Raw genomic sequence first — 251,675 nt, 5'->3', positions numbered from 1 at the left:
ACACACACACACACACACACACACACACACACACACACACACACACACACACGGGAGTGGGGGGGATAGAGAAGAAGTAGAACATCAGTGGATTTGGAATCAGTAATAATAATTGGTAATGCTTATATAGTGTATATGCCAGGCACTGTGTTTTATGTATATGAACTAATCCAATGCTTACAATAACAATAAAATAAAATAATATTATGAGGTAGATACTACAATGATCCCTATCTTACAGATGAGGAAACTGAGACAGTGATTTAACCAAGGTCATACGGCTAGTGTGGGGCAGAGCTGGGATTTTTGTGCACGTAGTCTGGATCCAGAATTCTGCTTTTTAAAATCACCATATCTTTCTGCCTCTTTAATCAAATGACTGGAGTGCATGTCCTGACTCTCTTACTTACCAACTAATGATTAGGAAAGACACCAAACATCTCAGAGCCTGTGTTTCCTACTGTGAAATGGGTATATAGTAATACCGACTGCACCGAAGTGTTGTGATGATGAAGTTAGATGATGTATGTGAAGTTCCTGACGTGATAATCATTCAAATACTTAATGGCATTATTATTATTCATACGTTAGAATTCCATGTAAGTTTGTACATTGGCTTTGTCATAATATGTAACTACCTTCTAAACATGAATAGCAAAGGTAAAGTTGTACCCTCCTGAAACATTTTTGAGTCCAGTTTCTCATTTGGTGGTTATTCAGCTCACCAAAGCGTTCTGATCACTGCTTCTTCAACAAGTTGTCCAGATGTCTGTATCATCTAGACACCTGAATGACTCTAGGCCAGGGCTCTGCCGGTTGTGGGGTCCACAAAGTGAGTTTGACAAAGACTGTTTGCAGGTCCCTATTGTGTGGTGGAGCAGCAGCCAAGGTTGGGGACAAAGGAACTCACCATCACGCTCCAATACAGAACACTGTCGGTCTCTGGATGTGGAATTTCCAAGTGGGCTTATTGGATCCTGTGACCTCGCATCTAAGGAATGGCTGTGCTACAGAATTTTATGCCAATCACAAGAATGCAGTTAGAAGCACAGTTTCTCACTTATGTGGTCACTGTGTAGTGATTTTGATCCTGCAGAGTAAGGGTTCTAAGAAAAGGAGAAAAATAGATTTCTCCTGTAACCCCAGAGTAGAAGTGGAAATGGAAACATTTTTCTTGGGTAACTCTATCTGTACAGTGTTTAACAAGTTTCTGTGTTTATTCATGCAAAATATACCTCTGCTGTTTTTTTCTATCGCCCCTCTTTTTAAAAAAAATATGAGTTAATTTTATTCTTAACTCTTTCCCTGATCTCCCACTTCTTGTGTTTTAGAGCTGTATAGATCTGAGTACATCTGGACCCGGCTGCACATCTGGCTCTACTGTTGGCTGTGATATTTTGAACCAGTTACCTATCTCTATGATCTTAGATTTTCTTATCTGTAAATTGAAAATGATAATGTGTAGCTCATGGGATAGGTAAGAGGATTATATGGGATAATGTGTGTAATGCATCTTGCAAAATGGCTAATTTATCGTAGGTAAGTTATAGGGGTAGGGAGCATAGCATATACAAGAAGAAACATATGTAGGCATGAAAAACAAGAGACTAGAACAAAGGTAAAGAGCAAAAAGTACAAGAAATAACTAAATGACATATAGATAAAAGAGAAACAGATTTTGTTGTGGAATAAAGAAACAGGTTCAGAATTCAAAATAAGATTTTTGTCATTTCCCAAGAACTGCATAGTCAGAACAGAAGCTGAACTGCAACCACACCTAAGTTCCTTAGCAGATTAAAATCACAGGCTTTCTTTTATATGTATCTCAGACATCTCAGATATCAGCTCCCTCCAGGAATTTTGCCTTGATGTCATCATGGGAGGAAGACCCTCAAGAAAGTCAGGTAGGAGAGCAGAGACTTTTGATACTCATCAGGGTGAGGAGAAGGTAGACATAATAGCCAGTTTTGAAGGACTGTTTGAATGGAGTATTGATAGTAAGCTTTTGAAAGGGGTTGCAGTGTTTGTTTAGTAAAGATCTATTTTTGTTGAAAAGGAATTTTCTTTCTCTAAATACTGTTGTACAGTGTTATACTATTATGAAGGGGCAAATTTTCCCATCATAGTGGAATAGATGGGTAGGTATTGCTTTAAGAAAGTATTGCAAGAAAGGAGACAATATCCACTGTTTATCCAGCGTGTATTCATTGGGTACCTATCCAGGTATCCAGGATATACAGGTGAATGAAATATGAATCTCGACATAGGAAGCTGTTTAAGTTAATAATTATTCTAACCAACCATTCCCAAATTTGTTGGCTTAAACAATAGCAACCATTTCTCATTTCTCATAATTCTGTTGGTGACCTGGTTGTTCTACTGCTGGTCTTGGTTTATGTCTCTCATGTGATTGCAGTGAAATGGTGTCTGTGGCTGGAGTCATCTGGAGGCTACTTTGGGATGCTGGGATGACTGGGCTCTTCTCCTTTTCCATATAATCTCAAGTCTTCTTCCTTTCCACATGGCCTATTCAGTGTCCTCCTATCAGGTAACTGATCTCTCTACGTGATGGCAAAAATCAGCATTCAAGAGAAGGGACATGGAATTTGCCAGTCCCCTTAGAAGCTAATCTCAGAATTGACACAGCATCATTTCCATTGCATTCTCTTTGTTTCTGTGAATCACAAACCGAGGTGTGCTGGGAAATCAGCTCTCTAAACGAATAAAAAACTCCCACTAATTTGTAGTGTTTACTGATTTTCCTAGTGTAAATCTTCCCACCTTGGCTGATTTCAAGCCACCAGTGTGACATCACTGAACACAAAGTTGGGAAGAGATGTGCACAGCTGGCTCTCAAGAACTGATATGAGCTGGCTACAGCATATCACTGGCCAACCAAGGTTCATCATGGGAGAGGACTACAGGCAAGACCACCAGAAGACGTGGTTCATTGAAGACCATCTTTGGAGACCACCACAGAAGCAAGTGGTTGAATGGCAAAGACAAATTCATAAATATATCATTATATTATTAGCATTCAGCAAGATATGATAAAATATCATATTAAATGTATGATCAGAGAGCTATAGGAGCATAGAGAAAATGACTCATTCTGCCAGGGGACATCAGTGAAGATTCACAGTAGAGGCAGTGATTAAGCTGAGTGTTGAAGAGTTCAGCAGGTAGAAAATGGGAAGAAGACATCTGGTTAAAGGAGACAATATGTACAAGTACAGGAATTGTTACAATAAGATGACTTGGAAAATGGCAAAATATTTCCTTTCTCACCTGATTGTAGTGGATACATCTTGGCTATTCAGGATTTCTGTCCATTGTTCACATCAACCAAATCAGACCATGTGGCTCACGTTTTGAAAAGAAATCTGGTCCTTATAAGTTGAGAGTCCCTAGAGGGCAGACATAGAATAGGAGGCTAAAAATGTCTCCAGTGGTTAGATTATGAAAATTCTTGAATGCAGTTTAAGATGTCTGGAATTTATCCTGTAGGCAATGAGACCCCATCTGATAATTTCAAGAAAAGAAGTGGCATGAATTTATGTTTCCTACAGCTGCTGTAAAAGATTACCATATGCTTAATGGCTTAAGACAAAAGAAATTTGTTATCTTACAGTTGTGGAGATCATAAGTCCAAAATCAGCCTTACTGGGCTAACTCAAAGTGTCAATAGGGCTGTGTTCTTTCTGGAGTTTCTAGGAAAGAATCTGTTTCCTTGCCTTATTCAGCTTCTGGAATCCACCTGCATTCCTTGGTTCTTGACCACTTCTTCGCATCACTCTACCCTCTTGCTTCTGTTATCACATCTCCTACTATACACTTTGACCCTTTACCTCCCTCTTTTAGGGATCTTTGTGATTACATTGGACTCTTGCAGATACTACAGGATAATCTCCCCATCTCAAGATTAACTCAGTCACATCTGCAAAGTCCCTTTTTCCTCGTAAAGTAACATAATCACCAGGTTTCAGGGACTAGGATATGGACATCTTTGGGGGAGCCATTTTTCAGCTTACCACACATGATCAGATTTGTGTTTTAGAAATACCATTTTGGCAATTACATGCAGAATTGCTTTAAGAAGCATGACACAGAAGTTTAGGAAAATAATTATAGGCTGTTGCAGCAGTCCAGGTTCAGCCTTGAATTAAGGTGTAACAATGAAGAGAGAAAAGGGTTTATGAATTCCAAAGTTATCTGGGAACTGGGATTAACATAGTTTTCATGACCAGTAGGAGCTAAGGAGTAAAGCAGAGGAAAGAATCAAGATTGACTCCAGTTTTTGGCTTCACTTAAGTGATTGGACATAGTTAAACCATAGGGAATCCTTGAAAATTCAGGGTGGGAGGACAGTTAGTTCCATTTGGGCCATATTGTTTGAGTATCTTTTGGAACATTGTGGTGGTGAGGCCAGTGGCCATTGGAAATTCAGACCTAGAAATGCCATAAGAAAGAGATAAAATTCAAGGAAAACACAATGAGTAGGAAAAGAAATTCAAGAATAGAAACTAGAGGCTCCAGTGTTTGAGAAGAATGGCCAGCTAAGTGGGCAGAGAAGGGAAGAAAGAGAGGTGGCATTGAAGGGAAGAGGTGAGAGGATATCAAGAAGGAAGGAATTGGCAGTGATATCAAATATCTTAGTAAAGTGAAATAAGTCCTGAAGTCCATTGGACTATGCAGGCAGGTAGAAGGTTTTTGTTAGATTTTATTAGGAGCAATTTTAGAGGGCCTGTGAATGCTGAAGCAAGATGAAGGGTTGAGGGTCAGTAGATAGTGAGATAGAGAAAATAACTGCAGGATATTGTTTCATGGTGTTTGGTTATAAATAGAAGTCAAGAGATTGTATAGTCTATATACAGAGAAGCCAGTTTTCTCCAGTGATGGCAGTGGCTTTCACATTTTGTAATTTAAGGGAAAGTCATTGGAGAGGAAGACAGAGAAGATAAAGGTACAAGAGATTATAGAAAGATGCCAAGTAGAGGAAGAGATGGGTCAAGAACACATGTTTAACGGTTAGCTCTATGGACGGAAGTGGAGGAGGAGGTGCATATATGATAAATGAGCACATGTAGAGATACATTAAAGGGCAATATGGCAAAGATGAGGAAGCTTACGCTTCACACCCTCCATGTCTTCTATGATGTGGATGGCATGAACACCTCTCCAACCCAGGAATCCAAGCCTGAGCTCACAAGCTCTGTCTGGGATAACTATGCACAGGTTTGGATCCCAGTCCCATGTATTCCCAGCTGAATGACTTCAGATGAGTTTCTTAATTTATCTCAGTCTCAGTTTCCTTATCTGCACATTGTGGATGCTGAGATTATTAACCCCAACATAGACTTACTATAAGATCAAAATAGATAATCTATGTAATATGCTTAAACAAATGTTAGGCATTATAATTATTGGTACAAATGAGTTGAGTCTCTTCTGTCCTTTCTTTTACCTTCTATAATCATTTAAAAATGCTTATTTGCTTCATTTATTTAGCATTTTAAGATTTCTTCCAGCAAAGTTTTTTTAAGTTTTAACATTTATCAGTGTGCCCTTTGAATATATCTGATCTTCAGCTACAACATAATTTAATTCAGCAGAACAATCCCTCAGAGATATCAGAGAGGCTGTATCCTGAGCTTAAGTTCTCAGTAATGCCCCAAATGAAACATAATTCTCAAAAAAGGAATTTAATCCATAAGTATTATTTTAGCTCAACACACAGGATTAACAAAATCCTGTCTTAAATCCATATCTGGGAGAACATTTGATATAATATTTATACCTGGAGCAAGGAAGTTTTACAGATTTCCTTGTATGAGATTTTCATCCAGTTACTTCTAATTTGGGGTAGCCCCAAGGCTATCTGTGACTTTATTGGAGGAAGCTCAGGGTCTTAACTGAAATACATCTATAAATCACTTAAGCAGGTTGTCTAGCCTCAGATGCATACTAAGTTTCCACCAATCCTAGATCAAGTTGAGTCTAGGCATCACATATGGCTTAATTTATCTAGAAATAATTTTACCCCCGCAAGGCACCTTGAAAAATGACACATGTATATTGCCTAGGATAGTGCGTGTGTAAGAGAGACAGAGAGAAAGAAAGAGACAGAGAAAGGGAGAGAGACAGACAGAATGAGATAGACAGCAAGAAGCAAGAAGAAATGAGGAAGATGCAAGGAGAGGGAATAAGAAAAGGAGGACTTAATGAATTGTTTTCTAGCGTTATGGTAAAAATATCTATACTCTTCTTTTTCTCAGTCCAGAAAGTCCCAAGCTAATATGGAAGCTCTTATGTTTTAATCAACTAAGTTTGAATACTGGGTGAGCAAAAGTCGCTGAGAGTTACTAAAAGTATAACACTCATGGAAGGGAGAAAGGACGTGTATCAGGAGATTAGGTAGAAGGTATGTTGTGGACATAATATGCCTAAGGTTGCACAGGTAATGGTGGTGGAGCCAGGATTTGACCCCAGTCAGTCTCTGAATCCTGAGCGATGCTCTTAGCCATTCCACTACAGGACTTCCCATCTGGAAGTTTTGTTATTAATTAATATTAGGTTGAAGATAGACACAATAATGATGCAACAACTTCTCTCACTGAGATTGAACCATAGTGGAGTGACCACAGTTTGATCCCACCATCAGTGTGCACTCACAATGCATATGTGGAGTTGTGGAGTAGAACCATTCTTTCCTAGAGCCAAAGATGTTTAGAACTTTAGAGTTATTATTATAATAATGATAACCACTTTTTTGTGGTATATACTCTTAATATGCTGCCAAATAGTTTCCAGTGTTCACTATTTTTGGATTTTTGGATATTTTTGCATAACAATCATAAGTGACATTGTCTCTAGTTTTTTTTTTTGTAGCATTTTTGTTATATTTGGTTTCACTCTTTTGCTGATTTTACAGAAATAATTTGGAAGTTTTTTTTTTCCTTCTCTATGTTCTGGAGCAGTTTAAGTATTCTAATCAGCTATCATTTAAAATTATTATAGAATTTACCCATAAAGCTTTATGTTCCCAGTGACTTTTAAAGAGTACACTTTGGCAGTTTCAGTACTTTGCTACAGTAATTGACTTATTTGATTTTATATCTCTTCTGGGGTCAATTTGGGAACTTTTTAGTTATTTAGAAACCATCCAATTCTTTGTGATTGAACTTATACACATAAAGTTGACCAAATTATCTTATGATTCTAACCTGTGACTGTGGCTATTTTTCAGTTTTCTTTTCTCCCTCTCTAATTGTTTAGGGAATGCATGGTTTATATATTTTAATTCATTTTTCAAAGAACCAGTTTTTAAATGTATTTATTAGCTCAAATACTTTCCTGTTTTCTGATTCATTAATTTTGGATTTTATTTTTGGTATTTATTTTCTTCTGTTTACCTGAGGACTATTTTGAGGTTCCTTTCTAGATTCTTTTTTTTTGTTGTTCTTGTCTAGTAATTTTTTGTATTTTAGGCTATGAATTTTCCTCTGACTTATGGATACATTAAACTTTCATTTATTATTTTTAGATATTCTCGAATGTTGGATTTAATTTCCATTAACTTTTCATTTGAGTTCCTCATGAGCTGAGAGATATTCTAAAATTTTCATGTGACAAAGATTAAAAAAATATTTTTGGTTATTGGTTTCTAATTTTCCTGAATTATGATCAAAGAATATGATCTAAACTATTTCTACTTTTGGTACTGAGGCTTCCTGTCTGGACCGTTGTAGGTTGAATTATGTCCTTTGAAAAGATATGTTGACATTCTAACCGCCAGTATCTGTTAATGTGACCTTATTTGGAAATAAGGTCTTTGAAAATGTAATCAAGTTGAAATGAGGTCATTCTAGATTAAGGTTGGCCTAATCCAATGACTGGTGTCCTTCTTTTAAAAAAATTTTTTTTTTTTTATTTACTTGGCTGCACTGGGTCTTAGTTGCACGTGGGATCTTTGTTGTGGTGTACGGGATCTTTCAGTTGCAGCATGTGGGATCTTTAGTTGAGGCATGCAGGATCTAGTTCCCTGACCAGGGATCAAACCCAGGCCCTCTGCACTGGGAGTGCGGAGTCCCAACCTCTGGACCACCAGGGTCTCCTTTTTTTTTTTTTTTGTCGGGGGGGGTACGTGGGCCTCTCACCGTTGTGGCCTCTCCCGTTGTGGAGCACAGGCTCCGGACGCGCAGGCTTAGCGGCCATGGCTCACGGGCCCAGCCGCTCCGCGGCATGTGGGATCTTCCCGGACCGGGACACGAACCTGTGTCCCCTGCATCGGCAGGCGGTCTCCCAACCACTGCGCCACGAGGGAAGCCCCCAGGATCTTCTTTTAAGAAGAGGAATATTTGGACAGAGAGACACACAGGAAAAATACCATGTGATAATAGAGACAGAGTTTCGAGTGATGCACTCCCAAGGCAAGGAACACTGAGGATTGCTGGCAACCACCAGAAGCTAGAGAGAGGCAAGATAGGATCCTCCTCTAGAGTCTTCAAAGAAAGTATGGTCCTGATGATGCTTTGATTTTGGACTTCTAAACTCCAGAGCTGTGAAAGAATAAGTTTGTGTTTTTTTAAAGCCACGTAGTTTGTAGTACTTTCTTATGACAGCCCTGAGAAACTAATACATGGCCTAATGATATATGGTCAGACTTTCCAAATTATTAAGGGTGCTTGACAGAAACCCATAATCTTTCATATTAAGATCTACCTTCTTAATTGTTATTAAGTACTCCATATCTTTTCTTATTTTTGGTTCATTTGAGTTATCGAAGCCTGAGATAAGTCAATTAAACTCATAAATACTGCATTTCTACGTTTCCTTATATTTTGCAATTTTTGCTTTAGAAATGTTGATTCAGTGCTGTTTATCACAAAAACATTAGGCTCACATTTTCATTGTGGAATGCATTTACCTATTATTACTATAAAGTGTCCATTTCCTGAATTCATTCTTGCCTGACATTAACATTTTTATTCTGCTTTATTGAGATATAATTGACAAATAAAATTATAATATATTTAAAGTGTACTGTGTGATAATTTGATATATATATATATATACACACACACACATATTGTGAAAGGATTTCCACATTGAGTTAATCAATACATCTGTCATCACCTCACATATTTATTTCTCTCTCTTTTTTTTTGTGAGAACACAAGTTCTCTTCTCTTGGCAAATTTCAGTTATACAGTACAATATTATCAACTATGGTCACCATGTTGCACAGTAGATCTTAAGACCTTATTCATCTTATAACTGAAACTGAAAGTTTGTACCTTTTTACCAACCTCACCCCTCCCTGTTCCCCCAGCCCCCAGCCCCTGGCAACTACCATTCTTTTTTTTTTTTTTTTTTAGATTTCACGTGTAGGTGATTTCACACAGTATATTTGTCATTCTCTTCTGGTTTATTTCACTTAGCATAGTACACTCCATTGTATATTCTTGCCTCCTTTGTTGAAGATTAATTGACCATAGGTGTGTGGATTTATTTCTGGGCTCTCTGTTCTGTTCCATTGATCCATATATCTGTTTTTGTGCCAATACCATGCTGTTTTGATTACTGTAGCTTTGTAGTATCATTTGAAGTCTGGAAGGGTTATGCCTCCAGCTTTGTTCTTTTTCCTCAGGATTGCTGTGGCAATTCTGGGTCTTTTATGTTTCCATATAACTTTTAGGATTATTTGTTCTAGTTCTGTGAAAAATGTCATGGGTAATTTGATAGAGATTGAATTAAATCTGTGGGTTGCTTTGGGTAGTATGGCCATTTAAAAAAAGATTAATTCTTCCAATCCAAGAACATGGGATATATTTCCATTTCTTTGAATCATCTTCAGTTTTCTTTATCAGTATAGTTCTTGGCATGTAAGTCTTTCACCTTCTTGGTCAGATTTAGCCCTAAGTATTTTATTTTATTATTTTGATGCAATTTTAAAAGGTTTTTTTGTTTTGTTTTTTTTACTTTCCCTTTCTGATATTTCATCGTTAGTGTAAAGAAATGCGACTGACTTCTGTATGTTAATCTTGTATCCTGCCACCTTGCCTAATTTGTTTATCAATTCTAGTAGTTTTTATGTGGAGTCTTTAGGGTTTTCTATATACAGTATCATGTCATCTGCACGTAATGACAGTTTTACCTCTTTCCTTCCAATTTGGATACCTTTTATTTTTCTTGTCTGATTGCTGTGGCTAGGACTTCCAATACTATGTTGAATAGAAGTGGTGAGAGTGGGCATCCTTGTACTGTTCCACATTTTGGTGGGAAGGCTTTCAGCTTTTTACCATTACTATGTTGGCTGTGGGTTTGTCATAAATAGCTTTCATTATGTTGAGATATGTTCCCTCTACACCCACTTCGGTAAGAGTTTTTATCATGAATGGATGTTGAATTTTATCAAACGCTTTTTCTGCATCTATTGAGATGATTGTGTGGTTTTTGTCTTTTCTTTTCTTAATGTGGTGTGTCACATTGATTGATTTGTGTATGTCGAATCATCCTTGTGACTCTGGGATGAATCCACCTTGATTGTGGCTGTATGATCTTTTTTGTGTGTTGTTGGATTCGGTTTGCTAATATTTTGTTGAGAATTTTTGCATCTATATTCATCAAAGCTATGGCCTGTAATTTTCTTTTTTGGTATTTGTCTGGTTTTGGTATCAGGGTGATGGTGGCTTCATAGAATGACTTTGGTAATGTTCTCTCTTTAGTCTTTTGGAAGAGTTTGAGAAGGATTGGTGTAAGTTCTTTGTATGTTTGGTAGAATTTCTTAGTGAAGTCACATGGTCCTGGACTTTTTTTGTAGGGAGTTTTGTTTTGTTTTTTTTTACAGATTCTATTTCACTTCTAGTGATCAGTCTGTTCAAATTACTTATTTCTTCTTGATTCAGTTTTGGTGGGCTGTATGTTTTAGAAATTTGTGCATTTCTTGTATGTTGTTGCATTTGTTGGCATATAATTATTCATTGTATTTTCTTATGGTTTTTTTGTATATCTTCAGTATTGGTTGTTGTTTGTCATCTTTCAATTCTTATTTTGTTTATTTGGGTCCTCTCTTTTCTTCTTGGTGAGCCTGGCCAGACGTTTGTCAATTTTGTTTACATTTTTAAAGAACAAACTCTTGGTTTTATTGATTTTTTTTTCTATTTTTTTAATCTCTATTTTATTTATTTCCTTTCTGGTCTTTATTGTTTCTTTCCTTCTGCTGACTTTAGGTTTTGTTGTTCTTTTTCTAATTTGTTTAGATGGTGGGTTAGGTTGTTTATTTAAGATTTTTCTTGTTTTTTGAGGAAGGCCTGTATCATTATGAACTTCCCTCTAAGAACTGCTTTTGCTGCATCCCAGAGATTTTGTATGGTTGTGTTTTCATTGTCATTTGTCTCAAGGTATTTTTAAATTTCCTCTTTGATTTTTTTCATTGACCCATTGGTTCTTTAGTAGCATGTTGTTTAGTCTCCATGTTTTTTTTTTTTTCTCATTTCTCAGCATAGTATCCTCTAGGTTCATTTATGTCGTCACAATGGCAGGATTTCCTTCTTTTAAAAGGCATTTATCACATTTTCTTTATCCAGTCATCCATTGATGAACACATTGATCGTTTCCATGTCTAGGTTATTGTGAATTCCATAGGTTGACTTTTCATTTTGTTGATGGTTTCCTTGCTGTGCAGGAGTGTTTTAGTTTGATAGAGTCACACTTGTTTAGTTTTGCTTTTGTTGCCTGTGCTGTTAATGTCAAATCCAAGACTAGTGTCAAGGAGCTTACCCCATGTGTTTTCTTTCAGGCGTTTTATGGTTTCAGGTCTTATTTTCCATTCTTTAATTAATTTTGAGTTGATTTTTGTGTATAATAAAAGGTTTTGTGTCCAGTTTCATTCTTTTACAAGTAGATATCCAATTTTCTCAATACCCATTTATTGAAAAGACTGCCTTTTCCCCATTGTATATTCTTGGTGCTTTTGTCATAAATTAATTGACCATATATGCATGGATTTATTTCTGGGCTCCATATTTTGTTCCATTTATCCATGTGTCTGTTTTTATGGCCAAATGCCATACTATTTGATTACTGTAGTTTTGTAGTATAGTTTGAAACCAGGAAGTGTGATGCTTCAAGCTTTGTTCTTCTTCCAAAAGATTGGTTTGGCTATTTGGTGTCTTTTGTAGTTCCATATGAATCTTAGTTTAGTTTTTTTTCTGTTTCCATGAGAAATGCCATTGGAATTTTGATAGCAATTGCATTGAATCTTTGGGTTGTATGGACAGTTTAACAATATTAATTCTTCCAGTTCATGAACACGTGTCTTTACATTTATTTGTATCTTCTTTAAGTTCTTTTATCAATGTTTTATAGTTTTAGTATACAGATCTTTCATCTCCTTGGTTAAATTTATTCCTAAGTATTTTATTCTTTTTAATGCAGTTGTAAATGGGATTGTTTTCTTAATTTCTCTTTCTGATAGTTTGTTGTTAGTGCATAGGATTGAAACTGATTTTTTTATATTGATTTTTTGTTCTGCAACTTTACTGAATTCATTTATTTTAACAGGTTTTAGTGGAGTTGTTAGAGTTTTCTACATATAATGTCATGTTATCTGAAAATAGAGACACTTTTCCTTTTTCCTTTCTGATTTGGATGCTTTTTTTTCTTTTCCTTTTGGTTTTTAAACTTTTTAATTTTTTTTCTTTTTCTTGCCTTATTTCCCTGGTGAGGTGTTACAGTACCATGTTGAATAAAAGTGGTGAGAATGGGCATCCTTATCTTCTTCCTGCTCTTGGAGGAAAAGCTTTCAGCGTTTTACCATTGAATATGATGTGAGCTGTGGGTCTGTCATATATGATATTTATTTTTGAGGTACATTCTGTCTTGTCTATACCGAATTTGTTGAGAGTTTTTATTAAGAAAAGAAGTTGAATTTTGTGAAGTGCTTCTCTGCATCTAATGAGATAGTCATATGATTTTTAGTCTTAATTTTGTTAATGTGGTGTACCACATTGATTGATTAGCAGATGTTGAACCATCCTTGCATCCCTGGAATAAATCCCACTTGATCATGGTGTATGGTGCTTTTAATATGCTGTTGCACTTGATTTGCTAATATTTTGCTGAAATTTTTGCATCTATGTTTATCAAGGATATTGGCCTGTAATTTTCTTTTCTTGTAATGTTCTTGTCCAGCTTTGGTATTAGCATAATACTGACCTTGTAAAATCAGCATGGAAATATTCTTTCTTCTATTTTTTGGGATAGTTTGAGAAGGATTGGTATTTTTATTTAAATGTTTGGTAGAATTCACCAGCGAAGTCATCTGGTCCTAGACTTTTCTTTGTTAGGAGGTTTTTCTTTAATTGAAGTATAGTTAGTTTACAATATTATATTAGTTTGGGGTGTACAATGTAATGATTCAGTATTTTTATAGATTATACTCCATTTAAAGTTATTACAAAATAATGGCTATATTTCCACAGGCTATATTGTATATCCTTGTTGCTTATTTTATACATAACCTACTGAATGGGAGAAAATATTTGCAAATGATATTACTGATAAAGGGTTAATATCTAAAATTTATAAACAGCTCATACAACTCAGTATCACAAAAACAAAGAAGCCAATTAAAAATGAGCAGAAGACCTGAATAGACATTTTTCCAAAGAAGATATACAGATGGCCAACAGGCATTGGAAAAATGCTCAACATTATCAATTAATAGAGAAATGCAAATCAAAACTACAATGAGATATCAACCTACAGCTGTCAAAATGGCTATTATCAAAAAGTCTACAAATAACAAATATTGGCGAGGATGTGGAGAAAAGGGAGCCCTTGTACACTGTTAGTGGGATTACAAATTGGTGCAGGCACTATGAAAAACAGTTGGAGGCACTATGGAGGTTCCTCAAAAAACCAAAAACAGAACTACCGTATGATCCAGCAATTCCATTTATGGGTATATATCTGAAGAAAATGAAAACGCTAACTAGGAAAGATACATGCATTCCAATGTTCATAGCAGCATTATTTACAATAGCCGAGCTATGGAAGCAACCTACTTGCTTATGAACAGATGAGTGGATAAACAAGATGTGGTATATAATACAATGGTATATTATTCAGCCATAAAAAGAATGAAATTCTTCCATTTGCAACAACATGGTTGGATCAAGACAGTATTTTGCTAAATGAAATTAGTCAGACAGAGAAAGACAAATACTGTTGGGAGGTTTTTTATCACTGATTCAATTTCCTTACTAGTAATTGGTCTGTCCAGATTTTCTATTTCTTAATGTTTCAGTCTTGATAGGTTGTATGTTTCCAGAAATCTATCCATTTCTTCTAGGTTATCTAAGTTGTTGGCATATAATTATTCATAGTACTTTCTTATGATCCATAATATTTCTGTGTTTTCAATTGTAATGTCTCCTCTTTCATTTCTGAATTTATTGAGTCTTCTCTCTTTTTTTCTTAGTCTAGCTAAAGGTTTTTCAATTTTGTTTATCTTTTTAAAAAAAGCAGCTCTTAGTTTTATTTATCTTTTCTATTGTTTCTCTAGTCTTTATTTCCACCCTAGTTTGTTATTTTCTTTCTTCTATTAACTTTGGGCTTAATTTGTTCTTTTAGTTCCTTGAGGTTTAAAGTTAGCTTATTTATTTGAGATCTTTTCTGTTTCTTAAGGTAGGAATTTATCACTACAGATTTCCCTCTTAGAATTGATTTTGCTGCATCCCATATGCTTTGGTCTGTTGTCTTTCCATTTTCATTTGTCTCAAGGTATTTTTTTATTTCTTCTTTGAACCATTGGTTGTTAAGAAGCATGTTGTTTAAACACATTAATCATATGTTTTTGTATTTTTCAGTTTTCCACTTGCAACTGATTTCTAGTTTCATACCTATGTGGTCCAAAAGATGCTTCATATAATTTCAGTCTTTTAAATTTATTAAGACTTGTTTTATGGCCTAGCATATGATCTGTCCTGGAGAATGTTCCATGTGTGCTTGAGAAGAATGTGTGTTCTGCTACTTTTGGATTGAATGTTCTGTAACTGTCTCTTAAGTGCCTCTGGTCTAACATGTCATTTAAGTCCAATGTTTCCTTAATGGTTTTCTATCTGGATGATCTATTCATTGTTGAAAGTGGGGTGTGGAAGTTCCCTACTATTATTTTATTGCTGTGTATATCTCTCTCAGGTCTGTTAATATTTGCTTTATATAGTAAGGTGCTCCTATGTTGGGCACATAAATATTTACAAATGTTGTATCCTCTAGCTGAATTGACCTTGTCATCATTATATAGCAACTTTCATTGTCTCCTATTACAGTATTTGTCTTGAAGTCTATTTTGTCTGAAATAAGTGTAGCTATTCCAGCTTTCTTTTGGTTTCCATTTGCTTGGAATATCTTTTTTCATCCCTTCTCTTTCAGCCTATATGTGTCCTTGAAGTTAAAGTGAGTCTCTTACAGACAGCATATAGTTTGGTATTGTTTTTTTAATCCATATGTCTACTCTGTGTATTTTGATTGGAAAATTTAGTCCATTTACATATAAAGTAATTATTGATAGGTATGGACTTACTATTACCATTTTGTTCATAGTTTCCTGGTCATTTTGTAGTTTCTTTTTTTCTTTCTTCCTCTCTTGCTCTCTTCCTTTGTAATTTAATGACTTTTAGTTGTGATACACTTTGATTCCTTTCTCTTAATCTTTTACTTATCTACTATAGGCTTTTGCTTTTTGGTTACCTATATACTGTAGGTCTTTGCTTTGATTCCTTTCTCTTAATCTTTTATGTATCTACTATAGGTTTTTGCTTTGTGGTTACATAAAACATCTTGTTGTTATAATAGTCTATTTAAAGCTGATAAAATTTAACTTCAGACACATCCAAAAGCTCTGTATTGTACTATCCCTTCCATTTTTTGTTTTTCATGTCATAATTTACATATTTTTATCATGTGCATCATTAGCAAATTATTGTAGTTATAGTTATTTTTAACATTTTTGTCTTTTAACCCCCATGGTAAGTTATAACTGATTTACCCTCTGTCATTTCAGTCTTAGAGTATTCTGAACTTAAACTAATATTTACCTTTACCAGTGAGTTTTGTACCTTAATATGTTTTCATGTTACTAATTAATATTCTTTTGTTTAAGCTTGAAGAACACCTTTAACATTCCTTTGTAAGATTGGTCTAATAATGAATTATTTCAGCTTTTGTTTGTCTGGGAAGTTCTTTATCTCTTTTTCAATTCTGAGGGACAACTTTACTAGATAGAGTATTCTTGACTGTTAATTTTTTTTTTTCTTACCACTTGAATATATCATTTTACTCCCTTCTGGCCTGCAAGGTTTCTACTGAAAATCTTCTGTTAGTCTTATGGGGATCCCTTGTACATAACAAGTTGCTTTTCTCTTGATGCGTTAAGATTCTCTCTTTGTTTTTATCTTTTGACAATTCAGTTATAGTGTGTCTTGGTGTGGATCTCTTTAGATTCTTCTTGTGTGGTACCCTCTGTGCTTCCTGGATTTGGAGGTCTGTTTCTTTCCCTGTGCTTCCTGGGTTTAGATGTCTGTTTCATTTCCCTGTTAGGGAAGTTTTCAGCCATTATTTCTTTGAATAAGCTTCTTTCCCCTTTCTTTCTCTCCTCTTCCTCTGGGGTGTGTAATAGGACATGAGCCTGGAGAGCTAGAGATAGGGCAGATGATGTGAATCTCCTTAGATCTAGGAACCACTGACAGGTTTTGAGTAAGTGCAAGACAAGATCATATCACTGAATGAACACTGGTAGCCATGTGGAGGATGATTGAAGGCACGGTGAGAGGTGTGACTGGAAGCACATCAACAAATTAGAACTCCATTATATTTTCTCAGTCAGAAGTAATGAAGGCTTGTATTAAGCCTATGACAGCACATATTGAGAGAAGAAGTTATTTAACATATGTGAATGATTGTAGGCTGACTATACATGGAGGCTTGGTGGAGAAAGGGACTGTCTGTTGTAATTACAGGTTCATGGCTAGGATACGTAAATGGACTATGGTGCTTTCATTGAGATGCACGGACTAAGAGGAGGAGAAAGTTTGAAGGAAAACGTGATGAGTTCAGTTGTGAACACGTTGAATTATAAGCACCTGTGAGATGCCCAGTTAGTCTAATAGGCAGGTGGAAATCAAGGCTGGAATATAAAGCTGAGAACTCTTTGTATAAAGGTGGTGGCTGAAGTCATGGGGTGGTATGAAGCTACCAAGGGAAAATATATAGCTGCACTATCCTATAAGTAGCCACTGGTCACATGTGATTATTTAAATTTAACCTTGAACTAATTAAAATTAAATAAAGTTAAAAATTCAGTTTCTCAGTTGTACTAGTCACATTTCAATGCTCAAAGGCTGCATGTGACTTATGGCTACCATATTGGATAAGCACAGATCGTAGAACATTTCCATCATCATAGAAAGTCCTGTTGGACAGCAGTGGTATAGAGAGTGAAAAGAGCAGAGGTTTGAAATATATCAGAACCCTGATGACATTAATATCTGGGTGGTCACTGAAAGAGCCCAACAAAAATAGACTGAGAAGGAGCCTCCATCCATTGAGTGCCTTTTGATGGGCTAAGACTAGAGGCTTTCATATGTTATCTCTGATTCTCAAACTGTCCTGTGATTTTGGTAACATTAATTATTTTTAATGACGCTTGTTATGGTTAATTTTCCCAAGACCTTAAACTAGTAAGTGACAGTGCTGGAATTATAACCCAAGTGTATGTGATACTTCAGATCCAATGATTTTTCAATTGCCACAGGCTGCCCATCTTAAGAAAACACAGAGACAAAGGTGCCAAGAAAGAGAGAATTTCCTGAGTGAGTGAGTGATAAATGGCACCAAGAATTCAAGTAAGGTCAGGTCAAAAAAGTGTTCATTGAATTGGAAGTTTGTCACAGACTTTGTTGAGAACATTTTCAGTGTAGTGTTGGGACTGAAAGCCCTATCAAAGTGGATTGAGTATAGCTGTACGGCCATATGGAGCATAGGCCATTTTAGTCTGTCCTTTTAAGAGATTAGATGTAGGTGATTCTTTCTTTACACGAAAGATGGCTCACTGAAAAGACATTTCAGATTTTTACAAATTATATATTAAATGACCTAAGGGCTGCATCTTTCATCTTTGGTATAGTCAGAGAGACTGAGGCCTCTGATCTACTCCTGTTCCTTAATTGCTAGATGTCTGACCTTGGTCTAGTCACTAAACGCTGCAAATTTTTTTTCCAGTCTGTGCAGTGGGGTTGGAAATATGTGCCTTGCTTACCCAATGGGGAGTCTTGAGCAAAAAATAAAATAAAATATTCGATAGTGAACTGTGAATTGATATGTAATATAATATGCTATTCCTGATTGATCAGACGAAAACAATATTGAAACTCCATAATTTACCCACAAAGTTTTATGCCTCTAGTGGACTTTTTGTTTAATGTTATCAGCTCTGTATGTCTGGAGCAGAGTAGAAAAATGTATGAGTGTTTGTTGAATTCCCCAAACCCGCCTTCTAGCTTGACAATTGACTTTTTGAAACCGAGATCCATGGAGTCCGGTGAGTAGTTCTGATTTAAAATGTATTCCTCGGCTGATCCCATCAAAGCTGGAAGAAGGAGAAGAGACAACTTTTCTCCTCTTCAAGATGTTTAAAAGAAGAGAAAAATAATTAAAACTTCCTATCCAAGCAAGAAAACTCAGAGCTTACATGATAGTATTTCTAATTATCTTGTTAACTAGATAAGTACCTATATACAGAACCTGATAAAGTTTTGGAAAAACTTAACATTAGTTCCCGAGGAGGCAAATCCCATTGATTACATTAACTGGAGAACTCATAGAATTATTTGCTTTTGAGCTGTGCAGATGACTGGAGGGCAGAGTGTTGCTAGGAGCCACCATGGTTTACTTAAAGTGAGGATAAGCATGAGAGGACGTGTATTTGTCACCAGACCATAGAAAACCTAAAAGGACTTCTCAGGTGCTTCTCCGGACCTGCAATCATCAGCTGAAAATATTTCCTGTCCTGCAGAAATAGTGCTAAGCTTTTTCACTCCCAGGGTTTGATCACTAAAGTCTTATCACATCTATCCTAGGTATGTCTGAAGCAGCTCCAAGGAAAATCCTTAATATTTTTGGTCAGAATAAATCAGAAGAGGAACATAAATTTTGTCAATAAAGTATTAATATTTCTTAGTATCCTCTGAAATTTTTCTAATTGCCTTAAGGCATATGGAACCCACAACAAGTTTACTGGAAATGTCAGTTATTAAATAGACATCTTACCGTAATTGAATGTTAGTGTCACACAGTTCAGACCACAGGCCCTGGCAGCCCAGAGAAAGGGTTGCTTGTAGCAAACTGTGCACTGACAGGAAGCAGACTTCTCAGTAGGTCCCACCACAGTGCTTTGGCCTTAAGTTACAAGAGGGAAAAATTACAACCAGTGCCCCAGCAAATTGCCACTGAGTTGCTGTCATAGAAACAATATATGAGGGCCAGGTAAAATATGAAGAAAACAAATGTCCTGGTGGGATTTTTTAAAACCCATTACGTGTTTTTTTTTTTTTGCTTGAGGTTTGTCATATTACTGATAAATGGTCACAGTAAGGTGCAGAGGAAAATCCCCAACCTCAGTCATTGGGGGGGCCATTGATTTGGACTGTATTTACTGACATTTTAGCAGAAATGATATGAAATTCCTCCATGTTTTAAATGTGGTTTTAAGTTCCCATCTAAGGACCAAGAATCCATGTAGGTTTCAGTTTTAGTCTCCTGACTCACAGACAAATAGGAGAAATTGTCATTATCTATGCCCGGATAGAATGTCACCATTGTACATATGATGTTGGCTGTAGTCCTTGACCAGCTTCTGCATGTCCCTAAGTCCTAGTGACAAGATTGATTTATGAAGTGATGCTTAACTAGCCTTTGTGACAACAAGGTTTTTGCCTTTCTGTTTAGAGCTTACCTCTTGCCTGTGTGCTTGGCCCCCACCCCTGGCTTCCTTGAGATCATCTGCAGATCATTCCTCTGGCGCTCCAAAGGTACTCCACTCTTCTCCCTCATAAAACAAACAGAGAAAAAGAAATAAATAAATGATTGTCCTACACGTGTTCATTCACCTCTACTAATAGTATCTTAAATGTCAAACCCAGTAACATCATTATCTAAGGAGAATGTTTCTATTTCACTAATCAGACCCTGTATCCACTGTGTTAGTGTATCCCTGTATCAGAGATGAGCCCTGAATGCTTTCATAGTCTTTGAGTCACAGGTTGACTTAACCTCATGTTAAGTAAGCCCAGAGTGTGGACTTAGGCTTCTTCCTTGATCCTAGTCTGTATTACCTTTCTTGTCTGGTGGCTCAGGTCCCTTCTATGACTTGAGGTCCATCATACATCCCAAATCCCCTAGGGACTAGAACTACAGGGCCTTGATTAGTCCTTGAAAGCTCTATTTCTCTAGGTCTGGATTCAACTTTTGCCGCTAGTGGGAATTTCCTGTTACATGTGGACAGATTTCCTGGAACATCATTGTCAACTGACTATCACACATGTCATACATAATGTAATTTCATATGATGTGTCACATCATATAGCATATCATCAAAATAGTAATGACTGTGTGTCTAAGGTTATTACTAAAAAGAAGATAGTATTAGGGCTTCGTGATTTTTTTTCTGAGCCATATGCTAATCAGGGAAATGACGAGTTTTGGTATTCACAGAAGCTACTGTCTTTTATCTGCCCCTGCTAGGATTGCTAGATATGAATGACTGAGCTATTGCCATTTTAAAGAAAAAAATGGTACTCCAGTTTCCTTTTTGGGAACCCTATTCTGAACCCATTCTGGCTTGGAAGGGAGCTTGGCAACCTGCGTAACCATTACCAGCCCTCAACACTGGAGGGAACATTCTTTTAAATCAAGTAGACCCTAAATCAGCAATGTCACCACTCCCTTGGCTCTTAGCATTATGGTGACTCCTGCTTTCTGGTGACCAGTGGGTTACTCTTGGCTTCTCTTTTCATGTTGAAGTCAGTTTGGACTGCTTCTGCATTTGTCATGCATGTCCCTTTATAATTATGATTTGGGGATACTGGCTGCCTGCATATCAGGGGCCATTCATAAGCTGGTTTAGTCTCCACACCTTCTGCCTACCCCTTCCCAGTTTCCTATCTTCATCACCTATCCCGTAGGGGGGACAATCCCATCTAGAGTATGACCATTTCCTCTTCCAGGTTCAGCTCAGCATTAAAAAATATGCAGAAAAAACACTTTAATAAGCAAAACGAGTTAAATGTCGTCATGATGATGGTTATTCACTCAGAGAAGATATGCCATTATCTGTTTGTTTTTAATGTATCGAGAGTAACATTAATATAATAATAGCAATTAATGCTAGTAAATCACAACTGCTACATATGCACTGTCTCATTTACTCTTCACAACATCCTGTGCTATGGTTGTCCATATTTTTCTTGTTTGGAGGAACTCAGGGAACTAAGTCGCATCATCTAAGCCATAAGTCAGTAAGTGATAGAGTCAGGGCTTGGCTCTAATTTTGTTAGATTCTGTTAAGCTAAATGAGCTCTTCACTTCTACGCTGTAATCCCATCCTAAGTAAACAAATGGAAAAGAGCCCTAGCCAGTATGATGTTGGCTGGCTAAACGGAGCCACTTAAATCTCAGCCTGAGAAGTTTGTGTTTGATTCCATAGGCAATAGGTAGTCACCATAGATTTTGAGTCTGTGGTTAGTGTGGTAAATTCATTTTAGGAAGACTGATTGGATATTAATAGACAGAAGAGACAAGCAGGTGAAAGTCAGAGGTACAAAGACCATCTGAAAGTATATTACAATAAAATACATAAAGCCTGTTTGAGAAAGTTATAAAACCTTATACTGAAAGATATTTAAAAGAATTAAACAAATGGAGCAATATACTCTGTTTTTAAACATTTAGAGACAAGAAGACTCACCACTTTAAAGTCAATCCTTCCTGAATTAATCTATAGAATCAATGAAATTCACTCAGTATCTCACATATTTTTGTAAAATGGATCTTGACAGATTCTAAAATGAATATGGCAAATTAAGGCCAAGAAAACCCAAAACACTGCTGAAGAACAGTAACTAGGTAGGTTATAAGACATCATGACTTATGAATATACATCTGAGCCTTGAACAACATAGGGATTAAGGGTGCCGACCCTCCCTGAAGTTGAAAATCCATGTGTAACTTTACAGTTCGCCCTGCATATCCACAATTCTGCATCCTTGGATTTAACCAACCATGGATGGTGTAGTACTATAGTACATGTTTATTGAAAATTCACAGGTAAGTGGATCCGTGCAGTTGAATCCATGTAATTCAAGGATCAACTGTATAATAATTAAGGCAGTGGTATTTGTACATGGTAATACAGACCAACAGCAGAGAATGTCTAGCAACAAACCAAAGTATATGTGGAAACTTGATATATTACAGAGGTGGCATTTCAGATCACTGGGGAAAGGAGGGGATGTTCAAGAAATGGTGCTGGGATAATTGCCTAAATAAGGAATTGGGTACCTAGCACACACTACGCATACAATTCTTTTCCAGGTGAAATTAGGGCTTAAGTGTGAAAAACAATGCTTTAAGCTTTTTATAAGAAAATATAAGAGAAACTTTTATCATTGTGTGGTATGAAAGAATTTCTCAAATCTTAAAATTCTTAAATAAAAGGATTAAATATTAAAAAGGGAATCATATATTTGACTACATTAAAATTAAGAACTTCTATTCATCAAAGAGTCCATAAGAAAGTAAAAGGATAGACTACAACTGGGGAAAAGCTTCTAGCTACAGTATTACCAACAAAGCTTTAGTATCTCAAATACGTAAAGCACCTAAAGTGGTAAGGAAATAACTGCCCATTTAGTGAACGAGTGCAAGAAAAAAGTAGGTATTTTTTAAAAAAATTATTTTTGGCTGCGTTGGGTCTTCGTTGCTGCGCGTGGGCTTTCTCTAGTTTTGGAGAGAGGGGGCCACTCTTCATTGCGGTGCGTGGGCTTCTCACTGCGGCGGCCTCTCCTGTTGCGGAGCATGGGCTCTAGGCGCGCGGGCTTCAGTAGCAGTGGCTCGCGGGCTCTAGAGTGCAGGCTCAGCAGTTGTGGCGCATGGGCCTAGTTGCTCCGCAACATGTGGTATCTTCCCGGACCAAGGAACCAACCCGTGTCCCCTGCGTTGGCAGGCAGATTCCTATCCACTGTGCCACCAGGGAAGCCCCCAAAGTAGGTATTTTACAGAAGGAATGTTTGAGGTAAATACATCTATGCGGGGGGTGGGGACGGGTGCTTAATGTCATCAAGAGTCTGAAAAGGCAAGTTAGAACTGTAGTGAGATATCATTTTACATCTACTAATTTGGAAAATCTTAAGAAGTCTGATGGTACTGTTAGAGGAAATGTGTATTAACATTTTATTGAAGCAAGTAGCATAATCACTTCGAAAAGCAATTCAGCATTATTTTGTAAAGCTATTCATATTCTGTGACCCAGAAATTATACTCATAGGCATACATCTTAGAAAAGTGCTTCTCAGGTTTTAACGTTCATATGAATCATCCAGTGGTCTTGATAAAATACAGATTTGCATTCAGTTATCTGAAAAAGGATTAAGTTTTTAAAATCCATGATTAAAAACATTGTAGAGGAGCTGCAAAACATAATTTATTCATTCATTGAACAAACGCTTATTGAGCTGAACACTTATTATGTGCCAGCTAATTTTATAGCATTAAGAACATAACAATGAAAAGAAAGAAGGAAAGACAAGACAAGACAAACCCCTGACTGCGTGGAGCTTACATTCTAGTGTGCATGTGGTAGGGGAGGGGGTATTAGGAACTAAATAAATACATAAAATATATGGTTTGTCTGATGGTATGTCTAAATGCTATGCAAAATATTTGACTGAGAAGGGAGGTAGGGAATTCTGGAGGGGTAGTAGTTGTAATTTTAAATATAGTTATCAGGGAAAGTCTCCTTGAGAAACTGAAAATTGACTAAGGACCTGGAAGAGGTGAGGGAGTGAGCCATGTGATTATCTGAGGAGCAAAGTCATGTGCAAAGGCCCTGAGGAGAAAACATGCTTTGTGTGATAGACGAATAGCAAGGACATCACTGTGGCTAGATCCTAATGATTAAGGGGAAGAGAAACAAGAGATAAAATCAGAGAAGTAGAAGGGGCCAGATCATGTAAGAGCCTTGTAGATCATTGAAATGATTTTGGCTTTTATTCAGAGTCAAATGAAAAGCCCACCAGAGGCTATTAAGTAGACGAGTGATATTATGTGATTCACAGAAAACAGCATCATTCTGGTTACTATGTTGAAAATATACTAATTGGACAAAGGCCAAGTATAAAAACAGGGAGAACAAGTAGGAAGCTACTGTAATAAGCCAAGCAAAAGATGGTAACGTAAAGCATTGGTGGTGGCAGGACATGGATTTTTTGTACTATTTTGAATGTAGAGCTGGTGGAATTTCTGAAGAACTGAATCTGAGGTCTAAAGAAGATGGTTACCTTTTGTTTTAAGACAATGGAAAAATAGTGTTGCTGTTTACTGAGATAGGGGAGACTGACTGCTGAAGAAACATGTTTGGAAAAAAGTGAAAATCTTGTGACCAGACTTGGGCATGTTATGTTTGAGATGTTTTAAGAGGAGGTGTATTTTTAGACAATTGGTTATGCCAGTCTGGAGCTAAAGAGAGAGGTCTGGGTCGAAGATATAATTTTGGAACTAAAGAGAGAGGTCTGGGTTGAAGATATAATTTTGGAAGTCATTATCATATAAGTGGTATATATAGCCATAAGACTGGCTGAGATATCTAAGAGAAGGAGTGACAAGAGAAGGCGTCTAAAGGCCTGAGCATTCCAGTGTTTAAAGCAAATATCTTAAAGTCAGGTGAAGAGAAAAGACAAATTGCTTACAAATGATCAATACACTTACAGATGATTTTTCAAGAGCAATAGTGGAAGCCGGAAGAAATGGAGTAATATCTTTAAAAATGCTGTAAGAAAGCAAAATTATATTTTTAGAATAAAAGTGAAATAGAGACATTTTCAAGAAAAGCTGAGAGAGTTTACCATCAATAGACCACTCTTTATTAATGTCTAAAAGATACATTTCAGTAAGTAAGGAAATGTTTCTCAGAAAGAACATCTAAAACGAAAGAACAGACTGACTGGGGAATAAAGGAAGACCCTCAGGTTGGCCAGCAGATGTCTCAACAATGATACTTCAGACACCCAGCCATTTGGATGAAATTGGAAATCTTTACCAGATATCAGAATTGTTCATTTCCAAAGACTAAGCTATTGAGAATGTAGATTTCTAATTGATCTTGAATTTACTGCCTGTATTCAGCATGATAAGCAAAATGTTTATGCTGGTTCTAAATGTTATTACTCATTAGCTTTATTAAATAAGTAAATATAGTATGCACAATTTTTTTAACAAGTTGATGGGAAGCTTAAAAATAAAATTTTTAAGTTAAAATGTTAATTAACTTGAGCTCTGTGTTCTAATCACTTGCCTGCTGGGAAAGTATTTCCTATAATAAACTGTGTACCTATTCCAAAAGGGGAATTTGGAAAAGTCCTGCAGGGCAATAAGGAAGAAGGGGTAGGTAATGATTAATACATAAATATCTACATGGATTAGATAATTATTTGCCATTTTGGGAATGCAGTGTTTTGGGTAACCACTTAAATAGACCATAAATGCCATGTTAAGGTCTTGAAAAAAATCACTGATGAATTAATAAATTATATTAACTCTTTTGTCAAAAGAAAAAAATTACTAGTGAAATTCTTTACATTAGATGAAGGGAGGAAACCCCTTTAAATTAATATTGAACAAGTATTTGTTAATCTTCAACATTAATTTAATGTTGGTAAGTCAAAACTTTGTAGCAAACTTAGAAGAAAATTCTTGAAGGGTATACCAGAAACTTACAGTTAGCATTATGCTCCATGATGCCACATTTGAAGCATTTTTATTATAGTTAGAAACAATGTCAAGATGCCTTGTATCACAGCTACTGCTTAATACTGTACTGGAGCCCTGTTCAGTGTAATACCAAAGCAAAAATATACAAGAGATGTAGCTGTCATCAAGAAAGACACAAGACATTGTTATTTACGTAACATGTCTGATAGTCTATGTAAAAACTCCAAGAAACCAATACAAAAGTTATTAGAACTGGGTTTCCCTGGTGGCGCAGTGGTTAAGAATCCGCCTGCCAATGCAGGGGACATGGGTTCGAGCCCTGGTCCGGGAAGATCCCACATGCCGCGGAGCAACTAAGCCCGTGTACCACAACTACTGAGCCTGCGCTCTAGAGCCCGCGAGCCACAACTACTGAGCCCACGTGCCACAACTACTGAAGCCCGTGTGCGTAGAGCCTGTGCTCTGCAACAAGAGAAGCCACCGCAGTGAGAAGCCTGTGCACTGCAACAAAGAGTAGCCCCTGCTTGCCACAACTAGAGAAAGCCCGCACACAGCAGCGAAGACCCAACACAGCCAAAAATAAATAAATAAAATAAATTTATTAAAAAAAAATTATTAGAACTAATTGGAAAGATTAAAAAGGAGTGTGGATCAACACATAAAAATCTCCAGCTTTTAAAAATGCCAGCAATGACCAATTAAAAGTGTATTAGAAAAAAAAAAAAGAGAAAAAAAAATGTATTAGAAAAAATATTTTATTTATAATTGCAGGAAAAATATAAAATATTTAGGAATAAACCCAATAAGGAATATTCAAGATATTTATGGAAAAACTAATAAAAATTTACTGAAGAGTATAAAAGAATACCTGATGTATTAAAAATAAACAACTGTATACAGTATTTGAGCATGGGAAAACTCAGTACAGTTGACCCTTGAATGACGTGGGTTTGAATTGCATGGATCCACTTATACGTGGATATTTTTCAACAAGTGCATACTAAGGTACTACACCATCCATGGTTGGTTGAATCTGTGGATGCAGAACCATGGACATGGAGGGCCGACTGTAAAGTTATATACAGATGTTTTTCAATAAATACAGTACTACATGATTTGTGGTTGGTTGAATCTGAGGAAGCAGAACCATGGATTTGGAGGACCAACTATGGGACTTGATCATGTGCAGATTTTGGTATCTGCAGCAGGTCCTGGATCCAATCCCCAGCAGATACCACGGGACAACAGTACCTGTTTTTCCACTGCACAGGGGTCTAAGCCCCTAACTCCTGGGTTGTTCAAGGATCAACTGTATTTTAAAGCTGTCACTTCTACCCAAATTACATTATAAATTCAATACAATCCCAGTCAAAATCCTAAAAGAAATTACCTAAGCTAATTCTAAAATTAATATGGGAGAATGAATGCACAAAGAATAGCCAAGGAAACTAAAAAAAACAAACAAAATGAACAAAAAAGTTCATACCCCACCAGGAAACAAAATATTTAGCAAACCTATGGTAGTAAAAATAATCTGGTATTCAACTAAGAAAAAAAAAAAAAGATCAATGGGAATGGGATTAAGAGTCCAGGAATGAGGGACTTCCCTGGTGGCACAGTGGTGGAGAATCCACCTGCCAATGCAGGGGACACATGTTCGATCCCTGGTCCAGGAAGATTCCCACATGCCGTTGAGCAATTAAGCCTGTGCACCACAATTGCTGGGCTGGAGAGCCATAACTACTGAGCCTGAGAGCCACAACTACTGAAGCCCGTGTGCCATAGAGCTGGTGCTCTGCAACAAGAGAAGCCATCACAATGAGAAGCCCGCGCACTGAAACGAAGAGTAGCCCCCACTCGCCACAACTAGAGAAAGCCTGGGCACAGCAACGAAGACCCAATGCAGCCAAAAAATAAAAATAAAAAAAATAAAATAAAAATAAAATAAAATAAATTCAATAAAATTATAACACTTAATGCCAGTCATAAAAAAAAATCCAGATGGATTAAATGAATAAGTCTAAAATCTTTAAAATACTAGGAGAAAATATAGGAGGATATGTTTATGACTTTATGGTGATCTTCTTAAAGAAGATCACAGTACCTAATAAGTCCATTAAGAATAAAATATAATTTTTTCAACAAATTACCAAACTCCTGAATAACATGAAAGACTGCATGCACACACACACAAAAAACCCATAAAAGACAGTGATAACTAGGAAAAAGTGTTTGCAACCTATCCAAGACAAATTTGTAAAGAACCAATGCTAATATGTATGGGAAAGACAAACTGTACAATTGAAAAATAGGCAAAGGATATGAAAATGATTCACGGAAGAGGAGCTACAAGTGGACCATAAACATACAAGATGACTCTACTTCTGGTAATCAAGGAAATGTAACCAACAATGATGACATTCATTTATGGCATTGGAACATTTTTTAAGTTTGAGAAATTATCTTTTTCCCTACAATGTAATACTGTATTTCAGTTAAAAACAATGGAATAAGTCTGTGCATATTGATACAACAGCTTTCCAAGAGAATTGTTATTTAAAAAAGCTATATTATGCATATGCACGTTATGTTAACATTTATGTAAAACTTGCTCTCATGTGCATATATGGATATATAGAATACACTGTCTTAGTTGGATCCCATAGAAGCAGAGCCTGAGATAGTGATTCTTCTTAAAGCAGTTTTTTGGGAAAGTACTCCCAGGATAGGGGGAGTGAGAAAAGCAGGGTAGGACAAGGGAAGGAAGTCAAAGCAGGAATGTGGTCTTGGTGGAGACCAGCTCAGTCTGCAGTGGTGCTCTGGAGCACAGATTGCACCAAGGTGGTTCCCACCTTGCAGCTATTTTGTATCCCTGGGTCATTCCATTGTTGACCATATGTGGCCTACCCCCAGACCCTAGGGGTATGGGGGGTAGTCACAACTCTCTTTTGGCCAAGGGCATTTCTCTAGAGAAAAAGGAAACTCTGAGTTACTGTCAGCCAGCTCTGGCAGCAACAGAAGAGGATCTGGGCAGGGCAAAACAGCATCTGTGACACACATGCATACACACATATACACATACACATGCACACACAGGCACAAACACAGACACACAGGCAAAATACTCAAGGAATTAACACAAAACTGGTAAGATGGCTACTTCTAGGGACAGGCCTAAGGTTGAGGGGTTGTCAAGGTGGGCTTTAGTTTTATATTTGCTTTTTTAATAATCACAATGTTATATTTCTTATGTGATTAGAAAATAAGCTTTTAAAAAATATGCATTTTACTTTCTCACATAGGCAGTGATTCCATTATCCCCACCCATCCACTCTTTCTTGGCTTTCTTATATTTATTACAAATAAAATTTATTAAAGGAACCACATTGAGATCCCAATGAGCCTTTTCATTCTTGCATTTCATAGGTCAAGGCAATTACAGAAGACTTTTTTAAGCAGATATCATTTCAATTTTCTGTTTAATAATAATGTGATCATTTATAGTCCAATTTGTGAAATATGAGAAACATGTATTTACTAAGACAGAAATCCAGTGAGTGTTCATTCTTCCAGTACTCAGAGTTTCTTATGCCGAATGTCTTGGTGCAAATAGCAAACCGCCACTTATTAATCAGTGTCCTTTTCTGCTAAAAGGGGGAGGGAATCTGATACTGTTCCCAGTGAATTTAATGTTCTTGCCTCCTTATGGAAAGAATTTGGAGCCGAGGCAGAGAGGTTAAGAAAGTGAAGTGAGGATTTATTTAAGCAAGAATATGCTCTCAGAGGGAGAGTGGACAGACAGGTGAGGAGCTGTTACCCTGGGTTTCTTTGGCAAGCCGGTTATGAGGGGCATACAAATGAAGGGGTGGAATATTCACTGGGGAATGAATATTCCATTCCAGTTTGGGGGGTTATAGTCCCTGATTTTCAACGCAGCTCCATCTTCCTGAGGGGAGGAGGGATTTTTGTCCTTATTTAGCTTAGATCAGAAGTGTCATGGTGTTGGTGCACGATGGGTACTTCTTATCTGCAAGGCTAATTTTATTGTAATGAGAGCATAATGAGCAACAGGCTACATTCCGATGCAGGAGATTCCCACCTTTCCTCACCTTTCTTTGTCTGCTTCCAGGACACTTATCACCCAAAATGTGTGGTTTCCTCTTGGTCTGGAGGTTCCTGCTTTTCTTTGTCCGCCCATGGACCACCCCCACTGTTTACAAGCTGTGTGATTTCCTGCCACCTGGCCCCTGCCCCCATTTCCCGGCTCATATCTGGCTGTCTGCCTGCTGTAACAATACTAATTCTTTTCTTCTTTATTGAGGTATAGTTAATTTACCATGTTGTATTAATTTCAAGTGTACAGCAAAGTGATTCAGTTACATACATATATATACATATAAATACATATATACATATATACACATACACACTTTCTGGAGAGTTTTTAATCATAAATGGATGTTGAATTTTATCAAAAACTTCTGCATCTATTGAGATAATCATATGGTTTTTATTCTTCAATTTGTTAATGTGGTGTATCACATCGATTCATTTGTGGATATTGAAAAATCCTTGCATACCTGGAATGAATTCCACTCGATCATGTTATATGATCGCTTTAATGTATTGTTGGAGTTGGTTTGCTAGTATTTTGTTGAGGATTTTTGCATCTATGTTCATTGGTGATATTGGCCTGTAATTTTCTTTTTTTGTGTGATATCTTTGTCTGGTTTTGGTATCAGAGTGATGGTGGACTCATGGAATGAGTTTGGGGGTGTTCCTTCCTCTGCAATTTTTTGGAATAGTTTCAGAAGGATAGGTGTTAACTCTTTTCTAAATGTTTGGTAGAATTCACCTGTGAAGTCATCTAGTCCTGGACTTCTGCTTGTTGGAAGTTTTTAAATTACTGATTCAATTTCAGTACTGGTAATTAGTCTGTTCATATTTTCTATTTCTTCCTGGTTCAATCTTGGCAGATGGTACCTTTTGAAGAATTTGTCCATTTCTTCTAGGTTGTCCATTTTATTGGCATATAGTTGCTCGTAGTAGTCCCTTATGACCCTTTGTATTTCTGTAGTGTTGGTTGTGACTCCTCCTTTTTCATTTCTGATTTTATTGATTTGGGCCCTCTCCCTTTTTTTTTTCATGAGTTTGGCTAAAGGTTTATCAATTTTGTTTATCTTCTCAAAGAACCAGCTTTTAGTTTCATTGATCTTTTCTACAGTGTTTTTTTAGTCTCTATTTCATTTATTTCTGCTCTAACCTTTATGATTTCTTTCCTTCTACTAACTTTGGGTTTTGTTTATTCTTCTTTGTCTAGTTGCTTGAGGTCTAAGTTTAGGTTGTTTGTTTGAGATTTTTCTCATTTCCTTAGGTAAGCTTTTATCGCTATAAACTTCCCTCAGAACTACTTCTGCTGCATTCCACAGGTTTTGGATCATTGTGTTTTCATTTTCATTTATTACTGGGTATTTTTTGATTTCCTGTTTGATTTCTTCAGTGATCCATTGGTTGTATAATAGCATATTGTTTAGCCTCCATGTGTTTGTGTTTTTTTGCAGTTTTTTCCTTGTAGTTGATTTCTAGCCTTGTGGCATGGTTGGAAAAGATGCTTGACATGACTTCAGTTTTCTTAAATTTATCAAGGCTTATTTTGTGGCCCAGCATTTGATCTGTCCTGGAGGATGTTCCATGTATACTTGAAAAGAAAGTGTATTTTGCTGTTTTCAGATAGAATGCTCTGTAAACATCAATTAAGTCCATCTCATCTAACGTGTCATTTAAGGCCTATGTTTTCTTACTGATTTTCTGTCTGGATGATCTGTTCATTGATGTAAGTGGGGTGCTAAAGTCCCCCACTATTATTGTGTTTTGTCGATTTCTCCTTTTATGTCTGTTAACGTTTGCCTTATATATTGATGTGTCTTCCATATTGGGTGTATATATGTTTACAATTGTTATATCTTCTTTTTGGATTGATCCTTTGATCATTATGTAGTGTCCTTCTTTGTCTCTTGTAACAGTCTTTGTTTTATTTTTTAATTTAAAATTAAAAAATTTAATTACATTATTTTAATTAAAAATTTTAAATTAAAAAAAGTATTTTTATTTTAATTTAATTAATTAATTAATTTATTTTGCACCACTCGGCTTGCAGGATCTCAGTTTCCTGACGAGGGATCAAACCCATGCCCCCTGCAGTGGAAGCATGGAGTCCTAACCACTGGACCACCAGGGAATTCCCAACAGTCTTTATTTTAAAGTCTATTTTGTCTGATATAAGTATTGCAACTCTGGCTTTCTTTTGATTTCCATTTATGTGGAATATCTTTTCCCATCCCCTCACTTTCAGTCTGTATGTGTCTCTAGATCTGAAGTGAGTCTCTCGGAGGCAGCAAATATACGGTTGGAAGGGCTCCCAACCTCTAAGCAGGTCCCTCTTAGCTTCTCTACCTACACTGGGTGTGATCTCACTCAGCCCCATGGTTTAGATACCATGGGTGGGCTTAGGAGTCCCAGATATAGAACCTCTTACCAACCTTTTTCAAGACGTCTATATTCAGCTGCCTGGACCTTTCAACTTGGACATCTTCGATCAGCATTTCAAACTAAAGAGAACTCTTGATTCCCCTTCTGCTCTCACCTGCACACCTGTTCCTCATCCATCCCAGTAAAAATCATCATCATTTATTCATTTACTTAAGCCAAAAATCTGAGTAATCCTTGATTTCTTTCTTTTCATCATTCCTCCAACTCAGTTCATCAGAAAATCCTGTTGAAGATACCCCTAAAATATCTCCTCAATCTATATTTTTCTAGCTCTAATTCCTTCCTCATCCAAGTAACATAATCTTTCTCATGAATTATTATAATAACCTAATTACTCTTTCATTTTTTGCTTTCTATTGCATACAGTAACTAGAACAATCTTTTAAAAATGTAAATTGGGGCTTCCCTGGTGGTGCAGTGGTTGAGAGTCTGCCTGCCGATGCAGGGGACACGGGTTCGTGCCCCGGTCCGGGAGGATCCCACATGCCGCGGAGTGGCTGGGCCCGTGAGCCATGGCCGCTGAGCCTGCGCGTCCGGAGCCTGTGCTCTGCAACGGGAGAGGCCTCAGCAGTGAGAGGCCTGCATACTGAAAAAAAAAAAAAAAAAAGAGTAAATTGGGTCATGTTATTTTCCTGGGTAAAACCCTGCATTTAGAGTAAATGTGGGTTCCACATTATTCTAAATGCCGAACATTTTTTTTTTTTGAACCAGAAGCGTTCATAACTGTGGTTTCCAAAATCATAAACTCTTCCCTGCTTTTCTCCCACCTCATTTCATATCATCCTCCTCCTCTCTCACTGTGCTCTAGCCACACGGGGCCTCTGCTGGTTCCATACTACCTGCCAACCCAGTTCATCATTAGGTCCTTGGTCGTTCAGTGCTCTGTTAGATAGCACCTTCTCAGAGAGGTTGCTGATCCCCCAATTCAATGTAGCTGCTCAGTTTCTCTCTATATGAACCCTATTTTAATTTTCTCTATCATATTTTTCACCTCTGGTATTTTTCTTGTTTGTTTACTGTCCCATCTCATTCAAATTTAAGCCCTAGAAGAGTAGAGATTTTGTACAGTCCATATCCTCAGCATATCTGTAGAATGGATTCTGGCACATATAGTCTCCCAGTATACAGTAGGTGAATGTATGGATGAATGAATGCATGTAAGCATGGCTACTTCTATAAAAGGCATTGTGGGAGACACATGATTAATATAACAGTGGTCCCTGTCACATATGGAGCTTCCGATCTGCTTGGAGACCCAAACAATAGAGGACTGCATGACTAAGCAGTGAGCTATGTGGTATTGACCATAAGTGAGATGGGAGTTCAGAGAAGAGTGTGGGAAACGTAAGAGACCTAAGTTTGGCCTCTGTTCCAGTATTTGTGTACTGCTCCAGTATGCAAATCATTTAACTGAATGTATAGAATTTCCATTCTCATCAGTGTGGTTGCAAGCAGCAGCTAATGGTGCTAAAACTGTCCCGTGATAGTTTATGCCCCAACAGCCCTTCCAGACCATTTTTTCCAATGACTTCTCATGCAAGTATGCTTTCAAGAGAAATATTTTGAGTAAATTTTAAGCCTTATCCAAACTGGGTAGATACTTTAGCAGACGTCTGCCCTTTCTAAACAACATGCAGTTTGGGGATGACCTTAAAGATTTTTTACATTAGTTCTTAGGCAATAAGTAAGGAGACGTAGTGAAAGTGCAAACGTGATGACACCAACATATCAAAGGACATTTGGATATTTCTTTTTTTTTTCACTTACTTGGCTTATTTTTTTAGTCTTAATTGATTATACTACTTTGGCTTTTTGAAGCACAGTCTGATTCTCTTTAGAATCTCTTATTACTCATGTATTTAACAGACTTTTGGAATTAAAGCCTTAGTGGTATGTTAAGCCAATTAATACTCTTGTCGTTCATCCATGTGGAACTTGCATTCACTTCCCAGGGAGTTCTTCCTGTTTTCACCATAGATGTAATAGTAAACATTAATTAAATGAATACCCCTAAAGGTTAACAATGATTATCTTAATTTTATAGTTCCTGTTAAGGAAATAACGTTTCAAGAATCTGCCTGGGAGAAACAAGTGAGCAAGGAAGACACTGGAAGGGGAAGCTTAGTGTTTCTTTATCTTCTCTTTTCTTCCAGAGTAATCCTAACATTGTGAAGCCTTCAAAACAATTACTGCCTTTGCTTTTCAAATAAATAGCTCAGGTGTGAAAAGCAGCACATCCGCCCTGTGGTTGAGCATTTTTTTCTGAGTTGACTTAGCTTTGAACTTCTGTGTAGTGGTGGGCTGGCGGTACTCCCCTGGCCTCTCTTGGAGATTCCTTTTCACTCAGTTACTTTCAGTTTACTGAAAGACCTCAGGATGGCCACAGGAAGACTCCTCATTTCCTGACTTCAGCCTGTAGTGATAACATCTTCAAAAATAGAATTCTGTACTTAGGAAAGTATACCCATGTCCTATTCTATCAGGAAAGTGAGATCCCAGTTTATTGCATTTATGAGTTTGTTCAATGAAACCTCCAATAACCCAACCCAATCCTGAATCTTTAATCAATATTTCCCCTTCTTAAATTCAACTTCTAGGGAAAGTAGAGAATAGGAACTGTTTCAGGAATATATTTATTTACTTTTAAAGTGTTCTGTTATGATATATAACCATAAAATATAATGATTAATTTTTAAAAATAAGATTCCAAACTCAGTTCTTTTATTTATAATAAAATGGTATTACTAGCGGTTTCCTCCCATCCTTCAGTGTTCTAAATAAGGGAAAATACACATGAGGATTATACCTGGATGAAAGTGAAAGTATTACTCTATTAATATTAGTAAAAGCCCTATGGTGCCTAAAATGGATAGCTTCTAGTAAACAAATGAGACCCTTAAAAACCAGTGTTAAATATATATATATATATATATATATATATATATATATATATATATGTATATACTTTTTTTTTTTTTCTTTTTGGCAGGCATGGGGTTAGTGACCAAGGTGGAATTGGGAGTGGGACAAACTTATATTCACACTTTTCTGAACTCTCCAAACCTCCCCATGCTCTTTTCTTTTCTTAACATTTATTTTTTATTTAAGTAACACTGGTTTATAGAATTATATGTTTTATGTATACAGCATTATATTTCTATTTCTGTATATCCTACAGTGCACTCACCACCAAAAATTTAGTTTTCCAACCATCACCCTCTACTGATTTCACCCCACCCCTACCCCTTCCCCTCTGGTAATCACTACTCTGTTCTCTGTATCTACGTGTTTGTTTTTGTTTGGTTTGGTTTGTTCACTGATTTTTTTTTCTTGTTTTTTTTTGTTTTGTTTTATTTTTCATATGAGTGAAATCATATGATATTTGTCTTTCTTTCTCTGACTTATTTCACTTACCATAACATATACTTTTTTCATACAATTGAAGAAAATACACCAGCAGTGCAAACTTTATGACTTTTTCTTCCATTTAGAGGAAGTGAAAAGATGGTAGCCTCTTCCCATTTTTATTCCTAATCAGGGAAGTCCCTGACCAGGTGTGCAGAAACCTGAAGAGGACTTATTGCCCCTGGACAGAAAGAGGGCTTCCAACAAATGGACAGTGCCCTAACTTCTCTAATAAAATATGCAGCGCTGAATATTCGGCTCCAACTGATTAGAACAGGGAAAGATGGATTCCTGGGGGGGCGGAGGTGAGAGGTATTACACACAAAATTTTACGAAGTGTAGAAGGAAGAGTCACGTCGCCATCTATGATGGTATTGGATTGGCCAAAAAGTTCGTTCGGGTTTTTCTGTAAGATGTTATGAAAAACCTCAGTGAACTTTTTGGCCAACCCAATACAAGTCGTGCAGTGCACCACCTTAAGGTATATAAGGGTTTCATTTATATAGAATATGAAGCCAGTATATCCCTGAGGGTTGTTCAGTAACAGGAGAGAGTTTTAAAGATTTCTTAGGACCTATATAAGAAACTAACTAGTTATGTTACCCTGACCAAATAATTTAATCCCAATTAGCCTCAGTTTCCTTGGTTAGAGACCACTATTTTCCTAGTCAATAATCATTCTCCCCTCCTTCCTTAGTAATAGACACCTATTGATAGGGATAGATTTGTGTCCAGATTTTAAAAAAAATTTAAAGGACATTTCTTAGCCTTCCTTGCAGATAGGAGTGGCTAATGGGGAATCTCTAAATGAAAGTAACTCAGTTTGGAGATATACCCTTTCTCCTTTCTTCCTCCTCCTACCCAGAGCAAGATTGTTATGGCTGGAACTCCTGCAACCATAAGGTTACCATGAGGTCACCTTGTGGATGGAAACCACCCACTGAAAATGAGGAAGCAGAAAGAGTCTGGGTCCCTGATGTCAGTGGAGCCACCAGATCAGCCTTGCATTCCTAGGCTTCCTGTTTACTTTAGATAAAAATACAGTCCTATTTTGATTAAATTATTATTGGTTGAGTTTTCTCTTATATGTATTTAAACTAATCATAATTGATAGATACTTCATCTGTAATAATACTTGCGTGGGTGAAGAGGGATGAGAGGAAATATTGGGAAACGCTTTGTTAAGAATAAAATGCCACATTAATGTAACAGCTTTGTAAGAATCTGGGCTTCAGACGTATTGCTTTGGGGCATTGATGACAAAGATTAACAGAGCTGTGTAGTGGGTCATTTTCTTCCTGCCCCCATTTTGCCCCAGACCATAGTGCAGCTTCCCCAGGGCTCACAATAGTCATTCCCTGAGGTCAGCTCTGCCTGACCTGGTGGCGTTCCCTGCACCTGCAGCAGAGTTGGCCATGAGATCCTTGGGAGGAGCTGGAGAGAGAACAAGTACAGGAGTAGAGTGGTCTTGAGATCCAGGGCTTCCTTCCCCTAGATTTCCCAGCAGTAAGAGTCAGAGCTTTAGGAGGTGCAAGAAAGGTTCTGAAGCTCTGCTGATGAGACTAGAGCTGTAAAGACTTCCATACATGAGCCAGAGGACCCTTGGATATTTGGATACAGTGAGTCGTTCATCTGATAGTGATGTGTAAAAATGATCTAAAGTGAGCAAAGGAGAAATATTTATCTCTTCCTGGAGATTCCAGGAAAGCCTCCCTCGTCCTTGGTCCTAGATGCTGGGTCCATCCACTTTCCCTTGAAATAGGGGAAAGAGGGTGTATTGGTGTAGTGTTGTCCCCAAGATACTGCTGAGGACAGGAGGAGATCAGGGAACACTGGAAGCAGTTACATGAATCTCTTCTTTTTTATTGAAGTATAGTTGGTTTACAATATTATATTAGTTTCAGGTATACAGCATAGTGATTCAGTATTTTTACAGATTATACTCCATTAAAAGTTATTATAAGATAATGGCTATAATTCCTTATCCTATATAATATATCCTTGTTGCTTATCTATTTCATATATAATAGTTTGTATCTCTTAATCCCATACCCCTGACTTGCCCATCCTTCCTTCCCTCTCCCCACTGGTAACCACTAGTTTGTTTCCTTTATCTGTGAATCTGTTTCTGTTTTGCTGTATACATTTGTTTGTTTTATTTTTTAGATTCAGCATACTGTATGATAAGTGATATCATACAGTATTTGGCTTTCTCTGTATGACATTTCACTAAGCATAATATTCTCTAGGTCCATTCATATTGCTGCAAATGGCAGAATTTCATTCTTTTTATGGCTGAGCAATATTCCATTGTATATGTATACAACATGTCTGTCCATTCATCTTTTGTGCACACTTGGGTTGCTGCCATATCTAGACTATTGTAAATAGTGCTGCTATGAACATTGGGGTGCACGTATCTTTTTGAATTAGTGTTTTTGCTTTTTCCGTTTATGTACCCGAAGGTAGAGTTGCTGGATCATATGGTAGTTCTATTTTTAGATTTTTGAGGAACCTCCATACTGTTTTCCACAACGGTGGCACCAGTTTACACTTCCACCTAAATGTAAGACCTGAAACCATAAAGCTCCTAGAAGAGAACATAGGCAGAAGACTCTTTGACATAGATTATACGTAAATCTCTTCTACAGTGTCCTCAACAAGCTGCCCACCTAGTTTCTGCATACCGACAGAGGTGAAGAGGTTAGGGAAGTCGTAGGATTTACTACCCCTTTAAAGAAACCAATCTGCTTTTGAGCTTCTTTCCTTTTGGTAAAAAGTTTCTTCTTTATAATAAACCCAAAAGAGCTTCTCTGCAGCTTCTGCTTCTGGGTTACAGATCTGTGTTTGAAGGCAACAAAGAAAGCCTAGTCCCACCCATCTGTGAGCTTACCTTTAAAGCATCTGCAAGCAGCTCTCACATCTTCCTGCAAGTCCTCCCTTAAGGAAGCTTCAAGTTAAAAAAAAGAAAAATACAAAAATACCTGGATATTAAAATCAGTTTGGGGATAAAATACTAGCTTTATTTTCCTAGTGGCTATGTAACTTTATTAATTTATTTAACTTTTCTGAACCTATTGCCTCTTCTATCAATGGAAATAATGATTTACAACTCCTGGAATTGTAGGAATGATGATAATGGAAATAATAGCTAAGCCTGACTGGCTCTTGACTGTGTATCAGGCATGTATATTGTTTCACTTACTCCTAAAAAGAACGTCCTGAAGTAACAATGGTACTCCGAAGTGGGTACCATTGTTAGCCCCATTTTTCAGATGAAGAAATTGAGGCAGAGAGGTTTAGTAACTTGCTGATGGCCACACTGCTACACTTGACCACTAACTCATATAGCCTTCCTGTAAGATTGACTTCCCATCAAGGGCCAGGTAGGACTGATCCTGCTAAGCTTCAGAAATCAGATAAGATGAGCCTTTTTAGGGAGGTCAAGTCATAGAAAATAAATGAGCTAATGCATATCAGTCCCAACTACAGAGCTCAACACATCAGTACATTTGAGTTAGTTTGCCTTTCCTTGCCTCTAGTTTAAGAAGTCACAATTCCTCTGGGTCAGCTTAAAGGCTGAGTACAAACTAATTTCAGTTATCTTAGTGGGGAAAATCAAGGAGATATTTCTGTCCTCAGGCCTCGTGATTACTCCGAAGTAACTCCAGCTAACTTTATGGAACCCCAGTTGTGTGTCAAACTCTGTTCTCAGTGCTGTTTGCATATACTAACTGGCTTGATTGCTACCCCGACCCTATGAGATAGTATCATTATCCTTTCTTGCCACAGGCTCATCAACTTTTCCATCTTTGGTGGAGACCACCATTCCCTGGGCCTCCAGAGGTTCTTCACCTGCCCCTCAGCCTCTTCTCACCATGCTGTGAAAGAGCATAGTTGCTCCAATGAAAATCTCTCTTCATTTTAAGAGTTACCCTGTTCCCAATAGGGAGAAGTTGGAGGATAACAAATATAATATGGGACAACTAAAAAGCTTATGAAGCCTTGTCAGACTTCTCCAGTGTGATGTCCTGGTCTAAAAGGGGCCAAGAGTGTAAGAGAAGCGCTATTAGACCTCTGCTCTTGGATTTGATTCTGGAGGGTACAGGTCTCTAAACTGTGTCTGGCTAAGGCAGCGCCTATGGAATTCTCAGGGGCAACAGAAGCTGAACCTCAGGGGCCCCCCATCTCAAGATGTGACTCTCATTTCTGGAAACCTCCAAATGTTACCCATTTCAGAGAGTAATGGTCCTCTATGGATATTTCCTTATGTTAAGAGAGAGGTTCTTTTGGAACCCAATTAATATTTATATAATACTCTTTTTTTTGAGATCTAAAAATTTTGAGATCTAAAAAGTCAACTTGCAAATGAATGTTTGGAACTCAGGTTTCTAAGTCAGGGCATTTGTATGTATGGAGTCACTGTGGATGTTAAATTTTCTAGGTAGAATAATACCCACTTTCATTTCGTGTATTATGTGAACACCATTATTTTATTTTCTTTATTTTGTTAAAAATACCCAGTACTTTTGGGTAATAAGACTCAATCTTATAAAGATGACAGTTTTCCACCCAGTTAGTTCATAGCTTTAATATCTAGCAAAATTTTAACATCATTCTTTTCAGAACTAGTTTTTGAATTGCATTAGAAATTAAACAAGAAAACGTCAAGGAATATTCCAAAAAAAAAAAAAAGAAAGAAAGAAAGAAAAATAATGGGAGAAGATCACTCCTAACAGATAGTAAAATTTGTAATGACAATTATATTTAAACAGTGTAATAGAAACACTAAAATTATTTGTGTTTAGTGAAGTGTAATAGAGAGCTAATCAATTTAATGTATAGTAGTACATATATGATTGAATTAGACTGTAGAAAAGTTTATTAAATATTATAATAAATAGTAATATGGAGAAAAATTAAGTTAGAACTATGTGCCAAAATAAGACATAGGAGAGTAAAACATTAAGAATTTTTAAAGTAGAAAGATATGTCGAAGAGATGGATGCTTTTGAGAGAATTAAAGCAAAAAAGGAATCATGGAAAAATATGGACAGTTTTGATTATGTAAAATTGTTTATAAAATTAAAACTAACACAAAGAGGATTTGATAGAATAGAAAAATGGAAGCCTATAATGGGAAGGGAGAGGTCCAGGAGTGGTGGTTAAAGCATGAGCTTTGAAGTCAGACAGAAATCCTACCTCTACCACACGTGTGAACATGTTCAAGTTATTTAATTCATTGGACCTCAGTTTCTCCTTTTGTAAAGGGGGACTTGTAGCATTGTTGTAGATATGAGATGTGTGAATATAAATAAAGCACTTAGAACAGTGTCAGATAGGTAGTGACTAGTAATTGATAGCTATTTCTGTTGATTTATAGCAGTGCTTCATGGGGCAATTTTGCCTCCTGGGGACATTTGGCAACTTCTGGAAACACTTTTGGTTGTCACAACTTTTGGGGGGGTGCTACCGGCATCTAGTTGGTAGAGACTTGTTCAACATTCCACAATCACAGGACAGCCCCACAACAGAGAATTATTTAGCCCCAAATATCAATAATGCCAAAGGTGAGAACCTCTGCTCTGTGGTATGTGAAAAGCTCATACAACTTTATAAGAAATCCAACAGTATCCCAATAGATACATGGAAAAAATGACATGGAAAATTAAGTTTGGAAAATAAACAGATATTTGTGAAAGCATTCAAATTTGCCAGTAATTTCTAAAAAGGTGATTAATTGAGACAATGAAGAATTATTTTTAAATTTCAAGAGTTAATTTTAAAATCCAAAGTCAGTGATTTGCCAGGGAAATGGGTGTATTCATACTTTGTTGGTTGCTATGCAAATAGGTATGAGGCCTTGGAAATAATGCAGTATTAAGAGCCAGAAAATATGTAGAACTTCTGACCCTTTGATATCAGTTCTGGAGAGTTATTCTAAGTTAACTATTCAGAATTGTCTCGTGTAGGCTAATATGCTTAATTCATACTATAACACTTCTTACATTAGTAAAAACCTGAGAATAATTTAAATAAACACAAAAGGGAAACAAGCAAATTATACATTATAATGGAATGGACTATTTTATCACCCCTGAATTTATGATAAAATAAAAAGCAGAACTATGTGGAAAATGTAATGTTCAAAGTAATGTTAAATGAAAATGAGTAAAACATTTTTATTCCTTTATACTCTAAAATTACAACTATATAAAATATATACACATAAATAAGTATGAAACACAAAGTGAGCATTCAATGACAGGTTGAATTAATTGAAAACAAAAAGCAATAAGATGTTGTAAGGGTGGTATGTATGCACTTTTCCCATTTAATTTGATATTTTTTAATGTTGTTATAAGGTTGTCTGAAAAAATAGAAAAAGAAAGCAAAAACTTACCAGATATGCTTACATGTTATGAGTTAAAGTTAAGTCAGCAGGATAGAGGCACACATGGATGGTGGTCTCCATATATCCAAAACTCATGTTGCTAGAGACCTTCAGCAGATGGGATTTCCAGGTCCACATGTATCTCAGTTTCTGCTTTGTTGGTGTCCCCCACAAACTTTGCATTCAGCTTGGAGCGGGAACATTTTCATGGTACTTTTTTCCTATTTCAATTGGAATCATAGGAGTCCTGAAAGATGATGTAAAGCCATCTGATCTGTGAGACATATTTTTAAGGATTAAAGTAAAAGAATAATATGTTTATGATTGCATGAAGTTGGTCACGGGGAAAATTCCATTTTCTTAAGGAGTTTTGAATAATGGTCCTTGGAAAAAAATAATTCATAAGTTAATTATTTTTTAAATCACTGACTTAAAAAAACTGAAGTATAGTTGATTAACAGTATTATGTTAGCTTCAAGTGTACAGCAAAGTGATTCAGTTTTGCTTACTTTTTATATATGGAAGATGTCAGAGCTTTTGTTTTTGACAACAGTTTTCTTTTTTAATTGGCTATTTAAATCGGTATTGAAGCTGAGCAGGACCCTGTGGGGCTCCTGGGCATGGAAGCCTTTCTGTTCCCTGTTTCTTGACTCCAGCCTCCATGACCTTCCCTGAGTTCCAAAGGGCAGATTCTTTGAACAGTTACTAATCCAGGAAGGGAAGGGATGCAAAGACAAGGGAGGGGCAGCTAAGAAATAATAGTGCAGCCTTGGGGCAGGGTCCTGGTTCCACCTCAAGGAAGACATATAACAATGTCTTTAAGCTCTTTAAAATGTCAGCATTCTTCATACCAGAGAAAGACCACCTGAGGCTACATTAAAGGAACCTGAGAAGCTCATCAAGAAGATTACCTGAGACCAGATTAGAGCAGTGCAGGTCCTGCACACACCCTAATCTTATCAGCAACCCCACCATTGAACCATTGCTATAAAACTCCTCATCACCTTCTCCTGGGTTGGGACACTGTTTCGAGGGCAGGATCCCGCTGTGGCCCCCTTTGCCTGGCAAAGCAATAAAGCTATTCTTTTCTGCTTTACTCAGAACTCTGTCTCTGAGATTCGGTTTGGCACTGGTGCACAGAGGCTGAGCTTTCGGCATCAGTATCATAGTTTATGTACATATTTACGAATTTCCTAAGGTTTTTACCATTGAAAGAGACTGCTTATAGATAGGAAATACACAGTCACTTTGAAATTGGTTCTGCAAATCTTTATAAGGAAAAATTGCTACTGATACTTTGTTTTGCCTCAAGACTGCCTGCTGATCGAGGCTGCATATCACACCATGTCATCTTCCAATCATTTCTTACTTTAGATTATTTTTAGGTACAACAGGCCAGTGGTTGCCAGAAAGAAACTACAGGAAAAAAATATATTTTTTTAAACCAAAAATCTAGTCCTGGCTCCACCAATGTTTTTGGTAATCTTATATCATTTAATCTTTTGGCCCTTGGTTATCCTAATTATCAAATAGGAATGAAATGTCTCTACCTGTGCTTCCCACCTCACTGATATTTCAAATCACAGAGGAAAGGTTGCTAATTTCCAAAAATGGGCTTATGGCAACTGGAGAGCCATTTATAGGGAAAAAACTGAATTAATCTCAGTCCATATACCAAATAAAGTACAGCTGGATCAACATTTAAATATATGAAATAAAACTATAAATTACCAAAAGATAGGCTATTTTTATAGAGTGGCTGTTGGGTTTTAATATTCATCTTTATTAACTTAAACCTGAATATGCATAGGAGGTGTTCTGGGTAGGAGGGAGATTTCTTATTACCTCACAGTAAATAAGTGAGATAGCTCGCTTAGGCCAGATCTTACCCCTGGGTTGATGAGATGAAAGCCAGGTCAAATGTCCTACAAGAGTAGCTGTAGGCTACCATGGATTTTCTCCATTTATGTACAGGAGAGAGATAGCCGTCCCCCTCCCCTCCTGAAAGGACAGAGAGAGAGAATTAAAAAAAACAACCTTTTGCTCCTTATTGAGGTGTAGAAAGGATCCTAGGTTCTCTAATTCTTTTGGAATGTAATTATGTCTTTCCAAGAGTCAGAGAAACCGTGGGTGTCTCCAGCTTTTATAACTTAGAAATGTGTCCAAAGTCTGGGCTTCATCCCTTTTAAAACATAAATACCTGGAGCTCCCATCTTCCTGACTCCTTGAGGGCTACCCTGGAGGCCTAGACCAGACTGTAATCATTGGCTTAGGACAATTAACTAGACAATTGGTTACAGAATCTAATTCTCCGGGTATGTGCAGAGTGTAATTCTTCTAGGGAAAGTGAAAATAAACATTCCCTATCTTGTGTACATTTCCATGTCTCAGGAGGCTTAGGACTTTTTACAAGGGCACTGAGAAATCCGGGGAAATTTTATTTCTTTATAGTGGAGAATATTTTTCTAAACAGAACACAGAGGCCAGAAATACACCCCAAATAACTGACAAATTTGTCTAGGTAATAATGAAAAGAAAATTGAGAGACTAATGATGAGCTGGAACCCTGCCCCCCCCCCATTTATAGCATATATGCTAGGCACAGAATTAATCTCTTTTAGCTCTTAGAAGAGCAAAGAAAAAAGACCTTCAAATATTTTGCAAAGGGCACAAATTTTCTTTGCAAAAGAAGAATAGAAGTCTATCCATAGGAAAGGTTCTTAGGCTCATTAGTGATCAAATAGGTGCAAATAAAGACCATTTATGATATCATTGTCCACTGACAAATTGACAAAATGAAGAAAAGCAATGCCTAGAACTAGTGAAGTAGTGGTGAATAGTGCCTTTCATACTCTACTGGAGAGAGTGTGATGTTTCTACAGGACACTTGGGCATCATGTATTGTGGGACGCAGAACCAAAAAACCCAAAGATGTCCACATCCTAGTGCCTGGAACTTGTGAGTATATGTTATAGGGCAGAAGAGAGTTACAGTTGCAGGTGGAATTAAGGTCGCTAATCAGCTGACCTTAGTATTCTGGATTGCCCAGGTGGGCCCAATGTGATCACAAAGGGTCCTTAAAAGTGGAAGAGGGAGTCAGAAGAAGAGATCAGAGTAGAACAGTGTTGGGAGGGCCATTTCTTGTTGTTTTGAAGATGGAGGAAGGAGGTGGAAAAGGCAGAAGCTGGAAAAGACAGAGAAACAGATTCTTCCCAAGAGCCTCCAAAAAGGGACATGATGTTGCTTGACAGAGTGATGTCATCCTTGTGAGACCCGTGTCAGACTTCTAGCCTACAGAACTGTAAGGTAATAAATTTATGTTAGTTTAAGCCACTAAATTAGTAGTAATTAGTTACAGCAGTGATAGAAAACTAATATGTTTAGACCTTAAAAAGTTCTCAGTCTTTGAGATATTAAGTCCATAAACCATCATTAAAATCTCTTAGTATCCACATTCAACTCAACTCTCTTGTCTCTATCTTCCTTTGTCATATTCATCTGGGAAAACCCCCTCCCATCAACTACGTGTTTATTCTCTATATCAATGAGTCTGTTTCTGTGTTGTTTGTTCATTTGTTCTTTTAGATTCCACTTATAAGTGAAATCATATGGTACTTGTCTTTGGCTTATTTCACTTAGCATAATACCTTCTAGGTCCATCCATGTTGTCAGAAATGGCAAGATTTCATTCTTTTTCGTGGCTCAGTAGTATTGCATTACATATACATTCCATGTCCTCTTTATCCACTCATCTGTTGTTGGACAATTAGGTTCTTCCACATCTTGGCTATTTTAAATAATGCTGCTGTGAACATTGCAGTGCATATATCTTTTCAAATTAGTGTGTTTTTTTTCCCCCTTTGGAAAAATACCCAGATGTGGAATTGCTGGATCTAATGACAATTCCATTTTTAATCTTTTGAGGAACCTACATACTGTTTTCCCTAGTGGCTGCAACATTTTGCACTCCTACCAGCAGTTCACGAGGGCTCCCTTTTCTTCCCATCCTCGCCAATACTTGCTATTTGTTGTCTTTTTTGGTGATAGCCATATCCCTAATTCTTTGCTCACCTTGAAAGCAAAACTGAGTGAAGAAGTTATCTATGTGCACTGTCACAATTCTGTTCTTCCCATTCCCTCTTGAACCTGTTCTAAACAGGCCTTTGCCCCCCGCTCCCTGCTCCGTGGAAATTGCCAAGTCACTAGTAACTGCCAGTTTCTTCAAATTGATTGGTCATCTCTCCATCCTCATCCTATTTATCTGTCAACAGCATTTAACATAATGGATCACTCCTTGCTTGAGTTTTCTTCACTTCCCTATAAGACATCATTCTCCTGGTTCTCCTCCTGCTTCAGTGGCCACCTCAGACTCCTTTGCTGGAGCCTCTGTATTTACCCAATCTCCAAATATCCATGTAGTTGAATCTCCCATGAATTCAAATTCTACATGGCAGTCTAATTTGTATCTCATTCTACATGTTCAAAACAGAACTCCTCTATTTTGCTCCTCTCCTGTTCTTCTCCATTTGTTCAGGGAAAGGTTTGACTCTCATATACCATGTCCACTGCCTTAACAAATCCTGAAAGGTCTAATATCAGAATACACACAGGATTTGCCCACTTTTCTCTTAGCATCCTGGTCCAACCCACAAAACCTCTCTTACAAAAGATTCTTAGCTATTCTCTTTATGCTTATCCCTGCTTGTTCTCAACAAGGCAAGCCAGAGCAGTGCTTTAAAATGCAAGTTAAGGCAGTACTTCTCAACTATCTGTGATTAAGAACTATTTTAAAATTTTCATTCCATCATAGATTGATGCCTCTGTAAAATACAGTCCAAAATGAACTACTAGAAAAATTAAATTTAAAAAGACATGCAAAACATGTGACTTTTATTATTTGATTCAACAAGTATAAAATTACCTTTCAATGATAAGAAAATTTCTATAACAAGTTCTAAATGCTTATTCTTGATTTCTGTACTTGTTTTGTCACCAACCTGTAACAAACTGCTTACAGATGGCACAGACCCATGGACCCCAATTTGGGTAGCACCAGCTTCGATCATGTTAGTTCCCTGCTCAAGCCTACTAGTGGCTTTCTCACTACCCACAGCAACATCCAAAGACCTTGTGGTGGCCTGAAAGGCTCCTGTGATCTGGCCTCCTATCACCTTTCTACCTTTTTTCTGGTATCTTGCCTCTTGGCTAACCATACTAGCCTCCTGCTCTTTCCAGGACAGGCTGTGCATCTTTTCACCCCAGAGCTTTGTAAATACTTGCAGTTTTCTCTGCCTGGAATGAGTTCTACAGAAAGTCATATGGATCTCTCTCATCTCCTTCAGGTTACTGGTTAAATGTCTCTTTTTAATGCTGTCCTCTCTCACCACTCTATTTTTTTTATGAGTATTTTTTTTATTGGAGTATAATTGCTTTACAATGCTGTGTTAGTTTCTGCTGTACGGTGAAGTGAATTAGCTATATGTATACACATATCCCCTCCCTCTTGGACCTCCCTCCCCTGCATCCCACCCATCTAGGTCAGTACAGAGCACCAAGCTGAGCTCCCTGTGCTATACAGCAGGTTCCAACTAGCTATTTTACACATGGTAGTGTATTTATGTCAAACCTAATCTCCCAGTTCATCCCACCCTCCCCTTACCCCTCCACGTTCACACGTCCGTTATCTATGTCTGCCTTTCTATTCCTACCCTGTAAATAGGTTCATCTGTACCATTTTTCCAGATTCCACATAATATGCATTAATATACAATATTTGTTTTTCTCTTTCTGACTTACTTCACTCTATATGACAGACTCTAGGTCCATCCACATCTCTACAAATGACCCAATTTCATTTCTTTTTATGGCTGAGTAATATTCCATTGTATATATGTGCCACATCTTCTTTATCCATTCATCTGTCGATGGACATTTAGGTTGTTTCCATGTCCTGGCTATTGTAAATAGTGCGGCAGTGAACATTGGGGTACATGTGTCTTTTTGAATTATGGTTTTCTCAGGTTATATGCCCAGTAGTGGGATTGCTGGGTCATATGGTAGTTCTATTTTTAGTTTTTTAAGGAATCTCCATACTGTTCTCCATAGTGGCTGTATCAATTTACATTCCCACCACCCGTGCAAGAGGGTTCCCTTTTCTCCACACCCTCACCAGCACTTACTGTTTGTAGATTTTTTGATGATGGCCATTCTGACTGGTGTGAGGTGATACCTCATTGTAGTTTTGATTTGCATTTCTCTAATAATTACTACTGTTGAGCATCTTTTCATGTGCCTCTTGGCCATCTGTATGTCTTCTTTGCCGAAATGTCCATTTAGGTCTTCTGCCCATTTTTCAATTGGGTTGTTCGTTTTTTTGATACTGAGCTCCATGAGCTGTTTGTATATCTTGGAGATTAATCCTTTGTCTGTTGCTTTGTTTACAAATATTTTCTCCCATTCTGTGGGTTGTCTTGTTTATTGTTTCCTTTGCTGTGCAAAAGCTTTTAAGTTTCACTAGGTCCCATTTGCTTATTTTTGTTTTTATTTTCATTACTCTAGGGGATGGGTCATAAAAGATCTTGCTGTGATTTATGTCAATGAGTGTTTTTCCTGTGTTTTCCTCTAAGAGTTTTATAGTGTCCAGTCTTACATTGAGGTCTTTAATCCATTTTGAGTTTATTTTTGTGTATGGTGTTAGGTAGTGTTCTAATTTCATTCTTTTACATGTAGCTGTCCAGTTTTCCCAGCACCATTTATTGAAGAGGTTTGTCTCCATTGTATATTCTTGCCTCCTTTGTCATAGATTAGGTGACCATAGGTGTGTGGGTTTATCTCTGGGCTTTCTATCCTGGACCATTGATCTATATTTCTGTTTTTGTGCCAGTACCATAGTGTCTTGATTACTGTAGTTTTGTAGTGTAGTCTGAAGTCGGGGAGCCTGACTCCTCCACCTCTGTTTTTCTTTCTCAAGATTGCTTTGGCTATTCGGGGCCTTTTGTGTTTCCATACAAATTGTATAATACTTTGTTCTAATTCTGTGAAAAATGCTATTAGTAATTTGATAAGGATTGCATTGAACCTGTGGAATGCTTTGGGTAGTATAGTCATTTTCACAATTTTGATTCTTCCAATCCAGGAGCATGGTTTATCATTCCATCTCTTTGTGTCATCTGTGATTTCTTTCATCAGTGTTTTATAGCTTTCTGAGTACAGGTCTTTTGCCTCCTTAGGTAGGTTTATTCCTAGGTATTTTCTTCTTTTTGTTGCGATGGTAATTGGGATTGTTTCCTTAATTTCTCTTTCTGATCTTTCATTGTTAGTGTATAGGAATGCAAGAGATTTCTGTGCATTAATTTTGTATCCTGCAACCTTACCAAATTCATTGATTAGTTCTAGTATTTTTCTGGTGGCACCTTTAGGATTTTCTGAGTTTAGTATCATGTCATCTGCAAACAGTGACAGTTTTACTTCTTCTTTTCCAATTTTTATTCCTTTTATTTCTTTTTCTTCTCTGACTGCCGTGGCTAGGACTTGCAATACTATGTTGAATAATAGTGGTGAGAGTGAACATCCTTGTCTTGTTGCTGATCCTAGAGGAAATGCTTTCAGTATTTCACCATTGAGAATGATTTTTGCTGTGGGTTTGTCATATGTGGCCTTTATTATTGTTGAGGTAGTTTCCCTCTATGCCCACTTTCTGGAGAGTTTTTATCATAAATGGGTGTTGAATTTTGTCAAAAGCTTTTTCTGCATTTACTGAGATGACCGTATGGTTTTTATTCTTTAATTTGTTAATATGGTATATCACATTGATTGTTTTGCATACATTGAAGAATCTTTGCATCCCTGGGATAAATCCCACTTGATCATGGTGTATGATCTTTTCAATGTGTTGTCAGATTCTGTTTGCCAGTATTTTGTTGAGGATTTTTGTGTCTATATTCATTAGTGATATTGGTCTGTAATTTTCTTTTTTTGTGATATCTTTGTCTGGTTTTGGTATCCGGGTGATGGTGGCCTTGTAGAATGAGTTTGGGAGTGTTCCTCCCTCTGCAATTTTTTGGAATAGTTTCAGAAGAATAGGTGTTAACTCTTCTCTATATGTTTGATAGAATTCACCTGTTAAGCCATCTGCTCCTGGACTTTTGTTTGTTGGAAGATTTTTAATTACAATTTCAACTTCATTACTTGTGATTGGTCTGTTTATATTTCCTAATTCTTCCTGGTTCAGTCTTGGAAAGTTGTGCCTTTCTAAGAATTTGTCCATTTCTTCCAGGTAGTCCATTTTATTGGCATAGAATTGCTTGTATTAGTCTCTTAAAATCCTTTGTATTTCTGCAGTGTCAGTTGTAATTTCTCCTTTTTAATTTCTGATTTTATTGCTTTGAGTCCTCTCCCTTTTTTTCTTGCTGAGTCTGGCTAAAGGTTTATCAATTTTGTTTATCTTCACAAAGAACCAACTTTTAGTTTTATTGATCTTTGCTGTTGTTTTCTTTGTTTCTATTTCATTTATTTCTGCTCTGATTCTTATGATTTCTTTCCTTCTACTAACTTTGGGTTTTCTTTGCTCTTCTTTTTCTGGTTGTTTTCAGTGTAAGGTTAGTTTGTTTATTTGAGATTTTTCTTGTTTCTTGAGGTGAGCTCGAATTGCTATAAACTTCCCTCTTAGAACTGATTTTGCTGCTTCCCATAGGTTTTGGATTGTCGTGTTCTTGTTGTCATTTGTTTCTAGGTATTTTTAAATTTCATCTTTGATTTCTTCAGTGATCTTTTAGTTATTTAGCAACACACTGTTTAGCCTCCATGTGTTTGTGTTTTTTACAGTTTTTTTCCTGTAATTGATTTCTAATCTCATAGCATTGTGGTCGGAAAAAATGCTTCATACAATTTCAGTTTTCTTAAATTTTCCAAGGCTTGATTTGTAACCTAATATGTGATCTATTCTGGAGAACATTCCTTGTGCACTTGAGAAGTAAGTGTATTCTTCTGCTTTCAGGTGGAATGTCCTATAAATATCAATTAAGTCTATCTGGTCTATTGTGTCATTTAAAGCTTGTATTTCCTTATTTATTTTCTGTCTGGATGATCTGTCTGTTGGTGTAAGTGGGGTGTTAAAGTCCCCCACTATTATTGTGTTACTGTTGATTCCCCCTTTTATGGCTGTTAGCATTTGCCTTATGTATTGAGGTACTCCTATGTTGGGTGCATAAATATTTATAATTGTTATATTTTCTTCTTGGATTGATCCCTTGATCATTATGTAGTGTCCTTCCTTATCTCTTGTAACAGTCTTTATTTTAAAGTCTATTTTATCTCATATGAGTATAGCTACTCCAGCTTTCTTTTGATTTCCATTTGCATGGAATATCTTTTTCCATCGCCTCACTTTCAGTCTGTATGTGTCCCTAGGTCTGAAGTAGGTCTCTTTTAGACAGCATATATACAGGTCTTGTTTTTGTATCCATTCAGCCAGTCTGTGCCTTTTGGTTGGAGCATTTAATCCATTTACATTCAAGGTGATTATCAATATGTATGTTCCTATTACCATTTTCTTTATTGATTTGGGTTTGTTTTTATGGATCTTTTTCTTGTTTCCCACTCAGAGAAGTTCCTTTAGCATTTGTTGTAAAGCTGGTTTGGTGGTGCTGAATTCTCGTAGCTTTTGCTTGTCTGTAAAGCTTTTGATTTCTCAGTCAAATCTGAATGAGATCTTTGCTGGGTAGAGTAATCTTTGTTGTAGGTTTTTCCCTTTCATCACTTTAAATATTTTCTGCCACTCCCTTTTGGCCTGCAGAGTTTCTGCTGAAAAATCAGCTGATAACATTATGGGGATTCCCTTGTATGTTATTTGTTGCTTTTCCCTTGCTACTTTTAATTTTGTTTCTTTGAATTTAATTTTTTGTGATTTGATTGATATGTGCCTTGGTGTGTTTCTCCTAGGGTTTATCCTGTATGGGACTCTCTCTGCTTTCTGGACTTGGATGACTATTTCCTTTCACATGTTAGGGAAGTTTTTGACTATAATCTCTTATTTTCTCAGATCCTTTCTCTTTTGCATTTTCTGGGACCTCTATAATTTGAACGTTGGTGTGTTTAGTGTTGTCCCAGAGGTCTCTGAGACTGTCCTCAATTCTTTTCATTCTTTTTTTTTATTCTGCTTCTCAGCAGTTTTTCCACCATTCTGTCTTCCAGCTCACTTATTCGTTCTTCTGACTCAGTTATTCTACTATTAATTCCTTCTAGTGTATTTTTCATTTCAGTTATTGTGTTGTTCATCCCTGTTTGTTTGTTCTTTAGTTCTTCTATATCTTTGTTAAACATTCCTTGTATTTTCTCAATCCGTGCCTCCATTCTATTTCTGAGATTTTGGATCATCTTTACTATCATTACTCTGAATTCTTTTTCAGGTAGGTTGCCTATTTCCTCTTCATTTATTTGGTCTTGTGGGTTTTTACCTTGCTCCTTCATCCGTTACATATGTTTTTGTCGTCTCATTTTTTTTGATGGGTGGGGCTGTATTCCTGTCTTATTGGTTATTTGGCCAGAGGCATCCGGCACTGGAGTTTGCAGGCAGTTGGGTAGAGCTGGGTCTTGGTGTTGAAATGAGCACCTCTTGGAGACCTCACTCGGATGAATATTCCCTGGGGTCTGAGGTTCTCTGTTAGTCCAGTGGTTTGGATTTGGTGTTCCCACCTCAGGAGCTCAGGCCTGACCCCCGGCCTGAGAACCAAGATCCCACAAGCCGCGTGGCATGGAAAAAGAAAAGGAAAAAAAGGAGCAGTACAATAATACAGAATATAAAATAAAATTAGAAAGATAAAAAATATATTAGGAAAAATAAAAATATAAGTGAAGCAACTACAACAAGGTAGAACAGAACCACAACAGAGGAAAAAAAAAAAAGGGAAAAAGCCAAAAGGAGCAGAACAATAACAAAGTATACGGAATAAAATAAAATTAGAAAAAATAAAAATATAAATGAACCAACAACAACAAGGTAAAACTGAACCACAACCTAAAAGAAAAAAGAAAAAAAAATAGCTAGTGGGAAGCGGCCACATACCACAGGGAGATAGATCAGCTTGGTGCTTTGTGACCACCTGGAGGGGTGGGATAGGGAGGGTGAGAGGGAGATGCAAGAGGGAGGAGATACGGGGATATATGTATATGTATAGCTGATTCGCTTTGCTGTACAGCAGAAACTAACACAACATTGTAAAGCAGCTATACTCCAATAAAAATTTTTTAAAAAATAATATAATCATTATCACCAATAATTAGCAACCTTTTATTGATCATAAAATACATGTGTTAATATCTAGCACACTGAAAAAAAGTTGTAAGCCTCCTCTGTGGCCGTTCATAGGGTATTGATTATGTGAATTATGATGAACATCTATAATTTTGTCTGCTCAGTAGCTCTGTCCTTATAGGACCTGCCTTTGTCCATTCACATGGCTACTATGGGAGTTGCTGTATTCTAATAGCTGATTGGCACAGGGGTGGAAATTAAGTAATTAGCCCCTTCCTTGAGATTTTGAACATTGTGCCCTAAAAATTATAGTCAGTACAGTCAGAGCAATGTTTCCTACTGTGTGGAGAAATCCATACTGCTTTGAAAGAACATGAAATGAACCCAAGAAAGAAAACAGATGAGGAGAAGAGAAGTCAATGTTGTTTGAGTCCCTCCTCCTAATTTTTTCCTGAGGTTCCACTGCATCCTTGCCCTTTCCTCAGTTATTTAGCCTTTCCTTGGATTCCATGATCTGATTAGCCTCCTATTTTGTTAACGTCAATTCATATTTGGGTTCTGTTACTTGAAAATAAATGCATATGCAACATAGTACAATGTAGTAGTAGAGAGGATGAGACATAGCAATATTCATGAATGTAAGGAAATTTCCATAATAGATTCCTGGGTGGAAAAGCAAGTTGTAAGCAAACATGGCCCTATAACGTAAAGGGATATATATTTCAAATACATACATGCATTTAGAAATAAATAAAAGGATATATGCCAAACTATGGTTGTCTTTGGGTGGTGAGATTTCTGAGGACTCCTGCTTGGTTTTTATTCCCTTATCTTTTCTTTTTTTGAATTTTCTATAGTGAACATTATAAAGGTAATAAATATTTGTAAATACAAAAGAGTAGGCATAACTTCTCTTTACCTAATGTATTATCTTGATATTTTCACTAAAAATGCATTACATATAAGAGAGAAAATGGGGAAATTATGCAAAATTTTTCTGGGATTTGACCCATTTACCCTCTTGGTTGCTTTAGTTAATTTGCTATTCACCATACTGCTCCCAACCCCCTCCCACTTTCCTGATGAAAAATTCAATTAAAAATGCAATTAGAACATATATCTTCTGAAATGTTCTTTTTTTACTCATTTCTTTCTTCTCTTTTTAGAGCAGAGGACTACATGGGACTTTCTTATCTTTTTCATGTTTCAGGTTGGGTATTAAGTGCAGGGGGGAAAAAAAAAGAATGTGAGATGGCCATGCTAGTTTTGTAGGGAATCCAAAGAAGTATAGTCCTTCTCTGAAGCAGCTTAAAAACCACATGAATTGTAATACAGAAATACTTGAAAACACAGCTACCCATGCCAGATAGTGAATGCCAAAAACATATAAATAGCAGGTCTTTAGAAGAGGGACACAGCATTTCTGGCAGGAATGGTCAGGGAAACTTCATGGAAGAGGTTGGATTCAAGCAGGACAGAGAAGAAAGAAAGGACATTTCAGGTTGGTGTGTGTGTGTGGGTAGGAGGCTCTTGAGTGAGCACAGATGAGCATGTTAGAATAGTACAGAACATTTTGGGGGGCAGTGAGAACACCACTCGAAATGGAGCCAAAAGAGTTAGAGTAGTGTGTGGCCAGATTGTAAGTCTTCTATGACAGTATAAATAATTTTTATTTTAGCTGTTAGTCCACATTTACAAACAATAGCTTTTAGTTCATGTACCAACCCAATTAATAGTGGCTATCTGGAGTGCTTTGAGAAGGATCCTGAGGCAGTCCCTGGGAAAAAAAATCCCTGATCAATGAATGGTGTATGTGTTGGGCATGAGAAGTGAGAGTGGCATCGTGTGTGCTGGGCTATGTTGAACTCTACTGCAGACAATGGGAAGCTGAGGCTTTGCTTTGTTTTATTCTCACTTTGCCTAATCCTTGAATTCTGATCCATGCTCATGAAGCAAACTTTTAATTCCCGAGCAGGTTTGCCTCTACAGACATGAGGGTGAAACTATCTTTTTTGTATTACTCGTGTTTCTAAGATATATTCATATTGTTCTGTGAAGCTGCAGTTTATTTTCACTGTTGCATGATGTGTTGCTGAAACCAGTAAGCCCACCCTTCTGATCAAGAATTATTGTGAGAAGTCAGTAATGAGGCTTCTGATTATAATTTGGCTTCCTGTGTAGTTTGCCTACAGGGAAAGGATGTGCTAACCATGCTAGATGAGTTTGTCCAGTATGTGAGAGTTGTGCTTCTCATTATAAACATATCCATTGGCATTCTGATGTCTTCCTCTGGCTCATGTTTGTTTTGGTGAGCACGAGTAAATTTCTCATGGCTAGTCAAGAGCAGGTCTTCAACACCTGAAAGTGAAAGACTGGATCCAGGCAGCCTTCCCTAACAGGACACAGAATCTGTGCCATTTCTAGGAGGTTGCCTGTTTTCTACTGATTTTAATTACTGTAGCTTTATTGGTCACCCTTTAAATATTTTTATTATGCAGTATTTGGCACATACAAAAGAATACAGTAACATAATAATAAAATATACACACATGACCCTTCACCCCCGAAACAAGATAACATATTACCAATGCATTACTCGTATCATGTTCTCTCCTTCTCCTGCTCCCCCGCAAGAGGCAACCATTATCCTGTAAGTTATGGGTAACATTCCCTTGCCTGTTTTAATTGATAATTTTAGCACACATACATATATAACCATGTAGTTTTAGTTGTTTTGAGCTTTATTAAAATGGTTTTATACTGTTTGTAGGGTTTTGGAACTCTTTTTTCCCATGTACAAGCATGCCTCAGAGACATGGCAGGTTTGGTTCCAGACCACTTCAATAAAGCAAATATAGCAATAAAGCAAGTCACATGAGTTTTTGGTTTCCCAGTGCATTATAAAAGTTATATTTATACTATACTTTAGTCTCTTAAGTGTGAAATATCATTGTCTAAAAAATAATGTACATACCCTAATCAAAAAATACTTCACTGCTAAAAATGCTGTTAGCCGAGCCTTCAGTATGTTGTAGTCTTTTTGCTGGTGGAGGGTCTTGCTTCGATGTTGATGGCTGCTGACTGATCAGGTGGTGGTTGCTGAAGGGTGGGGAGGTTGTGGCAGTTTCTTAACATAGGACAGCAATGAAGCTTGCTGACCCAGTTGACTCTTCCGTTCACGAACAATTTCTCTGTAGTGGGCAATGATGTTTGATAGCATTTTACCCACAGTAGAACTTCTTTCAAAATTGGAATCAGTTCTCTCAGACCCCACCATTGCTTTCTCAACCAAGTTTATGTAATATTCTAAATCTTTTGTTTTCATTTCAGCAGTCTTCACAGCATCTTTACCAGGAGTGGATTCCATCTCAAGAAACCACTTTCTTTGCTCATTCATAAGAAGCAGCTCCTCAGCTGTTCAAGTTGTATCATGAGATTACAGCAATGCAGTCACATCTTTAGGCTCCACTTCTTTTTTTTTTTATATAAATTTATTTATTTATTTATTTTTGGCTGCCCCCGCAAGGGGCTGCCCTTTGTTGTGGTGCGCGGACTTCTCATTGTGGTGGCTTCTCTGGTTGTGGAGCACCAGGTCTAGGTGTGTGGGCTTAGTAGTTGTGGCACGTGGGCTCAGTAGTTGTGGCTCGTGGGCTCTAGAGCTCAGGCTCAGTAGTTGTGGCGCACAGGCTTAGTTGCTCCATGGCATGTGGGACCTTCCCAAACGAGGGGTCAAACCTGTGTCCCCTGCATTGGCAGGCGGATTCTTAACCACTGCGCCACCAGGGAAGTCCCAGATCCACTTCTAATTCTAGTTCTCTTCATATTTACAACATATCTGCAGTTACTTCCTCCACTGAAGTTGTGAATCCCTCCAAGTCTTCCATGAGGATTGGAATCAGCTTCTTCTAAGTTCCTGTGAATGTTAATGTTTTGACCTCTGCCCATGAATCATGAGTATTCTTAATCACATCTAGGGCTGAATCCTTTTTAGAAAATTTTCAATTTTCTTTGCCCAGATCTATTAGAGGAATCACTATCTCTTGCAGCTATAGCCTTATAAAATGTATTTCATAAATAATAAGACTTGAAAGGTGAAATTACTGCTTGATCCATTGGCTACAGGATGGATGCTGTGTTAGCAGGCATGAAAACAAAATTAATATAATAGTTGTACATTTCTGTCAGAGCCGTTGGGTGACCAGGTGCATTGTCAATGAGCAGTAATATTTTGAAAGAAATATTTTTTTCAGAGCAGTAGGTCTCAACAGTGGGCTGAAAATATTCAGTAAACCATGTTGTAAACAGACTTGCTGTCATCCAGACTTCATTGTTCTATTAATAGAGCACAGGCAGAGTAGATTTAACCTAATTCTTAAGGGCTCTAGGATTTTCAGAATAGTAGATGAGCACTGACTTCAACTTCACATCACCAGCTGCATTAGCCCGTAACAAGAGAGTCAGCCTGTCCTTTGATGCTTTGAAACCAGGCATTGACTTCTCCTCTCTAGCTATGAAAGTCCTAGATGACATTGTCTTCCAATGTAAAGCTGTTTTGTCTACATTGAAAATTTGTTTAGTGTAGCCAGCTTTGTAAGTTATGGAGACAGCTTCTTTCCTTAAACCTCATGAACCAACCTCTGTTAGCTTCAGACTTTTCTTCAGAAGCTTCTTCAACCCTTTCAGCCTTCATAGAATTGAAGAGAGTTACGGCCTTGCTCTGGATTAGGCTTTGGTTTAAGGAAATATTGTGGCCTGGTTTAATCTTCTATCTAGACTGCTAAAACTTTCTCCGTATCAGCAATAAGGCTGTTTTGCTTTCTTGTCATTTGTGTGTTCACTGGAGTAGCACTTTAAATTTCCCTCAAGAACTTTTCCTTTGCATTCACAACTTGGCTAACTGCCACAAAAGGCAGAGCTTTCAGCCTATCTTGGCTTTTGACATGCCTTCCTCATTAGGCTGAATCATGTCTAGCTTTTGATTTAAAGTGAGAGACGTACAACTCTTTCTTTCACTTGAACACTTAGAGGGTGTTGTAGGGTTGTTAATTGGCTTAATTTCAATATTGTTGTGTCTCAGGGAATAGGGAGGCTTGATGAAGGGGAGAGAGATGGGGGAATGGCTGGTTGGTGGAGCAGTCAGAACACACACAACATTTACCGATTAAGTTCACCATCTTATATGGGTGTGGTTCATGGTGCCTCAAAACAGTGACAATAGTAACATCAGAGAGCACTGATTACAGATCACCACAACAAATATAATAATAATGAAAAAATTTGAAATTATGAGAATTACCAAAATGTGACACAGAGACATGAAGTGAGCAAATCTTTTAAGTCTATAGGATCTCCTATCACTTGGTCCTGGCTGTCAGACTGGGCGACCACAGGCAGGGAGAGGGGTCAAAGCTATAATGGTTAAGTGTGGTCCTGAGAAAGTAAGTGCCCTCACAGAAGTGGGTAATGTTTTTGTATAACTTCCAGGTTCAAGACTTCGTACTTGTTACTTTAAGTACCTTATCTCATAACAAGGTTAGTATTATTTTATCTATTCGGATGCTCAGAGAGCTTAAACAACTCTCTGAAAATCTCATTGCTAGTAAGAATTTGAACCCCAAATTTATCCCACACTCACACACATTCCACTGTAATACCCACAGGCATTTGGTTAACAAAGGCAGCTAAGGTGATGTAAGGGGAGCCAATCCAGTGGGCAAAGGTTGGATCAGGAGAGCCTTGTGCTAGGAGATGCCCAGGGCTCTCTGATAAGCGTTTAGAATTCAGAGGTCCACCAGTGGGGTAGGTGAGTGAGTATGGAAAACGCTTGGAGATGCAGGCAGAGAGGCACTTGTGAGCAACTTAAATTGCTCTCCCCCAAAGATGAATTTACAACAGAAATTAATAAACAAATTTACTAAGTTTTAAGGCAAGTTAAGTAATTTGAATATGCATAATGTACCACTGGTAAGATATAGTTGAGTAAACAGGTCTGCAACCAAAATTTCTCCAGGTTTTACTAGATTGTGTTAGAAAAGACATTACATTATGTAATGTTCAAATCCCTCTGGTTAACTGTCCCCACATTCTGAAGCAAGGCCTGGAGTCCCTAAAACAAGGCCCAGTGGCCTCCCCACCAGTCTTATGGGAACCCTTAGGTGATGTCCCCAGAAATAAATCTGCTCACTTGGGACTGCTGCCTTTCTGGCATGCACCTGCCAGGTGTCATCTCAGGTGATTCTCCATGGTCGCCTGGGTGTCACAGACTCTGTGAGCCTCCTGCCCGACACCATCATTGAGTTCTAGAGGTTGATTGCAAAGTGGGCAGAGGGATCTGTAAGCCCCCCACCCCATGGTAGGGATGCCAGGTCCCACCCCGACCAAAGCAGTCCACTTTTATCCAGTTCATAGGGGGTTTGTTTCTGTGTTGGATTTCGTTAAAGAAGAATTAGAACTTCTAAAAGTTGTTTGAAGACTATTTCTCTGGGGTCTCCCTGGTGCCTGGATTCTGCTGTGTTCCAAGGAAAAGTGGGTGCGGGCTCATTTTCCTGCTCAGTGTAGAATTCTGTCACCTGGGGAACAAAGCACTACCGTGCATGCTCCAAGTCTCACAGAATTGCTTATTAAACTAATTTCTGCCATTTTGGTTTCCATCTCCTTTCTCCAGAGGTGTCCGGCCTGGTCCCTGGGTTAGACTGGAAATAAACACCCCACCGGTCCCTGTCAGAGTTCTCAGCTGCAGCTAATTGAGATATAGTGTAAGCAGAAAAGGAATTTATTAGTGAATACAGGATATCCCAAGAGGCCAGAAACCAGGCTGGGAGGCTCCCCGGCCAGGATCAATGCCCAGATCACACTGAAGAATTGCTCTGCTGGAAACTGTTCTGTGGCCTCTGCTGGGCACAGACTCACTGCTGGTGCCTGGTCTTGGCTGGTGTGTGACCTTAGCCACTCCTCCTCTGGAAGCTGGATTTGCCGGCTGCCTGTCTCACCAGAGTGGACCCCAGGGGTCACTTGTTTCTCTGCAGTGATTCAAAACCTTGCTCAGGTGTCTGTGTCAGTGGGGACCCGTGTCTTAGCCCGGTGTCCTAGCTGCCAAGGGGGTGGGAATTCTCCAAGTGTAGGAAGCATGTCCAGTTGTGCTGAGAAGTCCAGAAGAGTGAGGACATGTTCACTTAGGCATCACTACCCTCAGGTTCCCTTCCTGTCCCCACTCCCTACTTGTCTCATTCACCACAGCCACAGCCTCCTTTATCTTCAACTATTCAAAACCAAAAACTTCATTAGAATTCAACTTTCTGAGGCCTGTCACCACCAGCTTGCCAAACAAGCCCAGACATGACTGAACCCCGGCAGTGCAAACAGCCAGGGTCGAGCTGAAACCCCTTTAAGTGTACACGTTGAGACAACCAGCCACCCCTAAACTAGTCTATAGACCCACAGGATCCTGGGAAGGGGTTGCCTATAACTAATAGGGAGCACAAACATTTTCATTATAGTGAAAACAGAGCTTAGTTTATGCCACCTCCAATCAGAAAGGCCATAAAGAGTGTGTTTATATGTTTCCTTTTTTAAAAAAATTCTTCATTCAGTGTTCAACATAGCTATTTATTGAACGTATCTCAGTGCTATTAATAAAAGCCGTGAACAAAATCCAAAGCCCTGTCTATGAAATGCTTACATTCTAGAGGGAGGAGCAGACCGTGAACAAGGAATCAAATATATAAATAACAATTTCAGTGATAAATATGATAAGAAAAGTAAAGCGGGGTTAAGGGATAGGAAGTGCTCATTGACATTCAGTGATCCAGGAGGTGGTATTTGAGCAGAGGTGTGAATAATGGGACAGAGCAGGTATGAAGAGACTTGGGAACAGAAAGCCCTGAGACAGAAACACTCCCAGGTATTGGCATTAGAGGAAGAAGGTCAGTGTGCATGTGGTGGAGAGAAAGCCAAAGGTGATATGAGAGGGTCTTGTAGGCCACCACCAGAGATTCGGCTTTTAGTCTAAGGATGATAGGAAGCAATTGGATGGTTTTAAGATGAGCAGTGTGACATGATCAGGTTTACGTTTTGAAAAGTTTCACTGACTCTGGTATAAATAATATGTGGGGCTAAACTGGAAGTGAGAAAGCCGCTCAGGAGGCTTTGCTGTGATCCAGGGAGAGAAGCATGTCAGCTTGGACTCCGGGGGGAATAGTGGAAGTGAGATCAGATTCGTTTTGGAATGTATTTTGCCCCCGCACCTGTTACGACATACTGATGCTCTGCATGTGAAAACGAGAGACAGAAAGGACCTAGTGTGAATTTCTAGGATCTGCTTTATCTACTTTATGGTTGATTATATATTTTTAAAAATGGATATAAGAATATTTCCCATTCCATATGCTTTTCCAGAACCTTGCCACTCCCCATCAGGAGGTGGCATCTATGTCCTGTCCCCTTGAAAGTGGGTGGGCTTTTGTTACAGCTTTGACTATTAGAATATGGTAGAAGTGACATGTGTGGCTTTTGAGGCTAGGTCATGAAAAGTGACCCCACTCTCCCTGTCCTCTCTGGGATGCTCATCCTGGTACCCAGCTACCATACTGTGAGGAAGCCCAGGCCACAGAGAGAGGTCCACGTGGAGAGAAACCAAGGGCTCTGGCCCTCAGCCAAGCTCCCAGCCAGCAGCCAGCATCAGCTCGCTGGCCATGTGAGTGAGCCATCGTGGAAGTGTGTTCCTGGGTGAACGCCTGGATCCTTCTCATTACTGGAGGCATTGATTTTGACTACCCTTGTGTCTTGAACTGTTATCAAGAACAAAGTAGCAGGCTCTACGTGACCCTGAGCTCAACCTCCATTTTGCATGATTCATAGAAGCCTCCCGGTTTTTTCTTTTTTTCCTCATCAGACAGTACATCTTCTTTGATAACTAACGTGAATCTGGCGTTGTGTACTTCCACCTCTGTTCTTATTTCTCTGCTGCCCTCTTGGGGCCACAAACCACATTGCCCCATTTAGATCCTTTATAGTGCCAGGCAAAAAACAAGTAGCACTTATTGCCTGGTGGGAACTATTCTAAACACGTCACATATACTTAACTCCTGTATTCTTGACGATCCTATGTGGTAGGTACTACTTTTAGCCTCTTTTTAAAGATGAGAGAACGTAGGTACAAGAAACAAGTCATCAAGATGCAAGAATCAAGGTCTTACAATGGCCAAAGCTGGAATTTGAACCAAGAGTCTAGGGCTGCACTATACCCCCTCTCCTTGGGTATGGCAAAGTTGATCCATTAGGCATCCGTGTGAGACTTGCGTACTTCCATAACTTGTAAAAATAATTTTGCTTTGCAACGTGGGGTTTTTACCTCTTGACTGGGGATGGCACTAGTTGCCTAATTAGTCTCCCCATTGCTAGTCTTTCCCAGCCCAGTCTATTTTCTACTAGTAATCAGAGGGGTCTCTTAAAAAATGATGAATGAATGCATGAACTAAAAAATAGCTTATCTTTTCACCTCTTCTCTCTACAGGAAAAATATAAGAACCAGTCTTACCAAAGGGGTAGATTAGTCAGCTAAGCCAGCAGATAGCCCAACACCCTCAAACCACAATCTGAAATGGAGTCTGTTGATGTGTGGTTATAATACTTAATAGGCAGTGTTTATTTCCGAGTAAATTTAGCCTTTATCTTATTCACCATCACACTTATCCTGTAAGGATGAAAGCACATCTTCTCTATTTTATAAGAGAGGAAATTCTACTGTAAAAATAATGCTCTGGCGTAGATCAAGTCACACAAGAAATGTAGCTCAGGGTGGTCACTGTCATGTAGAGCAGAGCTGTGACTCCAGAAGCCTAAATGGTTTTCAGAACCTGAATGAGGTGTATTAGTGGAACCCTTTAAATATAGTCTGAACCAGGAGGTTAATGTTTAAAGCAGATGAAGTTGCTCAAGCCACATAGGGGGCAGTAAATGTAGTGGGCGTGTGCTTGGCTGTCTGTGAAGACTTTGGAAGCATAGCTGAGAAACCTCTTGGGCTCAGCTTCAAAAACATTCCTGGAGAGCATGTGTGGTGAAAAGCCATTACCAGCAGCGGAGATGGGGAGTCCAGAAGTTGCCAGTCCCAAACCCATAGTCAATGTTTATACTTATTTCCAACATCGTTAGTTCCTTTCTTTATCTCTGGGCATTCTAGGCTTCTCTGCACATCAAAGAAAGATAAAAATAAGAAATGTTGAAATTCACACAAAGTTCTCCTTATGACCTCATCTGGAGGAGTGCCAGAACTGCAGTGTCTTCCAGCCACGGCCTCCAGCTTTGTGGCTTTGCTTTTCCACCCATGGTGAGCAGTAAGAGACTCTACTGAAGTTTAAACTCCCTCACCAGAGGGGTGGGAGTGGAGAGAGGAGGCAGCTTATCAAGTGAATGTTCTGGGGGGGGTCTTTTCTGGAATCAGAGCTGTGCCCCTGCTGACTTGTCACCTGATATGTAAACAAAGAGCCAGGAAGACTTAAAAGAGGCAGCAAGGCACTCAATCAGGATTCTTAGATCAAAATATCATTTCCCAAGCTCATGTCTTTCCAGTCCTTTTTGCTGAGCAAAATCACTGTTATAATTTCCGTGTGAATCTAGATCACTGCAGGGGAGATGATTTGAGATGTAGATTTCTTCACGATTAAGTAGATTTTTGTCTGCTTGTTTTTGTTGTGTTAAGAAGCCTCCAGGGTGATTCCCATGCAAGCACGTCTGTTGCAAGCAATGCCGGCATATAGGTTTGCCAGAGAAAGTGGAATTTATTAGATAGTATTAATATTATTTCCTGTGTTCTTTCAGTATCGGTCATTTGGATTCCTGCAGAGTGTTTTGTTTGTTTTTGTTTTGTTTTGTTTTAAACATAGATAGGCTGTAGACCTGTGGGAAAAACAAGTTACTGTGGTCACATTTGGCCCTGAGGACTAAACTATTTCCAGATCCGTCTGTTCTGACAGGCATAAGTGATTATTCTTGTTCTGTTCTGTAATACACCCCAAATGTATTCACCTGCCATGCCATTTCTTCCTCTTCATTTTCTACTGTGAGCTTTAAAAACCTGTAGTTATAAATCTCATATCTCTTAGACTGATGCTAGGGCTCATTCGATCTCTGCCTTCCAGCACTGAAAGAAAAAAGTGGTATCTTTGTGACAATAAAATTACTCCCACCTCTGACATCCCTGCTCCATGGTGACATCTGTAAGGAAATAATTTGGAAGGGGAATAATACACATGTTCTGGGATTAAGGGCATAACAGGCATGTACTGAAAGTCTCAGAAAATTTGACATGTTGAAGCAGCAGAAGACAGGGTCCCTACCTTATAAATGTAGTGCCTTGAGGAATTTTCGAAAGTCTTATGAAGCACTTGTTTTCATTGTCCTGGAATTTGCAGCTCTGTCAGTGGAAGATGTGATGCTCTGCGAGCCAGCTGTGAGGGTGGAGTGGGGGGTAGTGGTGGATTATCTCTACCTTCTGCTCCACTCATAATGTCCTAATCCTCCCAGCTACTACACTTCACTTTATTTTTCTAGACCACTGGGTTCCAAGATACCTTGTCTGATTTAGGGTCAGTCTTTCAAGAGATCGCTGAGGCGTATGAAGTACAAACCGTAGGACTTAATTGGATAGCTTTATAGTGAGAAGCTCTGATTTAGTTATCAACATTAAGAGGTAGATCCTTTCATTAGTACCAGCCATCCAATGGGCTATATAACACACTATAGTCTAAACTCTTGATAATTTCACTCTGTGCTCAATTAAGTTTTCTTTCACCTGGTCAAGTGTGATATAGTGTCCCATTCAGTGCATACTTGCGGTTCTTGTTAGTCATATGAAGGCGTACTTCAAGGCTGGAAAATTGGTCCAGAAAGTTCCAGTCGATTTAGAGTTTAGCGTGAGATTTCCAGGCTTGTATAGTTATGAATCTATGGTTGACCCTGACCCACTCAGTTGGAAGGTGAGGTAGAGGAATGTTATCAGCATTCAAGTCAGAAGGTTCATTGTGGGGAAATGGGTCTAGCTCTAGGGAAGGTACAAATGATGGAGACGTCAAGCCTAGAGAAATGACACTCCTGTTTAGATCCTGCAGTCCTTAGGCATATATTAATTTGAAAAATATTTATTTAGTAAGTTCCACATGCCAGGGATCAGAAATGAGTAAGATTAAGTTTAAAGATAGAGAACAGTGACTTTATAACATGGATTGAAAAGATACCACTTGTGTCATCTTAGGTATGACTTTCCTCTGAAGAGTAAGTTTGTGGAAAGTTAGAATGGATGGCCCTAGAGTGGGATAGCGAAACACCTCCCTTATTAAAGGCAGCCTTTGGCCATTCCTTTTGGAACTATTTAAGCAGTTGACTCCTGTTTTCTCTGGGATCTGCCTCTTTGCTGAATCTGGCTCAGTGGACCAATCTTAATATGCAAATTCATAAAACTGGAATAACAATACCGACTTTGAAGAGTCATTGTGAAGATTAGAAAATGTTAGGTGTGATAAATAGAAATACAGCCAGGACCTCAAGTCCCCTTTGTCTCAGGCTGGGTTGTTTAGACGCAGAACCTGAGATAGATTTAGGCCCAAGTGACTCATTGAGAGAGTGGTGTTCAGGAAAAACCTATAACAGAGACAGGGAGGCAAAACGGGAAAGGGCACATCGTTCATCAAGGATATAGTCACAGGTAAAATCTAGTCTTGACCGCCGGAGGACTCTGGAGCATAAATGGTATGGCAGAGTTATGGTTGGGGCAGACTGGCCTTTTGTATTCCAAATGATTCGGCCATTGACTTTTGGAGACCTGTAGGGGAAAGTGGTTGTTGTGTTAGTGGTAGGGTGACCTCCCAGGCATACTAGGTGAGTGCACTCATGTCAGGCAAAGGCCATTCTCATGTGCCTCTGCTCCTCAAATGAAAGCTTATAACCCTTAGGACTGTGTCCCCGAGGACTCCATTCTGTCCTCAGTACTTCCTCCTTTGGTCTCCAGTTAGAAGGTATCTTCAGGCTCCCCTTAGAATATCAAGTGTTTGTAAAACAGAAACAGTGTGCTTCAAGATTCTAGTGCAGTGCTAGGCAGGTAATAGAGGCTCTATAGACGCTAGCTTCTCTTTTTTAATCTTCAGTCTCTAAAACTGTCTCTCATTTTAGAGAATCACCGGCAAAGTATCCTCCTTCCAGGCCATGCTGAGGTGAAAAAAATAGACGAGACTGTAATCAAAGCACCTGGCACATAGTACATGGTTAATAAGTGTTCATTAGCTTTGTCTCAGGATCATTCATGTGTTTTGAACGTTCCTGCGGTGTAGAACTTATTTCAGTCGGTCAAATATCATTGACATTATTATTAACATTAATCACCATAAATATTAAGATCCAAATAGATGTGGAATCATAATCATTTTGGGGGAATATATTTGCAGAAAATAGTTAAGTTTTACCTTTTAAAAAATCTTTATTTCTGATTCTTTTAAAGCATATACAGTAGACATTATCACCCAATTTGGTACTTAAATATCTGTGTTTTTCTTTACTTTAAAAAAATAAATTTATTTATTTTATTTATTTATTGTTGGCTGTGTTGGGTCTTCGTTGCTGCATGTGGGCTTTCCCTAGTGGCGGCGAGCGGGGGCTACTCTTCATTGTGGAGCGTGGGCTTCTCATTGCGGTGGCTTCTCTTGTTGCGAAGCGCGGGCTCTAGGCGCGCGGGCTTCAGTAGTTGTGGCGCTCAGGCTCTAGAGCACAGACTCCGCAGTTGTGGTGCACGGGCTTAGTTGCTCCGAGGCATGTGGGATCTTCCTGGACCAAGGATCGAACTCATGTCCCCTGCTCTGGCAGGCAGATTCGTAACCACTGCGCCACCAGGAAGTCCCTACTTTTTTATGGGAACCGTCCTAAGGATAAGGACTTTCTATTGTATCCCTTGACCATCTCCATGCCTTCTGCCCCTGTCCTTAGCTCACTGTCAGAAGCAAAGAAAGTGCTCAATTAAAACTTAAGATTTGATCAAGTACAGTAGTGGGCAAATTAAGACATCCATGAACTAACTGAAAATAATCTCTTAAAAAAGAGATCACATGAGGAATTTTTTCTAGAATTTTGTGACAATAATTTAGCCCAAACTAAATATTTTAAATGCTCATATCTTTTTGCCTACTAATTGTGCTTTTATGAAAGTACCCTTAAAAACTTGGAACCAAGACCTATGTCCATAAAAAAAAAATAGTTAAATAAATTGTTACATTCAAAGGTCATTAAACAAGAATAAGATACATGTACTGATGAAAAAAGTCCAAAGTGCAAGTGAGAAAACAAATTGCATATATATATAATTTATATACACTTTCACATATACATATATACTTCATATATATGTGTATATAAATTTTTGTACTTAATTGTGAGATAGAGGTTAAACAAACTTTTTTCCTAGGTGAATCAGCAATCATAACACTGTTTATTAAATAGACTGAATTTTCCCCACTAAATTGAAAATGTTAATTTTGTTATATATCAAGTTACCACAGGTAACTGAATCTTTTTCTGGCTGCTGCTGACTTGTCTCTTTCTTTACTAGCATCACATCTAATCTGATCACAGCACTTTTGTAAGCAGTTTTAACAGCCATATAGCAAGTACCCCACCCTGCCTTGCTCAATTTTCCTTTTTAATAAAAATATACAGGCAGTCTCCTGTATTTATCTTCATATTAATGTACAACTTTTATCTGTAACTTACAGCTTTTCCCTGTAGTTTGAAAAACCAAAAGTATTTTATGTGATTGAAATTGCATTAAATATTAATTAATTTGGGCAGGATTGATAATTTTATAAAAGTGTCTTTCTGTTCACTGTCTCTTAGTATATATAATCTTATAAGTTTTCTACACTCCTACCCCTATTTTGAAGGAATAGGCTATTTCTCTTTTTGTTTTCTAACTGGTTAATGCTGCTTATATAAAGGAAAGGTATTAATTTCATTCATTTATTTTATATGAAGCCACTTAATAAACTCTTATTTGTTTTGATTTTTTTTTTTTTAGTGTTTTGTTGATTCTCCTTCAGCTTTTTTGGAGATTTTTTTGTGTTTCTTTTAATGTTGAGTTAGATACAGGAAGGATACAGTAAATCTATCCTCTTACAATCAAGTTCAAATTAGTTTCACTCTTATTCTTTATTATCACCATCCTGAAGCACCTTTGCAACCTCCGAGGGAAGAAAGGAAAGCAGTATACAAGCACTTGTGTGACCGGGTCCTCCTGTTCTCACTCTGTCAGGGACACCATGATCACCAGACTCCTGAACTGGAAATTCCCCTGGTCAGCAGAGAACAAAAACAGCAGCTGATGCATTAGGACCCACAGCCTTGCGAGTCCTGTATGTACCCTGTCAGGTGGATGGGAGCCGGGGAAGGTAGGTTTATTTCAATTTTATAGGACTGATTTGAGTAGTCAGATCCTAGGTGCCTGAAAACCAGCCTGACCTACCCCCTACTCCTCATTCCCCAGTTACAATCAGGATCATAGTGATCTGATCCCCATGGTCATACATTCTACAAGACATCTTCACAAGACAGTAGTCTCTAAATAGGTTTTGCAAAAAGAGAGATGTAAATTTATTCAGTGTAGCTGGTTCAACAATTTTTGTGAACTAATTTCAAAAGGAGGACCTTGATTTTATTTCTTACATGTTTTATATAAGCTGGAAGGACAAGGAGAAACTCATTAATGGTTTTTAGTCCAAGCAATGAATGAGCACAGCACAAGGAAGCACTGCGACCCTTCATGGAACTTCTCTTCCCCTTAACCCCTGTGCTGAACTCTTGGCCCTTTGTGCCATCAGCATGTGGTATTATATTTACCATTTATCATTCTATCCATCTGTTCGTTCAGATTTCAGTGAACTGTCAAGAGTCACCCCCATAACACACCTCCACTACCATCAAACAACAACAACAAATCGTATAGAGGTGGAGTTATTTTACAAGTATTTAAAACTGTATTAAAATAAACTCAAGTGCCTCCATAAACCTCTTTAAAGAAAAGAGAAATAGATGATAAAAATTTTTGAAGCACTTACACACGTGATACCCGTCTAGGAAAAAGTTCCTAGTAATTTAGTTACACTGTTTCTTTAACCACATTGCCTAGAATTCTGCTGGATATACATGTTTCAGTTATCTGTATATTTTCTATTAAAAAATTTTGGCTTTGACTAATAATGGCCGTATAGCAATATCTATTTTGTTATTAAACATTTCGAGCTGGTAGATAGAAATCACCCTTCTTCACTGGGAGATCCTACTGCTGTCAAGCAGACTTTTCAACAACAGGCAGTGGGAGTGTATACCTGTTGGCCCAGTAATATGCAATTATAAATTTACTCCAATTTGGGGAAGATATTTTTCTTAATTAATACAGATATGTATGGTCACTTTTTTTCAATTATAAAAGTAATGTCACCATTAAAGACATGTGAAAAAAATCAATAAGATAAAAGTAATGACAACTCCATTACCCCAACGCAAAGATTCTCCATTGTACCACCTCTGCATCTGCGTTGAATATTATTAGTTAGAAAAATACTGTTGATATCGGCCAAACAATGATATCTCAGTGTTGTTTTATTTTATTTCTCCTACTAATAATGAATATAAGTTTTATATGTTTATTGATGAGTTGTAATTTATAAATACAATTATTTAAAATTTCCCTTTTGTATTTAGTTAATTTTTAATTTTTTTTGTATTTTAGCCCCCTTTTTTTCCTTTGGAGTTTTTGGTCAAGTAGTATAAGCTCATAATATCGTAAAGACATTAATGTTTTTAGTATTTTTCTGAGATTTGATATTAATCTCATGATTTTCAGAGTTTATGTATGAAGTTTTATATTTTCATATAGTATAATCTTTCATTTTCTCCCTTATGTCTTTTATCATTTTTAAGCTTAGTAAATCATTTTGCCTCTAGACATTTGATAAATATTCATGTTACTTCTTTTTTCCAACTAATTTCTGTTTAATTTTGCATGTTTACTTCCTTAATTTTTCTGAGGTTTATTTTGGTTGCGTGGAATGAAATGAGGTTCTAAATAGATTTTTTCCAAATTGCTAACTGGTCACTCAGCCCTTATTGACTAAACCTTCACTTTCTCATTGATTAATGGTGTTTCCTTTATTGAATATCACGATGCTATATATAATAGCTTCTAATTCTGGGCTGTACATTCTGTTTATTTTTAGTCTAGTAATAAATTGTTTTTATTATAGAGACTAAAGAACATATAATAGGTTGTACATAATAGAATTAGTCCAAACGTAGTTTTTGTACTAATTTTCTTTATTTTATTGTCTCTATTACTTTCCTGATTTATTTTGGAACAGTTTGGTCGTGTGTGTGTGTATCACTGAAATTGTGAGAGGAATTATTTTGAACATAAAAAATTTATTTCAGAAAGATATTTACTATATTATAATAGTGTAAGAATAATAATCTTTCTATACTCTTTCAGGCCCAACAAGTAGCCATGCTATATACTAGTACTTTCTCAGAGTGCACTGAAGGGTTTAGAAATGCAGAATGCAAGCAGGTTGATTATGGTAGCGAATAACTGGTTAGCACAGGCACATGGACACTTTGGTCAAGTTCTGTGGCAAGATCCTATTTTGTCATCATTATAATCATAGTCAAAATTTCATAATAAGCACAAAATTCGCATCACTTTCAACGTCAATCACAAGGTCAACAGGCTAAAATTAATTACTGGTTAGGTGCTAGATGCTGGGGATACCAAAGGCAGAAGGCTTCTTCAATATGGTTTAAGGCTTAACATGCTCTTTTATACCTCCAGGCTTTATTCTCTCTGCCTGAAACGTCACTCTTTCTGCTTCTCCCCTTCGTAAATTCTTTCCAATCCATGAAGATTGAGGTCGTATATAACTTTCTCTGTTGATCTTCAAAGACCCTGGCAGTTGGACACTTCCTTCTCTTTTACCCCAAGTACTTTGTTTATACTTCTCTGATCACCTTGTCTCTTTGAATTGTAGCTACTTGTATATGCTCCTATCCTTCAATAAATTAAAGTCCTTCAGTGCAGGAACCTTGGTTTTTTCACTGTTATAAGCTGAGTGCCTAAGTATTGAGGATAGACTTCAATGCATGTTTACTGAGTGAATATGTAAATGAATAAAAGAAGACATTTTAATTTCCTGAACATTTCTATAGAAAAATTACTGAAACAAAAATTTCTCGGAAGTTTTTGATATGTTTCAAACATTCCGAAGCCATTTAATAGAACTTGGTGAAACTCAAAAATATTAAAAAGTGGTTGTGTGTGTGTGTACATGTGTTTTGTAGGCAGTAATTTCCTCTTAAGATTTCAGTATATGTGTGGGTTAGTTGGCTCATCACTTTTGTTTTCCAAGTAATGTTCAGCCTTAGAAAACATCACTCTGAAGCATAGGTAACTTTGTGAGCTGGACCGAAATGTCATAGCCAAGCTGGACTTTCCCAGGTGTGCTAAATAGAAACTTCAGAGTCTACCTGTGAAAAACAGTTACATGTCAGCAGAACTGACTTTATGTGTGGATAAGGTTGCTAATTCTCTACCTGGTATGTACTTCCTCCAAAAAACTCTTCCTTGTCCAGCTGCAAAGGGACCTAGTAAACTCTCACCATTGTATTGTTCTTTTACAAGTGTTAAAACAAATTAAATCATTATGACCTAGAACACTAAATTAGGCATATGTTGGATTATGTATGTTTTTTAAATGGCCATCCCACCCCTGAGCATATTCCAAACCCTTTGTAAAACTCTCTTTCGTATTCCATATCCACAACCTTGAACACAAATTCTGATTCCAACTCTCCTGGACATGAGCTTGTTACCCACTGGTACTTCCCACCTTGGACTTGATCCTTGGTTCCATTTACCTGGTTATAGCCTTGGCTTTTTTTCCTCAGTCTTTCTGGTTTTTCACTTCCTGGGAGCTTTAAGTTGTCTCTGGTCATTGCAGATAAATATCATTTCCAGTGTCTTTAGGCCTTGGGAACTTAATGTCCTGTTGTGCCCAGTAGTAGATGATGGAGCTTCTTCAGGCTTACTCTGGCACAAGCAGAAGTTAAACCCTGCAAGGGTTCTCTGCTACCATCAGTCAGGAGGACGATGACTACAGGTGGCAGGTCCGGAGGAGACCGACTCTTTGGGAAAATGTTAAATATTGTGTATTTCTGGCATCACAGTCAAGTCAGGACCAAGCACATGACATTAGGAATGTTATATTATTCTAGGGTTGTACCATTTAGCATAATATTTTGTTTCAGACAATAAAACTGATGGATGTGTAATAAAAGGGTTTGATGAACTCCACTGTACTTCAGTGATCACCCCACAACCAAGCAAGGTTCCCACATTCCTCTGAGAGCCCTCCCTACCAAAATATATTTTATCAAAAGGCAGTTCTTTATAAGAAGTATATATAGAGTAGCATGTCAGAAATTGTGCAGTAAGAAATGACTAAGAAAATGACTACGTTATTGCAATATTTGATTTATTAATATCTGACTTATAATTTACAATATACTTTGATTTACATATTATTATTTGGTCTACCTGATTCTAACCTTAGTCTACTAAAATATGTTCTCAACAAAATAGATAGTTAAAACACAGTCAAATGATGATACCTCACTCCTCTGCTCAAAACCCTGTCATGGCTTCTCAGGTATCTCACTCAGATTAAAAGTCTAAGTCCTTACATTGAGGTTTACAGTTCTTTCTGTGGTAGTCACTCTCCCCCCAAATCTTCCCTTTTTGCCTATAAAGAGGTTTCAAATTCTCACCATTAGTATTGCCTATTCAGCTCAGGGCCACTAAAAGCAATTAAGTCAAGTGATCTGGAAAATACACTCTGGCCCTCATGATCTAGTTCCCTTTACTTAGATCTCAGCTCACTTTCCTGGCTCATTCAGTCTAGGCACCTGGGGCTCCTTGCTCTTTTTCCAACACTGTACTCCTGGGATAAGCCCCCACTTGACCCTGGGCTATTACCCTTTTTATATATTGTCACATTCAACTTGATAAAGTTTTGTTAAGAATTTTTACATCTATGCTCACAAGGGATATTGGTACTTAGTTTTCATTACTACCTTTGCCTGGTTTTGGTATCAGAGTAATGCTTGCCACAGAGAATGAATTGGGAAGTATTCCCTCCTGTTCAATTTTGTACAAGAGTTTGTTTAGAATAGGTATTATATCTTGCTTGTTTGGTAGAATTCATCAATGAAATCATCTGGTCCTGGACTTCTCTTTGTGGAAAGGATTTTTATTCAACTTCTTTAATAGATTGCATTTAAAAATAGATTTGATTTCTTAATAGATACAGGGCTATTCACTATCTGTTCCTTCTTGAATGAGCTATGGTAGCTCATACTATTCAAGAAATTTGTACATTTCATTAAGGTTGTTGTGTTTATTGGCATAAAGTTGTTCATAATATTTCTTTATTTTTCTTTTAATATTAGTAGAATTTGTAGTGTCACTTCTCTCATTCTTGGTATTGGTAGTTTGTGTCTTCTCTCTCTTTCTGATCTTGCTTGTGAGAGGTTTATCAGTTTTACTGATTATTCCCAAGAGTAAGTTTTTTATTTAATTGATTTTCTCTGGTTTTTTTTCTATTTTATGTTTCATTATTTTCCACTCTGATCTTTATCATATACTTTCTCCTCCTTCCTCTGGGTTTTATTTGCTCTTATTTTTCTAGTTTCTTTTTTTTTTAATTTTTGAATATTATTTAATTTATTTTTTTATACAGCAGGTTCTTATTAGTCATGTTTGATGTTTGCTGTGGATTTGTCGTATATGGCCTTTACTATGTTGAGGTAGGTTCCCTCTATGCCCACTTTCTGGAGAGTTTTTATCATAAACAGGTCTTGAATTTTGTCAAAAGCTTTTATTGCATCTTTTGAGATGATCATATGGTTTTTCTCCTTCAATTTGTTAATATGGTTTATCACATTGATTGATTTGCATATATTGAAGAATCCTTGCATTCCTGGGATAAACCCCAGTTGGTCATGGTCTATGATCCTTTTAATATGTTGTTGGATTCTGTTTGCTAGTATTTTGTTGAGGATTTTTGCATCTATATTCATCAGTGATATTGGTCTGTAATTTTCTTTTTTTGTAGTATCTTTGTCTGTTTTTGGTATCAGGGTGATGGTGGCCTCATAGAATGTGTTTGGGAGTGTTACTTCCTCTGCAATTTTTTGGAAGAATTTGAGAAGGATGGGTGTTAGCTCTTCTCTAAATGTTTGATAGAGTTCACCTGTGAAGCCATCTGGTCCTGGACTTTTGTTTGTTGGAAGATTTTTAATCACAGTTTCAATTTCATTACTTGTGATTGGTCTGTTCATATTTTCTATTTCTTTCCGGTTCAGTCTTGGAAGGTTATACTCTCTAAGAATTTGTCCATTTCTTCCAGGTTGTCCATTTTATTGGCATAGAGTTGCTTGTAGTAGTGTCTTAGGATGCTTTGTATTTCTTCTGTGTCTGTGGTAACTTCTCCTTTTTCATTTCTAATTTTATTGGTTCGAATCCTCTCCCTCTCTTTCTTGATGAGTCTGGCTAATGGTTTATCAATTTTGTTTATCTTCTCAAAGAGCCAGCTTTTAGTTTTATTGATGTTTGCTATTGTTTTCTTTGTTTCTATTTCATTTGTTTCTGCTCTGATCTTTATGATTTCTTTCCTTCTGCTAACTTTGGGTTTTGTTTGTTCTTCTTTCTCTAGTTCCTTTAAGTGTAAGGTTAGATTGTTTATTTGAGATTTTTCTTGTTTCTTGAGGTAGGCTTGTATAGGTATAAACTTCCTTCTTAGAACTGCTTTTGCTGCATCCCATAGGTTTTGGATCATCGTGTTTTCATTGTCATTTGTCTCTAGGTATTTTTTGATTTCCTCTTTGATTTCTTCAGTGATCTCTTGGTTATTTAGTAACGAAATGTTTAGCCTCCATGTGTTTGTGTTTTTTATGTTTTTTTCCCTGTAATTCATTTCTTATCTCATAGCGCTGTGGTCAGAAAAGATGCTTGGTATGATTTCAATTTTCTTAAATTTACTGAGGCTTGATTTGTGACCCAAGATGTGATCTATGCTGGAGAATGTTCCATGCGCACTTGAGAAGAAAGTGTAATCTGCTGTTTTTGGATGGAATGTCCTATAAATATCAATTAAATCTGTCTAGTCTATTGTGTCATTCAAAGCTTCTGTTTCCTTATTTATTTTCATTTTGGATGATCTGTCCATTGGTGTAAGTGAGGTGTTAAAGTCCCCCACTGTTATTGTGTTACTGTCGATTTCCTCTTTTGTAACTGTTAGCAGTTGCCCTGTGTATTGAGGTGCTCCTATGTTGGGTGCATATATATTTATAATTGTTATGTCTTCTTCTTGGAACGATCCCTTGATCATTATGTAGTGTCCTTCTTTGTCTCTTGTAACATTCTTTATTTTAAAGTCTATTTTATCTGATATGAGTACTGCTACTCCAGCTTTCTTTTGATTTCCATTTGCATGGAATATCTTTTTCCATCCCCTCACTTTCAGTGTGTGTATGTCCCTAGGTCTGAAGTGGGTCTCTTGTAGACAGCATATAGATGGGTCTTGTTTTTGTATCCATTCAGCAAGCCTGTGTCTTTTGGTTGGAGCATTTAATCCCTTCACGTTTAAGGCAATTATCGATATGTATGTTCTTATGACCATTTTCCTAATTGTTTGGGGTTTGTTTTTGTAGGTCCTTTTTTTCTCTTGTGTTTCCCACTTAGAGAAGTTCCTTTAGCATTTGTTGTTGAGCTGGTTTGGTGGTGCTGAATTCTCTTAGCTTTTGCTTGTCTGTAAAGCTTTTGATTTCTCCATCGAATCTGAATGAGATCCTTGCCGGGTAGAGTAATCTTGGTTGTAGGTTCTGCCCTTTCATCACTTTAAGTCTATCATGCCACTCCCTTCTGGGCTGTAGAGTTTCTGCTGAGAAATCAGCTGTTAACCTTATGGGAGTTCCCTTGTATGTTATTTGTTGTTTTTCCCTTGCTGCTTTCAATAATGTTTCTTTGTCTTTAATTTTTGCCCATTTGATTACTATGTGTCTTAGTATGTTTCTCCTTGGGTTTATCCTGTATGGGACTCACTGCGCTTCCTGGACTTGGGTGGCTATTTCCTTTCCCATGTTAGGGAAGTTTTCAGCTACAGTCTCTTCAAATATTTTCTCTGGTCCTTTCTCTCTCTCCTCTCCTTCTCGGACCCCTATAATGCGAATGTTGTTGCGTTTAATGTTGTCCCAGAGGTCTCTTAGGCTGTCTTCATTTCTTTTCATTCTTTTTTCTTGATTCTGTTCCGCAGCAGTGAATTCCACCATCCTGTCTTCCAGGTCACTTATCCGTTCTTCTGCCTCAGTTATTCTGCTATTGATTCCTTCTAGTGTAGTTTTCATTTCAGTTATTGTTCATCTCCATTTGTTTGTTCTTTAATTCTTCTAGGTCTTTGTTAAGCATTTCTTGCATCTTCTCGATCTTTGCCTCCATTCGTTTTCCAAGGTCCTGGGTCATCTTCACTATCATTATTCTGAATTCTTTTTCTGGAAGGTTGCCTATCTCCACTTCATTTAGTTGTTTTTCTGGGGTTTTATCTTGTTCCTTTATCTGGTACATAACCCTTTGCCTTTTCATCTTGTCTATCTTTCTGTGAATGTAGTTTTTGTTTCACAGGCTGCAGGATTGCAGTTCTTCTTGCTTCTGCTGTCTGCCCTCTGGTGGATGAGGCTACCTCTAAGAGGCTTGTGCCAGTTTCCTGATCTTATTTTTCTAGTTTCTTAAGGCAGAAGCCAAAGTCATTAATTTCAAACCTTTGTTGTTTTCTAATATAGGTGTTTTAGTTCTATACATTTCACTGTATGTTACAAATTTTCGTATTTGTGTCTTCAATTTCATTCAGTTTAAAATACTTTCTAATTTCCTCTTTGATTTCTTCTTAGATCCTTCAGTTGGTCAGTAGTGTTATTTAGTTTCCAAATATTGGGGGATTATCCAGAGATGCGTTCTGTTATTTATTAAATTTATTTTAATTTAATTCAGTTGTGGTCCAAGAGCATACTTTGTGTGAGTTGAATCCTTTTATATTTACTGAGACTTATTTTATGATCCTTACTATAGCCTTGAACACTGTAGACGTGCTCTTGTTTCAGGGCCTTTGCCTTTGTTGTGCCCTCCGACTGGAGTGTTCTTCCCCCAGATTGCCACCTGACTTGTTCCCTCAGCCCCTTCGAGTCTCTATTCAAATGTCATCACCTCTGTGAGGACTTCCTTGACCACTGAATGTGAAATGTACATATGCATTGCAACAGATACTCTTCACCCTCCTCTCTTGATTCAGTTCTCTCTATTGCACTTGGTGTGTATGTGTGTGTTTAAATGTTTTCTCTTTACTAGAGCATAAATTCCATGAAAACTGAACTCTTTATCTTCTCTACTCACTAATGTATTCCCAGCACCTGGGACAGTGCCAAGCACATCAATATTATGTGCTTTATAAATGTTAATGCATTTGATTTTTTAAAGAACCAACAAGCCTGTGAGATAAGTAGGGCTAATTTTATTATCTCCATTTTATCAACATAGTAACCAACTAGTTAAATGTAAAATGAAGACACTTTTTGGTCTCTGCTTTATATTGATATAATAATGCCTGCCACTTAATGCCAGCTGCTTTGTAGCCATTTTGTGCCAGGTACTGTGCTAGAGCCCAAACATTCCAAGATGAGTGAACACAACTCTGGCTCAAGCTGTGGGGTGAGGGCAGCTAGGGGTGAAGCTGAAGGGTAGAAGGGACTTATTATACGTCACATAAAATTCTTGGATTTAACCCAGAGAGCAGTCAGTCATTGGAGCGCTTAAGAAAGGAAGTGGCATGATCAAATTTTCTGTTTTGTGCTAAGGTCTCTTCTCAGTACAGCAGAGAGCAAGAAGCCTTCTTGAAGCTTACAGTCTAATAGGAAAGACTAACAGTAAACCACTAATCAAATACAAATCCACTGTAGTTTCAGGCAGTTGTAAATGCTTTGAGGGAAAATAGAGGAGGGTAAAGGAGTGGAGAGTCATGGGGGTGGGGTGTATTGTAAATAAAGAAATCAGGGAAGGTTCTATTAAGGAAGTTATAATTGAATAGGGGTATAAATAAAATGGAAAGGAGGAAGGCAGTTCTACAGAGTTCCAGGCAGAAGGACAAGGACCATCACATGCAATGGTTGTGACACAGAAGTGAGCTTTGCCTACTTTAAGAAAATCAAGGAGGCCAAAGTGACTGGAGTTGAGTGAATGGTGGGGAAGCATTAGGACAGAGAGGTAAGGGGTAGATGATGGTGGGTCATAGACTATACTTGGGTTTTATTCTAAGTGTAATGAGAAACCATTGGAGTGTTCAAATCAGAGAAGCAGTAATATCTGACTTACTTTTTAAGATATCTCTGGTGGATATATGGAAAATAGACTGTGGCAGGGCAAGAAAGGAGGCAGGAAAACCAGTTAGGAGACTATTTCAGTAGATCAGGCATAAGATGATGGTTGAACCTGGAGTTTATAGTGGAGGTGGTAGGATATGGAAATGGTAACTTGCTAATGGGCTGGACATGGGGTATGAGGAAAAGAGGACTCCTAGATGACTCCTAAGGTTTTGGCTTAAGCAACTGGTCAGTGGTAGTGCCATTTCCTGAAATGGGGGCAAGATTGTGAAAGAAGTTGTTAATGGACTGGATTGTGTCTTTCCTCCAGTTGCTGTTTTGAAACCCTAATCTTCAATGTGACTGTACTTGGAGATAGGGCCTTTCAGGAGGAAATTAAGGTTAAATGAGGTCATAAGAGTGGGGCTCTAATCTAAAATGGCTTGTGTCCTTAAAGGAAGAGAAAGATGTCAGGGATACGTGTGCACAGAGAAAAGGCATGTGAGGTCACAGCGAGAAGGTGGCTGTCTGCAAGCCAAGGAGAGGGACCTCAGGAGAAACCAACCCTGCTGGCACCTTGATCTTAGGCTTCCAGCCTCCAGAACTGTGAGAAAATAAATTTCTGTTGTTTAAGCCTCCCAGCCTATGGCATTTTATTATGGCAGCAGTACCCAAGCAAACCTAGCAAACTAACCCAGAAGTGAAGAGGATAGTGAACAAATCAAGGTCTCTGTTAGACATGTTGAGTTTGAAACGCCTATTAGACTTCCAGGCAGAGAGGCTGAGTAGGCAGGTGGACGTATAAGTCTGAACCTCAGAGAACAGGGTGAAGCTGGAAATATAATGGAAAGTCATTAAAATAAATTGGTATTTGTCATAGGGAAAGCATATATAACCTAGTTTCTGTGTTTCTATGAGGAACCTCCATCAGTGTCCCAGTCCTGGCTTTTTACTGTTCTCTCAGTCACTCTTTCCTAGGGAAGGAGGGTTGACATAACATATTGGTCAGTTTGGGAGAAAGAATCCAGTGTTCATTAATTTTCTTGTATCTTTTTGGGATGTCTGCCTTCAGAGAATATACATTTTCTATTCTTCCATGCTGTGAGTTTTTCAAGAGTCAGTTTGCCTTGGGAGAAACCTCTGGTTGTCTAAATGTTCCTATGATTGAATGGATTAGTCAACAAAAGATTAGCAAGCCCAGTTACCCTGTGACTCAACCATATTCTCCAATATAAATATGTTAAAAATCAGTGACAAAGTGACATTTTGATCTCCTCTCTTTGACTTTATCCTATGATTGATTCTGAACTTGAGGGTTCACTAGATAAGGTCACCTATCCAGTGGATACTGAAAGAGAAAATCATGGGGCCAAACATAGAAAATTGGGGCTTTCCAACATGAAGATAGGTGATGAAAGAGGAATCATCAGAGAACATTGAGAAATTAAGGCTAGAGAAAAATCAGGAGAGTGTGAGGGCTGAAAACCAAGTGAAGACTATATTTTAAGGACACGACAGGCATATATTTCAGAAGATGCTGGTAAGTTGATTTAAATGAGGGTATAAGAGATTGATGGTATTACTACCTCTCTTTCTGGTTAATTTTGTGAAAGGAAGAGAGAAGCTATAATATCAACTGGCTTCAGTGGAGGCAGAACATCTGCACAGCCTCCCACACTCAGCCACTTAGTTAAATCCTACACTCAGTCACTCCCTCAAGAAGGCTGACCAGTTGTCCTGGTTTGCCTGGGAGGCAGCAGTTTCCTGGGATGCAGGACTTTCAGTGCTAAAATAGGGAAAGTGTAGGACAAACTGGAAGGAGTTGGTTGCCCTATCCTCAAGCAGCACTTACCTCCTACAAGCATGCGCGCGCGCACACACACACACACACACACACACACACACCCACACACACACCCACCACCACCACCACCACCACCACCACCACCACCACCACCACACACACAGGCTCTAATACTCACAAATAATCATCATCATACCAGTACGGCCAACTATCTTGTACCTGTCAAGGTAAGCTACTCTGGTGACAATGTATATCCTTCTCAGTAGTGATGTAGACAAGGATTGAGGGAAAAGAAAAAGACAGTAAAAAGGAAAAGTGACTCACCCATCCAGTCACAGGTAAGGAGACTAGCAACCAGCCTATTTGCAATTTTTTAAGATGAAAATAATGATATCCTGATGTAAGGCAATGATAGTGAGATGAATGAGAAAGCATATATTCCGTGGGGTGTGGCTCATCGGACATGGGCGAGGTTTCTTCTTTGGGCATGTAAGTAATTGGTTATCATTTATCAAGGTAGGGAATATGAGGTTTCTGAGAGAAAAAGATGAGTTTGGTTTTGTACATATAAAGCTTGGAGTGCCTAGAGGGGGTCACCTAGAGAGTTTGTACAGGCCAGTGTAGATTTTAAAAGCATGGCCTTGCACCTTCCTGCCTGGAGTCAAATCCTAGCTCCATCACCCATTACTGGCTCTGAGACTTTGAGTAGCCTTAATCTACTGTACCTCAGCTTTCTCATATATAAAGGGAGCAGAACAGTGGTGGTCTGCTTGATAAGTTGATGGTGAGAAACCAACAGTTTCTGGTATGTAGTAAGTGATAGCTACTCTTCATAGACAGGAGAAGCTGGGAATATGGGGATGGGGTTAGTTAAAAGGACTGAGCTGGAAATATAGCATTCTGGACATAGAGAAATGAAAAGCCCAAAAGAACATCTGAGTAGAGCAGGCAGGAGATTGAAGAGTGTATGTGTGTGTGTATTGTTGTTTTTGTTGTTGTATTTGTAGCAGTAGCAGCAGTGGTAGTGGAAGGGCATTTAGACACTATGCCAAGCATTAATGGTTTAATGGTAACTGTTAAAGAAGATAGTATGTTGTATCATGGTAATGTAAGAGATACTGAGTTTCTTGTCTCAGTTTTCACTTGGAGTTTTTAGAAGTTAGCTGTTTCTTCATAACAAACCTTGCCAAAATCTACTTAATGTTATCTGCTCATAAATTGCTATGTCTTAGCAGTTTGGGCAGGGAAGGTCTGAGATCTGAGAAGCCAGGGCTCAGCAGGGTGATTCTTTTCCTGGCCTGGCCTGCCTGGGGTCACTGATACAGCTGCAGTCATCTGGCAGCACAGGTGAGGCTAGAAGGCCTCACTCACATTTCTCAAGGTTGGTTCTACCTGTTGGCTGGCAGTGGTCTCTGTCCTCTTGGAGGCTGGCCAGGCTTTCTTTTGTGGTGGTCTCAGGGCAGCAAGAGCATGGAAGCAAAAGCTGAAAGTCCTTTTGAGGCTAGGGCTCTGAAGTCATAAGTTGTTCCTTCTACTGCCTTATTCTGGTTAAGTCAAGTCACAGGGCCAGCTTATATTGAAGGGGAGGGGAAATAGACACTGTGTCTTAATGCGAGGAGTGGCAACGTTGCATTGCAGAGAGGCATGTGCACAGAATTGGAAGGCTTGTTGTAGCCATCTTTGTTGAACAGTGGTTTGATGGCACACTTCTCATGTCATTACCGAAGGCCTGCCTAAAAGACCTCGGACGTATAACAATCTCCCTGCTGCCAGTTATGCCCAGAATAAGCGTTGTACATGACACATGATGGGTATGATAAGGGTAGAAATGACTAAAGGTGCAGGTTAGTCCAGAGTTTGTACTCTGATATGATATTACCTATTGTCAAACCTTTCCTTCGTGGGCTTCCCTGGTGGCGCAGTGGTTGAGAGTCCGCCTGCTGATGCAGGAGACGCGGGTTCATGCCCCGGTCCGGGAGGATCCCACATGCCGCGGAGCGGCTGGGCCCATGAGCCATGGCCACTGAGCCTGCGCGTCCGGAGCCTGTGCTCCGCAACGGGAGAGGCCACAGCAGTGAGAGGCCTGCGTACCGCAAAAAAAAAAAACAACCTTTCATTCATGAGAATATGGGTAGCTGGCCAAGTACCCAAGTGAGCATTGGGACAGAACTAGAGAAGAAAGTATACTGAGACCTGAGAGCCCGAGAGGAAAGTCAAGGCCAAGCTATATATTGGAACAATTGAAGTTGAAACACAATGAGTAGACGACACAGAAACACAAAGCCTCAAAGACCAGGACAGCATGGAGACAATACCTGTAGCATTCACAGCTCAGCTCTGCTTTCCAGTGGGGTGTGCTGTTTTGGCTTACAGGAAGGCAGGTACTTACTGCGGTGGTTGACAGGGGGAACTTGGTGCCAAAGAAGGGTGCCAGACCTGATGATGCCCTGTTCTCTGCTCCGAACTCCTCTGGGGCCATTGAGATCATTCCCCCTCCCTCTTTTCACATGCCAGTCACAGCCATTAGCTAAACAGAAAGTGAGAAGAGTTCACTGTTTCGGTGAGGAGTGGATATGTTTTCTGTTCGGTATACTTCTTCTACTTACTCCCACTGTATCTGCTTTACTCACATTATCTTCAGATCTCAGTAAGTGACAGCACATTAAGATAGAGGGAACACAGTGGAGCAGAGGTCCAGGAAGCCGTGTTTCCCTTGGTGTCCAAGTCAAAGATGACCCTGTGTATGATGGCCCACAAAATCTTGTGGAGGCCACGAAAAGATTGTTTGTCAAATTAAAGCCAAACCTTACTTGATCCCAAATCTTGTCTGCAGTTCCTACCTAGGGCCTCTGATTTTCAAGTCCCTTTTGGAATTTGGATTCAAAGAAAACAATATATTAAATGGTACATTGGAGCACAGCTCTGGTATCAGACTGCCTGAGGTCATATGCTTACAGGCTGTGTGACTGTGTAAAGATGATTAACTCCTATGCCTCAGTTTCCTCAAGTGTAAACAGAGGGCAGTAACAGTATCAACCTCATGTAGTTGTTGTAATGATTAGTTGAGTTAATACATGTACAGCTTTTGAAACAATGCTGAACACATGGCTAGCATTCAAAAAGTCTTAGCCATTGTTACTACTGCTGTGTTGTTTTTGATTTTTATATGCCATAATGAAAATGGTACAGAAATATACCCAAATATTCCCCTTTTTAAATGCTTACGGTTAAATCGGAGAAACAAACCACGTATACATAAAATATTTAAAGAATAGTTAAAAGGCCATATTTGAGAAGAACAAATGCTTAGGCTAATTACCCATACAAGTACGAGGACGACCAATATGGGGAAGGATATTCAACGAGGGGACATGTCACTTAGAAGGAGGGTCTTGGGAGGGACCTTGAAGAAATGGTATTTGGTTTTGGATCCTGTAGAGAATTAATAACCAATGTGGACAACTGCATTAAGTTAGCCAAGTTCCTGTTCCCCCAAGGTCAAATGTGGATGGGGGGAAGTGGTGTGCTATTTTCTATTATTCAAACTTGTTTCTTTTGAAACATTCTCCACTTTTTTGGGTGGGCGGTCAAAAGTTCAGTGACTTGTTGCTTTGACATAATACCAGTTTCCTCTCATGGGGTTGCAGTTTTCGTTGTGATTTCAGTAGTTGAGTTTTCCACAACACTATCAATTTCTTTTCAGGGAAATATGAGAGCCGATTCAAAGAAAACAGTGTTGGCTCTTCTTGGTGAAAAGTGAGGCACTTCTTAAGCTCTGAATAATGTTTACTTCTTTGCTTACTTCACCCACTCCGTCCAGATTCCATTCTCTGGTGGAAATATGTGCGTAATTCTACAGTTACTTTCTTTGTATGTCTAAAATTTTATGTGGCAGTTTTGCTAACAACCACAATTTCTTAGTTTAATCTCCTTAGAGGTGGTAATGATTTATTTCCACTTTTAGAGCAAATAATGTTCGGCCGTTCTCTCTCAAGATTTTAATATAGTGGTGTATTTTGGTGTATATTTTAATATATTGGTGTAAAAGAAAACCAAATGTTCCCTTATACTCTCTACCTCAAAAGTGGTCTCCCTGATACCTATACTCTCCACTTTAATCCATACACAACACTCCACAAATTGTCTTGCTAAAGCACAGGTCTGATGTCCTTTCAAAAACTCTTGGTGGCTCCCTGTCGCACACAGAATGAAATCCACTCTCCATTGTGCGACATTCAGCGCTGGCCAGCTTTCCAGGCCTCCTTCATTCTCACTGTTGTTCAGTGTTCACTCTTCTCTAACCTTGAGATAAGTGAGTTGTCTTTCATGCCTCAGTGCCTTTGATCATGCAGATTTCTCTCCTTACATCAGCCTTCCCTCTTCTCTTCCTGCAAACATTCTGATCATGCTTCAGGAACTTTTCTAACTGGCCCCTCCAGGTCTAAATAATTGTTTTCCCTCTGGCTCTCCCAGCTTTTGACTCATACCTCCAGCTGGTTGTTGCCCTTTGGTGGGCTTCTGTTGGTAACAAAAGCCGGGGTTTATTTAGAAGTATTGAGGTAATTGACTTCATAGACTAAGACTGCTTTCTGGATCAATTAAAGTTTCAGAAAAGTACATTCTAGAGCTTCCAATTTCTCCAGCCCACCCAAACATTTGCTATTCTTGGACACTCTAGATAATTGACTTTCATTAGCATTTTCCTAGAATTCTGATAACACATTATGAGCATACAAGTTGAAAATTAAAGGCACTTGACCTAGTCTGGGTGCTCCTTTGGTACCCAGGGTTCTACCTACATCATCTCCTTCAGGCGTCACTGAGGTTGGCCTCATTATACCCACTTTACAGACTAGGAAACTTAGATTCTGAAAGTCAGACGATGTGCTCCTGAGGCACACGGGGGCAGGGAAATGCAGTGGATGCGAGCATGGTGTCTGAAGTCAGATCCTACACTGCCTGGGTTTGAATCCTGGCTTTGCTGTTAACTAGCGTGTACCATACTCAACCTTTCTAAACCTGTTTCTTTCACAGTAAAGTATGATAGAAGTGTCTTCCTCGTGGGTTTTATTTTTCTTAGGACTAAAATAAGTTAACATATGTAAAGCACTTAGAACAGAGTCTGGCATATGATAAACATATATAAGTGTTAGCTGTTGTTATTATCATTATTATTAGTATTAACTTTAATGAGCACAGGACTAAAAAGTGAATGAGTCAGGATTTGGACACAGGTCTCTTTGGCTCCAAAAACTGTTGGCTTGTACATGTCAAACTGCCTCCTTCTATGCCCATTTGCCTTGAGATTAAAGACTAGAGTGAAAAATCCTTTTCATCTTTTCCCTCAGGGATCCAAACCGTTTATCAAATTATTTCAGTTTCAGATGCATGACCAGCACCTCCTGCATACCTTCTGCAGATTTAAGCCTCCAGAAGCATTAGCATAAAGAGATCGAGTTTTGCTTCCATACAAGGGCCTGGTGAAAACCATGGGTCCTCTTACGAAAGTTGTTCTGGGCTGATTTGCTCTGCCTGTAATATTATCGGTATTTGCCTACTGGTGTTTGGACTGTCTGTACCAAGCCACAGGGTTACAAAGGACTCAAACCAGCCTGACATGCTTATTCCAGCACATGCAGCATCTCTGTCTACCTTCTTTCTTTCATTACGGAGTAAAGGAAGGTTTTGTAAAGTGGTAGGAGTGTGTCTCTTCCTTCCCTACCCCCTTCCCCCTTCTTCTGTTCCTCAGAAAGTCATGGGCCCCACGTTGCCCAGGAAGAACAAAGCAGAGGTGAGAGGCAGATAAGAAAGGTGTTTTGTTTGGCATGACTAGTTCAGGCTTAAGGTTGTGCCTAAATGGCCATTTACGGTGAATTTTTTATATCCCTTGGGCGTAACTTGCTGTGTTTTCATCCATATGATAACATAATTAAACAAGAGACTTAGTTTTTGAGATTTATTCCCTGAGGGTATCATGCTTTTTAATTTAGCTAAATTTAATTCAATCCAACAAATTCATTCTGGGCTTCGATCTATGACATCGGACTAAGTTCTGTGGACATGCATTTGTATAAGATAAGGCCAGCTACTTCTAGGACTTCCAAGGCTTGTTCAGGAGACAAACAAATAAATAATTATAACGTGCTATGTTAAATTCTAAGATCATGCAAGCAGGAGGAGTGGCCTAGATGATTGGCTGGGGTTGGTGGTGATAGGGGGAGTAGTCAAGGAAGGCTGTCTCTGAAGAGAATATAGGAAATCACAACATGGAAGAAGCAAAAGAAAGGGCAAGAGCTTAGAGATGTGAAAGCACCCAGCTTTTTCAACTGACTGATCCGAAAAGGGTAGCTTGGAAATGTTCCACATATTTTATAAGGTTAACAGTTTGCAACAGCCCCATGATGTATATTCTGTTATTTCCATTTTACAAATGAGGAAACCAACTTGCCCAGTGACAAGATTTGAACAAGGCAAGCTACCGCCAAAGAAAGATACAATCATTAGCCATTAAACTTCACTACTTTTCTCTCTACTACCCCTCCAGATTGGCTCTTGTCAACCAGGGCTAGCCATCAGGATCACTGGGGAGCTTTCTAGAAATATACAGGCCCTGGTCCTTTCCCCAGAGAGTGATTTCGTGCCTTTTCTTGGTAAATGGCTCTACTATCCAGCCAGTTGCTCAAACATGAGCTTGGGAGTACTTCATGGCACCTCTTCCTTCTTTATTTTCCACATCCAGTTCATCTCAGATTCTTTCAATCCTCCACCACAAACATATCTCACATGCTTCCACTGTGTGTCCATTTCCATTTTCAGCACCCAAATTCAAACTCTGCAAACCAACTGATCTCTTAGTGTCTCTCCTAGCCCACTTCTAATCCATACTCCAGATCACAACTACAGTGATTATATCGTCTCTGGCCCAGAGTCCTCCAGTGGCCCCAAGTTGCCCTTGGAATTCAGTCTAAACCTTCATCGTGGTTTATCAGGCTCTGTATGGTTAAAACCATGCTTATTTTCCTGGTTCATTTCACACCACCCTTCCTCTTGTCCAACCACATGGATGCTCTTTTATTTCCTTCAATGTGACAAGCTCTTTTCTACCTCAGGGTCTTCCCACTTGCTGCTGTTCCTTCTGTGGGAATGACTCTCTATATCTGGCTTCTCTGGTCCCAGAAGTTCCCTGACACTCCTTGATAAAATATCTCTTCTGTCATTCTCTTTTAAGGCACACTGTTCTTTTCTTTCATTGTACAATTTTTTAATATGCTTATATGCAGTGACTTACTGAAATCAATGTCCCAACACAAGCCTGAAAGCTCCACGAGTGTAGGGATTGCACCTGCTATATTCACCATTGAATACCTTACATGTAGCCCACTGTATGGTCCAGAGCAGATGCACAATACAGTTTTAATGAATAATTGATGGACAAACTAGGTACAGAGCTGAAGGAGATCAAAAAAAGGTCATTGGATTTGACGAGGAGGCCACTTGTGATATGCACTTGGCTGCTTTCAGTTGAGTGATGGGGAAGAAACCAAACATAGTGAATCCTGAAGTTGAATGAAAAAGCAAAGAGGAAATAAAAATAATTACTGTAATGCAGACCAGACTTTGAACTTGGCACTGTGCATCCATTATTTAATCATTGCAGTAACCTTATGAGGTTCTGTTTTGAATAAGGCAGAGAATCTCACAGAGGTTAAGTAATATGCCCAGGATCACATATCTAGAACATAGCAGAACTGGGCCCAGGCCTGACCTCAGAGTCCCTTCTCCTAGCCAGTGAGCTCACGGCTCCTGAGTGTGCAGAGGAATCATGGCAGTGGGCGGTTCATTAAAAACTGCTACCGTCAAGAGATTGAAATTCAACAGGTCTGTGTGAGGGTGCAGGAATCTTCAGTTTTAACAAGCGTTTTGAGTGATTCTGAGGCTGGATGACCCAGGTATCCTGTTCTGTGGAGCATGACTCCATGCTGTGCTGCACAAGAGAGGAGATTTTAGGTCATTTGCAGCTTCTGATCTAAGACTTGGAGGCTCTAAGACTCCATTTCATCTATAAATTGATAAAAATGTTTTCTCACAAGTTTATGGTGATTAACTGAGATCACTTGTAGAGTGCTAACAAATAATAAGTGCACAATAAATGTTGGATTCTCCTCTCTCCTAAACTTTTCTTTCAGGAACTTTCACTGGGTTAGGAATGAAGAAACAGCTAATAATTTGAAGTTGTGTTAATTTGGGGGAAAGTTTTATTTTTTCCCCTATTATCTCCATTCTGAAAATAGAGGAACAGAGACACAGAGCAGTCAAGTAACTGGATCCACGTCCATAGCTCGTAAATGGCATCCCTCTTAACATCCATGCTGTGCTGGTGAGGAAATCAGATTTGGAAAGAAGTCTGTAGTTAATGCTGTTGAATTGAATTTGAAACTTAGCTGTTTTTCTATTGCTTTTCTCTTAAAATATAACCTCTCTTTCCCCTTTATTTGTTGACTTTTTTCTTTGACTTTTAAGAAATCTGTGCCCTTGTGTTTTTCTTGTAAATGTCACATTCTGTTTAGGAGCCCACATAGTATTGAAATCGAGTAAATATAGTTAATGTGTCAGGTAGCGAGTGGACCATAATCCCGGTTAAGCAGAATCGTGGTGTTCGGATACTTAGAAATTGCTAATAGAAGCTTTAAGAAATGTAGAGGTGTCAAAGTAGCATGGATAAAGAGAACGTGAAGTCATCCCATCTCAAGGTATAGGATGGGATGACTTGCTCCTGGTACCGTGTCTTGCGCTGGGTGAAAATATCAGCAAGAGTCCTGGGAATAATCTCAGGACTGTCCCTTCCAAACCTTACACTGACTCTATGTTTTAGAGGTGTTGGTTTCTCCAGTTTTTCTCTTGACTGTGCTTTTATCATGCAGTCGCACATGACTCCGTATCCCTTATGAATCCATATCCCTATCCCCCTTGATAGTTCTTTTCCATTTTGTTTTCACTTCTCTGCCCCATGCCACCTAACCTCCCTCATTTGCCACTTTAAGTTTCTTCTCTATCCCTAAGGGAGCCCTTAGGCTCCCTTAGAATCAAAATGAGTTATACCACAGAAAGAGCAAAGCATTGTTTTTATATAATGCATGCTGTTTTCCTTCTGCACTTGATGGCAAAGGCTCCCTCACTCTGTGCTATGCACTATTTATGTTGTCTTTCCTTAATTAAAGTACCCACTGGCTGGAATTATGTTGTGCATGTGAAGTGATGATAATAGATGTTTTTACTGTTGTAGAAATGTATGCTTGTTGCATTTGTAGAAGATAAACCAGCTGGAGGTTGGTTTTGGGTTGTTTTTCTTGCACTTATTTTCCCTTTAAATACTCCCATTTAGATACGCCCAAATGGTTTAACACTTCAGGCTGTTCTCAGAGGACAACTAATCTTTTACTGTCCCTAATGCCAAAATTTACCAGGATAGGTAAAGAGATAACCATCAAAGACTTGGCAATGCAGACATTAGAACCTCTGCCCTCGTTCCCGCCCCTGGCTAGGAAGGGAGTGTTGGAGGTGGGTGCTGTTTAGAGGACTAAGGGTTATAAAAACCAGAAGCGGGTAAAGTCTCCATTGGCTTTGGGGGTAGAGAAGAGAACCTTTGGGGAGTTGGTTGGGCCAGATCTAGAGCCGGTGCAGGTTGGTACCAGGGCCAAGGCAGAGCAGGAAACCCTGCCCCGAAAGGCTGAGAGTACGCACTGAGGGGAGGAAGCAGGAGACTCTGGGCTCAGGGCTTTAAGGGAGAGCCAGTGGCAAAGTAAGTTTCTTTCTGGGTCATTCTGTGTAATTCACTAGGGTAGAACAAAAGGCAAGGGTTCAAGACTAACGCTTTGCCCTGGAATCAAGAGTGTGCTAACTCTGGAAGATTGCCGTGGGAAGGTGGTTATGGCGTGGACTACAGAGCCAGACGGTCCTGTGTGATTTGGGGCAGAGGCTTTTACCTCTCCTGGCCTCAGTTTCCTCCTTTGTAAAACGGGAATACAAGTAGTAACTAGTAGAGAAGCACTGAAGCTTGTCAAGTGCCATGGCCGCCGTTCGTCTGCATTCTTTCTGTTCTCTTGTGGTGGTGGTGCATCCAGAGCCAGCAGGTGATGAGTACTTGCTAAAGGGGCCCAGCAGTGTTATTTGGTTGAAAGGATGGACATAGACACAGAGAAGTTGTGTTTTGTTTTAACAAACATTGACATGAAGCTTACAACATTTCCAAAATATAAACTTATTTCATACCTTTAATGGTCAGACAAATGGCTTAGGGCCCCAGGTAGAGGTAATCACCAGGGGGACATGGCCAGGGTTCAAAACCTCACATGTCAGGCACTCCTGAGATGCCTAAGGGTCATTACTACAAGGGTCAGAAAAGATGAGTCTGGAAAGACAGACTTTCTCTGAGAGGTAAGTAGGAGGCAGTGGATTTAATCATCTGGGATTGAGGAACTGGTGCCTTGGAGGCAGGAGGAAAACACTATTGAAGTCCACTGTTCCAGGAGCATCAGAAACAGGGCCTCACATGGCACAAAGCAGGAAGGTGGAGCGTTTGCAAACCCATTTGTCCAGCCCTGGCAGGTGGCTAATACCAGCTTCCCTTGTTACTTCAAAAGTATTAGAGCTTTAGTTAATGGGACTTAAGACAGTTGGCATGAAGAGTAAAACCAATGAAGAGAAAGAAAAAGCAAACCAAACTGGAAACCACAGTCTAATGACAGGGGCTAAGGAGGCAGAAGAGAAATGTCAGAGCAGGATGTGCTGCATTTCCACACTGTGCCCCTGAGAGCAGGAGCCTGGCTCCTTGTTTCTTCTGATGAATTGAACACCCCCACGTAAAGGAATATCACACCTTTCCAAACTCAAAAGAGGCTGCTTATTCCAACATCCCAGAGTAGCTGAAGGAGGCCTGCAAAACCCAGTAGGAAACAGGAAGGCAACGGCTTGCTCTTGCATTGGAATCTGGTATATAATCCTTGTCTCTCTCTCTTAGAAACACTTCCTGCCTGGTAGACTGAGCAGAGTGTGGCCAGCAGGGCAGGGAAGGGATGACTGTTAGCTCCGGGAAGATTGTACCATCTGTTTACCTTGTCACTTCAGCTGCATAGTACCAAGTGGTGGAGGGAACCACAGCCAAATGGGTGTCAGTTGTCTGGTCTGACTGTCCTCTTGACACCAGCACTCCTGGGTTCTCTCCACTAGAGCTTGTCTACTCATTAAATGGGAAGTAAATAATATAGACTATCATGGAGCAAAATCAAGGCTTCAGTGCCACTGCCAGTAAACTGTGGACCATAAACGTAACGGGTAACATTGGGCCTTGAATTAGCTGGAACATCATCTCAAGATCCATTCCATCACCCTTCTTTAAATCCACGCCATGTGAAATATGGTGTCTGTAGGAATGTCGCTCTCTCTGCATTTGCAGGTTATTTGGGAGGAGTTACAGTATGTACATGACAGTGAGAAATAGCGATGTTAGTTTCTGAGAGAGACCACAAGAGAAAGATTGCATTTATAGTGGTTGTTAAAAACTGCTGCAATTCTTAGTAATCAATTGCTGAATAATTGAACCACAACCCACATTTTTATTAACTAGGTCAAATTTAAGTTTGTGTTACTTGGCTTTTGGTAAAGTGGGCTGGTGTGGCAAAGAACCACCACAGAAGTGCTGCTAAACAGCAGACAATGGGACTATGGCATTTATGCTAAATGTGCCTCTAGTCATGACAGTTTTCTGTTGTTACTGTACTTTAGGAAGTAAGTAAATCAACTGAGTCAATATCATCTGGAAACTCTGAATCTGCAAGCACTATGCCCAAATTGATTGAGTCACTTAACCTTCCTTTGCCTCAGTTTCCTCATCTAAAAATGGGGGCATGATAATAAGATGTACTTCCTGGGGATGTTTTAAGGATTAAATTAGATAATACATCTAACACTTAACAGAGAACCAGGCACATAGTGAGGACCTAAATAAACAGTGGAGAAACCAAGAAGATGAGGCACACAAGGACATATTTTCCTCTTAGTTATTTTGATTAGGCATGTATTCCTCAAATTGGAATCTGAAAACCAGAAGAGCATGGATATATTCTTGTGGCTTAGTGGAAATTATTGTCAAAAGAGTCTGTATGTAAGTTCAAGAAATGCTAGATAAGGATCCCTGTCTGCTTCTGATAGATAACTGCATTGATTAGTGTCCTCATACTGATCCAAACCTCGGAACTACTCTATAAATTAATCCTTTCAATTATACAGAATTCAGCTCACCTGTGATAGTATCACTTGACTCAGATGATAAGCACTACACAGCTCAGGTCCAATTCTGGACCTGCGTGCTCAGTGGGGTTCCTTAGGTATAGTGGCACAGATTTATATGTGGCAAAAGTTAAATCTAAAAATATCTCAAACTACCTGAATCAAAATATGTGATAATCAGATTGTTATAAAGCTCAGCTTAGAGCTACACTGCCAACATTTTCAATCTCTTAATAGTTTAAGATTGCTTTCACTTTGTTCTTAAATTAGAGTAATTTTTCTCTCTGTGAACGTCAGATATTCTAATACCAAGACACCTAATTCTTAGCTCAGACCACATCACATATTGTGTCACCAGTGTGTCTCTATACACTGGATAAGATGATGATAAAGCCCCAGGGTATGGTGGAGCCACCAGGTGCAAAAAGACTGGATGTCAGAATGACCACCTAGAGGGGAGCTGCCCAAGTGCTTGACACTTGCCCAGGATCTCTTCCAAGAGCAAGAAGTCAACTTCTATTGTGTTAAGATTCTACTTTCTCAAACCTCCTCAATCCAATATTCAGTTGGAATAATATATTTATTCTGTTACTGCTACATCTGATTTCTTAGCTCAAATAGCAGAACATCTTGCTTCCTTTTATTTCTAAAGCAATAATATAGTTAGAATAAAATATTTATGACTATTGACTAAATGTCAGTTACTATTTTAATAATTTTAAATGTATTATCTCATTCCAATCTCACAAGAATCTTGAGATGTAGGATTGTAAAATCCTCACTTAAAAGATGAGGAACCAAAAAGATTAAGGCATAGAGAGGGGAACTATTTTGCCTAAGATCAGACAGCTGTCCAGTGACTAAGTTCGGAATCTGGTTTATTTTGACCTGAAAGTTATAGTTCATCTGTGAATTTTCAACCATGTACCAGTTGTACATCGGAATCACATGGCATGCTCACAGCAGAGACATTCTTGTTCACTGAAATCCACTTCCTCTTCTTACTGGCCCAATAACTATACCGTATTTTCCCCCCTTCCTTGTAGTTAGGGGTGGCGTTATAACAGAGTTCTCCTTAAAAGAATGAGAGCAAAAGGGAGAATCCATGCCACTTTTAGTCTGACCCGTTATAGCTTTCCACACGTGCTCCTCCATGCTATTTCTCCTTCCATCTGGTGGGAGCAAATACCAATGAAGCCACTCTGTATGGGGGGCCACAGATGGGAAGTCTTGGTTACTGAGTGACTGCACGAAGAGGAGTCTCCCCATCAACCTTACTCTGGAGCCATTTTTGTAGGCAAGAAATTAATTTCTACTGTGTTAATCTACTGATGTTTTGGAATCTGTTGTTTACTATAGCCTACCTTACTGTAACTAATACAGAGAAAAATACAGTTTCCTGGTCTGTACTCCAGACCTCCTAGGAGTCTGGAGGAAACCCAAGTTATCTATAATTTTTTAAAGTTCTCCCATGTGATTCTGATGTATCTGGTCTTTGACAACAATATACTTCATTCCACAACTGACTTTTCCCTTTAACTGGCTAAATCCTTCTAGTTGGGTATCTTAGGGAGAGGTTTTTCCATTTTCAGTTTTGCCGGAATTTTAAAAAATGTTATGGACCAGCCATTTTTATTTTTTCAGAAAAAGCTTCACTTATGTTTTGGTAATTAAAAAAAAAATTCAATCCATTTGGCCCAGGGAATTCAAGATGTATGTTGTCATGATCAGGATTCCAGCCTGTCTGTTCCTTCTCTCCCTCCCATCCATCCTTCCTTCCATCCATCCGATCTATCTATCTATCTATCTATCTATCTATCTATCTATCTATCTATCGCCTGTCTCTTCCGTACATCTGTATATTCATCTATCTTTCTACCTATCAAAGCAGAATAGCTTTCCCCAAAATATTTTCCTTCAATTTTATTTTATAGATATAGAATTTTTGCACTGTGTAAGTCCTTGGAAATAACATGCAGCAATTACAACACAAGAGTTAAGCAGCTGTTCATGCATTTTAGTGATTACTTTGGAAGTGTGACTGATCTCCAGATCTTAGAGGGAGGGGGAACATCAAGAGATTCTGTACTTTAAAATTGAGATCCTGTTTTCTTACGTTATTTTATCCTTTAATGTTTTTTTTCCTGAATGAAATTGATTATGGAATCTCAGCACGGTGATAAGTTTAATCTTTTTATCAAATGCCTTGAGTGTTCATAATAGAGTGACACCCGTATTTGTTAATAGGGTAAATGAAGAAAGCCTTCGATATATCTAGATCCATTGATAATTAGTAGGGAAGCATCATATAAAGATAGCGAATGTTTTATAGTGTGCTTACTGCATGCCAGGTGCCCTTTTAGGGACTTGGCATAAATTAAGTCCTTTAATCCTCAGGATAATCTTATGAGCTAAGCCCTACGTTTATCCTCATTTCATATGAGGACATTGAGGCATGGAAGCATGAAGGAACATGCCAAAAGTTACACAGCAAATAGGTGGTGATGTTGGGACATGAACCCATATAGCCTGGCCTTAGGCTCTGTACCTTTAACCATTATCCACACAGCCTATTTTAATAGGCATATGATTTTCCTTACCATTATATGGATATGTCAGTTTTATTGCTTCATAACAAATTACTACAGATTTCAGAGCTTAAAACAACACATACTTCTTATCTCCCAGGTTCAGTGGTTCAGGAGTACAGATAGCTTAGCTGGGTCCTCTGCGTAGGGTGTCACAAAGCTACAGTCAAGGTATCAGCCAGGTCTGGAGTCTTATCTGAGTTTCAGATTCCTCTTCCAAGCTCACATAATTGTTGGCAGAATTTATTTCCTTGTAGCAGTAGAATTTATTATGGCAACTTGCTCTGCAGAGCCAGAAAGAGACTCTCTTTCTGACCTCAGTGAAGTCTGAAATCCTCTTTTAAAGGGCTTCCAATTGGTTCAGTGAGAGTCACTGGAGATCATTTCCTTTTTGCTGAATTTGGCAACCAATTTAGGACCTTAATTACATCTGCAAAGTCCCTTTGCTCTCGACATGTAATCAAAGATGTAACCTAACACCAGGGGCAGAGATCATGGGGGTTATCTTAGAATTCTGCTCTGACATGGCACAATGGGTATGTCTGAACCCTTCTCCATGGGTGAAGGAGACGGATAAATACCATCATACTTATACAATGTGATGATATTTCCCTTAGGGCTTGACTCATCAACCTCAGCTTATAAAAATATCAAGGATTTATTTAAAAAACTTTTATACATAAAATTCTCCTTCTTTAACTCTTTTCTTTTTAAAAAAAGATTTATTATTTATTTATTTTTATTTATTTTTGGCTGTTTTGGTTCTTAGTTGCAGCACATGGGATCTTCGTTGAGAAATGTGGGATCTTTCGTTGGGGCGTGCGGGCTTGTCATTGCTTCTCTCTAGTTGTGGCGCTCAGGCTCCGTGGTGCGTGGGCTCCATAGTTGTGGTGCGCAGGTTCCAGAGCACATGGGCTCTGTAGTTTGCGGCACGCAGGCTCTCTAGTTGAGGCTCGCGAGCTCAGTAGTTGTGGCACGTGGGCTTAGTTGCCCCGCGGCATGTGGGACCTTAGTTCCCTGACCAGGGATCGAACCTGTGTCCCCAGCATTGTAAGGTGGATTCTTTACCACTGGACCCCCAGGGAAGTCCCTTAATTCTTTTCTAGAAGTCTTCACACTAAAGAAAGGTTGATGGTGTAAATAAATTGCTTTTATGAAATTATTGTAAATTTACTCTGCTGGTTAGTTTTGCAGGATATTTCTTAAAATCACCTAGTCACTTTAGTCATGAGATCAGTCACTGGGTGAAAATCAGACTCCATAGTGTGGCAAACCAAGATCCCTCCTACACTAACCAAACATTCCATGTTGTCCTCATCTCTTGTCACTGCCTTCTCCTCCCATCATTTTATTCCAAGTCCTTTTCATGCTTCTGGATCTCTGCACATGATGTACCTATATACAGTTGACATTTGAACAACATGGGTTTGAACTGCGTGAGTCCACTTATATGTGGATTTTTAAAAAATAAATAATACTACAGCACTACATGATCTGGGATTGATTAAATCTGCAGATGTGGAACCATGGATGTGGAGGGCTGACTATAAAGTTATGCTTAGATTTTCAACTGCACTGAGGATAGGTGTTCCTAACCCCTCCATTGTTCAAGGGTCAGCTGTACCTGCTTAATTTCACTTGGAATACCCTTTATACCTCACTCCCATCCCCACAGCAGTCTGCTGGTAAATTGTGTTTCTGGGCTTCCCTGGTGGGCACAGTGGTGGAGAGTCCACCTGCTGATGCAGGGGACACGGATTCGTGACCCGGTCCGGGAGGATCCCACATGCCGTGGAGTGGCTGGGCCAGTGACCCATGGCCGCTGAGCCTGCGCGTCTGGAGCCTGTGCTCCGCAACGGGAGAGGCCACGGCAGTGAGAGGCCCGCGTACAGCAAAAAAAAAAAAAAATTCTCTGTTTCTTCAAGACCTGGCTCAGGTGTCCTTTCTTTTGTGAAACATTCCCCAATTTCCAAGCAGAAAGAGTAGAAGCTACAGAAAAAGGATTTGAGTTCTAGGTTCAGCTGGAAGGTAGAAATGAAGGATAATACTGATTTGAACCCTTTATGAAGAGCCCTGTCTCATTCTGGATTTAAGTATGTTGTAGAAAAAATACAAGAAAATAAAAGGGACTTAGGAAATCTAAGGTAAACATATAAATGTGGACACTTAACATGTTCTGTAACTAAAGAGGTTGAGCAATAAAACAATGTCAACTGTGTTCTCAGGGATTTCACTCTCTCTTTTGACACTGTCTCCACTATGAAAGGAAACAGAGCTCTGTGAAGACTAGATGAACATTTCATTCTTGTCTGAATGCAAGGATGCTTTAAAATACTAGGGGTAGAGCTGAAAGGACAACAGAGTGAGCTTTGAGATATTCCCACTATCCAACCTGGAACCATTTGAGCATTAAATAATAATTATTCATAAACAAGTTGAGTTCATGATGCTATGAATTCATAATGATATTCAAAATGGGAAAAGGTAAAGTTCACAAAAGACATTGTAATACAAAAGAAAGTAGATATGCTTAATATTTTATTAATTTTAAGAGAATGGTGGAGTTGACATATGTGAGTGTTTTGTCTTCTGTTGAGTATATGACCCTTTATAAAACATAGATATATATTTTTCTTCATTTCTATGTGTAGGCAAGATAAAGAGAGTTGTGAGTAATCCCAGGAGTTCTGATAGGGTAAGAACCTATAACAAGAATAAAAAAGATGGTGGCAGTAGTGGAGGAATATATGTGTAGAGAGTATATTGAAAGAAGATGGATTCACCACATTACTCAAGAGTAAACTCAATCTCTCATCTTCCAGGAAACAAAACCTCTTGAATGATGGACCAGTTACCAAGAGAAGCTAACAAGGCATCATAGGTTCTAATAATGCTAATGAATCATGCAAAAACTAATTATAATAATGAAAGGACAAACAGTATGTCTTTCTGGCCAAGTAAACTTTTAAGAATGTTTCATTTCAGGAAAACATGCCTGATAGCCAGGCACAGAAACTGTGTAAAAGCTGTAGGCTCACTGAAAAGACCCATTGACTTAACAAGTGCCCTGTGACTCTAAAAAGAGAGAGGGAGGTAGGGATGGCAGAAAGATGGTCATTGGATTAAGTTTGAATCACTCTGGAGTTTCAACCAGACCCCAGGTTCTGATTAAGAATTAATTGATCAGTAACCTGGAATCTGCAGCCTTAGCTGGTCTGAGATAGCATTTCTTTTGTTGATGGTTATTGATGGTTAAAAGTTACTTTAACAGTGGGAAGGTATTAACTAATTAGAGAAGTATGAATAAATGAATGAGTAATTTATAATGTGCTAAACGAGGCTACAACCATTACAACTTTAACCATTGAAATAACTTATGTTCTACTTTTCCTATTCTACTTGTCTGCTTCTAATGTACAATATTATTTATTTATATTTTATTTATTTATTTAGTATATTGCTTATTATCTACCTCACTTTTTCAAACCCTTTCCATCCTTGTCAAATAGGAGCTCAAGGGTCATAGTCTACTTTTTAACCACTTTTTGAGGTTTGATTGACATACAGAAATTGATATACAGAAAACTTGATGTGTTTAGAGATAAGTATACCCCTGTGAAGCCATCCCTGCAATCAGTGTCATAAACTTATCCATCATCTCCTAAACCTTCCTCCTGCCCCGTTTGTTTTGTTGTGGTTTTGTCTGTTTTGATCATCACTGCTATATCCAAGAACCCCAGATAATACCTGTCATACAGTAGATGCTCACAACATATTTATTGAATAAATAAATGTTATCTTTTTATGGTTTTTGTCTTTGTATAAGTTGTGTTTTTAAGGTTTTTGAATCATTTAGAAAAAGTTAACACATTAGACGTGTAATTATATTGAAAATTTAATGTTCAGCACCTTACTGTTTGAACCTAACACAGATTGGAAGACATTTCCAAAGAGAAAGAGGGTGCAGGGGGAGGATGGTTCTATGTGTGCGTGTGTCCATGGGTATGTGCGTGGACATGCACGAGCACATTTTCACATGCTGCTGTATGGCAAAGTTGGCAGGATTGTATGCTAGTGCAGATCTTCCAAGGGTGCAAGCCCTCTATGGCATAGTTGCCCCCATGAAATTTCACTTCGTAGACTTTTTACCCAAATTGATTTTAAGAGGGAGACAGAGCTCTTTCTCTGGAGGGTAGGTCGAGGCATTAATAGCTCCATATTTTTGGACTGAGGAAACTGAGACTTACACAAAATAGGAATGATATTTTTGGACTCTCTCCAGAAGCATCTTTCTTTTTGGATAAACTAGATTTTCTGTCTGCAACCTGCCCACTGCTATTGCTTTAGGGACTACAGAACACCACCTCAGAAAGGATATAAAAAGAGGACTTGTAAAGAGAATATAGAAAGAAGTCCTTACAAGCATTAAAAAGAAGTAAGGTGTTTACCCTTCCATGCCAGTGGACTGCAGAGGGAGAAAAGGAGGGAAATTAGGGAAGCAGGTTTTCAGTACAGGCGTCCTGTCCAGAAAGTCCAAAGAAGAGTTCAGTTTTTTCCCTGATCAGTGCTTAGCACTCTGGGAGGAAAGGACCGTTTTGGAAGGCGCTTTGTCAACATGTGAGGTGATTGAGTAGTGACCTTGGCAGGTGGCCAGATGGATGAGGCGGAACTTTGACTCCTAGGGGTTTTTGAAAGTCCCTTATGCCTCAATGAATGGATGTGTTGGTGCTTAGGAGATCAGAAAACTGGCAGAGGCCTGAGGATGCACAAGGAGGCTGCAGTGTGAGAAGGCAAACAGAGGCAAATGGTCAGGACCAGAGTCTGTGTCAGTAAAATGATCCAAAGACCCACGTGGACTCAGTGACACACCGTCTTGGAGGGAACCAGATCATTTACAGAGAATCTGGAGGGCTCTGGAATGCCTTGCCCTTTCTGCCGTGTGATCACATCAGCCCCAGCCTCCCCATCTTTGGAAAGAGCAGGGGAAGAGAGAGGAAGCTGGAAAGATTCAGCATTTATCCAAAGAAAAATGCATCATGGATGAGTCCATTTTAAAAAGGAGTGACTTTAATATCTAACATTGGCAAGTTTAAAAGCCTATCTTCCACTCCCTGGTACTGAGTGAAATGGATGTTTATGAGGAAGAGTAGATCTATGATAGAAAATGAAGAAGCTACATTTTCTTCATATATCCAGGCAGTATTTGAAGTTTCTGTCTCTGCTACCTGTGGGACATATTCAAGCCCACCCAGGTGTGAGGGGTGTGACCTCAATTTCAATCGGGATCCCTAGGGTGGGGTGATTTCCAGTACTCCCCAGCCTCCTATTCTCAGATGTGAGCAAAGCCTGGCTGCCCTACATGCGCTCTCTCACCATTCCCCTGTGACCCATGATGTGCACTTGCTGATTGGAGTGAGGGAGGTGGCCCTGCGTTAGAGAGATGTTCACTGATCTGTATACAAATTGAACTCAAGACCTTGGCCTTATTGATTCTGGACTAGCTCATTCCTCATTTTCTAGATACGATTGCATTAACCAGACAATATTTTTCTCAAACATCACCAGGAGAGGAAACATCACAATTTATCACCACCAGCCTACTGTGGTGTTTAATTGAATGTTTAAACTAAATCAATAAGGTAATTAATAAATGTATGTAGGCGAGCACTTTTGAGAAAATGGTTGGGGATTTGATTCTTATAAAAAATGAGGGCTTCTCTGGTGGCGCAGTGGTTGAGAGTCCACCTGCCGATGCAGGGGACACCGGTTCGTGCCCCAGTCCGGGAAGATCCCACATGCTGCGGAGTGGCTGGACCCGTGAGCCATGGCCCCTGAGCCTGTGCATCCGGAGCCTGTGCTCCGCAACAGGAGAGGCCACAACAGTGAGAGGCGCACGTACCGCAAAAAAAAAAAAAAAAAAAATGATAGTTTTCCCCTCTTAACTTCTTCCTATCATCATTTGTACAGTATCTTCTTTGTTTTCTGAATGAATTCATTTCTGGAAGGTAGCTATCTAGAGATTTCAAACCGTAAAATTAGAGAATCTCGGAAGCACGTGAGCTTTGTTTGCCCTGTTTCTTAATTTCTTTTGCCCTCTAGTGGTAACATCAGGGGACCTGCTGTATTTTCATTTGAACTTTCCAAAGCAAAACATTTTGTTCAAATAGAATACAGAAAGCATTCATCATATAATTAGCTACTTATTGTAAATAAATATATTTTAAGGAACTAAGGTGCTTCAGCATAGTTTTTTTTTTTTTTAAGATAGTGTTAAATTTTTTAAAAAATATTTATTTATTTATTTATGGCTATGTTGGGTCTTCGTTTCTGTGCGAGGACTTTCTCTGGTTGCGGCAAGCGGGGGCCACTCCTCATCGCGGTGCACGGGTCTCTCACTGTCGCGACCTCTCTTGTTGTGGAGCACAAGCTCCAGACGCGCAGGCTCAGTAGTGTGGCGCACGGGCCTCGTTGCTCCGCGGCATGTGGGATCTTCCCAGACCAGGGCTCGAACCCGTGTTCCCTGCATTGGCAGGCAGATTCTCAAACACTGCGCCACCAGGGAAGCCCAGCATAGTTTTTTTGATAGTAAGAATGTGAAGTAAATGTAGAGTAGTGAAGAATCTTGTAGTTGGCAAAATTGGCCTAACCTTTTCTAGAGCCTTTATCCTTTATTCTCCATTTCTCACACCTTCCTTTTTAAAATGAAAAGAAAACTTTATAACTGCACATGAGTACTTACTACATATGAGCCAAGTCTTCACTGCTACTAAATTACATGTAATAGCTTGGGCAGAAATGGAACTCCCTGAAATCTGTTGCCTAGAACAATATACACCATAAAAGTAGACTGTAAGACACTCAATATCCACTGGGGTCAAATTATCACTAGGAGTTAATTTACAGAAAAATTACATCATTACCTGGATCATACCTCTGAAAATATGAGCAATAGTTGGAAAATTAAAATAATGAGTCAGAGAGAGGGAACATACTGATCTGTGGGAGAATTTATATAAAGAATATATCTTTCCATGTACATATTTTAGCTTTTCATAAAGTAAAAAGTATATTTCACAGTTTTGTTTTGAGAAGAAAATATTCTTTTATTTGGAGAGGGTGTTAAGTTGTCCCTTTTAAAACTAACTTTTGTAACCGTATATGGCAGGGTTTTTAAATACCATTTCTTTCTTTTTAATAGTTTTAATTTTTTTAACTTTTTACTTTGAAATAATTTCAGGCTAGTAAAAAATTGAAAAAAAGTACAAAATATATATAGTATAAAATTCCCATATGCTCTTTACCCAATTTCCAAATGTTAACAACTTAACTACAGTACAATTTTCAAAATTAGGAAATTAACACTGATACTATACTATTAATTAATCTACAGACATTACTCAACTTTTACTAGTTATCTCTAATGCTCAATTTATGATCCAGGATCCAGATTATGTTTATATTTGTAATGATTATATTCATATTATACATATATGATAAGAATACCACAGAAGTGATATTGTGGGCTTCTCAGTACATCATATAGGGAGTCCATGATGTTGAGAGATCCTATTATTGGTGATGTTAACTTTAATCACTTGGTTTAGGTAGTGTCTGCTGGATTTTTCCATTTTTCCCTTCGTACTTAATTAGTACCTTATAGAGAGATACTTTAATACTATGTAAGCATCCTGTTTCTTATCCTGTATTGTCCCACTAATCGCCAATTGGTGATTTTTAAATTTCCATCTTTTTTTTGGACATTTATTAATTAGAATTCTGTAAAGATGAGAGCTTTCCCTTCTTTCCCATTTACTGGTTATTCAGTTATTTATGTATATCGGTATGGAGCATGGATATTTATTTTACTGTATATGTTATAATCCATTACTATCATTATTTACTTTGTTTTTCAAATTGGCCCAGATTTGACCATTGGGAGCCTCTTCCAGTTGACTTCTGTGTCCTTTCAACATGTGTCTGTTGTTGTTGTTATTATTTTTATTATTATTTTGAGCACTTCTTTTCTTTCTTGTATCTCAGGGTGTTCCAAGCTAATTTTATGCTTTTCCTGCCCTAGCCCTGGGATCAGTCATTTCTCCAAGAATCCTGTTTTCATTTTTTTAAATTAGAGAATGGTGTCTAGAAATCAAAATCTCTGTGTTTGCTGTATTCTTTGCTATTGGTATCATTAATTCTAGACCCTTTCAGCAAACAAAGCCAAAAAAATCTATGTATATGTAAACATGCACACACATACACATTGTCTAAATCTATCTATCTATCTATCTATCTGTCTGTCTGTCATCTGTCTATCATCTCTCTGTCATCTGTCATCACCATGAGTTCATGCATTTAATTCCAGTCTAACACCCCAGGGCTTATTCTAGCCGTCCTCTTTCCCTCATTTGTAACTCCTTTCTCTGACAGTAAGAAGTCTGCCTGTCATTATTCAAAGTTTATTTACTTATTTGCACAATCCTAAAACGTACATGAATTAGTTTCAGAATTACCAACCCATGCCATTCTAGGGAAGTGGAGGAACTTACTAACCTAGTATCTGATGTTTGTGTACATTTCTTTTCGTCTTTAGTCTTGGTCTCAAAACACTGTTTTTTGAACTTATTTAGATTTGTTCTTTTCTTTCCCACACCCTTCAGTGTAGTTTGTAATAGAGTTAGGCTCATTTGTTATTGTTTGTATTGTAGTTTGGCTTCTCCTGTCATCCTGCTTGACTTGAATCATGTATTTCTATTTTGGGTCTGTGAAGCATTATCATGGTTTCTGAAAGAACAGTACAGAGTGCTACACCCAGAGAACTGCTCCTTCCTCTGTCCCCGTCATGCTTCTACCTAATGCCTCTCTCCCTTATCCCTTATCTTATTAGTTCCTGGGTTATCCTTTCTGTGTTTCTTTTGGCACAAATAAGCAGATAAATATATATATTTTATTTCTCTCTTTTCTTTCATGAAAGGTGGCACACAGTAGATACTCTTTTGCACCTTTCTGGGGGAGGGGTGTCTTTTTTAACTTAATGTATCCTGGAAAACAATCCATGTTAGTTCATAGAAACCTTTTTCTATTTTCTTCTCTTACAGCTGTGCACATGTACATAACTTATTTAACCACTCTCCTGTATTTAGATAATTACATTGTTTCCAGTAATTTGCAACAGCAGTGTTGCAATTTGTAACCCTGTGCAAATGTATTTTTGTACTATTGGAGTTGTATCTGGGTAAATTCCTACAAGTGGTCTTGCTGAGTTGGAAGGCAAGTGTTTATGTAATTTTCTTAGGTATTGCCAAATTTCCCTCCAAAAACACCATACCAGTTTGCGTTCCTACCAGCAATGTATGAGAGTGCCTGTTTCCCTACAGAATGTGTTGTCATACTTTTTTATTGTTGCCAATCTGATAGCAATATCTCAGTATAGTTTTAATTTGTATTTCTGTAATTATGAGTGAGGCTAAAAATCTTTTCCTAGCATTAAACGTCATTTTTATAACTCTTTTTGTGAATTGTCTGCTCGTCTTTTTCCCATTTTAATGGATTTTTAAAAATTCTTTTCGTCTCAGTTTTTAAGTTCTTTATATATAGATATTAGCAATATTAGTACTTTATCTATAGTTTGATCTATGTTGCAAACATTTTTCCAAGTTTGTTAGTTGTCTTTTTTTTTTTTTTTTTTTTTGTGGTACACGGGCCTCTCACTGTTGTGGCCTCTCCCGTTGCGGAGCACAGGCTCCGGACGCGCAGGCTCAGCGGCCATGGCTCACAGGCCCAGCCGCTCCGCGGCATGTGGGATCTTCCCGGACCGGGGCATGAACCTGTGTCCCCTGCATTGACAGGCAGACTCTCAACCACTGCACCACCAGGGAAACCCTGTTAGTTGTCTTTGACTTTATATTTTATCATGCAGAAAAACATTTATTTTGTATAGCCATTTATCAATTTGTTTTAGTTGCCTCTGAATATTGGGTCATAGGAAATCTTTTTCTATACTGAGGTTAAAGAGGAATTCACCCATGTTTTCTTCTAGCACTTAAAAAAATGTTTTTTTAAAATTTTGGTCCCTATTGCATTTGGAGTTTATGCTTATGCATGGTGTGCAGTATAGATCTAAACTTATTTTATTCCAAATGGTTATCCTGCTGTCCCAGAACCATCTATTAAAATTACCATATTTTCCTAGTAATTTGTGATGCCACCTTATCATATACTAAATTTCCATATGTGCTTGGGTTTATTTCTGGGCTTTCTGATCTACTCTCTTCGCTTGTTTATTCATGCGTCAGTGTCACACTGTTTTAATTAGAGGACTTTATAGTATGTTTTATATCTGAACTAGTCCTTCCTCCTTGTCTTTCCTTTTTAATGAATTCTTGCATGTTTGTTTTTCCACATGATTTTTTATATCAACTTGTCTACCTTCATAAAAAAGCTTATTCATGTTTTTGTTGGGGTTGTGTTAAATTTTACATGAACTCAGAGAGAGAATTGACAATTTATGATATTGAGTCATTCTGTTAAAAAAACTGGGGTATCTTTCATTTTTTCAAGTCTCCTTTCATAGCTTTCAGGAAGGTTTTCCTCATAGAGTTTCTATACCTTTCATTTAAAGTTTATTCCAAAGTATTTAATCTTCTCTGTTATTATTGTAAATGAAGATTTTTGTATTATGTCTTACAACTAGTTATTATTCATATATATGTAAAATAATTTCAGCATGTGATGCTTTTATCCTGCTACCTTTAACTTATTTTATCATTTTAGTTAATGCCTTTTCTTGACTTGAACCGGATATAATTTTTTATCATGTTAAGTCTGAGATTTGGTTCATTTATTTATTTGTTAACCAGTTCTAATACAAGACAGACATAATTCTATTCCCATATTAAAATAAAGAAACTGAGACCAGAGATAAAGACAGATTTGCCGACGGTCACAGAGAGAGCAATGGGCAAAGCTGGCCTTTTAATCAAGATTCTGTGCTTTTAACCACTGCATAATATTCTCTCCTCAAGGGTGGACTCCCTGAGGGTCTCCATGTAGTTTCACTCAACTCTATGGACACAGAAGACTAAACAAGATTTTGTAACTATAAAATTCATAAAAGCTCAGCCCTGGTCTACCTTCCAGTATGTTCCCAGCATGCAACCAGTGTGATCTTTCAAAAATGAAAATAGTTTATGCCATTTCCCTTCCTTAAATCTTTCATTGGGTTGATGTTGGTCTCAGAATAGAGGCAGAACTCTTTCACATGACCTTTGCTTTACTCTCCACACTCAGCTTCACCCCATGCTTTCTACATTGGCACTATAGCCACAGTGAGGTACCTGAAGTACTTCATCCTCCTGCATCTCATTCAGACAGCATCTTCTCTCTGATGCCCTTCCTGATCCCTGTCCTTATATACCCCTTCCATGCCTTCTGTAGTGCCTTGTATTAACCTTTGCCACATTTTATTTTATTTTATTTTGCATGTTTTCTTATTTTTTTAAATCTTGCTAGTATTCTTTAGGGAACAAACGCACAGATGAGTAGCTACAGTGAAGAAATCTTTTTATTAGAAAGTTAAGAAGACATTAAAAGATACTTCCAGGTATTATCTTCAGTGATGCCTCTTTTTGCCAGGACTCCAGGTAATATTCAGCCCCTACAGCTACCACAAGTGCAGCAAATCCCCATTTGAATCCTTTTAATAATACACCAACAAAGGAAACATTATTTGCAAAGCCACCTGTGTATCTCCAAGCTTCACTGCGGCCCCATGGATCCCTTAGCCCTTGTGCAGCCAGCTTCTCCTGGACAGTTTCTAATGGTGTCCCTTCTATCTTCCGTTGTTTATAATCTGGAAGTTCCATTTTACTATGACCGTGTTCATGCCCATGTCCATGGGCCGGCCATGTTGTTGTTACTTGCTTTCTTCAGTTGATTCTTTTAAAATGCAGTATTATTGTGGTTAATACATATGGATCACATGAACTTTTTCTGACAGCAGTCTGACCTCTCAGGACACTCAAGATTCAACCCTCCAGCCAGAGCTGCCACATTGCATTTTAATCACTTATTTACTGACTGTCTTAAAAACTCTTGAGGGCACAGACTATGTCATTTAATAGATTCCAGACTGTACCATCCCTCAGATGGTGAGCACTTAATATATGTGTGTTGAGTGAGTGAAAAAATATTGTTTTCTTACTTTAAAAAAATTTAGAATATTTATGTATACTTTAGAATATTTTCTACTTTCCTGAATAGGCAATGATTTGCATATATCCTCAGAACTGTCAGCATCATGAGCTGTAGGCTGTCATGAACTCTTCAGGCTTTAAAGAGAAACCTCAAATCAGTTATCTAAGGGTTTTTTAAAAAAGAAAATAATAACTGACATTTTTTTCTTACCACTTTCTTCTCTGTATGGGAATGATTTGCAGTTGTCATTAGGATGAATAATTCCCAGCCTTTTATAAAATGCAAACCTGAAAATGTTCTTTGAAAATCTGACTGCGATTTCTAAAAGGCATCATTTTCTGTCAAAAGCCTCGTCCCACTCTAGCAATCGATATTTTACAAGTATCAGATGTATTCTGTTAGACACTCTCCTAAGCATATTACATACAGATTGTTTATGAAGCAGATTCAATTTCACCATTTTACGAATGAAGAAACTGCGGCATACAGAAGTTATGTAACTTGCCCAAGGTACCTTAGACACAGCTAGTAATAAAAGGAACTTAGACTGACTTTCAGGGGAGCAGAATACGGAGTCCTTATTCTAAAATTGCCATAGACCATTTCCTTTATATTTCATCCTACTGCACCTCCTGGAATATGTAGCGTTGTTTGTGTGCTATATGTATGTCTGTTTTATCTCCCAAATAAGATCCTAAGATCTTTCTTCTGAGGGAGTGTCTTATCTCTTTAGCCTCCACAGTATCTAGCATAGTGCTATACACATTGTGTGATCACTTCATAAATATGTGCTCAAGTGCTTTGAAAATTTATTTAAATTCTCCCCCTGGTCTTAGGAAATTGTATGTAGGGGTTTTAACAAGTTAGGATAAAGCATATATATATTTTTAAAACTCAACATTTGTTGATCTAAGAAATGAATTTATGATTGAAGCGATCCCAATGATATCACCCATCCACTGTCCTTTTTTCCTCCTACCAGGCTTCCAGGTGGATATAACAATTCTTTGATGGATACTGATGAACTGGGTGCCTTGTAGCCTATTTGCTCGGTACCAATACGGGTTAATACAGCATTCATTTAACTCATTCCCTTTCATAGCTTCCTCTCCTGAGGGCTGTGCCACTTCTCTGAGGGTAGGGTAGGAAGCTTGTTGTCACTGTATGAAGGTGTAACTGAGCTCTTCTTTAGCCTCAAGGACACTCTCAGCTCAGCTGTGGACTCCAGCTCTCCTGTAATGATGACTACCTTCCCCAGCTGAAATGTCTCCCAGTGCTTGGGAGGTTAAAATATTCCCCCATGCCACAGTGGGTTTTGGGAGGCCACGGTGGTACCAAGCATCAGCGCCAAGAAAATAATAACTTGATTACCAAGACCCTCTGTCCTTCATGCAAATAGACCCCAGCAGGCTACCAAACTTGCCTATACATGTCTGAATTTGCTGAATGTATGTTACAAAATATATCTGGAAAGTTACAATTCCACTGTTATTCTCTCAAACCAATGTTCAACTCAAGAAAGCAAAAAGGAAAATAATTGTGTTTATTAAATTTCTTCATCAAAGCTTTTATTATAAGATCAAGTCTTCCTAGGGGAATTCCCTGGTGGTCCAGGGGTTAGGACTTCACGCTTTCACTGCTGAGGCAGAGGTTCAATCCCTGGTTGGGGAACCAAGATTCCTCAAGATGTGCTGCAAGGCACCCCCCCCAAAAAAATCAAGTCTTCATAGAATTTTGTCATATTATCTTTTTTACTAATAAATGCTTTTTGTTCTAATCATTTTGGATTACAGAAATAATACATGTTCATGTTCATGATAGAACTATTGAAAAGAACTATATTTTAAGTGTTTAATAATTCACAATATCTTCACTCAAAATACTTAATATTTTGGTATATTTTCTTTGTCTAGGTAATTACTTGGATAAAGAGATTTCAAAATGGAGACATAACTGCTATTGATATACATATATAGATCTATAGTTTATTTCCACTGACTGAACCTTATCTCATGAACATTTTTCAGATCACTTAAGATTCTTCAATGACCTTTTAAAAAGGCTCTATAATGTCACATAGCTACATAATGTTCCATTTAATGGTCTAACAAGGATATTTTGATGCTTTCACTGAGATGAACACCAGATTGCTCTTCCAAATCCTATCTGAATAAGAGAGGAAAGTACATTATGAACTGCATAAAGACAGGGAGATTTTCTAAAGAAATAAAGCAACCTTCATCTGCCCAATAAAATCCTGGAATTAAAAAATAAAGAAAAATAAATTCTTTTTTGTAAAATACCCCAGAACCTAGTTGCTTATTTGAGCTTTATCAAAGTGATTCAAGTCCAATGGAGTCCTATTTGTGTCTGAAACCCCTCACCACTGTACAAGGGAAGGAAAGTGACAAGAAGATACCTTTGTCAGATTTTCAGCTACTTCATTTTCTTAAGCCAAGCTGCAGATAACACAAATACAAACGTACATGCAGTATTTTAGCTGTGTGTGGTGCTTATCAATTGGTGGGAGGACAAAAGGGAAAGAAAATTAGAAAACCAAGAGATGTTTTCTGAACCTTAAAATTGGCACAGCGAGATTACCTCTACTTATGCAAATAATTTACCTTTTCTCTGTTACTGTGAGAAGCAAACATCTGCTTTGAGATATATTTACTCAGAGAAAAATGGTGACTAATTTTTCATCCAAAATATCATGAACTAAAAGGAATTAGATTAGTCCTAAAAGAAATGAGATGGGGGGGGGGATATAGCAAGAGAAATAAAAGAAAAACTTCCCTTTCGTATTCTGCAAAATGGAGCATAACAACGCTTTTACAGCATGGAAATGCAAATAAAAATATTATATACAATTGTATACCTATCAAATCGAAAAGGCTTAAAATACTGAGTATAGCCAAGGATGTGGATAAATGGAAACTCTCTCAAACTGCTGAGTAAACACAGACCAGTTATGTAAGTTATTTTTTGTTTGTTTTATTTTTTAACTTAATGAGATACATGTGATGATGAAACTTCAAGGTCGGAAGTCTTGCATCCTTTCTAAGACTCAGGAGAAAGATTCTGGAACACTGGTGTACAAGGGCAGGGCAATGGGAGCATTTATCTTCTGCACAGGTAGTAAGCGGGTGCATTGTCAGTAGAGAATGTAAAAACAGAAATATAGCCAACTAGAAGTCAGTCCGCTTTCTTATTATCACCATGTGCCTACGTTTCTAAACAATAGTCCACCTTGAAAAAAAGTCTTTTGTTTGTCTAAGCTCTTTACAATTGCTGTGATTATTGCACATTTTTAAACTACTTTACTTAGCCTTTGATTATCATGTTTTCTACATGGAAGTTAATTCAGGGAATTTTCAGTTGTGCAGTCAATCCGCGGCAGTCATGGACTCAGCTGTATTATATATCAGGGGATAATGGGATTGAAGGAGGTTTTCTAGAACAGGGTAGATTTCACCAAATTGGTAGATGAAACGAAGGTGCCAGTGGAAGGTGCCAGGGATGAAAGGAGAAGGTGTGTTATATAGTTAATGCATCAAAGTCTGTAGGCTTCTGTAGTTGTGGCTCCCTTTTGTTCTCGCCCTTGGGTGACTCTGGACCTTTTCATGACTTTTCTTGACTAATGGGACAATAACCCTTGTGATGCAGAGACTTGTAAAGTGCTTGCACACAGGGGCTTGCTCTCTTTTGTGGCCCTTAGGGGGATCCTGCAATTGCTAACACATGAATAGGCCCAAACTAGACTTCTGGATGATGAGTGACACACGGCCTAGTCACTTTTATCACCTCACCTGACATCAGTCCAATTTACAGACCTGTGAGTAAGGCCATTCTAGACCATTCAGTCCCAGACAAGCCTCCAGCTGGTCACTGAGGTGTAAGTGAGTACACCTGAAATTAGCCCAACCTGGCTCATATGAGCAGAAACATCCAGCTTACCTTTAGACTTGTGAGCAATGATGTGTGATTATTGTTTTAAGACACCAAGTTTTGAGGTAGTTTGTTACACAGCAAAAACCAACTGATAGAAGACCCTTTAGTGGGTGAGTGAGGATGGGATAGAAGTCAGAGGTAGAAGGTAGACTAATCTATCCCTTAGATTAGTCCTGGATATAAGATAATATATACATAACTTGTTCAAATCCCCTGGCTTCCACACATGCACACACACACACGCGTGCGGGCACACAAAGACACACACACACACACACACTCTCCTTCCCCCACTTCCCTTCAGGGTCAGGGAAAAAATGCAGGCTCTGAACTGAGACTACCTAAATTTAAATCCTTGTTTTGTTCTTTACTGGCTGAATGATCTTGGGCACAGGTCTTATTCATATGTAAAATAGAGGTGATAGTATTTACCTCATAAAGTTGTTGAAAAGATTAAGTGATCTCATATATGTAAGGACCTAGCTCATAATAAACACCTCTTAAATGCTAGCTACATAGGTACCTTGGTGAAGATACAGCATAATTTGAGCTGAAGTGATCGGGAAAGTTAAGGGAGTATTTATCAGCTAACATCAAAATCCTCAAGAAATGCAGGATGCAAGATGCCATCAGAGAGTAAAAGAAAGAGCAACAAGAATTTGAGGACAAAGAGAATTAATGGTGGTGAGATTTTAAGAAGATGATTATAGAGGAATTTTAAAAAATGTTTGAGTAGCAATGATAGTCCAATTAAGGTTAAAAAGAACAAGTTTATGGGGGACACGCTCAGTACAGTTTTAATTTTCTACCACAATGCTCAGTAGTTCAGGAGTAGAATTGGGGAGAACAAATAAAAGATTTGTTGGATGGCAGATAAATAGATGATGGCACCAGGGAAGTTAATATTAGAAATAGTTGGCCATGGGGCCTGAGTTGGCCTGAAGGCAAGAGAGAACATAAAGGAACTGATTGGCTGAGAGAACAGAATGAGGTCAAAGCACAAGAAACAGGAGTCATGCAGACCTACTTGAAAGTAGGAAACTACAACTTTCTTAGTTGATGGATAGTATCATTTTATCCTTAGTGACTTGCTCTGTTGCCTAGAGCCAACCATCTTATTATCATATGATTTTTGTAGAGTTTTCTTTCAGAAAGGCTTATTTTCTGAACTTCTGTAAGAGACACCAAATTTTAAGAGAGCTTGTGGTTCAAAATCCAGCCCATTGTGGTGGCTCTCCTCTGAGGATGCTGTGCCTATTGGATCATCTGTCTCAGCTACTAAAACTTTTCTACAAGTAACCATTATTTTTTTTTAACATCTTTATTGGAGTATAATTGCTTTACAATGTTGTGTTAGTTTCTGCTGTATAACAAAGTGAATCAGCTATACATATATATATATACCCATATCTCCTCCCTCTTGCGTCTCTCTCCCACCCTCCCTATCCCACCCTTCTAGGTGGTCACAAAGCCCTGAGCTGATCTCCCTGTGCTATGCAGCTGCTTCCCACTAGCTATCTATTTTACATTTGGTAGTGTATGTATATCCATGCCACTCTCTTACTTCGTCCCAGCTTACCCTTCCCCCTCCCCGGGTCCTCAAGTCCATTCTCTACATCTGCATCTTTATTCTTCTCCTGCCCCTAGGTTCTTCATAACTATTTTTTTTTTTAGATTCCATATATATGTGTTAGCATATGGTATTTGTTTTTCTCTTGCTGACTTACTTCACTCTGTATGACAGACTCTAGGTCCATCCACCTCACTACAAATAACTCAATTTCATTTCTTTTTATGGCTGAGTAATATCCCATTGTATATATGTGCCACGTCTTCTTTATCCATTCATCTGTCGATGGACACTTAGGTTACTTCCATGTCCTGGCTATTGTAAATAGAGCTGCAATGAACATTGTGGTACATGACTCTTTTTGAATTATGGTTTTCTCAGGGTATATGCCCAGTAGTGGGATTGCTGGGTCATATGGTAGTTGTATTTTTACTTTTTTAAGGAACCTCCATACTGTTCTCCATAGTGGCTGTATCAATTTACATTCCCACCAACAGTGCAAGAGGGTTCCCTTTTCTCCACACCCTCCTCAGCATTTACTGTTTGTAGATTTTTTGGTGATTCCCATTCTGACTGGTGAGGTGATACCTCATTGTAGTTTTGATTTGCATTTCTCTAATGATTAGTCATGTTGAGCATTGTTTAATGTGTTTGTTGGGAATCTGTATATCTTCTTTGGAGAAATGTCTATTTAGGTCTTCTGCCCATTTTTGGATTGGGTTGTTTGTTTTTTGGTTATTGAGCTGCATGAACTGCTTGTAAATTTTGGAGATTAATCCTTTGTCATTTCCTTCATTTGCAAATATTTTCTCACATTCTGAGGGTTGTCTTTTCGTCTTGTTTATGGTTTCCTTTGCTGTGCAAAAGCTTTGAAGTTTCATTAGGATTTGTTTATTTTTGTTTTTATTTCCATTTCTCTAGGAGGTGGATCAAAAAGGATCTTGCTGTGATTTATGTCATAGAGTGTTCTGCCTGTGTTTTCCTCTAAGAGTTTTATGATGTCTGGCCTTACATTTAGGTCTTTAATCCATTTTGAGTTTATTTTTGTGTATGGTGTGAGGGAGTGTTCTAATTTCATTCTTTTACTTGTAGCTGTCCCATTTTTCCAGCACCACTTATTGAAGAGGCTGTCTTTTCTCCATTGTCTATTCTTGCCCCCTTTATCGAAGATAAGGTGACCATATGTGCGTGGGTTTATCTCTGGGCTTTCTATCCTGTTCCATTGATATATATTGCTATTTTTGTGCCAGTACCATACTGTCTTGATTACTGTAGCTTTGTAGTATAGTCTGAAGTCAGGAAGCCTGATTCCTCCAGCTCCGTTTTTCGTTCTCAAGATTGCTTTGGCTATTTGGGGTCTCTTGTGTTTCTATACAAATTGTGAATTTTTTTGTTCTATTCTGTGAAAAATGCCATTGGTAGTTTGATAGGGATTGCATTGAATATGTAGATTGCTTTGGGTAGTATAGTCATTTTCACAATGTTGATTATTCCGATCCAAGAACATCGTATATCTCTCCATTGTTTGTATCATCTTTAATTTCTTTCATCAGTGTCTTAATAGTTTTCTGCATACAGGTCTTTTGTCTCCCTATGTAGGTTTATTCCTAGGTATTGTATTCTTTTTGTTGCAGTGGTAAATGGGAGTGTTTCCTTAATTTCTCTTTTAGCTTTTTCATCATTAGTGTATAGGGATGCCAGAGATTTCTGTGCATTAATTTTGTATTCTGCTACTTTACCAAATTCATTGATTAGCTCTAGTAGTTTTCTGGTGGCATCTTTAGGATTCTCTATGTATAGTATCATGTCATCTGCAAACAGTGACAGCTTTACGTCTTCTTTTCTGATTTGGATTCCTTTTATTTCTTTTTCTTCTCTGATTGCTGTGGCTGAAACTTCCAAAACTATGTTGAATAATAGTGGTGAGAGTGGACAACCTTGTCTTGTTCCTGATCTTAGAGGAAATCGTTTCAGTTTTTCATCACTGAGAATGATGTTGGCTGTGGGTTTGTCATATATGGCCTTTATTATGTCAAGTGACCATTATTATCCTTGCATGTCAGAGCAGCAAGAAAGAGGATTTTCTCTAGCACTCAGAGGTGCATCTGTGGGTCTGTGTGAATCTAACCACATTTGAGCGTCCCCTGCTCTCCTGAGTGAGCCTGTGAGCTCCTGCTCCTCCTCTCTGCCTTCTTAGGTACCGTCCATTTTCCAGACCCAGCCCACGCTCTCAGCCTCACAGAGTTCTTCCCAGTTATTCCAGCCCAACACAGTGTCTTCCTCCTCAGAACCATTATAGCAACTCATCTGACACTTAGCACGTGCCGTCTTTTATTCCAGTTTTTTTTTTTTAAACTAAGAAGCAATACATTTTAAAGCTAGAAGAGGTTTCACAGAATACCTAATTCAGCTCCTTCATTTTGCTAATGAGAAAATTGAAACTCAGAGATGTTTAATAAGCGACAGAACCAAGACTAGAATCCAGCCCACCTTTGTCATTATTTGGTGCCTTTTCTACTGTTACATCTATGTCCTGAGAGAACATTAGGTTCCTCAGGACAAGAACTTTCTTGAATCTATAGGGTTTACATGGTGGGATGCTCAGTAGATGTTCACCCACAGTGACATGGTGCTGTACCAAGCTACATGAGACAGCTGAAAGAGAAAGAAATTCTTGTGTAGAACAGATTTTACAGTTAAAAATCACTGATGTTTTTCAAACCCTTAGACGTATAAAGTTTTCCAAATAAAATGTATTAGAAAGTTTTTGCTGTATATAGTTTTGTTCCCTTAACTCACTGCTAAGGGTAGTCTTCTTTAAGATGTACATGGACCAGTTTTGGCCAATATAGGTTACATATAGTGGTTTGAATCCCAGCAGAAGAAAATTCTCCCATCTAACCCTTTAGCCAGTTAACTAGAAGAAGCTTATCTTTGTGGTTATTGATTTTAATTTCATTTCAGAAAAAAAATCAGAGTCAATTTAATAAACAAAAGCATTTATACATTTTAACTTAATTTGGCAATATGGATTGAAAAAAAAGTGGAACCAAACAAAAGCAACTATAAGAACACATTTTAGGAGCTGAATGAGTGCTGCTACAAGAAATTACCAATTTCCCCCATTTTGAATTTTAATTATATTAAAAAAATCAGTCTATTACCCAAGATTAGCCAGCACCTGTATGTGGCCTGGCACTCATCACCTTGAATTTCTTCACTGAAACCATTTGAAAACTGAGTACAGAGCCTGTGTTTTCATTCCAGCTTGTTCACCTGTGACCATGTTAAGAAGCCATTCCCCAGAATGGCTCAGTCAAAACTTACTGTGAACACTGTCACAATCTAATCAACTCTACATGCACATTTCAAGGTAGTGGCTCTGAAATCCCAGGAAAGGTTTGTGAGCTTCCTGAAACAGAAAAATACTTCTATCGATTCTTCCCCTGAGCTCAGTTGAGGCATTCTGGCCATGTGGGCCTCCTTCCTTCTCTCCACCTCAGCTTTTCTTCTTCTTCTACCTCCCTCCCATCGGAGTCCCCACTTGCAGTTAGTTTTCCTAATTCCACCCACAGGAGCCAAAAACCTAAAGAAAACACATTTATTGTTTAAAATGTAACTTGCAGAGAGCATTTGGACGGAAAAATGTTCTCAGCCTCTTGGCGCTAATCCACTGTGTTATTTTTCTTCCAGACTTGTTCTTCCCCAAATGACTACAGCTTTTGCTGCCCTTTCTCTGAAAGTATCTTCAAGACCTCTTTTAGATTCTGAAAAGCTACCTGAATTTGCAGGCAGCTTCCTGTTAGGCTCACATTTTGCAGAATGCATGCTTGGTGTGCAAAAGGTGGGGAAGGTGTTTGAAAAAAACAGGAAGCACCTGTGAATGTGCGACTTCATTACTGGAAGCGGAAGGCTCCCTCTGAGATGGCTGTAGATGCTTCCTTCTGTTTCACCTATGTGCACTTTTACAAAGCTTTTAGATACTCTAAAGACTATGAATGGGCTTCCGAATGGCATGATGATTTGCAAAGTCTGGTGTATCCATAAGCATGGATAGTTCTGTTTTGCCCTGTATAGATTTCTCTTTCTGCTAGGGATATTGATATGCATGGAATGCCTACAAGGTAGGCTTTCAAAAATTACTATTATTGTGGTAAAAAAAAACAACAACACACAACACGAGCTCTACAATGTTAACAAATTTTTAAGTGTTCTGTGTGGTATTGTTAACGATAGACATGATGGTGTGCAGCAGATCTCTAGAACTTTTTCATCTTGCTTGACTGAAACTTTGTACCCGTTTAACAGCAACTCCTCATTTCCTCCTCCCCCAGCCCCTGGCAACCACCATTCTACTTTCTGCTTCAATAAGTTTGATTACTTTAGGTATCTCATACAAGTGGAATCATGCAGTGTTTGTCCTTCTGTGACTGACTTCTTTCACTTAGCATAATGTCTTCAAGGTTTATCTGTGTTGTAGCATATGACAGGATTTTCTCCTTTCTATGGCTAACAGTCCATTGTATGTATATACTAACATTTTATTTATCCATTTATCTGTCAGTGAGCATTTGGGTTGTTTCCACCTCTTGGCTATTGTGAATAATGCTGCAATGAACATGAGAGTGCAAATATCTCTTCAAGATACTGAGTTCAGTTTTTTTAGATATGTACTCAGAAGTGGGATGGCTGGATCATATGGTAGTTTTATTTGTTTATTTATTTTTTGGCCACACCACATGGCATTCAGGATCTTAGTTCCCCGACCAGGGATTGAACCCCTGCCACCTGCAGTGGAAGCTTGGAATCCTAACCACTGGACCACCAGTGAATTCCCAGTTCTATTTTTAATTTTATAAAAATTTCCATATTGTTTTCCATAGTAGCTACACCATTTTACATTGCCACCAAGAATGAATAAGGGTTCCGATTTCTCCATATCCTTGTCAGCACTTGTCATTTTTTGTTTTTTGTATACTGGCTGCCTTCATCAGTTAAAGCTGCTATAACAAAAATACCATAGACTGGGTGGCTTAAGTAACAAACATTTATTTCTCACAATTCTGGAGGTTTAGCCAAGATCAGGGTGCTGCAGATTTGGTGTCTGGTGAGGGCCCATTTCCTGTTCATAGAAGTCTGCCTGGTCCCTGTGTCTTCACATGGCAGAGAGAGAAATCTCTGTATTCTTCATTCCCTTGCAGTGGCACCAATCCCATAATAGGGGCTCTACCCCCATGACCTCATCCAAACCTAATTACTTCTCAAGTGTCCTGCCTTCAAAAATACTATCACAACAAGCATTAGGCTTCACCATGTGAATTTGGGGGTACACAAACATTTAGTCCATAGCAGTGGTCATTCTAACATGATGATACAGTACTTCATCGTGGTTTTGATTTGCATTTCCCTGATGACTAGTGATGTTGAGCATCTTTTCATATAACTCTTGGATATTTATATGTCTTTTTTTTTTTGTCCAAGGCTTTTACCCATTTTTAATCAGGTTATTGTTAGGTTTTGTTTGTTTGCTTTTTGCTATTGAATTATAGGGGTTCCTTATATATATTAGAGATTAAGCCCTTGTCAGATATATAGTTGGCAAATATTTTCTCCCATTCGGTAGGTTGCCTTTTCACTCTATTGATTGTTTCCTTTGCTGTGAAGAAACTTTTTAGTTTGATGTATTTGTTTTTGCTTTTGTTGCCTATGCTTTCATTTGTCATATGGAAGAAGTCATTGCCAAGGCCAATATCATAAGGATTTTCCCCTATGTTTTTTTCCTAAGAGCTCTACAGTTTCAGGTCTTATGTTTAAGTCTTTAACCCATTTTGAGTTGATGTTTTTGTATGGTGTCAGATAGTGGTCTAGTTTCATTCTTTTGCATGTGGCTGTCCAATTTTCTCAACACCATTTGTTAAAAAGACTATTCTTTCTCCATTGTGAATTCTTGGCACCTTTGTTGAAGAGCGGTTGACCATATATGCATGGGTTTATTTCTGTTCCATTGGTCTGTTTGTTTTTATGCCAGTATCATACTGTTTTGACTGCCATAACTTTGTAATATATTTTGAAACTAGAAACTGTGGTGCCATCTTTGTTCCTTTTCAGGATTGTTTTGGCTATTTGAGGTCCTTTGTGCTTTTATATGAATTTCAGGATTGTTTTTTCTATATCTATAACAAAATGCCATTGGGATTTTATTAGGGATTGATTGCACTGAATCTGTAGATTGCTTTGGGTAGGGTGGCCATTTTAACAATATCTTCTAATCCATGACTGTAGGATGTTTTACCATTTATTTGTGTCTTCTTTCATTTTTTTCAGCAATGTATTATAGTTTTCAGTGTATACATTTTTCATCTCCTTTAAGTTTATTCTTATTTTATTTTCGATGCTATTATAAATGGAATTGCTTTCTTAATTTCTGTTTTGGATTGTTCATTGTTAGTGTATAAAAATACAGCTGAATTTTTTTTTTTTTTTTTTTTTTTATGGTACGCGGGCCTCTCACCGCTGCGCCCCCCCCCCCGTCCCCCCCGCTGCGGAGCACAGGCTCCGGACGCGCAGGCCCAGTGGCCATGGCCCACGGGCCCAGCCACTCCATGACACGCGGGATCCTCCCAGACTGGGGCACAAACCCGCGTCCCCCGCATCGGCAGGCGGACTCCCAACCACTGAGCCACCAGGGAAGCCCCAGCTGAATTTTTATGTTGATTTTTTTTATCCTACAACTTTGCTGAATTCGTTATTAGTTCTAACAGGTTTTTTGTGCAATCTTTAGAGTTTCTATATGTAAAATCATGTCATCTATGAACAGAGATAATTTTATTTCTTTTCTTTTCATTTGGAGGACTCTCGTTTCTTTTTCTTGCCTAATTGTCTTGGCTAGGCCTTTCAGTACTGTGTTGAATAGAAGTGGCAGGAGTGGGCATCCTTGTCTTGTTACTGATCTTAAGAAAAAACTTTCAGTTTTTCATCTGTGAGTATGATGGCTATGGGCTATTTATATATGGCACTTTTTATGTTGAGGTAATTTCCTGCTATCCACAGTTTTTTTAGTGTTTTTATCATGAAGTGGTGTTGAATTAATCAAATGCATTTTTTTAAAAACATCTATTGAGGTATCTTGTGATTTTTAAGCTTTGTTTTGTTAATGTGGTGTATCATATTGATTGGTTTTTGTATGTTGAACCATCTTTTGTATGTTGAACCATATCAAGGATAAATCTCACTTGTTCATGGTATATGATCCCCACTGATAGTGCTGTTGAATTCAATTTGCTAGTATTTTGTTGAGGATTTTCACATCTATATTCATCAGGGATATTGTTTTGTAGTTTTCTTCTCTTGTGGTATCTTCTGGCTTTAGTATCAGAGTAATGCTGGTCTCATAAAATGAGGTTGAAAGTATTCCTCCTCTTCAATTTTTGGAAGAGTTTAAGGAGGATTGGTGTTCATTATTGGTTAGCAGACATTTGGTCCTGTTCAAAACATGCAGAAGACATTTGGTTCCTGTCAAAAGGTCCATGAGACATTTGGTCCATAAGCCATTTGGTCCATGACAAAATGTCTCCTCTTTTCCTTTCTGATTTTATTTATTTGAGTCTTCTTTCTTTTATTTATAGTTAGTTTAGCTAAACTTTTGTCAATTTTGTTGATTTTTTAAAAAAAACTCAGTTTCATCGTTTTTTCTACTTTCCATTTCATTTATTTCTGCTCTAATCTATATTATTTCCTTTCTTCTGCTCACTTTACGTTTATTTGGGTCTTCTTTTTCTAGTTCCTTGAGGTGTAGATTTAGGTTGTTTATTTGAGATCTTTCTACTTTTGCAATGTATTTATTGCTATAAAATTCCCTCTTAGTACTGCTTTTGCTGCATCCCATAAGTTTTGGTATGTTGTGTGTTTTTTTTTCACTTAAGATATTTTCTAATGTCCTTTTTGATCTTTTGTTTGGATTTCTAGCCATTATTGAAAGCAGGGTATTGAAATCGCCTATCATTTTGTTACTGTCTATCTCCCTCTTCAGTTTGGTCAATAGTTGCTTTATGTATTTAGGTGTCCTGATGTTGAGTGCATATATATTTATAATTATTATATCTACCTGGTAATTTGACCCTTCTATCATTATGAAATGTCTTTTTGTCTTGTGATAGGTTTTGACTTAAAATTTATTTGGTCTGATGTAAGTATGGCCATCTCTGCCCTTTTGGTTCGCATTTGCATGGGATATTTTTTCCATCCTTTCACTTTCAGCCTAATGTGGTTTTTAAATCTAAAGTGAGTCTCTTCATGAATGGATCTAGAGAGTGTCATACAGAGTGAAGTAAGTCATAAAGAGAAAAGCAGATATTGAATAATAACGCATGTATGTGGAATCTAGAAAAATGGTATAGATGATCTTATTTGCAAAGCAGTAATAGAGACCTAGACATAGAGAACAAACGTATGGATACCAAGGGGGAAAGGGGTGGGGTGGCAGGAACTGGGAGATGGGGATTGACACATATACATATTGATACTATGTATAAAATAGACAACTGATGGGAACATACTGTATAGCACAGGGAACTCTATCTAATGCACTGTGGTAACCTAAATGGGAGGGAAGTCCAAAAGGTAGGGGATATCTGTATGTGTATGGCCGATTCATTTTGTTGTGCAGTGGAGGCTAACACAACATTGTAAAGCAACCATACTCCAATAAAAATTAATAAAAACTAAAAACTAAAGTGAGTCTCTTGTAGACAGTATATAGATTTTTTAAAAAATCCATTCAGCCACTCTATGTCCTTTGGGGAGTTTAATCCATTTACATTTTAAGTAATTATTGATAGGGAAGGACTTGCTATTAATATTTTAAAAATATTTTCTGTCTTTTTATTTATTTATTTTTATTTATTGAGGTATAGTTGTTTTACAGTGTAGTGTTAGTTTCTACTGTACAGCAAAGTGGAGTTCCCTGTGCTATACAGCAGATTCTCATTAGTTATCTATTTTATACATATTAGTCCCAATCTCCCAGTTCATCCCACCCCGCGTTTTCCCGCCTTGGCGTCTATATGTTTGTTTGTTCTCTATGTCTGTGTCTCTTTTTCAAGGGATGTGATAAGTTCCCTTCTACGCTTAGTGACCAGTTCAGTTCTCGGATCCAAACCTTAGAAGAGGCAATTTTGTCAGAGAAGAAAAGAACAACTAGTAAGGAAGGAAGGAAAGATCTAGACATCATGATATTGTAAGGGAGGTTTGAAAATACTGAGGCTGTTTTGCTTGGAGAAGAGAGTATTTGTGGATTATTATAGTTGTCTTCAAATAGTTGAAGTTTGGGGTAGAAAACTGATTTTTCTATATAGTTGCAAGTATGAATATTCAAGTAAATAAACTAAATGAATAGGGGGATATATTTTGGCTGAATATATGGGAGGAATTTCATCTTCTCTCTGAAAATGGCAAGAACTACTTCTTGAGAGAAATGCTCCAAATATTATCATGAGAGACACTTATAGGAGATTTTATAAGAAGGAATCATACATTCAATAAAGGGTTGAATTAAGTGGCTTCTAAGTTTGCTTTCAGCTACAAAATTATGCTTCTAAGAGCCATCGTTTCAGATTTTTCAGTTTCCTAAATTATGCTGTTCCACACTTCAGTTTGTTTAAATCAAGGCACACTTGTGATGTGAAGCAAGATGTATGCACTTGCTGCAGTTGCAAGTTCTGCAGACACCCAGCAGGATCAATTTGGATTCAGGCTGACACTCTGCTCCTCTTCTGCAATCCAGTTCCAATGCAGACAGCAGTGAGCTGGCAACAGAACAGCACATGGAGTTTCAGTTCCTCTCAGGGAATAGAGGACATGCCACCAAACAGTTGGCTTCAATTAATAGAGCTGCTGCTGCCAGGGGAAAACAGAGGGAAGTAATCAAACCACCAAGGAAGCAATGACAGGTAGATGGGGGTCAGTCTCGGAGTCCCCTGGAACCTCTCCAGAGAACAGTCCCACTAGGCCACCACAGGGAAGATTAATTGAAAAGAAGAACAATAAAGCACTGCATATTCTGTAGGTGTATCTGTCTCTGGCAAAACTGACTTCCCTCTCAAAGCTTTAAAGCACAGTGAACAAAAGGGGAATACAGAGAAGGAGGTTTCTACTTAATAAGATGACAACAGAGATGTGCTTGAGATAATGACTTCCACGTTGTGAACGAGGCTCTAAAACTCCTGAGCAGAGCCCATTGGACTGCACTTTGACTGTCCCCGAGTGCTCTGGGGCCTTGCTGCCTCCATGCCTGCTGGATCACACGCACGTCTGATTCATTGGCTGAAGTTGGCCTTCAGCACTGCCTCCCTCCCTCTCTTTTTAAGAGCAGTGACGAAAGGGAATGTTCTCTTAGCACAAGGCCAAGAACAGGCTGTTTTAAAAGCATTATGAGTTGATTTTAATAGAATGGGAAGAATGGTCGAGGAGGAAGACAGATCAGAACATCTTTGGTCAGCAGCTGCTTTAATTTATTTCGTATTAATGCAGTTCTCTTCAGAGCCCCTGATTGCAGTAACATTTCCAAAAATCGTTTTTTTCCCCCCTCGGGGTGATCCTATTCAACCAAAGCACACAAGGGCATTGTCTTAATCCATTTGGGCTGCTACAAGAAAATACCACAGACTGGGTGACTTACAAACAACAGAAATTATTTCTCACAGTTCTGGAGGCTGGAAAGTCCAAGATCAGAGTGCCAGCAAGATTGAGGTCTGATGAAGGCCCTATTTCCGGTTCATAGCTGGTGCCTCTTACTGAGTGGAGAAAGGCTAGGGATCTCCGACACGGTGGAAAAGGGCGAGAATCTCTCTGGAGCTTCTTTCATAAGGCACTAATCTCATTCGTGAGGGTCCCCCTGCAGGACTACAGTATCTCCCAAACCCCATCTCCTCACACCATCACACTGAGGAATAGGATCTCAGCACATGAATGTTGGGGGGACACAAACATACAGATCGTAGCAGGGCTGGTGACTTAGGAGCTATGTCAGGTGGTTCTCCTTATCTCCCTTGAAAAATAAGAATTAAATAATTACCAAGCCATAACTCCACAAACCTGATATGCTAGATAAGTACCTTCTCTATTATTTGTGATTAATATTACAAAGAGTGTGTGAACCTGTGAATAAAATGTTTAGTTATCTTCTGAGTCTGATGACTCCTCACTTAGTCTCGGCTGTAACTAAACCTCGTGCTACCGTAGATGAAATATGGGAAGGTTCTGACTCCACAAAGCACTCCCATGTTCCCAAGGGGTCTCAGGTACAGAACTCCATTCCTGTCGCATTGCCCTTTCAGGGAACTCAGGTATTCAGGAATACCCTTTTGTAAAACTTGATTGGCAAACACAAGAATTTCTGATCACTTGTATTGGGATAATTAGAAACAGTAGAAAATAAGGATTGAGAATAGAAAATAAAGGAAAGCAAGCAAGTTTTTGAGGAGAATCAGAAGTTTGGGGGGGAGATTCAGGAATATAAGAAAACATAAACTAGGCTTATGTTGCCTATAATCTAATACCTTTTGTGAGGACAGAAGAGAGTATGAACTTTGACCTGCAAGACATTTTCAAAATTAGAGATGATGCCCCTCTCTAAAATAAAACTGACTTCCTGTATTCTGATCACAGTGAAAGAAAACTTTCAAGACCCCACGAGATGGAGAACTGTTTGATTTTCTGGCTTATTTCCTTGACCATTTTTTATTATGAAAGGCAGGGCTGAGCTAAAGTCAGATGTTATGCCCATTGCTTCCATCCCTCTGCCAATGAAAGAACTCATGCCTGTCATAGTCCAGAGTTCCTGACCTGACATGGCTTCCTTCCCAAAGAGGCAGACACCAAGGAGCTGGTCTACTACCCATAACTTAAGCCCTGAAGACATGGTGGAGCTATTATTTCAAAGGGGGAGATCTTCCAGACAGAACTCGAAGGCTCTTGGTCACATCACAACCTCCTTACCTCATTTATCATAGGTTCAAAGGTGACATCTAGCCACCTTTTTTCCCCTTAGAATCCCAGGAGGCAAACAGTTAGAATTAACAAAAGGGCTTTGCACTAGAGATTCTGCCCGAATGTGTTATTTTCTCCTCCCTTAGTATGGTCCATCTTCTCGGAAAGAGGCACTCAGACCTTGGGTAATTTCCTTAAGAATAACAGATGATAGTCACACCCTCCTAATTTTATGAGCTGCTCAGGAGAAGAAAAAAATATGCACAGAATATGAGGAGATCTTTAAGATCATGACATAATGCTGTTTTATTTTTCTGTTATAGAAATGTACTAAGTGTCCATAGTGTAATATTTTGGAAATGTAGAAAAATATAGAAGAAGAAAATAAAATTACCCACACCACCACCATTTAAGAGGAGTCAGTCAGAGTTGAATCCTGCCCTTGGCCTGTTTTTGTACACCCAAAGGGTTGTAAACACCTTCACCTTGTGCATGTGCAAAGAGGAACATGCAGCCGAAACCTTTTGGGGACCACAAAGCCTAAAATATTTACCATCTAGCCCTTTATAGAACATTTTTGCTGACCCTTGATCCAGAAGTAACCACTATTATTTTGGTGCCTTTTCCCCCCAATCTCTATCAAGTACTTTACAGACTTTTAAGAAAAAAAAATCTGTGCTGTTATTCGCTATGGTTTTGTATTGGCTTCCCACCACCTACTTTAATATTACATCATGAGCATTTCCCAATGTCATTAAAGTTTATTTATCTATTTATTTATTTTTAAAGATTTTTTTTTGATATGGACCATCTTTAAAGTCTTTATTGAATTTTTTACAATATTGCTTCTGTTTTATGTTTTGGTTTTTTGACCGAGAGGCATGTGGGATTTTAGCTCCCCAGTCAGGGATCGAACCTGTACCCCCTGCATTGGAAGGTGAAGTCTTAACCACTGGACTGCCAGGGAAGTCCCTAAAGTTTTTTTAAATCAAAGTCCATTGTAAGTATACAAGGCAAATGTAAACAGCTACCTTTATGGAACAGGACTCAGTGGTTAGTCCTATTTCCCCTAGAGTTCAAAAATTTCAAAGGATGTGCATGTGTTCATATTTTCAAATTTTTTTGTGTTAAAATACACATAAGTTTTACCATCTTAAGAATTTTTAAGTGTATGATTCAGTGGCATTAAGTAGATTCACATTGTTGTGCAACCATCACTACCACTCTTTTCATCTTGCAACACTGAAACTCCGTATCCATTAAACAATAGCTCCTTACTCTTTTCTCCCTCTCTAAAAACATGATTTTTAGTAACTATATAATATTTATTTTGGCTTTATGCTTTCTGGATTTTTTCATTAGGTGTACATTTCTCTGTCAACATGGGGAATAAAAGTGTTTCTTTGAGCCTTGCTTTTGAGTTAATGAAGGGAAAGTAACACAAATGTTGCAGGAAAACTGTCAACAGTGCTTATGACAGTAAATTTTAAAATTGTGGTTTATGCTAAAAGATCATTCATAATTCAACTAAAGGTAAGTTTGCAGTTTAACAGAAAATTTTAGAAATATGGTTAAAATTCTGGCCCTGTGATATATTGACCGAGGATTTTAGAATTATTCACTCTGAGTCTCAATGTTCTTATCTGAAAATGAAGGGTAAGAAGATTGATAGGGTTGATGTGATATTTAAATAAGATAAAGTGTGTGAAAATCATTTAAAATTAATGTAATGCAAGTATTAGTTATTATTATGTTATAAAGTCATTGATATCAAAGTAATCACATATCAGAGAAAAAATTTAATGGATATGTTTTGTGTAGCAAGGTCATTACATTGAAATAATAAGGAACAGAGGACAATTTCAGAAATGACTTTTTAGCAGCTCAGCTTTTCCCTTGAAATTTACTGTTGTCCTGGGAATATCACATGATTCAAAAGCTGAGCACTTCTTCATGGCATTTAATTAAAATGCAGCCTGAACATGCTATGTGAAGAATTTTAAACAGTCTTGCTCAATATGAAATATACCCAATGTCAGCATATTACATCTTCTTTTACTAGTAGTTTCCCATCGGGATGTATTTGATAGTCAATCTGTGAAACGCATAGATTGGATTTTTGTAACTTTTGAAATGCTTCTTAATATACTATCTCTGTTTTGTGATAAATTTATAATTATTACTTATCCCATTTGCAAAGGTCTAGGAAATTAATATTTTAAAAAATATTGCCAATCTCTATAAATTTGAGTTCTCAAGTTTCCAATGACTTAAAATGGGATAAAATAATCTAAAAAACATGTTTCTTTCACAAGTACTAGTTTTTGAAAACCTCCTCCATATAGACAAAGTAAAGTGGATAGACATAAAGAAATTTTTTGTTAAATATTAAATGTTTTCTAGATTATCAATTATCCACATCAATTCCCACTGTTAATAAAGTGCACCAGATAATTGTATAGCTCAGCTGCTCTCTATGACTTCTTGTTTCTACACAACAATGTAGAAATTAGAATTCAGGAATCAGTTAGTGACAAAGGCCATTCAGAGTTGCTAGGATTTCCCAGTAGGAAAGATGAAACCAAGTTCGTGGGTCCTTAAGTTTATGTCATTTCTTTTGGAAAAAAAAAATCACAAAAATATAATGACTACAAACATATAAGAGAATGAATATTTATTTACCAGAGGTCCCAGCAAGTGAGGAACCCCTGAAACTTCAGCCTCACAGTAAATTCATCTCTATCCAGGTACTGAACGGGATGGGGCTTCCTTTCCTGGATGGGGTGCTCTACTCTCCCTCTGTCTATATTCCACCTGCCTCTTGCCTTAGTGTAAAGAATCCAGATGGGCGATGCTGGAGAGATAAACAAATGTATTCCTAAAGAGCTAGCAGTCCTGCTAGAGCGAATGTTTCTAAGATTTCAGGCTATGGTTGGGGAACAGAAAGTCAGCTGAAAATTCATGCCAATTACACAAATAGAACTTGGATCCAAGAGATGTGGTTTCTTTCAATGCAGACAGGAGAATCTGGCAGCCCATAGATTAACCAATTCTTGAGCTAATTCCTTATATCATGTGCAGATATGACGGTGCTGGAAAAATATCAGGGTCACCGTTGGTAGCTTGATGCGTATACATGCTTGTGGTCTCTGTTAGGAGAGAATCAAGCAGACCTTTTTAGGAAAATGATGTCTGGCTTGTTGGGTGGATTAATTTCCACCCTAGCTGTGAGGCAAGGGAGTTTCGGAGAGCTATTTGGGTGACAAATTGCACAGATAAGATGGCATTTCTTTTCTGTCTGAGTGACAATGTGCGGACTGGCGATCTGATTGTGTAGTAATGGCTGGGCAGCTCTAACTAGCAGGCTGTTCTGCTTTGAAGCACATATACCTAGTTTAGATGTAAAATGACAGGAGTTATATGAGCAAAGGAGAGAACTTGCCAATAACTTTAAAATGAATAAATGTATAAATTTTGCTGAAAGTTGTGTTTTTTAAAAGTTTGCGTATGTACTATCAATTTTTTGTGATGGATTTCAGAAGTACAGATGTGAATCCATTCAGCATAAAAGATTGCATTGGGGGAAAAAAGAATTTAACATATTTTTGTTTTGATTTAACTCTTCAGTTCTTCTCAACTAAATTCCAGCCTTCACCTGTAAGTGTCATGTCATTATTCCTTCAAAATCACCCACCCAAACATGACTTGGGACTGTGCTGGGCATTGTGTAAAGGGGATATCAGCCAGAAAAATGAGATAAATTAAGCAAAGTTTGTCTTTCTGTATCATCTGTTTTCCCCATGAGCCTCATTATTTATTTCTCTTTCCTGGTCTTCATACTCCTCCATTCCCTTACCTGTCATCACTCTCCCTACTCCACTGTCTTCTGCTACAGTGTCAGCTGATAAGGTATTTGTTCATTAACAACTAAGCTTAATTCTCCAATGTACTTAGTAAAATTGTCAAAGCCTTTGCAATGTGAAAAAATAAAACTATAGTGGTGGAATGACAGGTAGTGGGAGTTAAACTTGAAGAAATTCCTTTAGTTTCCTCTAAATAGAACCATGGAATAGCTTTCTACCTTACTCTCCAGTCAGTCTATTTCTATAAGAGAGCCTTTTTAGGAGGGAATAATCTAATATAAACAATAAAATAGACTCAATATAGACAGAGGCAGCCAGGCTCCAAGTCAACTGAAGAATTCAGAGTTTGAAGGGTCCTTAGAGTTGGACTTGTCAAACCTGGATTTTCTTCATCATAAAACTGAGCCTTAGAGAAGGTAAGTGAATTGCACATGATCATTCAGATAACTCATTGGTAAATTTGGTACTAGAATTCAGGTATCATAAAATTTCTAGTCCAGTGCTGTTTTTATCAGTCATATCATGCGACTTCCCCAAAGTATGTCAGTCCATAAGTGAAGAGGAGCATATCATCATGTTTTTATTTTTAACATGGAGTAGAAATTATGAGACAGGAGAATCAAGTTTTATGAATATATTGGGGAAAGGTAAAGAGATAGAAGACAAAGGAGTAAACTTTAAAAACAGAGAAGGGGGCTTCCCTGGTGGCGCAGTGGTTGAGAGTCCACCTGCCGATGCAGGGGACACGGGTTCGTGCCCTGGTCCGGGAGGATCCCACATGCCGCAGAGCGGCTGGGCCCATAAGCCATGGCCGCTGAGCCAGCATGTCCGGAGCCTGTGCTCCGCAACGAGAGAGGCCACGACAGTGAGAGGCCCACATAACGCAAAAAAAAAAAAAAAAAAACAGAGAAGGATGATCCTTCCTGAAACCAGATGGAAGTGGTATGGAAGGAACATGATAATGGATACAGTTAGAGAATGAATATTGTTCTTCACCTGTCACTCAAATCCCAATCCTCGGGCTTCCCTGGTGATGCAGTGGTTGAGGGTCCGCCTGCCGATGCAGGGGACACGGGTTCGTGCCCCGGTCCGGGAAGATCCCACATGCCGCGGAGCGGCTGGGCCCGTGAGCCATGGCCTCTGAGCCTGCCCGTCCGGAGCCTGTGCTCCGCAATGGGAGAGGCCACAACAGTGAGAGGTCCGCGTACCGCAAAAAAAAAAAAAAAAATCCCAATCCTCTTCCCTGCCTTGGCCAAGGTAAATCAAGGTCATAACCAAAAGTCATGTTGAATACATGCCTTTTCCATTTTCCTATCAGCCTTAAGTGCAGGAAGATAATAATAAATTACTTTCAGTTGAGGCACATTAATGGGGATTTATCAGAGAAGAAAGAGTTTGACTTGACCTAGATTTGGTGTCAGCAGGAAGGCACATTTGTCTGTTAGGTGCTTCTAAAATGTCCCTTATTAGAGACCAAAGCAGTGAATGTAACGATTAACTCAGTACTTATACTTGCCTGTAACAGCAGCTCATTACTTGAAGCAGATGCCTCAACCATATCTCTTAGTCCTTCAGAGCATGCTACCTAGACTTCCAACTGCCAGTACCTGCATTTCTTTTCCTGAGGGCCTTTTCTGATTGCTAAAGCCCAATTTGCCTCCTACATGGTAGACAGATTTGCCAGGGTATTAATGCTCCCTGGGAGGAGCCATCAACTAATGAATGATGAGTTGGTACGTAAATAACCCAGCTTCCTTACAGCTCCTTGAGGCATGTGTTTTCCATTGGTCTGTAGAGTTTCCCCACAGAGGTAGCTATTTTGATGATGCACTCTTTATTGGTGGCCTTCCCTTCTGTGTCTCACTTTACTGGTGTTTTCTTCACCTCTCAAGTGAACCACTTGCTACTTGGACTGCTAATCCTGGTCTCAGGGTCTACTTTGGAGGGAACCTGAATGGAGACATCAATATTGCTCATTATGTTAGCAATGGACTCTTACAACAAACCTCAGGAGAATCCACCTGTATCAGACATCCAGTTGCAAGAAAGAGCAAACCTAGTTTCAGAAACTTGAAAGAATAAGGGGTAGTTTTCTTCTATTACAAAAATTCCAGTGGCAGACAGTTCATAGAGTGGATTCAGCTGCTCAGTGATCCTATCAAGGAACTCTGTCCTGTCTTCCTGCTTCATCATCTTTAGCTTTCATCCTTAGGCTTTTTGCTCATATAACAAAATACTTGTTGCATCTCAAGGACCAGAGCCGTATTCCAGACAGAAAAAAGAGAAAGTCTAAGCTTTCCTTTTAACAGAACTTTGTCTTTTTAGTCAGGCAAAGGAGCCCTCTCTAGGCTTCTCCACATCTCATTAGCTGAACTAGATCACATGCCCATCATAAACCAGTCACATCCCAGAAGAATGAGATTAGAATGCCTTATTTAGATTAATCATGATTCATCCCTGGTGGAGGTCCCTACTGAACAAATCAGGAGACCATTAGCTGAGAAAAAAAGCAGAAGTGGCTTGGGTGGGTAGTGGACAGCATTTCCCACATCACCTGCCCCCCAATATCATATTGTTTGTCAGCACCATGGTAACTATTTCAGCTTCCTATTTCCATGTGAACCATTCCATCCCAATTGCGTATCAGCAGACACATACTTGGCATTGAAATATAGACGCTCTGCAGGGAGTGGTTTTAATGTGCCTTTCTTAAGAGTCTGTTTCCTGTTCTCTTTTATTGAGTTCTACATAACTTTAGAAACTATATTTCTGATTCAATCCAGACAAATAAAATTTTTATAGCCTAAAAGCTGTAAGATGCGCTAATCAACAATTGTCTGTAAAAGAGACTCTGCTCACATAAGAGTCCTGTTTTTTCAGGTATGAGAAGGGGAAAGAATTCTAAACACTAAAGCTACTTGGAAATAACGTGTTAAATGAAATTGAAGGCTGAAAACATTCAAAAGAACAAAAGCTCTATTTAGTTACCGTGAAGGTGTCCTTGCAAAGATGTCTGTAAGAAATCTCTTTGGGAAAAGGACAGTCTCTTCAACAAATGGTGTGAAGAAAACTGGATATTCTCAGGTAAAATAAAATTGGACCCTTATCTTAACCATATACAAAAATTAACTCCAATAGATTAAAGACTTAAATATTAGAACTGAAACTATAGAACACCTAGAAGAAAACATAGGGGAAAAGCTTCATGACATTGGTCTTGGCAATGATTTCATGAGCATGACACCAAAAGTACAGGCAACAAAAACAAAAGTAGACAAGTGGGACTACATTAAACTAAGAAGCTTCTACACAGCAAAGGAAACAATCAACAGAATGAAAAGGCATCCGTCATAATGGAAGAAAATATTTTCAAACCACATATCTGAGAAAGGGTTAATTTCAAAAATACATAAGGAGTTCCTACAACTCTACAACTAATAATCCAATTAAAAAGTGGTCTAAGGACTTGGATAGACACTTCTCCAAAGAATACACACAAATGACCAACAGGTATATGAAAAATGCTCAACATCGCTAATGCTAATCATCAGAGAAATACAAATCAAAACCACAGTGAGGTATTACCTCATACCTATTAGGATAGCTATTCTCAAAAAAACAAGACAGCAAGTGTTGGTGAGGATGTGGAGAAATTGAAACCCTTTCACACTATTGGGGGGGATATGAAATGTACAGCTGCTATGGAAAAAAAGTATGAAAGTTCCTCAAAAAATTAAAAATAAAACTACAATATGGTCCAGCAATCCCACTTCTGAGCATTTATCCAAAATAATTGAAATTGTGATCTCAAAGAGGTATCATTCCCATGTTCATTGCAGCACTATTCACAATAACTAAGATGTGGAAACAGCCTAAATGCCTATCAACTGAGGAATAGATGAAAGAAGCATGGTATATACGTATGATGGAATACAATTTAGCCTTTAAAAAGAATGAAATTCTGTAAGATATGACAACATGGATGGATCTTGAGGACATTTTGTTAAGTGAAATAAGCCAGACTACTGAAAGACGAATACTGCATGATTCTACTTATTTCAGTACCTAAAATAGTCAAATTCACAAAATCAAAGACTAAAGTGGGTGTTACCAGAGGCTGGGGGAGAAAAGGATGGGGAGTTATTAATCAGCAGGCATAAAGTTTCAGTTAAGTAAGATAAATAAGCTCTAGAGATCTGCTCTAAAACATCATATCTATAGTTAACAGTAATGAACAATTAAAATGGGTTAAGAACGTAGATCTCATGTAAATGTTCTTGCCACAATAAAGTAAAAAAATTAAGAAAAATAAGTCCCCCTGGAAACAGCTGGACTTCTAGTGTTGAATATTGTTTCCTGGGGAATGTAAACATTAATCTTAAAACACTGAATGCTAACTGGTTGTCATAGGAGAGTGTATTCTAGTGGGCACCTGGAAGTTCTAAGGAAATATAAAAATGTATTCTTTTGGGGGGACAAGAGCCTCAAACTTCATCTCTGTCCTTTACATTAGCCAAAGGAGAAATGAATAAATCAGTGACTCAGATATCCAGTCTTAAACTGCACAAGGTATTTTCTTCCTACAAGAACAAGACATCCTGTTTGAAGCAGAATCTAGTCCATCAAGGGCCAGAACTTGGGACTGTTGCCGATCATATGAATGGGATCATTTCTGCTTTCTAGGGAGTCATATAGAACAGTTTAAGGAATTAAATGGAAATGAAAATTCATGAAACTCACTTACCCTAAACTAGAATCTATTCTGCTCCATGAAACTATGAAGCAGATGCAGGTGATTTTGATAATTCCCTGTCTTATGATTTTGAAATCCTTTTGATTCCTCTTGGGAAACAAAGTTAATCCAGAAAAATCCTGTGCTCTGTTGTTAAAGGCCAGGCATTGTCTCAGGTGCCTTAGCTGAATTAACTGTTACTCTTCTCAACAATCCAAAAAGGGGAGTGCTCTTATTACCATTCCCATTTTACAGGTGGGGAAAAGGAGGCACAGAAAGGTTAAGCTACATACCCAAGATTGCACAGCAAGTACATGACAGAAGCAGGGTTCACTCCGAGACCCAGGCCTACTAATCCTGGAGCCAACATTTTAAACCACTTTCACTTACATGGAAGATTATTAGAGAAGTGTCCTGACTGTAAGCTGAGTTGTATGTCACTAACCCACAAATACATCGAGAATGGGGAGGGGTAATCCTTCAAAAAATTAACTTCACATAAAGTTGCCTGTTTCTTAAGAAACTTTGTGTCATTTACTGAGTCTAACAGTAATTATGTTACTACAGAAGTAATAACTCTGCATGTTTTATTAACAATCAGTCTCTTGCAGAGTGGTTTAAAAAGCCATCAAAGTATGACTCTCCTAGAATCCCTGTAATTCTTATTGCTTCAACCTCAGCAGTTCCTGAGACATTAGTGAAAATAACCCTGATAAGCTGAACCCTGCAGATGATCGCATTCTGAAGGGCAGCGTGTCGATTAACTGCTTTTACAGAACTTCGGCATTAACTGCTGTGGGGTCATCAGAGAAATTTTATTAATATTAAAAAGAGAACAATGGTTTTATTTAAATTTCTGGAATAATGCATTATTTTGGTATATTTTGGTATAGAGTATGGCACATAGTAAAAGTTTTTACTAGAAGTTAAGTTATATGAAATAGGGCAACTTTATTTTTAGCTTATTATTTACGTTTTTTTATATGTATATGTAGATTAAAATATTCTGATTAAAAATTTTAAAGATGTAGAAAAGGATGTGGTATCTCATGAGATGTTTGAATAATAGATGATGAAAATTTGATGATTTTTGAAGGAAAAATATGATGTGAATTTAGTTATTACTATTTGTTCTCACGTAAGTTGTTTCAAATATAAGGGCAAATTCTGGAAGCATGATGACCAGCCTAAATGCCTATCACTTCCCCTCCATTTCCAGTCCTGTCTAACTGTAGGATCTGAGCGGGAGGTCTTGGGTTCTAGGGGATGATGTCCCTCAGGAAGCTGGTTTGGGGCTTCCTCCCTGAGTGTCAAGCCAGAGCCTCTAAACTCCTATTGGGGAGCCCTAGGACAGGAGTTAAAACCAGGGAACCTTGAGGAATGTGTGTACCTCCAGGGGTAAAACTGGCATTGGCTCCATATGAATATGTCTGTTCTCACTGGTCCCTAAGAAGAGGAAAGAAAACTGAGTAGCTGGGCTAAACCTGCACTGTGTGAGGAGACAGGAGAGTGGGGAGTGCTCCCCTAGCTCTCCCCTCTTCCCCTGTGGCCCCCAGAGTTAGACAGTCCTTTCCTTCCTCTTAGTGGACCACCACCACTTACGATATGTCATACCTGAGCCTAAGCGTGCCAACAACAAGAGTACAGCTATGTGGTGCCACCATTCAGAGAAAGACCAAACCAAAGAGGTAGGTGCCTGGAGAGACAGCCTTCTGAAGACCCCTGAGGAGAGTCCAGAGATCTTTCTGGAATGGAAATACCCAAGTAAACAAGACTTTCAAACAAACAATAGGTGAAGAAAAGAATGGACTCTGTTGATATTTACATTAGTGACAAGAAATGTCAAGTAAAAGAAATCACCCAAAGAACAGAACAAAAACAGATGTAAAAAATGAAAGACAGCCATGAATGAGTCCAGAGATTTAGCACTTGAATAATCGGTTTTCCACAAAGAGACAGATGTAAAAGATGGGTGAGAGACAGTCACTTTACAGAAATAGATGAAAAATTTTCTAGAACAAATGCAAACCTGAGTTTGTAGTTTGAAAGAAGATCTGAATTTCAAGCAGGTTTGGTAAGAGAAAAACAAAGCAAAACAGAAAACATACCTGGGCATATTGTAGTAAAATTCTTGAACTACAAGCATGAAAAGAAAAATGTTCATGCTTCCAGACAGAAAAAATAAGACACCTCCCAAAAGAAAAAGAAACAGTTTTTAGTAAGGACAGTGTGTCATAGAGGCTAAGAACGATGACTTGAGATACACAGTCTAGTTTTGATTTTTAGTTCCTCCATTTATGTGACCTTGATTAAATTAACTGTATTTGTTTGCTCATATAGAATAGTGATAGTGATGGTACTTAATCCATAAAATTTTGTGAGCATTAAATTAACCAGTAGTTAATTGGTATACAGTACCTAGAACTGCACCTGGCACACAGTAGCAATAATACTAATATTGCAGTTATTATTAGATTATCTCAAAGCTGCAAGTCAGAAGACAGAAGAAAATGAACAGCAGCAAAAAGCTAAATTCAGAGATTCCGTACCCAGCCAGTTGTCCTTTGTCCTGGTGCTGTCACCAGACATCTGTGGCTATACAAGAATTCAGGGAGTGTATCCACATACCCCATCTGAAGAATTTTGAAAAATGCATGTTCTTTATCTTAAGGGAATATGAAGAAGGGAGGAAATAGAGACCTCCTTCATCTTAGACCCAAATGAGAGGGACCTCACCTAGGCCCCAAGCTTTACAGGAGCCCTTAGATAAGGGGTCCCCAACCCCTGGGCCAGAGACCGGTACCAGTCTGCGGCCTGTTAGGAACCGGGCCTCACAGCAGGAGGTGAGCGGCAGGCGAGCGACTGAAGCTTCATCTGTTGCTCCCTGTCACTCACATTGCTGCCTGAACCACCCCTCTACCCCCGGTCCATGGAAAAATTGACTTCCTCGAAACCAGTTCCTGGTACCAAAAAGGTTGGGGACCGCTGCCTTAGATCACAGACAGACTAAAATAAATTTACTGAAGAACATTTGGATAGCCCTAGATCTAGATACCCCTAGGTGTCTAGAGCTAGTGCTCATAGCTGGCAAACCAGCTGTAAATATCCACTCGAGATGAGCATTGTTCAGGGACATGCTTCTCTAGAGCTCTTCCAGGGCATAGAGGATATGAGTAACACAGTACTTAGGTCGGGAAAAAATATTGTAATTAATTTATCAAACTTTCCTCTGAGATAACATGAATGCAGTATTTCTTCCATGTTGAAGTATCATTTTTCACTAGTACTGAGGGTTATTTTTTCTTGCTTCTCTTCTGTTCCAATTCCTGGCTCTGTGGGTACTAAAAAATTAGCATGCTATTTGCAACAGTTGCATATTGAGGCTGAGGAATATTTTACAGTATTAACAATGCAAAATACTTCTAAATTTGCATATATGTAGATTAGATATAACATGAATAAAGCATATATACTGAAATCATTGATACTAGATGAAAACTGAATACTAAAATAGAGAATAGTTTTATTTTTGTAAAAGAGTAAGATTTCTTAAATGTTTAAAATTATATCAAAATTCAGCCTTTTAAAAATAAGCTTGAGTGGGAAGCAGCCGCATAGCACAGGGAGATCAGCTCTGTGCTTTGTGACCACCTAGAGGGGTGGGATAGGGAGGGTGGGAGAGAGACGCAAGAGGGAGGAAATATGGGGATATGTGTAGCTGATTCACTTTGCTATAAAGCAGAAACTAACACACCATTGTAAAGCAATTATACTACAATAAAGATGTTAAAAATAAAAAAATTTTTTTAATAAAAATAAAATAAGCTTGATTCAAATTTTTTATTAATTACAAATTACATTTTATTTTTAATTTTAATAGATTAAATATATTTGAAGGATTTTTTTGAAAACACAATATAAAAATTTTAATTTTTTTTTTTTTTTGCGGTACGCAGGACTCTCACTGTTGTGGCCTCTCCCGTTGCGGAGCACAGGCTCTGGACGGGCAGGCTCAGAGGCCATGGCTCACGGGCCCAGCCGCTCCGCGGCATGTGGGATCTTCCCAGACCGGGGCACGAACCCGTGTCCCCTGCATCGGCAGGTGGACTCTCAACCACTGCGCCACCAGGGAAGCCCTGTGTGTTTTTATTTTATAAGCATCACTAGTTCATCAACAGAACCCTCAGACATATGCAATACTTGGATTCAGTTGCTTTTTATGGTTTGTTAACCCTTGGCTTTTATTTATTTATTTATTTATTTATTTATTGGCCACACATGCAGCTTGTGGGATCTTAGTTCCCTGACCAGTGAGAGCGCAGAGTCCTAACCACTGAACTGCTAGGAAATTCCTTACTTTTGGTTTTTAAAAACCATAGCTCTGCCTATACTTTCTGATTTTGTCATTTTACAGGTATATATTTCCAACATTGGATCACACAGCATATTTTATTTAATAGTTTGTTAACTTGATTTATACATGAACTTTCAAATATTTATACTGAGGCATGTGGACATTCATTTGTCCTCTTGTCTTGGTCCCACAAATATTGAGGGTAGGCCCAGTAGTGAACAATGAAACTCAATTAAACCACATAGATAATGACAGACTATCTGGGAGTGTAATGTTAATGCTAAGTAAGAACTCTTAAGTTTTGAGGGAAAAGCTTCAAGGAAAATTCTGATACTAGCATAGAACTATAACAATTAAGCAACTTAAGCAAACCCAGGAGTTGGTCATTGGGAAAGAAGGGGAAAATTAAGTTATTCTTAAAAAGTCTCATAGGAGTGTTGAGGGAGAAGCAGAGAGTGATATTTGATGTCTTATTTTCAAACATGTAGGGAAATTTGCATCTGATTATGAGAGATAGGAATGGAAATATTTACATAATTCAAGACAGTTTACACACACACACAGATACACATACAGAAAGATTTAAAAAGCACTCCTGTGAATAAGATGCACTAGTCATCAAATTATATGCCACAAAACAATCTAACAAGATAAATATATACTGCAAAAAGTTACAAATGCAAGGAGTGCATGACAAAAATGCAATTATAACAGCAGACTTCAGTGTTTCTCATTCAACATTAGCTCTAACACCTCCAAATAAGTAACAACATAGACTATATTGACAACAAGAAACTCAAATATGTGACAGTGCATTTGTTACTATGTTGACAAAGCTTTGATAAAAGCTGGACATTTACTTGACCATAAAGAAAATTTTAATGAAAGTTTCAGCATATATATTACAGGCCACAGTTCTGATCGTATTCAATAAAGTTAGAAATAAATATTTTTAAAGTGACTAAGAAAATCTCTAATAGTTGGAAATAAATATATTCCTGGGTAACCTTCATATCAAAGAAGAAATAAAAAATAAAGGTAAAATCTATATCAGTTAGTAAAAAAATGAGATTCTTCATTAGCATAAGATTCTAAAAGGGAGTTAAAGTTGTTCCAAATTGGTAGCATCTTCTGGCTTCTGGCAGAAATAGACACATACACTCTACAGTAGAAAATATATCCATGTCAGGCCTCCAGGGTTCCTACTTATTAAGACAAATAGGTTGCAATACAGGATCGCCAAGCTCACATGGAATCAAGGCACCTTAGGGAATATTCAATGGAAACCACATATAACATACTTAGACCTCTAAGAACTTCAGATTTTGAAGCTTATGGAATAGTTAAAAGATAAAATCATGAATATGAACAAGCAACAGAAAAATTTTTTATAGAAAAGTAGAATGCTATAAATGAATATTTGTTAAAATAAAAAATAACGCAGGGGAAAAGTTAACCTGCAAATTATACACAATGGTGAAACTAATGAACTAAAAAAAATCAGAAGAAATTATCCAGAATATGGCACAATGAGACAAAGATACGAAATATATTTTAAAAAAGGTAAGATCTATGGAATATAGAATAATAATGTCCAACATATCTAATCTCAGAGAAAGAAGATGAAATAAAGAAGAGGAACATTTGAAGGGATTATGGCTGTGAATCTCAAGAGAATTACTCAGGATAAATAAGAAGAAGTGCACATCCAGACACATCATAATGAAATGGATTATTATCAAAAGTGAAGAACAGCCAGAGAGAAAAGAGCGATCATCACAAGGGAGCAACAATTAGACCAACAGCAAACTTTATAGCAGCAGTGGGAGCCAGGAGCCAGTTGAATAATGTCTTCAAAATGTTGAGAGAAAATGACTATCAGCCTAGAATAGTATACCCATCAAAACTCTCTTGTAAGAGTGAAGGTGAAAGAAATATATTTTCAGAAAACAAAAGCTGAGTTTTATCATCATCAGACCTATATGAGAACACCTGATGAAATATGTACTCTGGGAAGAAGGAAAGTAACGTCTGGGTTGGAAGGAAAAAGGTTGAACAAAGAACATGAATATAGATAAATCTAAAATAAACTTTCCATGTTAATTTGACAGGTTAAAATGCAAACCTAAGTACTGGACAGGAACAGTATGTAAACTGGGAGTGGAGTGGGAGTGAGAAGATTTAAAGTGTTTCAAGATTCTTGCATTACTTGGGAAACAGGATAAAGTAGTGTTTAATTTTAGACCTTAAATTAAACATGGATTTGGTGAACCACTGGAAACATAAAGTGAAACAAATGGAGATAGAAGGTACAATTTCCTAACCGTAGGCAGATAAAAGGGAAAAATCAAATCCATCAAAAGCACAATGTGTAGAAATCAACATGGAAAAGGTTAGAAACGTGTCTAACTATATTAATTATCATAAGGAATATAATAAAACCATGATAGCCAGTTAAAAGAATGCTATGTTGGGTTTAAAAATTCAGATATAAATTGTTTTACAAGGGACACAGCATGTTCTTACACTGTCAAAGTTTCCCAAGAAGCCAATACAAGGAAGGGGTCAGATTTGCAAGAGATTTATTGGGGGAAATGCCTGTGGAAGATTTAGAGAAAGGGAGTAGGAGTATGAGGAGAGAACCTTCGAACAGTGAGGCAGGTCTGACACCTGTAAAAGGGAAGAGGGGGAAAAGAAGAATTGGATAGTAAGAGCCCCAGACAGCAGCACAGTTCTGAGAAAGCCAGACCAATGGAGTCCATAGCAAAGAAGGACCATTAGAGTGATCCCATATTGGGCTTCAATGGCCAGTCTCTACTACCCCCACTGTTCTCAGTCCTTGACTGAGAGCATCCCAGGTGAAGCATGTCCTTGGTGGGAAAATTGCGGTGGATTTGAAAGTGTGGCAACTGGAGGTCATCAGTCAACGACCTCTGTTGAAAGAAGATTTGAGCAGTGCACTATTGTGGTTGGCACAGACAGAAATGGTGAAACTTAAAGATGGGGAAAGATATACAAAGCTAATACTAACAAAAATAAGGTGAGGTGTCTATATTAAAAGTAGAAAAAATCGATTTTAAGACAAAAGGCTCTCTTTATGAAAATCAGTCTCATTAGTTTCTGGTTTACCCTTCTTATATTTCTCTTTGCAGGAACATGTATATTTTTATTTGCCTTACATTAAAGTTAACATACTATATTCTATTATTAGGTTAACATACTATAGTTTATTATCTTATTAAGAACTATTATTCTTTTGCACTTTGCATTTTTCACTTCATAATATGCCATAGAAATCATTCCATATCAGTTCATAAAGATATTCCTCATTATTTTATACACTCACATGGTACTTAACTGTAGGATATATCATAGTTTATTCAACGTGAATCCGTAAAAAGAAACCTGTGAGGGACAAACTAGAATAGTGAAATTGCTTGCCTATATGAGTGATGGGAAGCGAGTGGAGGAGGTGACAAGAGAATGGAGTTACATTTCTGAGTGTGCCTTTTTATGTGATTTTGACTTTCAGAACATACTTAAAAATATTGTCTAATCACATCAACAAGAATGTGAAAAAAACCTCTTCAAAATGGAATATAAACAGAAACAAATTTCAAATTAGTAACAAAATCACACTGAGTGGAAAAAATGAATAACCAAGTGACCTTCTAATACATACATTGAATTTTTATGTTTTATCAGACTGAAGATAAAAAGAATTATAAACAGATATGAATTCCAATTAGTTTTTTTTTTTTTTACAGTAGTATGGGTTAGCAATTTGAAACTGTAAAATTGAGATTGAACAAATGAGTAAATATACTGAGGAAATGAGAACCAGTTTTTTTCACTTTGAATAAGAGCTACAGTATGGATAGAGAGAAGATTGAAGCATCCGGAGTTGGACTGCAATTGGAGGTATTAGCATAAACTCATGGATTTTAAGATAAATGTAAATAGATAAAAATAAAGAAATATATGTTTGTGTATCTCTCACCCTCTCAGTACCCCAGGTTTCTGCAGAAAGAGCCCAGAAATAAAGACATCTCAATAGCAGTGAGCACACCTATTTTGGTTACTAAATGCCATTGCCCACAAAGAGGAAGTTGAGCTCCTTGGAATAATGTCTGATTCTAGGGCTGTGACAGGAAAAGTACAAGATGAACCAGAAAAAGCAGAACATCATTAAAAAAAATAATGGGGATGTGTCAAAAGGATTTAGGAGCCAGCTTGAAGGGGCGGGGAGTTTCTAGATTAGAACCTTACTCTGTCTCTGGGAGAAATGCTCCTTTGTTCTCTGTGGAGCCTGGTTTCATTTTCTGAAAAATTCTTTTTTTTCCCCCTGATATTCTCCACAACCCATCTGAAGTGGGATTTAGGAATTATCCAAAAGGTTTCTAGAGTTTTCACTGCTTATTATTTTGCCCATGGAATTTTGAGGTTCCAAGGGTTTTAAGACTTGGATAATGACTGGACTATTGTAGCGGTTTCTTTGGCAGCAAAGCTCCCTCAGAAACATAGTAGAATTTTGATCTGTTTGTTTCCATTCAGTCCCATGTATCAAGACTCACATCCCAAATTCATTCCTAAAGGTCATATGACTTTAACATATGACTGTTTCCTCTCCCCATGTCCCTATTTTCCAACTTAACGGTGTCTGCTTTGGATGCATTTGAAAGAATAGGCTTGGGTGGGACTTTAATAGCCTTATGCTGATATTTGCCACAGGACTGAATCACTTTATTTAACTTCGGATTCTTAATAGTCCTCTGTTTCTCAAAGATTTTATTATTCAGTTTTTTACTTCTTAGATGCTAGAGGATTTAGCTTTTTCATCCTTGTGATTTCCAACTGTGATTTCAAATCAGCCAATTTTTGCATAAGATTGTTTTCTGTTTGTTCTGATATACCTTGCTAAAAGCAGCAAGAAAAGGTGCCGTGCATTAATACTCTTTCCAACCACTTCTCCTGAAGACACAGGCTCAGTAAGCATATAGTCTGTCTGAGTTATGACAGGTGGCAATTTAGCAAATATTTTGCGTCTGTATAGTATTGACTTCCACTTTTTCCAGCCTGTGTTATCTTTCCTCACTGCCTACACTTGACCTCCAAGCCAATGTAATTTGATTTTTGTTGTAAGAGCACTCTATGTTAAGGGGAAGCTCTCTGTATTAACTAGGATAGCATCACCTACTGCAACACGTAAACCCTAACCTGTCAGTTATACCTACCTAACATAATGGTCCACTGAGTGCCCTGGTTGCTGGGCAGTTTTCCTTTACACAGTAATTCAGTCCAGGGCCTCAGATTCCTTCCATCTTATGCCCCTAGAGTCTTGCTGTCCTCACCTCCAACCAATGGATGGGAAATGAGATCATGCAACCTAAAAGTGACACACAGCACTTCAGCTCACATTCCACTGGTAAGAAGTAGTAACATAATCCATGGTTGAGTGACAACTCCACATTCTAGAAGAGGAAGCACAAATTGTATGTAGAGAGCTGTCTTTCTCTACCACTGTTTGCAATCAGTACTACATAACCCTTTGGTTAAACTTAAACAGTCAGCTGCACAAAACCTGACTTGCTTGTCTGCTTTCTCTCCCAACATTGGTCAAAGTAACCTTTTTTGTCTATAGTAAAGTCAAATCCCTAATGTAAAAATAAGCATTTTATTGAGTGTAAGGCTTTGCTTCTGTTAAACTTCATCATGGCAGTAGCATCTCTGTTAAGATGGTCATAGTTTAAAGAACATATTTTATTGAGTAAAACTTTGTAACAGAAAGTAGAAATAATGCAGCTGGTGTTTCAGTGTGATTTTTAGGATTTGCTCTCTACTTTGTTGTGCTATTCTGTCCAGAATAATGTGTGCTCTCAAGGCTTCCACCACTCTCACATTTCTCAGAGAGGCAGTGTAATGGTATGCAGGCATGTTATGGATTGAACCGGGTTCACCAAAAACGTACATTGAAGTCCTAACCCCCATTACCTCAAAATGCGACCTTATTAGGAAATAGGGTCATTTCAGATGTAATTAGTTAAGATGAGGTCATTAGGGCAATCCCTAATCCAATATGACTAGTGTCCTTGTAAAAGGAGGTAAGCTGATGTGGAGGCAGACACACAGGAAGACAGCTATGTGATGAAGAAGGCAGAGATTGGAGTGGTGCAGCTATAAGCCTCCACTAGAAGCTGGGAAGAGGGAAGGAAGGACTCTACCCAGAGCCTTAGAGGGGACATGGTCCTGCTAACACCTTGAGTTGGGACTTCTAGCATTCTGAATGTGAGGAAATAAATTTCTGCTTTTATAAGTCCCTGGTTGTGCTATTCTGTTTTTTCAGCTCTAAAACACTATACATGGTTGTGTATTAAGCAGATCCGAGGTTGAATACCACTTTTCTCATTTACCCTCCATATGGTCCTGGGCAAGATGCTCTACTTTTCAGAACCTATTCCCTCAACCATAAAATGGGGCAGACCTTTCGGGACTGTTAGGAGAAATCTTTAGCATAAGTCCTGTCACACTGTAAGTGCTGGGTTAGGGGAAGTTATTGTGGCCTGTTGCTTGTTGGCATATTGAGAGCATAGTGTTTGGATATTGTTCAGATATCACTGCTGGAGCTTGGAACCTAAGAAAGCATTTCTTCTGCACAGTATGGATTTGTACACCGAGGTATCTCTGTATTCTGCCACTCAGACAACAATCACTCCACACACAGACAGAATGAGCTATTTAGCTTTGGCCTCAGAGCAGGCAAACTCTTCTGTGAGAAAGGATCAAGAAGGATACAGTAATGCAGTCGATTCAGTAGTTAAAGAAATACTTCCTGAGCACTTAACATAGTCCCTGGCACTACTCCAAGCCCAAGTGATGCAACGAGGAGAAAGGCAACATCCTCTTACAGGTAATTTATAGGCAGGGTCAGGTGATGAGTCTTTTGAGGGCAGTGCCATGAGAGAGCTCAGGGAAGGGCATCTATAGTGGCCCCGGAGGCCAGGAAAGGCTTCCTGGAGAAACTGCTCACTCAGCTGAGCCCCCAGGTGGGAGTACTCATATTCAGATGAATAGGGATGTTTGGGGCACAAATACTCCAAGCAGAGGGAGTAAACCAGGAGCAAAGGCCCTATAATGGGTTAGCTTACTGGGAATTTCTCCACAGCCCCTAAGAGTAGTTCTGTAGTCATATTTGTATGTTCTTGTGTATTTGGAGATATAATTGCCCTAGATTTGGAAAGTGTAACTCATTTAAGGCAACTGAGTCTTGTCTTCCTTTACAATCTTGCCGTCTATTATGGTCCTCAGTTTTCTCCCCAAAATGCTTTTACTGCACTTTTTCAGTTGAAAAACAATTCTTCTGGGTAAAATAATATAAAATAAAATAAGCAGTACAGCCTTTTGGCCTTTATTCTGTTATTTGTTAACAGGGTGCTATCTCCCCTAAACAGTAGTTGTAGTCCTCCCTTACTTCTTTTATCTTCCAAATGTAGCTTTAAAAAATCATTTCACTTTTTTTCTTTAGCATTTTTTTAAACCTTGGTTCATGATGTGCCTCAATTTTCTGAAAGCTACTTTTACAGATTTGTTTCTCCCATTTGCATTTGTGCTTGCTCAAATTGTGAAGCCCCTGTTGTGAAGTATGTATATGTGAAGATGTTCTTTTCAAACGTGAGTTCATCAGAGAGGCACCCCACTCCATGACCATATGGCTCTCTTTAAATGCCACTCCCCACCATCTTCATTTTATTCTCATTTAAACTTGAGCTTCAATTGTTCAAATAATTTTTTTTTTAATTTTAGAGCTTTACATGTCTCTTGAGCCATGTCTCCCTTTCAGATCTCTTGCCGTGAGATTATACCTATGCTTTTCAAACTTGCCTTCCTAAAATCTAAGGAACAGTCCTAATAATTCCCAGAGTTCTCTTCATTGACCATGGTGGCCACCAAGATGTCCTAGAAATGTAGACGCTGGGAGAAATTCCTTAACATGTGTAACAGGATATTGAATACAAGTTTTCCCATTGTCTTGGAGCTTCACAGATACCCCAAAGGCTGCAAACACCTGGTGACATGTTCTCCCACATTCCAAAGGAAGGGCCAGCCACCTCTGCTGAACATGCAAAGAACATGGTCCAAAGTGAGTTATGCCACAAAAGTTCTTCCCCTACCTTGTATAAAACTGTATTAGACAAGATGAAAAACATCATTGAGATACTGAAGTAGCTGGTAGGGAGGTCCTCTTTGGTGAGAGTAGTCAGTGTGCTGAGAGTTTCCACCTAACTTTCCCATAAAAAGAGAAGGGAGAGGTGAGCTTTCCCTTCCTTAGGTCAGTTGAGGTTGACTTCAAAAAGCCAAAGCAAAACATAAAAGCGTGAAGAGCTTGGCATGTGATCTGTAGCCAGCTGCTCTTCAGAGCCAAGGACAGGGCAGTGTTGAGAATGGTCCAGATGCTGGTGAGCCTGACATGGATCACATGGAAGGGGAATGGGTGGTTTGTCTTGAGTTGAGAGGACCTTTGCTCAAGACACTGCTGGTTTGTGCAAGATGACCTCGACAGAGTGGGAACTACCAGCAACCAGGGGCTTGGAGGGAGTTATAAGACCTACCAGAGGAGTTGCAGCCCACATCAAGGAAACTGTAGGCAAGAGCTCACCAGCAACGCAAGCTCTAAAGAACCCACAGCATTACCCTATGGAGAAAAAAAATCAATGTTTGGCAGTTGCCACATCCAAAGAGCACTAATGACAGGTTTCAACTGAACCAATCAAGTAAGGAATTTTTTCCCCATATCTCATCTCTTTCCTCCAAGTCCAACCCTGAAGGAACTAAGTACAGATAAGTCAATGGGGGATGAAAAGTAGAAGAGGAATGAATGGAGAAGCAGCAGTCAGGTGTGGGAGAGACAGCCGGCAGTCCACCATGGATTGTGCTCTCTTTCCATAAGTATATCATACAAGAAAGTGACTGCACACCATGAGGTTACCTTTTCCAAAGACAATGTCCTTTGCATCTATATGAGGGCACGTGACTCATTTCTGCCCAGTGGAATGTGGATGAAAGTGTTGTGTGTTACTTGCTACCCTGGCCTCCCATAAATCTTCCATGTTTTCACTTCCCCTGCTTGTGTCAGCTGGATGTTGATATCCAGGTTGTGGCACACACTATAAATGCCTTACCCATGTGCCACTAGCCCTCAATATTTAAGTGCACACTAATCTATATTTCAACTGCCTGCACTTTTGAGTCTCTTTACCTGAAGGCTTTTTCTAGCTACTGGAGGCTTCTTTGCTCATATATATGGCAGTGGAAATGCCAGAGAATCAGCACCTCTCCCAGTATGTGAACAGTCCTAAGCCAATGACTGTTTGGAGTTGGTGGATAAATACCCCAGCCTTCTTCTCCTTGGGTGAGATAGCATTGAGGTACATATTCTATACTGTTTCCCAACAGGATCAAGTTCTAGTTGCCCTCCGTTATAACTTGTGTAATCATTATTGTCTTATTTCTGTATCTCACTTCTCTACTCTTTAGAGATTGCTTGTGATTGCCTCCCCAATAAAAACTACTTTTGGTCAAATCCTTATTTAGCATCTGCTTATCGGGAAACCCAGACTAAGTAAGACCAGCGAAAATTTTTGGATACATTACTGAAGGTAGCTGAACCTCAGACATCTTATTAGATCCTTGAATGACTAGGTGGAGCAGAGCCCCCTTCTTTTGCCAGCACCACATTGCTCCAAACTCACCACAGCTGATTCCACATTTTATGAGCAAAAACTAAATTTCCATTATGCTAAACCACTGTTACTTCAGGATTTATCTGTTGTAGAACTTCAACTAACATGCTGTATGTACCCCACTTTCCCTCTGACAGGTTTCCAAACATAAAGCAGATCCAGGCCATGGAAAGGGAAAAGTTTTTAAATTAGATGAGAGCTTGAAATTTTCATATTACTGCGGCTGGAGTGTGTGTGTGTGTGTGTGTGTGTGTGTGTGTTGAAAATGAAACTCATGATTTACTCTCTGAGAATGACCAAGGTTTCATCCAGGGGTGAGGAAGAACAGGTTGAAAGAATATTTTTTAAAATAAAGTTGCTTTCTGCTTGTATCCCACTGAGTTCAGCCCTTCCAATAAACTGGTTATAAGTTAGGCATGTTTCTTTGATTCAGTAGAAGTAGCTACACTGATAGTTCAGTGTGAGCTAACAAAACAATATAAAAAAAGTTTTTTCTTGGCAAATTAAACATTGCCATGTTTAATTTTATTAGTTTTCCACTTGACCATGCATGCAGTGAAAAAATGTAGCTATAGAGTAAATGAATATTACTCCACCTCTGATATTAGCCTACCACCTTATTTTACTTACATAAAGAGAAAGAAATTTTAGTTATGAACTTTGAGTTTGGAAGTTTTCATGAAAAATTCTAAGCCTCCCACTCTCTCCTCCCTATAACCTAGATGCTGTGTTTCTTTCTAGCTCCTTTGGGCTGAAAGCTTTGGTGGAAATGGGTGCTTTGCTGTCAACTTCCCTTTACTTTCTGGGCACAGTCACCTGTTTAACACATGGCCCATGCTCTTTTATTCCTTCCCCAACCTTTCATCTGATGAAGAAGGCAGGGACAGCAGGGTCATGCCCAGATGTAGCCCTCTGGGGTCCCACTCTCCTGTAATGGGAATTAAGACAATAGTGACATCAAGAGAACAAACTGGAAGAGATTCTGAGTGCTCATGCAAACAAACAAACAAACCACAAACAAAATTTTCAAAGGAGAAAAAATAGCTCTAGTTCATGAATGCAAAATAATAGAATGGCTAAGGTCAAAATGGAAGCCAACAGTTTATGAGTCTTAGTTTTACCCTAATATTTTTGTACCATAAAAGGACACCTTCAAATTAAGTGAGATGTCATTTTATCAACAAGGTGAGATTAAAAATCTAAATTTCTTTGGAGTACTAATAATATATTACATTTATTGAGTATCCGCTGTGTGCCAAGTATTCTTCAAGGCACTATGTATATTCTAACTCATTTTATCTTTATGATACACTCTGCTAGGCAAGGACTCTCCTTATATCTATTTTATAGACAAGAAACTGAGGAATTGAGAGGGCAAGAAAATTGTTCCAAGTCACAGTGCTCAGAGGTATGGAGTTTTGATTTGACTTAAGGGAGGCTGGATTTCAAGCCATGGGATGAACCACTGCTGCTTGGTGAGGCCCCACACAGTGCCAGCCCTGGAGCCAGGCACTTCACCTTGATGTAACCCTCAAAACAATTTTCAAGATAGCGTTCTCTAGGTACAAAGGAAGGTGCAAAGGCTCAAAGGTTAAGAAACTTGCCAAGTCTATATTTATAATCTGATCTTCAAAACACTCTTACTTAACCTTGGGGTGACCTTGTAATTTATTGCCTAAAGTCAGGGCACTTTTAAGAGTGAAAAGGGACATTGTTAACAATTACACTGGCACAGTAGGCATAAACCAGAGCTCTCGCGGGCACACGCCGCAATGTGTGATCGCCCTGTACTCTTCTGAGCCTGGCCAGCTGATGATATTCCACCTCACATCTCTAAAGAGTTCTTCCTAAGGACAGAAGAGAAAAGTGTTTCCCCAGGGTTTGTGAACCAGCACGACCCTTCTCCTCCCCTCTCCCTATGTGCTGATTTCCCCTTTGGAAGCCCTGTTTGACCAACTTCCTCTTCTCTACTTCAACTCTTTAAAAAAAAAAAAAAAGACCACGATTAGATCTTTTAAATGTATTTTCTTCAAGTGTGAAGTGACGGTTTATTGGAGCCCTGGAGAAAATAACATCCTTTCAACTAACAGAACTGAATGAAATGGGAGGAAAGAACAGCGAGGACTAATAATTTAAAGAGAAATTTATAGGTCTGCTGCTCTCATGACTAAGAAATAATTTGCTGGGTGCAGCTTTGGGGGCAAGGAAATAGTGCTTAAAACCAGCTGTGCATGGGAATCTCCTCTGGCATTAAAAACAATACAGATGCCCAAGTCTCATCCCAGGCGTACTGAATCCAAGCTTTAGAGGAGTGAACTCTTCAGAGTCCCACCAGTGAATCTGATTCACAGCCAGGGAAGGGGGAAATCATTAAATCCCCCTGACCCTAGTAGAAACATGGAACATGCATATTCATATTCATCTTGCACTGTTATAGTCACCAAACAATTCATCCTGGGTTTTCTTCAGCATATTTTAGACAGAACTGTTTTTGGTTGCTTTTTTAATCTAAAATAGACCTCACCTTTCAGATCTGTTTAAAGTTTTTACAGTTTTTCATGGTTCCTTTCTCTTATTCTTTAACATGTCTTCATTCTCTGCATCTTCTAATACATATGTACACACGTACAAACATATATATGCATGTATATGCATATATATTATAGATAATTCAGGTAAATACATTCACATGTATATAATTCAGATAAACACATACATATCTTTTTTTTTCATTGAAAGTCATGCTGTGTTGACTTTATTTATTGTCAGTATTAGGAGAGGCCTCTTGATATTGTTTTTGATTTTTACTTAAACTATAGAAAATAAATATCTGGTAAAACAATTTTAAGAAATCCCATGCATTAATTTTTTTAAATCATAGAACTATTTTGTTTTGCTTCCCACTGATTCTTTTTCCCAACATGCCATTATGAAAATTTTAAAACATACAGCATAATTGAAAGACTTTTATAGTAAACATCGATGTACCCACCACCTTGATTCTACCATGAACATTGTACTCTACTTCCACTATGACATATCTGTTAATCTATTATACCTCCAATGGATCTACTAATCCATCTTATTTTTGTAGCATTTTATAATATATTTATACATTGATTTTAATAAATGTTATTGCTGTTACTAATGTTGATGGTGACAAAATACTTAAACTTTGTATTGTCATTCAGTTAAGTGTTTATGCAAAATAGTTCCATGGGAAGAGATAGCACAGGTCAGACTCTGTTCTGAGGAAAATAAAACAATATTATCTTTTGCTGGTAAGGAGACATAAGGGTTGGTGTTAAATCTCCATATATTATAATGTGTTTTTTATTTTAACATTTAATTACTTTTATAATACAACTTGAAAATATCAACCCTTTCACCAAAAATATTAGTAAATGATTACTACTTGCCCAGCATCACTTAGGATAAAGCACCAGTTGAAAGGAGGGCTGTTAAGTATTAACATGCATCTGATTTTTGTCATTGTTCCCTTAAATGTTAAAAATATAAGTAAGAGAAGGTTTTCATAAAATAAGGATTTTGGTATCGGTTTTACTTAAGGATGCCAAACAGTGTTTCTCTTCTCTCTCAAATACCTGCCACACCTGCCCGAAATTCCACTGTCATGTTTCATGGCTTTTGGGGAGATCCTCTAAAAATGCCAAGAATCTTCATGGTCATCCCCTACTTTCCTCAGTCCTCGAAACCATCCGACCAGGACAGGGAGACCAATAGATGCCACACACCCCCAACAGGCAGAGGTTAGAATCAGTCTTGCTGCCTGGTATTTTGGTGTCTTGGAAACACTTGGATTCACCCAGGTGCCCATTAAATGAGCCCTTTGCCAGCCTCCATGTACTTGGTGTCTACATGGACTGGGCTCTCATACCAGTTTTCTGCCTCGTGCTCCAGTTCCTTGAATCCCAGGTTGGCTTGATGATGTATGGGGGAGTACAGTACTGATTCCTGCCTATCCCTTACCTGTTCCTCTATATCAGCTGGCCAAAACCTGTCTCATAGTCCCACTTCACTTTGGAGGTGTCTCTTCATAAAGATATGCCCCCTTGAAACCGTGACCCAAGAACTAGTATGAACTTGAGGACAGCTTATGTTTGGACTGCCTTCTATCCTGCGCCCCCAGCCACTGGATTAGATTTCCCTGCATGTAAATGCTGATGCTGGTTTGAATGGAGCCTGGGCTTGCAACAGTAGAGATTAGGTCTCTGGTTGCTGGCCCTTTGGGAGCCAATCCCCATATCATAACCTAAATGGCCTTGCTTCCTCCTTTCTCCTCTGATCCATGTGAGGGTCTAGACCAAGTCAATTTGTTCAGCACACCCAGAGTATTAAGAACATGGATGCTATAGTCAAATAGCACTGGGTTCAAATTTCAGCTCTGCCACTTATCAACTGTGACATTTTTGCCTGTCCCTTATCCTCCTTAAATTTTCAGTTTTTTCATCTGGAAAATGAGGTTACCATAGTACCTACCTTCTTCATTGCATGGTTATGGCTTTTTACTAAGATAAATGCCTGAAAAGTGCCTAATACATTACAGTATACAGTAAGTTATACACAATGGAATATTACTCAGCCATAAAAAGAAACGAAATTGAGCTATTTGTAATGAGGTGGATAGACCTAGAGTCTGTCATACAGAGTGAAGTAAGTCAGAAAGAAAAAGACAAATACCGTATGCTAACACATATATATGGAATTTAAGAAAAATGTCATGAAGAACCTAGGGGTAAGGCAGGAATAAAGACGCAGACCTACTAGAGAACGGACTTGAGGTTATGGGGAGGGGTAAGGGTGAGCTGTGACAGGGCGAGAGAGAGTCATGGACATATACACACTAACGTAGTAAGGTAGATAGCTAGTGGGAAGCAGCCGCATGGCACAGGGATATTGGCTCGGTGCTTTGTGACAGCCTGGAGGGGTGGGATAGGGAGAGTGGGAGGGAGGGAGACGCAAGAGGGAAGAGATATGGGAACATATGTATATAAAAAAAAAAAAAAAAAAAAAGAGAAGCTTAAAACAAAAGTAAAAAGTAACAATAGTGTTCCTTTAAGTAGGAACTTTAAGTAATAGTGTTCCTTTGAGTAGACACTTAAATAGTGTTCCTTTAAGTAGTAGTGTTAGTGTAATAGTGTAATAGTGTAATAATAGTAATAGTGTTCCTTTAAGTAGACACTTAAAGCCATCTCTAAAATGAAGTGAGTTCAAAATAAATAAATGACTTAAAATGCATTTTTATTCATTAATAGTTTTGACTTTTGGCTGTGCAGACAATATTCAGACACCTGACAAAACCCTGTGAGGATGGTACCTGAGAGGATTGGGGACTATAAAAATGGAATAAATTTCTTTCATTCCTTCCTTATCCTCTTCCCCCTGCAATTCGCTAACCATTCACTCAATCTTTTAGTCATTTATCTGTTCATCCAAAAATATTTCATATTGGGCACTGTACCAGCGTCAGCATGAAGGCTGAGGTGAAGCACAATGGGACTGACATCCCAGTTTATGTTGAGGAGCTGGATTTTTCCTGCAGGTGACAGGGAGCCATTAAAGAAACTTGATCATGGAGACACCTTCTTTGTATTTTTGCATGTTAAGAGGACCACTCAGGTGACAATATGGAGGATGGATTTAGGGGCAGGGACCAGCAACAGGGAGGCCGCTGGGCCTCAGGTATGATAGCACACGCAGTGCTGGTTCATCCCTTTGTGCCTTTGTACTGCCTGGAATGCCTTTCCCATGGTTCTTCCCCACCCTCTCTTCCTCCAGGAAGCCTTCCCAGACTCTTTCATAAACCGAGATGTCCTGCTCTGTGCTCCTCAGAACTCGATGCTTATCCCAATCTTAGCATTTACTAGAACATACTAAAATTATCTATTTTGTTATTTGTCTTTCCTACCAGATTTAAGCACTTTGAGGGGAGGACCTGCATCTCATTCATCATTGTATCCTAAGGCCCATCTCAGCACATAGTACATACTAGATGCTTGATAAATATTTAATCAATAACTAAATAGGATGGACTGGCAGGTGAAGGCTACATTGCATAGCTCTACCCGTGGAGGTTATGGTTTAACAGAAAAGACAAGACACAATAATAAATTATTACAATAAATGGGGTATTGTATGGCTAAGAATAAATATCTGGGTGGGAGAGAAATTAGGGAAGGATCCCCAAATGAGGTGATAGTCTCTTGGCATATGGAAGGTGAATAGCAGTGTATTAAGTGGACCCTTCAGACAGAAGGAAGAGCACTTAAAAGAACAGATGAGTGCAGATTGCCTGTCCAGGGTGCTGTCTGGAGCGTGGGAGCAAAGGAACCCACAGAGCATTTGGGCATCAGAATCAAGGCTGCTCAACACAACACCATCTCTGGATTCCACCTCCAAGGGGCAAATAGCTCCTTAAGTTTCAGATAAAGTTTCTATGGGCCCAGAGCCTTAAAGGGCTCAACTTGTAGGTGATGAACCCCATTGTTGGAAAGGGAGATGGACCATGGAAAGCAGGGGCAGACCCCCTGCTTAATTGCTGCTCTAAAATCGTGTCGAGGGCTCCGTGGTTTGCATTCTCAGTAATCTATTCTAGTTTTTAAATTGAGTCCAGTCCTGTAGCATTCCTGTTCTCTGAGTTTGCTCAGAGATTTGTGGCAGCAGTTTCTCACATGAGTTCGAGTGAACTCATCCAGAACCCTTGGATGAGATTTGTCTCGGATTCACACCTTTAACTCACGGAAAGCTGTCGCATGCACCCACACTTCTAGTAGTTTTGTTATACTTTTGTTTTTAAATTAATTTTATTTATGACTGTACTTGTTCTGCTTTTTTATTACTTTGGTAGATTGATCGGTTTTCTTTTTTTTAAATTATTTTATTAATTTTTTTTCTACAGCAGATCCTTATTAGTCATCAGTTTTATACACATCAGTGTATACGTGTCAATACCAATCGCCCAATTCATCATACAACCACCACCAACACCCACTGCTTTCCCCCTTGGTGTCCATACATTTGTTCTCTACATCTGTGTCTCAATTTCTGCCCTGCAAACCAGTTCATCTGTACCATTTTTCTAGGTTACACATATATGCATTAATATATGATATTTGTTTTTCTCTTTCTGACTTACTTCACTCTGTATGACAGTCTCTAGATCCATCCATGTCTCTACAAATGACCCAATGTCATTCCTTTTTATGGCTGAGTAATATTCCATTGTATATATGTACCACATCTTCTTTATCCATTAGTCTGTCGATGGGCACTTTGGTTGCTTCCACGACCTGGCTATTGTAAATAGTGCTGCAATGAACATCGGGGTGCATGTGTCTCTTTGAATTATGGTTTTCTCTGGGTATGTGCCCAGTAGTGGGATTGCTGTATCATATGGTAATTCTATTTTTAGTTTTTTAAGGAACCGCCATACTGTTCTCCATAGTGGCTGTATCAATTTACATTCCCACCAACAGTGCAAGAGGGTTCCCTTTTCTCCACACCCTCTCCAGCATTTGTTGTTTGTAGATTTTCTGATGAAGCCCATTCTAACTGGTGTGAGGTGATACCTCATTGTAGTTTTGATTTGCATTTCTCTAATAATTAGTGGTGTTGAACAGCTTTACATGTGCTTCTTGGCCATCTGTATGTCATCTTTGGAGAAATGTCTATTTAGGTCTTCTGCCCATTTTTGGATTGGGTTGTTTGTTTTTTTAATATTGAGCTGCATGAGCTATTTATATATTTTGGAGATTAATCCTTTGTCCGTTGATTCGTTTGCAAATATTTTCTCCCATTCTGAGGGTTTGTCTTTTCATCTTGTTTATGGTTTCCTTTGCTGTGCAAAAGCTTTGAAGTTTCATTAGGTCCCATTTGTTTATTTTTGTTTTTATTTCGATTACTCTAAGAGGTGGATCAAAAAAGATCTTGCTGTGATTTATGTCAAAGTGTGTTCTTCCTATCTTTTCCTCTAAGCGTTTTATAGCGTCCGGTCTTACATTTAGGTTTCTAATACATTTTGAGTTTATTTTTGTGCATGGTGTTAGGGAGTGTTCTAATTTCATTCTTTTACATGTAGCTGTTCAGTTTTCCTGGCACCACTTATTGAAGAGACTGTCTTTTTTCCATTGTATATCCTTGCCTCTTTTGTCATACATTAGTTGACCATAGGTGCGTGATCTCTGGGCTTTCTATCTTGTTCCATTGATCAATGTTTCTCTTTTTGTGCCAGTACCATATTGTCTTGATTACTGTAGCTTTATAGTATAGTCTGAAGTCAGGGAGTCCGATTCCTCCAGCTCCGTTCTTTTCCCTCAAGACTGCTTTGGCTATTCGGGGTCTTTGGCGTCTCCATACAAATTTTAAGATTTTTTGTTCTAGTTCCGTAAAAATTGCCATTGGTAATTTGATAGCAATAGCATTGAATCTGTAGATTGCTTTGGGTAGTATAGTCATTTTCCCAATATTGATTCTTCCAATCCAAGATCATGGTATATCTCTCCATCTGTTGGTATCATCTTTAATTTCTTTCATCAGTGTCTTATAGTTTTCTGCATACAGGTCTTTTGTCTCCCTAGGTAGGTTTATTCCTAGGTATTTTATTCTTTTTGTTGCAGTGGTAAATGGGAGTGTTTCCTTAATTTCTCTTTCAGATTTTTCATCATTAGTGTATAGGAATGCAAGAGGTTTCTGTGCATTAATTTCGTGTCCTGCTACTTTACCAAATTCATTGATTAGCTCTAGTAGTTTTCTGGTGGCATCTTTAGGATTCTCTATGTATAGTATCATGTCATTTGCAAACAGTGACAGTTTTACTTCTTCTTTTCCAATTTGTATTCCTTTTATTTCTTTTTCTTCTCTGAAGAAAGTGGCTAGGACTTCGAAAACTATGTTGAATAATAGTGGTGAGAGTGGGCATCCTTGTCTTGTTCCTGATCTTAGAGGAAATGGTTTCAATTTTTCACCATTGAGAATGATGTTTGCTGTGGGTTTGTCGTATATGGCTTTTATTATGTTGAGGTAGGTTCTCTCTCTGCCCACTTTCTGGAGAGTTTTTATCATAAATGGGTGTTGAATTTTGTCAAAAGCTTTTTCTGCATCTATTGAGATGATCATATGGTTTTTATTCTTCAATTTGTTAATATGGTTTATCACATTGATTGATTTATGTATATTGAAGAATCCTTGCATCCCTGGGATAAATCCCACCTGATTATGCTGTATGATCCTTTTATTGTGTTGTTGGATTCTGTTTGCTAGTATTTTGTTGAGGAATTTTGAATCTATATTCATCAGTGATATTGGTCCGTAATTTTCTTTTTTTGTAGTACCTTTGTCTGTTTTTGGTATCAGGGTGATGGTGGCCTCATAGAATGAGTTTGGGAGTATCCCTTGCACCACAGTTTTTTTGGAAGAGTTTGAGAAGGATGGGTGTTATCTCTTCTCTAAATGTTTGATAGAATTCACCTTTGAAGCCATCTGGTCCTGGACTTCTATTTGTTGGAAGATCTTTAATCACAGTTTCAATTTCATTACTTGTGATTGGTCTGTTCATATTTTCTATTTCTTCCTGTTTCAGTCTTGGAAGTTTATACCTTTCTAAGAATTTGTCCATTTCTTCCAGGTTGTCCATTTTATTGGCATAGAGTTGCTTGTAGTAGTCTCTTAGGATGCTTTGTATTTCTGCAGTTTCTGTGGTAATTTCTTTTTTCATTTCTAATTTTATTGATTTGAGTTCTCTCCCTCTTTTTCTTGATGAGTTTGGCCAGTGGTTTATCAATTTTGTTTATCTTCTCAAAGAACCAGCTTTTAGTTTTATTGATCTTTGCTATTGTGTTCTTTGTTTCTATTTCATTTATTTCTGCTCTGATCTTTATGATTCTTTCTTCTGCTAACTTTGGGTTTTGCTTGTTCTTCTTTCTCTAGTTTCTTTACGTGTAACGTTAGATTGTTTATTTGAGATTTTTCTTGTTTCTTGAAGTAGGCTTGTATAGGTATAAACTTCCCTCTTAGAACTGCTTTTGCTGCATCCCACAGGTTTTGGATCATCGTGTTTTCATTGTCATTTGTCTCTAGGTATTTTTTGATTTCCTCAGTGATCTCTTGGTTATTTAGTAATGAAATGTTTAGCCTCCATGTGTTTGTGTTTTTTATGTTTTTTTCCCTGTAATTCATTTCTAATCTCATAATGTTGTGGTCAGAAAAGATGTTTTATATGATTTCAATTTTCTTAAATTTACTGAGCCTTGATTTGTGACCCATGATGTGATCTATCCTGGAGAATGTTCCATGAGCCCTTGAGAAGAAAGTGTAATCTGCTGTTTTTGGATGGAATGTCCTATAAATATCAGTTAAATCTATCTGGTCTGTTGTGTCGTTTATGGCTTCTGTTTCCTTATTTATTTTCATTTTGGATGATCTGTCCATTGGTGTAAGTGAGGTGTTAAAGTCCCCCACTATTACTGTGTTACTATCGATTTCCTCTTTTATAGCTGTTAGCAGTTGCCTTATGTATTGAGGTGCTCCTATGTTGGGTGCATATATATTTATAATTGTTATATCTTCTTCTTGGATTGATCCCTTGATCATTATGTAGTGTCCTTCCTTGTCTCTTGTAACATTCTTTATTTTAAAGTCTGTTTTATCTGATATGAGTACTGCTACTCCAGCTTTCTTTTGATTTCCATTTGCATGGAATATCTTTTTCCATCTCCTCACTTTCAGTCTGTATGTGTCCCTAGGTCTGAAATGGGTCTCTTGTAGACAGCATATAGATGGGTCTTGTTTTTTATCCATTCAGCAAGACTGTGTCTTTTTTTTTTTTTCGTGGTACGCGGGCCTCTCACTGTTGTGGCCTCTCCCGTTGCAGAGCACAGGCTCCGGACACACAGGCTCAGTGGCCATGGCTCACATGCCCAGCCGCTTCACGGCATGTGGGATCTTCCAGGACCAGGGCACGAACCCGTGTCCCCTGCATCAGCAGGCAGACTCTGAACTACTGCACCACCAGGGAAGCCCAAGACTGTGTCTTTTGGTTGGAGCATTTAATCCATTCACGTTTAAGGTAGTTACCCATATGTATTTTCCTATGACCATTTTCTGAATTGTTTGGGTTTGTTTTTGTAGGTCCTTTTCTTCTCTTGTGTTTCCCACTTAGGGAAGCTCCTTTAGCATTTGTTGTACAGCTGGTTTGGTGGTTCTGAATTCTCTTAGCTTTTGCTTGTCTGTAAAGCTTTTGATTTCTCCATTGAATCTGAATGAGATTCTTGCCGGGTAGAGTAATCTTGGTTGTAGGTTCTTCCCTTTCATCACTTTAAGTCTATCATGCCACTCGCTTCCGGCTTGTAGAGTTTCTGATGAGAAATCAGCTGTTAACCTTATGGGAGTTCCCTTGTGTGTTATTTGTCTTTTTCCCTTGCTGCTTTCAATAATGTTTCTTTGTCTTTAATTTTTGCCCATTTGATTGCTATGTGTCTCGGCGTGTTTCTCCTTGGGTTTATCCTGTATGGGACTCACTGCGCTTCCTTGACTTGGGTGGCTATTTCCTTTCCCATGTTAGGGAAGTTTTCGACTATAATCTCTTCAAATATTTTCTCGAGTCCTTTCTATAATGGGACCCCTATAATGCGAATGTTGTTGCGTTTAATGTTGTCCCAGAGGTCTCTTAGGCTGTCTTCATTTCTTTTCATTCTTTTTTCTTGATTCTGTTGGGCAGCAGTGAATTCCACCATTCTGTCTTCCAGGTCACTTATCTGTTCTTCTGCCTCAGTTATTCTGCTATTGATTCCTTCTAGTGTAGTTTTCATTTAAGTTATTGTATTGTTCATCTCCGTTTGTTTGTTCTTTAATTCTTCTAGGTCTTTGTTAAACATTTCTTGCATCTTCTCGATCTTTGCCTCCATTCCTTTTCCGAGTTCCTGGATCATCTTCACTATCATTATTCTGAGTGCTTTTTCTGGAAGGTTGCCTATCTCCACTTCATTTAGTTGTTTTTCTGGGGTTTTATCTTGTTCCTTCATCTGGTCCATAGCCCTCTGCCTTTTCATCTTGTCTTTCTGTGAATGTGGTTTTTGTTCCACGGGCTGCAGGATTGTAGTTCTTCTTGCTTCTGCTGTCTGCCCTCTGGTGGATGAGGCTATCTACGAGGCTTGTGCAAGTTTACTGATGGGAGGGACTGGTGGTGGGTAGAGCTGACTGTTGCTCTGGTGGGCAGAGCTCAGTAAAACTTTAATCCACTTCTCTGCTGATGGGTGGGGCTGGGTTCCCTCCCTGTTGGTTGTTTGGCCTGAGGCAACCCAGCACTGGAGCCTACCTGGGCTCTTTTGTGGGGCTAATGGTGGACTCTGAGAGGGCTCACGCCAAGGAGTACTTCCCAGAACTTCTGCTGCCAGTGTCCATGTCCTCACGGTGAGACACAGCCACCCCCCGCTTCTGCAGGAGACCCTCCAACACTAGCAGGTAGGTCTGGTTCAGTCTTCCCAGGGGTCACTGCTCCTTCCCCTGTGTCCCGTTGCACACACTACTTTGTGTGTACCCTCCAAGAGTGGAGTCTCTGTTTCCCCCAGTCCTGTCGAAGTCCTGCAATCAAATCCCGCTAGGCTTCAAAGTCTGATTCTCTAGGAATTCCTCCTCCCATTGCCGGACCCCCAGGTTGGGAACCTGACGTGGGGCTAGAACCTTCACTCCAGTGGGTGGACCTCTGTGGTATGTGTTCTCCAGTTTGTGAGTCACCCACCCAGCAGTTACGGGGTTTGATTTTATTGTGATTGCGCCCCTCCTACCATCTCATTGTGGCTTCTCCTTTGTCTTTGGATGTGGGGTATCTGTTTTGGTGAGTTCCAGTGTCTTCCTGTCGATGATTGTCCAGCAGCTAGTTGTGATTCTGGTGTTCTCGCAAGAGGGAATGAGAGTACGTCCTTCTACTCTGCCATCTTGGTTCCTAATCTCCGGTTGATTGGTTTCTGACAGGATATGCCAGTATAGCAAATCACCACTTTATTTTTAGAGCAACACTGAATGTTGCTGTAAATGAGATTGATGTTCACATCTCAAGACATCCATTTCCCACTTGTGGGAGAAACAAGTGGACATGATAAGGTAAATAAAGAAGGGACAGGGCTTCCCTGGTGGCACAGTGGTTGAGAGTCCGCCTGCCGATGCAGGGGACACGGGTTCGTGCCCCGGTCCGGGAAGATCCCACATGCCACGCAGCGGCTGTGCCCGTGAGCCATGGCCGCTGAGCCTGCGCGTCCGGAGCCTGTTGCTCCACAATGGGAGAGGCCACAACAGTGAGAGGCCCGCGTACCGCAAAAAAAAAAAAAAAAAAAAAGAAGGAACAGGGAACAGAGATTGAGAAGTGGGAAAGGCATTTTATAATTTATGAAAATAAGGACCGTATCTTTTTGTTTAAAAAAAAGTCTACATTTGGATGTATCTTGGACTTCAAAATCATCATAGACATGTTTATTCTATATTCTCAAATCTGAGTGGAAAAGACAGGAACAAAATATTGAGTCTTTCTCCTTCAGACTGCCACAGGTTCTCATTACATCTTCTGCATCAACAGGTGGACTTACCTTTCTTTCTATTTCTTAATGTGAATGTGGCCAAATAATAAATACCCTCACGACTGACCTTGGCTCCTCTGCAACTCTAACACAGCCCTTCAGCTTCAACCAGAGGTCTCTTCCCCTCTCTCTCTCCCTCTTGCCCTTCTCTTTCTCTTTCTCTCGCTATCTAATCAGTTGTATTTCAGGTCAAACTGCTTGCATGGATTTGCTTTAGTATCTAGTATTAGGGTTCTCTGGAGAAACAGAACCAGTAAGATATATGCATATAGCTATCGGTCTGAAAAGATTTATTATGGAGAATTGGCTTATGCAATTGTGGAAGCTGAGAAGTCCCACAATCTTCTGTCTGCAAGCTGGAGGCCCGGAAAGGCCAATGGAATAATTCCAGCCTGAGCCTGAATGACTGAGAACCAGAGGAGCCGATGGTGTAATCCCAGTCCAAGGGTAGGAGAAGATCAATGTCCCAGCTCTAGCAGACAGGCAGGAAGCAAAGGGGAGATTTCCTCCTTCCTCTGCCTTTTTTTCTATTCACATCCTCAAGGAATGATGCTCACTCACTTTGGAGAGGGCAATCTACTTTACTGAGTCCACCAATTCAAATGTTAATCTCATCAGAAACACCCTTACACACAGCCAGTAATAATTTTTAACCTTGGCACGTATTGGCCCAGTCAAGTTGACACATAAAATTAACTGTCGCATATCATTAGAATGGGTTGAAAAGAAAACTTGGAATGTGAGGGCTTTCGTGGACCAAAGCATGAAGATAAAGATGCACAAACTTCACTGTTAAAGTAGCCTTTGGTCCCAATCTCTGCCACTAGGTGTCGCTAAGTAATCTAATTAAATACCCAATTTATGATTCCAAAAAATGAGACGACATTGAGCTGAATGAGGCAGAAATAAAAATTAAGGTGATGTGGTCTAAATAAAATCCTATAGATTATTCATAACAGCTGTTTAAAAACAGCACAATGTGTCTCTGGACTATGAATTGGAAAAGTCATGAATTAACAAAAGCACGTGAAGGGGCTTAGTTGTTATTGGGGAAAATGAATAAATCCTTTGTAGTTTATGTGTCTTTTTGCTCTCCTATTAAATTGGTCATCCTGCTGCCTTCATTTTCATGAGCATAACTGGATTTTATGTGCTCTAAATGTATTGGCTGGGCTGTCAGCATCTGCTGAGGCGACTCTACTCCCCCTGATCCTTCATCGGCTCAAATATTTTATTGTTAAACTTTTTTAAAGACTCTTTTTGATGGTGCTGACCTGAACTACCTAAAAAGCAAGCTCAGTAAACATAGTACCTGACCTTAGGAATATCTCTGGGTGAACTCCTATTCATCCTTCAAGACCCAGGTCAGATGTTTTCCAGTCTGTCAGACCTCATCCCCAGGCAGCTCTTCCTTTTTCTTCTTTCCCATAGTACAGCTCTATATCTTCCACAAGGCATTTTTCACCTTATATGGTAATTAATTGTTCAGGTATCTGTCTTCTTCATAGACTATGAGCTCCCTGAGGACAGGGACCAGTTGATGGACGACACCTCTCCACAAAACTCTAACACTGTTGCCACTGCTGCCACTCTGCTTCTGGCTCATATACTGATGTACGGGCATAGGAAGTCAGTGGGCAATTACCGATTCCCCTCAGCACTTCACTAGAATCTTCTCTCATGTCATTTCAGGAGGAGGTAAACTGATTGTGTGTGTTCTGTGTTTTATAATACTGTATGCTTAGGAAGAATAATTGAGGGTTCACTAAATTGATGTGTAAAGAGGTTTTTGTTTTGTTTCGTTTCAATGGTGTCTTTAAGTATTTGTAAAAGAAGTTGCTTATTATTCATCCATTGCCAATCCATTTAAAAACAGTTACACAGCAGAGAAGAGGGGATTATATTAATAAGGGAGTTGTTAAATCAATATTTAAGGGGAGGGCTTCCCTGGTAGCGCAGTGGTTGAGAGTCCGCCTGCCGATGCAGGGGACACGGGTTCATCCCCCGGTCCGGGAAGATCCCACGTGCCGTGGAGCGGCTGGGCCCGTGAGCCATGGCCGCTGAGCCTGCACGTCTGGAGCCTGTGCTCTGCAACGGGAGAGGCCACAACCGTGAGAGGCCCATGTACCAAAAAAAAAAATTTAAGGGGAAGTTTGTAAGCAATTTGCTTCACTTTTCCTTCCTGGGGAGAAATAACTTGAGATTAGGAAACATCTTTTCTTAAAGAGGTTAATGGACTCTCAAATTCAAACAAATATTTCAAAATGTTGCTAGTAGTTATGTCTAAATTTTCTACATATTCTTAATTTTATAAAATAAGTGTAAATTAGTTTAAGAAATTTATGGTGAAATTCAGCACACATTTACTTAATGCTTCCTCTGTGTCTGGTACTATGTAGAAGGGGGGAGAAGATAGCATGGCTAGTGTTTCCCCCTCCAGAAGCTCGTAGTTGGTGCGGCCACGTAGACAGTGAATCTAATTACGATTTGCTAAAAGCGAGGAACCAAGAGATTTGATTAATCCCACAAGAAAGGATGAGATTGTCAGGGAGATTTCACCGAGAGGGCTGACATTTGAACTGGAATTTTACTGTCTGTGAAATCAGGAAGCTTTACAGTTTCTACTTTGTGGCTTAGCTAAAGAGAAGCAATTGAAGCACTAAGAGATTTAGGCAGTACTTATTACATAGAGTTTTAAAAAGCCTAGATTTGTCATTTTATTAACTGATTGGATGTATCTTTTAATCTACTTTAATGATAAAGTTATTAAACTAAATCAAAATGACTATTTTCTGTTATTATATTGACATTGCCCTAACCTGTTGGGTTTCCAGCTTGGACATACTCCCAAATCTTCAGCATGGTTGTTAAAATACAGATTCCTCCTCAAACTTGCTGAATCCCAACCTCCTGGTGTGGGGAGGCAGTGAGCTTTTAACAAGGTTTCCATGCAATTCTGGTTTAAGTATCATTACATAAGCAGTTTGATAAGTCAGAGGTAAAACTTGGCCTTTCAGGGCATGCTATGCCTACTAATGTTATCTTCTGATCTGTTAACAAATGTTCCTCGTGAGGGTGGAGATAAGGAAACTTAACATTTATGAGGCACTCTGCTCTTTGTTTTAGGGCTGTAAATAGAACTTTTTTTTTTTTTTTCCAAAAATTGCAATCCCACCAAGATTCTCATTTTACAGGTGAGAAAACTTAAGGTTTAGAGAGGTTAAGAAATCTGGTCAGGGTCACACATCTACTAAGTGGTGAAACGGGTAATAAACTTGCTGAACCCTGCTTCTTACCCACCTTGGGTCTCTCCAGTTTATCTCAGCCTCAGAGAGATCAATTTTTAAAACACATTTTCTATAAGATAACTATCTAAGTCCTTTCCATTAACAAGAAAAGAATAGGGTGATTTTCTCGCCCATGTGTTCTAACCTGGCTGCTGACAACTCAGTTTCCAGAGAAGAGGGCCGACTTCTGTAACTGATGATCTCTTTCACCTCCATCCAGCCAGCAGGGCTTTTTTTTTCCTTGGCTTTCCTGAATCAGAGAGAAAATGTGGATGAATCTAAATCAGTTTTCGACAGATCTAAACCTTAGCACTCAGCATGCCTTGTAGTTGGTGTTACTGAATTCCCTTGAGCAAGCATTTTAGCGATGGACATCCTTGCAAGTAATCAGTAATTTGCTGATATAATGCATCAGTTACATTTGCACAGACCACTCCTTTTGCAGATGGACAATTGGGATTTAGCCAAATGCAAAGAGGAATTCTTCTGTTACACTTGATCCTTTACTTTAGCTAGTTAACTTATGCCTGAGACTATCTTGGGTGAGACCAAGATGAAGCTTGGGAGCACTAATTCTTGCTCTCCTCTAAAGAGTTAGGAGAACACCAGGGCCGGAGATGGGTCAGCCTAGTTGAACCCTGAGATGACCCCAGGAACTAAAGTCACAGAATTTCTGATCCTTAAGTGACAGGGACACTGAAGGTGTATCAGAGATGAGTGGCACTTTAAGTTTTGTTTTATTTTGTTTATTTTTATTTATATTGGCCATTGTAGTCTCCGAGGACCCTGAAGTACATGAAAGCAGGGTTTTCCACTGTTATTCCTTGAATAATGAGAACCCTGAGTTGAAAAGCTGCTTCTCTTAAAAACACCCACGTTAACAATTATGAAAAACCAACAGGAGTAATACATACAATTTTAAAACTTAGCAACTGAGTTTTCTGAAGATGAAATTATTGTTAGGCAGATATAAGTGTTTGTGTCTTTTTGAAAAAAATAGATAAACGTCATTCATTGTGGAACTATAGTCAAACTTTTTTTGCCCTTGCATTTGCCCATTTGAAAATGGGTCCGTTTTTACACAGTATAAGTGTGTTTGTACACCTCACTCCCAGTAACAACAATTTTAATGTGTCTATATTAATAGAGTTACAAAGCAACGTTCCGTCAATTCTGGGACAAAGGTCATGAGGGGGGTCCCATTGCCTCCTCCAAAGGGTACCATGACAGCTTTTCTGCTATATTTCTTCCCAGAAATCTTTGTTATTCCTGTCTATAGTAGATCGATCATTTTCCTGAAAAGGAAAACCAATAGCCGAAGCTTTAACGTTTGTTTTTCAGCTTTATGTTTGTGACAGGTACTGTATCAGTAGCCAGAGAGGCTGATTGAGCTGGCAACTAAACAGCCTCCTCTCAGCATGCCATTCGGGCAAGATAAACCAGCTGATTGAGTAATGGCAGAAATCCCCCTACAGGGCAGTTCAGGAGCTGACAGAGGTGGCGGGAATTTTTCTGGGCAGTGTTCTCGATGGCCTGTCCTGTCTGGTCTGCCTCTATCCCACTGTTCCCTAAAGCTTGGTCTCCATGCTCATGCCTCTTTCTGGGATGGGCTACTTCCCCCAGCATGTACTAATTTTGAGAATTAGCTTAGTGATAGGACCCAGAGGAAGTGCGGATCCCCATCTGTTCTTCAGGAATATGCTTGTTCAGGAATAAACTTGGGTTATTAACTTTTATAATGGGACTCAGTAGGGTTGGACTGCATTGACACTCACACACACACACAATATTTGACTAGAAGATACAGCTGCAAAGGGGAGCATTTTCCCCCGTAACCATGTTCCTTTTTTGCATTTGCCCGTGAAAAATGGATCCATTTTTGCATGTGTGTGTGCATGTGTGTGTACTAGGGTGATGGTCCTATTTTATTCAGAGAAATCCCTCAAATTTCTACTTACCTTTAGATCCTGGGGGAAGAAAATTTGCCAATTCTTTTGCTTTCTGATCAATACACGGGGCAGTGAGTCTTAATTTCCCATTCCATCTTCTACTCTGTCCTCCCCATAGGATAAGATGTAGCTAGTCTGCTTCATTCCTGGGACTAATCAGTCTTTCCCCACTCGTTCCTTCCTAACACACCGTGGTCAGTATGATTTTATTCTGTCAGCACTATGTTGAGATGATAGACTACACATCTCAACTTCCCTTGTGGCTAGAGGTAGCCAATGAGATGGAAGCAGACATCGTATGTGGGGTTCCCAGGGAACCTCTGATACAGCTGGGAGGCATGTGCTTTGCTGTGGCCCCTTCTTCTTTCCTGTTGTCTGGAACATGGATGAAATGTCTAGAGCTGCAGTAGCTATCTTGCAACCTCATGGTGACCTTGAAAATAGAAGCTATAGGCTAAGGATGTAGACTTGAAAATAAATCCTTAGTCCCTGATAACTGTGGGGCACATTACCAGTCCTGGCTTACCTATCTTCAAACAATATTTGGAGGGAAGAAGAGTAAACATGTGTCTTTTTAATCCACTGTTATTGGAATTCTTGTTCAATGCATCTGAACCTAATCTGTTGCAAAAGATATGGGAGTCATATTCCATTGTATATATGTACCACATCTTTATCCGTTCACCTGTCGTTGGATTTAGGTTGTTTTCATGTCCTGGCTATTGTAAATAGTGCTGCAGTGAACATTGGGGTACATGTGTCCTTTTGAGTTATGGTTTGCTCAGGGTATATGCCCAGTGGTGGGATTGCTGGGTCATATGGAATCTAAAATATGGCACAAATGAATCTGTCTACAAAACAGAAACAGACTCACAGACATCGAGAACAGACTTCTGGTTGCCAAGGGGGAGAAGGGAGGGAGAGGGATGGACTGGGAATTTGGGGTTAGTAGGTGCAAAGTATTATATTTAGAATGGATAAATAACAAGGTCCTACTGTATAGCACAGGGAACTATAATCCAATCTCCTGGGATAAACCATAATGGAAAAGAATATTTAAAAAGAATGTATAGGGCTTCCCTGGTGACGCAGTGGTTGAGAGTCCGCCTGCCAATTCAGGGGACATGGGTTCGTGCCCCGGTCCGGGAAGATGCCACATGCCACGGAGAAGCTAGGCCTGTGAGCCATGGCCGTTGAGCCTGCGCATCCGGAGCCTGTGCTCCGCAACGGGAGAGGCCACAAGAGGAGAGACCCGCGTACCACAAAAAAAAAAAAAGAATGTATATATGTGTATCACTGAGTCACTTTCCTGTACAACAGAAACTAGCACAACATTGTAAATCAACTATACTTCAATTAAAAAAAAAAGATATGGGAGTCACATAATCAAGAATAGCTCTACCCTGCCTCTTCTCTCCCCCTTCTCCCTCCCACACCTCACAGCCCCTAGCCTTTGAATTTTGCCCTTTTTTTAGCTTCTTATCTCCAACTGGTAAACCCAGTGCTTGATCTACTTATCACATGAGAATTAGAAGCACAGAGGATGTTTGCCACCATTGAACACAGGTATCCAGCGTTTGTAAAACCTGAGCCCCCATCTACTTTCAGGTATCCGAGATGACAGCAGGATCCTGTCCCTTGACTTGAGGCAAATAAACCAATCATATTATTAATCACTTCCATTTCCATAAGGAAGAGTAAGGAAAGAGCGATTGAGAAGAATAGATGTTTCCTTTATGGCAGTTCTGAGACAGTAGAGTTGGTAGAAATTCCTTCTTCTATGGGATGAGAGGGGAATGTGGGAAGTAGAAGAGGAATTTTCCCTAAAGCCACAAATATCCAGTTTCATTGTGTATGTTTAGATTTCCAGATCAGTCTTAGCTTGTCTGTCATTTCCACTTTTCTTGCTGTTTTAAAGGGAGGGAAAGACTGGAGTGAAGAGATGGGCTGCAAGATCCATGGCCTTTCTGCCCAACATGTAATTCAGTGTTCTCTCTCCTTTAGCTGGTGGCCTGAGGATAAATTAGGGGATGCAGGAAACAGGCATGTGTTTACCTGATGAAGGTACATGGTACACATGCTCTCTCCCATGTGCACCTGCATAGCAGTGAGGGGCGGTGGTGGCCCAAAGAAGCCATGTGGGGAGAGTGAACTGTGGTTCTGTCTCCCTGCTTTGGGTTTTACACAGTAGGAATTCTAGAGCCATTTGTGTAAATCATGAATAAGGAGCAGGAAGATTCTTTTTTTAGAATGTGATTTTACAGTGAATTTAGGATAGGCAGCCAGGATTTGCAATGCCTGTTTAGAACTCAGGATTCAAGGCACAGCCCTTCCTAGACTGCTTCTCTCTTCTGTAGATGGTTAAACCAACAGCGTTTACTACCTAGAAAATGGGGTAAGGTACCCTTTCCTCATTTCAGTGTCTTATTCTTCCTGTCCACTGTCTTGAAAGGAATGTGAAGGAAGTGGATGGAGATCCATTTGATCGCACCAAAAGTGATTTGAACGGCACCTCATGAGCACCATTTTTCTTCCCAGCCAGATGAAGAATGTTCTGCATTATCTTCTAAATGTGTCATCAGGGTTGACGATTCTGTCAAGATTATCTATTTTGAAAACAGAATTTAATATTTAGGACACCATGATGATTGGAGTAATAACCTAGAGCTTGAATCTCAAAGCTGTGTGTGTGTGTGTGTGTGTGTGTGTGTGTGTGTGTCACAGGCTTTGCCCCTGTGGCTGATCCACTTGGAGCCACAGGGCATCACATGGGCCACTCCCTCGCTGTGGGAAATGAATACCTGCCCATATGTTTAAGATTCAGCTGCCACAGTGGGACTCTGTTTAAAGTTACCTAGTGTTCAGTGTTTCCTGTATTTGTTGCCTTACATTTGTATGTCACCTTTTACTGGAAAACACAGGCTTTTCAAAAAAAATACTCAGGTCTTATCACAAATGTAGGTGGCAGGTGTTGTTTCTTTCTTCCTCCAGATGAGGAACATGAAGGAGCAGAAAGGAATTACGTGGCTCATGTAGACTCACTAAAGCCTTTGTAAAACTTAAGACTCCATTTGCCTTCAGTTTAGCTTAGTATAATGTGTTACATCAGCAACTGATTTTTCTCTCATACAATTTTTGAATTGAGATCTAATTCATCTACCATAAATTCACCCTCTTAAATTATCAAATTTAGTGGTTTTTAATACATTCATAAAGTTGTACAATCACAACCGCCATCTAATTCCAGGACATTTTTTATCACCTCAGAAGAAGAAACTCTGTACACACTAGCAGCCATCCCCATCCCCCTCATCCCCCGGTCCCCTGGCAACACTAATCTACATTATGCCTCTATGGATTTGCCGATTCTGGACACTTCATATAAATTGAGTCATACAATATGTGGCCTTCTGTGTCTGGTTTCTTTCACTCAGCATAATGTTTCCAAAATGAATACATTTCTTTTTATGGCTGAATAATATTCCATTCAATGGATTTACCATATTCTGTTTATCCAGTCACTAGTTGATGGGCATTTGGGTTGCTTCCACTTTTTGGCTGTTATGAATACTGCTTCTCTGCACCCTCATAGAAGTTTTTTGTGTACATACTTTTCAGTTACCTTGTGTATATGCCTAGGAATGGAATTGTTAAGTATAATGGTCACCCCGTGTTTAACTTTCTGAGGGATTCCCAAACTGTTTCACAAAGCGGTTGCACTGTTTTACATCTGCATAGCAGTGTATGGGGTTCCAGTTTCTCCACATCCTTGTCAACATTTGTTATTGTCTATCATTGTGATTTCAACCATCCTAGTTAGTGTGGAAGCTATTGATTTTTAAACAATAACAAAAAGATGAAGCTAGAGACCTTGGGTCACTTTCTAAGCTGGGAGTGTGGCTTATATGGCCCATGACCCGGAAACCCTTTTCCTCACAGACTTCCCTCATTTTAATTACCCTATTCCTTACCTATGACAGGCTTTCTGGAGTCTGCACTTAATAGGAGAGAAAGAGTTGCTTGAGGCATCACCCGCTCTCTCCATTCCCAGAGTCCATTCTCAGTGTACATGGAGGCTTTTCCAATTTTAACTTACGACTCTACGCAGAAACCCTTCTATTTTTAACACCCAGCTCAATGAATTTAGTATCATCATCTTTAGCTTTTCTGGAATACTCTTTACTTCCCCATTTGATGCATTACTCATATTAGTGATTATACTGGATAAACAACAAGGTCCTACTGTATAGCACAGGGAACTATATTCAATATCCTGTGATAAACCATAATGGAAAAGAATATGAAAATGAATGTATATATATAAATATGTATAACTGAGTCACTTTGCTATACAGCAGTAATTAACACAACATTGTAATTCAACTATACTTCAATAAAAAATTGAAAAAGTAAAAAAAAATTTTAAATGATGATACTAAATAATATAATACTAAATATAATACTAAATATAGTAAGTAAACACTTACTATATATGGTATCATTTGACCCTTATAACAACTCTGTTATGCATGTTGTTATTGGCCCAGAAATTTTGGAGATGAGGAAATTGAAGATGAAGAGTTTAAGGTCAATTTCCTTGGCCACACAGCCATTGATGGTAAAGTAGGACTGACTAGGGAGGGATGTAATATCCGCTTTGTTTGCCCTGGTATTTATTTCTTCCTGGCCTTTTCCCAGCTCCGAAAGTCTGGAGGACTCCCTCACAGTGGAAAATCCTGAAAAGTGATTTCTTCACCCTCCCTCTCTCAAATGCCACAATAATCCTAGGGGGAATTATAGAGCTAAATAGGCTCGGGATGACTTAGTTTTATTTAATTATAATTTTAATTATTCCATTAGGTCACTTATGTCTCTAGAGTCAATTCTCCTTCTCAGGTATTTTCTCATAATTAGAAAATAAATTTATATCTATTTTCCTCATGATTTCAAGTAGGGTCCTATCAACTGGGTCAGTTTAAGTTTAGGGTAATTTCTTGGCTAGGCAGATAGGAATAATCAAGGCTAACTCCAGACACACAGCCTGACAATCATAATTTTTCTTGCCAATGAAACAGAATCCAGCATTGTCACTTCATAGCAGGTGAAGGATGGCTCTCACTGAAACAAAATATTCTCCCACCACACATTCTATATTTTTGCTGGTTTCTAAGACACATTATCAGATTAGATGGCAACAATGCTAGAGCATACTCTAAATTTTTGATGCCAGGCAGCAATTAAGTGGGAAAAGAGAATGCAAATCTCAACATTCCATGAGGAATGGAAATAAAGGGGCCCTATTTAAGTTGAAATGGTATCTTTCTCTTGATATTGAACTTTGAGTCATGTATTTTCTTATAGCTTAAAACACCAGAATGAATAACTCAGGGCCCCTAATACTTTTTTAAAAACTATTTCAATCCCCCAACTCTTTTTTTTTTTTAGAACTATGAGCTTTCTTTTTTTTTTAATTTATTTGGTTGCATCGGGTCTTAGTTGCAGCAGGTGGGCTCCTTAGTTGCAGCTCGTGGGCTCCTTAGTTGTGGCTTGCAGGCTTCTTAGCTGCGGCTCGCCATCTCCTTAGTTGTGGCCTGTGAACTCTTAGTTGTGGCATGCATGTGGGATCTAGTTCCTGGACCAGGGATCGAACCCAGGCCCTCTGCATTGGGAGCATGGAGTCGTAACCACTGTGCCACCAGGGAAGTCCTCCCCAACCCTCTTAAGAGCAGAAAAGAGGGCTTGAATACCTGGAAAAAGAAGGCACTATCTTTTTGCATTGGCCTTGACCATATGCTTTACAGTGCAGGACAAGTAAGGCCTGCTTTTCCTTCTCATCTTTTGATCCTTCCTATCTGGAAACTAGAAATCAGGCCTCTTCTCAGTGATAGGATATGATGAAGGTGAAATATTTTTTACATTTCTTCCCTGGAAGGGGAGAGTGTGTGTGTGTGTGTGTGTGTGTGTGTGTGCGCGCGCGTGCGCGCGCGCGCCTGTTTGAAAATCTTTAGGGAAAGACTAAAGAATAACTATAGAGAATAATGGCAAATTAGTTTTAATTAACGTACTGTAATAAAGCCAACCCCTGAGAACTGTTCTTCTGGATATTGTCATAAACAGCACTCTCTTCATTACATAGGCAAACATGAGCTCAAAATAAGTGAATCCGGGCTTCCCTGGTGGCTCAGTGGTTGAGAGTCCGCCTGCTGATGCAGGGGACACGGGTTCGTGCCCCGGTCCGGGAAGATCCCACGTGCTGCAGAGTGGCTGGGCCTGTCAGCCATGGCCGCTGCGCCTGCGCGTCCGGAGCCTGTGCTCCGCAATGGGAGAGGCCACAACAGTGAGAGGCGCACGTAACTGCAAAAAAAAAAAAAAAAAGAAAAAAAAGTGAATCCACTGAAATTTTTTAAAAAGTCATATAACTCAGGGTTTTACTCAGGTTTATTCTATTTCTTTTTGAAAATGCTCCCTTTTAACTCTAGTTCATAGTAACATTCGGGGGGGGAAATGTGTTTCTGAGTTTCAAGGACCTCTTACTGGAGATTTTTTTTTCTGATGCTCATTCTCTGACATGAATTGTATGTGACTGATACTTGAATGATTTTTATAACTGGCACAGTTTTTAATTGAAGTGGACATAAATTGTTCTCCATTTAAAAACTCTTAAATTAGCATACATATCAATGATTGAGACTTTTGGGAAGATATTCAACCTTGAATACAACCTTGTTTATTTGTTATGAAAATACACAGAAACCAGCCGTGGCCCACATTCTTCTCCATGCCTCTCCACTTGAACCTTTAGTTCACACTTGAACTCTCTGTTTCCAGCTCTTCTAGTTTCCATCTTCTCAATGCTACAGTAATCTCTGAGGGAGATAAATTCAATGGAAATAAAGTTGGAAAACCTGAATTGACGCTGAGCTCTATCATTTGTTCACTTTGTGACTCTGGGCAAATTATTTGACTTCTTTGAGGTAATTTCTTCATCTATAAAATAGGGGAAATGCTTGATATATATTATTCCTATTAGACCTTTAACCTAACATTCTAAGTAAATCTCTCCTATCATAATTCATTTAGAATCAATGGTGGTTTGAAAAATTAGATATACCAGTAATTTCTCTCTGGTCATTTTCCTCATGCCCCATTTCCACATTCACCATTGGTATCAATATTTGTCAATGTTTGAACAAATTATAATCATGATCCCTCCCAAGAGATTTTCCCTATTTTTATTGTTCAATATTGACATTTTTCTGCTTTGTATTATTTTTGGAAGTGGGTGAGTAATGAAGGAAATGAGTATCGACACATCCTTACCAAACAAATTGACCACTTTGTTTCAGAAAGCAGAGCTGACACTCCATGGAGTTTCTCAAAGGATCCCTAGGAAAGACTCAAGGAACTGTATGAGAGAGTTCAGTGAAAATGAGCCATAAACGAGGGGCTAATTTTCATGGGAAGAGCACAGTGTCCTTGAATCTGTGGGATCCACAGAAGTGATCAGGAAGGTCTCTGAGCCTACTTGACTAGAGCTGAGAGTGCCCATTAAGAAGGATGGCCACCCTAGGAGCCAGGAGAGGACTTGGGAGGAGAAGGCACTGAAGCTGCCTGCTGGCACAGGGCACCTTAGCCAGCAAGACCAGGGGAGGGCAGTGGTGTGTGGCTCAACCCAAGATGGCAGTGGAATTCCTGTAGTGAGGACTGGAGGCTCATTGCCCCAACAAAATATACTGTAAACAAAAAGCTTTATTCAAAATAGTTATTGGACATGCTCTATATTTCAAGAAATATGTCAGGTGCTAGGGATATAAAAGTAAAAGCCATGGGCTCTGCCTTCAAGGAATTGACATTCTAGTGTGGAGAGCCAGAGGTAGAAACAATTACAATAAAAAGAGAATTGCCATGATGGAGGCATGGTGGCATTCTACGGGAGACTTGTTGAAGAGGTGCCTTTATTGTCATTGAACTAGCAAAACGTCGGTAGAAAATTCTCAGGGTCTCTCAGGTTTCTGCATGCCTTGTCAACAGAGACTGACCGCCTTTTTTGACTTGTCTTGAACTATCTTTCAAGGGTGTTTATATTGCTAGCAAACATGTTGGAGGTTATAGTTTCTTCCTCCATGGTAGAGAGATTTGATTCTTTACTAGGATACTAAAGAAAATGTTTCCCTCCAAAGCAAAGGTTCGGCAGGTTTCTTGCAGTCTCTTTAAAATATTGGAGTTTCCTCAATTGTGATGCAAAGCCACTATATGGCACTACCTCCCTGGATCACTCCCTAATGCCCCATGGAATTCAGAGGGCAAGAAGAGCCAAGGGAACATGAAGCTTGTGCTTCCTGCTGTGCCATGAGTAACAAAGTTCTTTGTCTCTGACTCAGGAATCTCATCTCTTCTGCAAGAATCCATGCAACTGTGCAGGCTACCTTGTTAGATTGGAAATAAGTAAAATGAACAGTTCTTGACATGGTGGCAATATGCAAATTATGAATGCTTTCTAACTGTCTCTTGTTTCATACAACACTATGCTTTCTGAGCCTTAATTTTCTCATTTGGAAACTTGGGATAAAAATCTTCACCTCAAAAAATCGTGGTAAGGTAAGGATCAAATGGGATGTCACATGAGTGGCAGAGACCATTAGCTGTTCCCCAGTATCCATTCTTTCTTTCTCTTACAGCATAGAAACACTGTAGTGTACCAATGGCCACCAGACTAAGAAAAAATACATCTTTCAGTCTTCTTCACAGGTAGGTGTGATCAAGCAATGAAGTTCACAGTGGGATGTGAGCAGAAGCTATAAATGCAACTTTCAGATGTTGCTTCTGAAAGGAAGGAAAATTCCTCCCCCTACTCCTTCCCTCTTTCCAGTTGCCTGGAATATAGACATAGAGGTGAGACATCTTGGACCATGTGGGTGGGAAGACACCCTACATACAGCAGAGGAATAAGATAGAGCCTGGGTCTCTGTCTTTTTGGCAAAACCATTCAAATATTGGACTGCTAACACACAGACTGTTATGTGAGAGAAAAATAAATTTCTGGGTTTTTTTGAGACACTGCTATTTGGTATCTATGTTGCAGCAACACACCTATATCCTAATTAGTGGAAGAGTGAGAAGATCCAAATGATACATTAGAAAGATCTTCCTGGTGATGGCAGAGAAGAGAGAATAGAGGCAGGGAACTTAGAAGGAGGGAGACCACTTAGCTACCCAGCCATGTGTTTCTTTTTCAGAGATTTTGGATGTTGTTAAGTCTTGCCTGGCCTATGGATTTTTACAAGAATTTTGAACTTCAAAGTCAAATAAATTAGAGGCACACTAAGTTTCAGTTAAACATGATTCTTTATGATAGGTATGACAGGTGTTTTCAGCATTATAGAATTTTATGCCTCTTACAAGAGAGGGCTGAAAATAAAGTGGTCTTCAAACTTTGAAAATGGGCCCTTTCATCAGAAAGCCTCTAGTATTCATGGCTACTAATATTCTAGGGAATGCAGTTCAGGAAACATGATCCAATGCCTATTAGATTTAAAGGCACCTCTCCAGCCCTATTGAAAATTTTAATCTGAAATAACATCCAATATAAATAGTCTGCAAAGCATTTCACAAAGAAGGATGTAGGATGTTTGTCAGATACAAGGACTCAGTAAACATATGCACATGTATACACACCCTCTTCCACAAACTAGAACAAAAATTTGCAGATACACCAAATACCATCTAGTATCAGTATTCCTCCAATCGGAGTTAAGCTTTCAGTTTTGTTGCAAGGTGTGAATGAATAGGACAAGGATGGAAAAGGCTACAAGGTACTACCTTGCATTACTTGGGAAGATCTTCATGAGGAAAATCCTTGCAGGAACATATTATAAATGGCATGACTAATCTCATAGCAAGAGATGAGGCTGCATGGTTGACAGCCTCCTTGCTCAGGGAGATCATGACAATCTAAGAGGCAAAATGAATGGAGGCAGAACAGTCTATAGAGTCAGAATCCTGTGACTTTGGCCTTGAGAGTGTTTGATCTGGCAGGAGCTCTTTTCCATGAGTAACCGAGTCCCGTCCAGCACTTACGGGATCAAATGGCAGTGTAAATTGGATCAACAGTTAATGTCTCAATTCTCTTCCATGACCAATGTAAGGAGAAGCAACTCTGTTTAAATCCTTCATAGAAAAACATTTTGTGCAGAATCCTCAGGGGAAAAAAATCTTAAATCCCAAGTCCATTCCAATTATCCCTATGGTTTTCTCAACAGTATAGCTAATCCTCTGTGCCAGCAAAAGCCAGTTTTCTTTCATTGTTTCGGTCCATGTCGGCAAAGGAGTTCTTAGATGCAAAGGAAACACACACAGAGGTGTCATCCTACACTTGACACTGTGACTGTGGTGACAGGTTTTCTCCAGCTGTCAGTTTCTGAAGCATTTCATTTCGTTTGATGCTACCCAACTCCATGCTGAGAAGTGACAGCCAACCCCTTTTATCCTTTGTAATGTCTTCATTAGTAACAGCAGTAATGAATTACCTTGGAGAAAAGGGGTACAGAATAAATGGTAAACATTATAAGATGGGTCTCTATGTGGATATCCTCTATTATTTCCTCCAATTAGACTTGAATTCTTGAGCAGTATTGAGTTTTGAATGCTGAAAAGGTAGGGAGAAGCTTCAATTTCTTCTCTGCCTTTTGGTCACGTAAGACATCCTCATATTCATGCACAGTTTCCTCATCCTCTTCTATGGGTTGGGTCATTACCCACCTAACAACCCCAAAAGCAAGTACAAATTGTGTCTCCACACTGATGAAAGAAATCAAAGATGACACAAACAGATGGAGAGATATACCACGTCCCTGGATTGTAAGAATCAATATTGTGGAAGTGACTATACTACCCAAAGCAATCTACAGATTCAATGCAATCCCTACCAAATTACCAGTGACATTTTTTACAGAACTAGAACAAAAAAATCTTAAAATTTGTATGGAGACACAAAAGACCCCGAATAGCCAAAGCAGTCTTGAGGGAAAAAAACGGAGCTGGAGGAATCAGACTCCCAGACTTCAGACTATATTTCAAAGTTACGGTAATCAAGACAATTACTGTATGGTAATGTCTGTTATGGTACTGGCACAAAAACAGAAATATAGATCAATGGAACAGGATAGAAAGCCCAGAGATAAACCCACGCACCTATGGTCAACTAATCTATGACAAAGGAGGCAAGGATATACGATGGAGAAAAGACAGTCTCTTCAATAAGTGGTGCTGGGGAAAATGTTCAGCTACATGTAAAAGAATGAAATTAGAATGCTCCCTAACACCATACACAAAAATAAACTCAAAATGGATTAGAGACGTAAATGTAAGACCAGACACTATAAAGCTCTTAGAGGAAAACATAGGAAGAACACTCTTTGACATAAATCACAGCAAGATTTTTTTTGATTCACCTCCTAGAGTAATGGAAATAAAAACAACAAGAAACAAATGGGACCTAATGAAACTTCAAAGCTTTTGCACAGCAAAGGAATACATAAGCACGACGAAAAGACAACCCTCAGAATGGGAGAAAATATTCGCAAATGAATGGACAAAGGATTAATCTCCAAAATATATAAACAGTTCATGCAGCTCAATATTAAAAAAACAAACAACCCAATCCAAAAATGGGCAGAAGACCTAAATAGACATTTCTCCAAAGAAGACATACAGATGGGTAAGAAGCACATGAAAAGATGCTCAACACCACTAATTATTAGAGAAATGCAAATCAAAACTACAATGAGGTATCACCTCACACCAGTCAGAATGGGCACCATCAGAAAATCTACAAACCACAAATGCTGGAGAGGGTTTGCAGAAAAGGGAACCCTCTTGCATTGTTGGTGGGAATGTAAATTGGTACAGCCACTTTGGAGAACAGTATGGAGGTTCCTCAAAAAACTAAAAATAAAACTACCATATGACCCAGCAATCCCACTACTGGGCATATACCCAGAGAAAACCATAAATCAGAAAGAGACATGTACCACAATGTTCATTGCAGCACTATTTACAATAGCCAGGTCATGGAAGCAACCTAAATGCCCATCGACAGATGAGTGGATAAAGACGATGTGGTACATATATACAATGGAATATTACTCAGCCATAAAATGGAACGAAATTGGGTCATTTGTTGAGACGTGGATGGACCTAGAGACTGTCATACAGAGTGAAGTAAGTCAGAAAGAGAAAAATATCATGTATTAACGCATATATGTGGAACCTAGAAAAATAGTACAGATGAACCGGTTTGCAGGGCAGAAATAGAGACACAGATGTATAGAACAAACGTATGGACACCAGGGGCGGAAAGTGGCGGGGTGGTGGTGGTGGTGGTGTGATGAATTGGGCGATTGGGATTGACATGTATACACTGATGTATATAAAATTGATGACTAATAAGAACCTGCTGTATAAAAAATGAAATAAAATTAAAAAAAAAAAAAAGTGTCCAGGTCTATACTACAAGAAGGTGACTTCTTTTTAAGGGCTGTGGAGAAATTCTCAAGATAAAAGAGAGTCTCTGTCAGAAACTCTGATAATACGCATCATGAAAAACTTAAGGGTTTCTTGATCAAATCTTAGTTTGGAGAACACCAGTTTATATACAGTTAACGAGGTTTCTTTCTTTGTAGGGGTTCGGAAGCCTTTAATAGGACAATGCATACTGTGAAACTTCAAGGGGAAAAGAAGATATAGAGAGTTTTCTGAATTTATTTCATCCCAGAAACCTTTGTTCTGGGCCTAAATAGTTCCATGAAACATTGATTTTTTTGAAAAGCCTAAAAGAATCAGTTAATCATCAGCTTTTATGTCTAAGGAGCACATAAGTAGCAAAAACTAAAAGTTTTTAGGACATGTCCAAGAGCCTGGCAATCTGACCAGAGTCACACTTTTGGTGAGGAGGTTAAGCCTGACAATGTTTTGGCAGAGAAATAATCTCAGCCTTGGGACTGTTACGAATAGTATAGCAGTAAAGTTTGCTCAGTCTCAGAGATAGGGTGCAGGATTTGTGCAGGTCCCACCTCTCTGGTTGGAATTCTCCCCTCTCTCCTATTTAAGAGAGGGAGTGCAAGTGTACAAGAGTGACACTATTATAGGGATGCAACTCACGATCATCTGATCACCTCTAAAATGCGAAATGGTGATTCAAAAAGGTTATACTTGGGCTTCCCTGGTGGCGCAGTGGTTGAGAGTCCGCCTGCCGAAGCAGCGGACGTGGGTTTGTGCCCCGGTCCGGGAAGATCCCACGTGCTGCGGAGCGGCTGGGCCCGTGAGCCATGGCCTCTGAGACTGCACGTCCGGAGCCTGTGCTCCGCAACGGGAGAGGCCACAACAGTGAGAGGCCCACGTACCGCAAAAACAAAAAACAAAAAGGTTATATTTTACTGTTTGAATGACAACCTTAAAATTGCGCATCAGATTTCAAAATGGCCCTGTTAGTGATAATTAATGGCCCAAAGGATCCTGGAATGGATTTGCAGGATTCCCGTGGGTTTTTGCTGTCAATGAGTTTGTGAGTGTGTGTGTGTGCATGGATGTGCACACGAAAATGCTCAGGTTCACACACATGTACAAAAGTGCTGGATTGGAGGGCTGGGAGGAGAATCCAGAGAAGGGGAACTAAACCTGACTCCTCTAAAATCTTTAAAACTAGTGAGAATCCCAGAGACTACCATTCTTTTGAAGCTTCTATATCACACCTTATGGGATTTTGGTTATCAAATTATCATAGGTCATGGACACCAGGATTTGGCCTTGTGAACTTTTGCCCTATGCTATAGAGAAGTCTTCGCTTCGCATCTTACTTAGATTTACTGCATCTGGGGAAATGTGACAAGCAATTAAATATCCTTTAAGTTTTAAGGTCGACTAGGAGTAATATTTTGAAAAATATAAAATGAATGTGATAGGCACCTTGGCATAGTGATTAGGAATATGGATTCTAGAGCCATCCTCTCCGAGTTTGAACCTAAGCTCTGTGCCCATGGGCCAAGTTATTTACCTGCTCTGTGCCTCTGCTTCCTTGTCAGTAAAATGGGAAGGATAATAGTACCCACTCAGGGTACTCAGGTTGTCATAGGATGACATGAGTTCATATTTGGAAAGCTCTCAGAATAGTGCCTGATACTTAATAAGTATTTATTACATATAAAAGTATTTTTAAATGTGTTTCTCATTTGCTCTCTTGCACATCATGATATTCAGAAGTCATTCCGCTGTATACACCGGGAACACTGGCAAGCCAGTGCCCCTGGGGAAGCAGCAGAATCGGTGCAGGGAACCGTTAGCCCCCCGGAGAGAAGCAGCCGGACCCAGTGGACCACGGCAGGAACAGGGAAAGCAGGCCCAGAGTCACATATTACAGCTGCCCCAGTAGCAAGTTTCGGAAAGGGGGCTCAGAGTGGCAGCTGAAAGGCTAAGCAGAGTGGAATCTTCGGCATTTCCAGCTAGGGCTATGGGAGGAAGCAGCCTCCCAGATGTCCCTCCTCCCCACTCACCAGCACTGATGGGCCCCTCAGAGAAGACTTGGCAGCTGGGGCACGATGAGGTGAGGGAGGCCTGCACCTAGCTCTCTGTCTGCTCCCCTTGGGTGCCCTGAAGTTCCGAGACCCTGTGGAGGCACGTGCAGGAGTCAGTTGACAGCACTGGGGGGTGAGTTCACTCCAGATGCTGCTGTGATGAGAATAAACATACCTTATAAGCCAAGGGCTGGCAGTCAGACTGCCCAAGCCAGGATTCAGCAGGTCACAGCCACTGACACAGATGCCTCCTGCAGGGAGCAGAGGAAAGGGATGTCTGAAGACAGAATATCCCCCTAAAGACGCTAGACTCGGATACCTAAAGAGACTTCCAATTATTTTATGTAACTGAGTTTACAACCAGATCGTTTTTTCAGAGGGGTAAATGTTTATGAGGAAGATCAAATAAGCTATAGAAAAATAAAAGAACTATATTTTTGCACGTCTTAGTGCAGTGTGATTTAAATACACATCTCTACAATAGAAAAATTCATATGAATAAATAAAGATGCGTCTTGATAGCCAATAGCCTGTAAGGTGTTGTACTACATGCTCAGAGGGCTAGAAAGTTGAGTCAGACAAGGGTCTTGTTGTAGTATTCAGCAAAGAAAAGGACGGTCCAGGACTGAAGAGATGGCGGAGCTCAGGTGTGGTGTGTTGAATTGAAGGGGTGCTTGAACCTTATGTGACCATGTCCAGCAACGAGCTGGAAATGTAAGGCTGGAGCTCAGGCGAGAGGAGAAAGATGAAGACACTGGGAGCCCATCTACCTAGAGGTGATGACTAAAGCCTCAGGATTTCCAGGAAAGTTGGAGAGAGAAAAGGGCCGAGGTTACATTCATTCATTTATTCAACAAACACGCACCAATCCCTACTTGGTGCAGGTGTAGCAACCAGTGGAAGGAAGGGTGGTGAGTCTGGAAGTGGTCATGGTATTGCCCAAGGAAAAGCCTAGAATCTCACTTCGTTGTTCCCCCATGTGGCAGAGACTACTTGGGCTGGCCGGTTGCCAAGTTCTTCTCTTCTTAAGCATCTGTCTGGACCACATTTCCCAGTCTCCCTTATACTAGATTGGATATATGAGCGAATTCTGGCCAGTGGCACTGGAGTGTTTGCAATGTGGCCTCTCCCAGACTAGACCCGTGTATATGTCCACGGGCCCCCTTTTATCTTTTGCATAAAAACACAATTGCTTTCTTTCCACAACTGCCAGCTTAATAAAGAAGACACACTGAGAAGCTAGGACTGAGTTACTGTGTGGGGCAGAGTCCTCACCCACCCTCAACCGCAGTGGATGTGAGGCCATGAGTGAGAAATACACTTTTATTGTTAAACCACTAATGTTTAGAGTGTTTCTCTTTCAGCAGCTAGTGTTATTATTTACCTAATAAATACGAACCAGGATGGATCCGACTCTCTAGCTCACACTAACCAAAACCCATGAAAGACTGGGGTAGTTAGGAGAAGGCCCATTTATTCATTCAAATTAACAAGCGTATCTGTCAAACAGACCAGGAATTCTCATGCTTGCACCATTCAAGCTTTCTCTCCCTGTCATCTCCCTGTCAGACTGCTTGGGAGCCAAACATAATCCAAAGTTTTTAATCTGCTGGCCAGGAGTGATCACTGCTGGAGGGCCGGGAACGCATGGAGTTCATACAGTACATGCTCTTGGTCTGTATGAAGATCCAGGGAGGAATGAGGACATTGCTTGGTAAGCATGGAAGCCAAACAAGTGCACTTAGACGAAACCAGGGTTTAATGGCAAAGAGCTAAGAGACACTGAAGCATCCATCTCATGAGAACGCTTTCCCGGTGTGATTCAAAAGATTCTGAAGCCTGACAATGAAGATTCCCTATCAGATAATTCTTGGACAGGTCCTGCCACTCCTCTTTTCTCCCTTTTTTATGATTTCCTAGATGCTGCTTTTCCACTTCCACCCCCATTGGAAGGACATATTCTCTCACTAGCTGTGTCCATATGTTTAATCAGGGCGCCATTCTGTCTCCTCTCACTGTTTGCTCATCTTACAGCCCCCTGGATTATGGTTGAGGGGAGGCAGCTGGAGAAGCTCTTTGAAGGCTTCCAAGGAGGACCAACCCTGGGCACCATGTTAAATAGGGAGGAATAAGGTGGGCAGTTGCCCTCCCAGGGATGACAGCCCAGTAGGGGAGACAGGTAAGTACATAAACACCCAGGTTGCACTGTGGTGCTGTAAGGGCAACCGTAGAAACAAGTACAAGGAACAGTTACAGCTCGAGGAAGGTGTGACTAACTCTTCTTGGTCAATGGGCATAAGAGAAAATGAGGGAAGACTTCCTGTAGGAGGTGATAATTGAGCTGGAACAGTGATGGAGGTGTTCCAGAAAGGAGAAATAACACAACAAGGGAAAAACACATAAAATGCTCGTGGTGTCCAGGAGACCATACCAAGTTAATTATCTGGTGGGTGAGGGAGAAGTTGCTGTAACAAAGTACCACAAAGTAGGTGGCTTAAACAGCAGAAATGTATTGTCTCACAGCTCTGCAGGCTAGACGTCCAAGATCAAGGTGTTGGCAGTGTTGGTTCCTTCTGAGAGCCTTGAGGGAAGGACCTGTTCCACGCCTCTCTCCTCTCTTCTGGTGGTTTGCTGGTAGTCTTTGGGGTTCCTTGGCTTCTAGAAGCGTCACTGTCATCTCTGTCTTCCTATTCACATCACATTCTCCCTGTGTGCATCTGTGTCTAAATTTCCCCTTTACGGGAGGACCCCAGTCATACTGAATTAATGCCCACACTAATAACCTTATTTTAACTTCATTATTTCTATAAAGACCCTGTCTCCAAGTAAGGTCACATTCGGAGGTACTGGGGGTTAGGAATTTGACACGTGAATTTTGGAGGGGGCACACAATTCAACCTATAACAACCTACATTTAAAGGACAGGCTAGAGAAAAAGAACAAAAGGGTCAACCAGGGAAAGAGCAGGAGAATGCAGTGTAAGAAAAAAGCAGGGACATAGCCGCTTGTTCCTTAAGGGCGGCTCAGTGGAGGTACCAGATCCCAGCTCTGATTTATACCCTTCACTTCTCTGAGCCTCATTTTCTCATTTGCAAGATAGGGGTAATACTGCTTCCCCAGAGGGTTGCTGTGAGGATTAAATGTGATTATGTACATAAACTCTTAGCATATTACTATATATAAATATTACTATATTTTAACATATTAATATATGGTATGTATTTTATATATAGTAATATGTAAGTATCAATTTACTATATTTTTAAATAAAACAGCATTCAATAAATAGTAAATAGTAGCATAAAAACTGGATTTAGTCACACAGTAGTGACGTCATTAATATGCACGTGCTACGTGATGCCAAAGGAGCCTGGACTGCCATCAGTTTACTCCCCAGATACACAACATCATTTAAAAGACGACACCATGGAGGCTGCTCCTGTCTCCCACTCTGTGTAGAGCTTGTCAAATTCCATATTTGCCTCACGTGAACAAAAACCTATGGGAATATACAAGTGCAAAGAATGTGAATTGTGGCTGCAAAACAGGATTTCAAAACATTCCCCTTTGTACTTTCTGTGGAAATTAAACATCTGATTTGACACCTCGTGAATCTTTTTCTCCAGGTTGTTTGGTTGGGATTTAACGCAGTAACTGATCTGCTCAGGAAAGCAAAACAAAAACCTGCCTTGCTCTGCGCATCTAGTGGACGCGATATCCAAGAAGTAAGTTCCTTTTCCTTCAAACATTCCTATCACCAAAGAGATCCCAAGATCCTTCATTTAGCACAGCAACTGGCTTTTTTCTCGGATGCAGTGTGAGAACTTGTTTAGATGCCACAGAAGCTCTCTTGGAAATGTATTTTCTGATGATCATGGCACTCTCAAATGATGCTTAAAGTGGCCATCTACATTGCGGCTTGTCGTGTTAGACCTGGAGAACTGAGTTGGTTTAATCTGACCTTTGAGACTCTCCCAGCCTCCAGGCCCTGGCACTATCGATACTTTACAGGTCTGATAAAGAAGCCCATGGAAAGAAGCCTTGTTCCCTCTGGTAAAATCCATTTAAGCGGCGTTTCTGAAAGCCACAAACGTTGTGAAACATGACCACTGTCTAAACATTTGTGAGATATGGCACCCCACATACTTCTTTTTTTTGCTTTCAAAACAACTTTATTTTCTATCAGCCCTAAGTCTTTTTGCTGTAAGAGTAGAACCACTCTTTTGCCTTACTCATCCTCAACTGCTCTAAGCATATATACAAGCAGCCTGTTTGGAACAAAGGGAAAATTCCTAGGTGCTGCCAGTCATAGTGAGTTGCCCACCCCCTGCTGCTGCTTTTAATGGGTGGAGAGGACCAAGATGAGTGGAGAACTTCTCCACGTTGGCCTTTTTAGCTATATGTCAATGCACGTTCATTTGTTTCTTCCACCACTTGCTCTCATGCTCTAGCACCCCTCCTCCAGAGGTGGGCCCTCACCCACCTCTGGATTCCTGCAGCAGTCTCGGGATGGTCTTGCCTGGATTCCTGCAGCAGTCTCGGGATGGTCTCTCCTCCACGTCAGTACCTTTGTTAACTTGAACTCTTAAGGCCCAGCCTTTACCTGGGGCTTCTGGACACTCACTAGTCTCTGTGGCCCTCAGAATAAAGTCCAAATCTCCTCACCTATTTTTCAAGGTCCTTCAAATCTGTTCTCAAACTATATCCCCATATGCTCTTGTTCCTTGAGAACCTTGGCGTGTGCTTCGCTTATTCTCTTCCCTCTGAGGGGAACCAGGCCCCCATCTCCCTCAAGGCTCAGCCTACCTCCTGCATGAAACCTTCCTGACAGCTCTACATAGGAGTGGCTCCCCTCCCTGCGGATCCCAGTAGCCCCATCTCTCTGCTTCTCCTAGGGCTCCTATTACTTTCTACTTGATACTGTTACTGAACATGCAGCAAGCCAAAACGCTGCTGAGACGCCGAGGTTTGCAGCAAAGAGAGGGTTTATTTGCAAGGCAGCCAAGCAAGGAGATGGGAGAAAAAGTCTCAGGTTCCCCTCCCCCTAAAGGCAAAGGGCTCAGGGTATTTATGGGATAAAGAATATAGCAGCAGCACAGTCTGAGGCATGGGGAGAGTGGGGAAAGGTGATTGAAAAAAGGTGCAGTAATTGTGATTCTGGGCAAGTGTAACTAAGCTCCAGGCCTCTGCATTCAAACATAGAGTCCCTTAGCATGATCTGAGGGTGAAGTTTTCGGCCCGCTGATGTCAACAGGTCACCAAGTGGACACTCACACATATCCAGGTAGAGGGTCAGTGGTCCTATCCAGTCCTAATCAGCTCAGCTCCAACTACACACAGCCGACTCCAAGTTCCTGCAAAACAGCTGGAACAGACATATTCTTGTTTAGGCTACCTGCTGCTTGGAGGACCTGCAAGTCTTTTGTAGCAACAGTTAAAAGAACCCCTGGCACTGCAACAAAGAGTAGTCCCCACTCCCCTTAATTAGAGAAAGCCCCGGTGCAGCAACGAAGACCCAAAGCAGCAAAAGATAAATAAATAAATAAATAAATTTATATTAAAAAAGGGACCTTGATTAGTGAAGGCAGGTGAAATGGACTTGACTGGTGATTACCTGAGGTTTCACTACCATATTTACTTGTGTATCTGCTCAGCTCCCTCCTGGATTGTGAATTTCTTGAAAACAGAGACACATCTGATTCATGCCCCCAAAGTATCTGGCACAGCTTCTCATACACACGGCAAACACCAGATCAATGTCCAGGAGTGACTGAATGCCAGGCAGTGGGACAGACATGAGGGCAAGGAAGCCTTACAAGAGATTTTTTTGGCATCTCAGCAAGTTTTTACGTATTGTGGATGCTGAGTTTTCTCAGCTGAAATTAATCTGGAAACAGGCATTTACAGAGCAAATCATTTTCATATGAATTCACACTTGCAGCTAATGGATGAAGTAAAAACATCAAAAATCTTCATTGGAAGGAGTACTTCCCAGAACCTGTGCTGCCAGTATCCTTGTCCCAATGGTAAGCCACAGCCACCTCCCACCTCTTCAGGAAACCCTCCAGCCCTAGCAGCCATGTGGCTGACAGGGCCTTGGTGCTCTGGCTGCATGTCAGGCCTGTGCCTCTGAGGTGGGAGAGCCGAGTTCAGGATATTGGTCCACCAGAGACCTCCCAGCTCCACGTAATATCAAATGGCGAAAGGTCTCCCAAAGATCTCCATCTCAATGCTAAGACCCAGTTCCACTCAACGACCAGGAAGCTACAGTGCTGGACATGCTATGCCAAACAACTAGCAAGACAAGAACACAACCCCACCCATTAGCAGAGAGGCTGCCTAAAATCATAATAAGTTCACAGACACCACAAAACACAGCACTGGACGCAGCCCTGCCCGCCAGAAAGACAAGATCCAGCCTCATCCACCAGAACACAGGCACCAGTCCCCTCCACCAGGAAGCCTACACAACCCACTGAACCAACCTTAGCCACTGGGGAAAGACACCAAAAACAATGGGAACTATGAACCTGCAGCCTGCGAAAAGGAGACCCTGAACACAGTAAGATAAGCAAAATGAGAACACAGATAAACACACAGCAGATGAAGGAGCAAGGCAAAAACCCACCAGGCCTAACAAATGAAGAGGAAATAGGCAGTCTACCTGAAAAAGAATTCAGAGTAATGATAGTAAAGATGATCCAAACTCTTGGAAATAGAATGGAGAAAATACAAGAAACGTTTAACAAGGACCTAGAAGAACTAAAGAGTAAACAAACAATGATGAACAACACAATAAATGAAATTAAAAATTCTCTAGAAGAAATCAATAGCAGAGTAACTGAGGCAGAAGAACGGTTAAGTGACATGGAAGATAAAACAGTGGAAATAACTACTGCAGAGCAGAATAAAGAAAAAAGAATGAAAAGAATTGAGGACAGTCTCAGAGACCTCTGGGACAACATTAAACACACCAACATTTGAATTATAGGGGTCCCAGAAGAAGAAGAGAAAAAGAAAGGGACTGAGAAAATATTTGAAGAGATTACAGTTGAAAATTTCCCTATTATGGGAAAGGAAATAGTCAATCAAGTCCAGGAGGCACAGAGAGTCCCATACAGGATAAATCCAGGGGAAACACTCCAAGAAACATATTAATCGAACTATCAAAAATTAAATACAAAGAAAAAATATTAAAAGCAGCAAGGGAAAAACAACAAATAACATACAAGGGAATCCCCATAAGGTTAACAGCTGATCTTTCAGCAGAAACTAGGCAAGCCAGAAGGGAGTGGCAGGACATATTTGAAGTGATGAAAGGGAAAAACCTACAACCAAGATTACTCTACCTAGGAAGGATCTCATTCAGAGTTGACAGAGAAATTAAAACCTTTACAGACAAGCAAAAGCTAAGAGAATTCAGCACCACCAAACCAGCTATACAACAAATGCTTAAGGGACTTCTCTAGGCAGGAAACACAAGAGAAGGAAAACACCTACAATAACAAACCCAAAACAATTAAGAAAATTGTAATAGGAACATACATATTGATAACTACCTTAAATGTAAATGGATTAAATGCTCCAACCAAAAGACATAGACTGGCTGAATGGATACAGAAAACAAGACCCATCTATATGCTGTCTACAAGAGACCCACTTCAGACCTAGGGACACATACAGACTGAAAGTGAGAGGATGGAAAAAGATATTCTATGCAAATGGAAATCAAAAGAAAGCTGGAGTAGAAATTCTCATATGAGACCAAATAGACTTTAAAATAAAGAGTATTACAAGAGACAAAGAAAGACACTACATAATGCTCAAGGGATCAATCCAAGAAGAAGATATAACAATTGTAAATATTTATGCACCCAATATAGGAGCATCTCAATACATAAGGCAAATACTAACAGCCATAAAAGGGGAAATCGACAGTAACACAATCATAGTAGGGGACTTTAACACCCCACTTTCACCAATGGACATATCATCCAAAATGAAAATAAATAAGGAAACACAAGCTTTAAATGATACATTAAACAAGATGGACTTAATTGATATTTATAGGACATCCCATCCAAAGACAACAGAATACACTTTCTTCTCAAGTGCTCATGGAACATTCTCCAGGATAGATCATATCTTGGGTCACATATCAAGCCTTCGTAAATTTAAGAAGATTGAAATCACATCAAGTATCTTTTCTGACCACAATGCTATGAGACTAGATATCAATTACAGGAAAAAACCTGTAAAAAATACAAACACATGGAGGTTAAACAGTACACTACTTAATAACCAAGAGATCGCTGAAGAAATCAAAGAGGTAATCAAAAAATACCTAGAAACAAATGATAATGAAAACACGATGACCCAAAACCCATGGGATGCAGCAAAAGCAGTTCTAAGAGGGAAGTTTATAGCAATACAATCCTACCTCAAGAAACAAGAAACATCTCAAATAAACAATCTAACCTTACACCTAAAGCAATTAGAGAAAGAAGAACAAAAAAGCCCCAAGTTAGCAGAAGGGAAGAAATCATAAAGATCATATCAGAAATAAATGAAAAAGAAATGAAGGAATCAGTAGCAAAGATCAATAAAACTAAAAGATGCTTCTTTGAGAAGATAACCAAAACTGATAAACCATTAGCCAGACTCATCAAGAAAAAAAGGGAGAAGACTCAAATCAACAGAATTACAAATGAAAAAGGAGAAGTAACAACTGACACTGCAGAAATACAAAGGATCATGAGAGATTACTACAAGCAACTACATGCCAATAAAATGGACAACCTGGAAGAAATGGACAAATTCTTAGAAAGGCACAACCTGCCAGGGCTGAACCAGGAAGAAATAGAAAATATAAACAGACCAATCACAAGCACTGAAATTGACACTGCGATTTAAAATCTTCCAACAAACAAAAGCCCAGGACCAGATGGCTTTACAGGCGAATTCTATGAAACATTTAGAGAAGAGCTAGCGCCTATCCTTCTCAAACTCTTCCAAAATATAGCAGAGGGAGGAAGACTCCCAAACTCATTCCACGAGGCCACTATCACCCTGATACCAAAACCAGACAAAGATGTCACAAAGAAAGAAAGCTAGAGACCAATATCACTGATGAACATAGATGCAAAAATCCTCAACAAAATGCTAGCAAACAGAATCCAACAGCCCATTAAAAGGATCATACACCATGATCAAGTGGGGTTTATCCCAAGAATGCAAGGATTCTTCAATATGTACAAATCAATCAATGTGATAAACCATATTAACAAATTGAAGAATAAAAACCATATGATCATCTCAGTAGATGCAGAAAAAGCTTTTGACAAAATTCAACACCCATTTATGATAAAAACTCTCCAGAAAGTGGGCATAGAGGGAACTTACCTCAACATAATAAAGGCCATATATGACAAACCAACAGCCAGCATCATTCTCAATGGTGAAAAACTGAAACCATTTCCTCTAAGATTAGGAACAAGACAAGGTTGTCAACTCTCACTACTGTTATTCAACATAGTTTTGGAAGTTTTAGCCACAGAAATCAGAGAAGAAAAAGAAATAAAAGGAATCCAAATTGGAAAAGAAATAAAAATGTCACTGTTTGCAGATGACATGTTACTATACATAGAGAATCCTAAAGATGCTACCAGAAAACTACTAGAGCTAATCAATAAATTTGGTAAAGTAGCAGAATACAAAATTAATGCACAGAAATATCTTGCATCCCTATGCAAGAATGATGAAAAATCTGAAAGACAAATTAAGGAAACACTCCCATTTACCATTGCAACAAAAAGAATAAAGTACCTAGGAATAAGCTTACCTAAGGAGAAAAAAGACCTGTTTGCAGAAAACTATAAAGACACTGATGAAAGAAATTAAAGATGATACAAATAGATGGAGAAATATACCATGTTCTTGGATTGGAAGAATCAACATTGTGAAAATGACTATACTACCCAAAGCAATCTACAGATTCAATGCAATCCCTTTCAGACTACCAATGGCATTTTCACAGAACTAGAACTAAAAAGTTCACAATTTGTATGGAAACACAAAAGACCCCACATAGCCAAAACAATCTTGAGAAAGAAAAACGGAGCTGGAGGAATCAGGCTCCCAGACTTCAGACTATAATACAAAGCTACAGTAATCAAGACAGTATGGTACTGGCACAAAAACAGAAAAATAGATCAGTGGAACAGGATACAAAGCCCAGAGATAAACCCATGCACCTATGGTCACCTTATTTTTGATAAAGGGGGCGAGAATGTACAATGGAGAAAAGACAGCCTCTTCAGTAAGTGGTGCTGGGGAAAATGGACAGCTACATGTAAAAGAATGAAATTAGAACACTCCCTAACACCATAAACTCAAAACGGGTTAAAGACCTAAATGTAAGGCCAGACACTATAAAACTCTTAGAGGAAAACATAGGCAGAACACTCTATGACATAAATCACAGCAAGATCCTTTTTGACCCACCTCCTAGAGAAATGGAAATAAAAACAAAAATAAACAAATGGGACCTAATGAAACTTCAAAGCTTTTGCACAGCAAAGGAATACATAAGCACGATGAAAAGACCACCCTCAGAATGGGAGAAAATATTTGCAAATGAAGCAACTGATAAAGGATTAATCTCCAAGCAGCTCATGCAGCTCAGTATCACAAAAACAAACAACCCAATCCAAAAATGGGCAGAAGACCTAAATAGACATTTCTCCAAAGAAGATATACAGATTGCCAATAAACACATGAAAGGATGCTCAACATCAGTAGTCATTAGAGAAATGCAAATCAAAACTACAATGAGGTATCATCTCACACCAGTCAGAATGGCCATCATCAAAAAATCTACAAACAATAAATGCTGGAGAGGATGTGGAGAAAAGGGAACCCTCTTGTACTGTTGGTGGGAATGTAAATTGATACAGCTACTATGGAGAACAGTATGGCTGTTCCTTAAAATACTAAAAATAGAATTACCATATGACCCAGAAATCCCATTATTGGGCACATACCCACAGAAAACCATAATTCAAAATAGTCATGTGCCACAATCTTCATTTCAGCTCTATTTACAACAGCCGGGACAGGGAACAACCTAAATGCCCATCAACAGATGAATGGATAAAGAAGATTTTGCACGTATGTACAATGGCATATTATTCTGCCATAAAAAGAAACGAAATTGAGCTGGTTCTAGTGAGGAGGATAGACCTAGAGTGAAGTAAGTCAGAAAGAGAAAAACAAATACCATATGCTAACACATATATATGGAATCTAAAAAAAAGTAAAAATGGTTCTGAAGAACCTAGGGGCAGGACAGGAATAAAGACGCAGACGTAGAAGATGGACTTGAGGACATGGGGAGGTGGAAGGGTAAGCTGGGACGAAGTGAGAGAGTGGCGTGGACATATATACACTACCAAATGTAAAATAGATAGCTAGTGGGAAGCAGCTGCAAAGCACAGGGAGGTCAGCTCGGTGCTTTGTGACCACCTAGAGGGCTGGGATAGGGAGGGTAGGAGGGAGATGCAAGAGGGAGGGGATATGGGGATATATGTGGAGATGCAAGAGGGAGGGGATATGGGGATATATGTGGAGATGCAAGAGGGAGGGGATATGGGGATATATGTATATGTATAGCTGATTCACTTTGTTCGAAAGCAGAAACTAACACAGCATTGTAAAGGAATTATACTCCAATAAAGATGTTTAAAAAAAAATCTTCATTGGGCACTGTCTACCCAGGTACAAGGTTCAACCACAATTTTATAAACAATACCGCCTGCCATGCAGATCTGCCAGATAATTTCCCCCACTGTGACAGCCCTCTTTTGCTTTCTCTCATATATTCTTAGCGGTCCCCATGGTAATAGAACCTTACTCTGAAAACAAGATGGTTCTGTAGGGGAGGAAAGGAGGTGAGTGGTGTTTTTCTCTCTGACTTGTCCTGCTGTTGCTTCAAGTTCATTATTTGCATTTTGTCTTGGTTTTGATAAACTAAATTGCTTTTCAAGTATCTTGTTTTCTGGAAGTTCTGCTGAAATGCATTTGAAGACAGCTCAGAGCTCTTGGTGTTTGATGCCCCAGAAATCTACCCTTATTTGGGGCCCTGTATTTTTTCCCATGGAAGGCAGAAAGGCCCCATTTAGTTTGTATTCCCTACTGTGAACAACCATGTTTCCAGGAATAGAGTTGGCCAAGAAGAGCAGCAAAGTGAAGTAAGCACCCTGTGTTATGCCTCTGTGCTTGTGTGTGTGTGTGTATGTGTCTGTGCGTGTGCGTGAGTGTGTGGATGTGGGTGGATGGAGAGAGTACTAAGCAAGGATGTGACACTGGGTGGTAACTTAACAGCTATGGGTGGAGAAAGGAAGAGGCATAGATACTGAAAAACGATCTGGAGTCTAGATAGCTCTCACCAACCCACAAGCATTACTATGAAGTCAAAGTGAGTAAAGCATGACCTGCAGCCACAACATGCCCAGACTGAGGATTTCACTTGGTGACTTTCGCTCTTTTGATGTTTATTTTGGCCTTTGATATTCCTTATTACTTCCTCTCACTTGAATCAATAGTCCTGAAGAAACAAATACAAATTTATTTGTGTACCCTTCCCTCTCCTATCCTTACTCTTTTTCTACCCATCTCCCAAAGTTTGGGACTGTTCTGCTAGGAGAATTTCAGAATTTTCTCTTTGGTTTAGGTTCTTTGTTTCCTCTTTGCCTCTCTGAGAATCTCTTTTAAAATACTGAGATAATGAATCATTGATTATCTACTCACAATTAATACAGTGTTTCAAAGTTTCTTTCATAGAGAGAACACAAGGTGAGTAAAATCTAGGTTACCTGGAATCCCCTGACGCTTCCGATCTTCCCTTTACAATGAGGCTGCTTAAACTCCTGATTTGTCTGTTGGTGGTTGTAAAGTGCTTGGAATTGAACACTCTTTCTCTGCCTTTCTCCCACCTCAAGATGCCCAATGTCCTGAGATTGCCTCAGGCCCCATGGCATGGCATGGCCATGTAGCATCCCCCGAGACGCTATCCTGGGGAGTATCTCATACTTCACAGCTGTTTTTCTTTTCTATTTTCTCCCAATCTCAGAGTTCTTGAATGTAGTTTCATCTTCAAGTTGACTGGACAGGTATTCTGGTAAACTCATTCAAAATCTAGTTCTGATGACTAATAATGAGTTAAGGACTTCCCTTTTACCTTAAATATGTATATAAATCAGGGATCTTCATTTAGAATATATCACATGGAGTTTACTATCTGGACAAATTGTGTGTATGTGTATGAGAAGGAGAGAGACAGAAAGACAGACAGACAGAGAGGGAAAGAAAAGAAGAAAACAAGGGTCTTTCTGGCATCCTTTAAATTGGGCCGTATTCACCATCATGCTGCCTAACTTTATAATCTGCCATGGGAAGGCACTAGATGGTAAGTATAGAACCCTGAGTAGTGAACACGGTGAGGGAATAAGAAAATGGTTAAAGACCCTTGCAGTGGGTTGACAGTCTGCCCACACCCACTCCCACCCCAGGTGCCTCCAGGTACACACCTGCTGATGCCATGGCCCCTGGAGCTGGAGCAGTAGTAGAGAGGGCATTTGTGAATCTGCTAAACACTCCTTTGCTAGTTGGTAGCATGTGTGTCCTGTACATCGAATGAAAGAATTGACTTGTTCTTCAAAATTTAGTAGAGTTGCAAAGGATTTTGTCACGTAGGCTCATTAAATTTTGAATATACCACTGCATTCCGTGAGGAAGCATCAACTCTTTAGTTACGTTCCCTGAAAAGCTTATAAAAACCCATTTCATTTCAAATGGTGTGAAGCAAAATCTTTGTTTGCTAGTTTTGCATGAAGTCTTATAACTGAAGTCCTGAGAAACGTCTCTGAGATTAATTAGTGGCTGTGATGGAGGTGTGAGTGTGGCATTCTGTCTAGGTTACAAAAACAGAATTTTGTACATTTTTAAAACATGATAGCTAAAACTAAGCTAATGGTGTTAGCTTAAAATTAGAAGGCTGGAACTAAAGATGCCTGTGGAAAAGACAGAGCTTGTCACTCACACATCTTCAATCTCAAGCACCTAGATCTCAACATTTTAAAATATAAGAGTAGAGCAATGCCAAGTGATTCTTTTCTTTCGGTGTCATTTTTCACCAAAATTTTCTAATGAAAGTAACAACCATGTTTTTAAAAGGCCCTTGAAAGGTAATTTTTTCCAAAAAATAATACCATATTTTATACAATTAGTATAGCATTTCAAAATTATTGCACATTATATATCTTATTTTGTCTTCATAGAATTGCCTAAGACAGATTTTCTCATCCCCGTTTGATATCAAGGAAATCGTCACCAGGTAGTAAGAACATTAACGCTAGAATCTGGATTTCTTTTGATTCCCCATTTTACATTGCTTTTATTAGCTCATAAAAGAAGGGGAAAGGAAACAGTACTAGCTGAAAAGTCCTAGCAGAGGTCCATGTTTCCTAAGTGTGAATATGATGGTACTGGTACTAATGTTTAACTTAGGGGTTCAAATTAAAATTCTTTCTCTACTTTTAGGTAATTTTCTGGTCATAGTTTTGGTAGTCTAACACAGTGATCACTAATTGTTTTAAATTTAAAATTCCTTTAGTAAAGCAGCATAAGAAATTATTTTAACAAATAAACTTTTACTTAAATAAATACCTACCTACACTTTGGGGATTACTGGATAGTACTAATTTATTATCAATCAAAACTTAGCCCTCAACTTTTCTCCAGATTTTTATTAGAATTCCCCTTTCTGGTCTATTTTTAATTCTAAATGAGGGGCACAGTCCTTTTTAGGTTATCCCAGGGCTCTAATACTTGAAATTACCTTAGGTTTAAAATTCTTGATATATCAATGTATTAGAATGGCAGAACAGTAAACTCTGAAGTGATAAGTTTATGAGTCTTTTTGTTTACTTGGATTTTTCATTTTTACAGTGGGAATGTATTGTACTTTTATAACAGGAAAAAATTTTCATACCATTTTAGATAAGCAAAGTTATAAAAAGGAGGAAGGGAGAGAGGGAGGAAGGAAGGAAGGAAGGAAGGAAAAAAAAAGAAGAAGATGGGAAAAAGAAGGCAAGACTCTAGTCCAGGCCTTGAGAAGAGCATTGTTAGACTGCAGTGATGATCTTGCTTTGTTTATCCTGCTGAGGCCACAGGGCCAGACCACACCCTTGAAGGTGATGTTTCCATAAATGAACGGGTGTTCCCAGTGTTGGTAGTCCTGGGAAGAGAGGCTTAGTCTGGATTTGCAAAGCTCCATTTGGGGGTTAAGTTGGAAGGTGTAGAAATGCCGGAGAGCTCTGATTGGTGAGAGCTGAGTTAGCCCCGACCACAGGCAGGAAGAAGGCTGACTGTGACTTGTGTTGTATGGACTCAGTCGCCACATCTGTTAGCCACTGATGGAGGGAACCTGCAGAAGGCCCTTGGCTAGGCTAGAGTGAGGACATAGTCACTGCCGATGGGTGGCCCTGGAGAGCAGTGATGTCATGAGGATGGTGGGCCTCAGGCACAGCGAGGTGGCAAGGTGGGATGCCACAGTGTTGAAACTGGAGGGGCGAGGGGCAGGGGGAGCATGATCCTGAGACAGCAGGAGACTTGCCAGGAAAGCCTGCCAGGAGACCCCTCGAGGCAGCTAGTTTCTGGGGGTTAAGCTGGTAGGGGTTGCGTGAGGGCAGGAGTGGCCCATATCATTGTCAAGTTAGATATAAAAAGCAAGCGTGACATTTTCTCATGCCTCAGACTTGTGAGACCTGGGACATTAAGTGGTGGGGAGTAGGCATGGATGAAAGGAAATGCATCAAAATGGGAATGGATGGCGTGGACATATATACACTACCAAATGTAAAACAGATAGTGGGAAGCTGCCGCATAGCACAGGGAGATCAGCTCAGTGCTCTGTGACCACCTAGAGGGGTGGGATAGGGAGGGTGGGAGGGAGACGCAAGAGGGAGGGGATATGGGGATATATGTATACTTATAGCTGATTCACTTTGTTATACAGCAGAACCTAACACACCATTGTAAAGCAATTATACTCCAATAAAGATGTTAAAAATAAATGTGAATGGAAATATGTGTAAGTTGTTGAATTAGAGGCATTTTTTTCTTCGTCGTTTTCTTTTTTTCCTGTAATTTTCAAATCATGTATAGTTTCTGCCACAATTAAAAATAGCAGCATGTTATCAAAGTTATTTGTTGTGTTTGGTTTCAGCCCTCAGGCACTGTTCAGTCAGGGTATCCTTGCTGCCTCTCCTAGTATTGCAGTTACAAAATTATTCTTACTATGTCAGTGTATGGAATTAGTCCTTTGCCAGCTCTCAGGGACCTGCTTCTAAGCTGACACTCTGTAGGCTTCAGCTCCTTCAGAGCCCTCCTTTCCCCCTTCTACACAGAAGAACAAAGGAGGCTAAATTGTATCGTATCTAAATACTCAGAAGAGGCAAAGCTGATTGTTATTTTGCAGAACAGTCAGGAAGTAACTGTTGACTGTACCCCTCAAGGGATCTCGAAACCTCTTAAGTTGCACAGCATATTTTAAGATCCAATAACTATTTGTTGAATGAACAATATAATCAATCAATACAGTAATTAATTCTCTAAGTAATTGCATGCTAGATATTACTTAGAATTTAAATATTGACTCCTTTGTAATAGCTCTGTATTCCTAATATTTTTCAGTACTATAGACTAAGGTTCACCAAAAAAGCTTCCTGAGAGACGTCATACATTGTAGAGTTATACTGTTCAATATAGCAGCCACTAGATTAAAATTTTGCATGTAGAATGCATTAAGATGTGTTGCAAATGTAAAATATGCACTGGGTATTGAATTATTTTTATTCATGTTTTTAAATTTTGGTTATATATTGAAATGATAGTCTTGGATATATTAGGTTAAGTTGACTATATTATTAAAATTAATTTCACCGTTTTTCTTTTTTAAAATATGTTTACTAGAAATTTTAAAATTGAATGTGTAGGTCATAGGATTTCTATTGGAGAGCGCTATTGTAACAAACATTTTTAAAGGGCGGGGGGATTTACCACATAATTTTAATGTGATTTTATTGTAGTACTGAAAATCTCCTTTCTCATCCTTCTGCTGTAGGTTCTATTGTAAATCCTCATTTCTTCTCTTGGTAATGTAATGATTATTTGACAGGAAGAACATCATAAGATCAAGCAGCAGTATAAAAACAATGCTATACATATTAACTGCAAAACATGGGGTGGGTTAGAAGTTCAGGGACCAAAAGTACAAGAATTTTGTTTAGAGGAACTGAATGGACGGTAATAAGCCCATGGGAGCAGAGAACACCAAGCATATGAACTGTTGTGAATTTCTGAATATATATCCAAATGAGAGGGACTGTTATTAAGAAAGATTATTGTGAGATGGTGTAGTGAAGTATTGTATTTTCAGGTGTGATTTCTTCATTTTATGTCTTAAAATCTTACAGATCTATTTTCAAACAAAGTGGACCATCTGTACTTGAGGTACTTTTCAGAAATCCCAATCTTAACTCACTATCAAAACCTTGATAAAAATGAATGATATTTGCAAATTGCCAAAGAGAATACTAACCATCCATCTGATAACATTTTAGTCAACAACTGTAATACATTTGGATTATATAAACCCAGTGACTTATCCAAATGTCCTCAGTTAACCACGGTTATATACCATGATCTCAACTACTTTTAATCAAGAGTTGATATAAGAAATGGCCATGGGAAATATATGTGAAATGTGTTTGCAAAACTGATATTGTCCATTGGATTTCTTGAAGTCTCTGTGATTAGGATCCATATGAATAATTTGTCCTTGATTTTAGAATCTGTAAAAAAACAAAGTTCTCTCCTTGAAAACTCATCTTTCCTTTTGCTCAACAAAGAGGTCCCATGACACTGCTCTTTTGCCTTGGGTAATCATAAGCTCAGAATTAATTTAGTACTTAATTGTGGTAATAGTTTAATTTCTGGTTCTTGATAAAATTATCTTTCTCTAGCTCCTTCCCACTCTCTTATTTTGATTTGAAATACTCTCAGTACCTAACTATAGAGGTGGCTCTTAGTAGGCTGGGGCTCATGCTCAGCTACCCTCTACACTCAATCCAGCCACACGTGATCCCAGGGAAAGCTTTCACTCTGACCTTAGTTGGGGTTCAACCAAGTATTGATATTTCTGATAGAATATGCAGGGAGTGACAGAAGGCAGACTGAGTAGAGATATAATATGTTAAGATATGCCTGAATATATTCTAACCTTAATTCAAGGTAAGGGAAAAATAGCTTTTTTTTTTCTTTTTTTTTTTTTGCTTCTACAAGAATGAAAGCCCTAAAGGAAAGAAAAAAATCTCTCTCTGAACTAGTGATAGAAATAAGGAAGAATTAAAGAATTACAAAGTGAGAACGGTGAAAATGATTAAAACCTTGAATTAAAAGTCCAGTTGTGTAATGAAGTTGTGCCCGATACTTTATGCAAAATTCTTACTAGTCTACAAGGCCCTATGTGATCGATTTCCAACCTGCCTCTCCAGCATTATCCTGCCACTCTTCTGCTACAGGCATACTGACCTTTATGTTCCTCAACTGGGCCAACCTCCTTCTTGCCTTAGGACTTTTGTACTAGCTGTAACTTCTACCTGAAATACTCTCTCTAAATGTTTATATGTCTGGCTCTTTGTTATACAAAACTTTGTTGTGGTATTCGGAGGGAGCTGGGGACGATGGAGACCAAAACCAAAGGGCTGATAGAGTTTAGAAAGGTGAAGGTTATGGGTGGGGCAGGGCAAGCATTTCATTTGGCAAATGTTTGGAAATGAGAGAATATAAGGTATGTTCAGGAGGAAATCCATAGACAGTCTAGCCGAAGATAAGAACTAAGGCATAAGAACTAAGGCTAAAAGACAGCCTGGCCTGTGGGCCACAGGCACTTCCTAATGTGTCAGGAAACGATGCTCTCATTCTCCCACCAGAACTTACAACTTGATGCCTGAAAAGATTTCTACATAGCACTAAACGTTTGTTTCTAACAGGAGAGGAGTCATCCGTTCACTGCCATGCTGCTATCACAAAGAGACTTGCTGCTTTTGTTTTGTTTGCCAAGAACGAGAGGCTGGCTTCACCATCCCACTCGTAACTTGGCTACCATGCACTCTTTTCTCTTACTATGAATACTCATGTGAAAACTTTGTAGCTATTTTAGGTACCTTGCACAGAATGGCCTTCTGGATGATGCTGGGCTCCTTGTACTCTTATAGTGAGCTGGTAGTGGCAACTTTCAGGTTGAAGTGCTTGTTAGTAATTAAATTCTGATGAACAGTTAGGAAGGGAAGTATTCCAGGAGAGCAGAGCTCCTCACAGGTTAAGTGTGCCCTGGCATTGCAAGTATGACCAGTCGCACATTCATTTGGCAGGCATTCAGTCTCCATGACCGCCATGGAGCACAAAGGCATTGGCACTGAGGGACGCTATCAGTGACATTGAGTGTTTTCAATAAGTAGTGGTCTCCCATCAGCAGGGAAATCCTGAGGCAATCCAAAATCATTTATCAACACACGCATCAAAGCCAAAGCAAGAAAGTCATTTCCAAAGTGAGAAATGCCTATTCTGTGTCGTGGTTCCCAGACAAAGCCCTTTCTTGTATGATACCAGATGACAAAGGATGCAGCTGCTCTACTATTGGATGCGTGTACAAAACAGGCAAAGAGGAATAGTTGCTACACATGCCATACATAATCCCTATCCCAATTGGCTCAGAGAACTGCATTCTTTTCTTTGTGTCATAAATCAGATGACATGGGAAAGTCATGTTAAAAATAGTCCCTTCATGGTAATGAATAAGTTCAGTTGTCTCAGGAGGCCAAGTGTTGGTTTCAATTAAAAAAAAAAAAAAACTAACACTACTTTATATGTGGTGTTAGGATAAGGTGTGGCATTTGAATGTGATTGCTGAGATTTGGAATTCCAGAAATATCAGGCATTTTGAGAAACAGATGAATATGAGGTAAAGAACCTACTGGTCCTTACTTAATACTTTTTAATAATAAAACAAAAGTTGGAAATTCACACTTTCTGTTTCCCATTTTCTGGATGACTCCAATCATTCAGATAAGATCCATAGACTGGGAAACCAAGGACCAGACAAGTTGTCTCCACTCTCCCTACATGGGCCCTTGATATGCCCAAGGGTTCCAGTGAGTGTTCTTGTGGCTTTCTCACTATGAATGAACAGTTCTTGGTTGCCATGATTTCTGGCTCTTCTAGGTCAGGGACACATTCATAATAAACCTCTACCCTATAACTCCTTGTAACAGGTTTGTATTAAATCAGCCCCATTATGTTGTAATTCCAACAACTGGTTTCCTATCTAGTGCCTCTGTGCTTGGGTCCCTGTGTTGGTTTGCTGACTGTTAGTGTGTTGGTTTGCTGACTGTTAGTAAGTTCTTTTGGGACTGGGATTGGTTTGCTGTCTTGGTTTGCTGACTGTTAGTGAGTTCTTTTGGGACTGGGATTCAGTTTCACCCTCCTACTCATTTTAGAGATAGGGGAACTTCCCCCAAACTCAGATTGCCTGACTGAAGCCCTACAACCTCCTGCTGGGTCTCTTAAGGACTTCTAACTGTGTTCTAATCCTTCAGTCTCCTCTGACTCTCTTTTCCAACCCTGCAGGGCTTTGGTTCAGGCTTTGTCTGACCCAATCCCCCTATCCACCAAGCTAGTTTCAATGGCCAAGATTGTAGGACACAAATACTTCCCTTTGTTTTAATTGTTATTCCTAAACATTCTTTAAACTGTAGCTGTCACCTTGCTACTTCCAGTGTTTATCTGTTCATTCAAAAACATTTAAGATTTCTATATTTTGCCAGGCACTGAAGCTGGTACCAAAAATAATAATAATAAGGCATGAGTCTTTCCTTGAATTCACAGGCTAAGGTAACGTTCTATAGATCTTACATTTGTATAACACTTCAATGTTCACAAAGAACTTTCACATATTATTTCTTGACCATTATTCTTTAAGCAATAGATTAATTGACTTTCCATATTCAAGACCACAGCTATCCCAAAGGAGTCATGAAACTAACTTTCCCATGATGTAATTCAGATTCATACTGGAGAGAAACCTTATAAAAGTAATGAATGTGGGAAAGCCTTCAGCCAGAATCGTCACCTTTTTCAATACATAAGAATTTGTACAGGAGAAAAATGCTGTAAATGTTTCATTGCCTGAGCAAACTGGTTTCTTGACCTATATTAGCTGGTGAATTTTTTATTTAAAGAGGTCTCCATTCAGGGCCATTTGGGGTTTTAATATCAGGTTCGTCTCTTTTAAACTGAGAGAATGTGCCATTTGTGCTTTTGAAATATGATTTATATAAGTAGCTTAGCACAATCAAAGTTGCCGGCCTGCAGAAAGTCCAATGGGCTCACATAATAATATTATTTTTTGCACGTTTTGGTGAAAGCTGACACATGTGAATATTCGCTATGGTCAGATAAGGCATAGCTGTGCCATTGGAAAGTATGGAAACACCTAAAAATGTTCTTTGTCTATTTGGTCAACTGAAAAACATACTTCTGAGAATTGCAAGAAAAAGTTGGCAATGACATCCATTGCCAAGTTCATAAAGGTGTGATGGCAGTGTAACTCTATGGAGCTACATTTTTTTAACTCAAATACTCCAGGCTTTTATTTACTTTTAGGTAATTTGCTATAACTATAGTGTGAGTTGCCCACCAGCTGCGGGTTAGCGCCAGATGTATATAAAATCTATCCCCTTAACCTCAGCAGGTGGATGGCAAGAAGGAAAACAGAAACCAAGATCAAAACATCTACTGCATCCTGGCAACCTGGGGATGCTCAGACCCCTCAAGACAACTTTGAAGTTGATTCTTCAAAAGCTAAAAAAATATAATTGGCACCTGAATGGATACATTTATAAGAGCACTTTGGATTGTCAGTCATAATCATAAATTGCCTTATTATTCTGATATGTATGTTAAAGTTAAAATTTTGTGATCATCCAGTAAGTTATTGCAGAATTATCTACCCTTTACAACTCTGTGTTTAAAGATGGAGTTAGAAAATACTCATGAAATAGCTCTTATCTTAAATACCGTAAAAGAAGAGACATGTGCAAAAGCATAAACTTTGGTAAAAGAATCAAGAATTCAGGGCTTCCCTGGTGGCACAGTGGTGGAGAGTCTGCCTGCTGATGCACGGGACACGGGTTCGTGCCCTGGTCTGGGAAGATCCCACATGCCACGGAGCGGCTAGGCCCGTGAGCCATGGCCGCTGAGCCTGCGCGTCCGGAGCCTGTGCTCCACGACGGGAGAGGCCAAAACAGTGAGAGGCCCGTGTACCGCAAAAAAAAAAAAAAAAAAAAAAAAAAGAATTCAGATATTTCATGCTGCCATTGTATCACTGGAGTTTCAATGTAAAAATGTACTCCCTCCCCACCCTCCAAAAAATGTAAAGCTATTTCAGATGAATGTGTAGAGATGTGTTAACAGCACCAGAATGCTGTGCCTTACCACATGTGGCAATTCTGTGCCAGAATATGCGCCAAACTGCACAGAGCATTCTCCTAGGCACTATTCTCTGTCCCCTTCTATCTTATCATTACGATCATAAGGGAAAGGGTTGAGTTGAGGAAACCAACCCCTTAATGACTTCCAACTATGTCCCAGCTATTGAAATTCATGGTAAAATATGTTGACTCCTTTAATCCTTGAGAGAATTGTGTCATGTAGGTGTGATTTTTCCCATTTTACCTACAGGAGAGCTGAACTGATCGAGTTTAAGTAGATTGCTCAAGACCACACAGGTTGTTATCAAAGCCCACTCTGTCCCTCTGCACTTCTGCCTCCTGGGAGTATGTGGCATTTGTGATGCACAGACATGGGAAGGTCAAGATGGTGGAGTAACTAAACACATGCTGCCCTCCTGGAGCTTACATTCTTTTGGAGAAGACAGAAAAATAGAGAAAGGAGGGAGGGAAGAAAGAAGGAAGGGAGGAAGGCAGGAAGGAAGGGAAGAAAAAAGCAAGGGAGGAAACAGTTTAAAGAGTGATGTGTGACCTGAGGAAAACAAAACAGGAATATGTAAGCACAGGATAGGAATGGGAGAAATATTAAACAGTAAAGACAATGAGTGACAACAGAGAAGATGACCTCTAACTAAGAACAGAGAGAAGGAACCAGGCACTCAAGGAACAGGGAGAAGAAAGTTTAAGCTGAGGGACCAACAGGCCAAGGCACTGAGGCAGAAAACAACTTCATTTGTTTCAGAAACATAAATGCAAGTGCAGAAATCCTACAACATACTCAGTAAATTGAATCCAGCAAGACATTAACAAATCAACGTCAAGTGACACAAAAGGTATTTCAACATTTGCACATCTATGAAGGTAATTCACTAAATTAAACAAGGAAAACTAGGTGATTATATCAGGAAAACTGAATTAAAAGTTCAATCAATATAAAACCCATTCATGAGAAGGAGGGAAAGAATCCTTATAGGAACTAGAAATATAAGGAAATTTCCTTAGTATAGGCTATCTACAGCGAACAGCTTTAGCAAACATTGTACTTAAGAGGGAAATATTAGCATCAATTTGGTTTAAATAGCGGTGTCATCTCTCAGGATATTATCCAACATTGTTCTGATGGCTGTGGCCAACAAAATAAGGCAAAAGGAATTAGGTGTAAATATTGGAAAGGAGAAGATGGAATCTGGCAGATGGTACGATGGTCTACCTTTGAAATCTAAGGCAATCAACTTAGATTCTATTACAACTTAAAATAGTTCATCAAAGAGCCAGAGATTGCAATCAACATACAAAAAAGTAATAGCTTTTTAAATTGTTTTACTGTAAAAATACTTAACATGAGATCTACCCTCAACAAATTTTTAAGTGTGCAACATATTATTGTTGACTGTAAGTACAGTACTGTACAGCAGATCTCTAGAGCTTGTTCATCTTGCTTGACTGAAACTTTATGCCTGTTGATTGTAACTCCCCATTTCCCCTTCCCCCAGCCTCTGGTCACCACCATGCCATTCTTTGCTTCTCTGAATTTGACTACTTACTTTCAGTACCTCATATAAATGGAATCATTGAAGCGTTTTTCTTTCTGTGACAAGCTTGTTTCACTTAGTGTAAAATCTTCAAGGTTCATCCATACTGTTGCATATTGCAGAACTTCCTTCTTTTAAAAGGCTGAAGAGTATTCCATTGTATGTATATACCACATTTTCTTTATGCATTCATCTGTAGATGGACATTTAGGTTGTTTCTACATGTGGGCTATTGTGAATAGTGCTAAAGTGAATATAGGGGTGCTAGCTTTTCTATCCACCAGCAAGAACCATTAGAAAATGTAATTTTTAAAAGACAATTCCAATTCACAATAGCCACGCAACTAAAATGTACTCGAGAATAAATACATATACAGGAACTTTGTAGAGAAGACTATAAATGTATACTGAAAGCAGTAAAAGAAAGTTTGGATAAATGGAGAACGACTTATGAATTTAAGGATTCAATATTATAAAGATGAAAGTTCTTCCCAGATTTATCTTCAAATACAATGCATTCCCAATCAAGATTTCCACAGCATTTTTCATAGAAGAGTATATGTGCAAAACTGCCAAGATGATTTTCAAAATATGTTATTATAAAGTATAATAATGAAAACAATGTGATTCTGGCATAAAATTAGATAAATAGAACCATGGAACAGACTAGAGGGTCCAGATGGATGCACAGATGTATAGCTACATGTATATAATTTTAGTATAAGAACAATGGAGCTTTGACTCAGTGGAGAAGGGGTGAACAGCTCAGTAATGATGTTGGGATAACTGATTATTCATTCACAAAAGTAAACTCTTGATAAAGAACTATGTGTGTATATGTGCATGTGTCTGTGCACACATGAACTACATACATTTACCCTGAGAAACATTATACATGTGCACAGGGAGGCTTGTACAAGGAGATTCATTTCATTATCATTTTAATAATGAAATAACAGAAACAACGATAATTACTCCTAGAATAATGAAACAAATTATGGCAACAAATTTAATTTAATTTACTTATGGCAAATTACCCCAAACATAGGATGCCATGCAGTAGATAAAAGAATAAAGTGCATCCATATGTAATCACATCGAAAGATCTCAGACTCATGTTTTTGAAAGTAAAACAAATTATAGAAAATATCCAATATTATACCATTTATATATAAATCAAGTTTAAGAAATTATTCTGCAGACTCCAGGAGGATCATGCCAAGGAGTACTTCCCAGAACTTCTGCTGCCAGTGTCCTTGTCCCCAGGGTGAGCCACAGCCAGCCAATGCCTCTGCAGGAGACCCTCCAACACTAGCAGGTCTCAGCTGAAATGAAACCTCCGCAGAGAAATTTGGTCCTGACAAACAATAATTAAAAAAAAAAATTTCTAAGAAGAACTACAATCCTGCAGCCTGTGGAACAAAAACCACATCCACAGAAAGACAGACAAGATTAAAAGGCAGAGGGCTATGGACCAGATGAAGGAACAAGATAAAACCCCAGAAAAACAACTAAATGAAGTGGAGATAGGCAACCTTCCAGAAAAAGCACTCAGAATAATGATAGTGAAGATGATCCAGGAACTCGGAAAAGGAATGGAGGCAAAGATCAAGAAGATGCAAGAAATGTTTAACAAAGACCTAGAAGAATTAAAGAACAAACAAACGGAGATGAACAATACAATAACTGAAATGAAAACTACACTAGAAGGAATCAATAGCAGAATAACTGAGGCAGAAGAACGGATAAGTGACCTGGAAGACAGAATGGTAGAAATCACTGCTGCAGAACAGAATAAAGAAAAAAGAATGAAAAGAAATGAAGACAGCCTAAGAGACCTCTTGGACAACATTAAATGCAACAACATTTGCATTATACGGGTCCCAGAAGGAGAAGAGACAGAGAAAGGACCCGAGAAAATATTTGAAGAGATTATAGTCGAAAACTTCCCTAACATGGGAAAGGAAATAGCCACCCAAGTCCAGGAAGGGCAGAGAGTCCCATACAGGATAAACCCAAGGAGAACACGCCAAGACACATAGTAATCAAATGGGCAAAAGTTAGACAAAGAAAAATTATTAAAAGCAGCAAGGGAAAAATGACAAATAACATACAAGGGAACTCCCATAAGGTTAACAGCTGATTTCTCAGCAGAAACTCTAGAAGCCGGAAGGGAGTGGCATGATATACTTAAACTGATGAAAGGGAAGAAGCTGCAACCAAGATTACTCTGCCCAGCAAGGATCTCATTCAGATTCAATGGAGAAATCAAAAGCTTTACAGACAAGCAAAAGCTAAGAGAAATCAGCACCACCAAACCAGCTCTACAACAAATGCTAAAGGAACTTCTCTAAGTGGAAAACACAAGAGAAGAAAAGGACCTACAAAAACAAACCACAAACAATTAAGAAAATGGTAATAGGAACATGCATATCGATAATTACCCTAAATGTGAATGGGTAAAATGTTCCAACCAAAAGACACAGGCTTGGGCTTCCCAGGTGGCACAGTGGTTAAGAATCTGCCTGCCAATGCAGGGGACACGGGTTCGAGCCCTGGTCTGGGTAGATCCCACATGCCGCAGAGCAACTAGGCTTGTGAGCTACAACTACTGAGCCTGCGCGTCTGGAGCTTGTGCTCCACAACAAGAGAGGCCGCGGCAGTGAGAGGCCCACGCATCGCGATGAAGAGTGGCCCCCGCTCGCCACAACTAGACAAAGCCCACACACAAAAACAAAGACCCAACACAGCCATAAATAAATAAATAAATAAAAGACTCAGGCTTGCTGAATGGATACAAAAACAAGACCCATCTATATGCTGTCTACAAGAGACCCACTTCAGACCTAGGGACACATTCAGACTGAAAGTGAGGGGATGGAAAAAGATATTCCATTTAAATGGAACTAAAAGAAAGCTGGAGTAGCAATACTCATATCAGATAAAATAGACTTTAAAATAAAGAATGTCACAAAAGACAAGGATGGACACTACATAATGATCAGGGGATCAATCCAAGAAGAAGATATAACAATTATATATGCACCAACATAGGAGCACCTCAATACATAAGGCAACTGCTAACAGCTATACAAGAGGAAATCGACATTAACACAATAATAGTGGGGGACTTTAACACCTCACTTACACTAATGGACAAATCATCCAAAATGAAATGAAAAAGGAAACAGAAGCTTTAAATGACACAATAGACCAGTAGATTTAATTGATATTTATAGGATGTTCCATCCAAAAACAGCAGATTACAATTTCTTCTCAAGTGCGCATGGAATATTCTCCAGGAGAGATCGCCTCTTGGGTCACAAATCAAGCCTCAGTAAATTTAAGAAAATTGAAATCATATCAAGCATCTTTTCTGACCACAATGCTATGAGATTAGAAATCAATTACAGGGGAAAAAACATAAAAAACACAAACACATGGAGGCTAAACAATTCATTACTAAATAACCAAGTGATCACTGAAGAAATCAAAGAGGAAATCAAAAAATACCTAGAGACACATGACAATGAAAACATGATGATCCAAAACCTATGGGATGCAGCAAAAGCAGTTCTAAGAGGGAAGTTTATAGCTATACAAGCCTATCTAAGGAAACAAAAAAAAACTCATATAAACAATCTAACCTTACAGTTAAAGGAACTAGAGAAAGAAGAACAAGCAAAACCCAAAGTTAGCAGAAGGAAAGAAATCATAAAGATCAGAGCAGAAATAAATGAAATAGAAACAAAGAACACAATAGCAAAGATCAATAAAACTAAAAGCTGGTTCTTTGAGAAATACACAAAATTGATAAACCATTAGCCAGACTCATCAAGAAAGAGAGGGAGAGAACTCAAATCAATAAAATTAGAAACGAAAAAGAAGTTACCACTGACACAGCAGAAATACAAAGCATCCTAAGAGACTACTACAAGCAACTGTATGCCAATAAAATGGACAACCTGGAAGAAATGGACAAATTCTTAGAAAGTATAACCTTCCAAGACTGAACCAGAAAGAAATAGAAAATATGAACAGACCAATCACAAGTAATGAAATTGAAACTGTGATTAAAAATCTTCCAACACACAAAAGTCCAAGACCAGATGGCTTCATAGGTGAATTCTATCAAACAGTTAGAGAAGAGCTAACACCTATCCTTCTCAAACACTTCCAAAAAATTGCAGAGAATGGAACACACCCAAACACATTCTATGAGGCCACCATCACCCTGATACCAAAAACAGACAAAGATACTACAAAAAAAGAAAATTACAGACCAATATCATTGATGAATATAGATGCAAAAATCCTCAACAAAATACTAGCAAACAGAATCCAACCACACATTAGAAGGATCATACACCATGATCAAGTGGGGTTTATCCCAGGAGTGCAAGGATTCTTCAATATATGCAAATCAATCAATGTGATAAACCATATTAACAAATTGAAGGAGAAAAAACATATGATCATCTCAAAAGATACAATAAAAGCTTTTGACAAAATTCAACACCCATTTATGATAAAACCTCTCCAGAAAGCATGCATAGAGGGAAACTACCTCAACATAATAAAGACCATATATGACAAACCCACAGCAAACATCATTCTCAATGGTGAAAAACTGAAAGCATTTCCTCTAAGATCAGGAACAAGACAAGGATGTCCACTCTCACCACAGTTATTCAACATAGTTTTGGAAGTGCTAGCCATGGCAATCAGAGAAGAAAAAGAAATAAAAGGAATACAAATTGGAAAAGAAGAAGTAAAACTGTCACTGTTTGCAGATGACATGATACTATACATAGAGAATCCTAAAGATGCCACCAGAAAACTACTAGAGCTAATCAATGAAGTTGGTAAAGTTGCAGGACACAAAATTAATGCACAGGTATCTCTTGCATTCCTATACACTAATGATGAAAAATCTGAAAGATAAATTAAGGAAACACTCCCATTTACCACTGCAACAAAAAGAATAAAATACCTAGGAATAAACCTACCTAGGGAGACAAAAGACCTGTATGCAGAAAACTATTAAGACACTGATGAAAGAAATTAAAGATGATACCAACAGATGGAGAGATATACCATGTTCTTGGACTGGAAGAATCAATATTGGGAAAATGACTATACTACCCAAAGCAATCTACAAATTCAATGCTATTCCCTATCAAATTACCAATGGCGGGGCTTCCCTGGTGGCGCAATGGCTGAGAGTCCGTCCGCCTGCCGATGCAGGGGACATAGGTTCGTGCCCCGGTCCAGGAGGATCCCACATGCCGCGGAGCGGTTAGGCCCGTGAGGCATGGCCGCTGGGCCTGCGGGTCCGGAGACTGTGCTCTGCAACAGGAGGGGCCACAACAGTGAGAGGCCTGCATACCATGAAGCAAAAAAAAGTTACCAATGGCATTTTTTATGGAACTAGAACAAAAAATCTTAAAATTTGTATGGAGACACAAAGGACCCCGAATAGCCAAAGCAGTCTTGAGGGAAAAAAACGGAGCTGGAGGAATCAGACTCCCTGACTTCAGACTATACTATAAAGCTACAGTAATCAAGACAATATAGTACTGGCACAGAAACAGAAACATAGATCAACGGAACAAGATAGAAAGCCCAGGGATAAGCCCACGCACCTATGGGCAACTAATGTATGACAAAGGAGGCAAGGATATACAATGGAGAAAAGACAGCCTCTTCAATAAGTGGTGCTGGGAAAACTGGACAGCTACATGTAAAAGAACGAAATTAGAACACTCCCTAACACCATACACAAAATTAAACTCAAAATGGATTAGAGACCTAAATGTAAGACCGGACACTATAAAACTCTCAGAGGAAAACATAGGAAGAACACTCTTTGACATAAATCACAGCAAGATCTTTTTTGATTCACCTCCTAGAGTAATGGAAATAAAAACAAAAATAAACAAATGGGACCTAATGAAACTTCAAAGCTTTAGCATAGCAAAGGAAACCATAAACCAGAGGAAAAGACAACCCTCAGAATGGGAGAAAATAATTGCAAACAAATCAACAGACAAAGGATTAATCTGCAAAATATATAAGCAGCTCATGCAGCTCAATATTAAAAAAACAAACAATCCAATCCAAAAATGGGCAGAAGACCTAAATAGACATTTCTCCAAAGAAGACATACAGATGGCGAAGAAGCACATGAAAAGCTGTTCAACATCACTGATTATTAGAGAAATGCAAATCAAAACTACAATGAGGTTATCACCTCACACCAGTTAGAATGGGCTTCATCAGAAAATCTACAAACAACAAATGCTGGAGAGGGTGTGGAGAAAAGGGTACCCTGTTTCACTGTTGGTGGGAATGTAAATTGATACAGCCACTATGGAGAACAGTATGGAGATTCCTTAAAAAACTAAAAATAGAATTACCGTATGATCCAGCAATTCCACTACTGGGCATATACCCAAAGAAAACCATAATTTTTTTTTTTTTGCAGTACGCGGGCCTCTCACTGTTGTGGCCTCTCCTGTTGCAGAGCAGCACAGGCTTCAGATGCACAGGCTCAGCAGCCATGGCTCACGGGCCTAGCCGCCCCGCGGCATGTGGGATCTTCCCTGACTGGGGCACGAACCCGTGTCCCCTGCATTGGCAGGCAGACTCTCCACCACTCGCCACCAGGAAAGCCCCAAAAACCATAATTTAAAAAGACACATGCACCCCAGTGTTCATTGCAGCACTATTTACAATAGTCAGGTCCTGGGAGCAACCTAAATGCCCGTTGACAGATGAATGGATAAAGAAGATGTGGTACGTATATATAGAATGGAATATTACTCCTCCATAAAAAAGAACGAAATTCGTCTTTTGTTGAGTCGTGGATGGATCTAGAGACTGTCATACAGAGTGAAGTAAGTCAGAAAGAGAAAAACAATATCGTACATTAACGCATATATGTGGAACCTGGAAAAATGGTACAGATGAACTGGTTTGCAGCGCAGAAATTGAGACACAGATGTAGAGAACAAATGTATGGACACCAAGGGGGGAAAGCGGCGGGTGTGTGTGTGTGTGTGTGTGATGAATTGGGTGTTGGGATTGACATGTATACACTGATGTGTATAAAATTGATGACTAATAAGAACCTGCTGTATAAAAAAAAAAAAAAGGAAATTTCTAAGTAGGTCCTTGGTTATTCTATCATAGCACTCTACTCATTTTCTTCCTAGTAGTTGGAATGGTGTAGAATTATTTTACTTTGTTTACTTGTTAAATGTGTCTCCGCAATAGACTGTAAACTCTTTGATACATTAAGACTGGCTCTTTGCTGCAAACCTGTGACTAACACTGGGCTTGGTACCTAGAAGGTATTTGATCAATATTGACTTAGTCAATAAATAAATAATTTGGGGTAGAAAAACAAAAGAAATTATTCCACACAAAACTCCTGATTTATTATGTCTATATATGTATATACCATATATATATGTATACATATATATATCTACATATTTATATATATAAAGCAAGGGAAAATATTTTAATAGATATATATTGTTACATATTATACAAATACTTTCATATATTTAATATATATGTACACATATATATATAATTGACTACAATGTTTTCTTTCCTTTGGGGAAGGGTCTGATCAGGGTTTTCAAGGCTGCATGGCAGGAAATTACTTTGTGCTTCAGATTTTATATAAATATGTCATATTGTGTGTTATTACATTTCCTAAGTAATGTGAAGTGGATCTTCTCAGAAGAATCTCTATAAATAAAAGATTAAAATATTGAGGGCTAGTGAATGAAATGAGCTATGGAGGCTAAAATCCAATAATTTTCCATTACTTTCTGGTTAAATATTTTGGAAATATAAATGAAGGGTAAGAAGGAAAAAAGAAAGGCTAATTATTTAATCATATTCTTGTAAAAGCCATAGAGTGCTTTAGCATAATTATTCACAATCTACTTTTTTATTGTATTAGGACATATGTTAGTCTAAGGTTTAGATAGAATGCTGATTTCCATTTAAAGATGGCATCACACAGGTATATAGAAGTATACTGTTTAGACGGATCAAGAAGTATACAGAGTCGTTATACAAATTCTTTTTTTTTTTAAATTTATTTTATTTTTGGTTGCGTTGGGTCTTGGTTGCTGTGTGCGGGCTTTCTTTAGTTGTGTCAAGTGGGGGCTCCTCCTCGTTGCGGTGCACAGGTTTCTCATTGCGGTGGCTTCTCTTGTTGCGGAGCACGGGCTCTAGAGCGCAGGCTCAGTAGTTGTGGCTCACGGACTTAGTTGCTCTGCGGCATGTGGGATCTTCCTGGACCGGGGCTCGAACCCGTGTCCCCAGCATTGGCAGGCGATTCTTAACCACTGCGCCACCAGGGAAGTCCCTATACAAATTCTTCTGTTCTCAAAAGAAGTGTCAATTAATTTTTTCCAATGCATATAGTCAGAACATATTTGTTGATTGATTGGAATGACATATTTAGGCTACTTTACAGAGTTAGGGTTCCCCAGCTACACAACTACTAAAGGAAAGAAGCTTGAAACTCCCCCACCACCCCCCAGGAGATGCATCAGAGAAATTCTGTATGCATTCTAAATGCGTCCTATAGAGTTCCCTTACTTGTTTGTGTACTGCAGACTGCTTCATATAGTGATAAATGTACTTAAGCACTTATGATGTCTTACTGAATATTTACATATTGTATAGACCTCACGATTAAATTCATCCACCCAGTGGAGGCATTTGTGAGATCTCCTGGTTAAGATTCATGGCGCTGATTTCTGAAAGGATAGGAGTAATAAAAATTGTAGTTCTGACATTCCAGATAAATAAACTCCCAGCAGTTGAAACCCACTTAAGTTCTACTCTGAAATACAGACCTGTCTTGAAGACTTAACTACTGAATTGAGAAATGAACAAATACAGAAATACACTTAATCCTTATCAAAAGACACCCAGTTTTATGAACCAACTTTGGATTTTGTAACAAGAAGGCTTTAAAAAAATTCAAGAAGCATTTCTTGGTGTTAGATGAAAAATAATCCTGTAGTCTGCCTGCTGGGAACCGTCTAGTTTGTTTTCTTGCAATAAAACAGCGAGAGGGTATTTGTTTTCAAACAGATCTCTCTCTGTTCTGGCCTGCAAGATATCTGATGCTTGGTTTATTTCCTTATCAACTTATTAGGTCATCAGAACTCTTTCTAACACACCCCTCCCAAATCCTCACATTAAATAGATAGGACAGACCAATTAAAATTTTTTATACAATTTTTAAAGGTTACTTTCCATTTATAGTTATTACAAAATATTGGCTATATTCCTTGTGTTGTACAATACATCCTTGAGCCTATCTTACACCCAGCAGTTTGTACCTCCCACTCCCCACCTCTGCACTGCCCCTCCCCGCTGCTCTCCACCGATAACTACTAATTTATTCTCTATATCTGCTTCTTTGTTGTTATATTCACTAGTTTGTTGTATTATTTAGATTCCACATATAAGTGATATCTACTGTATTTGTTTTTCTCCATCTGACTTATTTCACTTAGCATAATGCCCTCCAAGTCCATCCATGTTGCTGCAAATGGCAAAATTTGTTCTTTATGGCTGAGTAGTATTCCATTGTATATATATACACATGTGTGTGTGTGTGTGTGTGTGTGTGTGTGTGTGTGTGTGTGTGTGTATACACCACATCTTTTTTATCCATTAGTCTGTTGATGGATACTAGGTTGCTTCCATATCTTGGAAATTATAAATAATGCTTCTATGAACATTGGAGTGCATCTATCATTTGCAGGTAGCATTTTTATTTCTTTTAGGTGTATATCCAGGAGTGGAATTGCTGGATCATATGGTAGCTCTGTTTTTAGTTTTTGGAGAAACCTCTAGAACTGTTTTCCACAGTGGCTGCACCAATTTACATTGTCACCAACAGTGTAGGAGGGTTCCCTCTTCTCCATATACTCGCCAGCATTTGTTATTTGTGTCCTTTTTGATGATAGCCATTCTGACAGATGTGAGGTGGTATCTTGTGGTTTTGATTTGAATTTCCCTGATGATTAGCGATGTTGAGCATATTTTCATGTGCCTGTTGGCCATCTGCATTTCCTCTTTGGAAAAATGTCTATTCAGTCTTTCTTCCCATTTTTTAATAGGGTTGTTTGTTTTATTGATGTTGAGTTGTATGAGCTGTTTATATACTCCTTATCGGTCATATCATTTGCAAATATCTTCTCCCATTCAGTAGGTTGTCTTTTTGTTTTGTCGATGGTTTCCTTGGCTGTGCAAAAGCTTTTAAGTCTAATTAGGTCCCATTTGTTTATTTTTGCTTTTATTTCCTTTACTTTAAGAGACATCCAAAAAAATATTGCTGCGATTTATGTCAAAGAGAGTTCTGCCTATGTTTTCCTCCAGGAGTTTTATAGTATCCGGTCTTACATTTAGGTAGGACAAACTGATTTTTACCACATATATTTTCTGCCTTATTTATTGTCTAGTTCATTTTCCAGCAAATATATTGGAGGTTTTGCAGCTCTTTTGTTACACAGAATCCCATAGGACACACTTGAGGTGCAGCTCTTAGCTCTGATGATCCAGGCTTTAGGAACTTTTTTGGCTGTCCTTTAAATCCTCCACTACAAAGCCTTTATTTTCCAACATAGTACATACAATGAACTACTCTTGTAATTTCCACTTGAACTTTTAAAAAACATCAAAAATAAAAATGTCAAAAACAGAGCTCTTGCTTCACACCCTCCCCACCCCCATCAAGCCAGCTCCTCTGGCATCCCCCATCTTAGCAAAGCCTCCACCAAGAGTGGGGTCATGGGTAACTCAGGTCAATATCCTCAGAGTCATCCAGATCCTTCTCTTCATTTCAAAGCCCATATGCAGTTATCAGGAAATCTTGTCATCAAAATATACTTGTGATATCGTCCCTTCTCACCAATTCCATGCTGGTCCGAGCCTCTGCTGTCTCTCTCCTGGGCCACTGAGCTCCTCACTGGTCTCCCTGTTCTTTACCTCTTGGAGTGTGTTCTTCAAACAACTATTTGAAAGCCTCTTTTAAAATGTAAACCTGATTGTGTCATTTCCCTGCTCAAATGCTTTCAATGGCTTCCCATCTCACCTAGAACAAAATTCATAAGCCTTACTTCGGAAACCAAGACTTTGTATGACATGGCTCCTGGCTTCTCTCCATCTTGAGTATTTTCTCTCTTGTTTCCCCTGCCCATTCATCCTGCTTCAGTGACGCTGATGGCCTAGATTTTCCTCAAACAGAGGGAGCATAAGCATGCTTCTGCCCCAGGGCCTTTGCACTTGCTACTTCCTGCCTAGAATACTCTTCCCCCAGATATTTGTATAGTTCACTACTTTACTTTATTCAAATATTACCTTCTTAGAGAGAATGTTCCTGGACACCCTATCTAAAATGGGGCAGCCTGTCACTATTGTCTTACCCTACTCTATTCCTTCCTAGCCCTTAGGTTATATACTTTGTCTATTCTCTCTCTTTCCTGCTAGACTGGAAGCTCTTTAGAAGCAGAGACCTCGTTCATATTATTCACCATAGTATTCCCCAGTGCCTAGGACAGGGCGTGGGCTTGGCAGCATATAGTAATATTAGTTCAAATGAATGAATTACCCATTAAAACGGGTAACTTTTACAATATATAAATTATACCTCAATAAAGCTGTTAAAGAAAAACAGATCCCTCATTTAAAAGTTGAGGGAAAAAATGAATTGATTGAATGAATGAATGAAACCAGTAGTTAACTTTAATCGACTATACTTCCCAAAATAAAATGAAAAGTATCGATCTGTAGAAAGCAGTGTGTCTAGTTGTCATGTCTGATTTCATTCAGTGAAAGTCTATTTCTTTTTCAATGATCTGCTTGGAAGTCTGAGATATCATAATATGATATTTAATAAGAATTACAAATTTGAGTGTTTTCTGAGTGCCCAGAGACTGAGCTAGTTTGTATATAAATTATCTCACATACTCCTCCGAGGCAGGTACTGTTATGGTCTCGTAATGAGGAAGGTGTGGCTTTGAGAGTTTGTTTCTAGCCCCAGATCACAGCTATTACATGATAGTGATTGGATTTGAACCCAGGCATTTCCAGAACTAATCCTTTTTAGGGACTGAGGTAAAAGGACAGAAAAAAGTCAAAGAGATGGATGTCAAACTGCCATTTTTTGAAGGTGCTAGGGGATCCCAGCATGTTTTTTAACTCATATTGTCCCACTCACATCCTTCTTCATTCCTTCTGCCCTGAGGGGCTGGGCCGTGATACCAAGCCCAACCCAAGATCACGCTTTTCCAACCAAACTGTCTTCGTAGCCATGTGCTACACTGTCTGATTCTGACAGGACTGCAGCTCCTCTTTATCAAACAATTCTTCCCTGGTCTCTACTAGAGTGTATGCTTTTATTCCAGATTCACTTGAAATATAAAGAAGTTTATAGTCTCACCCCAAACAATCCAATGTGGTCGACTCCTTTTTATCCTGAGCCATCCACATTACTGTTGAACATATTCTACAGCGTAAGTTCTCCTGGCCTATCTGCCCACTGCTCAAATCCCCCCAGACACCTTTCTCTAAGTCAGTCATATAAGTGGGGTGAAAAGTGTCCAGATTCAACTGAATGATCTTCCTGTCTACTGCTGCTCAGAACTGACATCTGTCCATGCTCCTGTCATCATGAATAACTCTCAACCCTGAAAAGTTTCCCCGAAATAAGGTCCACCACCCCCTCTTCACCGCTGCTCTAACACCACACGTCCTGACTTTCCCATCCCCCCAATCCCCATCCCCTCCCTTCTACTCTGCCTTCTTTGGCATTGCCTTTTTAGTTTCTCCTCCTTATTTTCAACCTCTCATGTCTGGTCTTACCAACCTTTCCTCATGTTTAGCTACATGTTCTCAGACATGATTTTGTTTTGTACTGAAACAAGATCATCTTTCAACAGTGAATTGCCCCTTATAATACCTTGCATTTATATAGCATTTTGTGGTTCTCAAAGGTGTTTCGCATACCTAATGTAACTAAATCTACTGAACAGTACTGTGAAGTACATATTACCACTGCAGTTTGAGAGAAGAGGAAACTGAGTCACAGACCTTGTCCCTTGCCCCATTCTACCCAGAAATGTAGAAATGGGAGTAGAATAAAGGTCTTTTTTTCATTCAAACTCAGCACACCATTTGTTAGTTTATTGCAGTAGAATATGGTAGAATTTGTACTATACATTATGGTAGCTACTAGTCACATGTGGTTATTTAAATTTAAATTAATTGAAATGAAGTTATAAATTCAGTTTCTTAGTCACATTAGCTGCAACTTAAGTGATCAGTGAACACTTTCGGAAAGTAATTACTGTACTGACAGCGCAGATAATGAACATTTCCATCCTTACAGAATGTTCTATTGGACAGTGCTAGCTAGGTCCTTGTTATACTATTGATGCTGAGAGAAAAGAGGAATTTCCACTGCTTTCCATCTGCAGTTGCACTGGGAAAGAATGTACACTGTATTCCCAGGAGATATGGGACCATCTCATCCTAATGGACAGCTAGTTTATCGTTCACCAATCTGGGCAGATCATCAGAATTACAGATTCCTGACCCATTAATTCTTAACTGAATCCATAGTGCTTGGGGATGGATTATTAACTCCTAATCTGCTGTTATTGATCAATCAAGGACTCAGAAAAGGTGAACTGACCCCAGGACCCAGTAGTAATTGTCAATTGCAATCCTCTTATTTTGTCATTGCAGAAACTGAAGTCCACAGAGGTAACTCTTCCAAAGTTTCCCAGTTAGTGTCAGAACCAAGAACAAAATACAAATTTCAGATTCCCTCTCCAGTGTTCTCTTCTCTAAACCTCGCTATTTTACTGAGCATTTGTAATCTACCAGACCTTACCCTAGACGATAATTAGGAAAGGAAGATGGAGGGCAGCTGCTTCCTTACTCGTGCCTCTCCTCCTGCAATCATTAAAAATGGAGGGGCTGTTTTTCTAAGGCTGTGTCAAACAGGGGCAGCCATATGAGGCTTCCAAGACAGCTGGCCAACAGGATTACACAGCCTCGCCTTGGATAATGAGGCTATGTCTCAGACCATACCTCACAGGACTTGTTCCAGAATATGTGTCTGCCGAGAACACCTGCCACACCGCCCTCCTCCATCAGCCTCCACATGCAGCCCTGGCCACAGGAGTTTTAAATAAGTCCGTGCTGGGGAGCTCAAGAAACCTCCACGACTTCTTGCCTACCAAGTCATGATGCAACGGCTGGGTGTGAAAATAGAACCCCTGTCACTTTTCCAAACAGCATGAGACCTGGTCTGCAGGGGTCCGAGGAAGTTCTTGGGCACGTTGTAATTCACAGCTGCCGCCTGGAGAAACAGTCTCCCTTCTCGAGGTTTCCAGTGGCAGAGGGTTGGGATCTTTTTAAAGTGCTGCTTCTCTTCCTTCTGACCCTTCTGTCCAGGGACCACTGGGCATTTGCCTCCTCTAGTCTTTTTTTTTTTTTTTTGCGATACGCGGGCCTCTCACTGTTGTGGCCTCTTCCGTTGCAGAGCACAGGCTCGGGACGCGCAGGCTCAGCGGCCACGGCTCACGGGCCCAGCCGCCCCGCGGCACGTGGGATCCTCCCGGACCGGGGCACGAGCCCGTGTCCCCTGCATCAGCAGGCGGACTCTCAACCACTGCGCCACCAGGGAAGCCCCCTCCTCTAGTCTTAATGTTTGTATGTGATTGGGTGTGACTGTCAGTAACTTTGGGAGCGTAACATCCTGAAGCTACTTTTTCGTGACTCCTATAAGGAAAGCTGAGATTTCTTAAGCAGAAGGCAGAGCAAGAACCGAGCTCCTCAGTTGACATTCTTTTGTGCTCAAAAACACCAGCTTGCTAAATTTGGCTGCCGTTTCTTTTTTTAGCCAAGTAATAACAAAAGTCTGAATTTCCCCTGCAGAGAAATAGCATTAACCAAAAGTGATGCCTATTTGAATTTCTTTCCCTAGCGTCCACTTCCGATTTGATTTCTCACCTATAATGAATAATTATGGGGTAAAATGGATTATTTCCTTAACACAAAGCAGAACTGAATAGTTAGCAGCAGAAATCCAACAGCTGCCCATGTTCATTTTTATCCTAGGGATCTGATGGACAGAAACAGGAATGAGTATGTTTTAAGTAAACAGCCGCTGTTCAGAAGGGACCTTGATGCAGGGAATGAAATAGAGCCTTGGTCCAACTGAGCTCTATAATCAGCAAACCCGCCACCATCTGTTAGGGCTGGTCTCCCCCTCAGTCTCTGGCTCCTGGGGCCCAGCTGACAGACGGGCATCATTAGTGGCGCATGTGCTGGGTCACCCCACTGAGACAGGTCACCTTGTGTCTTTGGGGTGTTTTATTCCCCCCTGTTCCCCATTCTGATCCTGAGAAAGGAAAATTGAATTTTAGTCTTAAGATTAAACGATGACAGTATGCAGGCTGTCAGCTCCTTGCTGGTAGCCAAGCAGGTTTGCTAAATTAAAAAAAAAGGGAAAAGATAAGCCCGCCGCCTCCTCTTCCCTCAGTCCTCTGGGATCAGAAGCGGGGGAACCCTGCCTGCCTACAGCCCATTTAAATGCAAACACTTCCAAGATGCTTCTTGCCTTTACAGAGCTGTGTGGAGTAATGAGTAGACGTGGAGATTTTGTGTATTCCGGCTAAAATGCAGTGGAAATGAGAGAAACTGGCATGACTGGGGAATCAAAGAAAGAGGCTTAACAAGCTGGTTAAGTAGTGGCAGGGTCCACGCAGGGAACAACTTAGAGGCACAGAGAGAAAAGGAATGGAAGCGACAAGCACACACTCTGCCCCCCAACCTCCTAATTTTTTTCGCATCAGTCATCTGTTTGAACACCTCATTCAGTTGCACAGACTTCCTTTCACAATTTTTTCATACATTTTTTCCCCTTAACCTACCCAATATTGTGAGCCCTGCATGTTCTCCACTTTCTCTAGAGGCAGCTGTCAATCGCTAATCTCTCCCACTGAAGGATGCCTCCTCGGCCCTGGCTTCTCGACCCTTGAGCTGAACTCACATTTTTCTTTTTCTTGGTTTCTCAGGGCTTTCTCGTGAGTGACAGTGACCTAGTTCTGGAGCTCACTTTAGATACGTTCTGGCAAGAATTTTTTATTACTCAAATCTCAATGTAATCAATATTCTCTTCTGAGATAACTCAATTCTCTTAATAAAGGAATACACGTTTTGGACAGGGATATAATTATAAATTCCGCTGCATTTTAATTTGGAAGAAGGAGAATGATTATTAGAAGCCAAAGACACATAATAGAGACTCTTCTAGATTTCACTTATGTACAGAATGGTGCAAATGTTGCCCTTGCATCAGGGAACTGCTCCAAACTGTCTACAGAGTGAATCACCCACAAAATGGGTGGATTTTAGTTTATGGATCATTAAGTTTTTTAGATCATATATATTTTTTAGAAATACCACAAACCACAGTGAGGACTTGGCCTTCTCTGCTGATTTCTCAGACAGGTGCTCAACAACCCTGGAGGAAGTCATGCAGCAGTGCTGGCTGAGGCCTGTACAAACTTGGTCTTTGAATCTCAGCTGTTTTTTTGTTTTTTTTTAAAGTGTATGGGTTTAATTTGGGGCTCTATAGTCCTTTTTTTTTTTTTTTTTTGGCTGCACTGGCTCTGTTGCTGCGCAGGCCTTCTCTAGTTGCGGCGAGTGGGGGCTACTCTTCTTTGTGGTGCACAGGCTCCTCATTGCCGTGGCTTCTCTTGTTGCAGAGCACAGGCTCTAGGAGCACGGGCTTCAGTAGTTGTGGCTCGCGGGCTCTAGAGCACAGGCTCAGTAGTTGTGGCACACGGGCTTAATTGCTTTGCAGCATGTGGGATCTTCCCGGACCAGGGCTCGAACCAGTGTCCCCTGCATTGGCAGGCAGATTCTTAACCACTGCGTCACCGGGCAAGTCCCTGAATCTCAAGCTTTTATATCCTTATACAAGCTTTTATATCCTTGTACAAGTTCTGGTTAAACTTCCTTTCCCTGCCTCCCAATGGTTATTTCAGACCTTTAAGTGATGCACTCAATTTGGACCCTTTTGAAACCGTGGGTAATCATCAGTCAAGTTCATTTCACCTGCCTTCACTAATCAAGTCCTTTTAATTGTTGCTACAAGAGACTTGCATGTCCTCCAAGCAGCAAGTAGCCAACAAGATGTTTGCCCCAGCTGTTTTCCAAGAACGTGGAGTCAGCTGTGTCTAGCTGGAGATGAGCTGGTTAAGACTGGATAGGACCATCTATCCCCCAACTGCACATGCACGAGTGTCTGCTCAGTGACATTTTGACGTCAGAGGGCTGAAACTCCACCCTCGGATGGTGCTAAGCGCCTACATGATGCAGAGGCCTGGAGCTTAGTTGCACCTGCGCAGAACCACGATTACTGCACCTGTTTCCAATCACCTTCCCCACGCCCCCCACGCCTTGGAGCGCCCTGTGGCGTCATTCCTCATCCCATAAATACCCCAAGCCCCGCACCTCTGGCGAGGTTGCTCTGAGACTTTCTCCGTTTTCCTCGCTTGGCTGCCTTGTGAATAAGCTGTCTGCCACAGACCTCGGCGTCTCAGCATCTGCCTTGCTCTGCGTCAGGTAAAACGAGCCTCCAGCTTTACTGAGAAATTAGAGAATTTTTAGACATTTATCTCCTAAGCGCTGCTCCAGCATACAAGGGCCTGTGCTCCTGTCCTCACCTCCTTCCAGCCCTCCATGGAAGAGGTGGCTCTCCTCTCCTCCTGTCGCATCCCAGCCTGCTTCCTTCAGACTGGGGCCTTCACTTATCTTTTCTCTCTGTTATTCCTACTTTCTGCTCAGCCTATAAATGTGTTTTCCTCTTGCCTGTCTTAAACTTTACCTCTCATGATGAAGGCCTAAGCTTCCTGTGTAGACTTCCTCAACTCTCATGCACTTCTATGACTCTCCACTGTGAATTCGACCTTCCTGAGACCCTCGGGCAAAGGCCATCACTGCCACTGGAATTTCGGAGTGGAAGGCGTTGCGGGGTGGAGGGTCTTCACTGTTCTTGTGCAGCTTGTGAAGCTGCAGCCCACTGAGGTCCGTGTGGGTACAGCTCTCTCTCTCTGAATCTGTGTACTAAATGGGAAGAGGCAGTTCTGGGTTCAAATACCACCTTGGGCTTCTCTGGCTACATATCTTTGGGAAAGTTACTTATTTTAGCTGCAAGTTGCCACAGCTATGTGTCATTAGTTAAATAGCCGCCATGGATTGAGGATTTACAATTAGTTGGGCGGAGCTAGTTCTTTGTATGCAGTATCCTTAGTTCTTATACAGCAGCTCAGCTATTTTGATGATTATTGTCATGTTATAAATGAGAAAATGGAGGCAGAGGTTAAGTTACTTGCCCCTTTAGTCGCTCAGCTAGTGAATGGTAGAGCTTAAGAATGCTAGTTCTATCTTCTACTTTGTCTCCAAGCTCCTGTTAACTCATATAAAATATAAGCTCTTGTGCCAGAAAGATCTTTTCTCATGAATTTCTCAAGCCGTAAGCATTACTTTTCCCTACTCTTCCAAGATTCCCTGTCTTAGTTAATGGACCAAATCCCCCTCTCTAGAAACCTAAGAGTCCACCTAGATTCCTTCCTCCCCCTGATCCCTGTACCTCCTGACATCTACCTCCCCTACAGTCTACCCCCTTCTTGTTCCCCATGGCAGACTCCTCATCCCAGCTCTCCTGGCCCTCCGTTACAGCCCAGGTCCTCATCATCCTTCCTTACAATTGCACTGGTTTCCCCCATCTTGCTTTGCTCTAACTGATCCCTTAAACTGCTTCCAGAGGAGTCTTGTAAAACAAATAGGATCATGCCCTTATTAATTCTCTGTGAACAAGACACACAGAGGTTAAGTCACCTGCCCAGGCTCTAAAGTGCAAGAGTCAGAGCTTGACTTCAAATCTGGGGAGTTAATCAAAAACCTGTGCCCTTAACCACTTGTTAGCCTTGGCTCTGTGAGAAGGAAAGGGTAATTCCATCAAGGCTCGCCCCACTGCCTGTTCTCTCCAAAGATTTCTTCAAAGCTTCCGCAGCGATGCTTTGCCTCTACCCGATTTTGGCTCACCGTCAATTAGAATCAGATGGCCACAAAACAGCACACTAAATCCACCAATTTTTATTGAGCTCGCTCTTGTTTTTAAGTCTCTATTCACACACGGGGATACTCATGCCAGAGTCAGTGCAAAAGATTTCCTAGGAACAGTAGCTTGTCAAATCAATGCTATGTTTGAAGGGGGGGAAATGGTGAAAATATAAGCTCGCTAGTGAGATCAATATCTGACTTAATTTTTCTCTATTGAAGGCATCCCAGATCATTTACTGATCATTTTTCAAAGTAAAAATACATGTGTCAATTCACTAACTAGTTTTAAGGTTGAATTGAAGTTGCCATTCAAAGAAGGTTTGAAACACTTGCAGTTAATGGTACCTTTATGGGTTTGTGAGTTTTCCTTTGCTTTTTCAATAATACTGTGTAAGGTAATTATTTTCATCACTGTTTTATGAGTATATACCAAGGTTCAAAACATTCCACTAGGGCTTCCCTGGTGGCGCGGTGGTTGGGGGTCCACCTGCTGATGCAGGGAATGCGGGTTCGTGCCCTGGTCCGGGAGGATCCCGCATGCCGCGGAGCAGCTGGGCCTGTGAGCCATGGCCGTTGAGCCTGCATGTCCGGAGCCTGTGCTCTGCAGCAGGAGAGTCCACAACAGTGAGAGGCCCACATACCGCAAAAACAAACAAAAACATTCCACCAACTTATCTCAAGCCATCTTACTGGATGGTGGTGGAAGCAAGATTCAAATCTAACCTTCTGATAAGACCCCAAGCTATTCTCACTGCTCAGCCTCTCAGATCTGAAAATATTTTTAAAATAAACTTTATTTTAGAATAATTTTCCTGTATACCCTTCCCCCATTTTCCCCCAATGCCAACATCTTACATTACGATAAAACAGTTATCAAAACAAAGAGGTTCACATTTGTAGATTACTACTAATGAAACTCCAACCCGTATTCAAATTGCACCTTTTTTAAATAACCTTTCTCTGTTCCAGGATCCAATCCAGGGCACTATATTGACATTTAGTCATTATGCTTTCTTTGCCTCCTCCGATGTGTGACTTTCTGAGTCTTTTCCTTGGTTTTCATTATCTGGACAGTTTCAAAGAACAGTGGTCAGGCATTTTGTAGATACTGAAAATAGCTTTCGATACTCAAATGTCACTTTTGTGCTTCTAGCACTTAATACCCATTCAATTTGTGAGACCTATTTCAGAAGGCAGATTTCCTGTGCTTTTGCCTAGAAATGGCTGTACATTTCTTCTTGACCCTATGAGGGACCCAGAACTTTTTCAGTACTGTTTTTTACCTTGCAAATAGTTGTAATGCCTATCCTCATATTCCCAGATAACTGGATCCATGAGGTCTAAAATAGTAACTGAGCTGAAATCATTGCAGAAAAGATGATGAATATACATGCAAAATGAAGTTAAGACACCATTTCACGGAGGTAGAATAGCAGCTAAATTAAATGGATGTAAAAGGTTAAGAAACCCAAGTGTGTTACTATAGCAGAATCAGGTTAAATGAATGCTAGATGTGATAGGCCACGTTGGCTTTTCCTAGAGTTGATCATTCTTTATGGCCAATTACTTTGGACTTGAGGAATATTTAAGGCTAGAATCTGGTGTCCCACTTCATGTAGTAACAGCTTATAAAGCTGTCTGCCCCCACCCAGTACCTGGCACACAGTAGGTACCTGGTAAATGTGAATTTCTTTCCAGAGAATGCTTACCCAGCGCTTACTATGTGCCAGGCATTCTTCTCATGCTTTACACACATGAACTCGTTAAATCCTTGCCACTACCCATTTTACAGTCAAGGAACAGATTCAGGGAGGTTGAGTTGCCCAAAGTCACACAGATAGTAGGTGGTATGCCTAGGATGTGAACCCAGGCAGTCTGGCAACTGTATCCACTCTTAACTATGATACTCCACTGCTTCTCTGGTATCTGTGCAGACTAATCTGAGAATTTTGCATTGCATGAAAGTGAATTTTCAAGATGATGGAATTTAACATAATTTATCCTTTTCTGTTGGAACTACTTGTCCAATCCGTTGTCTACCTCACAAAGATATCGTATTTCCTGGAATCAGAGGGTTATTAATGTGAACACAAAATCTTGTGTTTTGCTGAACTGTTTTTATTTTGCCCTAAACAGAATGTCCCCACACTGAAAGTGTTGAGTTATTTTTCCTGCCAGCCATTTTGATGGATCGGTTTCCTCTATCATTGTCAGGTTCTCTATCACTCCTTGCTTTCAGTTGTGTGACCCTGAAAACATCCTTTTTCTCTTTGCAATCATCTGCTTCCAGTTTGCTAATAGAATTCTGTCTAAAACAGAAGTAAATATATCCTGAGGGGTGCCCTGAGACCCTCTCCCATGAGTTCAGAGCATAGGAGAGCATGCAGCTTGCGACATATATTTCAGTTGCTCAGGCATCACTTGGATGGCTTCTTGCTTATTTGCTTGGCTCTCCTCCACACCATCGAGATCAGTTCTGGAGAAGTAAGCTAATATATCACATATTGAACATATTATCTTAATAACATGGATATAAATTACCGCTGGTTACTTTATATTCTCAACCAGATTCCTAAATGCCATGCCATTTGTGGCAAAAATTAGCAGTTCATCTTCTAAATATTAATGCAAATGTGATCAATTCTATCATTTAAAGCCTCATTGCCATCATCTGAGAATTGGGGCACAGTGGTTTTCCTTTAGCTTAACTGAGAAATTCTCCCTTGTGGCAGATGTTCTAACCGCATGTGCCATTTGAGGGCTTGGGGTGGGTGTGCTTTGTGTCTTAGCAAGTATTTGGTGCTTGAGGGATACGTAGAGGTGGTGGATACCATTTCCCATCCTTAAACCTAGATCTTATCAGCGAAACCATGAGTTTTTTTCTTTTTGTCTTCCCTAACGCTGGAATTATTCCAAGCATTCTCAGATGGATGGAGTTTTTGTTCCTGGCTCATTCTAGTGGAAACAGAGGAGTCCTCCGTCTGGACAGGGTTGGGGCCAAATTGAAGAGGAGGCTCTTTCAGCTGCTATTTTCAGACTCAGCTGTGTCTGGGAGAGGGTGGCTGGATTCAAAACAAGGTGTTCGTTTCTAACTAGCAAATCTTCCATAGGCTTTGGTACTGGTTGCTTCTGTGACATCCCAAAGTATTTACATAGGGGAGGAGGCCCACCTGGGTGCCACTAGGGAAATTCCACAAGGAGAAATTGTTTCCATAGCTTAGAATTTTTTCCACACAGGCACTCAATAACCTGAAACAGGTTGTTTCTAATTCAGAGTGGGAGAATGTTCAGGGATGGAGAGTTATTTGTTTCTCAGGTTGTAAATATAACGCTCAAAACTCGCCTTTTATTGATCTCAAGCCTGCTGATTATTTTATCCTTCTATACATGGAACTGAATAAGTCGTTTTAGTGCATCAATAATAAACACTCCTATTAATTACATAGTGAGTGAACTTTCAGTCTGAGATTTCATCAGTTTATCAATTAACAAATACTATGTAGAATTAGGAAAGGAATGCCCATTTCAATTCCTTAACTACACACTTCCTATCCTTTAACAATACCTAAAATCTTGCCAGATTGGATAAACACATCAGATTCATTTTCTAACCAAATTTAACTAGTTTATTTCCAACCCCACTGCCATTATTTTGTGGGCCATATGCTCAAAGAGGTGTTCAGTTTTGACACAGTTACAGTTGAGGAAGTTTCCTGATGGATTAATTATTAACATTCAAGATGAATGGAATTACCAGGAAACTTTCCAGTGCGACTTTTTTTTTTTTTTTTTTTTTTTTTTGCGGTACGCAGGCCTCTCACTGTTGTGGCCTCTCCCGTTGCGGAGCACAGGCTCCGGACACGCAGGCTCAGCGGCCATGGCTCACGGGCCCAGCCGCTCCGCGGCATGTGGGATCTTCCCGGACCGGGGCACGAACCCATGTCCCCTGCATCGGCAGGCGGACTCTCAACCACTGTGCCACCAGGGAAGCCCAACAAAGTCATTTTTAATAAGCATTTTTGGGCCAAAAAACCCACTGATGGTTAATCAGAATTGATCCAGCCACAATTTTTAAGCTTGTGTATGAGACGACTGCTGATGGTAATAATCACAATAAAAGTAAAAACAGCTGTCATTCATTGAGTACAAACTGATCCAGAAACTCATAGCATTTCTAACAACACTAGGAGTTTACAGATGAGAAAACCAAGTCTCAGAGGAGTTAAGGAAATGCCCAAAGTCGAACAGCAGGAAGGTAGCTGAGAAGTAACTAGAAGCCCGGTCTGTGTGCACCCAACCCTCTGTCACAGCTGCTCCTTCCCCGTGCCTGCCAGGCTGGAAGGAGCCTTGCAAATTTGCCTTGAGCGTCCATACCCGGGAGCAATCAAATTCCCATCCGTGATCAAACTGAATAATTGAAAATCCTTGTTTCATTCTTACACTAGGTTTGATGGCAAACCATCCTGCCCTCATTTTGCAGTATTAATAAGCTTTCAGTGGCTGCCCAGTATCTGAAATTAGATACCCAAATGCTTCTGTTGGAAATGTGAAGGCCTCCACGATCCGATCGCAGCCCACTTTCCTGTCTTATCCCTGACCACCTTTTCACTAAACCTCTGGCCCAGTGGAACAGTTTCACTTTCTTGACAAAACACCGCATGCTTGCCCACTGCCCACTTCTCCCTGCCATAAAAGCTGCCCCTTACCTTCCTATTGAACCCACTCAAATTTGACTTTCTAAATCATCTGGAAAATTCAGACAGAAGGACTTACTTTCACCTTCTACTTTAATAGTAATTATTGTCCATATAGGTCATTTGCCCATTAATATGTATGACTTTAGGGGCACATCTACTTCAGGGCCTGGATACACTATTTAAAACTGAGAATGCTATTTATCTTCTTTAATTGATCACAGTTAGGAATCTCATCCTAGACCCCTTCATAGCACCCATGCAGCACAAAATCTAGTGCTTGGCAGACAGCAGACAGAAGAGGAGCTTGGGCATGGTCTCTAACGACATGCACCATAGCACAAGCCACTCAGGTGTGCTTCTGTGATAATGTCAACGATAGTAGCAGAGATAATCCCCTGCTGACCATTTGACCAGGATGAAAGTCAGTTATGTCATTGATTTGGTGCTAACTTTCACTTAATCTAAAAGGATAGGAATGAAAAGAAAGATGAAAAGGGACAGTATATTAACCCTGAAGAATGAAAACGAAATTTGACTTGGAAATGAGTCAGCTTTTTCGTGTTTTTATTTACATCACCGTTTTCACATCAGCCTCTGTATTTGTATATGCAACTCAAAAAGGATCGGAGAAAAATCAAATTTTGGATTAAAAGAATTCCTTTAAACTTTGGTAATTCTGATGAACTGCTTCCCTGAAAAAATATTTTACCTTTAGGAGCAGACAGGGGGCAACCAGCCACCACAGGGAGGCTGTAACCATAAACAAATTGGGTTTGACACTTCCTCTGTTTGTTTGCTTGTTCACCTGCTTGTGAGTCAGCAGTGGGGGGAAAATGTCTGCTGCAGTGCTGGAGGGTGGTCACTTTATTTGCCTGTGACTCTATGACCCGAAAGTTCCTTTCACCTTGGATAAATTATTGAGGTAAAGGGAACAGTAAATACATCCCAAAAGAGTGGAAAAATGTATGTCCCTCCCAAAGATTATTTGTACATATCACATTCCTTTCAGCATTCTCCTCTAGAAGATGAGAGGATAAGAGCCTTCATGGATGAGAATGCTAATTATAATCATTACCTAAAGTAACAAATCTTTCCTGACACGGGCCAAAGCTGTCAGATGTTAAGACTAAAGGTCTGTGTTTCGGTTTAGTACAAGTCACTTTCCTGTTCCCTTTGACAAATGCCTCAATTTTCATCTCAAAGTTGCTCTTAGAATGAACATGTAATTATCTGGTCTTGTTTACAGCAACAAAGTTCGGGTTCTTTAGCAGATATTAATAAGCACTGTGCTAAGAGCATTTTCCAGCCCACTCCACACGCTGAGCTTTGCCCTTATTTCAACCTTGTGAAATTTTCATGTTGCCCACTTTGCACCCTACCAACTTCTTATGCCTGCACATCCATGATGACAACCACTTCAGCCAAATCTCCTCATTCAACCCAATCATTATGCATTAGAAGGATGTCAACTTGTCCTACTGGGGGTTAACAGAGTCTGTCAGAGTAATATAGAAAAATTTATCTAATTTTTTTGGACCTCTCAAGGCTTGAGAGCCTGAAAGAGCATGACAAAGAAGTTATAGATGACTCAAGAAGATCATAGTGGCAGTGTCATTCCTGAAGTCAGGGTCAAGGTAGCAAAGTGGAAAACTGACATAGTTCCAAACAGAAAGCACAGTATAGTACCAAAATTTTGCCTCAACTATTTGGCTATTTTAGATCTAAAATGGAGCCAGTTCAATTTTATACCTACTTCTGTATTTATAAGCCTGTAATAATTAACATGTCATTCTAGACCCTATTCAAAGTATTAATTATTTAACATTCATAACAATCCTATGATGTAGCTACTACTATTGTTCCCATTCTACAGATGGAGAAACTGGGACACAGAGTTAAGTAACTTCCCTAGGCCATGCATCTAATAAATGGTGGAAATGGGATTTGAACCCAGGCAGTCTGGATCTAAGATGCTAAGGGCTTAATCACCACATGCTTCTGCCTTTCCAAGCTTTCCAGGATTGCCAGGGTCTAAGCCAGAGGACTCTAGCAAGGAAAAAATTTTGGCCAAGTTGTATTTTCTTTTGGGTCCAGCATCCCTACAAAAGAGCAGAGTTTGTGATTGGTTCAATATTAGGTACAAGGATCAATGGTGGTCTATTCTGGTCCCACCTTTAAGGGGAAAGTTAATTCTCTAAGGAAAGGGAAACAAAAGCTGTTACTTACCTATCACCTCACAATAACTCTGTAAGGTAGAATTTCTTATACCTATTCCTCTTTTGCAGATGAACAGCTCAGAAAAGTTAGCTAAGGCCATATAGTTAAGAAACAAAAGAGGGTAAAACTCACTCCACTTTATCACTCTTTGTCCCTAAGCAGCAGTACTGAAAATGATAAGTATTATGTGAAACAATGACCAAAAAAAAGGGAAGGAAGAAGGAGGTGGGCAAGGAAGGAAGGGAAGTTTCTGTGTTCAAAAAAGTTTGGGAAACCCATGATTAGTCAAAATTATGTAGATTTCTTAACTACAGGACTTCTCAGAGCCTTTAATATATTAATGTGCATTGTAAAGGATATAACATGAAGAACTTATTTCAAAATTTTTTTGCAAGAAATCTTATAGTAACAATGTTCTATGAAGTACATTTTGAGAAATCCTACTCTAGATATTTGAAGACAGTCTAGGCAAAGTAGGTGGTGCAGGAAATGTTTTTCATTGTCATCTTTAGGACAAAGACCAGGGCGTACAAAATGGGAGATCCAACCTAGTGGAGCTTGAATTTTCACTATCAGGACTAGGTCAGAACCGTAAAAAGGGTTTGGGGCAAGGGTAGACTGAAGCAAAGACAACTTTAAGACAGAAATGTATTAAACTCTGTTTTTAGAATGTATCTAACACTGTGCACTTAACATTTCTTCCTTACTGTTGCTAACTATTTGTGCCTGTTCGCGTGTGATTCTGTGATTGTTTAAAATACCCAATGAAGTTTTAAACCACTTCACGTCATGGATTATGTCCTATGTTTTTTCTGTCAGTTTACTATATTGCTTCTCTGCCAAGAGTAAGCATGCATATGTTTAATTGATTAATTTGAGCCAGATGTCTTTTAGTTTTTTTAAATAAATGATTTAGCAGAATTGCAAAGTTGAACCAGTTGACAACCTATTGGGGTTTTATGATCAAATAACATAATTCATGAATATGCTTATTTTTATTCCCATAAAAATTGCCCAATTCCTTGACAACTCTTTGCTGTTCAAGCCCTGTTGGGACTGTCAGCAACAGCATGTGACAGGTCTGAGATTAGAAAGTGGCTTCTCCACACCAGTTTGAAAATGAGTCAGTCTGTTGCCGTATTTAGCTAATTGCTAGCCTTGTTGGTCTGCCTCCTCCCTTCATTCACTCTTGTTCTCCTTATATGTGTAGTTGGTCTTCCCACCTGGATTTCAGATGGCTTAAGACATTCATTTCTTTACACTACATGGTCTCTATGAGTCAGGAATTTGGGGAGCGCTTGGTGTGGCAGCTCTGGTTTAGGGTCTAGCATGCAGCTACAGACAGATGGCAGCTGGAGCTGGGACAGTGGGAGTAGGGACTGGAGCAGCTGGGGGCTGGCTGGCATCTATCACACTTCATGCAGTCTCGGGGCTTCTCCTTGTCGTCTGTCCGGATGAGCTAGTTTGGGCTTCCTCCTAGCATGGCAGCTCAGGGCAGTAAAACTGCTTACAGGGCAGTTGAAAGCTTTGAGAGAAAATTCCATTGAGCTGGGTGGAAGCTGTCTCTCCTGTTACGACCTAGCCTCAGAAGTTTGTGTCACTTCCACCATTCTCTGATCACAAGAGTCACACAAGCCCATCCAATTGCAAGGAAGAAGGACTATAGACCACTCTTCCCAATAGGAGTGTTAAAGTTGCATCTTAAGGGCAGTGGGATGGGAGTTAATTTTGTGGTTGACTTAAACACAATCTCTCACACCCTCAGAATTTTTGACATGGTGCTTTGCAAAAGGTGGGTGCTCAGTAAATCTTTGTCAAATTAGTAAAATAAAAGCAATCTTCCTAAAAGTGTGGTTTAAGCGAAAGACCAACCCAACAAACTTAGTTTAAAAGGCTTGACTGCATACCCTGCCACTCTAGGAAACAGATGCTCTTGCAATTTCAAAAGCTTTAAGAGAAAGATGTCACTAACTGCTCTGCTTTGTAGGCTGACTCTGGGTGGTATTATTTGTGGAGGAGTCTGTGTCCTTTCTGCTTGAAAGTGTTTTCAGTGGACATTGAGAGTAAGCTGATCTCTACCCTTAAGTCTGCCCCATGTCCCCAAACCTTTTCTAAAGTCCTACAGACTATGTTAATAGAGTCTACATGTAGCTTTCATCAGCTCTGGAAATAAGGAGAGTCAAATACTTGTGCAGAGAGGAAGAGGTGATTGACTACCCCAGTGCATATCCACTTTGGGATAGAGAGAGATAACAGTGGTGTCTGTCCAACCAATTGGAAGTAGCATCCAAAGAGATACCATTAACTAGACAAAACTTCTCTACCCAGAAAAGAATAAAGTCATAGGATTTTTGCAACACAAGGAGTCTTGGAGATGCTTAGTTAGTGAAGAGGAAATGAAGTTATTTTTTTAACATCTTTATTGGAGTATAATTGTTTTACAATGGTGTGTTAGTTTCTGCTTTATGACAAAGTGAATCAGCTATACATATACATATATCCCCGTATCCCCTCCCTCTTGCGTCTCCCTCCCTCCCACCCTCTCTATCCCATCCCTCCAGGTGGTCAAAAATCACCGAGCTGATCTCCCTGTGCTATGCGGCTGCTTCCCACCAGCTATCTGTTGAAGTTATTTAATGTGACTGAATTTGCAAAGCAGGTTAGTTCTGTTCTAATATGGTCTTTAATGAGTTTTCCTAATAGTGAGCAAAACAACTTAGGGCTGGAAAAAATTCAAGGAAGAATATTTGAATTGTGAAAACTGGTATTCTAGATTTCAGGGATATTCTAAGTGGTCTATGGCAGTGATCATTGTACAAGAAAAGGGCTCTGTGAGCTATGCCGAGCTAAAATATAAACAGGTGTTTTTACTATGAGACTTCTTAGTGCCTTTAATAAGCTAACATTTAATATGAATTTAAAGAAGGTTAGTCAAGGAGGTATTTCTCAACTGTACCCTTTTGTTCAAAAGTATTTCTTAGGTCGGCTGTATTTAAAAAAAAAAAAAAAAAAAAAGATGAGAAACACTGAAATCCCTTCCCTAGAAAGCTGTTAACATAGCAAGATTTCAGTTTTGAGGGGTGCACAGCCAAAATACAGGCTAAGAGCTATGTGAAGACTCCCAAGGTTCAAAAGGACGCTCAAGCAGCCCTTGGTCAGCAGCCCTTGGTCAGCAGCCCTTTCAAATGATATTTTGCCCGCTTTTTTCCTTATGAATGTAATGAATGGGCTAGTCAACTAAATCTCTAAAAGGATGTCATGTGTCCTGAATTAGATGAGTTATTTGGTAAAATACGTGTATTCTGGAGCTTAATGTTGTAGCCATTGGAAAATCATAAACCATTTAGAGAAATTCTGATCATGGAGTTAAAATTCCTCCTGTTTTCTGAGTTGTAGGACATAGTACCTCTACTTAAGTAAAATCCAGACTCTCAGCGTTAGAAGATTTAACGTTCAAAAGTGACCACAAAGATCAACTGCACGTAGAAATGTATCACTTTGCAGTAACACAGATTTGAACCTCATGTGCTGTGAGCCTGTGAGTATGAGCAGATCACTTAATTAGATGGTGAGTCTTTCAACCACCAGACCAGGCACCTGCAACTCAACATAGACTTCTTATTATTTTACATACAGTTGATTTTGTGTTTTATAGGGGTAGATAAACCAGCTATGATTGCATTCAGCTGTGAGTAGCATAACTAATCCATGATTTTAAAGGTTTAAGTAAAATGGATGGTTCTTGCTCTCATAACAAGGAGTCTGGAGGTAGTGAAACTGGGGGTAATCATTAGTCAAGTTCATTTGACCGGCCTTCCATCAAGGTCCCTTTAATTGTTCCTACAAAAGACTTGCATGTCCTCCAAGCAGCACACAGCCTAAACAAGATGTTTGCCCCAGCTGTTCTCCCAGAACATGGAGTCAACTGTGTCTAGTTCAAGCTCAGCTGGTTGAGACTGGCTAGGACCACCAACTCTGCAACTGGGCATGCACGAGTGGCTGCTCGGTGACCTTTTGACCTCAGAGGGCCTACCATGCTAAGTGCTTCCATTTGAACCTGCAGAGGCTTAGTTGGCGCCTGCGCAGAACCATGATTACCACACCTTTTTCCAATCACCTTTCCCCATGCTTCCCATGCCTCGGACGACCCTGCTGCTTTATTTCTCATCCCATAAAAACCCCGAGCCCCTCGCCTTTGGGGAGGCGGTTCTGAGACCTTCCCTTGTCTCCTTGCTTGGCTGCCTTGTGAATAAACCCCCTCCTTGCTGCAGACCTCGGTGTCTCGGTGTTTTGGCTTGCTGTGTATCAGGCAAAAGGAACCTGGTTCAGTAACTAGTAGCAGCCCAGTGCCAGTAGTGGCTTACCGATTCCATCAGGGACTCTGTTTTCTCCTCCTGTCCGTCCCCACCACCCTTAGCAAGTAAATTTTTCCTGTGGTCACAAGATGGCTGCTGCATGCAGACATTGTAACTGTATTCCAGATAAGCAAAAAGGGAAAGGGCTGAGGATGAAGCACAAGGGCATATGTCATTTAAGTTTATTCCTTTTTTTAAATCAGGAAATCCATACTTTTCTTAAAACCTCTACCACATATTTCATCCTTCATCTCGCTGCTTAGTACTTTGTTATATAGCCACTGCTGTCTAGAAGTTTACCTAAAAAAAAAAGTTTGGTTTTTTTGATTTTTGGCTGTTAAAGCTGAGGACATTGCTGCAACCATCAAAAAATATATATATGTGGTAGAGAGTCCCATTCTGGTCTGATGGGAGGTGATTGTTCAGGCCTTTCTTCGGTAGTCATAATAACTCACAGTAACTCAGGTGTTCATTCTAACCGTGAGCACCTGAGTTTGCTAAGTGCCTCCACCAGCATCCTCTCACTTGGTCCTAATGAGAGATTCTCACTCCGTCAAACTGCATTTTTTTGTTGTATCCTTGATACAACAAGGATACTGTTGGCCTTTCTCACAATGTGTGTTCCTGTAAAGCTGAGGGTCAGAACTTAGAGATGCAACTTTTATTTTATTTTCCTGGTAATTCTAAAAGTAGATCCCAGTGGAGTCCTTTTGCATGCTTCTATGAGGCCAAATAATGAGCTCATAATCGTTTACGAGGTGCCTAGCTAGTTGGTACTGTGCTAAGAACTTACTGAGGCATAAAAAGAAATAAGATTTCTGCCCCACCATCCTTCTGTTCTCACTCATGGATGCCTCCTGGGCCCTCCATTTCTGGTTCTGCAGCTGTTTCTGTGGGGATGCCAACCTGAGTGAAAATGTCAAGGGTGCAAGATGGGAAAGAATAAAGGGTAGCAGTGGGAAAAATATATAGTGCTTCCTTCTTCGATCATCACTGAAACTCTCTGAAGATACTGCAGACTTTTCTCTCTCTTGGAGTCCTAGCAAGAAAACATTAATGTTTAGTAGGACTGATGCTTTCTCTTAGATGTGCTTGAAAAAGGGAAAGGGGGTAAGAGAGCACTTATTCTCAAGTGTCTTTCCTAATACTTTCACTGCTTTCCTTCTTTTCCATTCCCTTCTCATGGGGAGATAACTGCATGGAAAAATATGGAAGTAATGTGAATTCTAGATACAGCTGACTACTACCTTACTGTAGGTATGAACCTGGGAAAATTATGCATCAACTCTCTAGGTCTCTGTGTTGGTTGTCTACTGCTGATTAACAAAATTAACCCCAAACTTCGTGGCTTAAAACAACAAACATTTATCATCTCAGTCTATGGCTCAAGGATAAGGGTGAGGTCTTGCTGGATGCGTCTGGTTCACGATCTCTAGGGAGGTTACAGTCAGGTTATTGGCCAGAGCTGTGGTCACAGCTGAAGGCTTGACTGAGGGATGATCTGCTTCTAAACTCATTCATGGGGTTGATGACAGGATCCAGTTCCTTGTGGCCTGTCGGACCACAAGTCTCGGTTTTTCCCTGGCTTTGCCCCCTCAGCTCACAACTTGACTGCTCACTTCCCCTCAGAGCAAAGGTTCTGAGAGAGACAGAGAGGACAAGATAGAAGTCTATCTTTCTATAACCTAATCTTGGAAGTGGCATCCCATTGTTTCTGTTGTGTTCTGTGAGAAGTCAGTCACTAGGTCTAGCTCACACTCAAGAGTAGAGAATTTTGCAAAAGCAGGGGGCAGAGATTATGGGGCGGGGGGGGGGGGCACCTTAGAATTTGCTTCCCTCTGTCTCAGTCCCCTTTGTGTAAGGATCTTACCGGCTCTGGAAGCGTGGTTCTAAGTATATGCTTAGAGCCAGCCCCTGGACTGGGAGCACTGTGAGGTCAAGGAGGTTTCTTTTATCTGTACATCCTCAGCACCACCACAGGGTCTGGCCTGTCATTGGTATTCATGTATTTTATTCAACAGATTTATTGATCACTTACTATGTGCCATGCCTTGTAGTAGGTGCTAGGGGTGTGGCCATGACCAAGATAAATGAAGGTTTTTCCGTATCATGGAATTTATTCTAGTGGGGAAAGACAATATTAACAAGCAAACCAATAAATGAACAAGACACTATCACACACAACAATTAGTAATGTGTCAAACTGGGGAAAACCATTTGCAACCTATGCCATAAACGTCATTTTAGTGACCTTACTCTATAAGGAGCTGTATACAAATCAGTAAGAAAAAGCCCGAAAAAAACCTGTTTTCAATAAAAATTGGGGAGAGAAAAAAGGTATCACTAGTTGTCTAAGATCTGGAGACTGAAACAGTTAAAACAGCTTATTAATTACTCTCTTCAAGGTGTTGTTACAGTTTTTAATAATAGTAGCCAGTGTCGTCAGCGGTTTGGGAAACGGGGCCTTCTCACAGACTCTTGGAGAATGTGAATGTTGTTTACTTTTCTGGAGGTCCCTGTGGCAAAACTTACCCAAATCCTAAAATGAATGCATAGCTTTTGAGTCAAATGAAGACTAGAGGCTAAGAGTGTGGGCTGTGGAATCGGCCCACCTGGGCTGAGGGAGGTGCAGCCTAGGTGGCCAGGGCTCCCTGGTGGGATGAGTTCTGAGCTGAGTAGGTGTGAATCTGGCCCTGTGGGGTCTGGGTTGGGAAGCATTGCAGGCAAAAGCGAAAAAGGAATCGCTTCCAGGACAAAGAAGCAGTGCGCGCATCGGAGACTATGAGGGATCTCAGGAACCAGAGAGAGGAGTCTGGAGGATTCCCAGGCTTCTCTCCGGCAGCTGAGGGATGACAAAGTCATCGCCATGACAGTAAAACAGGATTCTCATTGTGTAGGATAATCTGGTGAAGTGAAATACCTGGAGGCCCACCCTCCCCACCCATTAGCCCCTGGCTTCTTCCATTTTTTCCAAAGTATATTAAAAAATGACTTGCTGGGGCTTCCCTGGTGGCGCAGTGGTTGAGAATCTGCCTGCCAATGCAGGGGACATGGGTTCGAGCCCTGGTCTGGGAAGATCCCACATGCCGCAGAGCAGCTGGGCCCGTGAGCCACAACTACTGAGCCTGCGCGTCTGGAGCTTGTGCTCTGCAACAAGAGAGGCCACAGCAGTGAGAGGCCCGCGAACCGCGATGAAGAGCGGCCCCCACTCGCCGCAACTAGACAAAGCCCATGCACAGAAATGAACACAGCCAAAAATAAATAAATAAAAGACAGAGGCTTGCTGAATGGATACAAAAACAAGACCCATATATATGCTGTCTACAAGAGACCCACTTCAGACCTAGGGACACATTCAGACTGAAAGTGAGGGGATGGAAAAAGATATTCCATGCAAATGGAACTAAAAGAAAGCTGGAGTAGCAATACTCATATCAGATAAAATAGACTTGCCGCAACTAAATAAATAGAAATGACTTGCTAATGCCGAAATGGGGCCATGGAAATGTTAGTACTTCTTATATGTTAACATTTTGCAAATTACCGCTTCCAGCACACAAACACCCATGTGTACACATTCGTTACAATGCCTGTGGGTAACCTCGTTTGGACAGAACATCCAAAGTCTACAGCTGAGGTCCTTCACAACTGGGAGACCCCAGCAAATGGCCCTCCTGCCTGCCTCCTTGGGGTCCTCACCCACACCATGTACAAGCCAGGCTCTGCCCTCAAAGACAAGTGTTCTTTCACTTCCATCTCACAAGTGTTCCCCTATAGAAGCAAGTCCAAATCGGCAATTTTCCTCTTGGTTCGCCACTCCCACAGCACATACTCTGAGAGGCTCGGCTGTCATCAGGTAGATAAAGAAATGTATCTGATGGCATCTTTTAAAGGAGTAAACTTGGAGTAGGCACTGTTGGCATATCTTGGCCCTTTGACAGTTTTGTAAGCTACGAGAACGCCATTCACATTCCTTGGAGATTTCTAGTAGGTCGTCTGGACGGTAGTATTTCTGTACGTTGGTTGGTTTCTTCGTTTGATTTTAATTGGTAACGTTAACTAGACCTGGAGTTATCTTTGAGGGAAGTTCTAGAATTACTGGTTTATTTTAATAGTAATAGGAATATTTGGGTTTCCTAATATTCTTGTGTCAGTTTGGGTAAACTGGGTATTTCTTTAATAGCACATTTCATCCAAATTTTCAACTTTCTGGCATATTCATAATATCTTCATTACCTTTCAAATGCAGGTTTCATTTGGTGTTTCATCCTTGGTATTAATTAACTGTACTTTTGCTCTTTCTTTGATCAGACTTGCCAAAGAACCAACTTTTTGCCCTCCTGTCATTTCTAGTATATGTTTATTTTTTATTTGTTTAATTTACCCTTGTCCTACTTTCTTTGGATTTACTTTGCTGTTCTTTTTTCTAACTACTTGCAGTGGGTGGTTAGCTCATTTCTTGTTGGAATTTTCTGTTTTTCCTAATAAATACATTTTAGGCTATGTAGTTTTCATGAATTACTGCTTTAACTGCATCTCACAAGTTTTAGTGTGTAATAGTTTATCATTTCGTTCAAAGTACTTTCTGATTGTATAACTTATACTTTGGCTCATAAGCTATTTATAAATGTTGGTCTTAACCTCCAAATATGTGAGGATTTTATGTTTATTTTTTGTTACTGTTTTTTTTTTCCCCAGCATAATTGCATTGTATTCAGAGCACTAACTCTTTCAGTCTTCCGATGCCGAGTATATAATCAGTTTTGTCAGTGCGCTATGTGTTCTTCGTGTTCACAGTTGAGATCAGTGGTCTAAGTAAGTCCAACTGGTTGTTTACTAATTGCATTTTAGCATTTTCTATATTTCACTAATTTTGTCTGCTTGTTACACATAGAGAATATGTGTTAGACAAATTCACAATCATAGTGAGAATTTTTTTCCCTGATACTTGTGTTCATTTCAGACATGTTACTAAATGCGCACAGGTAGAAACTACCATATTTTCCTGGTGAATTGAACCTGAGTTTTACAGTGACCACCTTCTCTTTAGTAACCTTTTATTAATATGGCTATACCAGCTTTCTTAATTCCTAGATGGCAGGTCTTTTTTTCTTACTTTCAGCTCTTTAATATCCTCATATTTAAGATGTTTCTTGTATGCTGCCTATATTTGAATATTGTTATTCTGAGAGTCCTTTTCTTTTGACTGGAGCACTTAGTCTGTTTAAGTTAAATGCAGTTATCGGATTTTAAATTATGCAGTTTTGTCAGCTGTTTTGTGTTCTTTTTCCTCCCCTTTCCTGTCATTTTTTTGGATGGATTAGTTTTATGATTCAATTTTTTCCATCTGTGATTCCCTCGAAATACACTTTTACTGTTGTATACTCTTTTACTGTTTTCAGTCATTTTCGTACAAGTCACAGCACGCTTTCTTGAACTGCCAAAGTCTAATGTCAAAGTTTCATGTCCATTTACCCTCCTGTCAACAATGCCAGGATCTTAGAGCTCTTTAACTTAATTCACTCCCTCCCCATTTATACGCAAATATACTCTTCTTTCTCTGCATGGTATAATCTCTACAAGACATTGCTTTTGTTTTACATGGTCAATCTCATTTAGGATTACCCACATACTACTTTTCTTACCCTCCATGCATCTCTGACCTTCTGGGATTATTTTCCTCCTGCCTCACAAAATTCCCTTAAAATGTCCTTTAGTTTACATGGGTTTGTGGCATGCTCTCTGAATTTCCATTTGTCTGAAAATGTTTATTCCACCTTCTTTCTGTGGGATAGTTTCAAAAAATAAAAGTTCTGAGGGGAGTCCCTGGCGATCCAGTGGTTAGGACTCCGTGCTTGCACTGCCGAGGGCTTGGGTTCAATCCCTGCTCGGGAAACTGAGATCCCACAAGCTGAGTGGCGTAGCCAAAAGAAAAAAAGTTCTGAGCTAGACATTCTTTTCTTCCAGCTTACTAAGGTTACTCTGCTTTCTTCCAGCTTCCATGTTTGCTGTGGAGACGTCAGCTGTTAGTCTAGTTGCTGCTCCTTTGAAGGGAATCTGTCTCTGGCTGCTTTTTAGCTTGCTTTTTCTGTGACTGCACGCTCTAGATTTGGGTTTCTTTTTATTTATTCTACGTGAGATTCATTACATTTCTTATTGTGAATTAATGCCTTGCATCAGTTCTAGACAATTCTAAGTCATAATCTCTTAATCTCCTCTGCCATGTTTTATCTTCTCTCTTCCAGTTAAAAATGTTACCTTCTTGGGCTTCCCTGGTGGCGCAGTGGTTGAGAGTCCGCCTGCCGATGCAGGGGACACGGGTTCGTGCCCCGGTCCGGGAGGATCCCACATGCTGCGGAGCGGCTGGGCCCGTGAGTCGTGGCCGCTGAGCCTGCGCGTCCGGAGCCTGTGCTCCGCAATGGGAGAGGCCACAACAGTGAGAGGCCTGTGTACCGCCAAAAAAAAAAAAATGTTACCTTCTCACATATCCTATGTCTCTTACTTTCTGTTCTTTTTTTGGTCACCTCATGCTTCTTTTTGGGTAATTTCTTCTAACCTATCATCTTCTTGTCAGCTGTGTCATTTCTAAACCTGTCCACTAAGTTTTAAATTTTTATTATGGTATTTTTTCAATTCTAGAATTTCTATTTTTGTCTCACAGAAATGTGTAGCTTCAGTTCCCCCCCCCCCAATTTTATGCCTGTCCTTTATCTCCTTGAATGTGCCAAGCATTGTTTTATAATCTACATCTGATACTTCCAATATCTGAGGTCCCCCAGCGTTCGTTTCTGTTATTTTTGATTGGTAGGAAAGATACTATGACCAAGAGCCAGTCTTCCATGTATTTGAAAAATTATCTGTAGAAACAATTTGAGGCACAAAGTGAAGTTTTTTTTTTCTTCTAGAGAAGATTTATTTGCTTTGGCCAGGCATCTGGGAATGCTAGCAATCCATACAACTTTCATCCAGTTTCAAAGCTTGCGATTTCCTCGGACACTCAGTGATGTAATGCTGTGATGCAGTCACTGTGAGGACTGACTTCCAACTTGACTCCTAGGGCTTTGCTCTGTAGGTCCCACTCCAAAGCCAAAGAGTGAAGTACATGGTTCCCACCTTTGCACCCTAGAGTTTTTTTGTCCTTAGCACTGGGAGGCCACCAGAATAATTTAGCTTCTCAGCTGCCTCTAGTGGATCAACGTATGTCATCAGGGCAAAAATAGCCCTGAGTGCTGTGCTCATCTCTCTGAGTTCCCTTTTCTTTTAATAATTCCTCACTATCTTGTTTGTCTTTTGATGCTTTAAAAGCATTTTTTTAATATATATATATCATTAGCCAGTTGTCATGAGAAGAGTATTTTGATTTTCCTAATTCAACATTTACCAAAATTTTAAATATAGAAATTCCTGTCTGGGGTATTCTCCCCTTCCACTCTGGAAGATGCTTATGCTTGTGAATGAAGAAGTGTCAAGCAGTATATTCTCCCACCCTTTACCTTCTCCCGGAGCAGGGATACCAGCTTGTGATTGCTTTGTATGTAGTTTCTTACCCCTTTGGGGAAGAGAGTATAACATGTCACTGTAATTGTTCTTCTGTACTCATAACTCGCTGTTCAGTCAATGTTTATTAAGCATTTACTGCATAACTGGATCATTTTCTAGGCATTCAGGATACAGGGTGAACAGGGCAGACACACTTCCCATCCTCATGGCGTTTGTGAATTAAGGTAAAACAACAGTCCTTTCAAAATACATTTCCAGATGAATTTCAGGTATGTAGCTTAAAAAGTGACATAATAATGGCCTCCCTAATTAGAGTTCTTAGAGCTAAGCAATGGGAAAGCTGCAAAGCCAGACTGAGAATGGACAGGAACACGGGAGGCCAGGCTGGTGCTCCCACCAGGGACATAACTCGAGAATCTCCACAGCACTGCTTACCCTCTCTACCCCCATCGACTGCAGGAGCTGTTACAGCTGCCACTCTCTACCATCAAGGCACATTCCCCCATCCCGCCCCTCTGTGACTCTTAACTCCTGACTCAGAGTCTGTGTATGCGTCTGACTGAGCCTGGGTCACGTGGCTACCCTAGCCACAAGGGAGGATGGGAAAGCAAGGGTCTCTCATTTTCTGGCAGGTTCTATACTCACGCACTAGCTCTGTATCCTAATTAGACCTGTAAAATAAGGAATGTCCCAAATATAGCATAGTGAAGTTAATGGACGGCCCCAAATAATGGCAAATGCCTACTTCACTGCCGTTTATTGAAAGTGGACTCTCGACCAGGCACTCTGCTTAGATAGTACTGTGGATGCATCCTTTCGCCTAGTCTTCATAACAAACATACTCTGTTTTTACAGATGAGGAAACCAAGGCTTAGAGGTTAAATAATGTTTCCGTGGGCCCATAGGGAATATGTTCCAGAGCAGAGCTGTTCATCTGGATGAGTCTGACCCTAACCATTCTACTGCACAGCCTCCTCCCTGGCACCTACCTCCTTTGCTAGGTTTAGGCTTGGGCGCCTTTCTTCCCGAGTAGGAAGACACTAGGGCCATCATTAAAATAAACCTCATTGTATATGATAGTTAAAATTATCATTAAGATTCAGGAAGTCTCCTTCCAAGTCATTCATCAACATAATCCACTAGTGTGCTGATTGTTGATTAGTGCAGACCGATTGTTATATTACTGGCAACATAAATACTGTGTGTATTACTCTAACAGTCTTTTAAGCTCCCATCTTTTTGGCGTGTTTAATGTCAGTCAGAAATGAATTGCCAGAAATGGCATTTTAATCCATGATATCATTCCTTCACTCCCAGCCAGGAGGATGTAACAGGAAAAGAAAGTATAACCTAGGATAAAATATATGTATACAAAGGCACAGATGTGATACATTAAGGAATATCCCAGTTCTTTTTCCAGCTAATCCTTTTGCAAGACAGCCATTTAAACACTTGCAGAGCGTAAGAATCAAGAAAGGACTGTCTACCATCTAGGTTGTAACTATGAATAAACTCCACCTAATCCTGAGGATTCTGAAAGTGAAGTTGTCTTTGCCAGGCTGGGAACTTTTACAACCAAAATGGAAAAATAAAGGCAGCTTTGAAAGCTATGGCAAAAAAGTACGACGATGCAGAAACAAAGGCAGCAGGAGGAAGAGAGATGTCTGAAAGAAGGGAATGGGCTGAAGTTATAACCTGGGTATCCTGACACAGAAGGCATTTTCGGTGGCTTTTCAGGTCTGTGGTTCTGGGAGACAGAGAACCATGTGTCAGGTGACTCAGGTCTGTGGTTCTGGGAGACAGAGAACTACATGTCAGCTGACTCAGGTGAATCCGGGGAAGATACGGAGAGGAAAATGAAATGAAGTTAAGGGTGTGAAATGGCAAAGGAAACTGACAGATTTGTGCAAAGAGAAGCCAGACAAGGTTCTCATCCACATATTCACATCTCAAAGCATTTGAGCACCATTATGCATGGCTTTATTGCATGGCTATTTTAATACACTTTATTATATAATTTTTAATAAGATCGTATAAATAGAAATGAGTTTACATTGCCACAGGAAATTTGGTTTAGAGATTTCTCACTTTTGAGGGTAAGGTTGCTCTCTAATCAATGCCCTAAGGCTATTTGTCCATCTGGTTTCCCTAAGAAGGTGAATGGACTTTTCTATCACTTGAGGTTTTGCTCCAGAGGAACAACTGCCAAGTGGAGTCACCACCACGTGACCTTGGAAGATAAAGGATGCCTTTGAGAACAGGATTCACATGTAACTATTTTTGCCCAAAGAAACCCTCTTAAATGTATATCATGCAAGAACTTTTCTGGGCTCTGCTTCAAACTAAATTGGCCTGGATTTTCACGGGGTGCACTGACAAGTGTTCAAGGCTGGACAATGAATAAGAACCTGGTATCACTGGGATGCTATTCAGCACAAGGAAGACAGTCCTTCAGGTCACCTATTGAAACTGGAGGTCAAGGACGTGAAAACTGGCCCATCCTCTTTGGCGTTTTCTGCATTCCAACCTGTACGACATTATGAAACATAACCGTACCGTGTACAACCAGGTGTAAAGTTTTTTGTCTGGATTAGTCTACCTTTGTTCTTTGCTTCCACAGCACAGAAGACCTTTAGATTTAGTCTTGTGACATTGTACCTTCTGTAACCCAAATGTCCTCAGGCTCCACCAAAAAGTAGATACAAATGAAGTCATTTCAATATTTATGAAACACATTTCCTGCTCTTGCAGCCGCTGGTACATGCAAATCAACTCCCCCCTCCAATCTCCTCCCTCCCACCCACCACCAGGGATTCTTTGGGTTCCCAAGTATCTCACAGGTACTCTGAACAAGCTGGCACCTCTGGTCCCTAAGTGACATGGCTTTCCTTTCTCTTCCCAGATCCCTCTCGTCCTCTTCCTGTAAATCCCCTTAAGAACTCCTTTGCTGGCAAGGTTAATGGTGCCCAGCACCACCAACTATGTCCAGGCCAAAGGCATGAGTTCCTGTAGCTCCCAAAGCCAGCAGTTCCAGTGTTCCAGGCTTTTGTTATCAGGTGTTTACCGAGTGCCCACTTTTCCAGACATCGTGTAGGCACCCTCTGCATCCCTGTGCCCTACTTGGCCACTTGGGCCCCTAAGTGACGCTACTTGAGTATTTTGGAAAGGTCCTGATGAAACCAGCTTCTGTTTTTAACATCTTTATTGGGATATAATTGCTTTACAATGGTGTGTTAGTTTCTGCTTTATAGCAAAGTGAATCAGTTATACATATGTTCCCATGTCTCTTCCCTCTTGAGTCTCCCTCCCTCCCACCCTCCCAATCCCACCCCTCCAGGCCATCACAAAGCACCTAGCTGATCTCCCTGTGCTATGCAGCTGCTTCCCACTAGCTATCTACCTTACATTTAGTAGTGTATATATGTCCATGCCACTCTCTCACTTCGTCCCAGCTTACCCTTCCCCCTCCCCATATCCTCAAGTCCATTCTCTAGTTAGGTCTGTGGCTTTATTCCTGTCTTACCCCTAGGTTCTTCATGACAATTTTTTTTTTTCCTAAATTACATATATATGTGTTAGCATATGGTATTTGTCTTTCTCTTTCTGACTTACTTCACTCTGTATGACAGACTCTAGGTCCATCCACCTCATTACAAATAGCTCAATTTCGTTTCTTTTTATTGCTGAGTAATATTCCATTGTATACATGTGCCACATCTTCTTTATCCATTCATCCGAAGATGGGCACTTAGGTTGTTTCCATCTCTGGGCTATTGTAAATAGAGCTGCAATGAACATTTTGGTACATGACTCTTTTTGAATTATGGTTTTCTCAGGGTAGATGACCAGTACTGGGATTGCTGGGTCATATGGTAGTTCTATTTGTAGTTTTTTAAGGAACCTCCACACTGTTCTCCATAGTGGCTGTACCAATTCACATTCCCACCAGCAGTGCAAGAGTGTTCCCTTTTCTCCACACCCTCTCCAGCATTTATTGTTTCTAGATTTTTTGATGATGGCCATTCTGACTGGTGTGAGATGATATCTCATTGTAGTTTTGATTTGCATTTCTCTAATGATTAGTGATGTTGAGCATTCTTTCATGTGTTTGTTGTATATCTTCTTTGGAGAAATGTCTATTTAGGTCTTCTGCCCATTTTTGGTTTCAGTTGTTTGTTTTTTTGTTATTGAGCTGCATGAGCTGCTTGTAAATTTTGGAAATTAATCCGTCAGTTGCTTCATTTGCAAATATTTTCTCCCATTCTGAGGGTTGTCTTTTGGTCTTGTTTATGGTTTCCTTTGCTGTGCAAAAGCTTTCAAGTTTCATTAGGTCCCATGTGTTTATTTTTGTTTTTATTTCCATTTCTCTAGGAGGTGGGTCAAAAAGGATCTTGCTGTGATTTATGTCATAGAGTGTCTGCCTATATTTTCCTATAAGAGTTTGAGAGTTTCTGGCCTTAAATTTAGGTCTTTAATCCATTTTGAGCTTATTCTTGTGTATGGTGTTAGGGAGTGATCTAATCTCATACTTCTACATGTACCTGTCCAGTTTTCCCACCACCACTTATTGAAGAGGCTGTCCTTTCTCCACTGTACACTCCTCCTTCCTTTATCAAAGATAAGGTGACCATAGTGCGTGGGTTTATCTCTGGGCTTTCTATCCTGTTCCATTGATCTATATTTCTGTGTTTGTGCCAGTAACATACTGTCTTGATTACTGTACCTTTGTAGTATAATCTGAAGGAGCCTGATTCCTCCAGTTCCATTTTTCATTCTCAAGATTGCTTTGGCTATTCGGGGTCTTTTGTGTTTCCATACAAATTGTGAAATTTTTTGTTCTAGTTCTGTGAAAAATGCCAGTGGTAGTTTGAGGGATTGCACTGAATCTGTAGTTTGCTTTGGGAAGTAGAGTCATTTTCACAGTGTTGATTCTTCCAATCTAAGAACATGGTATATCTCTCCATTTGTATCATCCTTAATTTCTTTCATCAGTGTCTTATAATTTTCTGCATACAGGTTTTTTGTCTCCTTAGGTAGGTTTATTCCTAGGTGTTTTATTCTTTTTGTTGCAGTGGTAAATGGGAGTGTTTCCTTGATTTCACTTTCAGATTTTTCATCATTAGTGTATAGAAATGCCAGATATTTCTGTGCATTAATTTTGTATCCTGCTACTTTACCAAATTCATTGATTAGCTCTAGTAGTTTTCTGGTAGCATCTTTAGGATTCTCTATGTATAGTATCATGTCATCTGCAAACAGTGACACCTTTACTTCTTCTTTTCCGATTTGCATTCCTTTATTTCCTTTTCTTATCTGATTGCTGTGGCTAAAACTTCCAAAACTATGTTGAATAAGAGTGGTGAGAGTGGGCAACCTTGTCTTGTTCCTGATCTTAGTGGAAATGCTTCCAGTTTTCACCATTGAGGATGATGTTGGCTGTGGGTTTGTCATATATGGCCTTTATTATGTTGAGGAAATTTCCCTCTATGCCTACTTTCTGCAGGGTTTTTATCATAAATCGGTGTTGAATTTTGTCAAAAGCTTTCTCTGCATCTATTGAGATGATCATATGGTTTTTATTCTTCAATTTATTAATATGGTTTATCACATTGATTGATTTGCATATATTGAAGAATCCTTGCATTCCTGGAATATACCCCACTTGATCATGGTGTGTGATCCTTTTAATGTGCTGTTGGATTCTGTTTGCTAGTATTTTGTTGAGGATTTTTGCATCTATGTTCATCAGTGATATTGGCCTGTAGTATTCTTTCTTTGTGACATCCTTGTCTGGTTTTGGTATCAAGGTGATGGTGGCCTTGTAGAAGGAATTTGGGAGTGTTCCTCCCTCTGCTATATTTTGGAAGAGTTTGAGAAGGATAGGTGTTAGTTCTTCTCTAACTGTTTGATAGAATTCGCCTGTGAAGCCATCTGGTCCTGGGCTTTTGTTTGTTGGAAGATTTTAAATCACAGTTTCAATTTCAGTGCTTGTGATTGGTCTGTTCATATTTTCTATTTCTTCCTGATTCAGTCTTGGCAGGTTGTGCATTTCTGAGAATTTGTCCATTTCTTCCAGATTGTCCATTTTATTGGCATAGAGTTGCTTGTAGTAATCTCTCATGATCTTTTTTATTTCTGCAGTGTCAGCTGTTCTCCTTTTTCATTTCTAATTCTATTGATTGAGTCTTCTCCCTTTTTTTCTTGATGAGTCTGGCTAATGGTTTATCTATTTTGTTTATCTTCTCAAAGAACCAGCTTTTAGTTTTATTGATCTTTGCTATCTTTTCCTTCCTTTCTTTTTCATTTATTTCTGATCTGATTTTTATGATTTCTTTCCTTCTGCTAACTTTGGGGTTTTTTTGTTCTTCTTTCTTTAATTGCTTTAGGTGCAAGGTTAGGTTGCTTATTTGAGATGTTTCCTGTTTCTTAAGGTGGGCTTGTATTGCTATAAACTTCCCTCTTAGAACTGCTTTTGCTGCATCCCATAGGTTTTGGGTCGTTGTGTCTCCATTGTCATTTGTTTTGATGTTTTATTAGGTATTTTTTGATTCTACGTATTTTTTTATTTCCCCTTTGATTTCTTCACTGATCACTTCGTTATTAAGTAGTGTATTGTTTAGCCTCCATGTGTTTGTATTTTTTACAGATCTTTTCCTGTAATTGATATCTAGTCTCATAGCATTGTGGTCGGAAAAGATACTTGATACAATTTCAGTTCTCTTAAATTTACCAAGACTTGATTTGTGACTCAAGATATGATCTATCCTGGAGAATGTTCCATGAGCACTTGAGAAAAATGTGTATTCTGTTGTTTTTGGATGGAATGTCCTAGAAATATCAATTAAGTCCATCTTGTTTAATGTATCATTTAAAGCTTGTGTTTCCTTATTTATTTTCATTTTGGATGATCTGTCCATTGGTGAAAGTGGGGTGTTAAAGTCCCCTACTATGAATGTGTTACTGTCGATTTCCTCTTTTATGGCTGTTAGTATTTGCTTATGTATTGAGGTGCTCCTATGTTGGGTGCATAAATATTTACAATTTTTATATCTTCTTCTTGGATCGATCCCTTGATCATTATATAGTGTCCTTCTTTGTCTCTTCTAATAGCCTTTATTTTAAAGTCTATTTTGTCTGATATGAGAATTGCTACTCCAGCTTTCTTTTGGTTTCCATTTGCATGGAATATCTTTTTCCATCCACTTACTTTCAGTCTGTATGTATCTCTAGGTCTGAAGTGGGTCTCTTGTAGACACCAAATATATGGGTCTTGTTTTTGTATCCATTCAGCCAATCTGTGTCTTTTGGTGGGAGCATTTAGTTCATTTACATTTAAGGTAATTATTGATATGTATGTTCCTATTCCCATTTTCTTAATTGTTTTGGGCTCGTTATTGTAGGTCTTTTCCTTCTTTTATGTTTCTTGCCTAGAGAAGTTCCTTTAGCATTTGTTGTAAAGCTACTTTGGTGGTGCTGAACTCTCTCAGCTTTTGCTTGTTTGTAAAGGTTTTAATTTCTCCATCAATTCTGAATGAGATCCTTGCTGGGTAGAGTGATGTTGCTTGCAGGTTTTTCTCCTTCATCACCATAAACATGTCCTGCCAGTCGCTCTCCCTTGCAGAGTTTCTGCTGAAAGATCAGCTGTTAACCTTATGGGGATTCCCTTTTGTGTTATTTGTTGTTTTTCCTTTGCTGCTTTTAATATGTGTTCTTTTTATTTAATTTTTGACAGTTTGATTAATATGTGTCTTGGCGTATTTCTCCTTGGATTTATGCTGTATGGGACTCTCTGTGCTTCCTGGACTTGATTAACTATTTCCTTTCCCATATTAGGGAAGTTTTCAACTATAATCTCTTCAAATATTTTCTCCGTCCCTTTTTCTCTTCTTCTTCTGGAACCCCTATAATTCGAATGTTGGTGCGTTTAATGTTGTCCCAGAGGTCTCTGAGACTGTCCTCAGTTCTTTTCATTCTTTTT

General features: G+C 39.3%; 1 pseudogene; it reads right to left on the bottom strand.

Annotated features, from left to right (window-relative positions):
- Positions 1–107,389: 107,389 nt before the first annotated feature.
- Positions 107,390–223,580, bottom strand: LOC113621265 (NADH dehydrogenase [ubiquinone] 1 beta subcomplex subunit 3 pseudogene; annotated as a pseudogene).
- Between the last annotated feature and the right edge of the window lie 28,095 nt (positions 223,581–251,675).

Source organism: Aethalodelphis obliquidens, unplaced genomic scaffold (assembly GCF_003676395.1).
Source record: "Aethalodelphis obliquidens isolate GAN/ISIS:26980383/991018 unplaced genomic scaffold, ASM367639v1 scaffold8, whole genome shotgun sequence".
NCBI lineage: Eukaryota > Metazoa > Chordata > Mammalia > Artiodactyla > Delphinidae > Aethalodelphis > Aethalodelphis obliquidens.
This window is presented reverse-complemented; position numbering and strand designations above follow the sequence as displayed.